Source organism: Rhinolophus sinicus, chromosome 16 (genome assembly GCF_057876585.1).
Source record: "Rhinolophus sinicus isolate RSI-liver-muscle chromosome 16, RSI-T2T, whole genome shotgun sequence".
Taxonomy (NCBI): Eukaryota; Metazoa; Chordata; class Mammalia; order Chiroptera; family Rhinolophidae; genus Rhinolophus; species Rhinolophus sinicus.
Genome location: NC_142516.1, coordinates 33,947,785 through 34,182,606, shown reverse-complemented (window position 1 = coordinate 34,182,606; position 234,822 = coordinate 33,947,785). Strand labels below are relative to the sequence as shown.

General features: G+C 43.1%; 2 protein-coding genes, 1 non-coding gene and 1 pseudogene across 6 annotated transcripts; 1 reads left to right on the top strand and 3 right to left on the bottom strand.

Moving 5' to 3' along the window:
- The first annotated feature begins 37,360 nt into the window (after positions 1 to 37,360).
- DAPK1 (death associated protein kinase 1) lies at positions 37,361 to 205,531 on the top strand. Of its 4 annotated transcripts, none has more exons than XM_019734045.3 (26): positions 37,361 to 37,431; positions 38,745 to 38,913; positions 124,864 to 125,085; positions 150,949 to 151,087; positions 152,853 to 152,982; positions 153,154 to 153,202; positions 153,286 to 153,312; positions 153,797 to 153,949; positions 154,318 to 154,363; positions 155,599 to 155,688; positions 156,191 to 156,283; positions 157,518 to 157,637; positions 158,115 to 158,213; positions 159,068 to 159,166; positions 160,505 to 160,603; positions 161,597 to 161,794; positions 163,194 to 163,391; positions 168,233 to 168,331; positions 175,626 to 175,703; positions 184,641 to 184,863; positions 190,906 to 191,094; positions 193,509 to 193,706; positions 194,767 to 194,905; positions 196,140 to 196,260; positions 198,123 to 198,311; positions 203,284 to 204,663. In XM_019734045.3, exons 2-26 carry the CDS (start codon positions 38,852 to 38,854, stop codon positions 204,514 to 204,516), a joined length of 4,293 nt encoding a protein of 1,430 aa, XP_019589604.3. In that variant the 5' UTR covers positions 37,361 to 37,431; positions 38,745 to 38,851; the 3' UTR covers positions 204,517 to 204,663. The 4 variants fall into 4 exon arrangements, with proteins under 4 accessions (XP_019589604.3, XP_019589587.3, XP_019589577.3 ...); XM_019734028.3 differs by lacking the exon at positions 37,361 to 37,431 and adding an exon at positions 37,472 to 37,610; XM_019734018.3 differs by lacking the exon at positions 37,361 to 37,431 and adding an exon at positions 37,528 to 37,885 and having other exon boundaries at positions 203,284 to 205,531.
- On the bottom strand, positions 93,905 to 93,978 carry TRNAI-AAU (transfer RNA isoleucine (anticodon AAU)). Its single transcript has one exon. It is a non-coding gene; the product is annotated as a tRNA-Ile (tRNA).
- On the bottom strand, positions 163,899 to 163,974 carry LOC141571451 (U2 spliceosomal RNA; annotated as a pseudogene).
- Positions 205,532 to 216,115: 10,584 nt separating the features above from the next.
- CTSL (cathepsin L) lies at positions 216,116 to 220,162 on the bottom strand. The gene is made up of 8 exons (XM_019732526.3): positions 220,040 to 220,162; positions 219,485 to 219,621; positions 219,062 to 219,184; positions 218,816 to 218,962; positions 218,406 to 218,630; positions 217,753 to 217,915; positions 216,977 to 217,094; positions 216,116 to 216,503 (listed from the first exon to the last, which is right to left on the bottom strand). The coding sequence occupies exons 2-8, from the start codon at positions 219,608 to 219,610 to the stop codon at positions 216,404 to 216,406; spliced, it is 1,002 nt and encodes a 333-aa protein (XP_019588085.1). The 5' UTR covers positions 219,611 to 219,621; positions 220,040 to 220,162; the 3' UTR covers positions 216,116 to 216,403.
- Positions 220,163 to 234,822: the final 14,660 nt, after the last annotated feature.

The following is a 234,822-nucleotide window of genomic DNA, read 5'->3' as shown; positions in this document are numbered from 1 at the left end:
TCTTCTGAGCTGTTCTTCTCCACCCCAGCTCCACTGCTAATGCTGCTTTGCATGAGTGCATGTCCAGCCCAGCATCCTCACCAAGGGGGTGCTTCCCACCTGTATTGCACAAAACCTGGAAAATATTCAGCAAGGAGAAGTTAGCGTGGTAATGGATAAAGAGACAGATTAAAACTGACTTATTCTCTTAAAAGGGCTTAGAGCTGGAATTAAATTCTATAAATGAGGATCTTGAAGTAAAAACGTAGTATTTTAGAGATTATGTTTAGTTGTTTTACATGTGTTTAGGTATCTTTCCTAAGGTCACATCCTACAAGAGGCAGTTAGGAAAACGTCCAACATCGTCGGAGGTTGGGTAGTATAAAGTTAAAAATTATTGCGGACTGATAAATTGTGTTGCTAATAGCTGTAAATCCCAGTCTCTTTGCAACTATTCATAATGAACACCCAACCACCTGCAGCCTGCCTCGACGCTCCCCTGACCTAGCGGCCAGCAGGGTCCAGTGATGGTCCTCTCTGGGAGCAGATGACCCTGTAAATGGGCTGGGTGGCAGCTGGTAGCAGTCATGGTCATGTGGGCCCTTGGGTAGTTGGGGTTCTGCACTCCCCATCCTCCCCAGTGTCCCCATCTCTGATACCCTGGGAGGGCCTCTTTCTGGTGTATTTGACAATCCTGCTTTCATGACTGGGCCCTATTTGCATTCTTCATCACCCCTCAGATGTATCCATAACCAGGGCTCTCTGCATGCCCGGTTGTTCCGTGGTCTTTCCTCTATACCTCGGCAGCAACAATCCCAGGCAAACTCGCTTTCACCATCAAACACAAATGCACACCTCCCTGCTCTGGCTCTCAAAGCCTGTCTGAATCTAGCCTTATATTTCTGCACCCCATCTCGGGTCTCTCCCTCTGCACACACACACACCCTCCACTCTTGAAGGCTGAGACATCTTGACCATGTTGACCAGTACTGACTTTGGCATTATCTAACTGGAGGACCTTGGATGAAACACTTAGTCACTCCCACCTCAGTTTCTTCATCAGAAAGTGATGAGGTTGAACAGTGAACTTAAAGATCTATTCCAGTTCAAAAAGTCTGCCATACAGATGGAACGATTAAGTTCATGAACTTTCCACCATGCACTTACACAGTGGAAAGTTCGCGAACTTAATTGTCCGACGTTTCATATTTTGTGCATAGATTCTCTCCCATCCATGCCTGTATCTTTCCTGATTAGTAATACAGATAATAATAGTGATAGCTGACACCTATAGAGCACCTACCATGTGTCAGGCATAGTGAAAGCTGTTTGACATGCATGATGTCATTTGACCCCTCCTAACTAATCTATAAAAGGTGAACACGATTACTCTACTTTTGCATCGAGGAAAGACCAGAGCATTAGAACAATATGTCCAAGGTAATAAAGGTCACAGTCAGGACTGGACATTGAGGCTGACCCCAGAGCTCATGACCACTGTGCTAGTGTAAGGTGGTGTCAGAGCCTCATGGTCATGTGTTGGTGCCAGAGTCCTAGGTTCAAATTCTGATACCACCACTGACAAGTAATGTTTTGAAAACTGTCAGCATTTAGTAAATAACCAATTATTATCAGCTATTCTAGGAGCAATAGATTCCTTTTGGCTGCAATATACAGAGACCATCTCTTAAAAACAAATAAACTTAAAACACCACAGAAGAGGGAACCCCAAGAGAAAAGTAACACTAAATAAGTCCTTGAAAAAGAATTCATTTTTCAAACCTTGACATAATTCAACCTCCACAGACTATGGTTGTTTCAGAGGAATTTTTTTTTTTTTTTTTTGGCCATATGCAGAATTCAAAAAACTGATTTAACAAGCATTCAAGTTCCACTTAAAAACTCTACAGTGGTAATAGCATGTTCTGTAGATACGCGTATGCTTTTGGGTAAAGAAGCACCACTGTTCCTAGGCAACAGACCAGAGCAACAGAGGAGAACTAAGCAAACAACTCAAGTACTTTGCTTCTATGACCTTGAGCAAATCACCTGCTCCATGTGCCTTTTGCTCTTTGTTCTGTCAAATGGGGATAACAAATTCAGCTTTGAATTGAGAAAACAATTTATAAAACCTGCCAATAAAATGCATAATTAAAATGTATAATAGAACATTATTTAGCCATTAACATAAATGTCTATCCATTAATACACATGTGTGGTCTTGGCTTTCATGCATTAATTATTAAGAATTCTTCAATCAGAGTCTTCCTGAATAATAAACTAAAGCCAAATTTGTGTTCTATATTAAGAGTGAAAAATATGTAAATCTCAAAGGAGTGCAGGTCTTAGAGCTATAATTTATACAAGGACACAAATACCTTTGATATAATTATTCCGCTGCCCATAGTTAATGGTGACTAAATTAGCTTTAATTTAGAAAGATACCGAAAGCTATTTAGCATCTCAGTAGAGAGGATGACCCAAGATGTCTTAAGTTCTGTGTATCACTCCTGCATAACTAATTTTATCATTATCTTTATTATCAATCATAAAAGAATGAAGACCCAGCTAATTACTTAATAGAGTAGTCGAGCGTCAGTAAACATTGGGAAGCCTTCCCGTTTTTCTTGAGTTATTATGTAATTCAGCAGTGAACATGAAGTTCAACCTCACAATACATCTGCTTTCATTTTGAGGGAGATGAAAGAAAAGATATTCAGCCATAATTAGAGATAAGACCTGCAGACTTATTGACTTTTTCTTCTGAGGAATAACCAATTGTGAAGTCTACAGAGGGTCTAACCTGGTTATTTCTGTAGGTGAAAAATTGGAGAGAAGACAAAAAAATGGCCCCAAAAAAATTTGATTCCTGAAGATTAATAACTAGCTTATCTATTTCCCTTAGTCATGGTAGTTACTCAGAATTTCCCTCACATGTTTGTATTTCCTTTGATTCTTTCTTCTGAAAGACACATATAGTTGTTTAGTCAGAAATGTTCACCTCGAAAGAGAAGATTGAGTGGGATCACTTCCCAATAACAATTGAGAACAGTGTGCCAGCACTTCCTCACTTCTTACACGGTTTTGTTTGTTTGTCTGTTAGTGTTTTTCTTTCTTCGTCTTTTTTTTCCCCCTCTTTTTTACAAAATGAAACCATGTTGATTTGAAAAGCTTCCAATAAACAGTATTTTATTTGGACATTTTCCTTTACTCACTTTAAAGACACCTCTGGTGAACAGAACCCTTTTTAAATCAACAAACGAAGGAGGGAAATAACTCTTATTAATAGAGCTCTCCCTTCAGTTACCCAAATACAATTCATAATAGCCACTCAAAGCAGATGTTCTTTCATTAAGAGGTTAGTAATATATATGCTGGAAATATCAAGTAGAACAGTGAAGTCAATGTTTGTCTTAGTTTACATACTCAACTGAAAAATCAAACAAACAACTCTTATAACAAATGAATTGGTCATGGTAATTTTGTTATACTGTTTTGATAACAAGGTCTGCAGTGCCCCAGAAGTTATTTACCAAAGAAATCATACACAGAAGAAACACTTATTTTCATAAGGCCACAAATGTTATGAACATGTGATACCTACTAGTCTGCAATCCAAACACCCCATTCTTTAGGTGTTGACAGGAAAAGCCAACCACAGTGTGTCTGAGGATTGAGGTCACTGCCTCTGTTTACCTTCAAGTGCAGTGGGAGATTACCTGCACAAAAGTGGAAACAGGTGTTTCTTGATGGTGGCAACAGTCTGCAAGAAGGGGAGCTGAGTCACCTCACCGGGAAGCCTCGCCTCGCTTCCACTCACCCAATACTGCACACCTACCTCACGAGGTTACCTACTGTTTAGTTAATGACTTCTCATAGTAAAGTCTCTTGAAAAGGTTCACTTTTCAAATAACCAATTCCTTTTTTACTAACATAATGGCTTTTGTACCCCCAAATTTGTTACACAGCAGATAGATTGCTCAACATTACAATTCAGGTGAAGACATACTAATGAGTTTACTTAGAGATTCACACATGGGGTAATTCACGATCACGTGCCATGCTTGGGTAACTCCGACCTGTTTTGCTTTGCCTAGATATGCTGAGCTAGACGGATAAAGAAGTAATAACTCCTACCACTCTTCCACTTCCGTTTCCATGAGTTTCATCCCAATACTTTCATTTAGTCTTCATTTTGCCTGAAAAGACGTTTTTCTGAGCTGTAAGTTTTTCTCCTGTGCAATTTTAGTGCAAAATAATCGTGGGCCCCCAAAAGGTTGAAAAGTCGGTGAAGAAAGTGGGGCAGAAAGGAGAAGGTGCATTCCAAAGAAAGCTTCCTGGCACCTTTTCTCCAACAACCTCCCCGAGCCATCATTTTCTCCTCCTTCTTGGGGACCATAAATCTTTAGCGCGCCACGTACAAACTATATTTACAAACCTTCAAATTATTCTTTAGAACTCATATGAAAGTATCATTTTTCAACTGACATGCTTTTCTATCTGTGCACATTGTTTGAGCATCTTGGTGCTGGTCTGGAACGCATTCTAATGTTTTTTATTGAAATGAATGGAAAATTTTCTTCACTTAATGGCTTTTCTCTTAACAGGATTTGCAGGAATGAATAATACTAAGAGAGGGACTGCTCTGAATCTGATCTATACATGTGCGTTCTTGCGCTTCCTCCATGGAATGTCTACTCTAATCTCTAATTTGGTACGTTTACTGGGCCCTAAAAGTGGCTCTGTTTTCCTTGCCTCTTTCCTTTTGGCAGGTTATTCCTGTTCCCTGGAATTCTCTCTCCATGCAGATGACCCTATCCAAATCATGCACAGGCTTTAATATCCTACTTGAATGCCTCTGATGGCCACTGCTTTCTTTGACATCCTGACTGTCTCATTGGTTGCACCATTCATCTTCCCACAGAAGCACACCTTGCTGAACATTTTCATAAAACTGGTGCAGAAGCCCAAATCCTTCCCCCCAGTTAGACTGCAAATTCTATTGTTTTCTCTCCCCACCACCACCCACCCACACTCACAGCACCTAGCAGGGAGCTGGACAAGGTATAGAGACTCAATAAATATTGAATTGGAATTCAATAGAATTATTGTTTTTCTAGTACAGCATACAATACAGGCCAAATCTATGCACATTTAAATCATTTTAAAGAAGTGTTCTGTTGTATTTCTTCCATTGTCTGAAACATGCAAAGACAATAGAGGCCAAATCTATGCACATCCAAATCATTTTAAAGAAGTGTTCTGTTGTATTTCTTCCATTGTCTGAAACATGCAAAGACATTTTGCCCTATAGACACTAATGGGGAATAATACAGTGCTTAAGTAAATTGGCTTTGGAGACAGCCCTAAGTGTGAAACCTGGCTCTCCTACTTACTGGCTGTGGGATGTTAAGCTAGTTTCTTAATCTAAGCCTCAGATCCTTAATTAGCAAAAGAACAAAATGATACCTCTTTTCCTGTTATTGTAAGGCTTAAATGAATGTTTTTCCTTCCTCTGTCTCTTTTGATTTTAGGCATACTTATTTTATGGTCAGTTTCAGATTGCTCCATTATTTTTATTTCTTTGGGAGTAAATTCCTCACACAATTGCTGAGCTTATTCCCTATCTTTGTTAGTGTCAGCTTTCTTCATGTGCTTTGAACTTGGAGTCCATGAGCACCTCATGAGTAGGAGTTAGGTTGTATTTGTGTTCCTTTCTCCCAGGTTAGCCTCCCTTTCTAGCAGCTTTGCTGTTTCCTCTGCAAGCTACCCCTGTGCTTCCAGAGAGATCCAGATCTTGCATGAGAATCTCAGGACTCCTACTTAGGGTGAGATGGAGGATATGGTAGAGGCTTCTACTGAGCCACCCACAGGGATTGGATGACTTCCTAGACTGAGGCTGAATCTGCTTCCTCCTGCCACTAGGGCGCATAACTTTGTAAATACTGCCCCTTCAAATAGAATGGGCCCTTCTGTCAGCCTCTGTTTGTAGGGCAGGGATTTGATGAGATCCCCCAGTGTTAGTCAATGCCTGATTAGTCCCAATTACCCCACTGAAGTTGAATTGTTCTCTCAGACCCAGAGACCTGCTGGCTTGTGGTTTCAGCCCTGCTCACTGCTTTGTGTTTCTGTCCTATGTTTAGGTCTAAAGATATCTTTGTCTTGTTTGAGGGAAGAGGCATGCCTTTATTATTTATTTAGGTATTTCGTATTTTCGTATTGTCATGCATTATTGATGTATGTCTGGAGATATCAGTAGAAGGGAATGGGGTGTGTTGGGGGAGTTGCTGGTGTTTGCAATCATAATGCCATCTTTACCTGCCAGGAGCACCAAGCAAGGCGTAGTGAAGGAGGCACATTGGAACTGGGCTGTAGACCGTGGATGGCAAGAGATGAAGAACTAAAAGCCAACCTTGAGGAGGGACATGAATTCCCATTTGGAGGCAGAAACATGTGAACCATATGTCAGCAAGAGCAAAGAGATTGATTTTAGTGGATACACCACGTGTGTGTGTTGTGGGGAGGGGATCATGGGAGTTTAGGATGAAACGGAGAGAGGAACAAAAATCAAAGAATTTAAATGACCTGTACAGGGTCTTTGGGCTCTGTCTCCCAAGGTCTTTGGCCTCTGTGCTTTTGAACAGAACCACAGCGAAGCCACAGTAGAGGACACACAGCCTTACAAAGAGGAAGAAGAGAGGGGGAAGCAGAGAAGAACAAGGAGGAGGAGGTGAAGGGCAAAAAGCCGAACAAGAAGAGGAATATGGAGAGGGGAGGCGAGAGAAGAGGGGAACTGGGAGGAGAAGGTGGAGGCAGTACTCTTTCCACAGGGAGTTTACCCTTCAGTTCTGAATGGACAGCATTCATAAATAGCATAATATTCACATTTGATTCTCAAGATCTTCTACAAAGCAACATATAATGATAAATAAAAATGGGATAAACCATGTGTTGGTGGGGGATTTACAGGGGAATGAAGAAGGGGAAAAAAGAACCACTGGACATCACTGGACAGCATCTATTCCAACCTCCTTATTTTATAGGCGAGGAAACTCAGACACAGTGAGACTACATGACTTGGGTGGGATCAAGTGAATGCAGACCCAAGACTAGCACCCCAGGCTCCTAATATTTGTGCAGTTTTCCTCTCATTTCATTATCAAGGAGAAATGAAATTAATTGAGAAATACTCACTAGAGCAGATACTTTTTGAACCTAAAAAAAGAAAGCAGCATTAATAATTTGGGTTCTTGCAAATGCAAATTTTGTAGAATACTTTGTTGGTAGGTCTGATGATTTGAAAATGTAATTAAAATGTCTTTTGAGCAAATAAAATGCATTTCATATGAATACTGTACATTCTAGAAAATCACATCATTGACAGAAGAAAGGGGAAGTCTTCATGAGATAAAAATGGGGTGGCAAGAAGCCCTCACTGGTCGCAGGGAATTATTATGGTGATGAGTGATGATGGACCAACACAATAGTCAACACCTAACTGGTTTCTTAGACCACTGGATGCTGACATTCTCAATTTGGCTGCTGACCTCCAAACCTGTTCTCCTGAAGAAGCAAATTAACTTCAAAACTGGATCATGTTTTTCCCTCAAACACAACCTTAATGTGCAGATATGATACCTTTTTTCTTTCTGATCAAAAGCTGACTTTCTTTACAAAGCATTTAGTACTGAATTTTGACATTTTATTAAAGTCTGGTTTGGTTTCTAAAGCAAAATTCAACACTTAATACCTACTTTAAGAGACACTAATAAAATAAACGAACTTATTGCCCTGTCTTATCCATGCTGTATTTCTAGAAACAGTATATGGATAAGATGATCTTTTCTTCAGAAAGACTGCAATTTTTATTATTTTTAAAGTTCTATTATTTTTTTTAAAGTTTAGGTATTTTAAGATAGTAATTTCCTTTCTTGGAAGCAACTTTAAGGAAATAATCAGAAACTCAGATTAACATACAGATAGATATGCTCAGCACTTAATCATTTGTCATCAAAAAGATAAAAATCAGTCTAAAAGTCAAGCAATAATAGAATAATTAAATTATTATGTATGCATACACTGGAATATTAGGCAGTATTGAAATTGTGTTTTAAAGAATATTTAAGGACATGGGACAATATCTCCTGCAGAATATAAGCTCCATGTAAATAAAGAACAAGTCTGGGTTTGCTCAGCATTGTTTTCTCAATTCCTAGCACGTGGTTCAATGAGTGTTTGTTGGCTAAATGAATGAATGTATAAAAATATTAAGTTAAAAAGAGAAAGATGAATTCAAAGCTATGTATATATTGTAAACTATTTAGTATTTCTTCCTTGGAGTCCAAAGAGATGCTGGTCACTATTCTTACAAACAAAAGCAATATTACAGAAGCATTTCTTTCCTGTGCCTTTATATCATGTAAACATAATTAAAATGTGTTTTCTTTTGAAAGCAGAAATATACTTCTTGGGTGCTCATGTAGAATTTTGGTGTACACAATAAACAAGCTGAGAGTAAAACAAAAGATAAACAGTTTTATTCTAATAAATTTTCCCCTAATTCTATTATATTGAACGTTATTTTTCAAAATTTGCTCTTTGTTGCCATGGTGATCAGTTCCCAATGTGAAATTATGTCACACTGGCTTTCTTTCAAGTTTCAGTAACGTGCCATCACCACCCACTTCTCTCTCAAATGTTCAAATCCTCTAATCACTTAGTAGCTTAACAGCCTCACTTTTGGGGAGCTAAAGTAGGAGCTGGGGGGTTAGGAAAAGGTTATGCGCAGAGAGTAGGAGTGAAGTAAAAAGGAAAAAAGTAAAATCTGGCAATAAATTAATTTACCATATAAAATAAGGTTTGACCTTCTCCACATAGCAATCTATTCTTCCCAGCATAACTCAAACTTTCATTTTATAAATGATATGCTAATAGGTAAATTGAGCCTTAATTTAAAATGAGAGTAATTTGAGAATAAAGGTGCATGAAATATCCTTACTATAGAAAGAGTCTGCACGAAGTAATAAGAAAATTCTTTCCAATAGAAAAATGGGAGAGAGATATAGATAGGCACTTTGCAAAAAATAATAATAAAATGGTCAATAGAAACATAAAAGATGTTCAGCCTTGCTAGTCATCAAAGAAATAATAATAAAACAAGAAACTATCTTTTGTCTGGTGAGCGGTAAAAATTTTAAAAGATGATATTGCCAAAATAGCTAGAGTTTAGAGAAATGGGCATTCTTATACACTATGGTAAGAATGTAAATTGGTACAGCCTTTCTGAGTATCTTTTGAATTCAAATTTCCACTATCAGAAATCTATCTGAAGAGGAAAAAAAAAAAGAGAAATAGGGGTATATAATCACAAATATGAATATACAATGATATTCACCTTAGCTTTGATTTCATATAATAAATGGAATATAGCTTATTGTCTGTCAATGGGGAATAGTTATATAAATTATGGCTTAATCATGTAATGCAGTGTTTTGAAGCCATTAAAAATGATGATGTAGATCTATATTTCTTGATGCGAAAAGCTCTCATGTTGACATGATAACATGACACATAACATGTAGTAAAATTTAAAAAAAAAAAAAAGAGAACTCCATGGGGAGTTGGAAGACTTCTGAAAATACCCTAGGAAAAATAAATGTGTGTGAGTCTCCACAGAAACAGGTCTAGATGCTGCTACACCAAAAATATGGACTGTGATTATTGCTCGAAGATATGCTTTCAAAGGATTTTTATTTTATAAACGTCTATTAAATGAATATTTATAATTGGCAAGTTGAAATTAGGAAAAGCAATAGAGTTGTTTCCGTTTTTGTAACACACTCAGTAAGTTTCTTATAGAAACTGAAATAGAAGGTCCCAGACACAGAAAGCTATTAGGACTGAAGAGGACCTTGGAAATCAGACCCTTGGGTCTGGGGAGGCTTATGGAAAGGCCTGGCACAAATCTGTTACTCAACAAGTAGTTATTGAATAAGAGCCTGGACTTAGCCCCCTCATTTCACAAGACAGGAAGCCCAGGCTCTGAAAGGTGAAGGTGCTTGCTCAAAGTCACACATTACTGAGGAAGGAACTTAGGTTTCCTGCCTCTTGGTTTGCCCACCCTAGAGCATACTACCCCCATTTTGCAAACTGACTTTGCCTCCAGCAATTTTAGGTGACAGCCTATTTTGTCCAGTAGAAGATGTTTTTGTTGTTGTTGCTGTTTTTAATGGATGACAAATCCTGAGCAAAGAAAGAAACATAGCAAGGCACAATGAGCTGAGTTTACATAGAAATTATAGGCTGTGCTGCTGTTTGGTAAGAGTTTGAAACTAATTACAAGGTATTCCCCAAACAACACCTCTTTGGGTGTCACATGCATTTCTGAAGATTTCCTGTAGATGACTGAAGGCCAAGGGCATTTCCTCCGTGAAAATTGAAACATTGGTTGTTTATTACTATCTTCCAGTGTAAGATTTCTAGAAATCTTTCTAGGAACCAAAGACTTACCCAGATATGTAGTTTCTCACCAGTGACCTGCCCACTTAGGGACCTATCCCACTAAGGAAGGGTTTCTGTTTTGATAAAGTAAATCATTATCCGAATAGAAGTGGTTGCAGTGTGCTGGTCTGTAACACAGGAGATGAGTATAAATGAAGTCATATTAATGAGAAAAAGCTCAGATTTCTCTGAGTCTTGACCTGACCTATTCTAGAACACTGAAAAGTATTACAGGTAATGTCTGGGTAACTCTGGCTGGTGTCTCATCTGAGCTCCTAAACCTGACCTCAGCTACATTCCCCAAGGCTGGGGGGCACCCTCACATTCCTTTTCTCTGCCTGGTCTCTTTTTTGATGCTTGCTGCCCTCAGAGACCCTAACCCTGCTGCCAGAACCCACTAGAGGAAGATTAACGTCCATTCTCTGGATGCTCCCAAGTGTACGAAGCCTCAATGACAATCTTAGTGGTATTTCGGAAGCCTGGGGAGAAAGCATCACTGACTCTAGGCCACATTTGGTCACCAGGAGCTGAAGGAAGCTGAGTCTCTCCCCTATAGCTCCACCAGGGCCAGAAAGATGGAGATTGGGCAGGCAGCAGATACCCTCCCCACACCCCTAGGCTCCCCACTCCCCCAGGAATCCTCCTCACTTCTGCACCAAAAACAGGCCAGATGCAGATTAGCTCACGCAAATCACCTACCTCTTAATGACCCACCCCAGTTCTTCATATAGGTTTGAACCTTGTAATCAGCTCAAGTAAGGATCTTGGCTACAGATAATTCCCTTGTCATTTTATATTCCAAATCAAAAGCCTGTTTTGAAAGAATAAAACCAGTTTGCATGGTGCTAAAAGAAATTAACATCTGACTATTCTAAAATGGTCTATCACTGAGGTCAAGTTCACAAGGAAAGAAATGCAAATATGGATGTGAAAACCAAGAAAGACACAAGTACCAAACAATGAAAATGTTGCCCTTCCTTTTTGGCTTAAATTTGTCATTTCTGTCAGATGAGATCAAATCACAGTTTAGATGGCTTTTTAAAAATTAGCAACAGTTTAAGCTTAATATTATTTCAGTTTTCAATGTGAACTTTAAAAATGTCTTATGTGACATCCATAAATAGACTGAAACACTACACACATTATGCAGTGGTTGAAAGTGAAGACCAGACTCCATTTCGATAATATATGGCTGCGCCCACGGGGATGTGCTCAGATCAATCTCAAGCATCAGAGATTACCTATACAAACACACAAAATTTAGCACCACTGAATTTGACCACCCAGACATAAATGGAACTGTTCTCTGAAAAGATCAATGTTTATAGCCTTAAATTCATTCAATATTTAATTTAAATGCAAGCTGGTTTATGCCAGAAGCGAAGGCCTGACATTTGGAAGGGGGGGGGGGAGGGAGGGTGTTTGTTTGCTTTTGTTTTTTATCATTGACAGCCCAACCCAGCAAAAAGCATCATGTAAACTCATGTAAACTCTAGGTGCCAAAGTGGTCTCAGGGCTGCAACCTCAAGGCCTACTGTCGTGCGGGAGACCCTGCTCGCTGCGCCATTTTTCAGGCGGGGCGGCCTGCGGGGTCTCTGCTCCCGCTCCCCACACAAGAACGCAGGATATGGTGAGGCCAAAAAGGAACACCCACGGAGCCATAGGTGGGGGAGTCATACCACTTTAGTCTCACTGGAGGCTGGGCCCACCGGACGCGCGACCTGCCGTCCGCCTTTCCGCCAACCGACCGCCGACTCTCCTCCACTCTCCTCGACTCTGTTCCTCTACTCTCTTCGGCTCTCCTTGGCTCTCCTCGGCTCCTCTCCGTAGCTGCAGCAGTTATACCAGCTGCCAATCGGCTAACCGGCCACAGCCTACGGCCAATCAGCCACAGCCGACCGCCATCCACCACCCAAGCCAGCACCTTTCCACGTGAGGTCGAGAGCTTGTAAACTACTTTCTGGGGCTCTGTCCCCACACCTACCCTACCAGGGGTTCAGGAATAAGGTGGAAGACACATCCACACACTCGAAGTAGTCCTGAGAAACCTGCTTGCTGGGAACGCCAGCCTCCTAATTGGTTTCTCTGCCTCCTTCTTACCCGTCTCCAGTGGATCTCTATGGGGCTGCCAGGGCCATCCTTTCAAGGCCATCTTTCCAAGGGGTAAAGGCCAAAAACATTCAACCCACCATTCCATTCAAGACCAAGATAAACCACTTAGGAAAACATTGCCAAATAGCAGAGAAGACATAATGGGTTGCAAATTAAAAATAGAACCCAAACAAAATCCCCAAATAACTCTAGAGCCAACTTTTACGTTGTTTTTTTCTTTAATTGGGTATTATTTATTATCATACATGTCAAATGCCACACATACTTAGCACAAAAAATAGAGACAAACAAAAAGAGTATCTTTATATTCAGGCTTGTACCTCCTAGGACGGCATATTTGTACCTGGCCTTCAAGATTCTTCCTTGTGAGCACATACCGTGTTTCCCTGAAAATAAGGCCCAGCCAGACCATCAGCTCTAATGCGTCTTTTGGAGCAAAAATTAATGTAAGGCTTGGTCTTATATTATATAAGACTCAGGCCTTTCTGTCCTACTGTGTGGAGCACACAGAGAAAGCCTGCAGACAGAGATATCAATGCTAGCAGACAGCATGTGTTAAAATTGTACAGCTGAGGGGCAGGGCTGTAGCCAGTGAAAACTAATTATAATTTCTTTCTAAATAAGCCTATTAATTCCATCAGCTAATAACTAAAATTGGGACCCCCACCACACAACTTTACGCAAGCTCCAAGATGGTCAATAAAACCTCTTTGGGGTCCTTCGCCCACTCCCTCCTTGGTGACCGCACTTCTTCCTCTCCTATCCTATCTTAGAAGTGCCAAACAGATGTGGGGAAGAGGCTCCCAGTAATGAGCCCAGTGTGGTTTGATTAAGAGTTGCCCAAGTGGATGAAAGATAGTGCCAGCCTCTCTGTCACTGAGTCCACAACTCTGCCCTTTATCTCTTGTTAGTTTACTCTACACAGATGTTGGTAGGCAGTTTTCTTTCTTCTGGTTTCTTTCTTGTGATGCAAACTCACTCAGGAATGTGGCTGACTTGTGTCTTTGAATTGCTCACAATGCGTGCACACGGGCCTGAAATGGTAGCAGCTGAATGTTTTAATAAAGAGTCTAAATTTCTAGTTTCACAAAATATAACTTCACTTGGTGTTAAATCATTTCACAGAAACCAGACCATAGTGGTTCTGTTTTGGGAGGTTAATTCAGTCTAGTTCTAATTTAAAATGAATGAGGAGAAGCTCCAGAATAATTTCCTTAAGCACAGTGGAGCAAGGCAAATCAGACAGAAGTTGAAAACAAATTGAAAATGAGAAATGGCTGTTCTAAAGGGAATTGAACTCAAAGTACTCCTGAGTTTTTACAATAATTTTAAATCTACTTGATGCCACAAAAATGTATCTGTGTTTTCCATGAACAGTTCATTTCATGAAGGCCTTGATTTCATTCAGAAGACTTGGGCCAAACCACTGTCACAACCTGTCATTGCTGGAAGTTTACATTTACGGCCTTTTCCCAATCTAACATTCTAGTATTTATTTCCCCTCCTTTGGAATTGAGGTAGTATAAAAATTTTGGTTATTTAATTAAAACTTTAAGTTATAAATAATTAGGTTATTTAATTTAGATAGATCAATAGATGATCGATTAGATAACAGATAGATACATAGATACACAGATACATAATCTTATAGATCCTGAAAATATTTGAGCCACCACAACTTTAAAAATAAAACTGGATATTCCAATAAAAAATTTACAAATTTAAAGGAATCCTCCATTCACTCTTCCTTCTTTACTTAACAAACACGTGTGAAACCTCAAGGGTTGACAAACACAGATCTCTATAGTCAGGTATATTGAATAATAGCTCTGTCTGGACAAACAGCCCCCATAAAGCTCTACCCAATTACTGCCATCAAGGAATATGGGCTTCATGTTTTCAAATCTACTGATTTTACGAGAAGCCAAATCCCCAAATTTTTATGAGAAGTATTTTTTTTAACATTGCCAACTAATTTTAAAAATATTGTACAGATCCAAATGAAAAGGGGAGAGCAGGGGGCATGGAAGGTTGTGATTTTGGATCTGCCATGGAGCACATACTGTCAGTCCTAGACACTAACTGGGTCATTACCAACATGTATATGATATGCCCTGTCCTCCAGCAGCTTCCTATACAGGAGTTCAGATGATGCATAAAACTAACGGTTTCACACAAAGACAAAAAAAAAAGGTGGAGTTGGGGTGGGATGTATTAGTCAAGGTTCTCCAGAGAAACAGAACCAATTGGATCTCCTCCTATTGGTTCTCTGTGTGTGTGTATACATATACATGCATACATATACATATACAAATACCTACATACATACACATATACATATACATACATACATACAGATAGAAAGGTTTACAATTTATTTTAAGGAACTGGCATGGGGACTGTAAATAGGGCAGGCTGGCAGGTTGGAGATTCAGGCAGCATTTGATGCTGCAGTAGCCTTGTGGTAGAATCTCTTCTTTTCCAAGAAACCTCAGTTTTTTTCTCTTAAGGCTTCCATCTGACTGAATGAGCCCCACCCACCTTATCCAGGGTAATATCCTTTACCCAAAGTCAACGGATCGTAGATGCTGCAAAAAACATCGACAAAAACCTTCACACAACACGGATTGCTGTTTGACTGATTAGCTGGGTACTAAAGCCCAGCCACGTTGACACGTAAAACTAACTATCCCATGGGATAAGTGCTGTAAGAGAGGTACAAAAAATTACTACAGGAGTTCAGAAGAATGAAAAATCAAGGAGAGTTAAAGGGTTAAAAAAATAATCCTCATGATAAAAGACTAAAGAAATATGGACTTCTTAATGGCCAAGCACATGTTAGTTGTTATCTATTATTTCATTTAATCACCTCAGCTCACCCTCATGGGGAAGCAACTATCATTATCCCTGTAAAACAAATAAATAAATAAAATAACACAAATAGAGCCACTTTAAAATGGATCAGAGCTGCCATCCCAGAGGAACTGCTTTGCACATCTTATGCCTCACACCTTTGGAATGTTAAATCAGGGCAAAACAAGCTTTGCACTGGGACTAAAGCAACATTATGTCCCAAAGAACTGTTTGCAAGGATAACAAGAAAGCAGATATTATGACTGCTGGAATGAGAAACAATCTTTAGAATTAGTGTCACTGTAGTAATTTATCTGCACCAATAGAAATGCCTTCCTTCTATTGATGTAATTATTCCCCTTCCCTTTCTCATAAATACCCACTTGTTTTGGTCTCCTATCCAGAACACCATTTGGGTTTCTGCCTGAATCAGTGCTTCCCAAATAACTATTTTTTAGTATCAAATACATGCTTGTGGCCCCTCACTTTGGCTTTTTATTTTTAGGTTAACACCCCCATTTTATAGATGAAGCCTCAACCCCAGTGTTTTCAATATCATATGTCTATGAAGTGATAGAGATGGGACTCAGACTCAAGCAACTTGAAATCTTCAGAGCCATTAACCACTACCTATATCACCTCTCCAATGAACTCATACCCAATGTACATGACCTCATTAATTATCACAAAATCCCCATGACAGAGGTATTATTATCTCTCCATTTGACTAATGAGGAAACTGAGGCTTGGAGTACAAGTTAGATCCTGGTGTATCTAATTCTGAACTTGTGCTGGAACCACCACCCCCGCCCTGCACACTGCACACCTCCCAACTCAGCTCCAATTCTACCATGGAGAATGTGTTAAATGGTCTACTTTAAGTTCAAACATAACCAACGAGAGGAGTGGGGCTTAAATTCAAGTAGAAAAAAAATGTTGGTAGAACACTGGAAGTAACTTCTTCATTGTCCGTGAGGAAATACACAACTCAACTGGGGAAAGAAACATTTATCCTCAGAGATCTTGCTGCTTTCAACACTAAACTCCCGAAGACCAAAGAAAAGGTTATAATCCTTTAACGGGAATGTGTATCAAGACTCTGAATTTTGGTTATTGATTGGCCGGAATAAAAACACAGCAATTTCTAGCCACACAGAAAACAACAGCAAAGTTAGCTTTTCTTACATGAAAATATTTCCTTGGCTTTCTCTTAGCTATGTATCTGTTTTTTAGCAAAAATTAAACATACTATGCAAATCATGCTTTGGTTTCTTGGGTAGGGAACAGACTCATTTCAATCGAACTTCAAAGGAGCAACCAGGAAACTTTTCTAGCCCACTTTGAAACACTCCTACACTATTTTATCCTTTTCCCTCTCTTAGTTATTTTTTCCCTCCTCAGAACGTAGAGTATGTGAGAAATATGTACTGTTCTATTTTCACTGAGGACTGAATTTTGAGCTCAAAAACTGTTATCTATTCAGTTGTTATTCCTTCTCCAGACCTTTATATTAGAGTGAATGCCAGGTCTTTCTTCCTCCTATAATCACAATAACATGAGATAGGGTAAAGATTTAGCTATTTCCTAAGACTAAATGATACCCTTTAATTGTATTATTTTTTATTTTAATTATATTGCTATAATATTAATCATCCAACCCCTCATAATTTTAAGTGATGGTCATGATATTGCAGATCAGATAATACAAATAAAATCTATATTCATTGAGCCCTACTATGTGCCAGGCACACATTTAAAATTCACACCAACCCTACAAGGTACATACTAATTGTTGCCCCCATTTTTCTAAAGAGAAAACTGAGGTATATGAGACATCAGTCACTGGCCTGTGTTTACGATTGAAAATGAAGCATCTAACTTCAGAAACCATCTGTGGTTGTAACAACGTAAACAACTCCCACTAAAAAATAGTGAGGTTTTACTTTCTTCTGTTACTCTCTCTTCTTGGGAGTTCAAAACAACATTCTACGGCAGAACAAATAAACACAAAAACTCCAAAGGGAAACACTGAATAAGTACCGTGTTTCCCCGAAAATAAGACCTAGCCAGACTATCAGCTCTAATGTGTCTTTTGGAGCAAAAATTAATATAAGACCCAGTCTTATTTTAATGTAATGTAATACCAGGTATAATATAATATAAAATAATATAATACCGGTTCTTATATTAATTGTAGCTCCAAAAGACGCATTAGAGCGGATGGTCCAGGTAGGTCTTACTTTCGGGGAAACACGGTAGGTGGCCTTATCTGTCATTGAGGGGAGATGCCAGCCAAGAGGTGAACTGTGAATCTACTCCTGAGAATATACAATCACATGGAAAGGGAAGCTTGAGAGGCCCTTCACCCAAACCACCAGACCTTCAGGACCCTAACAGGATTTCTCTGATATAGCAAACCTTATGAGAAATCATAGACATAGAGCTTGACACCTGCCTTAGTCCATTCAGACTGCCATAACCAAGTACCATAGACTGGGTGGCTTATAAACAACAGAAATTTATATTTCACAGTCCTGGGGGCTGGAAGCCCAAGATCAGGGTGCCAGCATGTTGGGGCTCTGTTCAGAGCTGTCTTCCAGGTTGCAAACTGCCAGCTTCTCATTGTGTCCTCCCTGGAGGAAGGGACTACGGAGCTCTGTGGGGTCTCTTTCCTAAGGGCACTAATTCCATTCATGAGGGCTCCACCCTCATGACCCAAGCACCTCCCAAAGGCCCTACTTCTTAATACCACCACATTGGGCACTAGGATTCAACATATAAATTTTAGGTGGATACAAATATTCAGTCCACAGCAACACTCAACCCAATTCTCTCTTTTTACCAAAGCGCCAACAGAGGTCTGAAGTGGGCAAGCGGCTTACCCAGATCCACAATGTTTTGGGTAAAACTAGAACCATTTATATAGTCAACCAATTTCTCTGCACTGTATGGTTCAAGTTAAACACAGAGACAAGCATATCACTGTAGCAGACATTCACTTTCTATGTGGCACTGAAGCAGATTTCAGTGATGTGTCAGTACCTCCAACTCTCTATTAACTGGAACTTCTAGAAAAGATGTTTATAATTCTTCAAGCTCTCACGATGCCTTCTGAATCACTGCAGAAAAGGTAAAATTGTGGTCAGCACAATTTTGCTGTTATGTAATTGTTTTATTCTGTCTCCCCATATGGCATTTTATCTTCTATCTCCTAAACTTGAGTATTCTTATTAACCAGAGCAGCCAGGCTGAGCAGGAACAGTTAAAAGTCAATGGAGGTGGGTTGTCTTGTGTCTCCAGAAAAGTCAGTGGGTTCTAAGTATAACTGGAAGAAAACTGGGGCAAAATAACAACAGAGAGAAAATAGCTATAATACAGCATCAAGGCCTCTCAGGCATAGAAATATAATTTCTGCCTTCATGCAGGGAGAAAGCTTCCTTAAGCTTATATATGAAACTTCAATAGACGTAACTTCCTCCACATACTTAAAGCTGCAGAACTCAATTTCATTTCTGGAAATATTTGGAAAGAGGGTGGCAGAGCCCCACAAAAGAATTCAGGTGGCTCTGAATACGTAAAACCAGATAAGTAGAGGTTGTCATTTCAGTAGCCCTAGAGGCCCAGGTATATGGGGTGTGGGTTACGCTAGATTCCCTGGGACTCCAAGCTGAGGAGATAGGCCTACAGGAGGTCAGTTAGTGAGTGCTTTTCAGATCAACCCCTGAGGAAGGGGAGAGCGGCAGATAGAATTGGACAGAGGGCAAAGCTGAGCAGCCAAAAGCCATAGACAGCCCCACCAGGAGGTCAGAGGCTTGTATAACCATTCAGAGTTGTCCCAAGTGCCTACAAAAAAATGAATGGGGCTTTGTACCGCACCTCCCATGGTCACTGGGTACTGTTCACCCCAGGTAGGCCTAGGCTACCCCAGTAGGCTGACAGCTAAGGGTTTTCTGCCAGAAGCACTCTCAAGCAGCTGGGCTAGTGGGTCCTTCACTCCTAAAGAGGGTTTGGGGGAACACATCACAGCACCATCCCAGGGCTACGATCATGCTCCTCTCCTTGGAGCAGGACCTTGCAAAACTACAGAAAGGTATCAGGGCTGCCATCCCAAAGTAAGGGTCAGGGCACGATTCCCATCCCAAGAGCAAGGGGGTGCCTGGGGCCCAGAAGATAAATCTGTGCTTCACAACAGAGCACAAACTAGATACAAGGCTAGGCCTGTGACAGGACCAACCTAGACAAAAGAGGTGCCAACGCGGGGTCTATGTGAGGGCGAGGGGTGCAGCATGAGGCCCGTGCCTTGCTACCCTCTCTCCTAGGCCAGCTTGGTAATCAGGAAACATGCAGAAGTCCTTAGATGCCTAGCAGGACTGTCTGGGCCACGATTCAGTATAGGGAGCCAGGTGTCATACAGGGACTCAGCTCCCGCTGCCCTCACAAGAACACAGGATATGGTGAAGCCAAAAAGGAACACCAACGGAGCCATACATAGGGGAGTCATACCACTATATTCTCGATGGCGACTGGTCGAGACACAAAAGCAAACATCCGCCAGTACCCCAACAAGGGGTCTTCCTGCACCCCAGTCTCACTGGCGGCCGGGCGAGACACAGGAAGTAGGATCAACACAACCTGCAACCCACCAACCACTTCTCTGCCAACCAAACAACCAACAACCAACCCCCCAGCATAGCCACGGCAGTTATATTAGTGGCTAATGGCTAACCTGTAATAGCTGATGGCCACCCAGCCACAGAGGATGGCCCTCTGATTACAGTTGATGGCCATCTAATAACTGAGCCAGCACCTTTCCACGTGAGGCCAAGAGCCTGGAAACTGCCCTCTGGGACTCTGTCCCCACAGGGGCTAAATGGAAAGTTGCTGGGGAGTGAAAGTAGATTACTGACATATTGGGTGAGGAAAGGGCAAGGCTGGTGGGTGAGTGCGGAGTTGAGGGGGGAGTAGCTCAGTCTCACCAGCTGTAAGGTGATCCGGAAGGTGGGAGAAATACAGTGGGGGTGGGAAAGTGAGTAATTAATAATACTTTACATATGGAGGATGTTTTACATTTACAAAGCTGTGTGTGGGGGAGACCCCATTTTGCTAGTTCTGCCCCTAGAATGTTTATATAAAAAAAATGTTATCTGTGAATGCGTGTGATAAATCCTTGTAACACAGCTGCCCTCCCCCCACACCTCTTCCTTTCTCAGGCCTCTGGAGTTATGAGAAACACTCTGTGTCTGGAGTGTGCAGTTTTTGAGCTGGCTGAGTCACTGCAGCTTTCCTTGGCCAAGTGACCACTCTTGTCCAGGAAGACACCTGTAGTAGCCTTTCTTCTCTTCACCCTTTACTTTCCTCACTGACAATGTTAAATGACATCACCATTCTTTTGGAGACTCACCCAAACTGTGAAAATGGCCAAGTCACGTCACCAGTTTGACAATGACATTGCTTTAATATTTAACCAAACCAGCCACAGTGCTGTCAGCAGCAACCTCAGACAGCTCCGAGGAAGTCTCTCCGTGTGTCTGATCTGCCAGATTGAAATAAGCGGTTTTGCTTGAGAAAACACAAAATAGCAAAAAATAAGACCTCAGCAGTCATAACTGTCAATCAAACTAGACTCTACAGGAGGTGATGTTAGAAAAGAAACTGGATGTCTACCCTGCTAATCACGTCCTCTCACTGTGTGACCAAAGCATAAAGTAAGGTAAAAGGTAACTCATAGGACTGCCTATTAAAATGAAGGAGTCACATCTCCAATGCTATAGGCTGGTTTGAATGCCTTGAAAGAAGGCAGGACAATGGAAAATTATATATACACTACCTGAGGGGTTAATTGAAACTTCCATTGCTAGCTTCTCACAATTGGTTCTTTGAAGTCACATCCTTATTATCTTAATAGGTGAAATATAGCCCTTCAATGCCAATTAACAAATGCTTTATGCAGGTATTTATTTGCATGCTCATAACTATTGAGGAATGTCCTTGCATGGGAGTGTCTTGCTGTCTGTTTTCAGGTACAGTACTTAATTAATGGCCTTGCTCCAGGATAAACACATCATATTTTCAATAAAATGATGAAAAGCTTTTGGAAGAATGTATTTTGCATATCATTACACTCGAAATTGTCCTTCAACACAAAATTGTGCACCATTATTTTAAACAAAACTATAGTAGTAACAATTGACAAAGATGTTAATTCTGTGGTTTCCCTGACAACGAATTCGGTCATACCTCAGAGATTTTAAGAAGATGCTTATACTATAAATTAAACGTAGTATGGTATGTTCCATCACATCAGAGCAGTACTTGCCTTCAAGAATTTCAAGAGCACTCTCGATACCACTCTGGATAAAACTCTGCAATTTTTTTAAGCAGTTTTAGCAAAAGGCACTTGTTTTAAATGTACAGTTCAATGATGTTTAGTACATTTTGCAATTACTTTTAAAAGTGATTACCTGGTAAAAGCATGTTTTGAGTTTTACCCAATCATGTGAATCATTTCCAATTCAGGTATTTTGGTTGCTGCTGTATCTAGGTTACTCATTTGTGCAAACTCTCAGTTCTTGCTAGCTGGAAGATGGAAAAGCCTGGGTTTTCCCCGATGACAGATTTTAACAAAAATTTGGTTGCCTCTGCATTGTAATCAGAATACTGAGAAATCTGCCTGACTAATCCCATTTAATACCACAAAACACTCCAAGGGCAGACCATGATATTTTAAACACTTGTAATGCTGCTTATAAGTCTGTCTTGTTGCAATCATATTTTAAAATGATTTATTCCACTGTCAAAATACAATGCATTTAGTCATCATTAAATAAATTTGGCTCTCTTCCTTGGCAATATACAACCTATGGATCCTTGGGAAAGACCACCACAATGCATAATTTGCAGGTGCTGTGCAGTTTGCACTTGTGAACACCGGTGCATTAGCATGCTTACACAGCTTGCAGCATGTAGTATTAGAAGAAGCCAGCTGATGTAATATAGCACTATCACGATCCACTTTGAAAATCAACAGAACTGTTAAGATTTCAATTAACACATATTTAATCAAAAGGTTAAAGGAAGGAAGGGAGTGAGGGAGGGAAGGAGGAAGAAAGGAAGAAAGGAAAGAAGGTCAGCCTAGGAAAGAAACAATTATTTGATAGTTTTAATTAAAAGCCTGTGTAGAACACTCAAATACAAGGCACATTCCTGAAGAAGAAAACTCTACATTGAGAGATGAGATCATCAAACATGGAATAATGAAAGCTATACAAAGAAACACATATTTGGGGATAAATTGCATAGAAAGAGCTAAAGGGCCAAAGACATTTAGAGAAGAGAGATCAGTATAAACCATATATATTAGGGAAATTTTCATGGAGGAAACAGGACAAGAGCTGGACCTATGAGATAGTTAATATTCTTAACAGAAAGTTTCAAATTTGGAAATACTCTGGTACATTCAGTTACAATTTTGATAGAATGGCATAATCTATATTTATATCCACCTAAATTCACTTAGAAATAGCACATAAATAGAAATGTATCCATATGGTTATGTGCAGAACAATGGAACTGAAAGATAAAAAGTAGTTTGCCAGCATCTAGCGTTCCCAGATATTCTCACGTTCTTGGGCAAGAATGGAGGTCCAATAACTTAGAGAAAACTGGAACACTAACTTCCTGACTTGGAGCACCGTCCCACACATGAGGATGTTCCAGATACGAGAAGTTGTGCTGAGGAGAAACTGTTTAGCTCGGTTTGCTTTAGAATTCCCCAAGCTTATCTGACCATAGAATGGTCTTTCTCACAGAATACACTTGTTACACAGAATGCACATGTCAAGAAAGTGGACTCCATGAAACACAGACAGGGAAATAGTAATCCACACAACAGAAAAACAAGCAACCCTATTTTTTTTTTAAATGGACAAAAAACCTTAACAGATACCTCACCAAAGAAACTATACAGATGGCAAATAAGCACATGAAAAGAGATCTACATCATATGGCATCAGGGGACTGCAAATTAAAACAACAACGAGATACCACTACACACCTACTACCGTGGCCAAAATCCAAAACACGGACAACCCCAAATGCTGACCAGGATGTGGAGCAACGGAAACTCTCATTCATTGCTGCTGTAAATACAAAACGATACAGCCATTTTGGAAGACAGTTTGGCAATTTCTTACAAAACTAAACAGGATACAGCAACCAACTGGGTTCCTTGGTATCTACCTAAAGGAATCGAAAATTTATGTTCACATAAACACCTGCATGTGGATGTTTATAGCAGCTTTATTCATAGTTGCCAAAAGTTTGAAGCAACCAAGATGACCCTCAGTAGGTGAGTGGATAAATAAACTGTGGTACATGCAGACAATAAAATATTATTCAGTGCTAAAAAGAAATGAATTATCAAGCCATGAAGAGACATGGAAGAAAGTTAAAGGCATATTACTGAGTGAAAAAAGCCAATCTGAAAAGTCTACATACTATATGATTCCAACTATATGACGTTCTAGAAAAGGCAACACTGTGGAGACAGTAAAAATATCAGTGGTTGCCAAGAGCTCGTGTAGGGGAGGGAGGACTAGGTGGAGCACAGAGGACTTTTAAGGCAGTGAAATAATCTGTATGATACTATAAAACTGGATATATGTCATTATAAGTTTGTTCAAACCCATAGAATGTACAACAGGGAGTGAACCCTAATGTAAACTACGGACTTTGGATGATAAGGACGTGTCAATGAGGATTCGTAATTGTAATAAATGTCTCACTCTGGTGATGGATGTTGATAATAGGGAGGCTATGCATGTGTGGGGGCAGTGGCTTTATGGGAAATCACTGTACCTTCACCTCCGTTTCGCTGTGAACTTTAACTGCTCCAAAAAAATAAAGCATTAAAAAAAAGTAATTCAGATGGGGGGCATTATGCACCAGTAGAATCTGGTCCCACACATATTTTGTTTGCTACTTTACCTACTTACATTACCGGTCTGAAACAAAGCTTCTTTTAAAACACCAAAAGAAGAAATTGGTATCGAGAGCTACAGCACAGCTCTAGTAATGGCACAGTGAGTGGTAGAACCCAGCTTTTCTCAACTCCAGTCCTGCAGTTGTTCTGCAAAGTTCTACCTTACAGAATCTTCTTTATCTATACTCTGAAACCTTCAAAGAGACAGGTGAATAGGTTGGACCAATGTCACAACTGATCTTCAGAGGGAAAAAACAGGAGCCTAAAGTATAAGTTACTCAAATGTGGCCAAATATGAATAATTTTTAAAGTAATGAAAGAAATATGAATATGGTTTTTAAAATGTCCAAATGCGTAGAGATGATCCCAGTAAGAATTTGCAATTACCAGCCAATTCTATAAGGATTTCTGGTCTACTTTCTAACCACACAAATCTGTTATTTCTCCTTAGGGACTAAAACATTTCCACCCCATTCTTACCTTGAAACAACAGACATTAAAAAGAATCCTGGGGGTGGTGGGGGATGGTGGCTGGTTAGCTCAGCTGGTTAGAACGTGGTGCCAATAACACCAAGGTGGCCGGTTCAATCCCTGCATGGGCCACTGTGAGCTGCACCCTCCTTAAAAATAAAAAAGAATCCTGGCTGAATGTACTCTATGGGGAAAAATCCAATTTAGTCAAACATGTATAAGACCCACAGCTCCCACTTTTCTTCTGTTTTTGTGTTGAAGTGCTCGCTTTTTATACTGCCTGACAGTCACCCAACGACACTTTTCAATTTGTGTCCTTTTTTAAGTTTGATTCCTTTTTTAATGTCTTTAATAATTTTAAACATTCTTGTTTTATAGTTTCTATCCAACTGTTCTGTTATCTGAATTTCTTGAGAGGGGAGCTCTCCCTATTATTTATTGCATCTAATGATTCCTAATTATGCTTGATTGCTTCCGTGATAGTTTTGCAGTTTTCTATTGTGAGCTGATCATCGGGGTTTGGGTATCCTCTCGGGCATGGGATGAAGGTAGGTCATCCCAGAGGAGTTTACCAGGACAGGACTGCTTTCTTAGCATAGGTGATTCTAGATCAACATGAAATACAAATTTTAGACTCAATTCCTTGTAAGAAAGTCTGAGGTTACAAATCCTTACACACTTTATGGCAGATCAGCTTCTTGTCATTGGTCTGTGTAAGTGGGTGAATTTTTGTTCAGTCCATCTCTTACTTACCGAAGTCCACACTCTTACTCTCCAAAAGTGTCTGTTTTATCCAAAATTGCCAAAAAATCTCATCTCCTATCCCACTTGGGTATTAAAAATCCAACCCTTTATATTCCTGAGACTGACACCCTTCCCCACTGCTGTCAGGATCCACTTACGTCTTCTTAATTTATTCCGTTGGTTCTATCTTTCTTATTCCTTTTGGGTGCAGATGTGCATTTAAATGATGCTTGCTGTATATTACTGGTGTTTACAGTACTTTACAGCTAAAGGGTTTCGGGTTTTACAGCTAGTGTGGTTTATTGACCATACTGCCAGATTCAAATGCCTGCTAGCCTTCACTGAGCAGCGTCTCTTAGAGACTGAGGGAAAAGCTCAGGTGGGTCAGATTTTGTTGTATGCTTTGCTCGGCAACTCTGCGAGACTACGTAGAACTATTCTAAGCTCAAGGTTTTCCAATGAACTGGAAAAGGCTGTTGTATGTTCTTTCTGGGAGCTTTTCTTATATTTCATAATCAAGAGTATTTGTAAATAAATTGAGGATGCAGGAAACAATGAAGAGGGGATATCTTTGGTCAAATTTGAGATCCTTAAAAAAGTACTTCTCTGTGCAGCAACCGTAGATGTCAACAAGTAAGACATGTTTAGTACCTCACGCTATCCTTGAAGTGGTACTGATGAATTTCAAAGCCTCTTGTTACTTTAAGGAACTTTTCTAAGAAACAATGGACAATTATTATCGACTAACTGTTTTAACTACTTTCCTCAGCATACTATTGTAACGAGAATTTATGATCGGCACTACAAAGTTGCATTCTATGTGATATTGTGTATGCAAACATATGTGCATATCTGTAACAATGAAGTGCTGTGGTGGCTGTGTCAGTGCATTTATGCCCAATTTATTAGGCTTGGAGCACAATTTTACTGTTTTGTATTTTCGTAGAGTTATAGTTGTTGAGCCTTGGCTTTTATGACATATTTTTGTTTATTGCCATGATTTATGTCATGCCAAATTCTTGGTCAGGAGTACAACTTCCAGTTATCGTATTCTTCCCACAGAAAATGAGCTGTTTCATCAAAAGTGGCATGCATGATGCTCTAGTTTCCTGCAATGCATTTTGGTTAAAAGCAGACTGTCAGTATATCAGAACATTACTGTAGCTAGTTAATTACACTAAAAGATCATTAATCCAAGATACTTATATTTACTGTGTGTGACCATGTGCATAGTATCATGCTTTTTTAGCACTATCTTTTGAAGATATTCTAAAAAACGTAAAATACAAACTTCTAACACTCAAGGAACCCAAAAATATTTTAAAAACTTATAATGTAGCTTATAATCATATACCTAATTGAATGACTCCGAAGGCAAAAACCATTTTTAAAAGTCATATTTAAGTCATTTATGACATTCGAATCAATTAAAGTATAATTTTTTAAATATATGAAAGAACCTATTTAGATAATATTTAAAAAATTAAACATCTATTCAAAAAGTTAGCATGGGATTAGAGGGTCCATTTCTTTAAACCTTAAGAGAGTGGTGTGGAGGTGTGTAGAAGAGATGGGCAATGCATTTTCAGCTATAATACATTTTTTTTGGTAACCTTGATTGGGAAATATTTGTATTGATTGTGGTAGGAGAGCTCTATTTGGGGGCTTTCTTCTAGGAAACTTAAGCAGGAAATTTCAGAAAAACCAAGCAGATCCTTTCTTTAAGAGGAATCTAAAGGGTTCCAGCCAAGAAGGCAGAGCAGGTAAAGTCTGTGCTCACCTCCTCTCAGGACCACATCAATAACTAAAACACAGAACAACCATTATTGAGAATCGCCTGAAGTCCAGCTGAACTGATGCCCTACAACTACAGACATACAGAAAAAGCCTCCTCAAGACTGGGAGGAGGAGCAGAGATGTGGAACAGACCGATCAATATCCATCTGTGACCATTAAAAACCGGGAGGGATATCTCAGCTGCCGAGGCCCCTCCTGGAGAAGCAAGCGGTCCCAGCACCAACCAGACGCCCTAGCCCAGGGTTCCAGGGCTGGGAAGAAAAGTCCCCATAATTTATGATTGTGAACACCAGCGGAGATTATGGCTGGGAGAGACGGTGGGCAACTGCACTCCAAGAGGCTCCTCTTAAAGGGCCCGTGCACAGACTTACTGACAGAATCCCTGGCTTGGAGCTCCAGCATGGGGACAGCAGCTGGAGAGGTGACAGGGACATAGGTATGTGTGTGTGTGGGGGGGGGGGACTGAGTTATCTGGCTTCAGGATGAGGGCTGGAGGCACAGCTTTGTCTCAGATGGAGGAGCTGGTGGAAGCCATTGTTTCTTTGTTGAGCCCTCCCCCTTCCCGGCATGCAGCCACAGGTGGCCACCATATCTGAGTCTCCATTAAGCTGGCTGACACCATTTGTTTGCCATGCCCTGGTGATTCTGAGACCCTGCCCCATCCAACTTTCAGGCTGACTCAAGCCTCTTGCAGTGGGTTTTCCATATAAACTGCCTGCCTTGGCTCATGTTAGACTTTCCTAGGGTCTCTCAAAAATTCACGGAACGCAGACAAACAGCATCTGGCTTCAGCATGTTCCCTACCTCTGGCTGAGCAGCCCTAAGCCTGGCACTAGCAGCAGCCAGCGTTGGTTCACAGCTTGGCCTCTCGAGGCACTTCCCAGCATGGCATGGGTTGCAGCCATCTGCAGATTGCTTTGTGGCTCCTGCTGGGTGGCCCCCATTGGGGCTTCAACTTGATCTGGGACTGGTGCAATAAATGGCCAGCTTCAAAATGAGCTGGAGCATCACTCAGCTGCCTCCAAGGATGACACACCCAGGGGTGGATTGGGCAGGCACCAGAGCCCTGCTGAGGCATATCCTGCTCTGTAGGGTCAGTCCCTACACCACAACTCCTCCACTGTAGTCATGGCCAGTCCTCACAAACAATGAGCCCAAGGGTCAATTCCTCCCACTGAAGTACAAACAGCAACCAAGGCTTAACTACAACAGGAGAACTCATATAATCCATACAAGGGATACACCTGGAGTCCATGGCAGGTGACAAGGAAAACGGCACCAGTGAGCCCCACATTACATAAGGCCTCTCTACTAAGACTGGGAAACATAGCAGCCCTACCTAACACATAGAAATAAACACCTAATGCACAGAAATAAACGTCGTAATAGGGAGACAAAGAAACATTTCCCAAATAAAAGAACAGAACAAAGCTCCAGAAAAAGAACTAACCACTGGTTATAAGGATGCTCAGTGATCTCAGGGAGAACTTCAACAAAGAGATATGAAACATAAAAATGGAGATAGAAAATGTAAAAAAGAACCAGTCAGAAATAAAGAATACAATATTGTAAATGAAAAATATATTATGGGGAATCAATAGTAGATTAGATGAAGCTGAGGATCGAATGAGCAATTTAGAAAACAAGGTAGCAGATAACACCCAATCAGAACAGCAAAAAGAAAAAAGAATCCAAAAAAATGAAGAGAGTTTAAGGGGCGTCTGAGACAATATCAAGCATACCAACATATTCATTATAGGGGTACCAGAAGGAGAAGAGAGAGAGCAAGGAATTGAAAACCTATTTGAAGAAATAATTTTAGAAAACGTCCCTATCCTGGCAAAGGAAATAGATATACAAGCCCAGGAAGCTCAGAATCCCAAACAAGATGAACCCAAACAGGCCCACACCAAGATACATCATAATTAAAATGCCAAAGGTTAAAGACAAAGAGAGACTCATAAAAGCAGCAAGAAGAAAGCAGTTAGTTACCTATATGTGAGCCCCCATAAGACTATCAACTGATATCTCAACAGAAACTTTGCAGGGTGGAAGGGATTGACGGGAAATATTCAAAGTACCCAGAAAAGCTACCATTTAGAATTGAAGGGCAGATAAAGAGCTTCCCAGACAAGAAAAAGCTAAAGGAGTCCCTCACCACCAAACCAGTATTACAAGGAATGTTAAAGGGACACTTTAAGTCAAAAAAAAAAAAAAATTAAAAATGTGAATAATAAAATGGCAATAACTACATACCTTTATCAATAATTACTTTCAATGTAAATGGATTAAATGCTGCAATCAAAAGATGGGGGCCTGATGGATAAGAAAACAAAACCTTACATATGCTGAGTAAGAGACTCACTTAAGATTCAAAGGCACACACAGACTGAAAGTAAAGGGATGGAAAAAGATGTTTCATGAAAGTGGAAACAAGCAATCAAACAAAAAACTGGAGTAGCAATACTTACACCAGACAAAATAGACTTTAAAACAAAGACTATAACAAGAGACAAAGAATCTCACTAGTAATCCCACTTGTGGGTATTTATCCAAAGAAACCCAAAATGCTATTTCGAGGGTATGTGTTCATCCACATGTTCATTGAAGCATTATTTATAATAACCAAGATATGAAGGCAAACTGGGTGTCTCTGTATGAAAAGATAAAGAAGAGGGGTACATATATACAGTGGAATATTACTCAGCCATAAAAAATGAAATCTTGCCATCTGTGACAGCATGGATGGACCTAGAGGATGTTGTGCTGAGTGTGGTAAGTCAGACAGTGAAAGACAAATGTCATATGATTTCACTTATAAATAGAATCTAAAGAACAAAATAAACAAATGAAACAGAAATAAACCTCATAGATACAGAGAACAAACTGATGGTTGCTAGATGGGAGGAGAGTTGGGGAGATGGGTGAGAAAGGGGAAGGGATTAAGAAGTACAAATTGGTTGTTACAAAGTAGTCATGGGGATGTAAAGTACAGCTTAAGGAATATAGTCAATAATATTGTAATAACTATGATGTCAGATGGGTACTAGATTTGTTGGGGTGATAAATGGGAGGGGGGTTGTGGGCAGGGTGAAAAAGGTAAAGGGATTAAGAAATACAAGTTGGTAGTTATAAAATAGTCATGGGAATGTAGAGTAAACCACAGAGAATATAGTCAATGATAGGGTAATAACTATGTATAGTGCCAGGTGGTACTAGACAGGGAGATCACTTCATAAATTATATAAATGCCTAACCATTATGCTGTATTCCTGAAATTAATATAAAATAATATCGAATGTCCAAAAAAAATGTCAATAGTGCTACAAATATTAAACAACAAAAAAAAGAGGAATCCAAAGAAGCACAAAATGTGGCTCCTTCTAAATCCTAACTCTCTGGATCTGTTTTATTCACCATTATCCTTACCACTCATTAAATAAATGAGTAAATGAACATTAAACTACCAGACGTAATCTGGATTCCTAAGATGTCATGAGCCCAATACAGTGTTCTTGAGTGGTATTTTCTCAGAAATTTTCATCATCTCAAAATTTTTTTAAATTAAGGGAAAATTTCGGGAAATACTTAAACAATAAATGAAATTATGCCAATTATCCTCATACAATTTTCTTAAAAGCGTATGTTTGGACTGACTGAGTTTAAATATGCAGAAAACACCAACTTTTATTGGTGTGTAAATTTATGAGAAAACAGCATTGAAAGAGTCAAAGATTATTGCTGCTTTTGCAAATCTTTAAACTGACAAAACCTTCTGGAAGAATTTATGACAAGTTTATCTTTTCTAAAAAGCAATGTTTCTATAAATCCTACCAAACTGCTATGAATAAGGCTGTAAATCACTTCATTGGCTTGAGTAATGGGACTTGTATTTCATGAAACCATGCCAAGAAACCTAGAGACTGTCACTGAGAAGACGCATTGACATTGAGTCTTCTGTAATATTTAATACCTATCTTTCCCCAAAAAAGATGAATTTCGATACTGATTGAAAATATTTTTACCATGAATTTACTGAAAGGAAAATAAATAGAAATCCATGGCATTAAGTCTGATGGTTCTAAAGAGGTTCATTAGTCACCAGCAGAGAAAAATAAGTTAGAAGCAACAGAAAATAAATATAACTTCATTCACTAAATCAATGTGGCCATAAGTTCAGATTTTATCTGTAATTAAAATTTGTACATCCAGTTCTAATGGATGAATAATGTTCAGTGCTTCTTTCTGGATGACTTTTTTTCTGTCTTGCTTTAAGTTTGTTTGACAGAACAGAAACTCCTTTGAATGTTTCACTTTTGTCTTTCCCATTATATCCATATATTCTCATAGAGAAACAAAGAATCTGGTAGCTAACTGCACTTAACATTCAATAGCAGGGAACTCCTGCGGGGACAGAAGGGTACATGTTACATATGCATATACTAGTGAAATGAGTGACGTGTTCACTGCTTGGAGGCAGCTCTGTGTACCTTTAGTTAGGAGACTGACTGACATTCTGGGCCTTGAGTTGTCTAAGTGCTGTTCAGTATTACTCATTTTTTGCTTCAGGTAGTGTCAGAACCTAAAAGAAATTGAGCCAAGCATAAAAGAAATAGGCTAAGAGCAAAAGTAAACCTGTAACCCCAGAGGTTCATAATCTCCTCAGGCCTTGCAAACACTGGTCAGTGATTTGTATGTGTTTATTTACACTCCTCTTGTTTTTACAAAGGATTTAATGACAGTTAAAGATGCATTCAGTACCACAAGACACAATAAATGGAAATTGGAAAGAAACTGAGTCAGAGGGACAGTAGGAGTAGAAAAGTAGGCAAGCTCCATGCCATGGGGTCTTGAACAGGGGGTCACAAACTCCTGGTTCAGAGGACCAGGCAGGTAATGTGAAGCCCTCATCTTTACAGCCATGCACGACAAAAAGACTGTGTTTGTGGAGCAATGGTGGGAAAAGGGTCAGAGAGGTGCTTCAACTAACTCACAGCTCAGAAAGATGTACTATGCTTTTGCTATTTGGTTTGTGAACATTAAATTCTGCTGCTGAAAATAAGAAAATAAATGGGAGGGATTAAACTCACTAGATGTGTTAAGCATAGATAAGGAAGTTAGTAACCTATCAGGTCAAGAAGAAAACAAATATTCGTGATGTTAATATATACACAGGAAGCATTCATTCACCACCCATTGGTGGTGCCCTATTTCGGTCCTGAGAAATACAAGTAAAACCCATAGCTGCTAATGAGACTAATTGGCATTCTATAGCTATTGGCCAGGCACATTTGTCCCTCTGTATTTGCTTCAGTTAATATGCTTCTGTTCCCAAGAGTTCTGCCCCTAGTGCTCTCCTTTTTATTTAGTCCTGCATCCTGTTCCCCAGTGACCTCATCTTTCACGTTCAAAGGCACCCTAGTGTACATCGGAATCACCCCTGTGTAGCCCATAGGTACCTGTCTCCACTTGGACATCATGTAGATGCCCCACGGGCACCTCAAATTTCATATCTCCAAGACATCTTCTCTTCTCCCAAACAGCTTGTCAACCTATATTTCAGCCTCCATGGCAGCAGTATCTACTTAGTCATTCAACTAAAATGTTTGATATCACCCTGACTCTATCCTTTTCCTCAAGTACCAAGTCCTAAGATTTCTACTTCCTTAAAATATCTTGTTTTTCTCTACCCACCATCTCCAAGGATGTGACAAATTAGAACTAATCAACCTTGGGTATCAAAGACTCTTCAGAGTAAAGACACAAGTACTGAACATAATGGACAAGGATGTAAAGATCTACCTTGGTTCATCTCTCCACTTTTATCCAAGTCCTCCTCTCGAGTTTGACTTCTTGCCATTTCACTGTGTGAACTCTGACTACTTACAGATGCCTGAATGAGCAGTTATCTTTCTCACGTCTGTGATGCAGCCTCATTGTTTTCCTGTCTACGTGCTCTCCTCTCCCAACCTTACCATCCCATCATTCACCTTTTTTTTTTTCCTACTAACTCTTAATCTTCTTTCATGTTTTTTTTTTCACTAGGATGTCAGCTCCTCTAGGAAACTTTCCTGAAACCTCAGGTTCGCCCTTGTCATCACCCTCCATCCCTGGCCTTTATCTGAATCTAGTGCCCTCCCTTTGTGTTTCCATGACAGTCTGAGGTTCCTCTCTCATTACACTGCCAATCAGGGTCCCAGAGGGAAGAGATGGCACACTCAAATGCGGATGATTCAGAGAGGTGTGGGAGAGGTGCATGGGAACCATAGGGATGGGACAGGAACTCTAGGTTAGTAACAGCAGACCTGGCCCCAAATCTAGGTCCAAAGAGACAGAGAGAGAGAGAGTGGTTACCAAGGCCTGGACAGAGAAAATCAAGTTGAAGAGGTTACCTGGTGAGGAGCAATGACCTTTGTTTGACAGTGACCCAAGTAACCTTGCAGAGAGAAAAGCAGGAGACTAACTATCTTGGCCTCATTCTCCTCCCTTCTGCTTGACCTCATGCCAGAATTCCCCACTGGTCAAATGGACCAGGAGCCTGAGGACAAGGATATTAGTTAAAATAATCTTATAGCTCAGCCTATCAACTTGTAAGTATAGAGAAGGGTAGAGAATGAATCTAGAGAAGCAAATGGAATAGATCTGGCACAATCACACTTTAATGGCATTGCCTCTTTGTTCATCAGTCTCCCTCATTAAACTGAGTTACTTAAGGAAAGAGAATGTTTCTTTTATCTCTATATCTTTAGCATCTAATATGTCCTAGATAATCAATGCTTATTGATTGACTCAGAGAGCATGGTGAATTGGACGTTACTTGGAGGACTGTGCTTTCTGAGCTTGCCACGTGCTTTCTGAAATCCAGGATGGAATGGAGAGCAGAGTGAGCTCTGTAATTTTCAATGTCTGACAAAAGACAACAACATATCAGTTGGTCAGGAGATGTGAGTTCTCTTAGCCCTCAGTGCTGGGAGGAACTGGAATTAGTCATGTGACTGCCTATACAAGAGGCACTCAATTGCATAGTGGGCAATAGCTTCAACAGGAAAATCACGGGTGCAGAAACACTCTTCGTGAAGCCATTTAAAAATATTAGCCCTTAATAAAAGCCAAGGGCGTGTTATTAAAAAGCAACCCAAAGGTGAATTGAGCTAATGTGGTCCACTTTGATTGATCTTAGAAAAACCTTGTCCAAAAAAGTGATTAAGCCTTAGGCTTCAAACCCGACCCCTAAAAAATCTGCAGTGCTGTCCTCTTTGGATTATCTCTTCACTCATCAATCAATAGATTAAAAGGACCAACTGAGAAACTCAGATGGACTGAGGGACCATGGATCCATTAGAGGGCCGAAACCTGGGTCCCTAAATGTGGAGTGGAGCCCTCTCACCCACCCCTGGCTAACAACTGTGCTGAGAACAAGAAATAAGCCTTTAACATGTCAAACCTCTGAGATTTGTTGGGGTTTTATAGCAGTAGGTATCTTACCCTAACGACAGATATAGAATAATGTTCTAAATTCTATATCCGAGTCTGTTTTCAATGCTATCGCCATGAGTATCATAATCTATTGTCCCCATCACAATCAGTTATTTTCATGGAAGTCCTTTCCGGCTTGAATCTCATCAGTTCAGCATTATTGTATTGTTGTCTTCTACTTGAAAGCCCTTCTTGCTTGGTTCATGATAGAAAACATAATACCAACATTCTGTGTATTTTATCTCTTTAGATTCTTCCAACAACTCTGAGGAATACGCAAGTGCCTATTATTGTCCCTGTTTTGCAGGTGATGAAACTGAGACCAAGAAGGTTAAGTATAAAGTGGAAAAAATAACTAATTTACAGAGTTATCTGAGGATTAAGCAAGATAATAATTTGTTGGCCTGGAACCTGGTGCACGTCACAAGTTTTCTTATTTTCTTTGTAACTTTCTTATAAGTTATCTGTTGCCGTATAACAAGCCACCCCAAAATAATGACTTAAAACAGTAGCAATAATTTATTCTGCTTACAGAACCTGGACTGTAAAGACACAGGTAGCTGAGGTTGGGGGTAGGGCTGGAACAGCTGGCTTCCTTGAACTTCTCTTTCTGTGGTCTCTCCACATGGCAGCCCCAGGGTAACCACGGCAGCTGAAGGCTTACAGAGTGAGTGGAGAACGCCAGAGAGGGTGCATGCAAGAGAGACAAACAGACAGATAGACATGCAGACAGGCAGAAGCTCTAACACCTTATGTCCTAGCCTTGGAAGGGCATTATACTGTGTCACTTCCACCACATTTTCTTAGAAGCGAGCTACTATGGCCAACTCTTATTCATGGGGAGGAGAACTAGACTCCACTTCTTGATTGAATTTTGGAGCATGTTTTTCAACTACTACACTTTCCTTCTCTGAAATGCTTGCCTAAATTAGTGCCCATGAAGCTCAACGGTAAGTGAAATGACACATCAAAAGTCACTCGGCTGTTAAATGGCTCAACCGATATTAGATCTAATTCTGTGACTCCTGAGTCCGTGCTATTTTTCACTACCCCAGAAAATCTCCTGTGATCAACAGATCGAATAGGGTAGGGCAAACATGCTAGTGCTGAAACGGAGCCAATGCTTTTCATTGCCTTAGAAAACACACTTACATTTATTTTTCAGGAAAAATATTGCCCATAATACAGTCGTCCATAAGCACTTTCCAAGTTTCTCCCAAACATCTGTGTTTTAATTTCTCCCCCCACAGATGTATCCATTTGCATTTCACCAGATGAATCACTGTTGTTGTTGTTGTTGTTGTTATTTTTGACTGTATTTCTCACTTCCCAAGATCCTTTGGTATTAATTCTCAAACCCACCACTTAGGTTCATACCACCTCCCAATTTGGAACCTTCCCTTCATTGCACCACCATGAATGTGTGCCATTCCTGTGGGCCAATAAGTGAAATGCTCTCTAAGTGGAGGGTGTGACAAAAAGTCTGAGGAGACACTTTGTTTTTTCTTTTGAGGAAGACAAAATCTCTAAGGTTGAAAATTTCTGTTGAATCAAAGAGAGTCTAAATCATTCCATTTTAGAAAATCTGGGAATTTGAACAACGCTGTGGATCTGAAATCTCAGAGGTCTCATATACAGTTTTGTAATTCTAGGCAGTAAGGTAGATTTCCCTGTAGAAGCTTTTCTCTGGGGATCCCCAGAAGTCTCTACAGGGAACCCTCCTTTGTGCTTTCCACACCCAGAGACTTGGGGGAAACATGGGGCAAGTGGTAGAGAATGGATAAAGAGTTTCCATTAGATACGGGTTCTCAGTGTAGCCTAGCTCAATCCACAGAAACATAACACACTTGTACTGTTACATTTTCTAATAACCGCATTTTTAAAAGTAAAAGGTGAAATTAATTTTAATCATATTATTTTATTTCCCAATATATCTAAAATACTAATATTTGAACATGTAGTTAATGTAAAAATATTCATTCGATATTTTTCATTCTTGTTTCCACATCAAGTCATGGAATCCGATGTGTATTTCACACTTAACTGCACCCTGCATTTGGGTCTGGCCACATTTCAACTCATCCATAGCCAGTATTTTTTGGGGCAGCACACATATACCCTTGGTTTCTGTTGTTTCATTGGGTCTCTGAGACCTCAACCCTTTCTTCTCTGATTGCGTACCTTCTTAAAGTTCAGATACCAACTCAAAACACCTACCCTGGAAAGGAACTCCATCTAATGCGGCCCACAACCTCCGTCATTCTCTATGTCATTATCCTGTTTTATTGTCTCAATAGCACTAATATCTTCTAAAATAATTTTATTTGTTTACATCTTATCCATCAGAATGTAAGTTTCACGGGGTCAGGGATTTTTTTAAATCTATTTTGGTCTCGGTGATTTTCCGGTGCAGAGCACAGTCCCGGGCACACAGCCGGCGCTCAAATACTTTTGCAGGACTAGGGAATCGCGTTTCTCTGGAACCCAGCCGAAGAGGGCAGCGTAGAGTCGTGTCACAGGTGGGGCGCCCACGTTGCGCTAGGCTGCGCTCGGTCTCCTAGCTGCGTGGGTGTGGGGTGAGTGGGTGTGTGCGGGATGTGTGCGGTAGAGCGCGCAAGCGAGCGCGGAGCGCTGAGCAGGGAGGAGCAGCGAGCACCGCTCACAACCCGCAGCGACTGCCCGGCTGGGCAGCTCTGAGGTGGGTGGGCCGTGCCGCCTGCCTGCCCGCGGGGTCCCCATTGGTCGCCAGCAGGCCTCCCTCTGCCCGGAAGCCAGCGAGGAGCTAAGGGGCTGCTCCGAAGCCGGAGCGGGAGAGCCCGGCTGAGCTGACGCCGGGGCGGACGCGCGGGATCCGCGCCCCTGACTCGCTCCCTTCCGCGCTCGCTCCGCCGCCCGGCTGGTCTCCGGCGCTGGCGCCTGCGGTCGGCCTTCGACAGCGCTCCGGAGGGACCCGGGCAGCTCCTGGGCGCCCGGGTGAGTGGCCGCGCGCGGCTCCCCGGCTCTTCCCGGGCCCCGCCGCCTGCTTTTGCTTTCCCGATCGCGGCTCGGCTGGATTTGCGCCGGCAGCGCCTCGGGCCACCGGGAAGGCCAAAGCCGGGAAACTTGGCTGCGGGAAGAAGTGGGATTGCAGCTCGGATGCGCCCCCAGCCCCGCGGGCCGGGTGGGAACAGGTGGTGCGGGCCGGGCCGGGCGCTTTGTGTCAGGACTCGGAAACCAGCGGCAGGCGGCCGCGCCTCCCTCGGCCGCTCCCTTCCCTCTCCTGCTCTCCCGAGCGGCTGCAAGCCGGGTCGGCCGGGTAACGGAGCGGGAATCGCCAGGAATGTGCCTCTGGGGACTGTCTGGCTCGAGGGAGGAGAGAGGGTGTCCGCGAAGGTGCGGGAGCCGAAAGGTGGCGCGGGGGTGCACCGCCGCTTCGGGCTGGAGAGGGATGCTTCCAGCGAGGCGCGTTCCTCCCGGGCAAACGCTTCATTCTTGCGCGGCGCCCCTGGAGGTGGGGAACTGGGTGGGAGTGTGTGCAGAAAAAGGGGGGCGGGGAGGCCAGTCACTTCCGGAGCCGGTTCTGATCGGTGCAGAGAGCGGTGCTTTGGCAGACGCGGATCTTGGGGTGTGGTTGTGCCCGGCCCCACATGCGCGCCGTCGTTGCGGGGCTGGGGTTGTCCCTGGCCCGGGTTTAACAAAGGGTGCTCCTCTCCACCCGGCGGGAGGGGCAGCTCCGAAGAAGTGGTCTTAAGCGACCGGGTCTTAGTCCTGGGGAGGTCCATTTCCTTTTTGGATTGTCATTTTTTTGGTATTATTGTCATTGTTTTTTTAATTTTTTTTTTTTTTTTTTAAGACTGGAGACTGATGCATGAGGGGCCCACGGAGGCGCAGGAGCGGTGGTGATGGTTTGGGAAGCGGAGCTGAAGTGCGCTGGGCTTTGGTGAGGCGTGACAGTTTATCATGACCGTGTTCAGGCAGGAAAACGTGGATGATTACTACGACACCGGCGAGGAACTTGGAAGGTACAGGAGGCGCACACTATTGGGTTGTGGGAATGCATAATATTGGGGGAAGTGGGCAGTGAACAAATGCAGCTTGAATCAGGCGTCTCCCTCTTCCAGGAGATGTGCAAATTACAGAGAAGAGTTACTAACCCAGCGAAGGCTAAAGACCAGAAATAAACCACCTACTCCAAGGGGTTGGGGGTGGAGAGACAATTTCAGGGTTAGATTATGATGCAAAGTGTATTGATCAAAACCCCTGGACAAGAACAGATTGAACTGACTGCGGTAACTCTTGTCAGCTTTTGCCCTTCCGACGACACAATGAGCAAACGCTAAGATATAATTAGAGTTAGCTCTGATGTGTGATTTAAACAGAACACACACTAATGAATAGCCTTTTAAAATCTTCCTACTTTCCCTCTTTCTGAATTTTCAGAGTAACATGCACAAATATTGGTAGGTCCTACGGTACATGGATACTTGCCAGACGTTGATGTTGGGCTTGGATTTTGAAACTTAACTGGAACCAGGAATTTAATTACCGGGTTGGTGTTAGTGGTGGCTTTGGTTTTATTCCCAATGTTAAATTTTTAACAAATCTATGAGCGTCTAATGGGCTATTTGCATTCAGAGCCTGTTCCATTGCTGGAAGAGCTGTGATTCTGAGTGTAAAGTCTTCCAGGTACTAGGTGAACTAAGAATGATTTATTTGGGGGGCATCTACTAAGGGCTAGTTTGGTTTCTTCTGGACTGGGTATTTGACAGGGTATGTTGAGCTCTGGTCTAACTAGCAGAAAACCCAGTTTTCACATCTAGATTTAAATTCAACATACGGAATTTTACTGCAGTGAGTAAAGTAGGCAAAGGGATCTTTAAACAAACAAAAAAAGTATGTATTGACTTACACGTGTATCAAAATATGTATTTTTCCATATACACCTGATGTCCTGATACAAAGCTTCTTTTACTTCATGAAAAGGAAATTCACAAAGACCCACACCCTAGATTACCTAATGAAAATTATGAAAGTTGAGCTTAGCTAAAATTTTTTATAAATTCAAGTAATAGTGTAGAATGCAAGCAGTTTTTAAAAAGTTACTCTAAGAGCATATTTCTGTATGTGTTTAGTATTGACTGACAATCGCTCTGGCTTAGGAATTGCTTACTATATATTGGAGATTTACCAAATAAGAAAGAGAGTTCTCAAAAATCCTATTTTATAGATATGTTTAAGATTAAGATTTAAGAGTATGCAGTTGAAATATTTGGTTTAACTAGAATTAAATCACTTTATCCCTGTGGTATTCAGCAAGATGAGTGGTATATGAAGTTTTCCTTTGGAAATAGAGGCGGAAAGGTGAAAAAATGTATTTTAATTCTGTTTGTGTAGTATGGCCTGATTATATAAATTCTCTTGTAAAGAGAGATGATTAAAATTGGGTGAGGTGATTGCTTTATAGATTAAGTATATTGACTTTATTTTCATTAAGATCTTTTGGTAGAGTTATGTTATGAGAAAGAAAAAACATACGGCCGCCCTGTAGCTGGTGCAGGGAATGGGGAGTTTGTGATCCTTATTTTGTGAGGAGGCTACCTCTACCTTTGCACTAGGGGGTGGTTTACAGATTTGTCCCAGCATTTCGCTTTGCTTTTGACTCTGTCTACATTTCTGTATATAACTTTCTCCCCACTGTGCAAGACTAATTGACAAATTGTTTCTTGAATAATTTATGTGACCTATGAATTTGAAAGAAGTGCTCTGAAAAACTGATAGTTGGCAATTTTTTAAATAAAAGTATACATGCGCATCTAGCTGCTATATCTTTCGGTTTTGCCTAAAAATGGCTTAAACAGTTGTTTTTTTTTTTTTTAAGTGTTTTTCAAGCCCTGTGATTTTTATGTCTGCCTTGGAAATAGCCACTTTCTGAAAACAAGTCCTGACGTAAGATAGACAAATAGGAAAGATGCTGCTTCATGTGTCACTGGGAGAAGATTGGCAGTGGAGGCAGGAGCTTAGTGGCAGAAAATGGAAATGGGCCAATATTTGACACAAAAGCAAGGTTGTTTGTTCTAAGCAGTGCGTTATACACAAGCTAACGTCTAGGATTTAAGGCTTTATTTACATACTACATTTAGCAGTTATCTAAATAATACCTACTCACTTACCTTATAAATGTATTGAGACAAAGTCCACAGCTGGAGTAGGAAAGATAGGTTTTTAAACAAGTAGAATACAATATTATTGTTGTTGTTGTTATTGATATTTTCTAGGAAAACAGAGTATGTAGTAGGAGGATGAGTGTGTGTGTGTGTGTCTGTCTGTCTGTCTGTCTATGTATGTCAGTGTGTGTCTGTATGGATTGCCCAGGACTGCTGTGAAAGCTCTCTGTTAACTCTTAAGGAACTTTATAAAATGTTATGATTATTGCAGTAGTGGTAGAGCAGTCAGATCACTGCACAGATATCCAAAATCAGCTCTGCAACTTGTTAGCTTTATAACCCTGAACAGGTCACTTACCCTCTCTGACCCTAAGGATTTTCATCTATAAAATGAGAGGCCTGGTGCTTATTTCATGACTATTGTGAAAATCACGTAACCTAACACATGTAAAACTATTTTATCAACAGTAAAGAGTTAAACAAATTTACAGATATCATCTGCAGGACGATGCTGAGACATGTGGGTGTTCCAGGCAGGCTAATAACTTGGCCGGCAACTCCGTAGTCTTTTAAGTATCTGTTTACCAATTTTGAGAAGAGAGGCCCTGTGGGAAAAGGGTCATGGGGAGACCCCTTGCTGCCAACACTTGGCCTCTCCACTCTTACTCTGAGTAATGCCACTCAGGCCTCGAACCTGCACACCTTCCGAGTGGAAGCAAGTCCTTACAGTGAATGGACCATCATCTTTGGAAGGCTGTTTGGTGACCTTTTGCGTTGACTCAGGAGGACCTTTGGGGTCTCACCCTCTGTCCTAGGAGGTAGAATAAAGAGCTATTTCCATCACATGTAGTGGTCTCTGGGAGTTCTTATAAATGCAGATCTCTCCATCTGCTGTTATACTTGGGTCGTTTTTTTTTTAATGCCCCAGGGTGCCTTAGCATCTCTTATCAGTTGGCACTTGGGCAGCTGCAGGCTGGCTTGTCCAACCATCGGGCTCCAGTTACACCCTTGGCTGTGGTTCAGCCTAACCTGTGAGCCTTCTGGGCACCTCTCTGAACACCGCTTTCCTGAGGGCCTGGTCTTCTTCCCTTTTCTGCTGTCTGACCTTACATGATCTTGAGACCTGGCTCCCATCTCCTGAATAAATGCCTCCATGATGCTTTCTCCCTTTTAGGAGCCAAATGACTTGCTGTCTGAAGCACTCCGTTGGTCCATGACCACAGACTGCCTCGTGCCATGCTCTAGCATTTCTTTGTGTTACTATCATCCGTGTATTGCTCCTTGTAGCCAGCTTGAAAATTCCTTCAGGTGGTCTTCCCTAGGGTGTGCAGTATGCTGCATAATACCAGGCACAGTTTGATCGATGCCTGAATGACTGAGTGCAGGTTAGCAGGTGCAGTATTGAGACCAGAATGGGGAATTAAGATGCAAATGGTGATGCAGATGCTGACGCTGATAGAGAGGCCGTGTGTGGTGTGGTTTGGCCACAACACACTCATTTGGAAAGTGGGGAGACACCTATCTTTGCAGGATGTTGTGAGAATTAGAGACAGTGGATACAAACATCTGACACATAGTCACTGCCTAAGATATTATTTTAATAACCTGTTTTTCCCATCACAGCATTTACCACATTGCGTAGTCATTACTTATTTGATTATCTGCTTTCCCCCAAGTTGTCACAGGGTTGTGACCTTGGACTTGCTCATCATTTTTATCTCTAATGCCTAATTAGATGCATGACACTTACAAGGTGCTCAATAAATGCTTGCTGATTCAATGAATGGATTAATATATGTAAAGCACACACACATACACACACATGTATATTATCTTACATGTGTGTATGGCCCTCAATAAATGATGAATCTGGTGGAGATGAACTTAGGACACAAAAGCCTGCAGCTGGTAAAAATAAAAGCTACATTTGTTTTCATATTCTCTGTGGCGGAACAGTAATGTAGCCACAGTAGCCAAAATCTCCAAGCACAAGATCAGTTTAAACAAAATAAGGTGGAGCATTAAGTATTTCACATCGGTTTAGATCAGGGGTATCCAAACTGTGGCTCGTGGGCCAACTGCGGCCCGCGATCCATTGTTAATTGGCCTGCAGCAAATTCCAAAAATATATTTAGTTTACTTAAATAAACCAGGTGAGGCAATACATACTTCACCTCGAGTGAGTGGCCCGACTGTTTGTGTATTTTACCGCATATGGCCCTTGGTGAAAACCGTTGAAAAAAGTTTGGACACCCCTGGTTTAGATGGTTGCTGGAAGCTAATAATTCAAATTGAAAGCATTCTCCTATTGGCTTGAAATCCATAGGCATTGTAATTGAAGTAAGGAATGGTAAGAACCCCACACAGTCCAGTACGCCTTTCAATTGGTTTACTGTGGATTGCAAGATTGAATCCGAAGAATTCAAGGTGTTAGTGCAGATGGAAGGAGGAGAGATTCCTGGTGTGGGAACCACAGGCCCATGAGGTTGACTAGTGATAACACCCTGTCGGGCTGTGCTGAATGTCATTTTTCTCTTTGCCTTTCTGCTCCCGCAGGCCCTCAGATGTTTCCTCTGATTAGAAAGGCTGCAAAGTTTTAGAGAGATAAAGTTCAAATATATGTGTTAGAGGTAACAGTCAGTGATTTTTAAATTCTCTTCATACTAATGGTCTTTAAGGACGTGAAAAGAGGACATGATGATGGTAGTGAGTGGCAGTTTGGCTGAATGCTTACTTGCCAGCACTGGGAATGCGACCCTGGACCCCCCTGGACAGGCATAAGTTAGGTTCCATGGGGCCAGGAACCTAGAGGATCAAGGTTCTTACTGATGGAGCACTGAGGCTGACTTCTTGGTCCCCTATGCCCTTTTATCCTAAGTGTGTGTCTTTTTTTTTTTTTAATATTTTTTAATTTTTCAATCACAGTTGACATACAAGTATTATATTAGTTCCAGGTGTACAACACAGTGATTAGACATTTATATAATTTATGAAGTGATCACCCCAATAAATCCAGTACCCACCTGACACCACGAAGCTTTTGTCTTACCCAGCCACTTAGGAACCTAAAGACCCCATAACGTTGTCACACCTCTGCTACGCTGTGAAAAATAAGCTTTACGGAGATGGATGCTCAGTAATTCATACAGGGGTTATATCTGGAGAGGAGACATTGTCAGACATGTCCTCTTGTCTCCCAGCAACACTGTAAGCCCTGAAGGCAGAGACCGTTTCCTCCCTGGTACAGGGTGAGGAGACGGAGGCCGCCTGGGGGGACGGGGGTGAGGCACAAACTTACGTGCTGCTGGATTCCTTTGGATATGGTGTGGTGGCGGGGAAAGGCCTAAGACATGTGAGTGACAAGAATTGTCTGACCTGGCTTCCTGCTGGGAAATGTATGATAAACGTTCACCCTTAATTCTAGCCAACTGCTAGGTGTACCTCACCTAACTGGGCACTTTCATCTCCCCAGTTAACCTGTGGGCCTGCAATCGTCACTCTCAAAGAGAAAATACTCCGGGAAGTCACTCTCTCTTAGTAGAAACTTATTTTTGATCTGGAGACAAAGAAAACCACCTACTGGTGGGAGGGGAAGGGCTTCTGTGGGTGAAGGGCCACTCAGAAACCCTGAGGCATCTAGACCTACAAGAAGCCAGTGATCAGTGTCCTCCCTTCTTGTTTCATCCAGTCAGTGCTTAGACAAGTCAAGTGACTTTCTCAAGGCAGCTGGTTAGTAGGTAGCAAGAGGTGAACCCAGAACCCCAGGCAGGCTGTTCTCTGTACTACTTACATGATTTGGCAATTTTCCTTTTTTGGAAGCCAAATAAAATTGATATGTAAAAGAGGTGGTTTGAGCAGCCATCTAATACCAATCCATTTTAACATCTGTTTTGGAGAAGATGGTTAGGAATAACTGGTAACCATTTCATAGAAGGTTTTCATTTTTACCCCAGCCAGAGGCTGATCCCTTGACCTCAGAACTTGCATGGGCACTTTACTACACACATGACCTTCTTTCCTTTTCCAAATGGCTTGTGCCCCAGTTATGAATGGTCATAGTGTGTGGCATGGTCTTACCCAAGTCCCAGAGTTAATAGTTTAGCTTTTTAGACAGTTCACAGAACACTTTCATTATTATTTAACCTTTGAGTAATGTAATGTGTAGAGTCTTGGCTCTGCTTGATAGGCTACCCCAAAATGACAAACAGTGTCTCATTTCATTAAGTGGCACTAGTCTGTCTGGTTTAGGGTAGGTGTGTGATTATTTGACTCTATGTGAAAGGTAATACTTAATTGTTTTGCTTTGGTTTGTTGTGGTAAATTATGAAAATAGAATGCATTGTCTCTCAACCTTGAAGGAGATTATATGAAAGTATAATTATAATAAATCCAATTTATCAACTTTGTCAACATTCTAAATGAATTCCTTTAAGTGCAGTTAGGAGAGAGTAGAAGAAAAAAAGATTGGCATTCGGGTTTTCTACATCATCTAACTAAAATGGGTTTAAAATAGATTTATCTACCTAGTAAATCTTTCTTAGTCAAAACAAAAAGTGTGGTTATACCCCAATTCTAGATTTAATGTGCGAGGATGATTTTTACCATGAAAAGGTCTAAAACCTAAAAGAGTTTGTGTCTTATTTCGATTCCTGTCCAAAACAAAACACAACACAACAAAACAAGTCATGTGCTAGTAACTAATCTCTGGTGATAGCTGACAAGTGTGATCCTCAGTGACTCTTGTTTATCACTTCTTTTTCAGGTGACATTGAGAACTAGTGTGGCTTACAGATCATACTGTGGTCATTTAAGTATAATGTTGCTTATCTCTGAGAAATGACCATGGGGTTTTCCTCTTATTGTCCTACTGAAATGTTGACATTTCAATTGTGAACTTGAGAAATTTTATTCAATAACCTAATGTATGTTCAGAGATATCTAGAGGGGAAAGGGAGGGGGAGAATGTTGTTGATTTTCCCCCCCTTTATAAACACATTCAAGTTTGGATGAAAAACATGATGTTTGAACAAAAAATGAATGCTGTAAATTGTAGATCTCTGTTGTTTGAAAAGTTTGTGTTGGTAGTACTTCTAGTCAGTCATAAGCCTGTTGGGTTTTGGCTGGGAAATTTGGCTCTAAGTGTGGACTTTTTTGGGACACGTTTTATTTTCTGTCAAAACTGTCTAATTATTCTTATTTAGATATAATATGATGAATGGGGCTAGCTTTCAAATATCTCAAGTACAGTTGCTATTGTAAGTTTTCACCTTCAAGGAATGAGCTGATTTTCATTTTTTTCCCCGTTGTTGAATAGTTCTTTCTACAGTTCATTGTCAGAAAATGGTACCTTTGAAACTTTGTAAACTTTCCCTTTTTAACCTAAAAAGAGTGTCAGGATTTTTAAGCCTTTACTTTAATCCTCCATGCTCTTGTTCCTGGCCCCCCAGTGTAGAATGTTCCAGTTGAAAAAGCAATGTAGGGAAATATTCAATGTGTTCTTTTTTTTTTGGTCCCATCATGAAAAGGGTTAGATTTTCCTCTGAACGGCCTGTCTGTGTGTTTGCCTAGCAACTCTCCATCTGTCTATGACCAGGCTGCAAATGTGGGTGGGTAGATATGACTTAGGTGATGCAAGAAAAAGTGACCCAGGAGTACACTGGGACAAAGAGGGAGTGGAGTGGCTTGGGGGAGAGGAGGTCAGTAGTTAGTACAGATTCAGTTCTAATGTTTCTGTTCTTTTTTAATAAATGCTTCTAAATCTGTGTAGAGCTCTTTTTTTCCCCCCATCTGTAGTTTATGGGTAAACAGTGGAAACGTGTATCTCTGGAAAAATGATGAAAGGCTGCAACCTTTTGAGCATAATATTTCATAGACTGGGAGTTACAAGCTGCTTTGCTTTGCAAACACAAAGCTATGGCACTCTAGGTATATGGATACTGTAGAGAATAGACTTTTAACAGCTAACTGCTAAAGTTTAAGATGCTGAATTGCTCATGATACACAGAGGACCTGTCCTGAGAAGTTTGGTGAGCCAAAAAGTGCTGAGAGGTTATTTGCTATCTCACAAATACTATTTTATTGGTATATAAATCAGCATAATTGAAAGCAGAGCCTGCCAGGGCTTTCCACTATACACCTGGGACGTGAATATAGAAGTTTGTCTTTCCAAATGTTGTCTTTGCCACACGGGATATTTAGAATCAGCGTGTGCATTGCTGTTAGTGAAGCCAGAAACTTCTACCAAGTGTGTCCTCAGCAGCTCCTCTGGCTTCACATAATCACTGGTTTGCTCCCTTCTCCACCACCACAGCATTTGGAGTTAACCTGTTTTCTGGCTGGTTACTCTCCTCTGCAGACCGGAAGTGCGGTGGCACCAGCGTGTTCAGAGCCAGGCCTGGTTGACCTAAGGCACTGCTGCTCATTTTCCCTCCCTGATGTCACGTTTTGCACATTGTGCAATCGGAATGAAGTGGAATCCTCACCTGTCATCCTGTTTGGTGATGAACCTGTAAAACGACTGCTTGGGGCTCTGTTCTTGGCATTTCTTTGCAGTGTCATTCAAACAAGCTCAGGATAGATGGGAGATATTTACAGGTTTTCCATTTAGAATTGATGAGGGTTTGCTCTAAGCACCATCATATGTTCCCCCTTACATAGCGCTTCAGGCAGCTGATTCCATTGTTTGGGAGAGGAAGTGAATTAGTACAAATGGAATCATTTCCAGGATGAAGTGTTATCAGTCTGTTTTCCTCCCCACCCTGCCTTTGGCACAGAGAGATAGGAATGCTGGAAAATATAGCCATGGACAGACAAGGTAAGCCTAGTGGCGGTGTGAAAAATCCTTCGGTTTTGCTAAATGTGATTCGGGCACAGAATGAATATATCCTGTTTTATGAATATTACTAATTAATGTGGACCATGATTTGTAGGCCTCGTCTTCAGAAGCAACATTTTCTTTAATGCAGATCATGTTTTAAAACTACATTAGAGAGAAGTCATAACCTGGAAAAATAAGAAGCAAATGCCGAATGACCTGGCCAGTTTCAGCCTGCCTTCCCCCAGCATGCCCATCAGGAAGGCTCTTTCTTCATTATTGCATCTCGTAAAAATGTGGACTAAGTCACTGGCCACTTTATTCTGTTACACTTGGTTTAGTCACGTGATTCTTGGCTCTCCCTGTGGATTGCAAGTATTCTGTGAGTAGAGAACATGGCTTTTTGTGTCTTCTGTTGGGTGGGAGTAAGCTAAGAATACAGTAGACCTTGTTTATTTGCCTTATGAAGATACATATTCAGAAATTAGAATATGGTTTACAGCTTTAAACCCAAATCCCTGACTCCACAATGTGCTTACCATTACCTTGGGAAAGTCACTTGATTTCTGTGAAACTCGATTTTCTCATCTTTTAAATGGGGATAATGATCATACTTACCCTATAAGATTGTCGTGAGGTGTATGTAATGTGTGTAAAGTGCATGGCCTAGTACCAGGCACACAGTAGGTGCTCAAGGAGTGGTGGCTCTTTAAGAAGACAGAGAAAACGAGAGAGTGCAAGAGGGAGAGAGACTGTATAACATGCTTCTGAATCAATGTGATGGAGTCCTCCCTCTTCTCTGTTCATTCGTCATTTCCCTGCCTAGGTTCTGGCCTGGACACCCCGGGACGAGGTGGGGGTGAGGGCTCGCTTATCCCCAGTTCCATCCTTCCTCTTTCTCCCCATTTCTCTTCTCCCTTTCTTCCCCTCTTGTGTGCAGCCTGCAGTGTGGGCTCATTCTGCTAAGTCTGCTTTGTTTATGCAATCGTTCCTTGAAGGCGTGCCTGAACCATTCTGGTGGGCTTGGGCTCAGGTCTCGGACCCAGGTCTCAGTTTATGTGCTGGTCTTTCTCCTCAGGCACCTGACAGTGTGGCAGATCATTCTTAAGAGTTCCTGAGAAACAAATTAGCTTGGAATTTAACTGTGCATTCAAAGGCTGCTGGAGACAGGGCTGAAAGAGATGCCATTTTCACAGCCCACCTGGTCGCCACGGGAAGAGGGCCGGAGAAGCTTATGTTAAAGAGGCCCTATTGAGATGGAAAGAGATGCTTTCAGGGAAGCCAGGGCAAGTAAAAATGGCTTGACAGCCAGCCAGGAGTTTGCTGTTCAGTGAGAGAGCTGCTCTGAAATGTTCAGAAGGACGGTCTTCCTGGCACTGTTAGGAGCCTGAGACGTCAGCCCGTAAATTCATGTTTTAATAGGGTGTACTTTAAATTTAATTTCCTGAAAAGTTGCTTTCATTTTTTCCAGCTGCTTTTTAAGTTAAAAACCATCTTAAGCAGCCAAATAAGACCCTAGGAATTTGATCAGAGACACAAATCACTAATTTTTGTAACGGATCTTTATGGAGAAAGGAGCTGAAATGAGTGTATGGGCCCCTGAGCTCCTGACCGAGATGAGCTTGCTACAGAATGCAAGACATACGGCCGATCTGAGCCTCCATTCATGGCTGACACATAACTATTTAAGATGTGAAAATGAGTGTTTGGCCAAGCCAAAATTGCCCGTGCCAAGAAAAGCCTATTAGGTTGGTGGCTGAAAGGCTGAATTGTTAGGATTTACTTAATGGCAAAGCTCTGCCAGCTGTTGTAAGTGCCCACTTATACGTTTGAGTGCCCGTCCTTGTTCCCGGGACTGGGGTCTCGTTTGTTCAAGAAACGTGGCTGCCACATGAGACACCCCTTTAAAAGGATGCATCCTTCTTCGGGCCCATTGAGTGGATATCTTTAGTTGATACAAGTAACATTAGACGCTCACAGATTTGAAAAGGAAAACGCCTGGAAATTGGGTCTATGAGGTGAATTCAAGTGAACTATCTGGGAGTGACGATGTTAAACTATAAACAGGCAATATAAATAGACTGTTAAACAAAACTATCATGGAAACCCTAGTATTTGTCTATCATTTGTTCATTCACCCAGGATTGGTTGGACATCTGAATGATATGGTACTTTGCTGAGGTGTTGGACAGGACCCTGCATCTTAACAAGTTTCTAGTCCAGTAGGGTAGACGGACTTAACACAACCAACAATAATGGAAAGCCTAAATAAGAAGTGAGAGAAACCAAGTATGAAAAACTGTTTTTGGAGTTCAGGCAAGGAGAGTTTGTTCATTTATTCACTCATTCATTCAGATTCTTGTGGGGACATAAAGATGTAAGCAGGTGGGTGTAGGAATGGCTATGTGTGTGTGCCTCTACCCATATATTCTCTAGAAAAAACTGGAAATAAGACATGAAGAAGGAGACAAGGAAACTAAGACTTACTGGGAACCCATTCTAGACCAAGGGCTGGCGGTAGGACTTGTCATCCACTTTTTACAGATGAGATAACTGAGGTGCGGAAAGACATCAGCCTTAGATAATGTGTTTAAAATGGTGGCGGCAACCGTTGGACACCCAAAATGCTAAGACCTGTCTGGAAATTGGGCGATAGGTGGTGCAGTTAACTTTGTGTCCTGTTCCTCTGTCATTGTCTTGGGAAGGGAAATTTAAAGAACTTTAAAACGTTTAGCACAGTGCCTGGCTCATACAATGTGTTCAATACATGTTTCCTTCCTTCTTTCCTCTAAACCAGGGGCTCCCAGCCTCAGCACTGGTGACAATTTGGTCAGGATAACTTTGTGGTGGGGGTCCTGTGCATTGGAGGATGTTTGCGGGATCCCTGGCTTCTGCGCATTGAATTTCAGTGATACCCTCTCCCAGTTGTGACAACCAAAATGTTTCCAGACATTGCTAAACGTCTGTTGAGTGGCACCTCTGACCCAGTGAGAACCCCTGGGCTAGTGGTTCAAGACAGGGAAGTGTTGACTAATGGGCCTGGAGTTGGAGCTGGTAGTAGGCAAGGAGGATACTGCACCCAGTGAGAAAGAAAAGGCCCCCAAAAGAGGTATTGACCTTGGGTGTCTAGAGCTAGGGAAGGAAGAGAGCTGGTGTGAGCAAAAAGACTGGGGCACTTGCTACTTTAGTCTGGTTTTTATGTGTAGTCCCAAGAGGGGACGGGTCTATTGTGTCCCAGGGGCCCAGGGTGGGACTGACCAGGACTAAGACCTAGAGCGGCTACTGGTCAGACTTCCGGACCCATGGCTAACGTTGCAGTTTCCGCCGAGCCCTGCCCTGCTGAGCAGAACATGCTGCTGTGATCATGGCTCAGAGCCGGTTCCTGTCACTGCCTGACCTCGGTCCACCCCGTTCTTTCCCAGGGCTGGCACTTCGCTGCCATCTTGATGAATCTGATTTTAACCTGCTTTACTAACTGTGCTTTTCTTTTTCCCCCTTTTCATGCTGATTCCTAATTTTTAGTCAAAACTAGATAACTCCTTACTTTTTATTCTCTTTTCATTCTCTTAGGCCTCCAGTTTCTGCCTTTTCAGCAGGCTAGATAGTATAGCATGTTCTGTGACCATGGGGAGCCCGCATAGCTTGGTTACTGCCTCAGATAGCCCCTCCTCCTAGGCTTTATAAAGTAAAAGGTCAGGTCTGGGGACCCCTGGCAGGAGGTGTGAAGAATTCTTCCTGCTCTGTCTCCCAGCTTCTGAGGAGGGGCACTTGTGTGGAAGTCAACTGGGGGAAGCTTGTCAGTGGTGGAAGGCGTAACAGGGCAGGGGCTGATTTGGAGGGCACCTGGGGTAGGGAAATGGGTCAGTCAGGGTGCTGCCAGGAAGGCATCTGCCAGGAAAGCATCTACCCTCGATAGTCCAGGTGAAGGTTATAGGATGGCCAAATAAGCACTGCCTGGGGACCCCATACCATGACAAGGGCTGACCTGGAGCCACTGAGAAGGTCCCCCAGCTCCTGCCACTTCAGGGGAGAAACACCCACCCCTCCCTTCCTGCCCTCCGACCTCCCTCCAGTGCTTCCCATTAGCCGGCTGCAGGGGCCAGGGTGGGCAGTCTCCTGGCTGGTTAGAGAAGAGTGAAGAACAGATTGGTGGGGGGTGGCCACGGACAGACAGAGGAGATGGAGAATCAGCAGGAAAGGGATGTCCACTAGTGACAGTAGTGACATGATACTGGGCTCGCTATGCAGCTGCTCCCCTCTATTGATGTACGTGATCCGAATCTGCACTGTCAATACCTCTCTGCCCTGAATACTGGCTTTATATTCCATTTCCCCAGGAAGTCGTTCCTGACCATCCCCCCTCAACACGATGCCCTCCTCTGGCAAATTCCGGGGGCATTTCCTCGTGGCAGGTCATCCAGCAGTTAGACCCTCTACATTGCATTGCTGGTGCCTTGTGTGTGTCTCTGTGTGTCTGTGTGTGTGTGTGTGTGTGTGTGTTCCCTAGATTTAAGCTCTTTAGAGTGTCATAATTCTTTTGTTCCCAGCATCTTGAAAGGAGAAGGTATTCCAGAAATATCTGTTGTCTGATGATCAATTCCCGTAATTGGTCATAATCACAAAATTCTGAAAGGAAAGACTAGCCATTGTTCCTATGAGTTTTAAAGGTGGACAAGTAATCATTAAAAATTTCCTTAAGACGCATAGTATGTTTTCATCCTCGGACTAGCCCCAAGAGGTAACAGCTCCACAAAGGTACACTCTGTTAGCTGAAGAGTAGGATATGGATAAAATGGTTATATCCTTTCCACTGTAGCATGTTGATGGTTTCTCCAAATTCTGTTGGCATTTTGTACCACGTTACTTACTCTTGGTGTCATATGTATTTTAAAATTTTAATATGGGGGTGCGGGTGAGGTGAGTCTAGTGGGAGTAAAATGTGGTTGACCCCTTTCCAATTACCGAAGGGTACACCAGGTACTGATCTGTCCCACGTCACCGCTAGCATGGTTCTTAGAGGAAGCAGCATCCATCTGTCCCTAGCCTGTGAACACAGCCTCTCTACAGCATAGCTGTTTGCCCTGGAGTATTTGCAACTTAAAAGCGAAAACCTAAGGGAGTTGATGTTAAACTTTTTTGGAACTGGCAGTCTCCCTGCTGTCAGTCAATCCTGTCAGATTTGCTCTCTTGTTTTTATGATGCTTGCTTGAAAATTGGGGCTTCAAAAAGGAAAAAGGGAGTCTTAAGATAGAATTAACTTCTTCCCCGGTAAATTTTAATTGATTCTAGGACATGTAGAAAGGTGTATGATATGTTCTGAAAGGATAGAATCTAATTAAGGTTTTAATTTAGTTCTACGGGAAGGAAGTACTTGGAGTTGTACCCAGAGAGAACAGAGGGTTCCCATGGAATTGTGTAAACGGGTTGATGGGAAAATAGGCTTCTGCAGCTGAAGGTTTAGGAGCATTGCCAGCCTTACAACAAGGTGTCAATTGGCCTCCCTGTACTCCTGGAGCAAGTGGAGGAAGCAACTGCCAGGTGTGAGGATGTGAAAGGACCGCGGGAGACCTTACCCGAGCAGACAGGGACAGGGACAGCTGGACACAGTAGTTTTCAACACGACATTGCTTTTGTTCCTCGGATTGCACTTCTTTCTGTGGCAATAAAGAGGTGAAAGGCAAATGATAAGGGGAAAGTTGTTGGGAGCAGGTATTTCAAAACCAGCCACTGTGGGGTGGGAAGAATGAGGATATTGGTACCAACTAGAGTTCATCCTGAGGGCTTCTAGTTTCTCACTGACCCTTGAATGTAGATGGGAAGTAGTTGTGTGTTTTTTCATGCTTCTCTTACAGATTGGGAAACCAAAACTCAGAGCAGTTAAGCTTGAGGTGGCAGAGTTTAAGTCAATGTGAATTGAAAGTTGTGCATCTGTGTATATACTTAATGTGTGTGTGTGTGTGTGTGTGTGTGTGTGTGTGTGTGTGTGTAATACATTTGCCCTTTGAACAACACGGGAGTTAGGGACACTGACCTCCACACCCCCACCCCCTGTAGTAAAAAATCTACATATAACTTTTGATTCCTCAAACACCTAACTACTAAAAGCCTACTGTTGACCGGGAGCCTTACTGATAACTTGACTAGTCAGTTAACACATATTTTATATGTTATATGTATTATAAACTGTATTTTTACAATAAAGTAGGATAAGGAAATGTTATTAAGAAAATCATAAGGTCAGCTGTAATTGAAAACTAAACAAAAACAAATAAAATCACAAGGAAGAGAAAATACATTTACAGTACTGTACGTATTGAAAAAAATTCACCTATAAGTGGACTTGCACAGACAGGGTCAACTCACACACACGTGTGTATACACATACATATATTTATTATAACTTTTACTGATATAAAGGATGTATAACACAATTTACAAATAATAACAAAACGTGCATACTCTTTATTGTAAATTCCACACAGCCAGTTGTGTCTCAGAATGCTTTCATTGATTTTTTCTGTGCTGACCCTATGGTTGACGCTGTTACAACAAATGGCGTTGCATCCTGATCTGTTAATTATTTTCTCAGTAAATGTATTGCTATTAAATCTGACATGTGATCTACTGTTAGACTATTTTTCACACTTGTACAAATTATATTCATTAAACTGAACCTTCTTTCAACTTCAGCACTCTTGACTGTAGTAGTGCTATCTTTTTAGTTTTTGTACAAAACTATCTTTTTAGTGGTGCCGTTGTAGTGATTGGGACATTGTTTGATTCTACATTATTTAACAGTGACTGTGTTTGAAGAGCAGCTCCCAAAAGTCTTGCAAAAGAAACAGTGGGCTCTCGTGAGCTGGCATGAGCAGGCCTGAGCCTTTCCGCAGCTCCATTGTTAAGGTCTGAAAAGGCAAGTGTTCATCTGCCTTTCTCACTGTTGAGCCCCAGTCCCACGGATGGTGCTGATTATCTGACTAGAGACTCAGTAGTGTCAGTGGCATGGATGAGTGAGGTTTCAAAGCTGGGGTCAGGAGCCAGTGCATGAGAGCAAGGTCCTTGGTGGGCAGTGAGGAAACGGGAGAAAAGAGGCACCAGAGACCATGTCTCCCATCAGAACCAGCTGACAGAGCCCTGCTTTTTGGTGGGATGTTTGCACTCCGGCAGTGTGACACAAAGGAGAGAGGACAGCATCTGTTTTGGTGTCCCTTTCTTCCAGCTTTATTTTATCTGCCATTTTCTTCCCTACCTTCTAAGAAAGGCACAGCCTTCTTGTCTAGCGGTGTGGTGATTTCCAGCAGTCATCATACCCAGTGTGGGTGACCAGTTATAGGGAACGAGAGAGTTATATCCCTTTATGCCTTCTAAAATTAAATAGATAATACATTCATGTGACATGAGTGTATCAAAGAGGATATGCAGGGAGAGGCAGTGTCCCTTCTGTCTTCTAATCACCAGCTCCTCAGCTTCTTGGGGATCCTTTCAGATTCAATCTATGCATATTTAAGTCAATACACTTCTATTTTTAGGTTTTTACTGAAATGGTATCATGTTACACACATTGTTCTGCACTTTGTTTTTTTTCACCTCACCACACATCTTGAAAATAATTTTGTTACAAAAAAATATGCCTATGGGTTTTTCTGTTCTGTGGGTTTACCATAAATTATTGAATTCTCTCTCTATCCATTAACTTTTAGAGTTCTTTTTATATTTCTTTTATTACAAATCTGAAATGAATACCTATGTATGAAATGTTGAAATTATCTGTAGGATAAATTCCTAAAAGTGGAATTGCTGGGTCAACGGGTATAAGTGTTTGTCATTCTGGTAGGTATTGCTCAATTGCTCTTCATAAAAGTGAAGTCTGTTTATAGCCCAACTACCCACAACTTAGAGAGCTGATTTCACTATACTATCCCATAAGTATTTAGTTCTTGCCACTTTGATAAGTGTGGTTTCATTAATTTTTAAATACGAACGAGTATAAACATCTTTTCATGTGTTTAAAGACTATTTGTCTTTGTTGTAAACTTTCAGTTTATACTATTTACTCATTTTCCAATAGCTTTGTAGACCTCTATTAATTTGGAGGAGCTCTTTATATATTAAAAATAGCTTTATGTCTATGGCATGATTTGCACATCTTTTCTTGAGGTTGCCATTTGTCTTTTGACTTTGTTTCTGTTGTTCCCTCCCTACTCGCCCCCCCATGGATATGTTTTTTGATTGTGATAAAATATACATAAAATATAGTTTACCATTTTAACCATTTTTCAGTGTATAGTTCAGTGGCGTTAAGTACATTCACATTGGTTGTGCAATCATCCCACTATCTACCTCCAGAACTTTCTCATCATCTCAAATGGATCTTTTTTGTCAAATTTATCAATTTTTTTTCATCTTTTGCAGATTTTGTGTCACAGCTAGAAAATCCTTTTCCACTTTGAATTTATGAAAAACTATTCTCTATGGTTTCTTCTGGTACTTTTATGTTTAAATAGATGATCCATCTGGAATTCATTTGGGCGGAAAGTGTGAAGTATGGCTCCAAGTGTATTTTTTCCACGTACTGAGCCCTTGATTACCATTTGGTCATCAAACATGATTTGAGGACTAGCTGGATTCAACTGAGGAGGTTTCTGGCATTCTTGGTAGCTGCAGGGAAACGGCAAAGGAGCCATTTTAAGTCCATGTGAGTTTTCGGAGCTTTAGAAATTAAGCCTGACCTAGAGTGATGATATCCCATTCTAGGAAAATAAGAGCTCTGTCGTGCAGGGAGGGCTGCGGGGCATCCAGAGGGGTCTCTGCTCCTGCTCCCCACATAACGTAGCGTATGGTGAGGCCAAAAAGGAACACCCACGGAGCCATAGGTAGGGGAGTCATACCACTATATTCTCCCTGGCGGCACTATACTCTCACTGGAGGCTGGATCCACACTGTCCGCAAACCGCCATCTGCGCTTGCCAGCCCAGCCGCCATCTTCTTGCTAGCCCCCATTCTTTCTCTCTCTTCTCTCTGCTAGCGTAGCCACAGCAGTTATATTGTGGCCAATGGCTCACTGGTTACAGCTGATGGCCAACTAGCCACAGCTGATGGCCATCCAATCACATTGATGGCCATTTACTACCTGAGCCAGGCACCTGTCTATGTGAGGCCGAGAGCCTGGAAACTGCTTTCTGGGGCTCTGTCCCCACAAGCTCCCAGGCATTTATGTTTGCTATCTCAAATAAAATCACAGTCTGTCATTATCCCTGCCGACAGAATTGGAGAGGATGGGTACAGCACTTCCTGTGTCTCAGACAAGGCTGTCCTGCAGGACGGACAGTTCGTGCCCTTCCAGAGGCTCTGAAGGAAGCTAGGAACGGGGATGGGGGGGTGCGGGGTGGGGGGTGGTTCAGGACTGAAATCCAGCGGATGCTCTGGGGCCTCTGCCTAGAGGAGGGGGCACCTGTTTCTGATTCACCCAAAGGCTCCAAATAGGCAGAGGTACCCTGACACTGGGCATCAGTTTCCCAAGTCTCTGGGCTAACTAGTAAGTACCGTTGCTCCTTGAGAGGAGAGTCAAAGAGCACCCCGGGCATTCCATCACCCTCAGGGAAGCTGGGCAGGGCCAGGAGCGCCAGAGCCCCCAGGCTGGTTAGCTCAGATTGCAAGTAGCATACACATCATTTCTGTGTGTTCCATGAGGTGGGGTGGTATGGGAACAGAGCCCCAGAAAGCAGTTTCCAGGCTCTCAGCCTCACGTAGAAAGGTGCTGGCTCAGGTAGTAGATGGTGATCAGCTGTGACTAGTTGGCCATCGCTGTTACCGGTCAGCCATTGGCCACTGATATAACTGCCTCGGCTAAGCTAACAAAGGGTGGTGTAGTGGCATGGCGTGGTGGAGTGTGGATTACGGGTTGCAGAGAGGTGGATTGCAGCTAGCAAGTGAGGTTGTTTGGCAGAGACAAGTGGACGGCGGGTTGCGGATCGTGTGGCTCCTGCCTCCTGTCTCCAACCCAGCCGCCAGTGAGACTATAGTGATATGACTCCCCTGTCTATGGCTCCATGGGTGTTCCTTTTTGGCCTCACCATGTCCTGCATTCTTATGTGGGGAGCGGGACTAGAGACCCCACATGACACCCTGCATGACAGGTGGAAAAGGTTGGGAAGCACAGACTTGACACTTTGAACTTGCATCTTTCTTAGAAGCCTGAAGGTGGCCCTCCCAGAACCACCTCCTTGTAGAATCCCGTGGGACATCAATCACAGTCCATTCACATCCAAAACAGAGTGAACGGTGCATCCTGCGGTTTCCTCAGGATTCTGCTTTATCGCATGGGGAAGCTTATGGGACCTGTAGAAGCAATTGGGGTGGAAGAATGTGTTTTTCTGCCTGTGGGGGTGAGTTCCAGGACTTTTCTGCGTCTCTGTTTTTCACTGTGCGTAGCTCAAAAATGAGTTAAATTAATGAATGACATAATGTTAAATTCCAAAAATAACCTGAGGTAGTTCTTTTGTCAGAGCAGCCATGTATTGAGGACTTCTGGTCTACCTCCTCCCTGTGTTTTTATCTCTTTCCTCTGTGAGCTCTCCAAGGCCTGGCTCTGGCTTTCCACTGGTTGCTCCGTTCCTCTCATTATGTGTAGCACGTACTAGATGCTTGAATGTTTTAAGAAGCTTGATTACCTATCCCTGTGGCTCTCAATATGGGGTAAGAAGTTAGTTGTTCTTAAGGACATGACCAGTCAATTGAGCCACAGATATACAGAGAGATGTAAGTTTGTTTTTAAACATTAAAATGAAGTTTGTCTAGAAACAGTAAATATTTAAATTCTTCATTGGATTTTGCTCTTTTTCCTCATTACTAGAGTTTTCTTTGTTGGCCTTTTTTCCCAGGTATAATTTGCATACCGTAACATTATACTTTTTATTGTATAATTCTGAGTTTTAACAAATACATATTGTCATGTAATCACCACTGCAATCAAGGTGTACAGTAGTAGTTCCATAATTCCCCCAAACTCCCTTGTGCCCCGTGTAGTTAATACCCCCTCTGCCCCCAGCATTTGGCAATCACTGATCCGTCTTCTGTTCCCGTAGTCTCTCCTTTTTTGAGAATGGCATAGAAATGGAATCATAGACTAGGTACCTTTAGAAGTCTGGTAGCATCATGCACGCATTTCAGATTCATCTTTGCAGTTGCTGTATCAGTTCGTGCCTTTTTACTGCTGAGTAGTGTTCTATCACATGAAGGTGCCACGGTTTATTCACCAACTGAAGGACATTCAGGGTTTTCTAGTACGTTACTGGTATTTTGACTATTTCGATATACTAATGGGTAGGAAGCTTTCTAGAGAATCATTATGGTACTAACCAAATATGTTTAGTATCTTTTTAAAAAAAAAATTTATTGGGGAACAGGGTGTTTCTCCAGGGCCCATCAGCTCCAAGTCATTGTCCTTCAATCTAGTTGTGGAGGGCGCAGTTCCGCTCCAAGTCTAGTTGCCGTTTTCAATCTTTAGTTGCAGGGGGCGCAGCCCACCGTCCCATGTGGGAATTGAATGGGAACCTTGTTGTTGAAAGCTGGTGCTCTAACCAACTGAGCCATCCGGCCGCCCCACCTACAGCTCAGCGGCAGCTCGTTGTCTTCAATCTAGTTGTGGAGGGTATAGCTCACTGGCCCATGGGGTGGGAATCAAACCGGCAACCCTGTTGTTCAGAGCTCGCTTCAAAGCTTGTGCTCTAACCAACTGAGCCATCTGGCCACCCCTTAGTATCTTGTGTCTTTTTTAGGGCAAAGCTTTTTGGGCAGCGTTCCCCCAAGACATCCTGTATAATTGTGCACTGAATGGCCCTATAAGATGATGGTGGTAGTGGTGGTGTCACTGTGCCCAAATATGGTTGACATCTCACCACATTCAGCCATCTTGAATTATTCTCTGCTCCTCTCTTCTGAGTGACATACCTTCTTTGATGTTGAGGCTGATTAGAAATGCTATAAAAGTATTTCTCTGAACACTCAGAACCCAAACTAAACCATCTCCACATGCTGTTTTCTACTTCAAAGACAGTGGGAGGGTAGTTCAACACAATTTCTTCCCATTAGAATAGGGGGAGGCTCTTAGCAGTGGGGGCCAAGGAGGAGGGGACAGAAAGAATAAGTTAAACACACCAGTCTCAGGCAGGCTGTAAAAGTGGACACCTGCAGAGCAGAGGGCCAAAAATATTGTTAGTTGTCTATAGTTATTTAGCTGATGGAAACAATTCCATAGACATTCCATGAGAGCAAGCCTGGCATACAACTTCACACCCTAGTGAGAACTGTTGTCTGCATACTTCATTGACAGGTTGTGTCATTTGGCGCAAGCCCCTGCCTCTTTAGGTCTTGGTCTCCCAGTGATTGAAAAAAATCCAAGAGTAGCATTGAGGAAACTCAGCTTTTGACCTTGACTTGCGTGCTCTTGAGCATTGTGTGTCCATGAGCAGATCGCCTGCCCTCCAGGTCCTCCCTGCTAAGATGAAGGGCTTGGAGGGGATGGGCCTCTTGGGTCTCTGACACTGATTTTACCCTCTCAGAATGCTAACACATAATTTTGCTCTTTGCATCTGCTGGGTCTATAAGTCCAGAAATAACAACTTGGTACCACGAGAACACACTTGCTGCCACCATTGCTCACCAAGCATCGAGGGTGACTATGATCTGTCGTCGGACAAGCCTGGGCTGGCCAAGCGGCCTGCTAGCAGAGTGCAGATAGCTGGCTCCCGCTGAGGTGAGCTTCTGGGAAAAATTTCTGATGCTTCCTCAATCCAGGCCGATAAGGAAGGTGATCTGACAAAAAAATCCCCAAAGTACCTTTAAAAGTCCTTTATGTAGATGTGCGTGAGGTACTGTTTTCCATAAACAGATATGTCAAAACACAAATCTAATGTGTTTGGACCATTTCCAAACACCGAGCTTCTTTTTGAGCTGTTACTTGCTGAATTATTGGGACTTCCCTCAAATGGTCATTTCACGTCCTCATTTTCTGGTGAGTGACATTTGAAATACTTCTCCTTTGAAGCACGAATGTTAAGCCAGGAGAAAGTCTTAGTACAAGAAGGGATCCTTTGGCTAAGGGCTTATCTGTAAGTGATCATTTGCCACTGGAATGCGGAAATCAATAAATGTCCTTTGCTGCTGCCTTCTAGTGCCTGAAAGGGATAGTCAAACTGCAGAAGCAATCCCATTGCATATGTGCCTCCCATATTTCATACACCTATAGACGTAGGTAGTTTGAATTCCACACATCGCTGTATCAAGCCACATTTCTACAGAGTATGCCAGTGTCGCTAATGCCAGTGTACAGAGTAAGACTCTGAAAAATCTGTACTCTGAACACTCACTACATTAGTCAGACTTGCAAGGACTTCAGCGTGCCTTAAGTGGGTCGAGGCTTTGTGTGTTTGGAAGTTTATTGTTAGAATGCATTGGCTATTTCCTTTTGCTGGGGTGCTCTTTCCCTAGAGAGTCATGTTAACCTTCACCTCCTTCAGCATTTCCTCAAAATGTCACTTTCTCAATGAAGCTGATCTTTACTGACGTTTAGAAATTCACCTCTCACCCCACACCGTACCCCATTTTCTGCTCGACGTTTCCCCCAGCACTTAGCATTTTCTGATATACTTCTAAAATACCCTTATTATCTCATCTTTTTTAAAATGAAGGGTATTATTTATTCTGTGACTCTTTGAGATCTCTTTGAGCAGAGATCTTTGTTTTATCCCAGGCATCTAGAATAAGTAGGTGCTCAATAAAAAGTGATGGATGAATGCCTGCATGTGTGAAGGAATACATGGCATAGTTTTTTGGTTATTAGTTTGTTATCATTTCTTGACTGCAAAGCTGGAGGAAAAGCCCAGGTTACATTGGAGGAGATGGAGCTTTAACAGCACAGACTGTAACCCACATCCATTTGCCTGCAAGAATAACTGACTGCATTGCGGCTGCCTGGAGCAAAGGTGCTGCCAGCCCCAGAGGGCTCAGGCTAGTCCAGTAGAGCCCAAGAGGATAGCTCCTGGTCCCTTGTTCCTCAGTGCAGGTCAGATCTGCTCTGCTGTTCTGGGATCTGGTCTCCTGCTGTAAATCTCCTTGTCAACCCTGGCTCTTTAAATTTGGGGTTTCATGAGAATGCTTGGTGTGAGGGAGTATCTGATGCCTCTCTAACTTCTCAATTCCCCTGATTCCTCACCTGCAAAGTAAGGTCATGAGAACTGCCTTAGAGATCTGTGCACAAGAAGAATGTACATAACTTCTTATTGCAGTGCTATTGTTTTAAAGCTTACTCCCATCCCTCCTCCCTGCACAGTATTTAGAATTAAAAAGCACAGCCTACTCTGCCCCAACCTCTTTTTTCCAACAAGAATCTATACGGTTTCTCTTGTGTTCTGTTGTTATTATCCTGAAACTTAAGCCATAGCAACATGGAGTCTTCCAGAATGTGAAAAATAAGCTGAACCTTTAGACTGTCACTTTCATGCAGTTGTCAGAAGTCCGGAAGCAATTGAGAGCTCTTACAACTTTTAACATTAACCTCAGTGCCACTGCATTACCAACACTGATTGTATCATCAGTTCCTGCATTTAGTCCTTTGTAGGGTAGCTTGATTTTCAATTTCCAGGTTGATATCAAGTTTGTTTTATATGCCCAATTTATATTAAGCATGGTCAACAACCTCAGGCTCTCTGAGCGTCAAACAATATGTCTGCTTTTCTGGACCCATTTTGAAAGTGGAAGAGAAAGTTAATATGTAGCTGCATGCACCATTTAGTTTTAATAATGGATGCAAAGTTCTTTCATCCACTGTTCTTCTTCAAAAATTCCAGAATAATTTTCCTTTGAGGAATATTAATTTGGCTCTTTAAAAAGATAAACATGCTATTTAATTTTTAAACCCCACCTTTATATGGAATGCTGACATTTTGAGACAGCCTGAATGAGATTTTCCTTTATGTCGACTGGGTCTGGGTGGTACCACATGAAAAGGACGCGCAGAGGGGAGCCTTCTGTGTCAGGTGGGAACAAACATCCAAGGAAATCCCCAAGGGGCCCTTTTGAAGGTCAGCCTTTCTGGAACAAAGGTAGTCACTGGGGCCAGACCAATGATGTCTCCATATTCATGCAGGTCTCCCCTTCAAACGAGGTTTTTAAGTAATTTCCTTCCCAATGGGGATGGGGCAGCTGTGAGCTAAGGATTAGCATCAGGCCTCTTAAAAATAGAGACTGATGAATTTCAGAAATGCTTACCCTTTGGAACAAATCAAGTTGAGGTATATTTTAAAGTATTTATCTAACCCTGTCGCTTAAAGGAGGAGCGGGAGGAAGGAGAGTCAGAGAGAGTAAGAGTGAAAGCTAAGGGACAGATAGAAAGAGCTGCATTTATGAAAGAAGGTGGGGAAGGGAGGAGAGAGAGACAAGTCAGAGAGACCTTTGTCAAAAATATTATTTAGGGAAAAAAATGGTTTGATCTTTTTTTGTTCCATGCAGTGAGTTTTGGACCAGTATACTTTTCATTCCCACCCCACCATAGATCATGGCTTGTTCACAAGTACCCCTCTTATGCATGGTCCCCTCTCAGTGGAGGGCTGTGCCCCTATGCCTGCTGCCAAGAGCTGGCTGGAGTTTGTTACTCATTACTGGTGCCACCAGCCTCTGGCCTGGCTATTCAAAGATGAAACAGTATTTGAAAGCTGTCCTGATTTTTTCCTTTGGTCTTTCCTGTGTTTTCTTCATTGAGCGTGTATTATGACTTTGTAACTGGGGAAAACCGAATAAATAGCAAAAGGAAGGGTCATGAAGTGAGACTATCTGAAGGCTTTGTAAGCAGTGAGAGGGAAAGGCTGGAAGTGAAAGCACATTCACTCAGCCGCAAAGACTGGTGTGTTTCAGACCAGTGCAGACCTTTGCTAGAATGGTGACTCAGGACGAATAGATAGAGGCAGAAAAAAGGAGCCACTTCAGTTGAAAGCTAAGAAAAAACAAACCCTTTCCTAGCAGAGCGCATGGAATCCCTCAGGATTTCATACGGAGACTATATAGAATTGACCCTTGAACAATGCACAGGGGTTGGAGGTTATGGATGCCACGCCCTACTCACAGCAGTTGAAAATCATATAACTTTTTTTTTTAAAATGTAAGTCGTGTGTGTGTGTGTGTGTGTGTGTGTGTGTGTGTGTTTCTCCAGGGCCCATCAGCTCCAAGTCATTGTCCTTCAATCTAGTTGTGGAGGGCGCAGCTCAGCTCCAAGTGCAGCCTCCATTTTTCAATCTTAGTTGCAGGGGGCACAGCCCACCACCCCATGCAGGGATCGAACCGGCAACCTTGTTGTTGAGAGCTTGCGTTCTAACCAACTGAGCCATCTGGCCACCCCGAAAATCATATAACTTTTGACTCCCCCAGAACTTAACTACTAAAAGCCTACTATTGACTAGAAGCCTTAATGTAACACAGTCTATGCAGACATATTTTGTATGTTATGTATATTATATACTGACTGTAGTCTTATAATGAAGTAAGCTAGAGAAAAGAAAATGTTATGGAAATCATAAGGTTTGTCTGTGAGTTCTTTCAGATCGTCACACATCTCTGAAAATTTTTCCAATAATTATTGAAAAATATCCCCGTATGAGTGAACCTGTGCAGTTTCACCCATTTTGTTCAAGGGCCAACTGTATTGTACATAGTTTAAAAGGTGGGTTGCCTGAAAGTTAAGCTGTTCTCTTACTGTTTGCTGTGGCACGTAGGAGAGTTCACAGAAAACTGGAGAATATTGGAATGCAGGAAGCGAGGGGTGTCTGAGAGACGGATATCAGATCAGAGGAACCCCCAGGGACTTTCTGGGCCTATTTTCCATGATATGTTGTAGGGAATGGTGAGAGCCGTCAGGTCTGGCTTGCTCTCGGCTCTCCTTGGCGAGGCATCATCATCTTTAACAACACATCCCTCAACAGGCTTCAGTGCTGAGCTAGGCCTGCTCTCTTTCTGACTAAATTGGAATTAATGACACCCTTTGATCTCCTGTTAGTAAGCACATGTGCCATGATTAACCGGTGCCAGACGTGGTCAGGGGCCTGTGGTTTACATCTGGGGTCACAAAGTAAAGCTTGAAGGCCACGTCTGGCCCACTGCCCTTTTTGAACAACCCCTGTACTAATAATGGTTCTCACATTTTTTAAATGATTGGGGCAAAAAAAAAAAAAGACAAATAATATTTTGTGACATGTAGAAATTATATGAGATTCAAATGTCACTATTCATTTATAAAGTTTTATTGGAATACAGCCACACCCATTCGTTGATGTTTGGTCTATGGCTGCTGTCACACTACAGCAGCAGAGGTGGGCAGTTGTGACAGACCTGTGGCCCTCAAAGCTAAAAATACGTAGTCTAGCCCTTTACAGAAAGGTGCCAACCCCTGGTTTACATCGCTGGGTTAGGTACGTTGTACCATTATCCTATGTTGTTTAAACTCTGAGATCTGAAATGTATTAAGTTAATTGCATTTATATTATAATGTAACAATTATAAGTATAAAACAATTTTTATTTATTATACTATAATGTAACAATATTTTATTTTCATACCACCGTACAAATCTGAAAATGCTAGACAATGAGAAAATGTTTAAACTGTTGCGTATACAGATTCTCATGTCCATAACAGAGCCCTCTGTTGCTTTAAAAGAAGAAAAGACTCATCCCTTCTCCCCTACACGCCTTTTTATTTCAACAAGTTATTATGAACATTGTGAAATATATAGAGAACCGTACAGTGAGCATCAATACACCCACCACCTGGATTCTACAATTGCTAACACTTTGCTGTATATTCTTTATCATAGATTTATCCATCTATCCATATATTGGTCTACCTCATTTTTGATGCATTTTAGAATAAGTTGCAAATGTCATGTCACTACATTTAAACTATGGGTTACTTTTATTTCTACTGTTGATCGGGCGTAGCCTGAAGGAATATTTTTGTTCTCTAAATGGAATAAAAGGGAGGTGTTAAAAGCAGATGGGTGCAAACAGGAGATATAATGTGATTAAAGCCTGGGTTTAAGTATGTGCAGTGTGTGTGTGTGTGTGTGTGTGTGTGTGTGTGTGTGTGTGTGTGTGTGTGTTGTCAGGAAGAGGAAAATTTCCCCCTACCCTCCTTAGTTCTCTTGACTGGTCTAATAGTAATAAAATGAATGCAAAACAGATTAAAGGGAGAAAACAATTTTAATTTCGTACCTACACGGACCTAAAGAAATGACTAAAGCAGGCAGCCTTTATACTTTTTGGACAAAGAAACAATAAATTTGTGAGGAATTGACAGGACAAAGAAATTTAGGCTTGGGTGCTTAATAAGTGAGGAATCTAAGCAGGGTTTGGGCTTGGTAAAGAAATAAACCCTGGGGTTAGTAAAGAAATAAAGTTTATTTATACAGGATTTTTGGCCTTAAATTCCCTCTCTGGTGATAAGGATCTCTTTCCACCTCCTGATGCAAGCGGGGTACCTTTCACATGGGAAATTTATGTCCTGCTTTCAGGGGGACAGAGAGGAAGGTCGGAGTGTCCTTGCAAGGGCTGTTTCTCAAGTAACTTTAAAATCAATATGGCATTGTGACATATTTTGGGGTGTCCTGCCCTGAGCCTCAACAATATATATGCACACACACATTGTAAAATTTTGTATATGTGTGTTTGTGTGTGTACATATAAATGTATGCATATATGTGTGTATGTCTACATAGAAAATAAAGGAAGAAGATTGTCTACAAAGCAGTGGAGTCTTTGGGAAGCAGGTTCAGAGGTAGCTGCCGGGAGAGAACTATACCTAACAGCACTTGGACACCAGAACAGTATTGTGAAATTAAAGATGCCAGAGTCACGTCCGTGTTGAGTGCCTAGACTGTGAGCAGATATGTTTTTAAACATCAAGGAAACGTGTGGCTGCCTGGGCAACCCCGTTTCTAGCTAGGGCAGCCCCGTCTTTCCTACCCGTCGCTGGGGAATCCTTGAGAAGCCTGAGGGCTCCTGCAGTTGTGTTGCAGTTCTGCCTGAACCTATTTGGCTCTGTTCCAGAAGAGCATCCAAGGAGTGGGAGGAGGCAGGAAAAGTGGTGTGGGTGTGTTCCAGGCAGCTTCAGATGGGTGGCCAGGCATCATGCAAGACCTGAGTCTGGGCCAGCCCAGAATGTGCCTCTGCAAGGAGCTGCTAGAGAGGTAGAGACGCGTTCCTGGGAAAAACGTTTGACGTGCACTAGGCAACTTGCTACCTGAAGGACCAAGGAGGAAACATTTGATGACCAAAGAATCCTTTTATGACAGGAACAATAAATTCTTAATTGACCCATTGTGTCCATTTTCTTAACACAGTTTTCAGGTCCCTGTCCGTAAGGCTTATTTATTTAAATGTCCTTTTGCATAGTGCTTTCCAGTGTTTGAAGCACTTTTCATGGGTTGTATTGGCCTTCACTGTGATCCTGTGGGAATTGTTATCCTAATTTTTTAGGATAATTTTTTTTTTTTTTTTAAATTTTGCAAACTGCTTTGAGTTCGCGGAGAAAAATGTGTAGTAGACACTGGGGCCTATTTATCAGTAAATGTATGCTGTACTGTATGCCACAAATGTGACCAAAATATAGATGGTTTATTATGGCAGTAGTTTTTGTTTTTAGTTTTAATGCTGCAATGTTGTTCCAAACGGTTTGGCTTGGAAGTCTTTAAATGGACCGATTTTGCCCCTCCCAATCCTGGCTCCTGAGGGCAGGAGTACCACGTTGGACATTTCATTCCATCTTCCAAGGCCCCTAACACATGCTGATCACCTGTAAATACAGATACTCTGTAAATGTTTACTTCCCATTAAGTTTGTGTCATTGAGAGGATGCCTTAGCTTTGATTCCATTTTTGATCCAAGGGTCAGCAAAAACAGCTTAAAGCTTTCTCAGTGTTCTCTTGGGCAGATGGTGTTGTGGACAGGTTAAATACTTTTCTGTTGGGAACCCTTCTTTTAAAAGTGTGTGGTGTTCTTCCTGATTTATTTTCTATAATAAACTCAATTTGTGCAAATATATTTCTTAATATGAAGAACACTTTTTCAAAAGTCATGTTACTCAGAAGATAACAAACAAAAACACTTCCTGATTTCAAGTACTACAAAGCTATAGGAATCACAACAGTATGGTATTGACTTAAAAATAGATGCACAGACCAATGGAACACAATAGAGATCCCCGAAATAACATATATGGTCAATTTTTGACAAAGGAGACAAGACTATAAAATGAGGGAAATGATAGTCTCTTCAATAAATGGTGTTGGGAAAACTGGACAGCCACATGGAAAAGAATGAAAATGGACCCTTATTTTATACCATACAAAAATCAGCTCAAAATGGATTAAAGATTTGGATTTAAGACCTAAAACCAGAAAACTACTAGAAGAAAAGCTTGACATCAGGCTTTGCAATGATTTTTTGAATTTGACACCAAAAACAAAATAAACAAGTGGGAGTACATCAAACTAAAAAGCTTTTTGTACATCATCAAAATAAAAAAGCAACCTACTGAATGGGAGAGAATATTTATAAATCATATTCCTGATAAGGAATTAATATCCAAACTACCGGGGATGCCAAAAAAATGTATACAAGTGGACACTTGGGTCAATGTTGCTCAAGCAGTAGTTCCTCGTAATCAGAAGTGTCTGGATACTGATGGTAACCACTTTGAGCACCTCTTGTAACCGCAGAAGTCAAATGTGACTCATATTCATCTTTTGCTATTGGTGTATATTAAGTATTACAATTTTAATACAGTTTTTTGTTTTTATAAAATGTGTATACATTTTTTGTCACCCTCTGTGTATATGAAGGCAATCTTGCCATTTGTGACAACATGGATGAACCTGGAGGTCGTTGTGCTAAGTGAAATAAACCAGACACAGAAAGACAAACACTGCATGGCCTCACTTATATGTGGAATCTTAAAAACAAAAAAAACAAAAACTAAAAACCAAACTCATAGAAACAGAGAGTAGAAATGTGATTGCCAGGGTTTGGGAGTGGGGAAGATAGGGAGAGGTTGGTAAAAGTGTACAAATTTTCAGCTATAAGATGAACAAGGTCTAAGAATCTAATGTGTGGCATGGTGACTACATTTGATAACACTGTATTGTATGATTGAAATTTACTAAGGGAGTAGAACTTAAATGTTCTCTCACACAAAAAAAAGAATAAATAAAAACTATTCATTAGTTCTTAGCTTCTGAAACCACGTGTTGTAAATAGATAAACGCGTGACACAGAGACCTTCCATTTTTCCCATGTTCTCTGTGTGTTTCTAGCCCCGAGCAAAACCTGCTGTGTACTCCACCTATTGTAATGGCCCTTGTTCTGAGGTCACCAGGGCTTCTGAACTGCATTTCCATTAGCCCCCTTTTTCTGGGTTTAATTGACCCTGGATTATTGTTCTCTGAACAGCTGCAAGCAAAAATCAGCACAGAGATAGATGCTTGTGAACATGCTGTGTCACCAGTGTTCTTGCTTTATTTCAATTACAGTATTTGACACACAACAGATTTGTTTTTGATATTGAATTACATAAAAATTATCAGCCCTACTATGTTTTGAATGTGGTTAAAAAAAACCTGTAAATTTTGAAACTGGTTCTTATATGGAATCAGCATTTTATATTGTAAATTATAGACACTCAGAAAAACTTACAGGGAGCAGTTCATTGTAACTTGGATTCCTCGTGTGTAAAGGTCTCCTTTGATGTAAAATATAATGTCCTTTCAATGTAGTATCTATAAGGATGATTTTTTTCCTCCAAGAATGGTTGGAGTCTATGGCCTGGTTAATTTAAATATCTAGTCCTTCAGAGTTTTATTTTCCTTTATTGCACAAGAACATGATTCTAGATATCTTAGAAAGAGTTTTTCCAGATCCATAAACTTTCTTCACCAATTCTTTACAGTTGTTAGATAAAATATATATTATTTTTAATAAAATAGGTGATGGTGTGATAAACGTACATTCAAGGATGAGAAAGAATTTTAATTAACCGGATCATTTTATATTTTTTGTAATGGAGTAGCAGTGTTAGTTTTATCATCTGGGCAATAATAGTCGCTTTAAATTACATTTTACTTTGAGAAATTTGATATCAGAAAGGTGAGGTTTTGATGTGTTTCGGAAGCCCTGTTTTAGTAGTGCCTCAGTGTCTACTGTTCTGTGGCACACTGTCTTAGCTCACTCCACTGGACAGGCTGCATGGCCAGGGTGTGGTGTGTGGTGTGTGGTATATGGGATGGATATGGGTTGTGTGGTACAGTGTGTGTATGTGTGTGTGTGTATAGCATGTGATGTTTACAGAGTGTGCTCCTGTATATGTGATATGTAGACGTATGTGTAAAATATGTGGTGTATAGGGTATGTGTGATGTGTATATAGAATATGTGATATGTATGGTAGGTTCATGTGTATGTGTGGAATACGGTGTGTGTGTGTTTGTAGAGTGGAGTGGAGTCTGTGTATGTGTATGTAGAGTGTGTGTATGCGTACGTGGAATATGATGTGTGTAGTGTATTGTGTGTGTGTGTTTGTTTTCAGAAGGAGCAGTGGAAACCGCCATGAAGGATGCATTTCTCACGCTGTGCTCTTAATAGAGAAGGTTTTCTAGAAGCAGCAGATGGTATGAAACGTGCAGCTGTAAAGTTAGAAGAAAATCTTGGTGAGAACCAGATTGATTCTGAGGCCAAGGAAGGAGCATCCTCACAAAATCAACCTCCTAAAACTATAAACCTCAGATGGCAGAGCCCAAGGCCACCCAGCGGGGTTGAGAGGAGCTGAAATGTGCTCTCATTCACAAAGATAGTGGCTGCCAGCTTTTATCCACAATCCCAGAAGAATTACAGTTGTTTTACTGGTCCAAAATGCTTTGTCATTCAGCAGATGGCTTGAAGAATTCAGTATCTTCCCATTTTTTACTTTAAGGTCAAAGGGATTTTAGTTAAAGCTAAAGCTACAATCTCAGTGTCATTTTTAAATGAATTCACCAAGACTATTGTTGCAGAATCTTTTTAGAGACAATTTAACTTGTCAATTTCCCACTATGCTATAGTGGGCTAATAATTGAACCAAATAATGACACTAAAGAATGATTTAGGCATCTGCCTTCTTGGAGCACATATGTTTTAGAGAAAGTTTTTTTCCTAATTATAGAAGTAATATATGGTCATTGTAAAGAAGAGAGAGAGAAAGGGGGAAAGGAAGAAAGAGAAAGCAAGAAAAGGGAAAGGAAGGGGAGGGGAGGAAAAGATCCCACCACCCAGAAGAATCATTGTAAATATCTAGTCATTTCCTAATCATATTTGTAGATGTCCCAGTGTATACATATAGGAGTGCATATGTTGGCTTATTTTGCAGATTCACAGTTCATGTTGTATAAAGGTTAAGATGTTTCCATTCACCGTAAGAGTCTATTATTTTCTCCCCTTTTTAAGACCTTTATCTGAAGTCTACTGAAATCCTCAATATGTCACAGTTCACACATCTTGAAGACCTGTTGTTAGATTAAACATTTGAATAGAATTCAGAATTCTTTTAAAATACTGAAATAAATGTGAATCCAGTATTTAAGGAAGAGTGACTTTCTGCCCAGCTGTTTACTTGCTAGCTGATTCTACAGAAATTTCCCACATGACTAAAAAGAAATGGAGAGATTAAAAAAAAACAAACCTCCATCTGGTTCATTAAAAAATTTAAAGTTACCAGTATTTAATTTTTTCAAATAATAAAACAACAATTTTTAAACTATTTGTTGACTTTGTTTTTCTTAAATTAATTTTAACTAAATTTTTAAAATAAGGTGTTTTTGAGTCTTTAGCTATGAATAATCTTTCTACTTGTTAGGTAGTAAATACATTTGGACTCTGAGGGCTAAACACTCCAATTGGAGAATATATATATATATTTGGAGGCCTTTTATGAAAACCCTTTATATGTTAGCTTAAATTATGAGACATATGAAGACATTTACTGACATTTAAGATATATAGACTTTTGTATAGATTTAAGATGTGTAGATTATATGTGCTGGTGAAAGCTAAATATAACCTTTTCCTGACTGCTCTTAAATTAATTTAAGACAAATAATTGTAATTCATAATAGGAGTATCACTGTGAACTCAGTAAATAATTCTATTATTATACACATTATACTATCAACAGAAGTTTGCTGCCACCAATCCAAAACCAACAGGAGTACCCAATCTGGGGTGTGGTAAAAGGAGAAACTTCATTTAGAAGGACAGTTCACAAACCAGGGAGACACAGCCTCCAGTGGAAATCAAAAGTTCCCTCGGTGGAGAGAAAGGGGAGTCCACTTTTTATAGAGAAAGTCACCACCCTGGTCCTTGATTGGTCCATTTTATGCAAATGAGGAATACAAATTTGCACAGTTTGATTGCACTGTCCTCATTGGCTGGAATTGGGTGCTCTGATTGGTCAGTAAAGATACAAACGAGGATATAGTTGTGCAGTTCTGATTGGATGGGGCAGGTCTCAGCCCATTGGTCAAAATATAATACCAGGAACTCCTTTATAAGGGTCAGCTCAGACAGCTGGAGCACAGTGCAGGAAGCTGGCAGCTCAGTCTGTGGCTTTTCCCTGAAATGCTATGTATATACGTGAAACACCTCTGTTAGCAACTGTTAGCAATGGCTGCTAGATTCTGGTTATGATTTGGGGCCCAGTTAACTATAAGTAGTCCTTCCTGGCAGGTGTATTCCCTCTCAGAGTCAGCAGTACCAAAATGTAGTTGCTCACTTTCCTGTCTCTTTCCCATACTGTGAATCTCCAAGGAGAACCTAGAGCTGCCATGTACTTGAGATACAAATAATTGTTGAATTAATGAAAGGCTCTCTCACAGAGCTGTTTTCTTTTTAGCCAAGTTAATTTGGAGTATGACGTACATACCACAGACATCTGTTTCAGTTTTCCATACCAACCTAAACCTCACACAAAAATGAAAGTAATTTGAAAGACTTTCCAGGTGTATTCTCATACTTTACCAAATTTTAATTAAAAATACTCCAGATTTTCAAAAAGCAATAATATTTATTATGTATTAATTATCAAAACCAGTTTTAGAAAAGACAAAATCAGGACATTCAAATAGAACATCATTTTACTAAACATTGAATATTGGTAACTGCATTTATTCCTTGATCAGCCATTTCTGATAAATGCTTATATATTCCTGTGTAGTTTATGCCCCACTTAAGTAAGTATAAGTGGTTCTTCTTCCAACATTTAAAAAAGGTTGGAGAAAGACAACAGAAGGCAGTCGAGTAGACTTCATTCCACTAGAAGAAACATGTGACTTTCTGAAAAGTTCCTCAAAACACTGGTTAACCACTGAAGAAATGCAGAAGAGGAACTGTGAGATTTATTTTCAAACTGAAGATAGGAGTGAGAAGAGTTAGAATCTCTCAAGGATATAATTTCACGAACTGCTATATATGTATTTACATATCAACAAATATTATTGTGATCTGTATGGCCATTACTGTTACTAATGTGATTGACTCATTTTTCTGTTCTATCTCTATCACCTATCTATGTAGTCCAAATATATTTATATTTTTCCTGTTTGTTACAATTAGATTTTGTTGCTTGTGTCTCAGATCTGAGAGGTCTATTACTCATCTCTAAAATGGTGTATTGACAGGGACACAAAATTAACTGAATGTTTGAAGAAATAGAAATCAGCAGATTGTTTTAGATCCCAAATTAAAGGGTTCACACTTCTATGCAAAATATATCATCTTTGGCTGTGATAGTTCTGTCTAAAACATGAACTGATAAGGCACATGCTTTATCCTTGAAATGGAGGGAGAAAAAAACCTTTGTAAAAATGTAAATCACAGTGGCCTCCTTAACTGGCCTGTGGTTGAGTCTTTCTCAATGCTCAGTGCTTACAAATTGCTTTTCATATAGACAGTTTCCACTGCTCACCAATTAAGTAGAACTATTAATCATTTTGAACTCGATTTCTTTAAAACACACGGTTATTAATAAAAACTTTTCTGGCATAGATAAGTGGAGTCTAACATAGTTGATCAAAACAACACAATCAGCGAAAATGATTCTAAGGATTATCTTTTCATTTCGTGGACCTTTCTGCAAATTCATCATTTGTCCTTATCTAGGGTTTTTCTGCAGTTGCTTTATTAAGCTTTGCATTGTTTGGTAGTACAGATTATGAGCTGGATAAAGTGATACAAACTTGGGAAAAATGTAAAAGCCTCACTTTTTAAATATCGAAATTAAATGCAGTATAGTCTAGTCTTGTGTGTTTGGATTTTATTATAACATCATTTATTATAACATCATGTTATAATGGGTTTAAGTTTGAGAACTTAGAAATTTTCATGTGGCGTTGATTAACAATTGATCATATTTAAAAACAAATTTGTATTGAGATAATAAAGGTAGAAGTTGTAAATATATAATCCCTTAGAAGGAAAGGGTTTATCCATAAATTTATTTCAGATAAAGTTTCAGAAGAGCCATATACCTGATTAAGTATGTAAATATATTTAACTTGAAAAATTATACAATATCATAATTCATTGTCCAGCCTTTGAGAAAACGGGGAAAATCACTGATAATCCCACAATCTCAATAAAACCTCTCATGATTTTCAGTTGTTAAATGCTTTTTGACAATGAAAATCAACCAGTGAACTCATTGGATTTTCATTTTTAAACATTGCGTGCATGAGCATGGAAAAAATTTTTATAAATTTACCATACTCCAGAAAATATGGTACTTTAGAATATATAAGTATGCACATGTATATGTATGAGTATACACACAGGTATACATATACACACGTCAGAAAATTTGTCTAACATTACTCCCAAAACACAATTGGCACCTTTCTGAATAAAAGTATTTTTGCAATATATGTAGTGACTGTACCATAATTTTTAAGATTCGGGTGGTCCCTACAGGTAATACTCTCCTCCAAGCTCTCACGGGTGAAGTGGTTTTATAAGGCAGGAGGACTGGATAATGGGAAAATTTTAAATGAGAGTTTAAGATTGACATAAAGCTAATTTCCCCACCAGTGTTCAGAATGCAGGGAGAATGTCCTTTTTCTGTAGGATGAAATTGAAAAATATTGTAATTTGTGCCCCCTCTCTTCCCCAATTGGAACTAGCAGTCCAGCACTGCTTTCTCCCAGGTAAAGGGTTTCATACACCTCTGCAGCATGGCTTTAAGACTCCCTCAGGGTCAAGGCCCCATGTTCCTGCACTGTGGGAGGTGTCCCCCAGCACTCAGGATACTTTTGGCGCTCACTGCTTGCTTTTCAGATTTGCCTTCCTGTCTCAAAGACTGTCAGCTACCCCTGCATTTCCCATGCAAAGACAGAACTCCTGAAGAGGGGAGGGTGTCAGACCAGCTGCAAATGTGCTTACCACCTTTTATTCAGAAAATCAGAGGTTTCCTGTAAGTAGCCTGATCTCCTGCTTGTCCCAGACCAGGCTCCCTGGGGAGGTGTTAGGAAGTGTCTAGCTTTACAAATGGTTCCTGAACCATTAATTATTATTAATAAAACCATTATTATTAGTTACCTCAACTCCAGCAATTACTTGGGATGAAGAGATCTTCATGGCTGCTTTAATTAAAATAGACACAGTACTGGAGGTTTAGCAGACCACATGCAAGAGGCTTAATCATTTATTCATTTCTTTCAATTTTAGGTGAATGTGGAATGGTCTGAAAAAAAATATGCTGGACAGGCATTAGTCAGAATGTTTGCATTCAAATCTTAGTTTTACCCCTGTGGATTACCTTGGGCGAGAGGTTTCAGCTATAAAATGTGGGGTGTATCTGATCATCTAATAGCTAAGTTTGAGCGATTCCACATGGTCTATAAGATGGTCCATTTTGTGCTGCATTCCCAAAAACAGTGTAAAAGAAGAGGTGGGGTTTTTTTGTTTGTTTGTTTTTTCTATTTTACACATCCTCTGTACTTCCCACAGCACAGTTGAGTAACATAACCCAACTTGGCTGAGAAATTGATTTTCAGTTAAATAAACTTGAGTTTTCCTGTGGTGAGACTGGGTGTTGTAGAGTGAAAGTGTTTTAAAATACAGATTTTATTGTTATTCAGATACAGTTCAGCAGACCATTGCCACTGGATAAAGATAGTTTGTTACTCACAGTTCCCAAGAGGAGGAAGCATACCACATCATGGGGTGGGGGAGGCCTGTGGAAAGTACCTGGGTGGGTCAGGAGGCAGAGGAAGTGAGGGGAGAACTGGACAAGAGCCTTTATTGTGGTTTTTGCAGGAACGAATGGCCGAGGCAAAGTAAGCAGATTTAGGATTGGTTGGTTTGAATAATTTTAGGGGCTCTGGGGTGAGGGCTGTCTGCTACCTGGCCCTGGGGTAGTCAAGGGGGGGGGGGGGGAATAGTGGCCTGTGCATGTGAAAGAGGCCCTGGCAGGTGACTTGTTTACAGTCTCTAAGAATTGGCTCGCCCTGAGAGGAGCAATCCCTCCAGAGTTAGCAAGGCCCCAGATGTCAGAGCATCAGAATGCAGAAAAGAAAAAGGCTTGATTAATACAGACAGACAATGTGCTGACTTTGGATGACAAGATGCACATTCCTTCTCTCTCTTCCCACATCCTTTCTCTGTGCACCTCCCTTCCTTTCTCCTGCCCCATTCTCTCCCTTTCACCTCATCTCTTTATTTTCCTCATCCTTTCTTTTAAGGGAGGACTCAGATCGGTCAAGAAAAGGCTGCACTGATTGCAGACCTCTACATTCCATTGAACTTTGTAAGTAAAAAAGTCACCAGAGGGCACTTAAAAACATTAAATAATAATGACGATAATGGTGATGATAGTGCCTAAAACCACACTGCCATCTCAGCCAACCTTTTACTTACGAGCCCCCTGGCTTCCCTGGGAAAAGTTTCATTCGTTTCCTTTTCAGGACAAGCACTGTCCAACGGTGCTCTCTGTGATGACGGCAGTATTCTGTATCTGCACTGGGCACTGTGGTAACCACTAGCCACGTGTGGCTATTGAGCATTTGAAACGTGGCTGGTAAGGCTAGTTTTTGGGGTCTGCTGGGAGCTGCTGTCAATGCAAAGCTTCCACGCAAGGTTGTAAAGAATGCACTTTGTGGGAACTGACTACTGAGTGTCACTTTAATTTTCTGTAGTTGGTTGGTTTGGGTTGTCCTCAGGGTATTTAAGAATAGACATCTCTGAAGTGAAGAAAAAGTTCTTGCTGTTGTTTCCCATACCGTGTTGTTATGAAATAGGCATGTCACACAAATTAGTTTTAGAGTGGGAAAACATTTCTTACCGTTAAACAGTACATATTTCAACATAATGTTCCTTTGCTCTCAGAGTTAAATTTCCTTTGAAAATACCTTTCATTAAGCTTGCTTTTAGATCCTTAGTAGCACTGTCATGCGATTGTACTGACTGACAGTGGAACCTTGAAAGACATTAGACTGTGGGCATAGTAATAGTTTTCCACGTTTTATTTTGAAAATTTTCAACTCCATAGAAAATTTGAAAAACATGTGTCATGCATGCCCTTGTGGACATGACCTAGATTCTACAATTAACGTTTTGCTCTGTGTGCTTTATCACGTATCTGTGCATATCTATTTACACACCTAGCCTTCTAGCAAACTATCTTCATTGTTTTCATGTATTTCAGAGTAAATTGTGGATACCAGTATACCTCGCCCCCTGGAGAGTTCAGTATTTGTTCATGATTCTTTTCATGTGTGGTGAATTTTACATAGGGTGAAATACACAAACCCTACCCAAGTGCACCTTTTGATCGCTTTGACAAATGCACACCGTTGTGTAACCCAAACCCCTGTGAAGATAATTATAGAAGGTCAGCATCACCCAGGAAGTTCCCTCATGCCCCTTCTTAGTCATTCCCACCCCCACCTCTCCAAATGGTGTCCTAATTTCTTCACTATAGTTTGTTTAACCTGTTCTAGAACTCAGTGTAGGTGAACTTCGTAGTATATACTTTCTTGTGTAAAACTTCTGTTGCCAACTGTATTAGTTTGCTAGGGCTATTCTAACAAAGTACCACAGACTGGGAGGCTTAAACAACAGAAATTTGTCTCACAGTTCTAGAGGGTACAAGTCCAATGTCAAGGTGTTGGCAGGGCCATGTTCCCCCTGAAGGCATTAGGGAAGGGTATATTCCAGACTTTTCTTGTGGCAGCACAACTCCAGTCTTCATGTGGTGTTGTTCTCCCTGTGTCCAAATCTCCCCTTTTTAAAAGGACAGCAGTCATATTGGGTTAGGGCCCACCCTCCTCCAGTATGACCTCATCTTAACTAATTACATCTGTAATGATCTTATTTCCAAATGAGGTCACATGCTGAGGTACTGCTGGTTAGGAGTTCAACATAGGAACCTGGGGACAAAATTCAACTCAGAACATCAAGAAATGATTTTGAGATTTGCTTAGGGTGTTGCATGTGTAGTTTTCCTGGTTGCCGAGTAGTTTTCTATTGTAGAAGTAAACTACCATTTGTTTAGCCATTATCCTGTTGGTGGACACAAGTTTTGGCTGTTGTGAATAAAGCTGCTAGGAACATTCTTGAATGAGTCTTTTTGGGGACATGTGCTTTTGTTTCTGTTGGATACATACCTAGGTGTGGAATGGCTGGCTCATTTCCTTCCAGCTCTTACCTACCGAGATTCATGTAAATTTCTGGCCTTCTGTTTCCACATGTGTGGAATGAAGATTATTAGACTAAATAGTCCTCAGGCCTGTAGTGGCAGCTGATAAGCAGATGCAGTCCCCCAGAGCTGCAGGGAAAAGGGGCACAGAGTCCCCCAGGTGTCCTTGGGGGCCAGCCCAGCAGGATGCCCTTGCATCTCTCCAGGGGGAAGTGATCAGCACCGGAACCTCTTGCAGGGCAGCTCAGGTCCTGATACACTGGCACAGAGAAGCTGTAACCAAACCAGAGGTGTAGCTACCGAACCCCAAAGAAGAATCCTGAAGATAAGCATCACCGAGGTGCTGTCATTGCCCAGGAGCGAGCACTGCTGATAGACACGCGAGCCTGAAGCAGATGCGGAGTTTCAGATCCTCTGTAGGACGGCGATCGGCAGGTGAATCTAGATGAAGAAGTGCACCTGGATAATCTCAGCTGCCAGTAAGCCCGGCGCTTCGTGGGCGCAGAGTCTGTGATAACCGAGATCAAATTCTGAGATGACCAGGGGGGCCGTATAACTCTGCCATCCAAGCCCTCCCACCCAGGCAGCTCACTTTTCAGGCTGCTCGTCAGGGAAATGTGACACTGTATGGGGCTCACTCTCTCCAGGACCCGGCAGGGAGCAGGCAGTAGAGGCTGCTGGTGGCTGGTGGCTGGTGGCCACTGCCTCGTGTGGGGACTGGTTAGGTGACGCTGTCCAGAGAACACTGCAGCTCTGCTCAGGGCCTCTTAGAGCCTCCCAGGGCTTCCTTCCCAGCCCCGCTGACCGTCCCATAGAAGAGAAAGGAGTAGAGTGTGTCGCCTGAGCAATGACAGGGACACAGCTGTCTGGAAAATAGGGTAGACACGACGCTCTGTGAAACTCTTGACTCAGCAGAATCATTTTCTCTAGCATCCTGGTAGAAATGGGCTCCAGGAACATCTCTTTTTGTAAAATACATACCAAAAGAATCAAACTACTTTCTTTTTTTTTTTTCCAGTGTGGTAAACATTTACCATTTTAACCATTTTAACCATTTTTAAGTATATGGTTCATTGCCATGAAGCCCGTTTATATTGTACAACCATCACTGCCATCCATCTCCAGAACATTGTCATTTCACCTTCCCCAACTGAAACTCGACCCACAGAACACTAGTGTCCATTCCCAGCCCTCCTTCCCAGCCCCTGGTAACTACTATTCTACTCTCTGTCTCTGAATTTAAGACAACTTTTGAGAAGACTTGTTTTATCCTTGACATTGTTATTTAAGTTCCAGCCAGCCAACTAGGCAGAACGCCATTCGTCAGACTTTTCGAGTATATTCTTCTTATATTTTGCCTTTGACCTAGGGTAGGGTTGGGTAATAGGGAATGTTTGATATGTATACCGCGACCTCTGACCCTCCTCCAGCATTGTCTCCATACGTCTCCGTAATTGTTACACACATCAGATTATCCATTTATGTGTCCTTTTCTATGAGCTCCTTGAAAACATGGACCCTGTTTAATTTGTCCTCATATCCCCAACATGGGGCACTATGTCTGGCATGGATGGTGCTCAGTATTTATTGTTTTAAATAAATATTCCCCAGATGAGGGTGACGAGAAGAGGAGGAGAAAGACTGGGACACATGGCCTGTGGGTGGAAAGGAAGGCAGGAAAACACCCCTAATATGTGCTTTCCACTGAGCTTTGACATATCCAACAGGATAAAAGGAACTGGATCAGGAAACTTTGCCATAAATTAAGTGAACTCTTAACATTTTGGGGACCCCTCCTTTGAGAATAGTTGAGAGCTATATACCCCGTTCTCAGAAAAATGCCCTCAAATACACAGACACATAGCCCACAGGGTCAGCTAACTCACAGACCCTCCCAGCTCAGAAATCCTGTCCTAACAGGTAAAAAAAAATAGGATTTTTATTTTCATCTAAGCAGCTTAGTTCATAAAGAACTACTGACTCATTATTAAAATTTTGCATTTGCTTTTGCCATCAGTAATTTCTTCAACAAGCACAAGGAAGTCAAAGGAGGTTATTCCTGAATGCAATTACACTGATGCTTTTAAGGGTTTTCTTTTAAATTATCATTCTCATCTTCTGCTCAAGGCATTTTTTTAACTCAGTAGCAATCATTAATTTAAATAATTGTGAAATGCTGGAAGAAGCAGTAAAAATAAAATATAACACCAAGAGAGTCATCTTCCCTTCATCTAGAAAATTCAATTTAAGGAAAAAACCCTTTCTTTCTAGACATAACAGTGACTAAGCCTGAGCACTCCCTCTAACTCAGCAGGAAGATGGGGGGCCCAACCTAGTAACTCTGTACACTATGCCTCCCATCGCCATGTGACAAGGGTGTTCGCTATGCTCCCTCGACAGGACAGTTCCAATTGGTCCTGTAGTGAGGGCATCCAGGGAGACCGCTGATCTCCATAGCAACCTGGACCCAGTGAGCAAAGCCCATCAGCTGTTCTGGGCTTGCTGACTGTGGGAGGGATGGAGGCAGCCGTCCGGCCCTGGCTTCCTGTGCTACCTCCCTGGACACCACATAGCACAGGGCTTCTGCTCTCGGCCTCAGCGGCTTCTCCAGGAGGTCTTGAGACAGAAGCCCAGCTGGTGACAAGTTCTGTGCCACCACCTGCAATGAGGTTGTAATGATGGCCCTGTAGATGGTTCAGCAAGCCAAGTGACATGCTGGACACAAGGAAGAATCATGGGACCAGCCTCTCAGAGCCTGTAGCAAAGCCAATGTGGGAGAGCTGTGTGCTCAGGGCTGCCTTGCTCACCATTATGACTTTTAGAATGGGGGGTTTATATAACATCCTTTTTTTTCCAGCAAAGTAAGTTCCTTATTTCTGAAACTCATGCTCCCAAAAGACCCAGTTCCTGATCTAACTGACCCATGAGAGCCTTCTGTAATACAGTGCGTTTTTAATAAGTTATAAAATCAGAAAGCGATTAGGTCAGAACTGAGCCTGATCTTAACCTTTGAAAACCATGTATCCGTCCTTCCTTTTGTCCTCTGTTTTCTCGCTCACAGGCACAGGGTAAAGATGACCCTGGGGTCACCTAGTACTCTTCCTCAGGAAATATTAGTAAATGAAACAAAAACCAAAAAAGTAAATTAAAAAATTTTAAACCCCAAATTTTAAAAACTAATCACTAGAAGCACCTTAAAACTTACTTTTAAACACAAATATGCAATCACGCAAGAGCATACTATTAAGAAATTTGGCTAACTAAAAGGCAGGTGAGTTCCCCATCTATATGATTAAACAATCTATGGGAAAATCATTGTCTAAAGGAATGGACATAGTCACGTGCTGCCACTGTGGGAGATGTTTTATTCTTACAAAGACAGAGAAAACAAGATATTATGAAGGAAGAAAAAAGATTGAATGCGACCATCATAATTATTGCTGAGGAGCAAATGAAGAACATTTATTTACATTCTAATCTTGGTCACTGGGACTCATCAGTGATACAGGAGAAAGCAATTTGGGGTGAACATTTCAAAAACAATAATTGACATGACTGAGTAGCTGTGTGGGTTGGACATAGTGCCGAGTGCTGTTTCATGTATTATCTCATTTAATCCTTCCAATAGCTCTTGAGGTAAATCCAAGTATTATGTTCATTTTATGGATGAGGAAACTGAGGCACAGAGTGGTGACGTACCTTGCCCAGGCTTCCCTGGTCAAAGGTGTCAGGGCTAGGTAAAAGTGGGCTCATACCCACCTTGCATGCGGCCTCTCATGCTACTCATAGTAGGCTTCAGTTTGCTCTCTGGCTCATTGATTTATTCACCAGATTTGATGGAAAAGTTTCTAATGCTGGTCAGTATTCTGGTCCCGGGTGTACAGCAGTGGCCAAGACAGTCTGACCTCATGGTGCTCCTGCCTGGTGGGGCGGAGGCAGTTGTCAGGGGATAGGGTGGGAAAGGCTGTGGTATTCTCCTGCCGAAACCCTGTAAAGGGGCCTCAGATGCCGGTTCATGGAGGGGAGCCTTGGTCTCTGAGAGGGAAAGTCATTTGCCCAGGGCCAGGGCACTTAGAACATGGTGGAGAGGATTCCAACGCAGGCCTATGTGGTTCCTCAGCCCTTGTGCTCAGGAGTATCAGCTCCTCTAGGTTTTGCTTAAAGAGGTGGCAGAATTGCTTTCCCTTGTCTTGCTCTCAGTAAGTGTCCAAGACTGGAACTGACTTGCTCCTGCCTGATTGCAGTGGGTTCGAGTCACAAAGGCAGGACCTGTGGACTTGCCTTTCTGAGTTTGTGTCCATGAGGGGCTGGCCCAGTAGTTGAAGGGCAGGGTGCAAAGAGCTCTGAGCCTGGTCGTGGAAGTGGATGGATGACCTTTAGTGTTTTCCCTCTGACCTCCGGCTGCTCACATCCCCTAAGGGACAGGAAAGAAAGAGGAAGTTAAAGCCTGGTCTCTACCCTTCTCCTATCCCCATGGCTGCTAGGCAGGAAGGAAGGGGCAGCATCTCTCTCAGCAGTGTCTTCTCTAGCTCAGTGTCTGTCTGTGTGAGGCCAGTGGTTTTCAAACCCTCTCTGATCTCAGAGCCTTTTGTTCCAAGCGGATGTTACCTGGGAGCCCCACATCCACCAGGCAACCTTCTGAGAAACACATGGGATCCCCTGGAAAGAGTCTGGAAACCCAGGATCTGCTTTTTCCAACATGGTTAAACCAAAGGAGAATCCTTGTCCCCTGTCTCCCCATCCAGCCCCCTATTCACTACATCCGGTGCCTTCTGAATGCAGAGCATTCCTCCTGAAGAAAGTTACTTATTTATTTCTGTGACTCAATACTCTTTTTGAGAGCTCTAAAGCCATGCAGATTAAGAGATTATACATTTAAAATAACGTTGAATGTTCATAGGTCTTACTGACAAATTATCTTGGGGACAAAGTCATTAAATGCTTTTCTATCTCCCACAGAATCTCCCTCTTTTTACTTAAAACATTACTCATTAAGAAGTATTCTATTAAAAGAAAAATGTATTGGGTTTTTTAGAATACCTAAACCTTTAGGCAGGTGTGTCTCCTCGATAAATCAGCAGTCCTTTGAGTGTTTTCCTTCTTTCACTTACCCAACCATAATCAATCTTTAATTTTAACTTTAATGATCAGACTTGTGCCAAAGAGCCCAATGTACAGTAGTAACTGGTAGTTAGTTCATCACATGTCCGATTACCTCCCCTGCCCCTTGGAAGCCAAGTGCAGGAGGCAGGAGATCTGTCTGGTTTCACATCTTGGTCACAGAATCTGCTGGTGGCTGGTGTCTTATCTGCACAGCGGGCCTCTTAGCCTGTCAGTGTCCTCCCTGAAGCATCCCAGGAAGATACAAAACAAAATGGGTCATGTCCTTTTGTCATAGCAACCCATTGAGCAGCATCACAAAACGTGAGGATAAACTCACAGATCAATGGGATAAAATAAATAAAGAAGCTTAAAAAGGAAATGAAGGGATATATTCTAGTATATTCTAATAACCTTTAACTAAAAATTTGAAACGAATAGAGGATTTTGGAGTCACTTGACAATGTGCTCGCCACATATAAATACACATATGTATATGCCACACACAAATATACACATGCACATAGCCACACAAACACGTGTGTATGTTCATATACGTGTGTATGTCCACAAATAAATATGTGTATATGCAGACCCACAAATATATGCATGGATATGCCCACACATATATGTCTGCAGACATAAGTACACACAGGTGTATGTGTCTATACATAATAAACGTGTACATGTCCACACGCATGATATGCATAGCCATGTATAGATATGCAAGGAGCAGTCATTGCATGTAACGTCCCTTTTGAGAGAAATGAACCATTCCCAGGTACTAGCTGGTCTCTGGGTTTCTGCTGTCTATTAGTCTATTACTGCAGAGTAATAGAGGGGCTACAATGGAAGGGGTTCCTGTTGGCACAGGTAGCAGTTTCCTTCTGAGGACTCCTCACTTGCCTCTTGAACAGCCTCCCGGGGCCAGTGGAGACTCAGCCAGAGCCTGCTCTGGGCCTCACCCACCCATCTGGGCTCCCACATGTGGTCCCCATTCCCACGTTCCCGTGGGCTGGTAGGAGAAGGGCGACCAGATCACCCTGAGCCTGGTCACCGTGCCTGACACCTGAGGACCACCTGGAGGTGCAGCCCATTTCAGTTGTTTAATCGGAACCTTCTGCCCTTCCTGGGAGTGGGGAGGGTAGATGGTCGCAGGGAGAGGAGTGATTCACCATCTGCCTCTGCAAGGAGTCACAAGTGTGCATGTGTTTGTGTGCATGTGTGCTCCAGCTACATACACCCTCTGCTCCCCCTGAAACAATAGCCAGCATACATCAAGCACCTACTATGTGCCAGGCATGTGTGCTTTATATGTATGATCTCATTTACTCCACTTAACCCAATAAATCAGTGCTAATACAAACCTCATTTTACAAATGAGGCAGAGAGAAGTTGTGTCATCAGTAGTGCTCCCAGAGCTCCAATGTTCCAGGAAGGCTCCTTTTCATCACAGTATAGAATCCGATGTAGAGTCCATGCCAGGGCTGTGCAGTGCCGCATTCTGCAATGATGGAAATGTTCTGTGCCATCCAGTGTGGTGCCCACTAGCCACATTCTCTGTCCCCTCCATTTCTCTTATCCCCCCCCTCAGTGTGTGACGTCTCCAGTCTCCTCTTCCCTCCTGTGCTCTTCTATCTTTAAATTTTTTGTTATATTTTTAATTGTGGTTACAATCACATAGCACTCAATTTACCACCTCAAACATTTTTAAGTGTGCAGTAGTGTCAAGCATATTCACATTGTTGTGCCATAGATCTCCAGAGCTTTTTCATCTTGCACAATGGAAACTTGGTGCCCATTAAACACTGATTTCCCCTCCTCCCAGCCCTTGGCAACCATCTTCCTACTTTCTGTTTCTCTGATTTTGAATGCTATAGATAAGTACCTCATATGAGTGGATTCATACAACATTTGTCCTTTTGTATCTGGTTTATTTGACATGGCATAATGTCCTTGAGGCTTGTCCATGTTGTAGCATGTGACCAGCTCTCCTTTCTTAAAGCTGAATGATATTCCACTGTCTGTGTATACCACATTTTCTTTATCCAGCCATCCTTTGATGGACATTTGGGCTCCCTTCTATCTTACCTTTTCTTCCTTTCCCTCCCATTTTCTCCAAATATAATATGTAATTAAAATATCTAGCTAATTATTGCATTAGAAGAGGAGCAGTTGGTGCTTATTTCATATTTTATTTGCTTATTTTTTTGTTTGTTTTTCCCCTTTCTTCTGCCTCCCCCAACCCCCACTCCGGTTCAAGCTGTTGTCTAGTTGTGTAGGACACAGCTCCCTGGCCCGTGCTGGTATTATGAGCCTTGTGCTCCCCAATCAGCCGGCCAATCACGATGGGCTCCTGGTGGCACAGTAGCCCACAGCCTGGGCTGCTTACGCTGTTGTTGTTCACAATCTTAGCTGGAGGGCACAGCTCACTGGCCCATGTGGGAATTGAACCGGCGGTCTTCAGCATTAGGAGCACAGCGCTCCAACCACCTGAGCTATCGGGCCAGCCCTTATTTCATATTTTAGGAGCAGCAAGAGATGTTCTCCCCCATCATTACCCCAAATGTACCAAATATGTTTAGCCAGAGTGGATTTTTAGTCTAATGAAAATTCCCACTGATTTTTAATTTGTGTAGACAAAATTGACTTTCCCTAGACAATAGAAATTGACTTACCCTAGACAAAAAAACAAAAAACAAAACCCCCAAGCCTGCTGTAGGACGACCGTATTTGGATGATAGGTTGGACAGGCATTGCATTTGGGTCAAATTTGGGTAAGTTGGGTGATAGTAGTTTAGATAAGTTAAGGATCAGTTTTTCTCTTCTACAAAAGTGGGAAGGAAGGTAGCCTAGTGTGACATGGCAGCCCCTCAATGCCGTTAAAGACTCAGGCTCTTCCTGGGTTTCATCCTTAGAGATGAGGTCACTGTCATCAGTGAGGTTCCATGATGGTCACCAAAACTCCATCCCCCATGCCCATGGCTTGGGCAAGAGGAATGGAAGTGTAAAGGGCAAAAGAGGTGTGTGCCTGCTTCATCCGCTCCCTTAACAGGCTTCCCCGGAAGTGCCACCCAGGGCTCTGTTCACTTCTCATCAGCCAAAGCAGGGAAATGAGGCACATTGCTGCCCTGAACAAAATTCAGTTCTGATAGGAAGACAGAAGGGTATGGACATAGGGCAGGCCACCAGCAGCTCCTCATTCACCTGGTGATCTTGAGCATCTGCCCCCTTGGGGTTCAGGTCATGGTACTAAGAATTTGGAGGCATAGACCCCTTTCATATGGCCTGCCCTTCATACTAGAGGCATCCAACTACCTTTTTTTTTTTTCTTCTTTTTTTTTTTTTTTTTGCTGCTAGAGCATGCCAGCTTCCTTTCCCTTAGTGCAGACTCTAAATTCTTCCAAAAATAGAGGGAAGGGTGCATTGTATCTCTGGTCTCAGTTTCTTTGTGTGTCTGGTCATGGAGAAGTGTGGGATAAAGTGGATGCCTGTGAAAACTTCTGGATGGGTCTGTTTTAAAATTCTTCTATTTAAATGGGTTTTAAAATGTGAAAGGGAAATAAAGGGGTTGGCCCCTTAAAGAAGTCTCTTTCAGATGATAGTTCATCAAACTGCACTTTACTAAAGACACTCATTCATAGTGATTAGGTCTTCATTAAAAGGGATGGGGAACAGTTATTGAAGCTTGTTTGCAGAGACCGTGATGGCACCAATGGCACCAATACTCTCGTGGTTTGAGTAGAGGTGTAACTTGATCTTTCCTCCCTGCTTCACTGTGGGTCTGTGAAGGAAGGGGGTGCAGGGAATGCTGGAATACAGTAAGTCCTGGATCCTCAAAGGAGAGAAACAGGACCTGGGTGGGGGTCGAACCCTACTTCTGAGGGTTCAGTTGGAGTACCAGAGAATCTAGTCACAGTTTCACTTCTGAGTCTCTGTAAGCAGAAGTTACAGGCTTTGAGCAACCAGGAGCTGGCCTTTTAGGGAGATACAGCTGTAGGAGAGGGAAAAGAAACCTCATGCGGAGTGGGGGGCAGGGGAGACACATGCCCAGGAGCCCTCAGACTAGCTCTGCAGAGGCAGAATAGGCAAGTTCAGGGTGCAGGAGAGACAGCAGGTAGGCCAGAACTTGGTTGCACACAGTGCATGCACTAGTGTCAAGAGACAGTCCTGCCTACAGGACTTGGGCCAGGAACGAGCCCAGGAAAACAGCCTGGGTTTTACACCTGGGTCTACTACTTATTCAAGGCAAATGATTCACTCTTTGTCCCTCAGGGTCACGATTGTGAGTGAGATAGCCTCTGGTCTCATGATCCAGACTTGGGGATTGCTATCAAAGGAGTAAAAGCAGGGGTCCTGTGGCAGGTAGGGAACTTGATATGCCCCAAGCTCTCCCCCTTAGCCCAGTAGCTTCTGTGGATTTCCTGTAAAGAAAGGAAATAAAGCAGTTTCCTAAACTCGAGGCAAGCAAGAAGAGAGAAGTAGGAGTGATTAGCCAGAGGGAAGTGGAGAATAGCATAATGATTGACGATTAAACTGCTTAAAACCAGGAGATATCTTGCTTAAAATGGACTAGCACTTTCTTCAACATAGCAGTTAAAGATAGTTAGATGTTCATCATAGTTATATTAAGGTAGGATGAGCAAAGGGATGCTGCTGTAACAAACAATGCCGATGGCTAATGTGAGTTAGCTGGAGACTCTGGCTCATGTCCTAACTACAGGACTAAAGCTAACAGAGCCTCTATCATCTGGAAAATTGTAGTCACATTGGTGAGGGAAGAGGATATGGCAAATATCCTCTTCAAGGACTAGCTCTTGAAGCTTTCATCTGGAACCACCACAAGTACTTCAGCTTACATTTCATTGGCCCAAAGAAGTGACATGGCTGTGCCTAAGTTGAAGAGCATATGGGGGATGCCCTTCCATTATACCATGTGCTGAAAGGAAAGGACCCTGAAATAGTGATGAGTAACACTGCCACTGTAGTTACTTTAATAAAGATTTACATTTTTACAGAAAAAAGTTCACGAACTGGGTCACTTGATAACCCCAAATCCTTACATTATTTATACCCGAAGAAAGTTGAGATTGCCCGTATAACCTCTGACCATAATGTTTCTCTTAATTTCAGGCATGTCCAGAAGGAAATAAATCTTGCCAAGTCTAACTCATAAAATGATAACTTGTCAGCTACCCAAATTAGGAAGACAGATTGAAACAGCAGTCTGTTACTATTGCAGAGTAAAGACAATTTGCTATGTATTAAGCTTAAACAGTAATTTAAAGAGTATTCTGCCCAGATATGATAACTTGCTCTGCTTTTTTTATGGAACCAAAAGCAAGTGCTGACCTCTTAGGCCTTTTTACGTCCTTCATGACAAATGATGGGATTGGAGTGAAGGTTGGAAAATGGAAAGAGAGCAGCAGTCCGCCTGCAGATTTATTACTGGTGAATTTTGGGGCAGATTCTCTTTGTGAAATGATCATGTTTTTATTCCGTCCTACTGAAGTTTTTTGTAAGCAAATTAGACTTTATTCTTTGTTAACTGTACCTTCAGGCATTATCTCTTGGTAAATTCTAATTCCTATGTTTATAAATATGTGCATTTGTGAGAATTGATTAATCCATGTGAATTTATTAAACACCCATCGTGTGGAAAGAACTATGAGGGTTGCAATTGGGAGTACAAAGGTAAATAGGATTTTAAGCTCTTGAATGCTTTTGAATTTAAAGGGCTCACAGATAAAGTGTGAACACATGCATTAACAGTATCTCTTTGCACTCTGGAGTGGATTGTAATATTCATGGTCCTCAGGGAACCTCCCTGTGCCACACCTCTTGGCAGTTTGGCTTTGCTGTTCTTCCCCACCTGTTGGGTCTGGGCTGGCCTGTGGCTTGCTCTGACCAGCAGAGTCCTGCAGAAGTGATGCTGTGCGACTTCCAAAGTTAGACCTTGCTTTCTTAGGACACTCTACTGTCATGTAAAGAAGCTCTGGGTAGCCTCCTGGAGGATGAGAGGCATGTACAGGGAAAGGCCCAGCTGACAGCCAGTACACACCACCAGACATGTGAGCGAGGCCATCGGACCCAGGCAGCCCTAGCCAATCCCACCGACTGCATACATGTGAAGGAGCCTGGACAACACCACGAAGAGTGGACCACCTGTCCAGCAGAGCCCAGCCCATATTGTAACCCTCAGAACTGTGAGCATGGCAATGGTTGTTATTTGGGTGTGTTTTGTGCCCAGTGGTTGACCTTTGCCCACCCCCTGCACTTCCCCTCTGTGATGGCCACATAGCCTTTGCCATTCCCCAATGTAATGTGATTTTGGTACCTTCTTGGACATGTTCTCCCTTCACTCTAGAATGCCTGCTTCCCCTTTTCCTCCTTGGAACTTCCTCGTTCTATCTTCAAGACCCAAGTGTCTCTCCTGACTCCTCCTGGAGCCCTCCATACACAACTCTGTTACTGGTACTTTCTCCATTGCCCTGTGGTTGTTTACAGGATAGTATCTCCCATTGGATGCTGACCTCCTACGGGAAAAGGCTGTTCATGGACTCTTGGGCCCTACTCCACTCCTGGCACGCAGTGGGGCATGGTGGGCCATTGGGTGACAAGGCATGGAGAAAGCCTACTATGTGAGGGTGAGCACCACACTGGGAGTCAGTGCTATTAAGTCTTGTATACAACTGGACACCATACAACAGTGCTCCTTAAACTTCAGTAATGTGCTCATTAGTCATTTGGGATCTTATTTAAATGCAGGTTTTGATTCAGTAGATCTGGAGAGGGGCCCAAGAGTCTGCATTTCTAATGAGCTCCCACTCTTCACACTTTGAGTAACAAGGCGACAGAAGATAACCCAAGTGCCCAATGGAGAGATCAGTGGTGACATAAGTCCTCGGTGATTCTTGGAGATAAATAATAGAGATGAGTCTTGGCAGTGATGCCCATGACCAGAGTACTAAGAAAGTGAGTCTGATTATTTTTAGGGTGCTTTAGTTGAAGAGCAACAGTAGAAATGGATATTTATTGGGAAAGGAATGTTCTAAATAAACTCAGATTTTTAAAGGACCTACCAAAAATAAGGTGGGGAGACTCAGTTATATAAGTACTATTTGTTCTGAATAAGAACGAGGATGATCGGATAGACAACATTGGTTGGGTTCTTAGAAGGATAAAAGGAAAGCAGTGAAGTCAAGGAGCTGTTCATATTAGGTGAGCCTTATTTTCTTAAATGAAAATGTCACTTCACTGCTGGAACAGAGAGAGATAAGTAGTCATGTCATACAGAGCATTTTCAGGAGGGTGTTTGACAGTGTCCTTCCTGAAACAGATCCCATGATCAATATGGGAAGAACATGTCCATTTGGAAATGTACAGTGTGTACATTTGGAAAAATATCTCTACATTTTGGTGACTGGTTGGAAAGCAAAATAGTAAGAAAGCTGATTGATGAAAGTTTACCAATGCAAAGAGAAATGCCCTAGAATTCATGTTGGCAGTTCATCTGAAGATGTACAGGGACTGCTTATGAAATCTAGAGTTTCTTCCAAAAGAAATTGTGAGATTAAAATATACTCTTCCTATTGGAAAGCGAGTGAAGGCAAAGTCGAGGGGGCCTGGTAGACTTTAGAAATGCTTGGCATTTCCTCCCATGGTTGCTGGTGCCAAGTCAATCTGTAGCTGATGATTGTCTTGAATATGTACTCAAATTAGCTGTGTAGCAGGCCATCTGCCGTCTCCTCCAGACTTGGTTGATAAGCCCTGGAAAAGGGAAGTCCTGCCAAAATGCAAATAACCTACTAAACTGATAATATAGGTTTGTGGGGGGTGGGGTGGGGAAGGAATAAGTGACTATCTTCTCAGCCCCTCTATGTTTTTCCTTCCCACTGTGTTTTTTCTTGTTGGATAAAGACCAAGTGTGGATCAGGAGACCCTAGGCTCAATCAGAGATGCTGGGTCAGACCAAAAATCGTGAGGGAATGAGGAGGCTCAGTTGTGAGAATGTGTTTTGCAGCCTCCCAAACTAGTCTCTTCGTTTAAACTCAAGAACTGGCACTCTCTTGGTTCTACTGGCAGGCTTGCTGTGGTGGGAGCCCTCGTCACATGTGCACAATTCTGGGCACTGAGGTTGCAGTCTCTGCCCTCATGGAGCTACCACCTAGATTCCCCAGGTTGCCTTCTCATTAATCCATGAGCCCAATCCCACTTTTACCACCCCCCGTGGCTTCCTGCCCAAGCATGACTCAAGTTTTTCGAATAGCAGTCTTGAACTGATTGGACCACCGTCATTTACACGTGCATTCTGCTTTATAGTTTCCATACATTTTCATATTCACATTCATTTCCTTTTAATACTCATAGATACCCCAGAACCCATCACTGTTCAGTTGGAGTAGTAATACTAAAGCAACTAAGGCCCCACCAAGGAGTAGACGATAACCATCTAAGATCTCATGGCTAATGAGTAGAAGACCAAAAAACGTGGTTACACATCCTGTCACCAGTTCTGCCCCGTTAGGGTGAGTCACTGACTGAAGAAGACTTTGCAAGCTCCAGTGCCTGCAGGGGCTGTGCAGGTAGCAGCGATGAGGAGGCATAAAGCAATAGAGAGCAGTAAGGCCTGTGTCTAGCTGGAGAGCACAGGGCCATCCAAAGGGGGCAGCTGTTATTTACTGTGTGATTATTGACAACAGATTCAGTTCTTTTCAGAACACTCTATGGCTCAAACAAAAATCACCTGCACAACGCTCCAGTTTTGATCAATGAATTAAAGCAGCAATCCCTGGTGAGTGAGGCTTAGCTTCTTTTGAGGGTACTTGCATTTTAAAAGTTTGTTGCAGCAATTAATTAATGCAGTCCATCGGGGAGATATTTTTTCATCTGTATCATCTTGTGCCTGTTCTGGGTCCCCAGCTTCAACAGATCTTGGCTCAAGAGAGAGGGAAAATGAGGTGCAGTGTTCACGGTGTTGCCTTGCAGCTAAATTTCCCCGTCCTGTCTGCACAGGGTCTGAACCCCACAACTTGGCAGCCCCCCAGGATATTGAAGGGGGCTATCTAAACGTACCCTGGGAGATGCACAGAAGTCATTAAAAAGCCATTTTCTAAAAATCCTTGAAAAGGCGGAAAAGGGCTGTCTGAGCCTTCATTTATACTTTTGGGGTTGTTGCAAAACAGATCCACTTTTAAACTCCAGTTGTTAAATCATCTATGCCCAGTGTTCGAAGGAGGAGCTCTCCCTCGGAAAGGGCTGTTTCATCCCGGGCTGTGTAATGGGCCGATGACGAGCAGGCTTCATACTGAGAAAGGAGTTTCAGAGGACCATAGAATCAGCTCCTGAAGTGAAGTGTCCCCCTAGCAGGAGTGATTACAAAAATATTTGGGAGGAGGAGGAGGTTTCTCTTGATAGAGGAAACTCATTAGAGCCTCAGTGGTTCTCAGCCCAGGCCACTCAAGCAATCTCCTGAAAGCTTTAAAAACCATCGCTATGTGGGCACTAGCTCCCGGCACTGTGATTGAGAACCACTACTCCAATCTTGAGTTTCAGACTTGCACTGCATCCGAGTACCTGGGGAGTTTATTAAAATGCCGATTACTGGGTCCCCCCACCTGTCCTCTGAATTGGAACCTAAGGGAAGCCCTGGAATCTGTATTTTTAAAGACCTCACCTCCAGCCTTGCCCCAGGTGACCTTTGGCTCAGGTTGTGAGCAGCCCTTACTACAGCCTGGAATGGGCACCCACATCCAAACACACACACAAACATTCTGTTTGCAACTAATAAATAGAAACACTTGAATGTCCCACTTTAGGCAAGTACCTGAGGGGAAAATAGATTTCCTGAAATGGATGTCAGTTAAGGTGCAAAGGCTATGACTGCCAAATTCTTCACTGCTGGAGGGTAGGTAGGGTCAGGCAAGCTTTGTTTTGCGAAGGTGGCCAGCAAGAACTGGATCAGGCAGGCAGGTAGCAATGGCTTTCTGGCTAAACTTAGACTTTCCCCACAAGAGGTCTTCCAGTCCATTGGTCTTGTGTTCTTGCTTTCTGCTGCCAATGGTGGCTCCTAGGAATGGTGCCGGACAGTTGTCAATGCAAGACTGAAGCTGTTTGTCCCCTTTGCTTAGAGTGTGTGTGTGTGTGTGTGTGTGTGTGTTTTAAGGAGGGGGCAGCTCACTGGCCCATGCGGGGATCGAACCAGCAACCTTGGTGTTATTAGCACCACGCTCTAACCAACTGAGCTAACCGGCCACCCTGCTTTGTTCTTTTTAAGACTCCAGAAAACCGCTTTGCCCAAGGTGGTAGATTAAGTTTTATTTATTATTTTTTGATTAAAGAAATCACCCTGAAACACAGCTTTGACACCTCTCAATGTCATGATTTTATTTCTGGCATTGTAATATTTGTGTTTCTGGGTCTCAATGGGCTAAAAAAGCTTATGAAACAAAAGCAATTTCCCCCCCCACAATGGATTCTTAACACCCCTTATCTCTAAGTTTGTGATGCACTTTTGGTCTTTGCATAACTGAGTCACTTGCTAATATTTTGTTGTTGTTGTTGTTGTTACTTTGTGATAAGAGAAGAATTTCTGTGAGCTGCAGTCCAGGAAAAAGAAGTTACAAATACCGTGGATCAAATACCCCTAAGCCTGTATGGACTCCTGATCTCATTTTCCTCCTGTATTTACAGGAGACACACTCCATTCTGACTGGTTAGGCCTATCCACTTGAAACATCCCTTCTGATTTCAACCTTGTCTAATAATTAACATTATTATGAGATCCCATAAGTTGTCAGTTAGAAAAGTGGAGAAAAAGTACATTTAGGGAATAAATTTTATTGCATCTCAAAATGGCTTTGATGTAAATCTACTATATGTGTCTTTTTATAAATTGTCAAACACTTTGCTTTAACTCCAAAACTATTACCCTCCAGTTGGGCCATGCTCTTTTCCATTCTTTTTGTTATTTTGTTATGCAAATAAATAGCCAATTGCACACACTGCAGACCTGTATAATTCCTTTGACACCCTACGTAGGTAGAGAACTTTTGTGCAGGGTGTAAAAAGCCTGCTCAGCATGTCCATTTCTCGTGCATTTCTTGATGGAAGGGAGTCATCATTTACGACAGCCATTTAGGAGATTTTATTCCAAAGACTGTTTCCTGTTTGTATACCCAAAATGCCTGATTCCCCAGATTTTGGGGGACAGGAGAAGTAGAGAAACCATTTGAGTCTCAGTGATTTCTTTTTCTCATCCAGAGTGTCATATGCTCAATTTGTTTTCCTTGCTTACATGTGGAACTGACCCCTAAATGTGCTGATAAGAGAGAAATAAGTAAGCAAACGCTCCCAGGGTTTGAGGCTGATATAAAAGTCACTTGGTTTCAGTGAACCGGACTAGAACACGAGCCTTTTGTTTGCTGTTGAAAGTTTAGCACTTGAATTTCGGGTTGGGCTGTTCAGTTCACTAAGGAAAATGTGGACACCTCATGCCAACGCCTGTTTTCTTTAGTCCCTGAGAATGGGAGGCATTGTGTGTTCGGTACACACAAAAAAAGCCAACAATGACTTAATTGTGCCCTAGGAACAAAAGCTCTTACCTGGGGACAAGATGAGAGACCCCAGGCTTCTGCTCACCCTGCTTGGTGCTTTGCAAAGTCTGTTGCTGGGATCCCCGGAGCAAATGTCTGACTTGTTGCTGGTATTTGCATGTGATATTAATCCATAGATTGCTTTCTCCTGGAGCTTACAAGTTAGAGGAACGTGGCAAATTCGGAAGAGACGGAGAGTCCAGGCTCCCAACAAAGACCAGACGTCAAACGGAAGAGACTGAAAAGGGAACAGAAAGAGTTTGGTTCCTCGTCTCAGTCTGCCTCTTTGCAAATGCCCCAGTGACACAAATTGATGGTTGTGGCTGCCCATCTGCTTGCCAGCAGTTCAGTTTTGGTTAAATCCATTTTAAAAGCATCTATTCACTGTCCAATTGTCTGCAGCAATGGGTGCATGAGAGGGTGAGAATTTGGGGACAGTCAGCATTGCAGGTAGATAAGGAAAGTCCCTTGATTCTTATGTCACATGAATGTGATGTCACTGAATCTCCTTGAATGATGGTGACAAGTGGGATGGAAGTCTCTTTTTTCCTGAGAGTGTCCAGGAGTCGGCTTTGCCATTAGCTTTAGCCAGTGATTTGGTTAATAACCCTGAGCTTTAGGGCATTGTATTTCTTTTTGCATTTGGAGTATCAGTCCAGATCAAGATTTCAAACGTTCTTTTTTCATTGAGGAGAGTGTTCGCTTGCCCAGGGTTGGGAATAGAGTGTCTCAAGTAAAAAGAGTTGCTTCTGAATTTGAAATTCCTATTCCCCCAGTGGTTCTCTTGCCTTTTGGTAAATCTAGACCAATGACTATGACAGCTAATAGTGGTAGCAAAACAAAATAGGCATTTACTGACCTTTCACACTGTACCATACCCTTTATAAGCATTATCACTTATAATCCTTACAATGAATGATTTTTTTTTTTTAAATTAAGCAAAATGAAAAGCAAGTATTTAGATTGGGTCCCAGGACAATAGTTAAATATATTCTCCTTGAAGTCATGGCATCACAGATCTAAGCCAACATTTCCCCAGCTTCAGTGTGCACATGAGTCCCCTGGGATCTTGTTAACATGCAGATTCTGATTCGGTCAGTCTGGGTGAGGATGGAGAATCTGTGGGTCCACAGGACAAGTTTCTAAGTCAGACGTTGCCAAGCCTAGCAGATCACTGGAATCGCCTGGAGAGATTCTAAACACACAGCTTCCCTCCCACCTCCGAGAGGCTGATTCTTAAGACACCAACCCTGCTTGTACAAAACAGGGAGCAAACTAGAAGCCTGAGAGGATCTGTGACCTATACAAGATCACACACAGTGAGAATCCAGCCTCTGGGGGCCTCGGACATGCTCCTTCTTCACTACCGGTGACTTACCGTTGACTGGTACCATCTGCTGAAAGGTGCACACAAGTTTGTCCTCCCTGGCACGCCTGTTGTGCACTGCACATTTCTCCCAGGTGTGCTAGCGAATACTCTGTCTCTTTATGCTGGAAACGCTGCTCCCCAAAGAGCTGGTGGCACTTGAGTTTTATCCTTTGCACACGGCCATTTATTAATATAACATCTGGAGTTGCTGTGAGGAGGAAGAGCAGAGGGGGAGGGAGGCGTGAGTCTGGGGTGGCGGGAATATGCGGTTCTTCAGGAGGCCTGGTGTCTTGGCAGAGGTGGGCATCCCAGCCAGGGCCTTCCCCTGACGCAGCTACATTGTTGCTGCTGGTCCCTGACCGAAGGCTCAGACTTCTGGAAGTGCTCCCAACCCCAGCCAACACTTCGTGTCAGTCTCTTGTGGCCTTAGAACTCTGGCCTTCTCTAGTCACTTCTACACAACTCCTGTCTCCTTAAGTGTCCAGGAACTCAACAAGCTACAGGAAATGGTCCTGCAAGATCCATGCCCCTGACCTCTAGGATTCTAACTCAAGTTGACCCTTGATCATTTGGGGTTTTGACGGTTTCTTTAGAAGTATTTTCATTATTGAATGTTTGTTAGGATTAGTTTTGGCTGCTTGTGCCAGAAAATCCAACATCATATGGCTTAAAGAAAACAGTTGATTTCTATCTCACATACAAGGAGGCCAGAGCTGGTGTGACAGCTCTGTGGTATCAAGGACTTTGCCTCCTTTTATGATGTCATTCTGCCATCTGAAGCATGTGACGTGCACGTCACAGTTCAACATGGCTGCTCGTGCTCCAGTCATTACTTCTTTCCAACCAGCAAGAAGGAAGAAGGTCATGCCCTTTCTCATGAACATCCAAGGACATTCCTTGAATGTTGCACATAATACTTCTGCCTACATCCTGTTGGCCAGAATATAGTTACATGGCCACAGCTAGGAAATGTGGTTTTTATATCAAGTGCCCAGATTTCTAGCTAAAAGTGAACAATTCTAGGACTCAAGACAAAGGAGAGATCAAATATTGGGGTAGACACCTGTCCTGCCTCACCAGGGTCGTAAGGTCATTTCCAAAGCCAGGTAATGTTTGGATTAGGTCCCCATGTTTCAGATTGATGCTTTTGAGCCACTTTATGTACCACAGGAGGTTTGGGATGATGCTGGATCGCTTAAGCATTCCTCCAAGAGGAGCCAGAACAAGCCATTATAGATCTTGTTCAATTAATAATTGAATTAATTAGGGCTGATGTGGAAAGCAGATATAAGGAGAAAGTTGCTGGCAATAATCATTGGTTAAAGACAGAAGGCAAGACTGGTAGAATCTAGCAGTTCCCCTGGTGCCATCTTCAACTGCCGGGGATGTCTGCAGATGTCTCTGGAGTCCTAATAAGATTAACAACAGTCACCACAGCAAGAATAGACAAGTGGACCAAGTCTCCGTACCAGAAGGGATGTTGGGTTCTGAGTCAGCATTGGCGCTTTCTAGTGCGTGATGCAGCCTATGACTCTTAGGTTGTGTTTGGGTCCTGACTTCCTTCTTTTGCAAAAAGACAGCCTAGAGTTAGAGCTATCTGGACTGTCAGTCTTCATAGAGGTTTCAAAGGAGCATTTTGAGGAGTGACATCCATATTATTTGAACACTGGTAATTTAATATATTTCTAGAGCTAGTATAGGACTGTGTGGGCCATTCTGTGTTCTTTCTAGAATGTGCCACCTTGTTCCTAGAAAATACCTAGGATAACTCCTGTACAGCAGAAGACTCATAAGTGGGCTAAAGGTTATTGCCTCCCCCATCTTTTTTTTTTTTTGGGGGGGGGGCCTAACAGCAAACACAAAGTTTTCCCTTTAGAAGAGAATGTGAGAAGAGAGGTGGAAGAATAAGAATAATTTTCTTCAACTGAATCATCCCAAACTTCAGCAAAACAACCTTCACATTCACAGGCGTTAGGGAGCTCCCTGACAAGTGAAATCTAGGGCAGAACAGAAGGTGTGGGCAAGAGTGTATTGCATGGCTTGGAGGCAGACCTAGCCAGGCCTTGGGGGAGCCTGTGAATAATACAGTTAGGTCCTGACGCCGATGTAGCCAGATCTCACATGTTTCACAGAAGCTGTTCATGGTTCTATATTTTGCTTTTCCTAACTAGCTCAGGGCGTCTGTTTTGGTGTAATCCTCTTTAATGTTAGTGTTCAGCGTATTACAAACTTAAATGGATTTTGATGGGCTCATTCTTACACATATGCACATACACACAGGCCAGAGTCAATGAAAGAATGTTTAAGTTTGTGCGAAAGGCAGGCTGAGCAAATAAGTTTTCCTGTTCTGAATGCATTGTTTCTTTATCTGTACTAATAGTTGTATGAATGGAAAAAAAAAAAAAAAAGCATAATGAACTCATATATTTGCTCTTGTTTCTCCCATGGTATCTAAGTCTTGTCTCTAAGCAACGTGATGTTTGCTTATAGGAAAGGTTTTGTCTTAAGTGTGTGTCTGTTCTCAGAGGGAGAGAAGCCAGGACTTGGGTGTCTGACAGACCTTGGTCGCACCTTGGCCTATCCCCGCACTAGCTGACTGTCCCTGGCAAATTACCACGTTTCCCTAGATCTCAGTTTTCATTTTCCTACAGTAGAAATGGCCACACCCTCCTCACAGGAGGATAAAATGAGCTCTACAGGATATCAAGGGTCCAGCCCCGTGCCTGGCTCCCTGCAGCTGCCCGATGAATGGGCATTTCCTTTGTCTTGATTTCCCTTTGCCTTCCTTAGAAGAAAACCTGGGGAAGGAATATTAATCTGGTTGGTCACTAAAAATTTTAGGAGAACCTGCTATGGGACTCAAGGTCAACGGGGAAAATCTAAGACGCAGTTGTTCTACAGTCTGTGGTTTTCAAAGTATGGTCCACAGCCTCAAGCACCTGGGAACTTGTTAGAAATGCAGACTCTCAAGTCCTCCCCAGACTTATCCATTGGAAACTCTGGGGGTGAAGCCCAGTGTTTTAGCCAGACTTCTGGGTGATTTGAATATATGTTAACATTTAAGAACCACGAGTTTCTACATCTTGATTCTCAGGCCTTGCTGGACCTTACAATTCCCTGGAGAGCATTTTAAAATACCATCACAAGGGCCCTGCTTCCAGAGATTCTGATTCAGTGAGTCTGATTCAGAGCTTCATGGGTGATTCTAATGTGCAAAGGACTGGAAAATTCTGCTCTAAAGAGTTCTATCTTCTCTTCTGTCTTTCTCCTTCTCTCTTCCCCTCTCTGCCTCCTCCTTCATGGACTCTTTGGGGTGGGAGACTGAAATTAGGGGGAGAATTCTCTTGTAACATCAGCTCAGAGGGACTCACAGAGACTGGGTGAGATGCTACCCACAGGCCATAGAAAATTCTCGTTGTCTTTGCCTCATTCCTACAGTACTCTGATATCCTTGGATGGCCGTCTTCTGGTTTTAAATGTAGCACATGCTCATGTGGGAAATTTAAAGAACCTAGGAAACTTTGAAGGAGAAAATAGAAATCTCCCATAGTGCTGTTCCTCCAAAGATCCCATTAAATGTTAACATTTTGCTGTATGAGCTTCCAGCCTTGCATGTATGTGTCATTTTCTAATATAAAATTAGGATCGTATAATGCGTACAGTTGTATATCTTGCTTTTTTATCTAATGTCACATTATGATCATTTTGCATGATATTCTTTGAATTCCGTTTTCAAAGCCAGCATCAGATTGCACCGTGTGGATTTGTCACAATTGGCTCAGCCATTTCCCTTCAGTTAATTCCTTTTTTTCCCCCATAAGTTCCAATATCGTTGTAAGTAAATCTTTGATTGTTTTCCTTATTATTTCCTTAGGATAGATTCCTAGAAGTAGAATCACTGAGCAAAAAGTTATAAACACTTAAGGTCCTTGTTACATAGTAGTACGCAATGTGTTTCCAGGAGGGCTGTGCCATTTCTACGCCCACTCTCTGAAAGCATGCCTGCTCCCTTGTCTTTTTGCTAACATTGGTTATCTTACAAAACAAACAAACATACAAACAAAATGTGGCATTTTGCTGAGCCACGCGGCCCTGTCCTTGTTCTCTAGCAGCTCGGTGAACGTGGTCACAGATTTCTAAACCCATGTGTCTTTATCTTCGTTTCATTCATCTGTTGGAATCACGTTTGTCTTTTAATGTCTGATAGCTCCAGTTCAGTTTGGGGATTTTCATTTTATCTGGGGATGTGAGACCATCTGGGGATGTGAGACCATCAGGTCTGCCCTCTGCAGCTCCATCCTCTTTGGATCTGGGCTTCATCTTTAATGTCTTTGTGCCTTTTAACCCATTCATGCCATGCCCACCAGCGTTTACCAAGAAGACACTTAGGACAACACCCTTAATAAATGCTCTGGGGTATTGCAGCAAAAGGCATACAAGTTCATAGCATTGTTGTCAAAGTTAAATTATTCTGAATCACCCAGGTGTATGTCATCTATTGTAGAAGTGATATGTACCCCCCACCCAGTACACACGCATGCACTTCAGTGCATCAAGCAGGGAAGTAACTGGAATAATCAGAGAATCCATTTTTCTTGGCCTTTTTTGACAAATGATATTTGAATGAAGCGCTGAACAACTTGGCAGTTGTCAACTCTCCTTTCAAACTGAATGTGCCTTACTTAGGTGCAGGAAGAGGTCAAGAACATTTCCACTGTCCACATTTCACATCTCGCAGCCATCCCAGCTCATCACAATGGCTAAGCCATGTAGATCAAGCCAAGATAATGTGTCCTTAGGTTTGGATCCTCCTAGGAACATCTGTGTGCTGGGAGGGCAGTGGGGAAGCAGTGGGTCGTGAGTGTTCTAATCCATGAGGCTTCTTCCAGCAACTTTGCATCCGAGGTGCTCCCTTTTGGAAGTGTAAACATCTACCTACCAGCTTGAATTCTGGGGTCTGGGAAGAAACACAGCAGAGGCTCAGCTGTTAAGGAATTCCAGGAATTTAACATTGTTTGGGAGGTGGGAAAGCTCAGGAGGGATAAGGCAGGAAGAAAGATTGAACTCTTTATACCCCAAGGTCAAGGCCCCCTTTTTCAGTTTAGGGAAATCAGAAAACTAACGTTGTAGAAATAAACTAATGATCTTACCTTTATCCCCAAAACTGCTGGATGTATTCTGTTCCATCTATCCATCCATCCATCCATCCATCCACCTTTCCAATAAATATTTATTGAACAGCTACTACTAGAAAGCAGTCACTCATGGTCCACGGTTTTCTAAAGTACAAAATAGTGTACAACACACAAGTGTGAGCTAAGTATCCAGTGGCCCAGTGGTGGCTTGGTGAGGACTCTCTAGCATATGCAGATTTTGTTTTTCACTTAAACTGGATATATGGCAAACAAATAGAAAATTAGCTAATAAGACCTCATCTGTTCAAAGACAATGGTTACAGCATGTAAATAGCGACTGAGGAGGCAGGCAGGGAAAACCTTTAACTATGGGTGAGAGAACCTCATGGTTTTAGGTAGAACTGCTCAACTGGCTCTTTATTCCAGATGATTCCCTTTAGTTCCTAATTTTAAAAATAAATAAAGAGGTCTGTGGTTATGGTTAGCTCATTTCGGGAGTGTGGTAGGCTTGGATAATGGCCGCCAAGGATGTCCTCCTCCTAATCCCTGGGAACTGCAAATACTTCTATGGTATAAGGGAGTTTGCAGAGATGTCAATGGGAAATGAACACGGAGGGCTGGGTGTTCCAGTGCAGAAGCAGTCTCAAATATTTTGTCTTCATAAGTATAATTTTCCTTTTTAGATTACATGTCCTAGTTTTGGTTTGGAAAATATAATCTCCAGAGCCTATTACACAGGAATGAATTCTGGCCTTCATCCCTTTATCTTTGGAGAAATTTCTTGCTCCCAAGTTTCATTTATCAGATGTTATTGAGCCCTTTCTGCATATAAGAGTGACTACACAGATTGCTACCTGCTCCAGCTTTGCATGGCCTCACCACCTGCTCTGAGACTTCCTTCATTTCTGCCCCCCTGTGGTACGCCAATAATGATTGGATTGCCCCTGTAAAGGTAGTACATGTGTGGATCTCCCAGGCACAGCTGAGATGTTAAACTTCTAGAGAGGTTTTCTGAAGTTCGAAGAAGCAGTGCTCAGAGTATGGTTCTGACAGCACATGACGACCTTCAATACGAACCCTTGATCATTATTTCGGTATGTGGCCTTTGAACAACTTGGTGTTGACTCGACTATAAAATGCAGATGACACAGACCTCTGTGGGACCTACTCCCCCTAACTATGGAGTCAGCTCAGAGCGAATGCATGCCCCAGTTAGATGAAAATCAGCTAACGTACCCAAATTGTTTCTCTCTACCTGCTGTCAGTGTCCTTAACCGATTTCAAACTCGTTGTCTAAAACTGCAGGCTGTTTCTCTCAGCTGTTGAGACCCTTCCAAAAACACATAGCTTTTGGAGAGGCACAGATGCATTTATTATTCCTTGGAAACAAACTATATTGCTCAAATTGCACAGTTTTGTTATGCTTTAGTTTTCATTTTTCCTTCCGGGAGGAGGAGCTGGGAATAGCAGTGAGTGGTGATCTGGCTGGGAGTCTTTCTTGCATCTCGGTTAGCATCATTAAAGCTCTTCTGGAAGCAGGTAGACTCAGGTTTGCCTGAGTACAAGCCATGATGATAGAACCACGCTATGACTCTTAAAAACTTAATTTTACTAAACACAATCCTAAAATCAAAATGGATAGTTATCATGATCAATACTAGAGAAAGCTGACTCCAGAGCCTGTGTTTTCTGAGGTCTTTAAGCCCATTTCAGTTATGAGATCCAGGTGTTCTGTGTGTACTTGTGGCTCGGTTGGCTTGTAAGTTAGAAGTGATTCTTTCCCCTAACTACCCTAATTTCCTTTTGGCCATCGGGAAGATAAGCTGTTGTGGATCCAAAGCAATGTGCTCACATGATTGGCCTACAGAACAGAGCCAGCCTTCAAACCTGCCTGAACCGGCTTGGAAACTTGTAGAAGTTTCACCTAGTGGGGAGAGGGTCTGCCATGAGGGAACAAACTGGCAAGTCATCTTACATCCTTCACCTGGAGTAGATCATACACCCAGAAGTCATATGTATTTTTACACATTTATTCCCTCTCTTTTTTTTTTTTACATTTGAAATTCTTGGACTTAATGTAATAAGAAATTTTACTGAAATTTTATTTGAATAGGGTCTCACGTACAGAGTTCAGTTCTCTATTAAAAAAATAACTAAACTCTAAAAGAAAACAAATCTAGAAGGCCTTCAAAGCTATACTACTTAAAATAACCAACTTTATGTTTTCAACAAAGATGGGTTTTGTGCTCTGCTGGAATGTGGCCCCGTACTAGGTACGTCCATCTCCAGTTCCTTTCTTAATGAGCTGGAGTATCTAGTGAGATCTGAATTAAGTATACATAAAGTAATACTGAAAGAACTGCTAGAATCTTGGCAGCTTTTACTGATTGTACCGAATGATTTAAAGCAAAGTATATATTAGTCAGCTCGGGCTGCCATAACAAAATACCACAGACTGGGTGGCTCAAACAACAGAAATTTATTTTCTCACAGTTCTGGAGGCTGGAAGTCTGACATTAGGGTGAGGACGCATGGTTGGGTTCTGGTGAGAGCACTTTTTCTGGCCTGCAGACAGCTGCCTTCTCTCTGTGTCCTCACATGTCAGCGCGAGACAGCAAGCTCTCCTGGTGTCTCTTCTCTTAAGGGCACTAACCCCGTCATGAGGACTCCACTCTCTTGACCTCGTCTCACTGTAATCACCTCCCAAAGGCCCCACCTCCAAATGCCATCACACTGGGGGTTAGGGTTTCAACATAGGAACTGGGATGGGGCACAAACATTCAGTTCACAACAAGGTAAAGTGAGTTAAAAGATCGGGGTGTCACAGAAAAGCCAGTAGAGAAAGAGCAATCATTAACATCTGTAGCATTTAGCCTTTTGGGGCCCAGTAAAGTTTGACATTTGGTGACAGTAAAGTTTGACATTTGGTGACTGCACTTCATTCAGTATAATGGACAAATCCTAAAAAATGTGGTCAGGAGTGGCCAGCAAGTTTGCTGAGGCTGACACCTATTTCAGTTGCTTGTCCAAGACCATGAAGTTTTTCTCCCTACCCCGGTCACACGTTCCCAACTACCCCTACCTCTAACAGGGTCTCTACGATATAAAGGACCCTGAGATATTGATGATCCGAACCCCAACAGCAGTATAGTATGTTCGTATTCTTTCAAGAAGTAGCTGACCCCTGGCATCTGGGACCTGTCTTCTCTAGGTCAACGATGGATACTGCTGGCCACTTGTCAAATGGCATGACTTTTATCTTTCTATTTTTTAATAGGGAATAGGAAGTAAGCAAAGAAATGATAAACAGGGAGAAAGACTCCCAGAGATTGTAGTTTTCAACTAAGAGAGGGAATAACTTTTCACTGTTACAGATGCCCCTTTGCGGGGGATAATTTGAGGACAAAACACCACCCATCAAACTGTGCCTGACACACAGACTGCTCAAGAAATATTCACTGAGTAAGTGAGTGAGGGAATGAATGAATAAATGAATGAATGAATGAATGCAAGTAGCAGTCACCTGGAATTCAGTTCGAGACCCCAGTTGTTCCTCAACATGTTCACACTGCCCACTTGACAGGAGCACTGAGCACTCTGTGGGTCAATGCCTGCAGCAGATTTAGTGAGTCCCTCAGGACAGGCTTGTTAATTCTCATGACTTGCACAAGCTAGGGGAACTAATGGCCATCAGCACGAGGATCTCTCACAAGTGAAGAAGAAATGAATCGGCCCTATGTTTATGGTGCATAGAGAGGGCAGATGTCTGTGAGCCGTGAAAATCTGGGCTCGCAAACCTACCTCTAACCCCTCCCCTGCCATCCTCTGGGCAACTTGAACCTCCTTGAGGATGATGTAGCCATCACCCGGCCTCCTAGTGGTGGACCTCCTCCCTTCCAGTAACCTTTTCCTCTGCTCCATGGCGTCACAAGAAACTCTACCCAAATCTCCATTTCCGGGCAGCCATTCCCACGGCCCTTCCTCCCCACTAACTTACCCACCCCTTCTGCCATAACCACTCTTTGGCCTCGTTGGAAACTTCCAGTCTATCCACCACTTTTTCATCATCCGTCATCAGTCTCCTTTCTCTACTTTAGTCCTTAGACTGGAGGAAGGGGTAACTATGAAATAAATAAGATGACATAGAAAAGCAATTTACCAGATAGGATCAGATTTTTAAATTAGCTGAATCATAATCTTTATTTGTATTTCTCACTGGGCTAGATACATTTTCGTAGCCTCATGTAGTATGTATGCTGCATAGAAATCTTGATGTTTGCCATTTAGGAGCCATAAGCTCATCTACACGAACCAGTAGTTATACCAACAGGAATTTTCTAGAGAAGGCTGATTGGAGACTTGGTAAATGACTTCAAGTACACAAATGTTTGTTAGAACATGTAAATTGTCCAATTGACTTCCATAGTCCAGAAACAGCAGCGTATGTATAAAAAGAAAACCCTCATAGTTCACATAAATGAAGAGTTGAAAATGGATTCACATATTTTTAAGAAAAATACCCAGAATACATAGTCTAGGTTTCCAAGAAAATGTTGATCTCTATTATCTATTAGTCTTCTAATAAGGTCAGTGGTAGTATCTTTCATCTGTCAATGATTAATGTGCTAACTTAGCAATGGTTCACCTCCCAGTGACTTTACAAGTATCATTTCCACTTCCCTTCTATAAATAAAATAATCAAGCTATGTCCCAGTTTTATATTATAGCTATAAAATTAGCTAGAGTACTTGAAAGGATAGCTAATCTAAACTGAGGTGTGCCATGGGAGTAAGGTACACACTGGGGTTCAAGCACCAAAAAAAAAAAAGGTAAAATATGTCACAATTTTTAATCCTTGACTACATGTTGAAATTATAATATTTTTTATATGTTGGGATAAATATATTATTAAAGTTAATTTTACCCATTTCTTTTTACTTTTCTTAATGTGGCTAGTCAAACATTTTAAATTAAACCTGGGTATTGCATTTGTGGCTTATGTTTCTTTGGGACAGCTCTGTCCTGAATCCATCACGGTTTCAATTTATACAAGTTTGTTGCTTAAAGCTTAAGTTTAAATGAATGTCCTAATTATGAAGAATTCGTATTTATAATTTACTTCCTGTAGTAAAAATTATTGGATACATCTGAACAAATAATTGATACTAGTATTTAAGTAGGTTAATGTAAATTGCATCAATCTTAATATAGTCAGATAGTAAGCTGTAAGCATTTCTTTCATGAAATTTTATTCTGCTTGAGAGAAGTTTGTAAGTTTGTAAGATTGTAAGATTGTAAGCTGCAAGCATTTCTTTTATGAAATTTTATTCCGCTTGAGAGTAGTTAGAATTTTGGAACCAGTGTAAAGTTCACTTCCGTTTGCTTTACCCTAAACCGCTATCATTAACTCTTCTGAACCAGTTATATAGTGACATGACACTCAGCATTTTAAAGTTAATTCAGTGTCGCAAAAGTCACCTTATTCAGTTTGATTACATATGTCTTTATCATATTCTATGGACCTGATAATGTACAACATCTAATTAGCGATCCCTTTAGTGATTGGGCCAATGAATCAAAAATTAACAAAAGAAACTTGTAATTACAAGGCCCAAGTCTGAACGATTGATTCCTCCACCCATTCAACAAACATTTACTGAGAGGAGGAGGGAGGTAAGGTATAAGTCCTAGTAGGATCAGAAATCCCTTCCCTCCCTCCCATGTTAGTTGCATGGGTTTCTAGAGAGACCCAAAGGCACAGATTTAGAAGTACACAGGATGTTCCAGTAGCTGCACCGGTTGCCTACTTCATTGCCTCTAGGCGATGGGGATGGTTTTAAAACTGGCTCCTGAGCAGGCAGCTTTCCTCCATCTTCCCTGCCTTTAGACTAGGTAGATGATAATATTTCACATTTATGTTAATAATGGAAGAAAAAACAAGACCAGATTTTTCTCTACTCCCTTTGCCTATTTAAGTTTTTGTTTTAGCGCTTTGTTTTTTGACATGGAGCATTTCTGTGCCTCAGGAGAATGCTAATCTTATTTTTCTTGTGCATGATAAATGTTGGACTTACATGATCAAAGTCACAAAGTTAGCTTGAGAAATTTGAGGCTTCTTTGAACATGTGCAAACTCGAGTTAGAAACAGCCTCAAACAGCCTCAACTGGAGTCTTTTCTCCATGACTATCCAAGAGATGGACCAAAACCGTATAATTGTCCCAGGGGAGGTCACCCTGCAGAATTTGACCATCCACTCACTCCTGAGTTTGTGAGGCCAGAAAGATGTCAGAATAATATTAATCAAGGACCCAAGACCTGGAAATCAGCCATTTTTGTTCTCATGCTTTCCTTCTCTTCACCCTGAATATTTCAGTATTTCCTAAGTCCAAGTAGTGTAGCACCATCCCCATGTGCCAAGGTGTTCTGAAGCCAGCAGCCTTCATGGAGACCCACTTAGCAGCCTATGCTCAAGATGGCTTCTCCAGAACAGGGTGGAGAACTTGCACCGATTTTTCCTTCTCTTATTTTCTCTAATAGGACAATGTATGAGCCTTGGCATGTGCTTAAGAAATGCAGATGGTTTTATGCAACCATATACAGTAATAATAATTCTAAGTAAAATAGCAAGTGTATGGCTCATATTATGTGTCAGACATTATTGAAAGAGCTTTACATGTGTAACTAATTTAATCCTTACAATAGTCCTTTAACATAGATACGGTTCTTGAGTCACAGAGAAGATGAGTAACTTGCCTAAGGTAACACAGCTAGTAAGTGGCAAAGCCAGGATTTGAAACCAGGCCCTCTGCCTCCGAAGGCTGAATCATAATGTCATGCAGAAGATTAATTTTATCTGTCGAGATATTTAAGTTTTAGTTTTGGAAGACTTGAATTGGCTATTTCTATTAAGTTGATGCAAAGGTAATTGTGGTTTTTGCAATTATTTTTAAACTTTTAAACTGCAATTACTTTTGCACCTACTTAATAAATCCTGCTCAAGAGAATCCTTTTCCTTCCTTTGTCATTCCCTGTTAGAGACTGACCTGAACTTATTAAAGCTCTTTGGACATAGACACAGGGGTTTTATTCCCAGCTGTGATATCACCTAAATATTTCCAAATATTAACATTATATTTGTTTGATAGTACAGAGACTTTCACATCTTTTTACCTCTTTTGCGTCTTAAATAGCAGTCTTATAAGCTAAGCATTATTAATCTCAGTTGTCGGTTTTGTGTTTTTGGGTTTTTCTTAATTTCCTAATGACCATGCTGAGGCTCAGAAAAGGTACTGAAATATCAGTGTTCCCACCAATGATAAATGGGAGTGTGGGGTCAGCATCCAGTACTTCTGTCTCCTGGCCTAGCATGTTCCCCTCTCCCCACTATGCATTTCCACTCCAGTTGTCCATATTCTCTCCCTTTGGAAAGTTAATCTTAAGATGCAGATACATAAAATATATTTCCAAATAGAGTCTAGGGAAGTTCGTGGCAATAATGGATTTTATTTTGAATTTCAATCTGGGAGAATCATTAGGATAACAGAGATTCAGAAAATGCATGAAGAAGAAATTCTGTTGTAGGATTTCAACTATACATACGTGACAGTGTATTTTCTTTTAGTTAAGTAAGAAGCACAGTAAGCCAGAGCCTGGATTTCTGCAGCCCCTAGAAGCAGAGCATCTTAAGGTTAGAAGGAATCTAAGAGGCCATTGTCCAACCTTTACTCATTCTTGGCTGGTGGCCTAATTCCTTTTGACAATCTTTCAGATAGCAACAGTTGTCATCCCAGAGCAAAACCTCCTGATTGCCTGTCCTCCCTCCGACTGCCACCTACACTGTCAGCATCTTTCCTACCAAGTACAAATGCCCAGCATGGGGCCCAGGTTCCTACTGAGTGCAGGAGCACTGCACTCCTTAAACGTGCAGGGGCAAAAGTAAGAGTACACTGTGTGTCAGCTGTCATCAGAACCATCAGGTATTTTCTCTACGAACTGCTGTCATGTTAGGTTAACTTCTTTGAACCTAATTATAGGCATTTCTGTTTACTTCTTTTATGAATTTTATTATTCAGCCTGTGGGATAATTTGGATAGGTTCTGTCAGTAAATTCAGCCATTCCTTTTACACTAGTTATTTTAAAATGTGGTAAGTGTGCTTTCATCTGATGCCCTGAAGAATGTCTTGTCTAGGACAGTGCTAAACTAGAGAGCCTTATGGCCTGCCAAAATCCACCACATGGTGATTCACCATTTCATCTATAAAAATACCATGAAAAATATGTCACAGGCCGTACTGCAATAAAAACATGTCCTTTCTTATCTATATAATGTCCCATTTCAGCTTGTCTTATAGTGCAGTTGAGGGCTGGGGCAAAGTTCTTGCTGATTGTGTGACCTATTGATCACCTGCTGGTTTTAATTCATCTGATCAATAATCTCAATCTTTGCTGGGGACTAATAACAAGCTAATTGATCTTACAGAGGGATCCAGTTGGGTCCTCATTTCACATCAATACAGCATCACATTTTAACATTTGTCCAGATTACCAGTGGTGATTTGAGATTGCTTCTGTCACATTGAGGTTTAACTTTCTCAGATCTGGAGATATGAATTTCTTTTAAATGCCTAGCCAGGCAATCTTTTACTATCACTTTTCTAAACTCAAGCTTCAGTACCACCTTAACAGTGTTTTCCCTACTTTCCCCTAAGTAAAGATCATTGGCCTTTCAATCAATGATTCAAAGATCATTGGACACACACACACACACACACACACACACACACAAAAGGGAGCTAAAAAGAGTTGGTTTTGTTTTCTACACCATTGACTCTGAACAGTCATTTTTAGTCCTTTCCTATCCATCTTCTTGCTCAGAAGTGAACTTAAATTTGAGTTTTCTTTTCCTTCTCTAAATCTTAATTCATTTAGGTTTCTTGAATAATTTCTGCTATTTTGTTGTATTTATACAAGATCATGAGTCTTGCCTTCCAGTTTTCCATTCTTTAGAAATCTGGCTTCATGGAGTTTGCAAATTGCATTGGCAATTATAAATTGGTTAAGGGCTATGAGAAATTCTTAATTTAAAAAATATTTAGGTTGTGTTCCAATTAGGAAATTTACCCAGCTACCTAAAATGATGGCCTAAGGTAACTGCTTACACAAAGCACTTGGCCCCAAGGAGACTGGGAGAATTCCCCTGAAACCCCAGTAGCCTATATGAGGATTCTAATACACCTTTGCTTTTCAAGTGACTATAGATCAAATACACTGTCTGTCCCCTTGACAAGCTTCTAAGACAGGTGGCAGGTCCTGGAGGACCAGTTGAGGCCTAACACAAAGCTGGAGCCCAGTGAATGTTTGAGAAAAATAAATGCACACAGATTGCCCAGGACCAGGATGTTCTTAAGCAAATGATGAGAGCTGTCTTGTGTGATCTTTTTAAATACAGGAGCAACTGTTTTTCCATGTCTAGAAAGGTCAGTGGGAACAATTTAAATAGGTTGTCAGCATATACATGTAGGGTGACCCATAAGGTGATTGAGTCAATAAGTATTAATTCTAAAATATTATTGAATGCACCATGTTGGGCTCTTGGGATGCAATCGTGGTGTTAATTATCAGAAAGAATTCCACATACAAGTGTAATCTATGAGGTCTGACAATTAAGTTCATGAACTTGTTGCAACGATGATGTTGGTAACTTTTTTTGATATCAGAGGGATTACTCATTATGAATTTGTACCAACTGGACAAACAATTAACCAAGTTTACTGCTTGGAAGTTCTGAAAAGGCTGCATGAAGAAGTTATACGACCTGAACTTTTCATCAACCATTCATGGCTCTTGCATCACAACAATTCATCAGCTCACATGGCACTGTCTATGAGGGAGTTTTTAGCCAGTAAACAAATAACTGTATTGGAACACCCTCCCTACTCACCTGATCTGGCCCCCAACGACTTCTTGCCTTACCTGAAGATAAATATTGAAAGGAATACATTTTGATGACATTCAGGACATCAAGGGTAATACAATGACAGCTCTGATGGCCATTCCAGAAAAAGAGTTCCAAAATTGCTTTGAAGTGTGGACTAGGAGCTGGTGTTGGTGCATAGCTTCCCAAGGGGAGTACTTTGAAGGTGACCATAGTGATATTCAGCAATGAGGTATGTGGCACTTTTTCTAGGATGAGTACGTGAAATTAATTGTCAGACCTCATAAATAATTGTTTTAAAAACTAATATATTGTTAGATCACTATGAAGGGGTTTAAAATTCAAACTCAATGAGCCAGTTCTTCTAGTGTTACTTCTTTGTGGTTCGAAGCATAGTAACTGGTGATGTGTCTCTCATAAATGCCTAACAAATCACGAAATAGCTAGAAAAATTGATTTATTTTTGTGCTATTCACTTACCTGTTAAGTGGGAAGTAATCTCTAAATCGTATGCATTACGCACCTACAGGTTCTGAGCCAGTACCTCCTTCTCAGAGTTCACTTTCATCATGAAGCCACCTAGCTCCACCAGAATCCAGCTGCCTCACTTCTAGAATTGGTCTAGGACCCCTAAAAGTCAGCACCCTAGAGTGAAGGCCTAAACAAGTATGTTTCTTCCTGTTAGATTGGCCCCTGTTCAAGGTCTGTAGCCACCATTTCCTCTGGGCCTCCTTACCTTCCTGGAAGTTGTAACCGCTCTTTAAACTGGGTAGGCTGCTGGCCCAGGTGTTTCCATGTGACTGCAGATAAGCACAGGCTCTTGATCCAAGTGGCAAGGCAATTAGACCGTCAGGGGAGGGACCATCAGGGGAGGCATTCTGGCAGTCTCACTCAGCTCTGCAGAGCCAGAAGTGCCATCAAGGTGGGGAGGGATGCAGAAGCGTTTCGCCCCCACACTGCAAATGAGGAAGTAGGGACCTGCAAGTGGAATGGCTTTTCATCTGCACCTCGGGCCAGAGCCCGCTCCCACTCTGAATGACTCCCTCCTTCACCAGCCAGAAAATTATGTTTCCATCAGAGAACGCTTCTGAAGCCCCCATGGATGATCACTCCGAGTCTCCCTGAGTTCAGATTCCACATTTTCTTAGGAAGTGACACCCCACGGAAAGGTCATTGGGGTTGCAATCCCAGCTTCAAGCAGTATCACTTGCATACCGCATACATGCAAATTATTTTTTATTTTCCTGAGCTTTTGACCAAAGACCTGATTAGTAACACCTGCTCCTCAGAAGTCTCACTTTCTGGGAGAAGTGACGTCATCCGTGTACTCAGCCTCCAGGCTGCGGTATTCACAGCCCTCCCCTGCCTCTGACATAAGCTTCATGTTTGTTGGATCTGATCGCAGGGGTGAGGTCGGCCCACATGGCAGGCAGCCAGGGAGCTCTGCTTCCATTGAGGGAATACTCAGACTTCCCGGGAGCTCTGGTTTCTCTCTAACTTATCATCTTTCAGTTTTATCTGCGTGGCTCTCTCTTCAGGTAACTCCAGCAGTGAATTTCCCTGCCAGCCTCGCCTTGCCTAGCCTGAAGTGACCCCCTCAGTCCTCTGCTTGTTTTCTCCTCTCCCAGACTTCCTCTGTGAGGTGAGTCCCCACCTGATTCAGAGCCAAGGTGACAGATCTGTAGACATCATGGGAAAGGGCCTGGCCAAGAACGCTGTGAAAAGGATTCCTCCTGGCTGGGCTGACAGCCAGACAACCACTAGCTGCCTCGTTGAGACCTGGGCCTGTGACTCTTGCAACTGCAGAGAAGGAAAACCTGCTACCCCCTGTTGGATTCAGTCTCCAGAGCCAGACCGGTCCTGGTATAGCATCTCCAATGCACACCAGTCATATGGCTGCACTAAAAGCCACATAACGCCAAGCATATTTGAATTTCTTCCAAGTCACTGAAATCCAAACTCTTCACCAATATAGACCTGACTACTTTGGATAAGATGGAGCTAATTCTTCCAATGACAAAGCCTGTGAAAACACACAAGTGAATAGTATTTCTACCTAAGCCAAGAAGGATGCCATGAAACTGTTCACATATCTTTGTGCAGTACCTTTCATGCTCCAGAACTGGGTGGAACACACGTCGGGGAGGATTACCCCACAATTCCTATAAACTACCTTTAATCTGTGCAACTTAACGTAGTCTTTGCACAGTTACAACCTATGCCCATCAGACTGCCCAACTTTTCCTTTCTCATTATTTCGGCTAATTTTCTCCATCTTGAATCTTAACATCTTGAATGAATCTTTCTTTCTTTCTTTCTTTCTTTTTTTTTGGCCACGGAATAAGGAACTTCAGCTCAGCTCCTTGTCTGTCTTCTCTTTCGCCACGAAGTTATATGAACCTACTGCTCCCTTTTTCAACTTTTTCCCCTGAGAGCAGCTTGCTGACTTGAGAACAGATCGTACCTTATGGCCCAGTTAACTTTAGCCCAATAGCTGAACGGGGATTACATGACAAAGTCAGGATGATCAAATAATGAGATTGGCCCGAGGGATAGCATGCTGAAGTTGGAATGATCAGACGCAGGACTGACCCCTCTACAACCCAGCTGGGGCAGCCGGAAGGCCACCTGCCTCTCGAACACAGTCTTGGGGCAGCACTCCCTGCTCTCCCGTCATCTGACATGGTCACCATTGATGAAATGGGAGGGCTGATTCCAGTGTGACCCCCTTTCTTTATAAGGTCATTTTAGTCTCATAATACTGGACTCACAGAGTAATCCTGCTTCTGATGTGGGGCTTCTCTATATGAGAAAATATTTGGAGCATTGTTGTTTATTTGTCTGGTCCATTGGTGTTCTTGTTTATAGACTGTATCAAATGGTACTTTTCCAAGACTTGTTTTCTTCTTTTCTTTCCCTTTTGACTATCAAACAAACAGCTATGAAGCACCAGCCTGTGTTCTGTGCCTGGCCCTAAGTTAGGTGCCAGGGGTGGTGCTGAGCAAAGTGGGCGAAGTTCCCCCAGCCCTCAGCTACAGCGGGACCCCACTCTCTCTGCACACCTCCTTCAGGTAGTACTAGCAACTCTGTTATATGGTAATGTCTTAATTCCTGCTGGTTCTAAATTCCTTTGGTCACAGGCCAGATCCAAATCAGGTACCACTACATATGGCAACTAGTGACAGAAAACAAAAGAACTATACCAAGAACAAGATGTCAATGTTATCTCCAGACTCATGTAATTCAGGTGACAGGGAGGGCAGTCAGGACATGCTCTCAGGGATCCATAGGCTCCAGGCTCCTTCCCACGACCACCACTTTCTTCTCGGGGGTGGGTCTCATTGTCCAAGGAGGCACTGAGGGCTCAAGAGTTCACCTGTAAACCAACCAGCAGGCTTCACTGCACTCTGCCTCGGAGCTTCTCTGCCTGCTCTCAGTTGCTGCCCAAACCCAACTCACGTCGGAGAGAAATGAAAAACTCCCAATTCTCTTCTTATCTCAGATGGTACCGGGCTTCTGACAGGACTGAGACCATCATGCATTTGCCTAGCTTCTCTACGCGGCCCTTGACCAGTAGCCAGGAGGCAGAGGAGGCGACGGTCTCCACTCCCAGCCCTGATGCGGTTGGTTCCCACCCTCCTAATGTGCCACAGTCCCAAAAGGGACTGAACCCTGTGGGCACCTCCTACCCTTAGCTCTGCACTCAGATCCACCCAGGCCTGAAGGAGGGCACTGTGACTGGTGTTGTGCCTTAGGAAATAACCTCAAAGTGCAGCTTTGTGTTGAGAATTACAAGGAAACAGTCGTAGAGAGTCCAGTCCCGGCTCTTAAGGAGCCAGCCATTTAATGAGAGAGAGGACCAAAGCAAATTTTTCTTTAAAAACTGGATTTCAAAATGCTCTGTGACCAAAAACAAAAAAAAGATTTCTGGTGAACAAGCCCAAATCCTTGGAAACACTGAATACTATACCCCCTTTTGGAGAGGGCAGGGTCTGCTGAGTCCTGCATACTGAGACCTGTTGTGACTCTGTTTACCCACTTTTCCCTAAACTTGCTTGGCCATTTCTCCTAGTAGCATCTCTTTATTTGGGAAGTGCTCCTCCAGATGGATCTCAGATGTTCCCCCTCCAAGAGGTCTCATAGGGACAAGTGGAGTAGACAAAAGCACCCACTGCCATCTTTCTAATCTTATTTCTGAGTCCTGGCGTGCTCTGGTTTGCTAATTCCTTAATTATAATGAGGCTGCTCAAGCCACCCGATACTCTGTGTATTTGGTTTCTTTGACCCACTAGCAGCACCGCACTTGTGAGGGGAGCCACACCTTTGCCCACCCTTGCTTTGGGTCCCAGGTTTTGCCCTCTTCTCCTGTATGGTCCTATCCTCCGGGAGGATGCTGTCCCCAAAGGGTCTGCCTCTGTACCCCAAATGCTCCACCAGCTGTGTTACTCACATGCCTCCCAGCCCGCCCTTATCATTCTGCATCTCACTCCTGATTCGCATGTTGTTCTGGTTCCCTGGGTGACCTGCTGCTGTTTATCTCCTGGGTAAACTCTGCCTCTCCCTCAGGGCACCCTGGCAACCTGCACTGCCGTCTGATTGGTGGAGGAACCTAGTTCTCTAGACCATTGCCTTTTTGGTTGAGTCCTGGTAGCAGTTCAAACTAATTTTTGGAGGGTTTAAAATAATAATAATAAATCACCAGCTTTAATTTTTTTGTAAAAACTACTTTGTCTTGCTGTCACGCATAGCTTCTGAAAGGGCAGAAAGAGAGCAGTTCTGAGTGTAGGCTGCACCATGGAAATATTCCAAGGGAACTGAACTTGGTGCTTAACTATCCAGTTCCCCTCTTGGGTTAGTCTTCATCATCAGCTGAAATCCATGCGGCTGGTGGGTTAGGATGGAAGGGGAGGTTTCCATTGAATGAGGACAAAATGCTTCCTCTTCACACGTGTCCCAAGGTAAAGGTGGTATCACTATGGGAATGCCCCAGGCATTCAAACCAGTCAGAATGAAGATTAGGTAACGATATGTTTCCTGGGTCCTGTTGGAACATTTGGTTTTTGTGTGTTTCCCAGGGTGGGGACCTGCTTCTCCACAGAGACTGGGAAAGATAAATGAGGTGAGCACAGCTCAGCCAGAAATCTGTTAAGGCATTTCAGTGAGTCTTTGGGGTTTGTTGTTGTTGGTTTTTGGTTCTGGCACAGAAGTCCCACTTTCCTTGAAAGATGGGGGATTGCTGCCAAGATGAGAAGTGGAGAACCTGAAAAGGGAGCCCACACATGCTGATGTGACTAACGGTAGGGCTCATTTGTGTGAGCCCAGTGGGGGTCCTGCATTCAAGACGGTCTGTGCACTGTCGCTCTTTTCCACGCTCTCCCCTTAGGCAGGTCCGCGATATTGGTCACCTACTGGCCCTTCACCCTCTATATCAAATCCTCCCTTCCCACAGATTCCTAGGTTATCTGTTAAATCCACCATCCAAAATATTTCAGTGGCCATTCCACCTATCCATTGGTACATAAGAAACCACCCCAAAACTTGGTAGCTTAAAACAACAACTTATTAGGATCTCTCGTGCTTCTGTGGGTTGCCTGAGTGTTCTGCCTAAGGGTCTCTCATGTGGCTGCAGTAAGATGTTGGCTGGGACTGAACCCATCTGAAGACTTGATAGGCTAGACATCCTAGATGGTCACTCACCTGGCCACCCTTTTAAAGCTGCTGTCAGCTCAGCAGGAGCTGTTGACAGAAGTACCTCCATGTGGCCTTTCCACATCGCTTAGGCTTCTCCCAGCATGGTGGTTGGACTCCAAGAGGGAGCACCCAAGAATGTGTGTTCTGGGAAAACCTAGAATCACTTCTGCTACATTCTATTGGTCAAGCAAGGCTCAGATTCCCGGAGACTGGGCTGAGAGTCTACCTCATGATAGAAGAAGCAAGGTCACCCTGTGGCAGGGTATGTGAGGTTGAAGAGATGGCTGAGACCATATTTGCTAAATGCAGTCAGCTTCCCCTACCCACAGGCTAACACTTTAGCCTCCACACAAAGTCACAAGGTCTTTTGGGGACCAAAAAGGACCTATCCAATAGGTATCTGTCCAAAATGAAAATAGTTTTGTCAGTTCTAATAGGGAAAAAAAATAGAGACTTAACACATAGATTTCAAAGTTGTTGGGTAGAAAATGCCAAGAAGAAATTTGTTGCTGTTTTTCAGCCACTGAAACATTATCCTCTGTGCTTCTTTGAGAAGCATGAAGCTGAGATAGCTTGCCAGTTTTCATCTTTTCATGTGCTTGATGTGCTTAGAGAACTCAGCTTACACTCACATACCTGACCTCATTTCATGTTGTCATCACCTTTGCACAGATGGGGAAATGAAGGCTCAGAGAGTTCCCTGCTTTCCCACGTTGTTGGCAGAGTTGGGGCTGGCATTGCTCCATTCTGGGCAGGGCCCTGAACATCCTCGCCACTACTCCCTCTTCTTTCAGAAATTCTAGGCAGGCTCTTTCATGCCTCCCTGCCTCGGCTCCTCTCGGAACCAGTCCTTCCGCACACACCTTCTTCATTTCCTGGCTCTCGCTGAGCCTTCAGGATACAGCCTGGGTCTCCTGACCTCACCCTGTCCCTGGGAGTGGCCCAGAGTGGCTATGTCCTTTTTATGACCCTTCCCACATTATGGTGTTAATGTGCTTGTCTTTCCCATTAGTCTAGAGACTCTTTAGCGTCTTTTCCCCTGCCATCAATGTGAATTATTATCAAATGTCAATTCATCCTTAAAAAAATCATTTGTCACCTCGCCTCTTATTTAAGACCTGTAATTCCAATATTCTAGCAGGATTCACGCCACTATCCCTGTCTGAATGCAGCTCTTCAAGAAAAATAGTTGGCCCATAAACTGGCACTAAAATTGTGCCGCAGCGGTTGATATATGAATTCAAAAGTAAAAATTACTTTGTGTTAATTAGAAACCTGATTGCAAAGACTTGGAAGGAAGGCAGAGTTGAAACATCAGCTGTTTGATTTAAGTCCACTGTTTCCAGCATTAATGTAGGGAATTCACAATAATAAATAGTTACCATAAATAAATTTTAACTGTCATATGTGCTGGGTAGATACATATTTAAAATCAAAGCAAAAATTATATGCTTTTTTAGTCACCTTTTTTAAATCTGTAGCGACCTTCCAGGGTGGGAGCGTGCTATAATGTGTGGATCAAGATCAGTAATGAAAATGTTAGAGCCCAGATAGGCACCAACCCATAGACAGAAATAAATTGTCATGGCAGCCAGTTTGCTCTTCCTGCTCTTCCACAACTTCAACTGGGAATGTCTGATATTGTATGTCCATCCCATGTTTCCCCAAGTGAGACTAAAGCTCCTACAAAGAAATGAATTTGAAAATAAAACCTGACTGAATTAAACCGTTCAACAGGTTTATTTTTAATGCACTTGGAAATATGTAAGACCTTCAAAAACACAAACGCTTCACAAATTGCAGGTCATCTTTGTCCACTGACCTTGAGACTCTTCTATGATTCTAATTGTGAGTTTCATGCTTCCTAAACACACATGCAAACGTGGTTTACTTTTTATTACAGAGCGCCTTCAAGCATGTCAAAGCGATGGTTTTAATTAATTAAAACACTTGATGAATTTTTAATGGGGAGGAGAAGGCTATCTTGCCCAAACTTACTTAACCACAAAACTTCCCCTCCGAAAGCTCTTTCCTAGAACATTGCGCTGGTCCTGTCTGCAGCTTCACAGGGGGTGGCTTGTATTTCCAACAAAATGGACACAAGACCAGCATAGGAATTGGTCTCAGTAAATAGAGCTTTGGAGCGAATACACTTGGTTTGAAATCATTACTTAATTATGCAAACTTACTTTGCTGAATGATTTGGGGCAATTTTTAAAACATCTCTCTGAGGCTTGGTTTTCTCATTGATAGAAGAAATGATGTGAATTTCATAGCGTTGTGATAATAAGGTAATATTTGTAAAGAGCTTTGCCTAGAATCTTGGTTACAGTTCATTGAATGATTACAAGGGTTCTGATCAAATTAGATATATTGGTAAGTCAGACAAAGAAATTAGATAGCAGCTTGTTCTTTGTGAAGCTTTTGTCCTTTTAGCTAGAGTTTTTCTCTTTTTAATAAATTTGGGATTATGTTTGAGTTAATTTCTTTTTAGTATAAAGCTCTTTCAGGTTGGGATGTGTCTTACTGTCTGTATGTTTCTGACCATTAGTACTTAATGAATGTGTATTACATTTAACTGAAAGTTTATCTATCAAAATGGATTTGGCTGTCTGTACCTAGCAACAAACGCTTCTGTCAGTTATTAGATGACAGAGAATGTTAGTGCATTTTTAAAAAAACGATGTACAACTGTTTCTCATTATTCATGGTAGTTATGTATTATAAATTCTCCGAAAACACAAAACTAGCAAATACTGAGCCATTGGTCCTGGAGAAAATACAGGGTTGGGTTTCTGCAAGCCTCTGGTCACAACATTTTTGACAACAGACCCGTGCATAAGCTTGTTTTATGTGTGTTTCTGTTTACAGGCGCCTTATTTAATATCTCTTGTTGATTCATTGACATTAAACTCAAGGCCCACAGCACTAAAGTTGTGCCTGAAGGAAGCTAATCTAACACACATATTTTCTCTGGAAGGCGCATCATAGCCTGTGGCTTAGGAACTCTATACACTTGGGGCCTTCACAAATAGTGAAATCACCAACAAATAGCACAAAATGTGAGAAGTGTGGCACCAAACTATAAAAAGGACACTGGTTTACACTGTGTTTCCCCGAAAATAAGACCGGGTCTTATATTAATTTTGGCTCCAAAAGACGCATTAGGGCTTATGTTCAGGGGATGTCATCCTGTAAAATCATGCTAGGGCTTATTTTCCGGTTAGGTCTTATTTTCGGGAAAACACGGCAGTATGAGAGCTGAAGCAAGAAGGCAGAGTGTCACCTTGATCACCCTCAGCTGGGAATATGCCCATTGGGTACCTTCAATCTGCAAATGACCCAGAAAGCGGGGCAAGTGTTGGTTATGAAGAAATACAAATAAATTTTAGTAAGTAGGTGAATCTGTAAATAGGGATCCTACAAAAAATGAGGGTCACCTGAGTAAATGCACACCTGTTTTGTCCATTGAAATGTGGTAGAGACCGTGAATTTCTATTTTCCAGTAAGGAAACTGCATCCCCCCACCCATTGAACCATGGTTGCAGTCGTCTGTATGGGTGGCAATCATGGAGGAGCCTCCAGTGTTTGTCACAGGAGAGGGGCCCTGGGGCCACAGGCAGTCAGTCCCCCAAGTGCATTGCAGTCATGGCCTTGCTTCTCTGTGTGCATTTACTCAGAGCTCACCCTGGATGCTGTGTCACGGTTTTACTCCAGGAGCTCATGATTTAGAAACTCTTGCCGAAAATAAAACCCCAAACAAAAAACCCAAAATTGTTTTCTTCAGTTGTCGGTGGGAGGGAGGGGACTGGAGAAGAGGAACTGCCCCCCCAAAGTGGGTGCAAGGGATGGGCAGAGGAGGCTGGGCCAGATGCCCAGGAAGGAAAGGGTGGAGGCAGCAATTGAGCAGCAGTCCAACTTGAGTTAGGCCTCACAAAGCAAATTACTGTTCTTAGAGAAGTTTCTTCTCCAAGGTGTCTGGCCTCAGTTGCTGGCTGCCTGTGGAGATTGCACTGTAAAAATTCCTGGCTGTTAACCAAGTGCACAGCGAGGCCCCCATATCTTGAGTGGGTGTCCTGCCTGCCCTTGGGCTCCACTGTGACTCTGAGTTCCCAGGGGAGGGCGCAGCAGCGGTGAGCAGCTGTCAGCCCCAGTGCTCCCTCCGAGTGGGGCCAGGAGAGGAAGGGGCGGGATGATGGGTTTGAAGGTTGAAGCCTGCAGCCAGATTTAGCAGTAGCTTTACACACTTTGTGGAGTTTTCTTTATTTTTCCTCTTAGGGCTCATTTCCCCCTGGCAGTCATGAAAGGTGATATTTTGGGGGTTATACTGCAGCGCTTTGGGATTTAGGCAACCGTGAGCTAATGACAATAACTCCAGTTGTCAAAGATTAATCATAGCTAACAGTTATTGAAGACTTACTACTGCCAGGTGCCGTTCTAACCACTTTACGCATTATAGCTCATTTAATCGTTCCTTTCCACCCCACTGCCCTCCCAAGCAGGCACTATCATCATACGTACTTTACAAATAAGGAGACTGAGGCGGTTACGCAGTAAGCGAGCCCACTGTCACACAACTAGTAAGCGGTGGCATCAAGTCTCAAACACAGACAGTCTGCCCCTGCCCTACACAGTTCTACTGAACTACAGTGAAGCACCTTCAGTTTAACATCTCTGGCTTTTAGGATCATAGAGTCAGAATTCAGCATTGTGCACGGGCTTCTCGAGGAGCTCCACACCCAGTGCCTCCAGAGGCAGAAAGATGCCCCTGACAGCCTTCTGTCCTCAAGGAATTACAGTCTTGGGAGGGGTGGAAAGAGCCAAGGAACAGGCAGAAAAGAGCAAGTGCCACAGAAGGTTCTGAGGTGCTCTTTGGACTTGGGTGCAGGAGAGAGCGCTGGTTGGAGCAAGGAGGTGGGGGCAGATTGTTGGGGAGTTGGAGATAAATAGGGAAAGGTATCTTTAAAGAGGCAGCATTGAGATGGGCCTAGGAAGTGTTCCTCAGAATCATTCTACATCCTCACTGACCTTCTGCACCAGGGTTAGCCAGGCAGTCGTGCAGCATTAGAATCCCACTTCTCCCCAAGGGGCTTTCCCATCTTAGCCCTTCCTCTCCCACCAGCCTGGGAGTGGGGCGTGGGGGTTGGGGGTCCAGAAGTGTGAGTGAGGGATGGGTTGTCTGATGAGGGGGTGGGGAATCCAGATGTTTCACTGCAAACCTGGGCCACACAGTCTGTATAGCTGTGTACATACTCCTGGCCGCGACACACAGGAAGTTTGGAACTTCTCCTTAACCCGGGCATTAGGGTTGGTGGGTCTTGATGCCCTTACCTTCCCATAATTAAAAAAGTGAAAATACACTTGGATAGTCTCTGAATTTAGGCTTGCATTTAAATTCTTTATGGTTCACCTTCAGAATTTTCTTTTTTTTTTTTTTTAGCTCTTTGGTTTTGTGTTTTAAAGCAATGTGATGCAAAACACAGTCTGCCGTGGGTCTTTACAGCCCCTGAGACAAGTCGACATGAACTTGACCATGTGAGAGGCATGCACTGGCCCAGCCCCTGGAAGCACAGGTTATTTGTGGTTCGGAGGTCCTGTGCTGGGCAGTGCCCTACCTCCTCTCTGTGTGGGAGCCCCATGAGAGCACTTGGTGGGGACATGATACCATCTTTCTAGGGAGTGAGACTGTTTTTCATCTTTTCTCCATAAACCCCATCTCTGCCACCCATCCCCTTACCCCCAATAGAGAGAAAGCCCAGTTCTTCACTCCCCAGAGAAATTAGAAAATGATTGTAGTAAAGTCGTAACAGATCCCATGACTATTTAAGATCACGAGTTTATGGGCAATTGGTGCCAGCTTTCCGGTGTGGTTTATTCTTCTTTGCTATCGTGCTGCAGAGGGAAAGAGGATATTAATAACCTGTCATGCACAAAATTTGACAATGTTATAAAAATAATCCTTCACTATGTGTTTTTTCTTCACTGGCCTCCTGCTGCTAAAGTAAGTGAGTAACATTTTAAAGTATCCATTCTTGAACATCAAAATATTACCCTTCATTTGATTTTTCTCTCCCCCTTTTGTCTTCATGTGAGGAGAATAAAGCTAACTGAAAATCACTGTGATAGTTCTTCACATAGCCCCTCTCCAGCCGGTGCCAAGAAATGTACAGATCCTGTAATGGATGGATCGACTTTGGGTGCAGTGGAAGCAGTAACAGTCGATACAGGAAGCATGTTTCTGTTGTTTTTCACTTACATTCAGGGTAGCCTACTCACCTCTCAGGATTTCAGCTGCTTATGTATTCACCTCTTATTTTGTATCAAGTTCAAGTCTTATATTTTACATGTGGATAGGAGGCTGTGGTTACATGCTGTGGCATAGGATGTATAGAATGCTTTCCTCTGCAAGAAACAGAAAACACAAGTCAAATTGGTTTAGTGGTAAAGGGAATTTATTAGCCTATGTTGTTGAAAAATCCAAAGGCACATGACTTCAGGCGAGGGTTGATCTAGCCACTCTACCATGTTGCCCCAGCCCTAATTTCTTTCTTTCTACTGGCTCTGCCTCAGCAATGATTGGCTTTAAACCAAAAGTGGCTCCCCTCATGGTCCCAAGATGGTTGGCAGCAGCTTTGGGGGATCAAAGAGTCTCAGAAAAAGTCTTTGTCTTCGTATTCTCTGGAAGGTCTTACTTAGGTCACATGCCTATCACTGGAGCCAGGGGAATATAGTGCACTGATTGGCTTAGCCTCGGTCACATGATCTGCATCTATAGTTGGAGTTGGAGGCAGCTTCCCAGAAGCACAAAGATCCCACTATATACATGGACAGCGATGCTGGGGAAGCAACTGGCAAATGTCTAGTCCATAGGGCTTATCAGTTCTTGAAGTGTGAACAAAATGCATGTAGCTTTTTTTGTTCTGGGTATTTGATAAATTGATAAGTTAAAAAATACTGGTGCTAGAAATCTGTCATTGGAGTCAGGGCCCTATATGTTTTTCTACCATTTCCCTGGTCTCAGCCCCTTGTTTTTCCAAACACACAGGAAAAGAGCTGTTGGAAGTGAGGTCCAACCAATTGGGGAGCTCCTTCCTGCTTTCCCCATATGTGAAATGGGAGGGAAGGAGACAAGCGCAGAAGTGGAGGCATTATTACCCAATAAATGAAACATAATTTAAGGAAATGATTTCTTTTCTTTGCAACTTTGTTCATAAAGAAATAGGCATAATGAAACTAAAATGTTTTAATGAATATCCCTACTTAATTTGTTAACGTCCCACAATTTGGACTTTCCCACTCACAATTCCGTTGTCTCTCCCCCACCCCATGCCACATCCTTGCTCCAATCCTGGTTTGTTTTCATGAAAAAGAATATACAAATGACCCGTGACTTTCTTCCATCTTTACTCTTCAGCGGGCAGTTTGCTGTTGTGAAGAAATGCCGTGAGAAAAGCACCGGTCTCCAGTATGCTGCCAAATTCATCAAGAAAAGGAGGACGAAATCCAGCCGGCGGGGCGTGAGCCGCGAGGACATCGAGCGGGAAGTCAGCATCCTGAAGGAGATCCAGCACCCCAACGTCATCACCCTTCATGAGGTTTACGAGAACAAGACGGATGTCATCCTGATTTTGGAACTGTGAGTGCTCTCTGCGTGGCTGGAACTGGGCTGGGAGCAAGGACGAGGGTGGGTTGTGCAGTGGTCAGCCCTGGAGCCTGGTCGGGAATGGACTCTGCCAAGTTCAAGAACAAAGATGCTGCCTGGCCTGAGGCCTCACTGTAGTTATCCTTTTGAAGAGCAGCTTCCCTTCATGTGGGCCCACCTGATTTGCAAGAGGGTCCCCCAATCGTGGGGTTCTTCATTTGTTGCGAGGTCATCGGTTTTATGTTAAGCTTTAAGCATATGTCTTCTCACATTGTTCCTCTGCCTTCCTGTTATTTCTCTACTTCTCTCCCTCTGTTCTCTTTCTCTCACTTCTCCTCTCGTCTTCCTACTCTCTGTCTTATACACACACACACACACACACACACACACACACCCCACTTTCAACTGTGGGAACTGTAAATACTCATTATATGAGAGGGCAGAATTGAACCAGAATCACTCAGAGGTGATTATGAAACTTGTTTTTAAAGCAGTTTGCTTATTTTCTGAGGCATGCCCTGCCCCTCAGATGTTATTGTGGGAAACCAATGATGGCACGTTCTGTAACTGTCCCCCAGTCACAAAACAGGCTGCCGCCTGAGTGCTCCACTTCTTGTGACAAGTCCAGCCACACAGGCTGGTGGGAGAGAAGAAGAAGTTGTCCCAGAGTGATTGGCTGGGAATGTCTCTGGGATGTTTGGAGGGAGGAGAGATATTCCGTGCCCTGAGGGCGGAGGGATGAATGATGCAAAAGGAGACTACGGACAAACCAATTGTGGGTGGTTCTCAGTGATGAACCCACCCATTTCCAGGGAGCCTCTAGACTCAGGTTTTCCCTTCTGCCAGCCCATCAGCTCCCCTTGTTTGCAGAGTTCTTAGAGGTGATTTTCAAGACCAGAGGAGATGAAAGTGAATGGGGAACTAAAGGTCAGGCCAGCTGCACCAGGGGCACCACATTGCTGATACCGAGTTTTGAAGTCATAGCAGCCTTGGGCACCCACAGCTTCTAGTTTCATCACTGAGATTTTGGGCACATTGCTTTATGGGTCTGAGCAACAACCTTCTTAACTATAAATTAGGGTAAATAATACTTAGTTCAAAGGGGATTTTGAGGAGATAACTGAGATAAGAACTTAAAAATACCTAGCACAGTGTCTAGCTCATGGATATGTTTAATACATGTTTCCTTTCTTCCTTCCTTTAAAACAGGAAGTTATAAGCCTCTACACTAGTGACAGTCTGGGCTGGATAATTCTCTGGTCGGGGGCCGTCTTGTACATTGTAGGATGTTTAGCAGCATCTCTGGCTTCTACTCACCAGATGCTGGTAGCATCCTCACTTGCAGCTGTGACAACCAAAAATGTCTCCAGACATTGCTACTTGTCCCTTAAAGGCAAAATCCCTCCCCCCACAGCCACTGCTTTAAAAGAAGAACAGGATTTTAAGAGCACAGAGGATTAAGACATCTGCTCAGGGTACAGAAGAGAAAAGAGAGGAATCATGGTGTAATCCTTGCTGTGGCTTTAAGTAGCCACCCGGGAACCAGACAGAAAGAACCGAGATCAAAATGAGGCAAATCCTTTACCATCGCTAAGCCTAAATTTTTCCTCCCTTACGGCTATTGTAAGATACCATGAATACAGAGTTCCTGGAAAAGAAACATTACCAATCACAGCTATTTTGCCTTTTCAGAGAATTACCAGGTTGTGCCTAGTGACTCAAGAATGTCATTTACCCTCTTTACATATTGTACATATGATGTCTGTGAATTAACTACCCTTCTGGTTCCCACCTATGGGTGTATGTTTTGAATTCAGCTTCTGTTGACTGACCCCATTCCAGTGGTATTTTCCATTATGTGCATTTATTTTCCATCATGCGCGTAAACTGGATGACTTACAATTTTTTTCCTATTTGATCTTTTTAATTTTTAAATTATCATACAGTAAATTTGATGATGGAGGAGTGTTGTACAAGTCTGTGGAAGTTAACGCATGTGTGGATTTCGTGTCACCATCACCCAAATCAGGATTCAGAACAGTCCGAGTGCCCCCTAACTGCCTTGTATTAACCCTTTTATAGTCACATCTGCCCTCCAGCTCTACCTTCACCCTCAGGCAACCACTGAGCTATTCTCCATCCATTTGTCTTTTCAAAAATATCAGAGAAGTAGATTTATACACTATACAATCTTTTGAGACAGAGTGCTTCTTTCACTCAGCGTAATGCTCTGAGATTTGTGTATGAGCCCGGTGCTCCTTTTCATTGCTGGGTAGTATTCCCCTGCGTGATACTTGTTTCTGCATTCACCCACTGAAGGACATTTGGGTTGTTCCTAGTATTTGGCGGTCGTTCATAAAGCTGCTATAAACACTCACCTACAGACTTGTGTGTGAACCTAAGTTTTCGTTTTCATGGAGTAAATCCCTGAGTGTGATTGCTGGGTCATGTGGTAAGTGTATGTTTAACTTTATAAGACACAGCCAAACTGTTTTCTGAAGTGGCTGTCCCAAGTTTCAGTCACTCCAGCAAATGAGGAGAGTTCCAGCTGCTCTACCAGCACTCAGGATTGTCAGTATTTGTCTTTAATTGTAGCCATTCTAGTGGGTGCAGAGTGGCACACAGTGTTACATAGTTCATGGCGTGGTGACTTGGAATAGAAGGTGAGCGAGCTCACCAAGAGCGGCTTTTAGATGGAAGGGGCAGGAGGGGCCTTAGGAGACGGCCCCTTCCCCAGGGAGTCAGATGAGAGTTTCTCTTCCCTTGCTATTTGTCCTCCACAGATCCCAGCGTCCCCTGTGAACTGATTGTCCTTGCCCTTTCACCTGCCAGACGTATGGGGGGTTGTGGTGGTTACTTTTATGTGTCAATTGACTGGGCCATGGAGTGTGCAAACATTTGGTCCAACATTATTCTGGGTTGTACCCATGAGGGTGTTTCTGGATGACATTAGCATTTGAATCAATAGACTGAATAAAGCAGATTGCTCTCCACAGTGTGGGTGGGCCTTGTCCAATCAGTCGAAGAACAAAAAGTTTGACTTTATCCCCAATAAAAGGGAGTTTCTTCTACCTGATGGCCTTCAAGCTGGAACCTTGGCTTTTTCCTGCCTTTGGACTGGATCTGAAACATCAGCTTTCCTGAGTCTTCAGCTGATCCAGCTGACTCACCCTGCAGATCTTCAAATTTGTCAGCCTCCATGATCACATGAGCCATTTCCTTAGAATAACTCTCTTTTTCTCACCTTTGTGCTCATATTACAAGCCTGTTCCATTCTGTGCCGCAATCTGTGTTTTAATTTTTTTTTTTTTAATTGGGGAAGGGGAACAGGACTTTATCAGGGTACAGTGTGTACTTCCAGGACTTTTTTTTTTCAAGTCAAGTTGTTGTCCTTTCAGTCTTAGTTGTGGAGGGCGCAGCTCAGCTCCAGGTCCAGTTGCCATTGCTAGTTGCAGGGGGCGCAGCCCACCATCCCTTGCGGGAGTCGAACCGGCAACCATGTGGTTGAGAGGATGCGCTCCAACCAACTGCGCCATCTGGGAGCTCAGCGGCAGCTCAGCTCAAGGTGCCATGTTCAATCTTAGTTGCAGGGGGCGCTGCCCATCATCCCTTCCGGGACTCTAATTGAACTGGCAACCTTGTGGTTGAGAGCCTGTGCTCCAACCAACTGAGCCATCCGGGAGGCAGCTCAGCTCAAGGTGCCGTGTTCAATCTTAGTTGCAGGGGGCCGAGCCCACCATCCCTTGCAGGATTCGAGGAGTTGAACCGGCAACCTTGTGGTAGAGAGCCCACTGGCCCATGTGGGAATCGTACCGGCAGCCTTCGGAGTTAGGAGCACGGAGCTCTAACCGCCTGAGCCACCAGGCCGGCCTTGTGTTTTAATTTTTAATAGACTATTCAAAATATTAGGTCTGCATGGGAGAAACAGTCATCTTTGCCTTTGAGAAAATTGTCGTTCTTTTAAGAAATGTCCAAACCTGTAGAAAAATTCTGTAAGAGTTTATCTGAGCCAAAACTGATGACAGTTGCCAGGAAGCAAGATCTCAAATGCTCCAGAGTATAACAGTTTTGCAGTTTCTTTTATGTATTTGAAATTCAGAAGAGAACGCAAGGAAGATTACATGAAGGTGGGAGAAAGCAAGGCTGGGGTTGGATTACAGGATATTTAACAAGATTGTGTGCTCTCTTGAGGGTGGTTATGGCTTATTGCAAAGGTGCAGTTAACCTAGATGCAAAGAAACAGTGGACAGGGCTTGCTTAAGGCAAAGATAAGCCTTTTACTAAAGAAGTTATAGGCCTGGGGTGTGACTACCCACCATGACCCACCCAGTTAGGAATTTATGGCCAGATCACCCTGTGAGGTTACTTTCTGAGACCACCTTTTTCCTCCATAGGTCTAAATTCTAACAGCTTTAAAGGAAGATTGAGTCATCAGTGACATATTCTGTCTCCTCTTTTCTTTCTTAAGAATGCTAAGGTGTGGTGGTAGTTAAGGAGAGAATAAAATTTAAGAATTTGTCAGAAAATAGCCCTATGACTATTAGTAGCGATTTGTCTATATCTTCTGGCACAGTAAATAAGCTTTGATAGATGTACTCTTCTGATTTATTGCTTTGGGATGAACTCCATGACAGACAGAGATCTTCCTGAGGCTTACTGATGAAGCTTGTTCCCATGTTGCGACCTTGTGCCCATCTCCACTGGTGCATGTGAGTTCTTGCCTCTGAACTCCAGGCCCATCCTTACGCTGAGATAAAGAGACCCCAAACCACCACTCTGCTCGCTTTTTTAGGAACGGCTTCCAGTATCCTGGATGAGGTACAGAAATTGTATCTTTTCTGTCCTTTTTATGAAACGATTTAGCATCTGCATTAAAGGCACAATTGTCAAATCCTAGTCCAGGATCTGCCCTTTAAAATTTGTGTTGAGCCATGAAAGTAACTTGAAAGAATGACTTTTCCCCGCTTGCTTCCCTGGGAAATCATCTTTTCACAGCTGATCGGCTGTGGCTGCTCAGCGCAGCATGTACACCATCTACACGAAGGAGGCATATGTGATGTCTCAAATTCACAATCTTGTGTCCTCCACACCCTGTTGTGCCCTAAAGAAGTCATGCCGATACAAAGTCTCCCTTTACTGTGTTATAGCTCACCCACGCGTGCTCACACAGGCAAAGCACTACAAAGCTTTTATCTTCAGTGCTTGAATCATTTCATAATTTGCCCTGTTACCTGATGAAAAGTGAAGTCACACTGTCCGAATTCCAAGTCAGTGTTAAGCAGAGACACTGGCTCCTAGAATTCCATTCCTAAACTGGCCGCTCAGAAACAGCCAAGTGTTTCAGACTGTGGACAGTGATGTATTTTTCTATCTAGCTTCCCTCTGTCCAGCCATGGTTCAGACCCAAATGCTTTTAGAGACCAGATCGGCAATGTAAATGGGAGCGGTTGGTCTGCATGAAGCCTCATGTCAGGGAGGCATCAAGGAATGGTGAGGACTGTGGCTAACTGGAACCCTCATGCCCCACCTCCAAGAGGAAGCCACCAGTCAGTTGACTGTTGCCATGTAGAATTTTGGATCCAGTGTTGCCAGATCTTGCTTATTTTCTTTTTTGGTTTTTTCCCCAAGGAAAGTCTGTAATCTAGGTTTTTCATGTTGGCAATTAGTTCATAGTCTTCAGGAACAGACAAAATAAAACCAAGCTGAAGGCCACATGTGGCCTATGCAGACCTCCAGATTCTAGCCTGCTTCATGTGAGCAATAAGCGTTACTTGCTCACTACTGTGGGAGAAGCAAGATGGGATAAATACAGTCAGAGACATCCCCAAAGGGCTAGTAATTCTGTTGGATACACACTTAGCATTCCAAAATGATTTTTTCGATGTACAGTATGGTTTAAAACAGTGGTTCTCAAACTTGAGCGTGCATCAGAATCGCTTGGAAGGCTTGTTAAAATATACATTAAATTGCCTGTATTTCCAGCGTTTCGGATTCAGGGTGGAGCCCAAGAATTTGCATTTTAAATACATGCCCAGGTGATGCTCCTGGACTGGGGTTCACCTTTTGAGGAGCTGTTATAGGTTGAATTGTGTCCCCCGAAAAAGCTATGTTGAAGTCCTAGCCACCCTTTACCTCAAAATGTGACCTTATTTGGAAATAGGGTCATTGTAGATGTAATTAGTTAAGATGAGGTCATACTGGAGTAAGGTGGGCCCTTAATCCCATGGGACTGGTGTCCTTATAGGAAGAAGCCCATGTGACAAGAGAGACGCATGGAGAATGCCATGCAAAGCTGGAGGATTGGAGTGATGCATGTACAAACTACCAGGAGAGGGGCCTGGAACAGATTCTCCCTCAGAGCCATCAGGAGGAGCCAGCACCTTGATTTGGGACTTCTGGCCTCTAGAACTGAGACAATACATTTCTGCCATTTTAAGCCCCCCAGTGTGTGGTACTGTGTTACAGCAGCCCTAGCAAACTGAGACAGAAGCACTAGTTGAGTAAAAAACTGTAAGTCCTAACCTGGGAGCCTACTCACAGGTTAATCTACAGTTCTGTAAGCTAGTAAAAAACAAAATAAAACACCGCATCATGGTAGTTCTATCAGGCAACTGAGACATGATGTGATGTGTGAATTTTACTCCCTGCAGAAGGCTTGGGCAGAGGAGGACTGGAGGGGGGCGGGGGTTCTGGGTCTGACTTAAGGCAGGAGCGGACATCACCTCACCTCGACCTGCTTCAGGATAGTCCCCTTAGTAGCTTTGAATCACCTGTCTGAAAGGTCACCCTGTTAAGATTTAAAGTAAAAATCCTAGAATTGCCATGTAAGTATTGGCACAGTAGATTGTTCCAAAGACATCAAGCCAGTTTGGGTTCTCCAAACCTAATTCTTCCCATTTTCCTCTTTATTTGTTCTGCTTGGAATTTAAAGCAGATACTTAATCAACCATTTTTAGCTAGTACACATGTGTTTCTCTCTCTCTCTCTCTCTTTCTCTCCTTCTCTCTCTCTCTCTCTCTCAGAAATTCAATTTAATTAATGAAGTATATGCTGTGGTTGTAGCCAAGTGCAGGGCATTAGGTCGTGGAATGAATAATGCATTCTATTATTTCTTTAATTTAAAAAGGAAATTTTATTTATTTTTCATTGTGGTAAAAAAAAAAAAAAAAACCACAACATAAAATTGACCATCGTAACCATTTTTAAGCGTACAGTACAGTAGTGTTCATTATATGTACCTTGTTGTGCAGCAGACCTCCAGAACTTTTTCATCTTGCAAAACTGAAACTCTATACCTGTGGAACAACTCCCCTCTTTAGTTCTCTTTTTGACTTTGGCTAAGTTAATAATTTCTGGAATTCAAGTTTGTTCATGGCAAACAACTGCCGAGTTGTAGTCAAACATTTGTGCAATATTAGACCACTTTATGCAGGATCATTAAGTAGGATCACTCTCTTTCATAACCAACCCGAGATGCAAACTAGTAAGAATATGATTATAAATTTTTTCCTTGTCTCGCAGCACAGTGGATGTATGTGGATGATTCTTGCTGCACTGTCAGCAAATCCAGAATTGCAAGAGCCTTTCAAGAAGCAAATGCAGTGACTGAAGTGATGGTTTCAAGCTATCTTAAAAGTGGCAGAGTTATACTAAGTTAAATTCAGTCATAGGGACCTAAGTGATGCTGGTAAATGAGGTGTATCTGATGCCGGAGGCCTTTCGGTTCCCGACTCCCACCCCCGTTCTCTGCTCCTCTCTTGGTCCTCACAAAAGCACACTCAGATTTCTTAAATGGCTTTTTTTTTTTTTTTCCTGCTACATTTGTCCTCTCTTCTCTGAGCTCAAGCCAGCTTTTTTGACTTTTTGAACTTTTGTTTTTATTCACAAAGGTAATTTCAAGAACTGTTCTGGGTTACACTTTTGGCATCTGGCTCCTCAGATAGCTACGATTAGGCAAGAACAGAGATCTGAAGTGCATTTGGCAACAGTCTCAACCTTTCACAACAGAATTAAATCACGTAAAATAGGGTGATTTTCCATCCAGGCATTCGCTCAAGAAATAAAACCCTGTATGTACGTCTTCCCCCACACTCTTAACTTCTTGCCAGTTCAGTTGAAAAGTGTTTGCATTGTGTTTATTAAATAGGCATTTTTAGTCACATTAAGTGGATTCTTTGATTTCCGATGGTTTTAGAAAAGTGGGACAATGGAAATCATAAAAACAAACCACATGTAGCATCTGAGCTCATAGATCTGTAGTGTTTATCACATATTCATAATTTTAATATCTGGCTTGATGTTCTCTATGCTATATACTTGAGTTATAGATAAACGGTATTTGGAATCTTGCTTATCTCCAAGAAAGACCGATAATCGTTAAGGTTTGGTAAACTGGGGTAACACTGCTGCCTACCAGCCAGCCTTGGGGACTCCTATAGTTCGAGTCACGGCTATTCTTAGACCACTCCCCAGGGGCCCCAGACTCTACCTTATGACTCTTGGGGGGTAGTTGAAATCCCTGAGAACTATTCACACTTCCTCTTGGAAACTCACAGCCATGTCACAGATCTCATTATTATTCCTGTCTTGGTCAACCGCTCCCCTAACCAGCACTTGGAGAGGATGTCACCAATGGGAACTCTGTGGAGTTGTGGCTTCAACTGACCCCCTCAGACATTCCGGTTCCCCTCTCGCCCTGTTCCCTCTCCTTGCTAGCGCCAGTTTCTTGTCTGCATGGCGGGGACCATTCCAGTCATAATCACAGGCTCCATGTCCCACTCGGCTACCTCTCCACACCCAGAGCTCCGCTCCCTCCCAGGCCAAGGGCTACGATTTTGGTGGTCCAGGCTCAGCCCAGACTTCCTGCCTGGCTTTCATATGGCACCCACATCTAGGCACTGCTGCACCCAGAATTCTGGGATGATGGTCGGGGTCAGCTGTGGAGACAGGAAGCGGGAGAGACTTCACCCCTCGCTGGTGCACCAGAATAGAGACCAGACCACAGGTCGTGAGTGCAATTCCCTTACTAGGCTAGTGTTTAGGGCACGTCATTAACAATCCCTCCTGACCATTTTTGAGCCCCTTGGAGCCTCCCTTCTGCCTGATGTCATTGCAAAATGTTGTTTAAAAAGCAGATGGAAATACTCCCCAAAACAATCTGGTATTGCTTTATTTCTCTTAATTTGTATTTCCAAGTAACTGAATATTGCCTCACCTTCTTAGGTTTAACCAATTTTTTTTTTTTTAATGTGTATAGCTTGTTTTCAATATGGCCAAAGTTATTGTAATGGAAATGAGGAACCTCAGGCTCTACTGGGACAGTAGTGTTGGCTTGTTCTTTTCTGAAATGTGAGTTTCATTTCCAGTCTCTGTACGGTTCCCGGGCACGGCTACAGTGCAACATGAAAGCTGCTCTAGTGATGAAATTAGGTATAAGTGAGACATGGGCTAAAGGACCTGGTCTTCCCTAGATGACAGAGTGTCTGTAACTTTTCCCCCGATATTTTGATGGCAAAATTGACGTAGAACTATTTTAGAAACATAGGGTAAAATGTTCACTTCTTTTAGGCACTTCAGTTTGGTGTGGCTCTTCCACAAACTGCCTTAGAGAGAGGATGTAGATAAAGGACGAGAAAGGCTTTCCTTGGAGAAGAAAGGGGGGCTGCACGTATTTGATTTTTTGGGTGAGTACTGTAGGGCCCCTGCCTTACATTCTCTTGTTTAATCCTGAGGTACACCTGCAGGAGGGCACATATTTGCCCTCAAAGAAATATACTGAGGGGGCAGATATGCATGGGCAGCTGTAACCAGAGCCCCCACAAGGCCATCCTACCTCCTGGACCTCATTTCCACAGGAACGCTAGGACAATCTATGCCCCCTCCAGCATCATGGGAAGGCTAAGAAATGAGGGGCAAGAACAACGGGGCTGCCAGAGAAGCCGTGCTGGAGAGAAATAGAAAGGTCTTCAAAGTCCAGGTTAGCTTTCAAAAGGTATGGAATCACTGCTTGGAAACTGAGGAGGACAAATGGGGCTCAAGAACCACCTGAATATGAGAAGCACTGCCCTGGGAGGTCAAGGTCAAGGTGACTGACTGGCCAGCCCTAGATGAGGAGCAGAGTGAGTGGGGCAGGATGGGAATGTCCTCCCTACTCCAAGGTGGTCTTGTTTATTTAACTCACCCTTCCTGTCCCCTGCAAAAGTTGACAGCTTAGAAAAGATAGACGATGGGCCTTGTAGGCTAAGTCTTATATATGCTTAGCAGAATTTTAGGATGCAAACTAAAATATTCCCTGCTCTAGAAGCTACTGTCTGGGAATTAGAACCCCTCACCTCTATATCTGGATAGAATGGGCTCAGTTTTCGGAATCTGGAGGCTAGGGACAATACCACCCTCCTGCAGTTGTACCCAAGGGTTAAATGAGATAATGGAAAGGTGCCTATGTTTCTGAAAACGTTACGCTGAGTGCAAGAAGCCAGTCTCAAAAGACCCCATCTCATATGATTTGATTTATATGAAATGTCCAGAATAGGCAAATCTATAGAGACAGAAAGTAGATTAGTGGTCACCTAGGGCAGGCAGGGTAGTGGTGATGGAGAATAGAGAGTGGCCATTAATGGGCTCAAGGTTTCTTTTGGGGATGATGAAATGTTCTAAGATTAGACTGTGGTGATCGTTGCACAACTCTGTGAATATACTAAAAACCATTGAATTGTATACTTTAAAAACGTCAATTATATGGTATGTAAGTTATATCTTAGTAAAGCTTTAGAAAACATCTCTGATGACTCCCTCGTGCCCACAGAAAGAGGCCCACGCTCCATAGAATGGTGCAGGATCTTTGAACCCACGTGCAGCCGCTTCCTTATCTCCAACCACTTCCCCTCCACCCCTTTCATCTCTGCCCCAAAGCTCCACCCACAGAGAGTCTCTCCTTTACCAGATCATGCCGTGTCCTTAGGCACCCCAACCAACCCATTGTTTAGGCTGCACCCCCTGCATGACATGCCATACCTTATGTACCTAGAGAACTCCTACTCACCGTCAAAGCCCAGCTCACACAGATTTCATTGCTTTCTTACGTGTATTTTCGTCACCTCTTGGAAGTGTGTTCATTATAGCACTTACCATGCTATATTTTAAATGTTTGTGTATCTTTCTTCCATAATGAACTGTGAGCTTTCCAGGGAAGTGCCAGCATTTTACTTTCTTTCTAGCTCCAGCATCCAGAAGAGGATGCTATTAATACTAGCACACAGTGAGTGCCCTATAAAAGTGGTTGAAGTTGAATTCAGTCAAGGAGACTGATATGAAATCTTGATGAACATCAGTGAGGGGCCTTTCTAGAGTTAAGATGGTGGGGATGTAAAGAGGAAGCACAGCCAAAAGTTCTGCATCATTTGTGACCTGCCAAAAGTAGCCCTCTTTCCTGAAAACAGAAAACAGTTTGTCACTTTAGCTCATTTCCACTATGGGCCAGAAAGGGTTGAGACATGGGGCCATGTGTTTAAGGGGGGGGATGGGAAAAGAGTAGGGCAGAAGGAGAATTGATGGGACTCTGAAGGACAGGAGTTGAGAACCTACAATATGCCTGACATTATGATGCTAGATGCCAATGAGAGTCAGAGGTGGGTGGCTAAAATTAAAGCTGCTGATTGTCACTGGCATCTAGTATGATAATGCCCATCACATGGCAGGTACTCAATAAACATTTATGTAAAAGAAGAAAGGAAAGAAACAAGGTGAGCTCTTCAGACAATCAAGTCACCTGTGCCCATTCTACATAGAGCCAACCCGGCTCAAAGCCTGGCATGACCCCAGGCTGACGATGCTGTTGAAAAAGAGATCTAGACTCGTCTCCATCTTTCTTAGAGGCCTCGGGTGGGGGTGACTCTTTGCTCTCAGAGTCCTCATCAACCACAGCAGGGTTTCAGGGTTTCTTCCCCTACCTTGCCTTTCACTGAGGTGGTCAGAGGACCTGATGCTCAGCTCCAGGCCCCTTCTCTTCCTGATTCCCCATCTTCTGCCAGTGGCCAAAGGGGGAAACTGAAGTGATCTAAGAGCCTCCCCACCTGCTGAGTCAATATCGACTCTCACCTTTTCCATCTCTCCATCTCTTCCTCCTTCAACCCTTCTTCCTTCTCAAAACCATACCAACCTCAAGGGAAGGACCACTCTGCTCTATGCCTCCTTTAAATTGCAGCTTTCCACATCTGGGGGGTGACTAAAGAAGGGGTTGGCTGGCACCCCTATCTGATGGGCCAGGGGTCTTTCATCTGGGATTTCCAGGTCCTTAACAACAACCAGCAGCCTTCATTTGAGCCTTTGGACTGGACTGTCGGAGAGAATAAACCCTGTCAGCAGTGGGAGGGGTGGGTCCCTGTGTGTCCCCAGATAATAGCCTTCCCTTGTTTTCAACTAGACGAGACAGATTGATTTTGGAATAAACCTGCATCTTTGGCTGTCCCAGCTTGGTTTACTTCCCACGGCCTTTGTTCTAGCACCAGTTATAATGACCCAGGCTGAAGAGATGTCTGGCTGCCCCGGCTTTTCCGTTTGCCCCACTTTTGATTGGCCTAATTATTTCTGTGGGTTTCCAAAGCTTGGACTGAAGCCATTAAAGTAAAAAGAGGGTTGGCTTAAGCTGTGGTCAGTCTTGCTGTTTGGTTTCTTATTTTTCATTTACGTGAGGACCTTCTTTCGTTCAAGAAATCTGCATGGGCTGAGGAAGTTTATCTCTCAGCTCCTTCGCTACCACGTACCCTCCCCCACACATTGCAGCACCTCAGCCCCTGTGTCACATCATCCAGTGCACATTGCACATCTCATTTGCAGCACTGGAGTAAACGGATGAGACTATTCGTGGCTGGAGATGACTACCCTTAAGGTCCAACAAGGCACCTCTGCGCTCCATCCAGACACCTGAGGGCTGGAACGCCTGTACCTCTGCACACCTGTACCGCATTTGTGGTAACTCGGCTGGCAAGCTCAGCCATTGAACTCTAGGGTGCCATGCCCAGAGGGCCATATGTGGCCTTTCTAGTGGGCTTCCTGCATGAACCAACTCAGCCAAGGATTCCTCCATTCCTGGGGCCACTGGCACCCAGCATTCCTGCATCTCCTGACATCCCAAAACTTTCCAGGGAGGGTACAGTCTTTACAATTGGTCTTGTGTGTATCACCCTCATAGTCGGGATGGTATTTCCTGAATATTCTTCAGACTCTGCATCTTTCTTAAAATGTGGAGCCCAAGACTATCTGCAACCCTCTGGGTGCTGACTGATGGGGGACCCCCACATCATGCTTCAGGTTTTAAATCCACCCTGCATCCCTAGCCCTGGTCGCTAAGGACCTACTCTGACCCTGGGTTTTCTTTCTGCCACACTAGAATCTGCTTTTTCTCATCTGAATTCGTTTAAAATTCCTCTGGAGTGGTTACTTTGACTTTGTCTCTCTACTCTCCCTTTCCTTTTCCCCACCACCCCCATTATAACCAAAGCTTGGGTGGCCCCAGATCCAGGGCTTCTCATCACTCTAAGGTTCTCCAAACATTCGTGCTGGGCTGCCAACACAGCCCATCTCACACACAGTCTCCTCTTTCCAAGGGCATCCTTTCATCTCATGGACTCATTTGGGAAGCACATTGAGCCACTGCTCTACAAAGGTTTCTATTCTTGCTGTCTTACACGTTTCTATTTCCCTTCCTGAATTGATGGCGTCCATTGTGTTTGTGTCTGGGAGGTTTCTGGAAGCTTTAAACTGATTCGTATCTGTCTGGAATATTTTTATGTTACCTCTGCCATCCATTTCTCTTTCCCATGTCCCCTCTCTCTCTCCCTGATACGGAAACAAAAATGCAAGTGCAGAATCAGAAAATGAGCAAGTGCTCATGTTGGGGGCGGGAGGGCTGTGGCTCACACGATCCACTGCAGGTGTGATGACCACCTACGTGAGACATCCTGTAGGCGTGACATGTCACCCACTGCCTGAGCAGGCCTTGATCACCCAGAAAACAACCAATCAAGGTTTTCTTCTCCAGAGAGCTGGCTCTAACAAACCACATCTCTGAATTAATAGCATATTTTCAAAAGTTGCAGTCATTTTGGTCTAGTCAGTGGGTAGAAGGCAAGTAGATTCTGTTCCCTGAAAGAGGAAGAGAAACGAATCTGGTTTTGGTTTGTTGACTTATTTCATAAATGCCTCATTATATTCCACATAAAGCTTCTTCAATTAGAAAAAAAGGGTTTTTTTGTTTGTTTGTTTGTTTTTTGTACGATGTCTAGCTGAGAACTGCAGCCTCTTGTTTGAAAATCTGCAGCTCCATCATTTGGCCTTGAATTTGAGCATGCAGTCATTTCAGTGAGGGGGTCAGATAATCATATCAGGGGACCACTCGGACCGGAGCACAGTCGCTTATTATGCTTTGTCCACAACTCCTGCCACCTTTGTAACAGCTGAGTAATATAGTCTGGTCCCATGTTGTGCTGTGCCTGCTGGTATTGACAAATCATGATACATTTTCTGTTTACTAATCTAGCATTCTGTTTCCATCTGGGATACTAAAAGGAAGTCATGATTCTGCTCTTTCATTCTGAATGAAAAGTGATTGCTTTAAAATCTTCATTTTTTCCACAGAAGCCATACTATAATCCAGCTTCACAGATTAGTCGGTCCTTTATAAAGTCAGTCCTCCGAGAAGACCAGATTTTTGAAACAAGAGACCTTTTGGAGATCCCAAATTTTTCCCAAATGTGGGTCTCTTTATAAGACTGGAATCTTCCTTTTCTTGTCACAGCTGGCAGAGCTAACAGATTTGGTCCCTCATGCGCAAAGCATACATCCTGAAGCATGTAGACCAACTGTTCCCTTATTCAATTTCCTTGCCAGTTACAGTCTGTCCCCCTTGAATCGTGGAGGTCCCCTCTCCCCCTGGATACAAAGGCACTGAAATAACATTGGTGATTCTTGGAGAGTGCAAGGATCAGAGTGCAGAGTTGTAATCCCAGGTGGAGTGATTACACGGTGGGCTGAGGGTGGGTTGGGAGTGAAGGTGTAACACGAGTTAGAGCTTTTGTGAAAGTTTCTGGGCATCAAAGCAGAAAGATTTTTGACGATCCCTGAGCAAGTTCTATGTGCCATCCTCTGTGCTAAATGCTTTTCATTTCATCTAGTTTAATGAAGGAGCCACAAAAAACATATCCTCTTTAGAAAGCTCAGCCTGAGGGCCAAACCCTCTAAGCTAAGGAGGTACAACATTTCCCTGCTTCTGAAACGGAATCAAGCAGCTATATTTTTTCCTGAATAATAATTGCCATTTATTGAGGACTTTTTCTGTGCCAAGCATTAAGCTCATCATACAGATGTCACGTCATTTAATCCTTACAAAAGCCCGAGGAGATAGGGTTCTGAGGCCCGTCCTGGGTAACTTTTGCTGCGTAACAAACCACTCCAAAGCTTAGTGACTTAAAATGGCAACAGTCATTTGTTTTGATCATGAATCTACCATGTGGGCAGGGCTCCGCTGTGCCAGCTCATCTCTGTCCCGTTGCATCAGTTCGACCACTGCCTAGGGCCCTGGACCACATAGCTAACATGCATATAGGTCCCCTGTGCTCTGCTGCTTCTAAATCCTGTGATACTCCTGAGTTGGCCAGAGTACCTGACTGACATCAGTCCAGGTTTCTGGCCCTTTTCTTGCTTTAACTGGACCTGTAGTATCAATGCCCACCACAGCTACAGTGGCCCAGTGAAGGAGATTCTAGAAACATTCCTAAGTCACTTCACCTGTATTTGGAATTGACTTTAAGAGCAACCTTGGCAGAACCCTAGGCTTGAGGAGAAAAGACCCAGAGGTATGTGAGAACCATCTTCAGAAAAGGGAAGTTCACGGTGTGGCTTGTATTCTGTGGCCCATGCTGTTCAGGAGCAGGGCTCAGCAAATTATAGCCGGTGAGCCAGAGCCTGCCACCTGTTTATGTATAGCCCTCAAGGGAAAAAAATGGTTCTACATTTTTAAATGGCTGAAGGGAAAAGCAAGTATATGTAGCAGAGTCCAATAGTTGCAACAGAGACTGCATGGAGACCCACAGATCTTACGGGGAAATGTTTGTTGACCTCGGTTCTAGAAGGCAGACTGAAGACCTATGTCACCACCCCTAGATTTCAGGTCTGCACAAGAAGGAATTTTCTAACCATTCTTGTCCATGGGTAGGAACAGCAGACCCCAGCTGAAGGTAATGAAGGCAGATGGTGGGCCTAGGACACTGTAGTCAGTAGTTTGCTGGTAAATGTGTGACAGCTGGCTCTCCAGATGAGAAAAGCCTGATTTGTAATGTTTGCCTATTTCTATGATACGAGTCCCACCATGGCCAATTTCCAGTTCTGATGTGATACAACTAAAGGTGGAGTTGGGAAGAGATGCCTGTAACCAGTTCTGCAATAGGTTCAGGGGATCAACAGTATGTAATGCTGCCCTCAGGTGTCTCCCAATCTAGAGACACGCAGGGCTGTGGGGAGGAACAGTAGTGCTGGGAAAAACAGCCCTTAAAATTCCATTTGCCTGTCTGGGCTCCATCATTAATATCTATAAGTGGCAGCCATCATTAATATCTCTAAGTGCAGAAAGACTAAGCACCTTGCTTGGATCACAGAGCTGCTGAAATCCACCTGCTACTTCATTGTCCTCACATTTGGTTTAGAAAGCCTTGATTTCTAGAAACGTTGGTAAATTTGACTGTATCTAAGTTTAGAAAGTCTGTTTAACAAAACATCCCTTTAAGCAAAGTAAACAGGCAAATGACAGATTGGGAGAAAACATTTGGAATACATAAGAGATCAAGGCTTAGTATGGAGAGGATATAAGGAACACCTATCAATCAATTAAAATTAAAAACTATGACAGTCCAATAGAAAAATGGGCAAAGGGTGTGAGCAGATGGTTTTCACCCACTCAAAAACAAACGGCCATTAAGCCTGTGAAAGAGTACCAAGCATGGAAATGTAGGATACAGCAGTGACTAATTTATTTCATCCATTGGTTTGGCCCAAAGTTATAATACCATGGCTGTGGTGATACAGCACATTCCTCAAATATGTAAAAACCAGCATAACCTATGAACCAGGAAAACTCGCACACCATCAGAGGAGCCAGGTACACCAAAAAAATCATTGCCTCATCATTTGTGATAGCGAAAACTTGGAAACACGACAAGCCCTTCAGTCGGGGAATGGCTAGACACACTGATCTAGACATCCTGGTGAACATCAGGGCGCAGTGACAAGGAGGACGAAGAGCTCTCTACCAACAGGCGTTGCTGAGGTGAGAGAGCAAATTGAAGAGCGAAGTGCATATAGTCTCATGCCATTTCTGTTCTTAAAATGTTGATAAATCAGTGCTGTGTGGTTCACAGAACATCCATACAATGTTCCAGAGGGCTGTCCACCATATTCACAATAGTGTGTGCTTTGGGGAGGTGGGGAGGGAGAGGGCCACGATTGACAAGGAGGGGAAAGAGACACAAGGATTTTAGTTTTATGTATGGATGTTTTCATTTTTCTTAAGGAGAATATATTTTTGTATTTCTTGGGTAATAGTAACATTTTTAAGAGACCAAATTAAAGTTCAAGTCTCCCCAATAGAACGGCTTCCATAAGGGAGTGTGCCATCACTCTGGGTAAGTCATCCAGGTTGGCCATGGGGGGAGGGGGAAGAGGTATCTGGGTGTGCTGGTCACTTTGGCCTATGAGATTGAACTTCCCTTGGGGACTCTCTAGTCACCTCTATCACCTCCACATAGGCCTCTGTGTTCTCTTAACACTTGTCTCAGCAAGAAACCACTTTGTCTTTAATTTCCTGTTATACAATTGGGACGCTACAGAAACACGTTAAATGCATCGTTATTTAACAGGAGGGAGCTAGAGTCCCGTGAAAAGGTTGGTGTTGGGTTGGGGTGGCCTGCACTTCCTCCTGCTCAGCCCCAGCCTGCCTTCCCCCTAGGGTGTGTGCTCTTTCTCCCAGCCCTCCTGTTGCTCTCAAGCACATCTGGGTTCCTCTAAGTCTAGACCCAAGGAAAGATGCAGAGAGAGGTGTTCTCTCTCCCACAGAGCCAAGGCCCACCCTCTAGCTGATCTATTTCATGGCTAGGTACCTACCTCTTCCCCAGATTTTTGGCCTCGGGAATGTCCACCGATTTCAGGAAAACCGTACTACTTAATCACAGGCATGTGTGGCCTTGTTCCATTGTTAGCAAGACGGCCACATCAGAATCCCTCACTATTAGCTAGCATCTGGACAAAAGAAGAATAGCTTCAAGGGTTTTTCTCACCCCACCTGTGGCTAAGAAGACTTAAGGCATGGAATGTGGATATATTTACTGTGTGCCAGACACTCATCCTAAGTCATATTATCCCCACCCCACCCCCAGTAGTAATAATATTCTCATTCTATAGGTATTATTATCATATCCTTATTCAGTAGGTATTAACATTCTCATTCTATAGACAAAGAAACTGTGCCTCAGAAAGTAACTTATCTGAAGTCACAGAGCCCAGACTGAAACCCAGAATGCCTGCCTCCAACGCCTTTTAACCTTTGAGCGATAGTCTTCCCTGAAGGGTTTCATTCTAGAAACCTTCAGAAGGCGCCTGCCTGCCTTTTTGCACAACCTCCCCTGAGTAAAATGAAACATCATTTCCCCCATGGATTTTGAGTGCCAGGCATTCTCTTCCATGAGAATCCCCAGAATACCTTTGAAGTTGTTAGTTGAATTTGAGGTGGAAACAGACAGAAAATGTATTTTCAGACGCAGCTTGCATTTTGAATTCAAAGAACGTGTGAAGGTTAGGAACTCCTTTGATATTATTTGTGTGAGTTGGGGACAACACAGTATATAAGCGAAGAATGATGTTCAGCAAACCCCCAACCTACTCTGGACCTTAGTCTCACCTATTTTACAAATGTGGAAAAGGAGGCTATGGGGGTTCATCCCAACTTTCCCGTCAGGGACCCCAGCGTCAGGTTACATCCTGCCAAGTCCTCAGTTACCCAAGGAATTTAAATTAGAGTGTGAGAGGTGAGTGTGAAAACGTTTTAGGAACCTTTCCAAAATTAACAAGAAAGAACAACCCACACATAGTGAGGACAGTGGAGCACTGACTTTCCAGTTTGGGTTATTTAGAGGCAAAGCCAAGAAGTCGTGGGTACTTCCTTCCCCTCACACATTCACATCACAGCCGCCAAGACAGTTCGGATTAAACGGGGACTCATCTCAAAGGGTTGAGGTAATTACTTGAGGACTAGAACAGAGGTGCATTTCTCACACTTTTCTGACTTGAATTTAAGAGTTTTTATAACAGTGCAGGAATGAACCCTTCCTTCATAGAACCTGAACGCAAGACTAAAAAGCAATAGTGGATTCTAAATACCCTCTCTGTCCATTGCTTCCTCTTCCTGAGTTGCTTTAGCCATCCGGTAACATTTTATTTGCAGCCTTGAGCAGTTACTTACTACCTGTTACTGTGTCCTCTCCAAAAAAGGTAGGTTGAAGTCCTAACCCCCAGTACCTCAGAAATGTGACCTTATTTGAAAAGAAGGTCTTAGCAGAAGATATAATCAGTTTAAAATGAGACCACGGGGGTGGGTCCTAATCCAGTCTCACCGGTGTCATTATAAAAAGGGGAAATTGACACAGACACAGACACGCACAAAGGCAAGACGATATGAAGAGACACCGGGAGAAGGACATGTAAAGGCAGAGGATTGGAATGATACATCTACATCCAAGAAACGCCAAAGGTTGCTGGCAAACTGCCAAAAGCTACCCTGTTTCCCCAAAAATAAGACCTAGCTGGACAATCAGCTCTAATGCGTCTTTTGGAGCAAAAATTAATATAAGACCTGGTCTTATTTTACTATAAGACCAGGTATAATATAATATAATATAATATAATATAATATAATATAATATAATATAATATAATATAATATAATATAATACCAGGTCATATTTTAATATAAGACTCGGTCTTATGTAATATATAACATAATATATATTACATAATATATGTTTATATAACATAAGACACCGGGGTCTTATATTAATTTTTGCTCCAAAAAACGCATTAGAGCTAATGGTCTGGCTAGGTCTTATTTCCGGGGAAACACGGTAGGAAGAAGCAAGGAAGTTTCCCTTCAGGTTTCAGAGGGAACATGGCCCTGCTGACACCTTGATTTCAGACTTCTAGCCTCCAGAACTGGGACAATAAATTTCTGTTATCTGAAGCCATCCAATTTGTTAGTGCAGCTGTAGCAAACTAATACAATGACCTGTACCTAACGCTTATGAAATATACATTTAGGATGAAATAAGATTGAGAATTTCAGTTCATCTGTCATAAGCAGTGTGACATATTTTCCAAAGATGGCTGCAACATCATTTCCTGCCCTACATGTTGGCTAGACCCTGGAAATTCCTCCATTAAGGGATGTATTCCAAATCCCCTCCTCTTGAATCTGGAGGGGCTTGTGACTCACTTTTGATGCTGTGTGACTTCTGAGGCAGTTTCTACCCTGCTTGCTGGAACACTTGACCTGGAGCCCTGAACTGCCATGTAAAATGGTCTACGTGTCTTGAGTCTGCCATGCTTCCTGAATTGTTCCAATGGCCCCCAATTCACCAACCACACCTACTTGCTCTGTGACACCAAATGGGGAAATCCAGCCCAACACTGCAGAATCATAATGTTTGCCTTGAAATGGCTCATCAAGTATAGTTAGCTTGTAGCCAAGAATCTCCTGCAATTTAGGTTATAAGCAGACTTTGTCCAGAATCAAGTCCTATTATGTCTTATACAATTCCTAGCAAGAGTCAGGGACCCTGAATAGTGTTTTAATTTAGAAATTGGAATCCTGTGATAATTTCTCTTATGTCACTCTGAAGGCCCATTTTGTTTTTTTTAAAGCTATATATGTTCTAATTACATTCTGTTACAGCTAGCTTTTAGAGGAGGCTGTGGTGGGAGTGAAAGGCATGGGAAGAAAGGGAACCTTTATGTTTTCCAGCTCTCTTGGTGCAAATAGCCAGTGCTTATTAGCATTCATTTCACACAATTTCCATGATAATGCTATAATTTAAAACACTGACTAAAAGAACTAATAAAAGAGGTTAGACTTGCTTTCTAAATTTACTGCACAGGTTACTCATCTCTCTCTCTCTCCATCAATCTTCCTTCTCTTAAATAAAATGTAAAATTTGGAACAAAGAATGAAAGTGCCAAGGTTTGACTGATCTTGTTGACATTATTCTGCTTTTCGGCCACAACACTGTAAGCACTGGAGTTGTGATTCTAAGCATGTATGTGAAAGTGCCTATGAGAAAAAAAATCTTCAGGTCGCTTTCTACCTTCTGAGATTTGGGAGCTGAATTATCAAATGATACTTATGCTCCCAAACGTTGGCTGAAATTACTTTTAGTTACTTTGATTAATAGCTAAAGGTCTTTATAAGTAAAGGTTCATGGCTAAAGCGTCTGCCTTCCTGTGTTGGTGTGAAGGAGGATGAGTATGTATGTAGGGCCTCAGGGCAGCAGGAAACCAGTGATGGGTTGAGGCCCAGTGACATAGGGGCTCTCCTAACCCCACTAATGTCTAGCTGAATGATTTGGCTTCATGGGCAAGTGACAGTGTGGCCCTCATTGTGAACAGCATGAGATTTGAACAGGACCTGTCAACAGGGTAGATGGAGAAAACTAGAGATGACCTGTGTCTCCTTTCTCTCAGTCTGCCAGGCACTGCCACTTTGCAGGCTGGTCCCTCACGGGGGCTCACGGGTGGTTCCTGGTTCTCATTTCTGTGGTCCAGTAGCACTGTTGGCATTGAGTTGCTCAGCACAAGAAGACTGAGTAGGGCATGAGGTAACCAGACCCAGAGAAAGGCAAACCTGATTTCTGTTGCCTGGGCGTCATAAACAGACCCAGTTCAGGATGGTGAATGTTCCAGTCTTCTATCGCTGTGTAACAAACTACCCCCAAGTTTAGTGGGGTGCAGGGCAGGTTCCCTGGGAAGCAGACTCTAATACAGACAACAGCATGTGGGATGTTTCTTAAGAAGTACCCTTAGGATCAAGACGTGGGAAGGAGGAGAAGGAGCAGGAGTGGGCAGAAGAAGTCATGCTGCTTTGCAGCTCAGCACCAATGCCAGCTGGCCCAACACACAGCTCCGGAGCCAGAATGGCCCCTGAGAGTGGCCTTAGCTTGGGCTGAGGTGATCTGTCCTTTATATCAAGGGTGGGCAAACTGTAGGTTGTGGGCCAAATCCAGGTTGCCACCTGTTTTTATAAATAAAGTTTTATTGGAACATAGCCATACCCATTCAATTATATATTGTCTAAGGCGGCTTTCACTTTGCTTGGGGAGAGCTGAGTAGTTGTGACAGAAGCTGTATGGCCCACAAAGCCTGAAATATTTCATATCTAGCCATTTAAGTTTGTTGTTCTCACACCGAGCAGCTATTGGGTGTGGGCTTCCTGGAAAGGACATGACTTTGGGCAGCAGTTCTGCAGCAGAAGCAAGGCCTAGAAGGCTGAGGGCGGAGGGCTGTACTGACTCCACCTCAGCAGGGGGGACAGCAGGTCCTTCGTCCCAGGAGAACATGGACAGGGCTCCAGGTGTCCACCGCATCCGCTCCAAATGGCCATTCTATTTTGCACACGATTTTGGGTCACAATTCTGGAAGGACTCAGGTGGACGGTCTGACCTCTGCAGCCTTGGCTGGGCTAGAGGGTCCACTTACAAGATCCCTTCCTTGCTCAATGCTTCTCAGCCTCTTCCCCTCTGTACACAACAGCTCATCCTCAGGGACTCCTCTGCACTGCATGATGGTTTGGGGATCATCGCACGTCTTACATGAGGGCTTCAAAAGCCCCAGGTCCATGAAGACCCACTGCTGTAGGCACAGTGTCACTCTGACATGTCTTAATGGTCCAAGTGGTCACGGGGCCTTTCCGGATTCAAGGGGGTAGAGCCACAAATGTAAGATCGCAGCACAGAAGAGCACGTGGCATGAGATGTTGTTACGCCAGTTTTGGAAATTACAGAATGCCTCAGTGCGTCAAGTAGCTGGCTCGCTGGGTCACAGAGCTGTTTGTGTACATCACTTCCCAACTCATGTGGGTGGCTTGAAATGACGATGGTGGGAATATGACACCTCAGGAATAGTTTTGCCCCACCCACCCCAACCCCAGCACATCACTGGGGCTAAGGGGGGACTTCTGGTTTGAAGCCAAATGTGAAGAAAGCAGCATTTGTTGAACGCCAAGGAACGCTATGCATCCTGGAAGCTCAGAACAACTCTATGGGGTGCAATTGTCTCTTATTTACAGAGGAAGCGTCCCAGGTGTGGTGAGGTTGGGTAACTGCGCAGGATTTGAACCAGGTTCTCCTCACCCTCTGCCATCCTGTCACACAGAGCCTGGGGCCCTCAGGAGAATGAAATAGGCTACTCTTAATTGGCATGAAGGAAGCTTAGGTTGACGTGAGGAAGGGAAAGAAGAGGAGCAAAGACCTAGCCTGGGGCAGTGATGGGGTTCCTTAGAAGGACTTGGGCCTCCACACAACCCCAACCTGTTTGGGTGCCATAAAATTCACCCTCCCCCCACCCCATAGGGCAGCCAAACCCCAGCTGTTTCTCTTTGTCAGGCACCCAGCAGTCTGAGTAAGGGAGTGGGGAAGCCTCTGGAGGAGGGCAGAGAGAGGAGAGGCTGGGGCTGGCACCACAGGAGAAGCCCACCGCCATTTGAGGAGTGCCGCCGTTAGGCCACACCAATGGATTTGAGTGGGGAGAAGTGAGAAGCAAGGCAGGATGGGGACTTTCATGTGGGAGCCTGCCCGGGTGGAGGTGGCATGGCATTGTACTGGAAAGGCGGTTTCCTTCCTTTACCATAGCATCTGTTCCATTTACTTGGCCTCAGTCTATGCCACACCTGCCTGCCATTTGCTTTATGTATATATATTACCTTTAATCCTCAAAACCCTGAAACTAATAGGTCGATTATTCCTGTTTGATGAGAAATTGAGGCTCAGAGAGAAGAGAATTCTCCCGGCTGCAGAATTAAGATTTGAGCCAGATGTGCCAACTGTGGGCCACACCCCCTGTGCAGCCCATGATGCTGCTGTCATCCTAAGTGATGGCCGCCAACGCCAGAGAGCAAAGAAGTAAACAGATGATGGGAGCATCTTTCTCAGGATTGGTCGGTTGACAATTTCCCATTTTCCTCCTTTTTGTTCCCCACAGCTAAAGGAGTCCCTCTCCCTGTTGGTTTTAAGAGGAATAAGAAGACAGAAAAATGAGAAGCAGAGGGTTTCACGCAGTTGAGGAGGGAGCCCATGTGGAGCCTATGTGCTGTGGAGAGGAGAGAGCAGCAAGGCTGGGAGGGTGCAGGCAGGAAGGCCACTACCCGGGGTGTGTCACCAAGTACCTCTGCCACCCAGTGGGGCTCCTGGCCTTCCCACTGGCTCAGCTCTGTGGCACATCGCAGATCTGCCTGAGCCTTCTGCTTGGGTCCCAGGGTTGGAGGGGTCACCTCGCGCTATGAATAAACATCCTGAAGTTAAATATCAGAGGAGAGTTTTGCCGCAGGAGCATGTAATTAATTAAGACTTTAAAAAAGGGTCCTCAATTTTTAGTGTGCGAAGAATCACCTGGGATGCTTGTTAAAAATGCTGCGTTTCCTGATTCCCCACTCTTAGAAAGTCACAAGCAGCAGTTTGGAAGTGCGGCCTGGGCCAAGCTAAGAAACCACCTTGGAGGGTGAAGGGTTGGAATCTGAAACTTTAAGAAAATAACTTTTCTGTCATTGTTTAATTTCATGAGCACCAGTTTTCTTACTCTGGACATAGATGTGGTAGGTATAATGTTTATGGAGCTGTATTGCCAAAGGAAAGATCATGAACACAGCAGTTATATGTATAATTGCAGTTAATTATTATGTTAGAAATGTATGGTTGAATAATAAACATTAACTTATAAAAACTCTTATTAAAAGTTCCCTGTTATTTGCCATTAATCACTACCGTGGATTTTTTTAGGGGGGGGTGTTCATTTATCCACTTGATAAAAAAAGTTTTGAGCTCTTGCTGTGTGGCTGGCACTGTGTTAGGAGGTGGGTGACAGCTGGCGGCCAACAGCTAGGGGCTGACCTCTGCCTTTCAGGGACCTACAGTCTGGCCAGGGAGATTGATTACATAAATCCCCCAACAACCACGTGTATTTCCATTTTGTGTAAGTTTATTCTTATTAGTTAAGGTATTTGTTAAATGCATTATTACTAAAGGTGATTTTTATAAATATATAGGGATTTGCATATAAATGAATACAAAAGAAAAAAATTCTTGTCAGGCTATATATCATGCTTTTGGGTTTAAAAAATTGATTAACAGAGATTATGAACTTTCCAGGTACCCTCTGATTGAGCTAGGAAGATATATTCTATAAATTTCGTACAACATTAACTTGTAGTTTTGCTTGTTAGTCAGTGAGTTAAGATTTCACCTCTAAACATGCTTAATTAAAACATTTTAAGGATACATTGATTTTTTTTTTCCCTTCATGTCGCTGCTCCCTTCACTCATTTGTGAACATAGCAAGGAAAGTGGTACCCACGTGCTTTCAAGCACAAATATATTTGAATGCAGATTTTCCATCCAGTAATGAGAAGCACTGAGAATTCTGATTCCATGCTTATGGGTTTCAGCATGTCCTTATACCATTCTCTTGCCTGAAATTTGAGTGTGTCGATAGCCTATGAAAGAACAAATCAGTATGAAACAGGATTGTCATCAATAACCTCTGCTTCTTGGTTTTCAGCGTTGCAGGTGGCGAGCTGTTTGACTTCTTAGCTGAAAAGGAATCTTTGACTGAAGAGGAAGCAACTGAATTTCTCAAACAAATTCTTAATGGTGTTTACTACCTGCACTCCCTTCAGATTGCCCACTTTGATCTTAAGGTACATTGCTCAGTGTTAGCCAGATAAATGCTTATAGAAACCATAGCATCGGTTGTTTGCCAAGAAAAATTGAGGCATTTGAAAGAGACGTGTATTTTTCCTGTATGGGTTTAACAAAGGGAGTTATCAATATATATCAGCAGGTGTATAATGCATGCCTTCTGCGGGGATTCCTAACCTTTTGTGGGATGGAGGTTTAAGATTAACGATTACAAAAAAAAAAAAAAAAAGATTAACGATTACATTCAAGAATCCCTGGGGAAGAATTAAGGGGTCTTATCAGCCAGGTCTTTAAGCAAGGGAGCTGCTACGGGTAATGGTACATCTTCAGCCTGGATGACCTCTAGCTGCCCAGGTTTCCATCCCTCTGTGGCCTCAGGGCATGCAAGATAGAAGGTGCCTTGATCTCTACTCTCCCTCTTGATGCAAAGGCTTATCTGTCAGCAACAATCAATCAAGCCAAACTCTGAGACTAGCTAAGTGGGGTCATGCCTGGCTGGGGGCAAGGCATTATGGGAGCTAAAAAGGTATGTCAGAGAAGTTATGGTCTCTTTGGGAAGGGAAGACACCCATGAGCAACAGGAAGTTAAGATTCAAGATATAATCCAAGGCAGTGAAAAGATTGTCACAAAGCAACCTGTGATCGATTGTCAAGTGAACAATTCAGGTCATTGCAGCTAGAATAAGACTTCAGAAGAGGTAGGAGTTTCTCCATACTTACTATAGCAGAGCTGTTAAGACCCCATCCAGATCCCCCCAACACTCAAAAATACATACCCCAAAGACTGCTGCTGCAAGCAACTGCAGCTTTCTGCCTGACATCTGGTTTTTGGAAATGCCAAAAAGTAAATGCCCACAGAAGCAGCACTTAGCAATGGAGGACAGGGAGATGGTGGATAAACACCCTAATTCCCTCCTGCTTTAGTTGGAAAACTCTGAGTATTTCTCTTTCTCCCCCACGTTTCCCAAAGGGATTATGCTCTAGTCACTCCACCTGGATGAGACACCTTTTATCAGCTTCCTTCCTTCCGTTTCCTGTCTACCAAGTGTTCCCTGGTGTCCCCTCCCACATAAGCCACTTGCACCCGAATCCTTGTCACGGGTCTGTTCCCTGTAGAACCTAAACCAAGACATTTATTTTTCCTCGTGTTCTCTTGCAAGTACCCTTTTCTGCCTATCTTGTGTAGGGAGGAGGAAGAACTATTCCGCCACCTTGTCCTCAGCATAACGTATCATAGCTGCTATGTTTTGGTGTTTTTTTATTGTGGTGAACTAAACATAACATAAAATTTACCATTCTAACCATTTTTAAGTATGCAGTTCAGTGGAACTAAGTATATTCACATTGTTGTGAAACAATCACCACCATCCGTTTCTAGAACTTACTGATCTTTCCACATTAAAACTACATGTCTGTTAAGCACGAACTCCCTATCCCTCCCCACGTCGACCCCCCCAGCGACTGGCAACCACCATTCTACTTACTGTCCATGAATTTGCCCATTCCAGGTGCTTCATGTCAGTGGAATCATACAATATTTGCCCTGTTTTGTCTGGCTTATTTTACCTAGCATAATGTCTTCAAGGTTCATCTATGTTGTAGCATGTGACAGAATTTACTTCCTAAGGCTGACTAATATCCCATTATATGTATACACCACATTTTATCCATTCCTCTATTGATGGGCATTGGCTTTTCCACCTTTTGGTTATTATGAAGAACGTTATTATGAACATTGCTATCCTATGTCTCTCTTTTTTTAAGCCCGAAAACATAATGCTTTTGGATAGAAATGTCCCCAAACCTCGGATCAAGATCATTGACTTTGGGTTGGCCCATAAAATTGACTTTAGAAATGAATTCAAAAACATATTTGGGACGCCAGAGTTTGTTGGTAAGTTTCTTTGCTCCTGTGGTCATTTATTTCTAGTAAATATTATGCTGGTAAAATATCCCCTGCTGTGGCATCTTTTCCCTGGTACATGTTTCTGGTTTATACATAAAGATAGTATCTGTTGATTTGCTTCCTTCGAAAATTAAATGTGCATTTATTTCTTCCTCTTAGCTCCTGAAATCGTCAACTATGAACCTCTTGGTCTGGAGGCAGATATGTGGTAAGCAGCGTGCCATTTATGTTGTCATCTTTCTGATTTATTTTTTTATTCTGACATTTGTTTTATTTCTGTTTTGTGTCTAGGAGTATCGGGGTAATAACCTATATTCTGTAAGTATCAAAATCTCCAACTCATATTCTTTCCCTCTTTCTTTGAGACCATATGTTTCACTAACCATTCTGTGTGTCATGTTCATCTCTTCAGCTTTTCATATAAACATATTCATTTCACACCCCCAGAACACGTTTAGTTTATACTAATTAAACATTTTCTTCTAATTAAAAACGAGTCATCAGAAACTGCAGCATAATCACTGGGAGAAAGCGTGTCTGTCCATCACTGAGAAAATAGGAAAGGGTTTTTTTTTAACTACTAGATTCTATTCCAAATTAACTTTTTAAATGCATCCTTTGCATTAAGCTCAAGCTTTTATGCATGACAACTAAATGCCCTATAAAATAAAATTGAATTCTACAACGATTGCCCAAACACCAGATTATAGTCTTTTCTTCACTCCCCCTATGAGATATGATGGGAACAAAATGACAACACAAGAAGTAATTGTTCATGTTCTGTGTTTCACTTTATTAACAGGCTAAGTGGGGCCTCCCCGTTTCTCGGAGATACTAAGCAAGAAACGTTAGCAAATGTATCTGCTGTCAACTACGAATTTGAGGAAGAATACTTCAGTAATACCAGTGCCCTAGCCAAAGATTTCATAAGAAGACTGCTTGTCAAGGATCCAAAGTGAGTGTCCCTTATTCCTGAATAGTGCTCAGCTGTGGCCTCAGCTAGATGAGAGTTATCACCTGTCCTGTGCACATGGCCATGTTTATGAGACCCTGGTTGTTTGCACCTGGCAAAGGGAAGCATGCCATGTGGAACACCTCAGAAAATGCAGGCAGGGTCCTTTGTACCTGCTTAGCTAGTCCTGCAGGCACAGGGAAATAATCACATAAAAGCTGACATTGTTTTCGGCACTCTTCCATGAAGCAGGCCTCAAACTGCATTTTCTAGCGCATCTGCTTGGTAGCCCCAGCCAGCATGGAAACAACCTTAGTGTTTGCTTCTATGGTCACAACAATTTTTTTTCTCTTTCCCCTCTCCCCACAAAGGAAGAGAATGACAATTCAAGATAGTTTACAGCATCCCTGGATCAAGGTAAGTTGCATATTGGTTTGAGTGTTACAAGGCATCCTGGAATTCATTTGTTCTATGGTATTACTAATTACTGTGGTTTCTAACCACAGGTCACATCTTGAGTATTGTGTTTGTTATTGGTGCCATATTAAGATAACTGACAGATGAGAATATGCTAATGATAATGAAGGTAGAGAGGAGGAAGCTGTCATAATGCAGGATTGTAAACAGGGAGCTGAAGGTCAAGTCTACTCAATAGTCGATTTGGTTTGACCTGTGGGATGTTGGCCCAAATAATATATTTTTCTAATTTTGTGAATTAATTTCCAGCATTTATATATCATATCAAATCTGGATTTCTAGCTTCCCTTGAAAAATGTGAACATCTACCAATACTGAGCCCTTATTCCACGAGGCCACCAGAAACTTGGCACAGCTGCCTTTCTGCCAGGGCCTGTGGCCACCCCCTGGCCCATTACACCTTTGCATTACCTGCCTGAGACCTGTCGGCATTTGGGTGAAAGAACTGAAGTTGCTCCAGCTAGAACAGAAAGGACCATGGATGAGAGAATATGGCACTTATTAGAATAAAATTTATTAGAATAAAATTATGGAAGTAATAAGCAAATTGCAGTGCAATAACTTGCATTACAGAGGTAGGTTTGGAGCAGCTGGAAAACTCTTTGCCTGTACAAGCTCCGGGCAGTCGCCTGGGCTCCCCTAGAAGGCAATGCAGACTGTCTCCTTCTCTCAGAGGTATTGCTACATGGCTTCCTGGAAAAAACATGCAGTAGGAGGCACTCTCTCTCTATCCTGCTGTCAGACAGGCTGAAATCTGCTGACCTCTGAGGTCCCTCCCAGTTCTAAATTACTTGGAGACTCTTGGATTGCAATAGTACAAAAGAAGCAAACAATCCTCCCCCCGGAGTTCAAATGCCTCATAACATGATCTCACCAGGAATCTTGCTATTCCCAAACTCTCTTACGGAGTAATTCGGCTTGACCCAAACTCAACTTTTCCCCAAGATCCAGTTTTTATTGATTGTATCAAACCCTTATTAATTGTATCGAACCCTTAGCTACAAGAGTTAGCCTCTGCTGACTAGATTCCTAGATTATCTCAACTTGTTTGGTTATTCTAGCAAGGTGAATGTGGAAGCAAGCATCCCAAATAGTGAGAGGTTTCAAAAAGTTGTTGTGTAACACATTTCTGTAATTTCAGAGCTCTAAATTTTATTCTTGGACTTTCATTTTAGCCTAAAGATACCCAGCAAGCACTTAGTAGAAAAGCATCAGCAGTAAACATGGAAAAATTCAAGAAGTTCGCAGCCCGGAAAAAATGGAAAGTAAGATGATTTGATACGGAGGGATTAACTAATTCTATTTCCTGTCCATTTCCAACAACTGTATGAGTTTTGATAGTCACATTATCTACCATTACCAGCTTGCCTGGGACCAAGGATGCAGGGGAAGATCCTTGCATACCATGCTTCTCTGAGGGGGGACATACAAGGGATTTGCTGCAGTAAGATCCCATTCCTCAAAGAGTAGAGAACAAAACACTGAGAGATAGGGGTGTAGGGCATCCATTTCTGTAGTTTAATAATGAAATACAGAAGGAGACTCTCTCTCTATCCTGTTGTCTTAATTTATAAGACCTTTAGAATTATTCTTTAAGCAAATAGGATCCAACCTTCTTGTGGGGTTGCCTGCTCCCGAAGAATACATCCTGGCAGCAGAGAATGCCATCTCAGAGATTGTCATTTGCACTAATTTGAATGTTGTTACATAAGCTCTCTCTGTTCCCCTCCCCCTGCCTTTACTTATCCTTTTTTTTTTTTTTAAAAGCAATCCGTTCGCTTGATATCACTGTGCCAAAGATTATCGAGGTCGTTCTTGTCCAGAAGTAACATGAGTGTTGCCAGAAGCGATGATACTCTGGTAAGCAAACCTGTTTACCTTGGTGAGGTTCTTTCTTAGCACTGTGTGTTTAAAATGTCTAGGTTGTTTGAGTTGTTCAACAACCTGAAGTCATGTAAATATCAGGCCTGTTCTTCCTCCTCTCGAGTTAGGGAGTTGGGGTGGCTGATTTGATGTACTCTGTTGTTTCTTCTTCCTTTTTCTCTGTGTTTTTATTGGAACTATACCTGCTCCCACCCCACTGCCTCTAACACTATCACCCTACCAACGCCCGGTTCTCACATACATAGTTTGATAAAAGAGAGGCTGGCCAGTAGAAGAGGAAAGAACTCATTGTAATTTTCATGAACTAAAATGAGCCCTCTATTGTCACTGACCTTGGAGACTCTTGGATTGTAACAGTACAAAAGAGGCAGACAATCTTCCCTCAGACACACACACACACACACACACACACCAGAAAATGCATTGGGGCTTGCCGGTGTAGTTCGTGGTAGACCAGAAGGCTAAGCCCACTTGTTTGTTGATATTGTATTGATTGCCCAAGGCCCTTGAGACCAAGTCCATATTTTTTTTCCCCTTAATCCAAACTGAAACCTAATCACAGATTAACTCTTCAGATATGACTTGGATGCATCTGAATTCAACAAGACTTTCCTCTGACAGTCAGACAACAGGGCTTTGTTAACCCTGGAGGTAAAGAGGACTCCAGGAAAGGCAGAAAGGGTGATTCTGTGGGAACCAGGCTACTCCTGTAACTGAATAGTCAGTGTTTCCTGAGTGGAATCCGGGGACTCCAAGGGCGGGATCACACACGAGCAGATACCAGCTCTTTTATTCCCCTGAAGCTGGGAGTTTCCCTGAGGCTCCAGGTCTAGCCTTGTGGAGTAAAAAGAGATAGGAAATGTTAAAAAGAAAAAAGAAGTGGGAGAGAAGCAAGTTAGAAGAAGGGAGAGGAAAACGAGAAAGACTGGATTTGGGAATTGTGTGAGGGTGGCAGTGGAACCAAAGGAAAACTAAATCTAAGTAAGATGATGAGGCCAATTATGTATTACAAATTTAAATTATCCGGAATAATCACTTGGGAGAAATTATATTTTTTGCAATGAAAAGCTTAAGGTAGGAGAGAGACCCAGGGTTATGTAGGAACTCCAGGTAGAAAGACACCCTCCCAGACCTCAGGTTCTCTCATCATCTCAATAGCCTGCTAATCATAAGGATATGTTGTAAAGGTCTCTTTGCTGTCTTTCTTAAGGATGAGGAAGACTCCTTTGTGATGAAAGCCATCATCCATGCCATCAACGATGACAATGTCCCAGGCCTGCAGCACCTCCTGGGCTCGTTGTCCAACTATGATGTTAACCAACCCAACAAGGTCTGATACTGTTCTATCAGGGATAGTGGAGGGGGGTGGTCATGGTGACTGTGCATCTCCAAGTCAAGGATGGAAAGGCACTGTCTGCTTTTTCATTCTCCCTTCCATTTGCAAATTTTGTACTGTGGGAAAACGCACTTCTGTTTGGAGAGTGAAGTGACTTAGAAATTAAGTCTTTTTGCATTCAGGGCCTTTCTTCATGCAAGGCCATTCGACGTGCACCGATTACACCTCTAACTGTGAAGTTTTAAATCTACTCATCCTGCCAATGAAAGTGTCACCTTTGACTGTAAAATCCAAAGCAGGAAGGGTGCTGTGTTCTGATGGTCTTTCATTCCTGTTATGCAGCAATAGTTATGTGCCTGTTGAGACATAGGAAGGTGTGTGGGACAGCAGTGATAGTTTGCGCTTTTTCTTTCCTGCCAAACCTGAAAAATAATGTTTTGTGTTTTGTTTTGTTCTTCTTGCCTATTCCAGCATGGGACACCTCCGTTACTTATTGCCGCTGGCTGTGGAAATATTCAAATGCTACAATTGCTCATTAAAAGAGGCTCAAGAATCGATGTCCAGGATAAGGTTATAATTATGTTTTATTGCAAATCAATTAATCTTTTAGGTATTGCCAAATGTCTCTAATCATCGAGGTAACAGAAAAATAACGTGTATGCTTTACTTCATGTCTTAGTTTCCTATAAAGGAAGATGAACTGCTTAAATAGCCTGGTCCAGTCTAACATACGTTAGAAAAAAAGAGTCAGACACTGATCTTTCTCTGGGCTCTATGGCTGGACATCAGCCTTTCTTTGTACATTACCCCAGATTTTACTCCTCCCTGATCACATTTACTCAGCAGTGTTATTATACGATGTCACATTTGGAGAAGTTTTCATTGTCTAATTAATCTCAGCAGAAGTGTATTTGCCTGTTTATTTTATTAGGGCTACAGAGTAAAGATGATATGTTTGGAGGTGTACGTCACATTGAAATTGTAGGCACAATTGATTAACAGTTAATAGTCATTAGTGGATCTGTCATCAGCTTCTGTAGACTTTTAACAGAGCTGTAAAAGGACTAGATCTGGCCCTTGACAATATGGGGAATTCTAACCAGAGGTTGACATTCAGGTTTTAAGAAAAGAAAAACAACTTTTGTTTTGAAATAATTCTAGATTTGCCAAAAAAAAAAATCTGTAAAGATACTACACAGAGCTTCCTTATCCCTTTCGCCCAGCTTCTTATCATGTTAATGTCTTACATAACCTTGGTCCCTTTGTCAAAAGTAAAAAATGAAATGGGGGTGTTATTCCTCACGGAAGGTACTCCTTTGGAGTTTGCCATCACATAGGAAGGGAAATGGAATGAGTCTGAGTGACACGTGCATTCAGATCTATCGGCTCTCTGGAAATGTGACTCCATGTTGATTTTTGTACAGGGTGGATCTAATGCCATCTACTGGGCTTCTCGGCATGGCCACGTAGATACCTTAAAATTTCTCCATGAGAACAAATGCCCTTTGGATGTTAAAGACAAGGTAAGGCCCCTTCTCTTCTTAGGGATGGGGAAGTAAAAGGCTGCATTTGAGTATCGACATGCCACATGCATCATGACCCAAAGAATAAGGATTCAGGACCAGAATCTTCCTGTGGAGAATTTAATCTAGAAATTTTGTTTTTTGCTGGTAGTTTGGTCTAATATTAAAATCTGCTTTTAGCGGAAATCTGTCAGGTAATTGCCATAATATGCAAGCAGTGAATTACTTTGCATGAATAACATGAAAACTCAAAGTTCTAATAGAAAGACAACCAGAAAGAGACCCGAGTCCCGGTCCTCTCATTGACTCACCATATGCCTATCTCTTTACCATTCTCTTTGTCTTTGAAGTGGCTGACAATGCTGACCTAACAATAACTGGCACTAGAAGGATTCATGAGACAATGCACATAAAAATAAAGCTTTTTTGCACAAAGATTTTATAAAAATTATTGATTTAACAAGATGCCTTACTTTCACATATACATGTTTCATTCAGTCCACACAACAATCCTGTGAGTTACTTGGCAGGCCTGGAACGTGCATCTAGGATTCCCACCTTCTCGTCCATTATGGGTTCTACTATGCAACCCTTCTCTGCTTCTAACACTTGTAGACTAATTTGTCATGTTCAGTCAGGGCTGCCACATACAGTTGTATGGATTGTGCACTGCACAAATCTAAGAATGACATTCATATCCAAGACACATATTTATCATGGCAGTTTCCTGTCAGGTGGCAATAAAGTATCTTGTTGTGTATTAATCAGTTTATTCTGACAATTTTTTTGGCAGATATAAGTAAAATACCTTCAGGAAGTTGTACCTATTACTAATTCACTGAAAGTTACCGTATGAGCTATTAATAATTAGTGATGTCTTTTTTAAAATCTCTGAGAATATAACAAATAAGTTTCCAGCCATAGACAATGAAATCAGAAACATGTTAATAAATAAAACGATACATTTGACTATCTGCTGTGTAATGAACTTAAAAAAGGAGTTTTGTGTTTTAAAAAAATCACATAGCTTGAAGCATCAGTAGATAAAGAGGTTTGAGAACAGCCATCACAGACAAGGGAAAGCATGCTCACCAAGGGGTTTTTATGACAGACAGGATGAGCTAGGTGTGTGGACTTAACACAAGCTACGTGGGGAACACTCCACCCCTGGGTCCCTGGCCCAGTCACCAAAGGGGCGTCTGGCCCCAGGGGGTGGACACCCCCAGAGGGGAGGACGTGGAACCAGGCACGTGTGTAATGGGCCTCCAGTCCTGTGCGTTCTAGTCCCCACAGCCTGTTCGCAGGGGTGCTCTGAATCTTTGGCGCTTTCTTTTGCAGTCTGGAGAGACAGCCCTTCATGTGGCAGCTCGCTATGGCCACGCTGATGTGGTTCAGTTACTGTGCAACTTCGGCTCCAACCCCAATTTCCAGGACAAGGTGGGTCATGGTAACTGATGTCCTTAACTTCCTTCCGCTCTCTGCGTGGATGTGCAGGCAGACAATGATATGGCCTAGTCCTGGGAGTTTTATCCAAGTTTCTGTTTAGATTCCAGAGGGCAGGGACTCAGACCCTAACATCCATTCATTTAATCCTCTGGACTACCCTATGAGGTGGGTTTCTATTACTATCATCCTCATTTTACAGAGAAAGAAACTAAGGTAGAGAGAGGGTCAGCAACTTGCCCAAGCTCACACAGCTCATAAGTGGTGGAGCGGGGGTTTGGGGTTTGAAACCACACAGTCTGGTTCCAGACTCCATGTCAGTAATCGCTACACTATAATGGCCTCTCATAGACAAACATATGTGTCAATGATGTTGGCCATAAATATATAGGTCTTCCCCCGCCCTCCTGCCCTCCCCCCCCCCCCCCCCCCCGTGGTCCCCCAGCCCTCAGAACCAGCCAGCCCTTTCCCTGACTTATTAAAGCCTGGTTATCTCAGTCACTTCTTTGCCACAGCAATAATACCTTTATGTGACTCATCTTTATGTTACGTGCATGACAAAAATCTTGAGGCACCGAGGTTATTAGAATTCTTGTTCAGAAATGTGCTTTCCTACTGTTAGATGAAGTAAACGAAGGCACTTTTACAAGAAAGATGCTATAAATCCACCCACGCTGGAGCTGTTGTTCAGAACAGCTGAGCTGTTCGTTCGTTCCAGTGGGCTCCCAAAAGTCACTTGTCACTCACTCATATGCTGAGAATGCCACATTCGTCCAACACACCAGTGTTGAGGAAAGAAAACTAATGTAGGAGAAGTGTCAGATCCGTATCCACCATTTTGGATTAAAGTTTCGCTCTAATAGCTACGAGCTCTTTCTCTCTGCTGCCTTAACTTTGCTGCCGACCTCAGAGGGGACTCTCACCGTGCCTGCACTTTCTTTCGTATTATCGCGCTCTCCTCCTCTCTGTGCCTGTCTCCTTGGCCAGGAAGAAGAAACCCCCCTGCACTGCGCTGCCTGGCACGGCTATTACTCTGTGGCCAAAGCCCTTTGTGAAGCCGGCTGCAACGTGAACATTAAGAACCGTGAAGGAGAGACGCCCCTCCTGACAGCCTCCGCCAGGGGTTACCACGACATAGTGGAGTGTGTGGCTGAACACGGAGCCGATCTGAACGCCTCCGACAAGGTGCTTTGTGGGTGAATCCATCACACACGCTGAGAAGTGATCTGGGGGGGTTAGAGGGGCCAAAAGACTTCCTCAATTAGTGTACCTAAAATAACAAACTTGAATGCAGCAAATTGTAATTATCCTTTCTCTTCTCTGTTCCAAAGATTCCATGAACTGTTCTAGGTTCTATTTAATACTTAATATTCATTGTGGCACGTAACAAAATGTATGAAGGGGTCAGATGACTCCGGTCTCTTATTTTTAGCTTTGGAACAAGTGCAGGGATGATCGCTGAGAGCAGGACAACCTTCATTTAGGGTTAAAATCAGCAACACCCTAATGATTTGTCGATAAACAAAGAAATAGGTGGTTTATTTACTTCCATCACCTGCTCTTTTGGAAAAAGGCAATAAACCACTCTTACTTGTCTGACAATCTTAATTCTAGACCAGGTGTTCCCTTTTTAATGAAGCAAATTCAGCATAATCTGTTTTTATTATGAACTTGTACTTAAAATGAGGCTAGATTTAAAATATAGTTAGATTTGGGACACTGTACTTAATTTAGTAATAGCCATTTGTGGAGTATTTGCTTAGTATAGAGAAGTGGTTCTCAACTGGGGCGACCTTTTCCCCATCGGACATTTGGTAATGGCTAGAGACATTTTTTGGCTGTCAAACCAGCGGTTGGCGTTACTACTGGTGGTACCTAGGTAATAGATAAAGACCAGGGGTGCAGCTTAAATCCATTTAGGGCAGACCCAAAATGTTAATATGCTGAGGTTGAGAAATCCTAGAAGAGATAAATTATAGAAATGTTTTCAAACTTTCTACCCTGCTCCTGAAATTCAACACATCTGCTCACCAGGGATTCTACAATAGGTGGAAAGAATTCCCAGGCCGGTCTGCAGCCCACTGCAGAGGTTAAACATGTTATATTTGCTTCTCATATGTATGACAGCCCTCAAGCAAATCACTTCACATCACTTTCTCAGTCCCTCCTGGTATAAAATAAAACAATAGGCTTTCTACTTAGGAAGTTAGTAAAGACTGCTCAGCAAATGTTTTTAAAAGTGTTTTCCAACTACTTGATAAAATAAGCATTAGAGTACCAAAGTTACTTAAGTTCTATACATTCAGAGACAAAAAGAAGTGTCAAGTCTTTCTATCTGGTTGTACTGGCCAAGCTTAGATTAATCAAGCTGATGGTCAGCATGGTCTGGGATTATTCAGAGTGGAATGTATGAAGACGCCCCTTCCCCACTCCCCACGAGTAAATTCATGGTTTTGAATCCTCCTTTAGGCTTTGCAGTAGCGATCACATTGCCAGTTAAACCTGGCCCCATAACAGCTAGAAACGTAAGCCCAGGCCCCCGTGCCTAAGTGAAAGTACTCATGGCCCCTGATGTCTGTTGCAGGATGGACACATCGCTCTTCATCTTGCTGTAAGACGATGTCAGATGGAGGTTATTCAGACTCTCATCAGCCAGGGATGTTTCATCGATTTCCAAGACAGGCACGGCAACACCCCCCTCCACGTGGCCTGCAAAGATGGCAACGTGCCAATTGTGGTGGCCCTCTGTGAAGCCAACTGCAATTTGGATATCTCAAACAAGGTAAAGCTGGAGGGAAAGATCCCTGAGGGTCCAACAGTGTCTGTCCGTCAACCTGTTTCTAGATTTGGGCCAAATTTCTCTTTGCATCTCTTCATTGTTCAAAGTCAGTATCACTCATATGGACCTGCTCTTTCTTTACAGGGCTCTCCACTTTGAGTGATAGTTTACATATGACTTTTGAATAATTTTGTAGAGTAACAGAAAATGATTATAATAATATGTACTTTCTAACTAACCTGGTTTACTACTTATGCGTATTGAGAGAGGGAGAGAGAGAGAGAGAGAGACGGTCAGAGAGACCGTCCTTCTGTAGAAGAATCAGAGAACATGGTACAAAGTGGAGCACCTTTGTGGAATTTTAAGTCTTCAGAAAAACACCTAATGAGTTCTGATTTGACTGAGATTCCTAGGACCAAATTTCTCTTCTTAGCCTTCCCCATTGAGAGTTTTATGGTCAAAAGTTCATTAAACCTTTTTTGTGATAAATAAATTTTGTTAAGACCAAGGGAATGTTATTATTTGGTGAATAAAAAGAGAAGTAAAAATACTACACTTGATCTTAGCCAAAAGGCCGAGAAGCGATAGAAGTAAAACTAAATAATTCTATGCTCCTAGGTAGATTTTCTTAAATCCCATTCTGTTGACTTCTAGAAATTAGCTAACACCTTCCTTTTTCCCTGAATACCATTTAGATTTTCATTTACCAAATAAGATAGAACAGTTGGATATTCATGTGGTTTTGACCCTGTAACTGTCTCAGAGGCAAGCACTATTCTATTATGATTATGTTAAAAACAAAATCCAAGTAGAATTATTTTTTTTTAATTGTGGGAAACATTTGTTTATAAATGGCAGGCATGACGCCAGCAGTATTTTATTATGATTTGTTTGAGATAAAAGACTTAATATCTGAAACAGCTGGCAAATTACACTTCTAAAAAAAAATATTCCTGTTGCATATTATGTGATTACCAATTTCAATTTCCATTAGCATTAATCTTCACATTCTAGAAATATGAAAAGAAAATATCCTAGGTCTTAGCCATTAGCTGCTCATTGCTTTCTTAGTTTATCCCATTCTAATCTTGCCAAGTCAGTTATGTAAGTGGCTTAAGGGGAAAGTCAAATGTAACATTAATAGCATCAAGACCTTGGCTTTCCTTCCAAGAGTCTTTAAATGAATAAAAAACGGCTTCACGGAACATCGTGGCACTCTTTGAATATGGTTGGACGTGGCCATTTTATGCACAATTGACCCACTGTGTGCACAGCATCTGGGATTAGCTGTCTCCTGTGAGGTGGAGAAGCACAGCGTCTCTTGCTGTTTTGCACTGCCACGTTTCCCCGAAAATAAGACCTAGCTGGACAATCAGCTCTAATGTGTCTTTTGGAGCAAAAATGAATATAAGACCTAGTCTTATTTTATTATATAAGACCAGGTATAATATAATATAATGTAATGTAATATAATATAATATGTATAATATATACTGGGTCTTATCTTAAGTTTTGCTCCATAAGATGCATTAGAGTTCATTGTCTGGGTAGGTCTTATTCGGGGAAACAGGATAATCTAAAGAAGGGTCCAGGTGTTTGCCTCATGCCTAAATGCAAAAAGTACACTTGTTACATATGCTTTATAAAATACCCAGCAAGATAATCCTAGACTTTCATGTTTAAAAACAACTGGCTCATTTCATGGGACAGCCTCTACATTTTTGATACTGTAGATGGCTATGGTAGTTCCTATATGCCGACATAAATTTGTGTTTTTACTATATACAGCCTAGCAACGTCACAGTCAGTAGATGATTTGGTCATTGAATTGAACTCAGCTGAAGCAAAACTCATTAGTTCCACAATTTCAGCCTCTTGGAACCAGCAGCAAAGTTCAAACCATTCTTCACACCCCACCTGGAGCAGCAGTGTGCTCCCAATAAGCAGCTCTGCATTCCTGGACCTGCAGACAGACTCCCCAGGTTGCCTTCAGTGCTCAGAGGCTCAGCCCGCAGTGACTTGATGGGTCTCCTACCTTCTTCAGAAGGGCTGGTGTCAGCTTTGTTTCTTTATTCCTTTTTGTTGTTTCTTATTTTATGAAAGATGATGGGGGCTCTAGAGGAGCTTAAAAGATGTGTAGAAAAGTTAAAGGACGGCATTATTTCCCCAGAAAGCACATCTGGCTTTACATGAACTCACCCTAGAAACCAGCTGTCAGGATGAACGTGGCACAGTGACAGCCCACGCCCCACAGTCAGACTGTCACTCCTCTCCCATGGTGTGTCCTGCTTTTTCCTTACTTAGATGCAATTCCCCCAGAGATAAAAATGGCCATTCAGATTCTACTGCTGTCACTGGTATGTGACAGGAGCTTGTCAACTATCTTTGACACTCATTGCAGTGTAACAGACATTTCTCAGTTTTCATTTTCTCGTATGAAAATCAGGCGAGTGGCTATTGAACTTGGTCATGTTCGGGAACACATGAGAGGAGAAGAAATAGACACCAGAGAGTGCCCAGCCCTTAACCCTTTGTTCCTTTTGTGTTGACTCTTCTCAGCAAAGATAGGAAAGACATGTTATACACAAGAACGCACACACACACACACACACACACACACACACACACTCACATACACACAGACGTACACACATATCCAGGAGCATGAGGGAGAATTTTGTGCCCATCGAGTATTTATCAATGCCCTTCCCTGACAGCCCTGTGCCAAGCACGGTGTGAGGGAGCTTGTGGATATCAGAGTGAATGACTCTTGCCCTCAGGCTGCTTTTCAATTGAACAGCATCTCATGTCGCAATCACTGCTGAGGCAGAGGCACAGGTGCTACGGAAACACATACATTTGCGCATTAAAGACACCAGGGAAAACTTTTCAGAAGCGATCATTTAAAATGATTTGGACTCTGACTGATAAAGAAGAGGGGGAAGCGTATTGCAGACCATATGTATATGTTTGGGGACTGTCCGGATGCCCCAGTAGCTGACATGTGGTGTAGGTACTTAGAGAGGGAGAGAATGGGGGAAAGAGAGAAAATACAACTGGAAAAGGACACGGGGTCCATATGGTGAAACATCTTGAATCTAATGCTAAGGAGTTTGGGTTTTGTTCTGTCAAAAATTGGGGATCTTCAAAAGTATAAACTTCCTAGTCTCTTTTCTTCCTCATACTTCTTTTCATTCTCCTTCTTTCTATAAAACTGTACCTTCTATAACCAAGGTTATCTTCCTTACACATAAATCCAAACATTTCATCCCAATCTTCCAAACTGTCTCTCTCCCTTCTCACTTTAACTGTAGGGTATCTGAAAGCTTAATATCTGCTTCCTAAGTCACTCAAGAAGATAAAAGTAGACAAAATATGTGCACAGCTTGTAGCATTATTTGTCACAGCAAGGAGTGGAACCACATTAAGTGTCTTTCCTCAGCAGCTGGCTAATGAACTATGACATATCCATAACACTGAATATTATTCAGATGTCCAAAAGAATGTAGTCAATTTAGCTTCCGACGTGGAAAAGTATTCACATATCTATTGTTTGGTGAATGAAGCACGTGACAGAATAGACTCTAGAGTATGAATACGTCTTTTCAAATTATTTATCTCCTTTTATGGATTCTTAGATAAAAGCTTGGAAGGAAATGCCCCATAGTGTTAAGTAGGGAAGCTCTGACTAGAGGAACTTCGTAGGGTCAGAGCACTTCTGTTTTCTACCTTTTATCCTATGTTGTTTGGATATTTTAAATGAGCCTGTGTTAACTTCATAACAAAACTTACATTTGCAAATAAAAAGCAGAAGACAGAGAGATACCCACACTTTCTCGGTTCCCAGTGTCTATAGTGTATCAGTAATTTTTTCATGGTTCCCCCAGGGCAAAAGAAATACCTCACAGCTTTGTTGGTTAAGTAGCTCGGTCTAAACAACTTAGTGTTTATATCCTAACAACTTACTAGCCGTTGGAATAAATGATCCACATAAATTGAAAGAAAACTAACATTTTAATTTTATTCTTACATAACCACAGTGATGTACTACTAATGGGGTGTGTGTGCTTGTTGGGTGCCTCACAGGTCCTCAAACCTTGGACTCAGATTGGATGCCACTACCCTTATTTCCCATTCTACATTAATTTTCTCAAGATACTTGCTTCTTACACAGCAACCTCCAAACCCCTGCTGTGCAGACATTATGTCATTGAAAGAAAGACAGTGCAATCTAATGTTGAGACTGAACTACCTGAACTATTGGTTCACCTGGTGTCTAAACCTGCTAGTTCCATTGAAAACTTAAAATATTTACCATGTCCCGTTCCCCCACCCCATCCCCCACCTGTGGGAATTTACCACAGTGCCCTGAGGTGACTTGGCACACAGTTTGGGAACCATAGCCATTAAAAAAACTGGTGGGCCTGGCCTTGAAATTTCACCTCATTAGAGTGTCTTCAATGGCTGTTTTTCCATCCCTTCTTCCCCTGCTGTTTGTATCTAAATTTGAACTGTGGTGCAGCTCTTTCTGGAACTTTGGAGCCCTTGAGCCCTGACTCAACCCTCCTTTCTGCCAGCACAGCAAGAGACTTAATTACTTTTGATAAGCCTCCCACTCTTTTATCCTTTGAAGTTACTCTTCTAACTGAAAAATACTTGAAAATATTTTTGCTTGGCTTGCCTCCCTCAGGAGACAGCAAGTTTCTGGAGAAGGCAGCAACTTTCTTTCTGGTGGCTCCCAGACCCCTCACACAATGCTGGCCCCATGGGGTTGACTCCACAGGTGTTATCCTCAGGCATAATCATGAGGAGAACTCTCCTGGGTCTTTTTTTGTCTCTTCCAGTATGGACGCACACCTCTGCACCTTGCAGCCAACAACGGGATTCTCGACGTGGTCCGCTACCTCTGTTTGGCAGGTGCCAACGTGGAAGCGCTGACCTCGGTGAGTAGCCTGACAGGAGAAAGCAGTGGCAAACATCTTTCGCTTCCAGGGCGTGAGGGGAAAGTTATTGCTTGGCAACTGCTTTCTAAAGCAGACAAGCAGCTATTGAGCTTCAGCTCCTCCGCTGCAGTTCTGTGAACATTTGCCCACACAAACCCAGGCTCATATCTAGTTACTGCTCCATCCTCTTCTCTTCTCACCAGGCCTGCGCTGCCAGGAATGCCTGCTGTTTCCCACTGGCCTTTTCGTTCCCCGTGTTACACAGCAGTGCGTTTGTGTGTTTCAGTAGATGTGTGTGTTCTCCTTTCCTAAATGCTCCCCCTCCGCTGCAGGGCACTGGATACACCCTGGGCTTTCAAAGATGGAGGAGGAAGGGGCCCTGGGTGTGTGAGAAACAGGTGACAAGAGCTGCTCTCTCTTGTTTAAAAAGTCTGGCTTTGCTATTAGGCTTGTGAATTATTTTCAAATGAGATTTATTCCTTCAGTTCCCCTCACTCCCCACTCATTCCAGACCTGGTACCTCCCTGCAGAAGAAACCCTTTGATTCTTATTTCATGAAATACCAAAGAGGAAAACATATCAGCTAATGATGTAAGGTCATTGCTGTTGTTTGCTGCAGTGAAATATTATCATTTGAATTTTTTCTGGCCCAATGGTGAGTTGACTCTCCAGTCTCTCATGTGGGATTTCTGAAACTCACTGGCACTTTGCTGACATTAAGTGTTTTGCTAAGGAGATCCATCAAAGTTTTAAAATATGGCAATCGACCTGGGGAGAATCAGGGGTCCGAGGCTGGAAGGAGGGCCTCATTTCTTGGAGTTATAGAGGGACTGACAAACGTCCACGGGCCAAATCCAGCCTCTGCCTGATTCTGTAAATGGGAATTTATTGGGACACAGCCATGCTCATTGTTTTGGTATTGCCTATGGCTGCTTTCACATTACAAGAGCAGTTGTGACAGAGACCCTATGGCACACAGAGTCCAAAATATCTCCTATGTGCCCTTTACAAAAAGTGTTTGCTGACTTCTGGTCTAGGAGGCAGGCATACTTTGTGGGTTTGTTTCCAGACCACCGCAATAAAGCAAATATGACAATAAAGCAAGTCACACAAACTTTTTGGTTTCCCAGTGCATATGAAAGTTATGTTTGCACTACACTGTAGTCTATGAAGTGTGCAGTAGCATTATGTCTGTAAAAATACTATACATACCTTAGAAGTTCTTTTTTGCTAAAAAATGCTAACCATCATCTGAGCTGTCAGTGAGTCGGAATCTTTTTGCTGGTGGAGGGTCTTGCCTCACTGTTGATGGCTGCTGGCTGATCAGAGTGCTGGTTGCTAAAGATTAGGTGGCTGTAGTTTCTTAAAATAAGACAATGATGAAGTTTGCCACATGGATTGACTTTCTTTCACAAATGATTTCTCTGTAGCATACAATGCTGTTTGATAGCATTGTACCCACAGTAGCACTTCTTTCAGAATTGCAGTCAGTCTTCTCAAACCCTGCCGCTGCTTTATCAACTAAGTTTATGCAGTGTTCTAAATCCTCTGTTGTCATTTCAACAATCTTCACCAGAAATAGATTACTTCTCAAAAAACCACTTTCTTTGCTCATCCACAAGAAGCAACTCCTCATCTGTTCAAGTTTTACCATGAGATCGCAGCAATTCAGTGACACGTCTTCAGGCTCCACTTCTAATTCTAGCTTTCTTGCTATTTCCACCACGTCTGTAGTTACTTCCTCCACTGAATTCTTAAACCCCTGAAAGTCATCCATGAGGGTTGGAATCAACTTCTTCCAAACTCTTGTTGATGTTGATATGTTTACCTCTTCCCATGAGTCAAAAATACTTAGTGGCATCTAGAATGGTGAATCCTTTCCAGAAGGTTTTCAATTTACTTTGCCCTGATCCATCAGAGGAATCACTATCTATGGCAGCTATGGCCTTATGAAATGTATTTCTTAAGTAACAAGACTTGAAAGTTGAAATTAGTCCTTGATCAATAGGTTTCAGAATGGATGTTGTGTTAGCTGGTATGAAAACAACATCAATCTCATTCATTATACATCTCCATCAGAACTCTGGGGTGATGACCAGGTGTGTTGTCAATGAGCAATCATATTTTGAAAGGGATCTTTTTTTCTGAGCAGTAGATCTGAACACTGGGCTTAAAATACTCAGTAAATCACGTCGTAAACAGATAGCTGTTATCCAGGCTTTGTTGTTCCATTTATAGAGCACAGCCAGAGTAGATTTACTATAATTCTTAAGAGCCCTAGGATTTTCAGATGGTAAAGGAGCATTGGCTGCAACTTAAAGTCTCCAGCTACATTAGCCCCTAACAAGAGAGTCAGCCTGTCCATTGAAGCTTTGAAGCCAGGCATTGACTTCTCTCTAGCTAAGTCCTAGATGGCATCTTCTTCCAATAGAGGTCTGTTTAGTCTACGCTGTAAATCTGTTTTTTAATGTAGCCAACTTCATTAATTATCTTAACTAGATCTTCTTGATAACTTGCTGCTTCTATATCAGCACTGGCTACTTCACCTTGCACTTTGATGTTACGGAGATGGCTTCTTTCCTTAAGCCTCATGAACCAACGTCTGCTAGCTTCACACTTCTCTTCTTCAGCTTCCTCACCTCTCAGCCTTCATAGAGTTGAAGAGAGTTAGGGCCTTGCTCTGGATTAGGGTTTGGCTTAAGGGAATATCGTGGCTGGATTGATCCAGACCACTAAAACTTTCTCCATATCAGCAGTAAGTCTCTTTCACTTTTTTATCATTCATGTGTTCACTGAAGTAACCCTTTTATTTTCCTTCTAGAACGTTTCCTTTGGATTCATAGATTGGCTAACTGACACAAGAAGCCTAGTTTTCATGCCTTCCTCGGGCTTAATCTTTTCTAGCTTTTGATTTAAAGTCAAAGACTTGTGACCTTTTCTTTCACTTGAACACTTAGAGGCCAGTTAAGGGTATGAGTTGGCCTAATTTCAATATTGTTGTGTCTTAGGGAATAGAGAAGCCCCAGGAGAAGGGGGGGAACAGCTGGTCGGTGAAGCAGTCAGAACACACACAAGACTTACTAAGTTTGATGTGTTGTATGGGTGCAGTTCAGGGAACCCCAAAAGAATTACAATAGTAACATCAAAGATCATTGATCACAGATCACCGTAACAAATATAATAATAATGAAAAAGGTTTGAAATATTGCAAAAATTACCGAAATGTGACACAGAGACACTAATTGAGCAAATGCTGTTGGAAAACATGGCACCAATAGACTTGCTCCATGAAGGGTTGCCACAAACCTTCAATGTGTAAAAAGTTGCAATACCTGTGAAGTGCAATAAGCGGAGTGCAATAAAACAAGGTATACCTGTATTGCCTCCCTGAATGCATTAATGTTACCTTGATGTCATTCTCTCCCTCAAAGTTCTGGGTCTTTTCTCTGCAGTGTTGAGTCTGAGCTGGGCTTTTCTACAGCCCACTAATAACCAGTGTTCTACATGGGACTGTCACCTTTTCAGGGCACCTCTCACCCAGCACAAACCCTAATACAGCCATGCATAGTCTGCTAGGCCTGATGTGCTGTTACCAAACCCTGCCGCCCAACCATGTCTTGGCACATAGTTCAGTTACTCCACAATAGAGCATTTATATGTATTTTTATGAGGAAAAATATGTGTTTGTCATAGATGTTGCTTCATAAAAAATAAACTGTCAAAGATGGTATCTTCAAAAGATGCCATCAGCTGACTTCTGGCAAACGCAGTGGGTTTAGGGCCATAAAATGCATGGCCTCTGGCCTCTCCTGGGTCTTTGGAGCTGCCCCATGACCCAGCGATGAGCCCGTGGTCATTTCCCTTTGCCCTTCCCACAGCAGCTATTTCCTTGCTTCCCACCTGTGGCCTCCCCCTCAAGCAGCCGCTCAGGTGTATCTCCCTGCTCATTACAGATGCTCCTCTGGTTACCACTGCCCCTCCCTGGTACTTGCAAACTGACATTACAGAGCCTCACTCGTTGTTCACTCGTTCGTTCATTCTACAAATACTGAGCACATACTGTGCAGCAGGCACTAGTAAGACCAGGAAACACAGTGGGCCCAACCCAGGTGAGCTGCTCCCTCAGAGAACTTCTAGTCTGACTGGAGAGAGACCCAAGAGTCACAGCAGGATGGGATCAGTGAGAGTTAAGAACCAGGGTTCTGAGGGAGTTTCCCGGGGGATCAGGGAGCACTCCTCAAAGAGTGTGTGGAGAAGCACTGTATGCCAGAGCCCGAGCTTGGAGGCCTTGAGGAGCTGGAAGGACAGTGAGCTGGAGCAAGCATGAAGAGGCCCAGCCGAGACGGAGTAAGCAGGGCTGGATTGTGCAGACACAGTGGAGACTGAGGTCTGTCTTCTAGAGCAGAGGAAGCATCTCAGGTTTTAAGCAGGGGTGTGGTGTGATCATGGAGACACTGAGCTCCCTGCTGAGGATATCTCCAATGGATTGATACTATACATGCCACATGGGTCAGTCTCAGTGTTCTAGTAGCCACATCTAAAAAGGAAAAGAGGAAATTAATTTCAGTAATATATTTTATTTAGCACAAGATACGCAAAATATTGTTTCGACCTGTAATCAGTGTTTTAAGATTATTGAGCTATTTCACATTCTTTGGTTTGTACTAAGTCTTCGAAATCCGGTGTGTGTTTTACACCCAGAGCACATCTTACCTCGGCCACATTACAAGCACTGAGTAGCCACGTGTGGGAAGGGGCTGCCCCCTTACTGGACAGCACAGTGTCAACCCCTTTTCCTCATGCAAGCTTCTCTCCTTGTTTCCTGAGCAGGCGCCATTCCCATCCTTCCCCACAACCCTTGACCTTGCAGCGCCCTCTAGTGTTACCTTCCCTCCCATTCCGCTCTCAGAAGTCCTCTGAATATCCTGTTCTCTTTTTCTTTTCTCATTCCCCTCCTCCACACTCCGTAGTCTATCCTCAATTCCTTGTGACTCTTAGCAGAGTCCCCAATCACCTGGTAGCTCTCTTCTTCAGAACTTTTTTTATTATAAAATAAAACACAGGTTTTCTTAAAAAGCACATAAGCAAAAGTAAAGCTTGATGAATGATTTAAGATAAACACCTTTGTAACAACACTCAGGTCAAGAAATAGAACTTTTGAGACCCCCCCAGAAGCTCCCAGTAGCCTTTTGCTACATGTCCCTCTCCCAGCCCCCAGTGTAACCCCTACTCTGACTTTTGTAGTAATCACTTCCTTTCCTTTCTTTGTAGTTTTTCTCACCTAAGTGCCAGCAGCAATTTTAAATCCTGTTTTACTAGTTACCGCTCCAGGACTTGACACTTTCTTGACACTCTCTCCTGCCTAGGATGAGAAAATCCTGTTTCCTCTGACTTCTCCTGCCTCTGCTCTCCCTCCTCCAACCCCATGTCCTCTTACAGCTATTCCGTCCCAGAGGGCCGGCTGCCCTCCTGCTCTCCACCCACTGCTCCTCTCCCCAGCAGCGCCTGAACTCAGGGCTACATCCAGGTCTCCAGCCTTGTTTGGCCCCCAGACGTCGCACTTGGATGCAGCCTCCACACACTGCATCCTCTCCCTCTGGGTCTGCTCTTCTCCCCCAGTGTCTGACCTTTGCAGAGGGCTTCAGCATGCGTCCAGGCACCTGGGCCAAGAGTGTGGAAGTTCTTCTTCCCAGCCTTCATACCAGTGGCCACATCCTAGAATCTTCTGGAACTTGCAGGTCTCCATCCTCCTGCCTCCACCTGTTTCCCCCAGGACCAACTCAGCCTCAGAACCATTCCCTTAACTGTAGCCTCGTGGCCATCCTGACCGTTCCATCCCACGGTGACATGTATCATTCTGGGAAAGCCAATATGCGATGCACTCTGATTTCAGATCATCCTGGGACTCCATGTTCTTTAGGATGTGACCTCCCTACCCTGGCCTCTGCCCACTGCCCAGCCTCACCCTTCACCCCTGTTGGAGACTTTTCGGGACTTTAAGGGAGCAGAGAGTGATGGCATGTGACAGTAAGGATGCCTCCTCTGGAGCACCCATCTGAACCTTCAGTCTAAGGCCGTGGTTCTCAACTGGGGCAATTTTGCCCTCAAGGAACACTGGGCAGAGTCCAGAGGCACTGTGGGGTGTCACAAGTGGGGGATGCTGCTGGCATCTAGTAGTAGAGGCCAGGGATGCTGCGAAACACCCTGCAGTGCACAGGACAGCACCCCCACAACAGAATTACGTCATCTGTAATGTCAGGTGTGCCAAGAGTGAAAAACACGGGTCTAATGGGAATCCACGCATGGCTCAGAAAGGGACTTGAGTTGAGAAATTGGAACGTGTACTGTTAAACAAATTCGGGCATTTCTAAGCTTCCATGGGAATGGAACTTTGTTACTGATAAACAGAGAGGCAAAAATGCTTCTTGTTAAAAAAAAATTGCTTTTATTTATTTGGAAATTGCTCCTCATATTTTCTACTTTTAATTTTGTAATGATTTCTAAAACTGCCGCAGAACAGTCCCTAAGCCTCCATGTCCTTTTCGGTGGCATGTGAACAGCCATAATTCCTGCCTTTCCACGAGTGACTGAGGGTTAGTGCGCACAAAGCACTAGAACTGGATAAGACATGGATTATTAAGAGGTACTCAGTAAATGTTAGCCTTTCTCATGCATATTCATGGTCTAGAAGCAGAAATGAGTTCGTTCAATGTGAAACTGCAGCTTTATGAAAATTCTCTAATTAAAAAGCAAACACTGAAGTGCCATGGACCCTTATTTCCTCCTTTTATGTTCACTGAAAATCTTCAGATAAAATTATCTGTAAAACTAAGTCTTTTCTTTGAATGCACAATAATTACCAGTAACTAGCATGATATCAGTGCTGAGGTTTGTCTATGAACGTATCTTAAGATGTTAGCTGGCACTAACTAGAATTTGGCATCTAACGACAATCTGTATTGTCTGCCTAGGCGGAGAGAGATTTAGTTCACAAAGTAGTCTGCCCGCTAACAAGGTTCCAAGTTCGATTAAAGCCGGTGAGCCTGAGACGTCTCACCACTGGACCTCAAAACACCAATGCACGATTTCTTCCTACTTCTTCTCTTCTGTTCCTGGACAATCAAGTGAAATAAGGATTCCACAGAAAGGAAAATAAGCCAGCACACGTTCTTTTTGTCCACCTTCTTTGCTTCTGACTCCTATTCTTGTTTCTGCCTCCAGGGACAGAATTAGTGTATGGAACACACAGCTCTCTGTTGCGAAGGAAAGAAACTAATCATTTTTCTCCCAACAGGATGGAAAGACAGCAGAAGATCTTGCTAGATCGGAACAGCATGAACATGTAGCTGGTCTCCTTGCAAGACTCCGGAAGGTGAGAAATTCAGTTTATTGGTGTGATGTTCTGTTTTTCTGTGAAAATGTGTCTTTTCCCTTGGGCAGCTGTCCCTGCCCTGTGGTTTGCATATCCATTTGCATAAGTGCATCAGCTACCTGTCTACTGTCTTCTTTTTCATTTGGCAGGCACTGTAATTTATAGCATCCCTGGAATGGGGGTGTGCCTGCAGGAAACGAGACTCAGAGCGGTGAGGCAACATGCTACTTACTTACTGTGTTTCCCCGAAAATAAGACCTAACCAGAAAATAAGCCCTAGCATGATTTTTCAGGATGCTCATAATATAAAATAAGCCCTAATACGTCTTTTGGAGCAAAAATTAATATAAGGCCCCGTCTTATTTGGGGGGAAATACAGTAGGGCTTATTTCATATTACGAGCATCCTGAAAAATCACGCTAGGGCTTATTTTCCAGTTAGGTCTTATTTTCGGGGAAACACGGTAGTGCAAAGCCCAAATTCAGACCTGAAATAGAAATGTCTGCTCTTGGTGCTCCTTCAGGGAGATCAGGACTTCTTCAGGGTGATTCCTGGCCAGCCAGGGGCAGTTCTTCCCTGCACTGAGCTCTCTGCTGTGTGGCTGCACCAGTCTCCTTCTGTGGGGTAACCCAGGCCCCATTCCCCTCTACAGACTCTTCCAGACTCCGTGCTCAAGCTGACTCGCGTATCTGCTTACCTGACTCATTCCCTCAAAAGACTCTAGACCTCAGCTTCCTGAGAAGCCAGAAAGGGAGGCGTTGGCCTCCAAGCATTTCTAACCACACTCTAGTATATTTGGGTGGGTGGGACTTCTGTCCTTGCAGGATTCGAGGACCTCCAGCATCTCATAGCTTCTCTCCTCCATTCATTGTGCAAACCAAAAAAGGCCTCCACACATTTCCTGACACCCCCTGGGGTGGTGTCACCTTCTGAAAACCCACTCTTGCTAAACACATTCAGGGGAAGAAATCTGTGTCTGGGACAGTAGAGGAGTTAGGCCTTAAATTGCTATGCCATTCCATTTGGTTTCCAAAAAAGCTCCCTGTGTTTTCACTTCTAATCAGCTGATTTGCCCAGGAATATATATTCAAACAATGTTTGCTAGGGAAGCCATGGGTTTTTCTGTTCTTGAGGTAGAACCATCTTGTTGACCAGTGTGGGGCAGCAGAGGACTGGCCAGAGCAGAGTGAGAGGCCACAGCGCAAGGGGCTTACCCCTGGGGAGATGAAACCTTGCAGCCAGTGCATTTGGGCAGGGTGGGGGTGAGGCTAGCTGAGGCTTGTGGGGGAAGGAAGAACACAGCGCAGGCCTGAGCTGAGTCGGTCTGCTTTGACCCACTTCAACATGAAATGATTGGGGGATAGTGTGGTGTGCTGGAGCAACTGGAACTGCCGGGGATAGCCCACCCTGCACACCTCTTCCCACTGCGTGTTCAGTGCTGTCACAATGGTGGCAGTGTTTATACTACGGGAATAGCAAACATTGCAAATCAGGGCTGTTTTCACCCTAGCAAGCTGGTTGACCAGCACACCATTGCTTTTGGGGTCTTTGGAAGCCCCCACAGTCATACCTTGGGCTTCAGGCACAATCTCCTGTCCATGTAAGAAACGTCCAAACCTGTAGAGAATTTTTATGAGTTTATCTGAGCCAAACTGGTGACAGTTGCCAGGAAACAAAATCTCAACGGATTGAGAAAAGGCTCCCAGGAATGGCAGTTTTACAGCTTGTTTTATGCATTTGAATCAGTCTCTGTAAGGAAGGTACATGAAATCCATTGGTGGTAGGTTAAGGGGGTGGGAGAAAGCAAAGCAGGAAGATTTCTGGGATTGGATAAAAAGTAAATCTGAGAGTTACATACTTCTTTTACATTGGTGGGTACAGAATAGTTAGTAATTAACATTTACAGCACATAGAGATGGTGTCAGGGGGAACATGATAACCATGAGGGATTCTGTGACCTGCTCCTGTGCCTTGGGTTATACCCTGAGGGGTCCGGAAAGACAGGATTATTCTGACATTCCAAGTGTCTGTTACCTTAGATACAGAAGGACAACAGACAGGCTCACTTAAAGCGAAAACTGACCTTTGTCAAAGAAGCTACAGGCCTAGGATGTGACTATCCATGACCCACTTTTAGTTAGGAATTTTGATGTTCAGACCATCCCTTGTGGTTACTTTTGGTCTCTGAGTTTGTAAGGCCTGCCATGCAGGCCTCCCCTGAGCTTGTCGGGTTTAGTATCTGGCCCCTTTACGTCCACACTTCTTACCAAACAGGAGCTGCCTCTTCTCCTTGCCCCTGTGCTCGCCCCCACCACTAAACAAAAGCCTAGTTGAGCCCTCCAACCTGCCCAAGATCTGTGCTATTGCTTAGTCAAATCAATTCTCCTTCTAGAAAAAAAGGAGGGGTGCTTGTTATGATAGGTGAGCGAAGGGGAGACGCACTTAGATTTTGCATCAGCCTCCATTTTACTATCACTGCAAGTCTCATTTTTGTCTGATTTTAAAATACTACAGGGGAGTTGGTTTATTTTCATTTTGTTTGGTTGTCCTTCTAATCAAATTTTTCATAAGCTGTTATTGGAAGTAGTTGCTTTTCCTAAGCCTAAGACTAGACAGTGAGAAAAGTGCCCAGGAATATTTTCGAAGAGGACAAAGTTGGGAGTTTGCCCAGAATTAAAAATTCAGAAGTAAGCTGCATTTGCATAATTAAGAGTTGCTGCTCCATCAGTGCTGGGTCTAATTGCATCCTGCCACATGCAGAAAGCCATGTCACCTCTCCATGCAGTTATCAGGCTTTCCCAGATTGCAGGATGCTCTTCCTGTCAATCAGCAGATGTTTAGTCATCTTTACTGATGAGAGAGTGAAACTAAATTTCCAGGGGGAAAAGTTGTTGGAAGAAAGGAAACTAGAAACTGAGGTTTACCAGAGCTTTAAAGAGCAAAGCAGTGAACAAATAATATTTATTTAAAAGATATTCACACTACCAACCATATGCCAAGAACTGTTCTAGGTATCAGAGAGATCAGTGACTAGAAGAAGCAAGACTCAGGCAATAAACAAATAAGAAAAATGCTAGATAGGGTGAGTTAGGGGGTGGCAAGCAATGGCCTATAAACCAAAGCTGGTCCACCCCCTGTTTTTGTAAATAAAGTTTTATTGGAACACAGCCATACCCTTCATTGACTGTTTTCTATGGCTGGTTTCTGAATTCAAAAGTCCCAACAGAGACCACCTGACCCTTCACAGAAAGGTTCACTGTCCCCTGGTGTAAGTGCAGCAGATTCAAATAGGATGAGATGAAAGTGGGTGGCAGCTACTTTCCACTGGTGGGTCAGGGGATGTCTCTCTGGTGACATTTAAACCAACACCTGAAGGACAAGAAAGAGGAGGCAACCAGAGGGCTGGTGGAAGGCAGAGGGAATGAAAAGTGCAAAAGGCGTGAGGCCGTAGAGTTGGGTGTGTCCCTAGACTCAGACCAGGCTGGCTCCAGAGCTCGAGCACAGTGATCTGGGCACAGGGTGATGGCCAAGGTCATCTGACCAGAGAGGTAGGCCAAGCTTTGCAGACCTTGGTAAGGAGACTGAGATTTGGTCCAGGTGTATTAAGCCGATGGGAGCATGATCTGACTTAGGTTTTAGGAACTTGCCTCTCATTGCTCAGACAGGTGGACCAGATAGAAGATGGTCTTGGTGGCCAGGTGAAATATGAAGGTGCTTGGACTGGGGTTGTCCAGGTTGTTACTTTGTGAGCCTTGGGCAAGAATAAAAATGGAGGCTCACATGCCTGTGTAAATGATTAAAGCTCACAAATGTGTTCTGGTTTAGAATTTTGAGTCCTTCGTGTTCGATGCTGCTTTCCCCCTCTCTTTCCAACCCTGGCAGCCTTGCATGCAAGATGCCCACACCCCTAGACACCCTTCCAACCACACTTGCTGGCCCAGGGGGTGCCATGGGGGACACAAACAGGAAACTATTTCAACTCATGAGCCAGAATTTAGGGAATACAGTAGTCCCAACTCCCCACGCCTCGGGCAGTGTTACTGCAGTGAGGGCTTGACCAGGCCAGGTTGTGTGATCTTGCAGCTCCTGTTAAATATAGACCATGGACATCGCTAGTCCAAAGAAATTGATATTGTCCCACCTTCAGAGCTAGTCAGGAACAACTCAGCATGTGCCTCCAACCCTTTTCACATCAAAACCTTAGTCTGCGTTGAAGAACACACACTTTTAGGTTCATGGGAGCTGCCTTCCTGGGGACACTGGTCAGACCCGCCCTGCTGCACCATCTAATGGTGAAAAGTGAAAATGCGCTGCCCACCAGGTGGGGAGAGATTTCAGAAACTTCTCTGTGTCCTGTACATCTATATCAAATTCGGTTGTGTTCAGATTCCCCAAGGTTCTTAGTGAGCAGGAGGAGGTTAGATTTCCTTACAAAGGAGAAGATGCAAGTATATTTCGCTTTTCCTGACCCGTCAAGATTATGGCAGATTCTGTCAGTCTTGATAGAGGGCAGTTTCCTGACTTATCTTCCCAAAGGCAAGGTGGAGTGCAAGTCAGTCCCAGCTCAGGCCAGCAGCTCCTGGTGGAAGGGAAAAGGAGGGACCAGGGGGATGAGCAGAGGCCCTGGGCAGAGGACAGGAGGGGAAAGTGGGACAGCTGAGGTCTATTTATCTCTTTTGGCTTCGAAATCCTTTTCTCACCTGCTGTCCCTCATCCCCACTTGAGAGGAGAGAATGTGCATGTGTGTGTTCGTATGATCTCCCTGAATTGAGGACATCATACATCGAGCTGTGATTCCAGCAAAGCAGGATTTTCTTGGGGAAAAAAAACAAGATTTCTTGAGGGCGGTTATTATTTGGGAAACAGCGTGTGAACTTGTAAGTGATTCTAAGATGAGCACAGCTCCTTCAGATCAAGACTCGCTATTTCTGATCAAGAATTGACGTTCCTCTGCCTCCCACAGCTCCCTGAGGACACTGGAGATACTATCACAGGCCCGCAAGCCAAGTCATTTCCTTAGGGAAAAAAGAGAAGCTGCAATGAGATGTGCCCTTTGTCTGTGCAAATCCAGAGCAGGGAGGGCCCCTGCTCATTCTATCTGCCTTTTGGTAGCAGTGAGTTATAAATATTACTGTAAATCGAAATACCCCCAAGGCAGCATTGCACTAGAGACCTTACACTAACTGGGAAGTGTATTCCGAGTGGGCAAACTGGAAATGGCCCTCCTTGGGAGTTCTTCAGGGCTTGTAATTCACACGTCCCTGCTTTGAGATTCTGCCCTCACCTCGCAAATTTTTGTTTCTCCCTTTGTCCCCCTGCTTGTGAGAAACTCTCCACCTCCCTTTCAGCAGCAGCGGTGGTAGAAAGAAGACCGGGTGGTGAGATCTGTGTTTGTCTTGAGGAAATGCCTTGGCCTCGCTGAGCTTCAGTTTGCTCATCTGAAAGGAAGAATGACCACATTAACTACAAAGACTTCTTTGAGGTTTAAACAAGAAGTGTGAGTGATGGCACAATGTAAGCTGGGAGATGTCGTACACATGGGTGTTACTGCTGCAGGCCGGAAATGCGTCTGTCTCCAGGCCTCCAGGTGCTAAAAAATAACTCATGACCCTTGTTAAGGATGGTAAGGCATCTCTATTCAGGGGTCACTGGAGGAAGGGCTTGTAGCAGAAGAGAGAGATCAACTCAACTCTGACTCCAATAATGACAGGTGGACATTTATAGCCAAGGACAGGGCGGGGTCCAGGGATGGCTAATTGCTAAGAGGAAACATCAAGGCCAGGAGGCCTCTTGCTAGACCGAGTGCTTTGGATCCTTCTTCTACGAGATGGTCAGCCAGGTGTGGCCACAAGAGGAGGAAGAGGGGAGGCTCAGGAGAAAACAACTTTTCTTATACTCACAGGTCCCAGAGAGATAGGAGTCAAGAAGGGAGTCAGAGGACATGAATTCCACCAGGTGGGAGAAGCAAAGAGGACCCATGGCAAGGACCTTTATTGGGAATCAGGGCGGGGTACACAAAAAAAGGTGTGGGGGTGTCACTGATACATTTGAATGTCAGTGAGTCACAGTTGGGAGGATAGGAAGGGAAACTTATGGCAGGGACCACCTTATCATATTGGTGGGTCTGGGTAGGTGCTCACAGCCTATTCGGGGATGTTGAAGCAGCAGGGCAATGGAACATTTTAAAGGTTACAATATACAGACTCAACAGGGTTCTTGCTGAGGACAAGCAGGGGGATCAGATATCAAAGATGGTGGCTGAGCAATTTGATCAAATATCAAGGGGGTGATTTTCACTAAACTGGACTAACCAGGCCAAGGACACAGCCCAGGTTGGGGTCTTGAGGGCTCAGAGGACCTCCCTGGAGTAAGGACAAACAGTCTGCATCACAGCCTGCCTCTTCCCTCTTGCCTCCATGTCTGGAGCTGGCCCGGGAAACAGAATGCCAAAAGCTTCCGGGCACCACATCTCTGTGTGGAATTCAAAGGAGAGGGCACTGTCCTCTGAGGCGTGGGCAGCGGTAAGCAAGGCACAGACAGGACTTCTCTCAGATGCACAGGAGCAAGCCAGCCTTGCTTCAGAGTGGCTTCTGGAAGCACGCCGGGGCAGTCGCAGCGTCCGAGGGGTGCCATCGCTGAAGTCTCATCAGAGTGGACGGGCCTGTGAAACTCATGCAGAAGAGATGACTGTGCCCTCATTTCTTCACACAGGACAGATGTATTGGCCAAAGTGGAAAGTGTCAAGATCAATAGGGCAGGACACAGAAAAGCCCCAAGCCCATTAATTGCACAGTGCCCCAAGGATCCAGTAAAGCCCAAACAGGTTTTCTACCATTCCCCTGTCCCAGGCGTAGCAAACATCAGCTCCACACGATGGATCTGTGTGTGTTAAGAAGCTGTGTGTTACAAAATAGGTAGAGAACTTTTTAATCTACTCATTGAGATACTCAAAATGGAAGGCAACGCTCATGGGACATTGACTGAAGTTCAATGCTCACCGTGCGGTGGAGGTGTGAGCAGGATGGCTTGATTTCAAGGGAAGATAAAAGGGCTGCTTTTGAAGGTTAAATCGAATGAGGGAAGAAGGTAGATTTGCTTCAGGGGGTCATGGGCTTATCTGTTGACAAGGATTTTCAGAAATGCAAGGACAAAGCGCATGAAAATCAAAATTACATGTATTTTTCCACCAATTTATAAAATAGTTGCATTCTTGGAAAACTCAGTATGTATTAAACCATGCCCCCGCCCCCCACAAAAAACCCTCTGGGTCATATGTACAATGATGCACTTAAGTCCTAAACTCAGGTGATCATAAACAAGTTTATCTCCTCTATAAATACTCAGCAGACATTCAGAAGTCAGCCCAGGAGAATTCTTACTGCTCAGTATATGTCCTAGCACCTAGGATCCACCACCACCAGTAAGTAGTAGCATCACTCAACAGTGACAACTAAAAATGCCATTACACATTTCCTAAATGCCGGCTAGGTGGCAGTGTTGCCCTGTTGAAAGAGGGGTCACAATTTACCAATAGAAAATGGGGAGGAGGAACGTTGGCACCTTCCAGGATTTAGAATTGGTAGCAACGGTACAGCCAGGTCTGAGATAACACTGAGACAGAAAGAAAGGCGTTTACCTCTGAAACACTCTTGCATGGATCACATCTGAGTCAAATCATTTATACCACGCCTTTTTATTGAGCACCCTACGCAAGCCAGGTGCTGGGGAGACCGTCTCTCCCCTCAGGTTGGCTCCTAGTATAGGGGGAGACTGCTTAACAATTACCCTGCAGTCTTACGGGGTCATGATGGAGAACCATGTGTGGGCCTGAGCCTGCCAGGGAGGAAACGTCTGGGAAAGATCACAGCAAGATAGTCTCTTAGGATGCATGGAAGTTAACAGGCCAGAGCAGAGGGGATCAGCCTGGATAGAGAAAAAGGAATCCATCTCAGGCTGCACGTCGCCGCTCCCACAGGTCCTTGTTACAGAGCAGAGCCGGAAGCCAGGCTGGGATGGTGAACCAAGGCTGGTATGTGAGACAGGATGGAACCAGCGTGGCATGATCGATGTCCCACTATGTAGAGCACTCTGGGTGCACAGAGCACCTTGCAAACACCATCCCATCCAAAGAATTCATGTTATATTTGATGTCAGAGTGTTCACATGTGTGTATTTCCCCAAGACCACGGATCTGGGGCAGGTCTAGACCTTCCTGTTCCCCGCACTGTGCTTACCCCATGGGAGGCTGTCCAAACATGCTGATGAATGAATGAATGTGAATTAACTGGTGTTGGGGACACTCCTGCTTCTCCCTGTAGGACTGAGCAAGAAGAAAGTGGAAAGGTCATCGTGTCCCCTGGCCCCTTCCCCATGATTTAGCTTTGTACCGCATAATGCCCTTCTTGTCCTCATCATGTACCATCACAGGAGCACCGTGTACCATCACACAGATAGGAGCAGGTGCCCTTGGCCAGTCTCACAGGGCTGACCCTGTTTCACAGGAATTGCTCCACCCAATTCATTATGCATCAAAATGTAATGGAAATTGGCAAATCCATAGAGACAGAGAGCAGATCAATGGTTGCCAGGGGCTGGGCAGAGAGGGGAATGGCAAGTGACTGCTGGTGGAAGTGGAGTCTCCTTCTGGGGTGACAAAAATGCTCTGGAACTAGATAGCAGTGGTGATGGTCCAACAATGTAAATATACTAAAAGCCCTTGAATGGTACACTTTAAAATGGTTAAAGTGGTGAATTGTGTGTTATGTGCATCTTACATGAATTTTTTAAACACATAATGAGGACAGAACAAAATGAATAAATTTAACAGACCGGGGTGGATGCAGCCCGGAGGTTTGGAACCCTGGAAATCAGCATTGCCACTTGCTCAGGACCTTTTCTTTTTCTGTGACTAACAGGCCCTCTTTCATCTGTGTTCAGGATACACACCGAGGACTCTTCATCCAGCAGCTGAGACCCACGCAGAACCTGCAACCGAGAATCAAACTGAAGCTGTTCGGGCACTCGGGGTCTGGGAAGACCACCCTGGTGGAGTCTCTCAAGTGTGGGCTGCTGAGGAGCTTCTTCAGGAGACGCCGGCCCAGACTCTCCTCCACCAACTCCACCAGGTTCCCACCTTCGCCCTTGGCTTCCAAGCCAGCAGGTAGGCACCTCCACCTGGGCTCCTGTCTCCCCAATAGGTGCTTACTTGTGCCCTCACTGCGGTCAAGGTCTAAGATGAGTGATGGCTTTGTGATGGTCAGTTGGTCCCAGGTGGACCAGATCCCACTGCCTTCGTGGCTTTCAGGTGTGATCTAGGCCAGCTGTGGGCCTTGTAACTGCCCCCCTATTGCCCAATAATTGGAAACTGCCCTGGGAATAGCAAGGAAAGGGCCTCACTGAAGTCATGGCCACAGACATAAAGGTCCAAAATCACAAATGTGCAAATAGCAGATTTGTGTCGTGTTTTACTCAGGACTCTGCCATTGAGGACACAAAGCTTGGACTAACACTGGTTCCAGATTGCACAGATCAAATGTTGGCCCCAGGATGGATCCTCACCCCCATGCTTTTTTCTTGGAAGGCTGTGGGCACACCCAGAAATGCAAGAACACAGAGCAACACAAGGGGATTCATGTGGGAGTACCATTCCTGCACATCTCCAAGTTGGTTGGTGGTTTTGAAAGCCTCCTTAACGGTATTCATGGTATTCATGGTTGGTCCCTCCACTCACGTGCTCCCTGGGTGGGAAACAGACTTTGCTGTCCTTCCTCACCTTCTGCAGACACAATTAGTGGTGGATTCACACCCAGAACTGCAGGTTACCTGTCCTTCCCTAGGGAGAAACACCCACAGTGGGCAAGAGGAACTTGTGCAACCTGGGTGTTATCTCTCCCGAAATCTCCTTTAGAACAAGGGACTTAAGTTTAGGGAAGATAAGAATAGAACCTTCAAAGATTTTCCTAAACAATGTCTGTTTTGAATCTTTGTGCCTTAGATACGTTTTCTGCACATAATGTTACAAAGTGTCATATCTGTTCCCTAGGTTGAAAACCAGTATTTTCCAGTTTGTGTTTCTATGTAATTCCTCTCCCCATCAGGAAGGAGGTCTGGGGAGCATTAGTGTGGGGGAGACAGTTGACTGAGGTTTACATGCCCCTTTCAACTTGTTTTCTCTGAACACAGCAATAAAATTGAAACTTGGAGAAAAAAAGTAACAAATGGATTTATGATTAGAATGATTATAAAGTTGGTAACACATATTACTAATACTTATGGAGCACTAACTGTGTGTCAGGGACAGAGCAAAATGTGTACGCGTGACACCTCATTTCATCCATGGGACAGACTTACGGGTTATTTTTGTCACCATTTTACTAAGGCCTTCAGGGGTCAAACAGGCTGCTTAGAGCCACACAGCTGGCAGTCAGTCCATCAAGTGTCCGGCTCCTGCGTCAGTGCTTATTGATCCACTTACAACTCCTGAGTAAGGGCATGTGTGTGCACACGTTTCCCATTTTACACTGTAATCTTGCCAGTATTTCTAGCTGAAGGTCAGCTTCTCTGGCAATTCCAGTGTCACCCCTAGAGGGAGCCAGCTCTCTCCTGCTGTGAGTTAAGGTCACTCTAGCCTGAACCAGTGTTGGGGGCTGAGAGAGACGGTGCACATGTGCGTATGTGTGTGTAAGGCAGAGAGAGACAAAGAATAAAGAGATCAATTTGGACCTGTGATCTGGGGTTTTTGTAAGTGCTCATTGGGTATGAAGGTTATGGCCTAGGTCCCGTGAACTAAACTGAACCAGCCACACATCAAGTGGCTTATGGCTTCTCGTCAAGGAAGAGATTTTTTTATCTGCTGATCAACACTACCACTCAGAAGTAATATATATCTTCACTCATCTTACTTGTGGTCAATTTTCCATATCTAGAAGAATCTGGACGTAGATTCTTGATAAAATTTGACTCAGGATGGCTAGATTATCAGTAAGTCTCATCGTGTGTAATAACATCCTTCAGCCAGTGCGTAGAGAAACTTGGGTCACAGGGCTCAGTGACAGAAGATTCTCTCAAGGACGATGTACCCTTTGGACCAAAAGATCCACCCCAGGTACAATCAGCACAGAGACACAGCAGGTCTCATGGGGAGGCTATTTCTCTTGGTCGCTTAGTAACCTTGGTTCAGAGCTGTCTTCCCTCACTGAACTCTCAATTTGTTATGTCAAGGTAACTTCTGAGCGGGGCCCGGGCTTCTCTGAAAGGACTGTTAGGATGTAAACACTACTCTATCTTATATCCCTTGGAATTTAGTTCTTTAGAACTTCTCTGGGGTCCTGTGGTCCCAGAGGATGCTGTCTTTTGGACCAGAAGGAACTGAAAGGAGAAAACCTTCAAAATATATTCCCTTCTCCCGGGAGCTAATGTCATGTTCTCTCAGGAAGCACAGCTCTGCTCTCTGTGGTCACTTGTCTAAAAGAAAAGTCCATTCGGGGATTTGCAAGAATGAAGAAAGTAACAAATGCGGGAAAGATATGAGAGAAGGCCAAGGGAACACCAAACGGTTGTTCAGCTGGCATAGTTGCCGCTCCTTGGAAACAAAAACGAAAGGTAGAAGCAAGAAAGTATAGAAAGGCACATGTGAGATAAGCGTAGTTAGTGCTGACCTGTCTTCCAGGTGCAGCACACATATCATCTCATTGGCGTCTCACAATTTTGTGATGTTGTGTCATAAACCCATTTCAGAGAAAAAGAACTCAAGGTTCAGAGACATAGGTGTTTCTGCCTAAATAGAGGCTGAAACCCAGCAGCCTGGAAAGCTGCAGTTTGTGTTGTGTGAGGGAGTGGAAGGAAAAAAATTGAATAAGCTGCCAACATTTAAAAATCTAAAGAGATTTCACCTAACAAGCCAGTTACTTGTCCTCTTGTGGAAAAGGAGAAGTTCTGGCCACACTGGGTTCACGTTTCTGCCTGGTGCCGGTTAGTGGGGAGGAGGGCAGCTACCCCACTGAGGGGGGCACAAGCTCTGCATTCCCCTTCTCCACCCAGTCCCCTAAATCTGAGTCCCACAGACCAAAGAGGGAGCTCAGAAGAAGACTCCTCCACCCCATGCCCTGTGCACTTCAGGAATGCACTGGAGTGTGTGACCCCAAGGCCAAGGTCATCCCTACTCAATGTCAGAGGTGGAATTCAGTCCCAGTTCTGTGTAGCTAAATCCAGGTGGCCTGGAGGGCCTAGCAGGTGTCCCATAGAGGCCTGCATTGCTTAATGCCCAGGTGGTCGATCTGCTCTAAGGGATGGGTAAAGTTTCTGTGCAGTCCAGCCTCTGGAATGGAGAGGACTCATCTTCGGCTAAATCTAGACCTGCCTGAGACCTGGGAAGAGCCAGGAGCTCTGCCTGCAGGCACAGTAGCAGGCCCTCCTGCCCGGTGCAGGGGCAGGCAGCATCCAGGGCCTGGACCCCACCAGCTCTAGTCCAGGCAGCTCACCAGTTACTTCCTGGCTCTTACAAAACAGCACTAAGGGCGTCCTTGGAAAAGCAGTGTGTGGCACAAATAAGAGGTGACACGAGGGCCACCTGGGGGAAACTGGGCTGGGAAAGGATCTAGTGAGGGGCTATGGCCTCCAGGGAAGGTCTGTTTCCAGAAACAGCAATATTGTCACTTCAGAGTGGCACTGCTTGTGCCTGTGGGTCATGCTCTGCTATGCCCCAGACCAGCACTCTGGACACCCATGATGTCTGTTAGAATGGTCAGGCCTTTTTCCTTTCCCGGAGAGATGCCCACGTGGGCATATTTATGTCACTGTGACAGCAGGGAGCTTGTTTGCCTTAAGAAAGCTGGCCCTTTGTGTTGCCATCTCCTGAAAACACTGATGGCTAAAGGCTGAGCCACCAGCCAGGAGATAAGACCAGGTGGCTTGGATGGAACAGGTCCGCCCCTGCCTGCAATCCCTCAGGGCACATGGTGGTCTGCCCCACACTGCTTGTCTAGCTGCCACACACATAGTCGCTCTATGGCCAGCTATGTGTCGGGGCCGTTGCATTGTGCTTCTACAGTAGAAAGGAAATGCCCAGTGTCAGTGGAAGAGCGAGGGTCCAGGAGGAAAGTTTCAGGAGACTGTGGCTAGCTTTCACCAGAGAAGATCATGTGGGAGGAGATCTTTTCTGACCAGGCTGCGAGTGGCTTCTCCATCGGGCCTGCTCCTTTTTACCACCGGGGCCAGTAGTTAGCAAAAAATATAAGTTTTTCCTCTATGATTTCAATGTTTCCCTGTGAAACTATTTTAATAATACTGAATACAAATCCTGTCCTTTTATCCTCCAAACGCAAATGTCTGCAAGGTACAGGAATGTCTGTCGTGTCCCAGGTTTTGTCGGCAACCCTGGACAAGCAGGAGCCCACAGTGCCACTCAGGCAGGTTTGTCCCTGACAGTGGTCGTCCCCGGACACAGGTTTCATGGCACAGGGAAATGGACAAACCCATTCTTGTGAACCTCCATACCTTTGATCAGACCTGGAGTAACAATCTGCAAAGAAATGCACTAAAATGTCAACCACACTGCCATTGAGAATACTCATTTTGTTTTCTTCTTTATGTTTCTGTTTGCCAAGTGCCTACTTATATAATCAGAAAAGAAACACAAATATGTATGACTAACTCTTCCCATCTTATTGTCCCTCCTCCTGCTCGTGTACGGGCCCCTGCCCTTGAGCTCCACTTTTCTTATCCTCACCCAACCCCCACCCTTGCATAGTCCCCTTGGCCATGCCCTCAGTCTAAAATCTTTGGTCTTTAAACAAGGGGTTACCTTGGTGTTTGGCTCACCAATTTTAAAGTCAGGTCACTCAGGTGAAATGGTCATTTCTCTTGTCTCTTGCAACGTCTGTTGCTATTAACTGTGAACCAAAAGTACTATCTATAGAGTACAATTCAGCTCATTTGGGCCCCTCCCTCGGTGCACTTATGGAACCCCTACTTCGGCTGCCCCAAGTCCTAGCCCTGAAGTAGACAGACCGGCTCTGCCTTCTCAACTCTATTGGGAGAGACGAGCAAGCCAGCAAACAACATGATAGTGAGTGAGCACAGCATGCCTTCCCTGGGGATCCACAGGCTCTGCGCCCTGATGCAGGGGACACATACTGTCCTTTCAACTGCTTCCCCTTGAACGTCACCACTATTATTTCTATAATATTTGTTAAGCTGATTCATTCTTTTTATTCGCTTAAACACATTGATTTGAAAATGAAATCATTAACATCCTTACCATCAATGGAAAACCAGTAAATACCACTGCCATAAATAAAACAAATGCAATCAACAGCAAAGAATGTGATAAAACCTAGCTCTATACTGTTGCCCACTCCTTCTTTATTAAAAGGCAACATTAGCGAGGATTGAAGAGATGCTGAAGACTTAATGCCACAGATTGAGAAGTGCTGCTAGAGCAATTCAGAGGAACTCAGGGGAATTTAAAAGGAATAACTTTCTCACTGTGGATTCAGCATTATTTAATGCCATGACCTGCTACTGTCTAAAATCATTTTGCATTCAACCCCAAACAATCTCATGTACCAGAGTGGTACTCGTCTCATCTACATCAGTCAGCGTCCTGCAGGGGATTTTAATGAAAGTTCAGAGTCGTGGGCAAAATTCACAGGAACATACATAAGATAGTGAAGTATCTGGAGGTTAGGAACAGAGGGAAGACTTTATCTGCCCTGGGGCTGTAAAGACAAGAGGAAGAAATCGTGTTCCTGGAAAAGCTGAAGCTAAAGGCACTGGGGACCTAGAGTCAAAGAGACACAATTGGTATCAGGGAAGCAGCAAGCAGTGAGGAGGGAAGAAATACCTCGGCCTTTCTCCTCCCAGCTTCTGCAGTGCTTCCCATTGGCTGACGGGCACCAGCGGCACATGGCAAGCAAGCCTGGGAGATGCCGTCCATGGAGTCAGCCTCTTAGCACAGAGCAGCACAGGAAAGAGACATGGGAGGAGGAGCAAACAAAGAATCAGTGCAACGTTTCTGGGAAATGTTGCTGCACAGAACAACACGAGGGGCACACACACACACACAACCTGGCCTGAAGCAGGAGTGGGGTGGGGACAGAGACAGTGTCCCAGGAAAGGACAACAGCTGAGCAAAGGTTGGGAGGGAGAGCCAGTGCGCACACTCCCCTGTGCAGGCCTAACCTGCTTCCTTTCTGGCCTGCAGTCTCCATGAGCATCAACAACCTGTATCCGGGCTGCGAGAACGTGAGTGTGAGGAGCCGTAGCATGATGTTCGAGCCGGGCCTCACCAAAGGCATGCTGGAGGTGTTCGTGGCCCCAGCCCACCACCCACACTGCTCCGCCGACGACCAGTCCACCAAGGCCATCGACATCCAGAACGCCTATTTGAATGGTATGTCCCACCCGCCCTAACGGGAGAGGACCTCAAGTGCCCTTTTGCCACGGCTATAAGTCATTCCCCTAAGGGAGCCTGCCCCAGTGGGCATCTACCACACCCCACAAAGGCCAGAGGGAAGGCCAGTGTGGTGATAACTGGGAGTGACCCCGGGCAGAAGCAGGGCTGGTTAATACCCCTCAAAAGTAAAGCTAAACACCTTGGTGTCTTCTATACGTAGCAAAGCACTGGGCACACAGTAGGTGCTTCATAAATGACTGTCAAGTAAATTAATTTTTTTATAGTTTTTAATTGTTTCATTTTTCAATTACAGCAGACATACAATATTATATTAGTTTCAGGTGTAGAACATTGTGTCATTTTTCTTTTTATTTTTAGACTAGGTAATTTTATATATTCATTTTTTTAAGTTAGACATTTATCATTTAATTAATATATTTTTTAAAGTAGAGCTTAAACATCTACTTAGATGGGAAATCTCATAAAGTACAGTCCCTCTAGCAGTTTGATATACCCAAGAAGAATTATTTTAAAATACATTGACACTAATGGCTAATGCTCTGATAGACACAGGCAATTTTTTTTTCCATAAGCAAAATTTCAAGTGTGTTCTTTGCTCTCGAACATTTCCAAGGGGGTGAAGCTTTAAATGTTACCAGCGATGGTTTCCCTCCTACAGCAACCACTGTGTCTTCCCTGGAGCACCCCCTGGAGCTCCAGTGTCCCCAGCTGGGCCCAACTCACTGGAACATGAGCCCCTGACTTGTTGAGACCCAGTTTAGAGCAGGGACAAAGCAATTTCTCTGAGACTCAGTTCCCTCATTGGTAAGGATTTAGTAAAGGGCCTGGTACAGCATCTGGCACAGGGAGACAATCAGATAATGGCAATTGGGGGCATCTTCAGGATGACCCTTTTGTTATCCTGAACCCAGGGAGAAATAGACTACTCGGTGTGTGAAGCCATGGTTCTTAAACCCTAGCACCATGCGCATCCCTGGAGAGGTTTGTGAAAACACAGACTGCCGGCCCCACCCCAGAGCTTCTGTCTCAGCAAGCTCTGCTGCTGCTGCTGGTCTGGGAAACCCACTTTGAGAACCACTGGACCTAACAGAATAGAATGAAAGTCCGTGCACGTGTTCTTCTCTTAAAAGTTGAGTGTTCTTTGAGCAAAGCTCAAAGAGGTTTGCAGCACAGGAGAAGCATGTCCTGGGCACCCACCCTCCCTGCCCTCACATCCTGCCCCTCCACAGGCCTCCCCCCATCCCAACTCTGGCTACCACTGTTCCCAGTGCTCAAATGGCCTATTTCTCTGTTCCAGAACTTTTCATGCTTAGACCTCGGCTGCCAGGCTTAGAGGGTTGTGCCCCCCAGGAGTGCCTGTGCTCCAGGAAGAGGCTCCAAAAAAGCCCGGTGGCTCTTCCCAAATGATTCTGGACTACAGACTTGCTGGCATAGAATACACACCAAGGGGAACAATTAGGGAAAGGAAGCCTGAAATCCTATAACTTAAGTGGTCCTGCCATGCTGCCCCAAAGATCAGTGGGTGGTGGTCACTGTCCTGGTGGGATGTGGCAGTGTGGAGGTGGGGGCATTCGTGGGATGCACCCACAGCTCAGGTGTTGGGGAGTAACAGCCCCACCACCGCTGCTTGACCCATCTATCAACTATTACATCTTAACCCCTGACCAGGCAGCCTGCCTGCTTCTGTCTGACCTGAACACGTTGCTCCCTCCCCTGTGGGACATGAATTTAGTCACTATTTAACCAAGATAAAGGTTACACTTCATAATAACTTTTATGTTCAATATTTTATTCACTGTCATGTTCCAAAAAGAAATTATACGTATATTTTTTTGAGGATACAAATCTCATCACATATGTTCTCTGACTTTCTGAGTTCAGCGATCCATTGAGATATGCTGTAGCATAACTCATACTTCAGTGTAAGGGACATGATGGGTATTTGTTCTTTCCCCAGGTGGTGCTTGTTTTTTATATACCAATATTTTGGGGGAAAACAAAGTGTATATGTATACACACATTTCTATGTATGCTCATAGGCATATACATACACCCACACTGTGCGTGTGTGTGTGCGTGCGTGTGTGTGCGCGCGCGTACCACTCGGGTACATAAGTAAGTATGGTAGAGATATAGATACAGATATACTCATGAAGATTACAGGAAGATACATATTTAAGGAAATGGATAAGCAGATATAGATATAGGTAGCTGTGTAGATATATAGGTGAAAGACATGAATAGAGAACAGACATAGAGATACATCATACAGATAAGTCTGTGTTACATATGTAGATCCACACATAAGTAACCCCTGAAGTGCTAAGAAAAATCATGATTGAAATTTGGTGGTGGCATTTCACAATCGTCATCTTTATTTTTCTCTGTAGGAGTTGGCGATTTCAGTGTGTGGGAGTTCTCTGGAAATCCTGTATACTTCTGTTCTTATGACTATTTTGCTGCAAATGACCCCACATCAATCCATGTCATCGTGTTTAGTCTAGAAGAACCCTATGAGATCCAGTTGAATCAAGTGATTTTCTGGCTCAGCTTCCTGAAGTCTCTTGTGCCAGTTGAAGAACCTGTAGGTAAGCTAAGGCATCCCTGAGTGAGTGCCCTTCCCACTGACCTTGCACCCCTGGCCATGCTTGAATTCTATAGCTTGTGGCTGGCAACCTTGGTGCTCTTCATTACTCCTTCCTACTAGAAGATTTCCACTCTGGAAGTTCCCTGAGGGTCAGCTGTTCATTTTGTTCTGCAGGGAGTTATTTCATGATCACACATTTCTGCCACGAAGGCCCAATTCTGAGCTATTCCTTGAGAGCCGTCTCTCACTTTCTTTCTATATTTTAAAGCTGTGATCATTTTTGTTGCATGCAAAGTGGAATACCTCTTTTACCTCATGGGTTCATAATGAGCTCTCCATTCTGTAGTTCCTTCACGAATGGAAGAAAAGGGACCATATTGACTGAATGCATTACCTTAACTTTATCCTAGAGGAGAAGATAGCGTGGAATAAACATCTTTTGTTCTTTTCATACAACAAAAGCAAGCAGCTTTCTCTGGTGAAATACACACTCAGCAGTCAATTTTTTCTTTGAAACGTATATAATAATCAAATAATCTGGGATTAAGCCTACTCAGAGTACCACCGCTTTATTTCTTTGTTTCTCTCTTCTTTTTTTTTTTCATGTGTTTGTTTTAAATGCTCCAAGAATTGAGAGGCTCTGTCTGTGTGAATCACAGGAGTTTCTCTTTTGAGTCATGCCCATGGTGGTGTTGCCGCATTCATAGGGCTTTCTTTGGTCTTGTGAAGGGCGACCCCCTGGTCAGAGATTAGATCTCCCCTCACCATTGCAAGCAGGGCTTCTTTGGAGATAGATCTGAGACGCTGCCCTGTGTTCTGTGGTTGGTTCTGGTCCATTTCTGAACAACTTTCTTTAAGGCCCAGGAAATAGGCTCATCTATTATTGCCTGGGCCTGGGGCCCAGAGGTTACAATGGCATAGGGCCCTTACCTCTTCAGGCAGTAGCACGTCCATTTGGAGAGATGGCCTGGGTCTGGGGCCAGCGCACCCCACCTTCCCTGGAAAGGAGAGGCAGTCACAAAGGAGAACCTACCTCTAAGACAGCTCTTTCTCTGCCCCAGCCTTCGGGGGCAAGCTGAAGAACCCACTCCGAGTTGTCCTGGTGGCCACCCATGCCGACATCATGAACGTTCCTCGTCCCGCTGGAGGCGAGTTTGGATATGACAAAGACACGACGTTGCTGAAAGAGATCAGGAACAGGTAAGGGGCAGCCATGGAGTCTTCAGGGGCACAACCGAATACAACCGAAGCCCTGTGAACCAGAGAAAGGAATTAAGGAAACTAAAGGCCTCTTTTCCTCAGTTGCCTATTTTTGTTATATTTTTCATTTTTATCGAAACATGAATGTTTTATGTTTTTTGGTTATTGTGTGGTTTTTTTTTTCAGTTTAATTGAAGTATCATTGGCAGATAAAATTGTAAGATATTTAAAGTGTACATCACGGTGATTTGATACATATTTACATTATAAAAGGATTCCCACTATCGAGTTCATTAACACATCTATCAGCTCACATATTTACCTTTTTTTTTTTCAATGAGGACATTTCAGTTCTACTCTCTTAGCAAATTTCAATTATGAAATACATTGTTATCAACTATTGTTACCATGTTATGCATCAGATTCTTAGTTCTTTTAGTTGTTTCAGCTTTCAGGGCTTTTTGGTGATTATTATGATACCAGTAATCAATATTTCTCAAAATACCTGTTGTAACCCACTAGTGGGTCACGAAATTCATTTAGGGGGTCCATACCAACTCTTTAAAGTGGGGTGGCGTGGAGTGGAATGGAGAATATCAAGATGCATTTCATGTCAAGTATTTTTATGAAACTTGTGTTTCACTTATAAATATGGATACACACAATCACCATGTAAATAAATACATATTTCTACATAGTGTATGTCAACAGAAAGTTTGAACCCGCAGCTCTACGTAGTAGTATGCTAGTAACCTAAGTTCTCGGTTTACCAACTGAAGACATTCATCTGTTATCTTCCTGATATGCAAAAAGGGCTTCTACTAATATTTTTAGATCTAAGTTGTAACTTTCATAGTCATCCCTCTATTCTTACTCTATCAACTGCAGCAGCATCTCTTCTCTTGACTTACAAGGTGAGTACATTAGGCCTCACCTTTCCTGCATCAGGGCAGCTGGTATCTTTGCATTCTGTGTTCCTGCCATCTTTGCATTCTGTGTTCCTGCCACTTTGTGGGACCCGAGGCGCCCGTCCATATGACGGAATTACATGGGTATCTCCAAGGCTTCCACCCCGGTGTACCATTACAGAGCCCAGCAAAAGTAGCAGCGAGGGGCAAGGGCACCAGAATTTCCTGGCCTCCAGCCAGCTGTTTGGCCAGCGGGAGCCTAGGCCTGTAGTGGAAATACCTGGTAAGACTGCATCACTCTGCTGAGGCTACCACTCTTCCCTTAGGTTTGGGAACGATCTTCACATTTCCAATAAGCTATTTGTTCTGGATGCTGGGGCTTCTGGGTCTAAGGACATGAAGGTGCTTCGAAACCACCTGCAAGAAATACGGAGCCAGATTGTTTCGGTGAGTATAGCTGGAGAGGGTGGGAACCCAGCCTTTGCCCAGCCCATCCGGTGACCACTCCACTTGGGCCTCTTCATGCTGCCTTCTTGGTTTGGTTTTCAGGGGACACAGTATGAGGTGGCTGCATGGACATGTTTCTATCCCATTGTTCTGGGATGAGGAAGGAAGAGCAGAGAAGCAAGGAGATGGCCGCAAGAGGAAGGGGTTGTTACAGGCCAAGTGGACCACCTTAGAGTGTCAGCAATTCTGACAGTTTTAGTGATTTGTTTAAAAGTAAAATTGCTTTGTACAAATTATAAAAACAATTCAAAAGTAACTTATTGTAAAATATTTAGGAACTACAGAGAAGTAGAAGGAAGTTACCAACAATGTTTATTGATGGGTGTAAAATAATAGATGAACAAATGGAATGAAACTGTGTTCTTGAATGATCTTACTTAAGGTCTTATTCAATGTTTCAGTTTCCCAAATTATAAAAACTTAGTATAGTTCTAGTTAGCATCTGAATGAGATGGGGAAGACTGGGTTTTTTATCTTAAAATTTCAAGAGAATGAATAAATAAAACTATGGAGGATCTGTAATCAATAAACCAATAAATATGTGGAATAGACTAGTGAGTGTAGACGCAAATCATATCTACAGAAATTGAATAGAAAACAAAGATATTATTTCAATTTAATGGGGAAAATATTTATTTAAAAAGGGATCTAGCACAAATGGCTATTGGCCAGAAAGAAGATTGAACTCCTAATTACTACATAGCCCAAAATAAATTCTGGTGCAGTAAAGCTTTTAAATGTAAAACAATAAAATAATATCTTTAATGGAAATGTAAGAGAATGCAATTTAGTATAATTTGGGACTGTTTTGGGAAACCTTTCAAATAAAGATAGAAAACCCCAGAAGTTTTCAAAGAAATTATACCTGTTTGACAACATAAAAGTTAAAATTTTTTTTTCTGACTAATGAATTCTATAAACAAAGTTAAAAGGTGAGATAGACTGGGGAAAATATTCTCAATGGATTTGACACATAAAAGATTATTATCCATAATATTCAAAAAGCTCTCTGAAATTGGTGTGAAAAAGGTGCAAACATTTCGATGGCAAAATGCTAAAATGCCTTCTGGGATGTTCCTGCTGCCCAAGCCTGAGAATAAACAAGGAGAATGTGCCTCTCCCTCCCCCGCCAGGCTGACCAGTGCTGCTCTTCCAACACCAGGCTCCACTTCCAGGCATGCTTTTGGAATTTTCAGGAACCCTCTCCTCTCATGAAGCCTGGCCCTTGCTTTCTGATGGGGCCCCACTCTGGTATAGCCAAAGGGTGGGGAGTAGTCTGGTGGGGCCTTGCAAGAACCTGGTCACAGAAACCAATGGGTAATGATCAGGAACAGTGGTCTGAGAAGGGTTCCCAGCGCCTCCCCTCCCATTGGATTAGGTCTGGGCTCCTGGGAGTCCTTGAGCTGGGGTGCGGCATGATGTCTGCTTCACACACACGCCCCCAACTCCTGAGGTCAGGCAGTTGGGACTTACCAAATTAACTGCCTTTATCCCCTGGGAATTTTGTTTTTTTGAATAGGGTGTGGAATTAAGCTGCAATAAAAACTATGATCCGAGAATGATGCAGTGTAGTGTGTGGCTGCTGTGGTTTTTCGTTTGGAAGGTGTGTTGAGTATAAGAGTCTGTAACATAGACTGATTTACTTAACCAAGTTAAAAGATTAAAAAAACTACTTCAAGCCAATTACCAAAATTAGCCTAAATTGAAATAATATTTCAAAAATGGTTCCGATGACGACCTATCCAGGCACCTCCTGAGTCCCCACAGCTGTAAATTGACCTGTCCCATCCTGCATGTTCTAGGTCTGCCCTCTGATGACTCACCTGTGTGAGAAAATCATCTCCACGCTACCTTCCTGGAGGAAGCTTAATGGGCCCAACCAGCTGATGTCGCTGCAGCAGTTCGTGTATGATGTGCAGGACCAGCTGAACCCCTTGGCCAGCGAGGAAGACCTCAGGTGCATAGCCCAGCAGCTCCATAGTGCCGGCGAGGTAAGGGTTCCTTGAGTCCAGGCAGGTCTGGGAGGTATTGGGGTAATACTAGTAACCTCATAGAATGATTTTGGGAGCTTTCCCTTTCAGTTTTTGGGAATCGTATGAGAAGGATAGGTATTAATTCTTCTTTGGATGCTTGGTAGAATTCACTTATGAAGCCATCTAGTCGTGGAATTTTAGTTGTCAGAGTTTTTTGGTTACTGATTGAATCAGGAAGAAACAAAATCTGAACAGACAGATTACTAAAACTGAAATTCACTCTTGGAAGATTATATGTTGTTTCTAGGAATTTATCGATTTCTTCTAGGTTATCAACTCTGTGTAACTACTCATGCTATTCTCTTACAGTCTTTTGTATTACTGTGGTGTGCGTTCACTTCTCTTCTGATTTTATTTATTTGAGTGCTCTCTTTTTTTTCTTGATGAATCTGGCGAAAGGTTTATCTATTTTGTTTATCTTTTCAAAGAACCAGCTCTTAGTTTCATTGATCTTTTCTATTATTTTTTTAGTCTCTGTTTCATTTATTTCTATGCTCTTTATTATTTCCATCCCTCTACTCACTTTGGGCTTTGTTTTTTTTTTTTTCTAGTTCCTTTAGGTGTAAGTTTAGATAGTTTATTTGAGATTTTTCTTGTTTCATAATACATTTCTCTCTTACTACAGCTGTGTCCCAAAGATTTCAGATTATTGTGTTTCCATTTGTTTCAACATGTTTTTTACTTCCTCCTTGATTTCATCATTAACCTAGTGATTGTGTAATACCATGTTGTTTAGCTTCCACGTGTTTATGGTTTTTTTCTAGTTTTCTTCTTGTAATTGATTTCTAGTTTCATACTGCTGTGATTAGAGAATACGTTTGATGTGATTTCAGTCTTCTTAAGTTTCCCAAGATTTGTTTTATGGCCTAACATGTGGTCTATCCTGGAAAATGTTCCCTGTGCATTTGAAAAGAATGTGTATTCTGTTGATTTCGGGTGGAATGTTCTGGAAATATCTGTCCATCTAATCTAATGTGTCATTTAAGGCCACTGTTTCTTTGTTGATTTTCTGTCGGTATGATCTATCCATTGATGTAAGCAGGTTTTAAAGTCCCCCTGCTATTATTGTAATACTGTCAATCTCTCTCTTTATGTCTGTTAATATTTGTTTTATCTATTTAGATACTCCTATATTCAGTGTGTAGATATTTACAAGTGTTATATTCTCTTGTTGGATTGATCCCTTTGTTGTTATGTAATGTCCATCTTTGTCTCTTGTTACAGTCTGTTTTAAAGTCTATTTTGTCTGATGTAAGTATTGCTACTCCAGATTGTCTTTTCATTTCCATTTACATGCAATATCTTTCCATCCCTTCATTTTTACTCTGTGTGTCTTTTGATCTGAAGTGACTCTCTTCTAGAGAACATAAGCAGAGGTCTTGTTTTTCATCCATTCAGCCCTCCTATGTCTTTGATTGAAGCATTTAGTCCATTTACATTTAAAGTAATTGTGGATAGGTATGTATTTGTTGCTGTTTTATTAATTGTTTTCTGGTTGTTTTTTTAGTTTTAGTTCTCTGTTCCATTCTTCTTTTGTTGCTCTGTTCTTGTACATTGATGACTTTCTTAGTGATCGATTTGGATTCCTTTCTTTTTTTTTTTTTACATATTTATAATAGGTTTTTGGTTTGTGGTTACCGTAAGATTCATATATAACAAGCTATGTTTATAGCAGTCTATTTTAAGTTGATGGTTGTTTAATTTTGGACACATTCTAAAAGCATTACGTTTTTTTACTCACCCACCCCATTTATGTTTTTGACATATTTTACATCTTGTGTGTGCGTGTGTGTGTCCCTTAATTCATTACTGTAGTTACACATGCTCTAACTACTGTCTTTTAACCTTCATACTACCTTTATAATTGGTTGACCCACTACAGTTACTAAATGTTTGTCTTTATCAGTGAGATTTTTTTTTTCTTTCCTATGTTTTTTTTATTTTCAGTTTTGGCATTTTCTTTTCCACTTAAAGAAGTCCCTTTAACATTTCTTTTAATGCCAGTTTAGTATTGATGAACTCTGTTAGCTTTTGCTTGTGTGGGAAACTGTTTATCTTACCTTCAATTCTGAGTGATAACCTTGCTGGGGTAAAGTATTCTTCACTATGGGTTTTTCCTTTCATCACTTTGAATATATGATGCCAATTCCTTCTGGCTTGAACATTTTCTCCTGAAAAATCAGTTTATAGTTTTATGGGGGATCCCTTACATGATACTAGCTGCTTTTAAGATTCTCTCTTTAACTTTTGGCATTTTTTATTATGATGTGTTTTACAGTGGGCCTCTTAATGTTCATCTGTTTGGGACTGTCTATGCTTCCTGGACTTGGGTGTCTGTTTCCTTCACCAGGTTGGGGAATTTTTCAGCCATTATTTCTTTAAACGGGTTTTCTATCCCTTTCTGTCTCTCCTTCTGGGACCCCTGTGATTAGAATGTTGGTCCACATGATGTTGTCCCAGAGGTCCCTTAAACTACCCTCATTTTTTTTAATTCTTTTTTCTTTTTGCTGCTCCAATTGGGTGATTTCCACTACCTTGTCTTCAACCTTGCTGACTAATTCTTCTGCATTAACTTACTTCCTCTAATGTATTTTTTCATTTCAGTTACTGCATTCTTCAATTCTGATTGTTTCTTTTTTTGTACTTTGTATCTCTGTTGAAATTCTCTCTGAATTCATCTATTCTTCTCCGTGGTTCATTGAGCATCCTTATAACCAGTGTTTCGAACTCTTTATCTGGCAGATTGCTTGTCTCTGTTTCATTTAGTTTTGTTCTGGGGTTATGTTCTGGCTTTCATTTAGAAAATATTTTTCTGTCCCCTCATTTTGGCTGTCTCTCTGTGTTTGTTTCTATAAACTAAGTGAAATAACAACTTCTCCTGGTCTTGAAGGAGTGGCCTTGTATAGGAGCTCCCCTTTGTAGACTGCATGTGCCAGATGTCTGTGGCAGGCCAGCTGGGCCTGGAGATGGAGTGGGCATAGGCCACCAGGAGACCCACAGACAAGCCACACTGAGGCCTCCTTGGCAGGGTGGTTGGATCAGGAGCAGGAACAAGTCCTATAGCGTCCTGGGGCAAGCCTTGCTGGGGCTGCCTTGATGGGCTGGCTGAAGTTATAGCTGGAGCTGGCTTAGGCTGAGGGTAGTCCTGGAAGCAAGGCTTGCTGAGGCTTAGAGCTGGAGCTGGAGCAGGCTTGGACCATGGGGAGTCCACGGGGAAAGCCAAGCCAGAACCACCTTGGCAGGCTGGTTTGAGCTATTGCTGAAGCAGGTATGGTTTACAGGAAGTCCCTAGGATAAGCCGAATGGGGGCTAGGAGTTGGAGTTGGAGTGAGTATGGGACATTGGGAGTCCCTGGCCAAGAAGCTAGTATAGGCCTGCAACCTGGTACGCACTTTGCCGGCCTTGGAGGGCTGGCTAGAGCACCTGTATTGTGCTCCTGCTTATGTGATCAAGGGGAGGGCCTCCGACACTGGAGAGAATTCCCACAGTTCCCTCCCGTTTGGCAGATGCTCTAGGATTAGTAAATGGATTTCCTTCACATGTAGTCTAGGTGCTCTTTAAACCACTGGATTTTGCTGTGCCCAGGTTCTATGTGTAGGCCTTGCAGTGTCCCCGCCTACTGCAGGTCAGTGCCTTGGGAGTAGGGTTCCCACGGTACTATATCTTCGTCTCTCCTACCCATTTTTCTATGTGGTTTCTCTCGCTTTTGTTGTGTAGAAGCTGTTCAGTCAGCCCTCAGTTCTTTAGGGGGAGTTGCTCCGTAAGTGTAAATTTGATGTGTTCTTGTGAGGCAGTGAGTTCAGGGTCTTCCTACCCCGCCATCTTAGACCCAAAGTCTCTACCCTCCAGGAATTTTCAATCTAACAGAATTATATACAGAAGGCATCTCAAAGATTTAAACCAGACTCTGACTATGGGCAGAAAAATGGACCAAACAGGTCCAGAGTCTCGGCCTCCACATGAGAACAGAGTCCCCCTTGGATCACCATTATTTGTAGAAATAGCCCAGAACAACGAGGGAAGAGAGGAGGGGGTAAGTGTTCCATAGAGAGGAAAGTTGCTTCCTATTTCTTCTCACAGTTTTTTTTTTCTTTCTGAATTTTGCTTTTTAAAGAAATAAACCATCACTTCTAGTCTCAGTCCTCTTTCCTCCTCTCCAGGGCCAGTCACTGTCACGGCGGCATGTCGTTCCAGAACTCTTTTATGTACATGTGTTACAAATTTACAGTATAGCATTCTAAATCTCTTTTTGAAAAATTGCAAGCCTTCAGAGAAGTTGCAAGAATCGTACAACAAATCCTCTCTAACCTAAATTAACCAATCGTTTAAATTTTGCTACATTTGCTTTTATCCCTCTCTCTTCTATTTATTTACTTATTTACTTTGCAAACATTGTGACAGTTCACCCCTAAATAATTTAGCCTATACCTCTTAAAGAGAAAGATATTTTCCCTCATAACCACAATATAATTCATTGTCATATTCTGGACACATAGCATTGATATAATACTATTATTGAATATGTAGTCCTATTCAAATGTTTGCCACTTATGTGCCAATAATTTCTTTTATAGCTGTTTTTATTTATGTATGTATTTATTTTGGGACAGAATCCAGTCAAAAATCATTCATTCCATTTAGCCAGCTGCCATCGCTCACCGTTTTTTTTTTTGTTTTTTTTTTTGGTTTTCATTACATTGACCATTTTTAAGACTCCAAGGCCTGCAAAATCTCTCTTATGACCTTCTCAAGCTGGTTTTTTGGCTTAGTAATTGATTTTTGTGAGATCCAGCTATCTGAATGATCTGGGTCATTCCTTGCAACATCTGCTCAGATATTGTCACTGCTCGGTCCCTTTTGTTCTCTGAGCAGCTGGTGCCTGTGTTCATTTAGGTTCCTATGTGTGACCTCCTGTTGTCCCCTCTGGCAGATCAACATCATGCAGAGTGAAACAGTCCAGGACGTGCTGCTCCTGGACCCTCGCTGGCTCTGCACCAATGTCCTAGGAAAGCTGCTCTCTGTGGAGACCCCACGGGCCTTGCACCATTACCGGGGCCGCTACACCATGGAGGACGTGCAGCGCCTAGTACCCGACAGCGACGTGGAGGAGCTGCTGCAGATCCTAGATGCTATGGACATCTGCGCCCGGGACCTGAGCAGCGGGACCATGGTGGACATCCCCGCCCTGATCAAGACAGACAACTTGCACCGCTCCTGGACAGACGAGGAGGACGATGTGATGGTCTATGGCGGCGTGCGCATCGTCCCCGTGGAGCACCTCACCCCCTTCCCGTGCGGCATCTTTCACAAGGTCCAAGTGAACCTGTGCCGGTGGATCCACCAACAGAGCGCCGAGGGAGATGCGGACATCCGCCTGTGGGTGAGCGGCTGCAAGATAGCCAACCGCGGGGCCGAGCTGCTGGTGCTCCTCGTCAACCACGGCCAGGGCATCGAGGTCCAGGTGCGCGGGCTGGAGACGGAGAAGATCAAGTGCTGCCTCCTGCTAGACTCGGTGTGCAGCACCATCGAGAACGTCATGGCCACCACACTGCCGGGGCTGTTGACCGTGAAGCATTACCTGAGCCCCCAGCAGCTGAGGGAGCACCACGAGCCTGTCATGATCTACCAGCCTCGGGACTTCTTCCGGGCACAGGCCCTTAAGGAGACCTCGCTGACTAACACCATGGGTGGGTACAAGGAAAGCTTCAGCAGCATCATGTGCTTCGGCTGTCATGACATCTACTCACAGGCCAGCCTGGGGATGGACATCCATGCGTCAGATCTGAACCTCCTGACCCGGAGGAAACTTAGTCGCCTGCTGGACCCGCCCGATCCCATGGGGAAGGACTGGTGCCTTCTCGCCATGAACCTGGGCCTCCCCGACCTTGTGGCAAAGTACAACACTAATAACGGGGCTCCCAAGGAGTTCCTCCCGAGCCCAATCCATGCTCTGCTCCGGGAATGGACCTCCTACCCCGAAAGTACAGTCGGCATCCTCATGTCCAAACTACGGGAGCTAGGACGTCGGGACGCAGCAGACTTTCTACTGAAGGCATCCTCTGTGTTCAAAATCAACCTCGATGGCAATGGCCAGGAAGCCTACGCCTCAAGCTGCAACAGTGGCACATCTTATAATTCCATTAGCTCAGTCGTGTCACGGTGAAGGCAGCCTTGGCTTGGGCAGGATCTCTTCGGACTGCAGAAGCAAGGGGGATGCAGCCCATCTTTCCCATCAGAGAGTCCGAGGGCATCCCTTTCTATGACCACCCTCCCTCCGGCTTCACCTGTCTCTGCTACTCCATCCTTCCCTCTCACACATTACATTGTGAGTGAATGGTCTTTCTAGTTTAAGAACCAACCGTATCCTTTCCTTTGGCCATTTGAAAAGGTAGCGCCCCTCCTCTCCGTGTTCTGGACTCCATCTCTCAGCCTCTAGTACTTTGCTTCTTACTGATAATTTCACTGGAATTCCTAACTTTTCAATGAAAAAATTTTAACTACCATATTGATTGTCCTTTAAATAAAAAGCGCACATTTATCAAAAATGTGCATTTCTTATATTCTTTTCTTTGTTATACCATGTCCTCAGCTTATCTTTTTTATATTTGTAGGAAAACCCCTCATGTATGGACTCCCACTGTATGATTTATAAATAGACAATATGTGAGTGCCTTTTGCAGATGAGGTTGTGTTTGCCATCATCCAAGTCAGCCAGGAGCTGTCTGTTGGGAAGGAAACGCTCCCTCTCTGTCCCTTGCTCTATGCTGATCATCGCCAGAGGTGCTTCACCCTAAGTTGGTTTTTGGTGTTTTGTTTTGTTTGTTTTTTCCGGCAATGTTTTTGTTTTATTTGGCGAGGAAAGGGGAGAAAGGAATCCTCCTCTAGAGTGATTTCATGGCCAGTGTTGTTGCTACGATAAGACATGTGTTCGTTAGCTTTTGTTTAAACGTCAATGTGAACGTCCACATGGAAACTACAGACTGTCACGCTTTATCATTCCCTCTCATCTCAGGTAGAAGGTTGACACAGTTGTAGGGTTATGAAGATCTGTATGAGAATTCACAAAAACCCTGACTCATGATTTGTGGCAGTCCGTTGTCATTTGTGCATAGCAGATGGTTTTCCACATTTAGATCCTGGTTTGATAATTTCTTGTACTTGAAGTCTAAAAAAGAAAATAAGGAAGCAAGTTTAATCTTGCAGTGCTTTTAAATTGTGATAGAGTTTTAAATTCATATGAGGGAACATATCCTAATTCTTCTGTCCTGAGAAGCATGTAATTTTAATGTTATATCATATGTATATATATATATGCAGTATGTATATACATATATATTAATACAAGTATTTTTTCTTAATCTATAAGATGTAGTAAAAAGTTGTTTGTTTTTTCTTTTTGTTGTTTTTTCCTTTTTTAAAAAAAAATAAACTGTTGCTTGTTGCATTCGTTTGTCTTTAATTCAAAACAAATTATTATTTTTTTTTTTGCTTTGTTTTTACTCACCAATACCACACATGGTGGAACAGACCAATCTGAAATTCAGAAAACCATTAAACCTAAACCCCCAGGTATGGAAAACATCCCAGTTTATGTAGATGCTTAATTATTACTAAAATTGATCATGGTTTGGGGAAGAAGAAAAGAGCCCAGGCGATTTTCACATTTGTTCTCATTTTAAAGAAAAGAGGCTCCTTCCATTTTCCTTGGGTAAACCGAAATACCAAATGAAATCATTTAGTCTCAGCAATGGGGAAACATAGGAAGCCTTCTATTTCTGCACAACGGTGGAGGGAATGGTACCCTGCAGGAACATGAGAAAACCTACTGCAAAATGTGCATAACTTCCTGCCCTCCTTTAAATGTAGACCACACTGGCCCAGTCCATCAGCTAGAAACTCTAGTTTTGACTGGCGTAGTAGCTATAAGACACAAAATCTTTAAGTGACAAAACCTATATTTAGTAAAATCTCAAGACTGCTTTTTTAAAAAAGTGGGCAAAGAAAAAAAAATTGGAAGAGAAAAGACTGAAGTGGTAACAATGGTTTATTTTCTCTGTGTTGGTAGAAACAGTTCATTTCTGTTTTGCCCAAATTGTCCACAATAAAACGTAATTTACTTTTAGAAAAAAGAAATATTAATGAAATTAAACTAAAAGCTACACATAGACATGCCTAGACAGGATAACACAAATTGAAATTGTAGTTACCTTAGAAGAGTGGAACCACCTTTTCTTGTGTCAACTCCCTCCTGTATGCCAACTTCATTCTCTCCTACTTCACTTCACAGGGATATAGCACCAGGAGCTAGAACCCGGAGGCAAGGTATTTGCCTCTGGCAACATCTGTGTAAAATCCCAGAGAAGGATTCTGACTGGTCCAGTTTGGGTCACTGAGCCATCCCTGGGAACTAGAGTTACATGATGGGCCTGGCCCAGTGACCCTGGGTGAATGTTGAGAAAGGACCACTTCTCCGCAATGAAGGGAGTTGTGTTAACAGGAGGAAGGCACAGAGGGAGGATAAATGCAAAGTACTGGAATAGTCGTCCAAAGTACTTGTTATAGCCTTGCGTTTTTTGCAGGTGCTGGGACAGGCACCTATTTATAAGGTTACGGGCCCACCTGGGTTCCTGAAGTGTTGAAACCATCTTGGGAATCATTACAACCCAAATTAGAAGAGCTTAAGGACCACTGAGCTCACTGTCCAATCCTGGGAAATGCTGTGGGAGGCATTCAGGGGGCCTGTTGGAGACTCCAGTGCCATAAACGGGTCAGGCTGAAACTGTCTGACAAAAGCCCACCCTGGGTAGCTGGCTCTACCTCCTGCAGGAGGGAAGAAACCAGACAACAGCTCAGCTGTGGCCACAATGAGAATCAAAAGGGGCAAGTTCTTAGGAGCCAGAAAGAAAAGCCTTTCATGGGACCCGTTTGCTTAGAGTTGCTGTGAGAAGTGCTTGGCCAATGTGTTTCTTATTCCTTCTGGGCTGCAGCTGCCGCTTAGTACAAAGTCCCAACCTGGGCTGCCCTGGGTGCCTGAGTGCTCCATATGGATTTGTCCCAGGGACCCAGAACTTCTGGGGCATGGGCTGAAGGGCATTTCTGGGAGTTCTGATTGGTTCCAAAATTTAGATTCCACACATTCAAAGCTGAAGCAGAACTCTGGGTATGAATTCTGGCAGTCTTTTATGCAAGAAGGGGTTTACAATTACAACTACAGGATTCCCTAAAATGATACAACTACATTTGGCCCATCATTGTCCAGAGAATACATTGGTCTGTGGGTGAAAAGGGGGGTTCTGTGGAAAGGAACCTTAAAGGGTGATCTGATTCCTACGTGGGCAGATCATGGTGGAAAACCACTCCCCAGGCCTGTAACATCTGTAGTGAAAGGTTTTTAAACCAGCCCTGTCTGTTATTCTTGTGCATCGAGGTTAACACGCCTTTGAAATACCAGACTAATCCTCTTTCAGATCCCACTGGAATCATAACCACCCTCAAGGGAGCACATAATCCTGTAACAAACTATCCCATAATCCAATCCTCAACCTTGCTTTCTCCCACCTTCATGTACTCTACCTGATGTTCCTTCCTTAACTTCAAATGCATAAAAGAAATTGCAAACTGTCATTCTAAGAAGTACGAGGTCGAAAAACTTAAATTCGTGAACTCATCCTAAAAGTGCTACATACTTCAGTGCTGAATTCACTATGGCCACGTTTGAAGTACTCCCTTTGGGGAGTTATGCACCGATACCAGCGCATGGTCCACCCTTCAAAGCAATTTTGGAACTCTTTCTGGAATGGCCATCAGAGCTGTCGTCATATTACCCTTAATGTCCTGAATGTCATCAAAATGTCTTCCTTTCAATATTTCCTTTATCTTCAGGTAAAGAAAGAAGTCATCGGGGGCCAGCTTAGGTGAGTAGGGAGCGTGTTCCAATACAGTTATTTGTTTACTGGCTGAAAACTCACAGTGCCGTGTGAGCTGGTGCATTGTTGTGATGCAAGAGCCATGAATTGTTGGCGAAAAGTTCAGGTCGTCTAACTTTTTCACATTGCCTTTTCAGCACTTCCAAACAGTAAACTTGGTTAACTGTCCATTTGGTACAAATTCATAATGAATAATCCCTCCTATATCAAAAAAGGTTAACAACATTGTTGCAATGAGTTCACGAACTTAATTGTCAGACCTTGTGTTTTCTCAGTCTGTTGTGATCTTGCTTCCAGATGTATCCTCTGTTTGGCTTAAATAAACTTTTATAAAAATTCTCAATGTAAGATTTGTGAACCTTACAGTGTGACATTCTTACATCAGCGTCTCATATCTTTCCAGCATCTGTTACTTTCTTCAGTCTTGCAAATCCCCGAATGGACTTTCTTTTAGACAAGTGACCACAGAGAGCAGAGCTGTGCTTCCTGAGAGAACATGACATTAGCTCCCGGGAGAAGGGAATACATTTTGAAGGTTTTCTCCTTTCAGTTCCTTCTGGTCAGAAAGACAGCATTCTCTGGAACCACAGGACCCCAGAGAAGTTCTAAAGAACTAAATTCCGAGGGATATAAGATAGAGTAGTGTTTACATCCTAACAGTCCTTTCAGAGAAGCCCGGGCCCTGCTAACAAGTTACCTTGACAGAAATTTGAGAGTTCAGCAAGGGAAGACAGCTCTGAACCAAGGTTACTAAGCGACCAAGAGAAATAGCCTCCCCATGAGACCTGCTGTGTCTCTGTGTCGATTGTACCTGGGGTGGATCTTTTGGTCCAAAGGGTACATCGTCCTTGAGAGAATCTTCTGTCACTGAGCCCTGTGACCCAAGTTTCTCTACGCATTGGCTGAAGGATGTTATTACACATGGTGAGACTTGCTAATAAACCAGCCATTCTGAACTGCATTTTATCTAGAATCTACTTCCAGATTCTTCCAGATGTGGAAAACTAACCAGAAGAAAGATGAATGAAAATACTAATACTGAGAGGTAAGTGCTGAGCAACAGATAAAATTTCTTCCTTGAGGGGAAGCCATAAGCCAGTTGATGAGTGGCTGGTTCAATTCAGCTCAAGGACTCCTGGGGCATAATTTTCATACCCAATGAGATTTATGAAAATTCCAGATCATAGATTTGGACAGATTTCTCTCTCTCTCTCTCTCTCTCTCTCTCTCTCTCTCTCTCTCTCTCTCTCTCTCCCCTCTCTCTCTTTCTCTCTCTTTCAGATCCCACTGCCATTATAAACAATGCTGTAATGAACATATGGATGCACACATCCCCTTGAAGTAGCATCTTGGGTTTCTTCAGATAAATACCCAGAAGTGGGATTACTGGGTCCTTTGTCTCTTGTTATAGCCTTTGTTTTAAAGTCTATTTTGTCTGGTATACGTATTGCTACCACAGCTTTTCTGTTGTTGTTGTTTTTTGGTTTTTTTCCATTTTCAAAATATCTTTTTCCCATATCTTTACTTTCAGTCTATGTGTGTCTTTTGATCTGAAGTGAGTCTCTTGTAGGTAGCATATGAAAGGGTTTTGTTTTCTTATCAACTACCCTATCTTTTGATTGGAGCATTTAATCCATTGACATTGAAAGTAATTATTGATAGATATGTAGTTATTGCCATTTTATTATTCATATACACCAGGAGTGCCAAAAAAAGTATACACATTTTAAGAGACGGTATCTACGCTCAGGTAGTAGTTCGCTGTAATCAGAAATGTCTGGACAGGGCCAGCCTGGTGGCTCAGGTGGTTGGAGCACCGGGCTCCTAACGCCTGCCGAGGTCACTGATTCGATTCCTACATGGGCCAGTGAGCTGCGCCCTCTACAGCTAAGATTCTGAACAACATCTCTCCCTGGACCTGGGCTGCCGTGAGCAGCTGGAGGTTGACGTAAGCTGCTGTGTGCTGCCGTGGGCTACTGTGTGTTGCCATGAGTGGCCAGCGACCAGTGTGAGTGGCTGGCAGCCAGCGTGAGTGGCCGGGGGCCAGCGTGCATGGCCAGCAGCCGGTGAAAGCTTCCGTGAGCTGCTACGAGCGGCCAACCAATGACTGGCGACCAACTGCCTCGGGCGGGGTGGGGGTGTGAGTGCAAGGCTCATAATACCAGCATGCATATTATGTGTCCTACACAACTAGACTGAGAAACAACATCTTGAACCAGAGTAGGGGGGAGGAGGCGGAAGAAAGGGGGGGAGATAAAAGAAGTGTCTGAACACTGATGGTAAGCACTTTGAGCACCTCTTGTAATTGCAGAAGTCAAACATGACTTGTATTCATCTTTTGTTATTGGTATATATTGAGTATCACAATTAATACAGTTTTTACCTTTCTTCAAATGTGTATACATTTTCTTGGCACCATATAAATATATTTGTCTTAAAGAAGTCCTTCTAACATTCTTTGTAACACTGATTTGGTGGTTAGGAATTCCTTTAGTTTTTTCTTGTCTGGGAAGGTCTTTGTCCTTCGATTCTAAATGATAGCTTTGCTAGGTAGCATAATCTTGGTTGTACGTCCTTGCTTTTCATCACTTTGAATATTTCTTGCCAATCCCTTCTGGCCTGCAAAGTTTCTGTTGAGAAATCAGCTGATTGTCTTATGGGAGCTCCCTTGTAGGTGAGTTATTGGTTTTCTTTTGCTGCTCTTAAGATTTTCACTGTCTTTAACCTTTGGCATTTTAATTATGATGTGTCTTGGTGTGGGCCTGTTTGGGTTCATCTTCTTTGGGACTCTCTGTGCTTTCTGGGCTTTTACATCTATTTCCTTTGTCAGATTAGGAAAGTATTCAGCCATTATTTCTTTTATTTATTTATTTTTCCGCCTCCCCCCACTCTGGTTCAAGCCATTGTTTCTCAGTCTAGTTGTGTAGGACACAGCTCCCTGGCCCATGCTGGTATTGTGAACCTTGAGCTCCACCCGCTGAAGCAGTCAGTCGCCAGTCATCGGTTGGCCACTCATAGCAGCTCACGGCAGCTCTCACCGGCTGCTGGCCACTCACAATGGCTGCCAGCCACTCACGCTGTCTGCCCATCACTCATGCAGGCAACCGGCCACTCATGACGGCTCACAGTAGCCCATGGCAGCACACAGCATCTCGCGGCAGCACACAGCAGCCTGCAGCAGCACACGCCAACCTCAGGCTGTTCACAGCAGCCCAGCTCCAGAGAGAGCTGTTATTCACAATCTTAGCTGTAGAGGGCGCAGCTCACTGGCCCATGTGGGAATCTAACCAGTGACGTCAGCGTTAGGAGCACAGAGCTCCAACCACCTGAGCCACCATTATTTCTTCAAATAGGTTCTCAATTCCTTGCTCTCTCTTCTCCTTCTGAGCCTTGATGCGAATGTTGGTACGGTTGATATTACCCCAGAGGCCCCTTAAACTAGCCTCATTTTTTTGAATTATTTTTCTTTTTGCTGTTCTGATTGGGTGTTTTCTGCTACTTTATCTTCTAAATCGCTGATTCGATCCTCTGCTTCATCTAATCTACTGTTGATTCCCTCTAATGTAGTCTTCATTTCAGTTATTGTATTCTTTATTTCTGGCTGGTTCTTTTTATGTTTTCTATCTCCATTTTTATGTTTCTTATCTCCCTGAGATGATTGAGCATCCTTATAACCAGTGTATGGAACTCTGCATCTGGTAGATTGCTTGTCTCCAGTTTGTTCAGTTTTTTTTTCTGGAGCTTTGTTCTGTTCTTTTATTTGGGAAATGTTTCTTTGTCTCCGCATTTTGGCTGCCTCCCTGTGTTTGTTTCTGCATAGGCTGCTATGCCTCCTGGTCTTAGTAGAGTGGCCTTGTGTAGTAGGTGTCCTGTGAGACCCAGTGGTGCAGTCTCCCTGGTCACCAGAACCAGGTGCTCTAGGTATGTCCCTCGTGTGGGTTGTGCCCTCCAGTTGCAATTGAGACTTGATTGCTGTTTGCATATCAGCAGGAGGGATTGACCCTCAGGCTGATTGGTTGTGAGGACTGGCTGTGACTACAGTGGAGAAGTTGTTGTGCAGGGGCTGACCCTACAGAGCAGGGCTCACTTTAGTGGGGCTCTGGTGCCTGCCCAGTCTGCCCATTGGGTGTGTCATCCTTGGAGGTGGCCGAGTGATGCTCCAGCCCAGTCCAAAGCTGGCCACTGGGTCTGCCAGCCCCAGGGCTTCCTGGGAGGGGACCGACTGCAGGCCAAATTCAGCCACAGTCTCTGCCCTGCCCAGGGCCACCTGGCACGAGACACAAAGCAATCCAGAGATGGCTGCCACCTGTGCTTGGTGGGGCCTTGAGAGGCTAAGCCACAAACTAAGGCTAGCTGTTGCTAATGCCAGGCTTAGGGCTGCTCAGGCAGAGGTATAGGACCTGCTGAAGCCAGATGCTGCTTGTTTGCGTTTTGTGAACCTTTGGGAGATTTTAGGAAAGTCTGTATGCAGCATGAGCCAAGGTAGGCCAGTGTTTGGAACTCTGTTACTGAAAAGCCACTGGAAGCGGCTTGGGTGGGCCTGAAAATTGGGTTGGATGTGGTCTGAGGGAATCATTAGGATGGAGCAGACAAAACGTCATAGCCAGTGTGAAGACTCAGATATGGTGGCCACCTGTGTCTGCACGCAGGGAGGGGGAGGGCTCAACAAAGAAATAATGGCTTCCACCAGCTCCTCCGTCTGAGAGAAAGCTGTGCCTCCAGCCCTCATCCTGAAGCTAGAAAATTCAGTTCCTCCCTTTATGTCCCTGGTGCCTTTCAAGCTGCTGCCCAGCGCTGAAGCTCATAGTGAGTCCATCAGCAAGTAAGTCCATACACGGTCCCTATAAGAGGAGCGCCTGGGCGTGCAGCCACCCTCCATCTCACTCAGCCACAATCTCTGCTGGTTTTCACAGCTAGAATTTATGGAGATTTGTCTCCCAGGCACTGAAACCCTGGGCTGGGTAGGGGTTGGGCCCCCTCATTCCTCAATGGGGACATCTGCAGCCGAGATATCCCTCCTGATTTTTCTATATAAGGCTTCAGTTCAGCTAGGCTTCAGGTGATTCTCAATAATGGTTGTTTTGTAGTTTAAATGTAATTGATGTGGTCCTGAGAGGAGGTGAGCACAGCGTTTACCTACTCTGCCATCTTGACTGGAAAATCCAGGAAGGGTTTAATAGCTTAAGATTTGTAACTATATTTTGAAATACCTGTGCTGCTTTGAATCAAGTTTTCCTAGCTATTCTGAGTTATTTCCCTCCCCTAAAACAATACCCAAGGTTGTAACTACACACTCACATAACCAAATTCCTCTTCATAATATTCTGAATCACTTGCTTCCTTTGAATTTAAATAGAAATTATGAAGCTATATGGAATATAGGAAATATTAATAGTAAATTTATGCTATGGACAAGATTTATGTAATAACCAAATTTGTTTTCTGCTTTATTTCATGTCTACTGGCTTCTTTTAAAAATACTTTTATGATAGATGAAGTTTGGAACTTTTCACAAGTTAAATAAATATAAATGTCTTTGAAAGTTATACCATGTTTCCCTGAAAATAAGACCTAGCCAGACAATCAGCTCTAATGCATCTTTTGGAGCAAAAATTAATATAAGACCCGGTATTATATTATATTATATTATATTATATTATATTATATTATATTATATTACATTATATAAAAGACCCGGTTTTATCTTGTAGTAAAATAAGACCGGGTCTTATATTAATTTTTGCTCTGAAAGACACATTAGAGCTGATTATCCGGCTAGGTCTTATTTTCAGGGAAACATGGTAGAATCTTCTGATATATTTTCAATCATTTAGAAATCTGAGAGGTCTTCACACTTTCATTTATTTCAGCACCTAGGCCTTTTCTTGGAGTCTTAGGTAACTTTCCAGGATTCCGTGGATAGCAGTCTGAGCTAGTCTGTCATGGTGAAGCAAGATGACAGTCACAAAAAAGTCCTTTCGAGTGGATTTTCAGATACTGAATGTGGCAGATTGCATTTTCCAAAAATGGCCACAAACATATCTTCTACCCCACAAGCTCTTCCGCTTAGTGACCTTGCCAGTCTCCATCACGAGCTCGGCTTGCAGCCCATTCTGGAAGCTGTGCTCTCTCTGGTGACGTATTCCAAATACAAAGTAGCAGCAGAGGTTTCACTGGGGACTAAGGCCAGGTCATAAGAAGCCTTGCAGTTCTGGAACACTCTCTGTTGGGATATTGCTCTCAGAGCCAGTCTTCATGCTGTGGGAGCCCAAGCCATGGAGAGGCCCATGTAGGTGCTCTGGTCAGCAGCCCAGGCTGAACACCCAGCCCACACCAGCAGTGAGAACAGTCTTATGAGTGAGTTGCTTGGATGTCAGTCCTGTCACACCTACAGATGATTCCAGCACACATGACAGACTTCCAGGGGAAAACCATGTAGCTGAAGTCCAGTCAGGAAATGGGAAAGATGGGCTTTTCACACTTCTCTGTTTCTGGGAGTTTGTTTTACAGTAATAGATAACTAGAACAGTCTTTTCACCACCGATGGTTCCCTTGTCCTAAAATTTCACATGTGGACCCAGCCTCATCTCCCACACTCAACTCAATCACTTCCCACTTTCTCTTAAGGCAGTTTCTCTTTTCTCGGGGGTATTGACCCATGAGTCTTTGTTCAGAGCCTTTTTAATCCTGTCCTATTGACTGCCTCCTCTGTGGTCATGTCAGATTTCTCCTCCTCCTGTTGTTTTCAGCTACCTCCCTCTCCCAGCACCAGCCCCTGGAGGAGGTTGGGACTGTCTTTCCCGTCAGATGGTGACTAGGACACAGTGGGTGTGCTACATCAATATGGTTGTTTCATTATAGGTCGCAACCAGTAGAAAAGGATTCAGCTCAGGAGCCTCCCAAATCTTCCTGTGACTACACTGGATAGTACTGTCACAAAACCCACAGAATTTCACCCAAACACATGAGTCATTTTAGGTCAAAAAGTTGGCTATTTAAGCATCTATGAGGGAAGACTACCTTGAAGGCCCAGCATGGCATGTGGCCCAGTATAGATGGACTTGACCAGAGACTGCTAGAGGACTGTGAGTTGAGACCCTAATTGTCCTCTACCTCATGTCCTCATAAGGAGTTACAAGCTTTATTAACTAAATATTTCCACTTCCTCTATATATTTCTGTAAGTGGGAACATGTAAATTTTAAACACACAGCAAATGGAACTATGTGCTTCTTTATCCTGCCCAATGTAGGGAGTACTTTTTGTTAATTAAGCTTCGGACTATCACTTTTAATGTTCTCACCTAATTCCCACTTCTGAGGCCACACTATTTTTGAAGCCCAGCCTCCAATCGGGGAGCTTACCCTTAATCCCTTACAGACCCAAAGACTTTCTTGGCAATCCACCATTTCTAGTCCTTCTTCAACTGCAAAGCAGCAAGGTGGTCTTCACTACAGTTGGGGAAGATGCACTAGAAATGGGCTCTGAGACATTTATCCTGTAACTCAGCTGGATGACAGCTATGTTGGGTCAAATGATCATGATTTTTAAGGCCCTTGTCTAGCCTGACAATCCTATATATGTATGCTCACTTTTCTAAAATGTGAATTTTTTCCTTATTAAAATAATTGAACTTTGTCTTTATATATTGTCAAATTTTGCTCCATTCAAGGGTTGGGTCAGACACAGACAATGGGCAATTGGCATAAGATCTGTATATTTATAACTAGAATAGCCAGAAGGCCACTAGCCATTCTTCTAATGGACCAGTTATGTCTTTAGAGCCCAGTTACATTTTTGTCTCTACAGAAAGTTAACGTATTAAAAACAGAAAGAGTCCCACCTCTGCATAATTTTTATTTTCAAAGGTAAAACTTTTTACATCCTTTTGAAGCATGGAATTTCAAAGTTATTAGGCAAGTGAATCATACAAAGCTATTTACAGCAGTAATTAAAGAAGTGGTAACATTTTACCAGTGTAAAATGTCACAGAATTCAAATCACAACTTGGATCTTCAACATTCAAGTATTTTATCCTGCACCATAAGGTGTGGTCAGTTTGAAGATAAAATTTCCTCCTCTGGATATCCTGTTCCCAGTGAAGTCTTTCTGTATTACCATCATCTCACACAATAGGATAGCTGGCTGAGGTTGCAATTCCACAGTGGTTGTTCCGGTCTTTGGCCATCTTTACGTAGCCCTTCTCACCCCAAGCTGTGCCCCAGCTGAAAGAAGAGCATGTTTTTCATTTTATACAAAGAATCAAATGCACTTTTATTAATTATAACACTTGATACTTAAAACAGTACACAAGAGACCCAGATAGATTCAGAATCAGGAGAGGCAGTTCTTGTTTTTGGCTGAGTTCTAAACCGGTACATAACTTCTATCCCCAAACCTTTCACAGAACTGCAAAATTCAAGAGAGCAACAGGAAACTCCTGGGGCCAGATGTGTTTCACAAATAAGAAAATTTTCAAATTTAGAAATGTAGTGGTACAAAAACTATATCAATACCCCAGCAAAGCTGAGCTAGAATCTTCATGTTATAATCAAACATTGATGTCTGTGTTCACTCTAAGTGGGATAAAGACTTCTGGGATTTCAGAAGTGTGCTCAAGGGTTGAGGATCTGGATCCAAATACTGATTCCAAGAAGGATTTTCAATTTCAAATATAAGTATTTTTGGCAGTTTATACCTGTTCTTGACAATCCAATATTTATTGTCATCGGATTCTGCTCCCTTAAAGCCATAGCCAACCACCAGAATGCCGTGATCCACCTCTTGGCTGCTGCACTCTGGATCATAATAAATTCCTGGGAAAGTAAAATGTAATGTTGGGGTGAGGACCTCCAAGTGACATGTTGACAGTAACCCAGCGTATCAACCACTGTAATGGAGGCATCTCACAATTCAGTTAAATGACATAAATCCAAATAAAATTTGAAAACAGGATTTTTTTTTTTTAAATCTAGGCTAGAGATTTAGTCCCTCATCTAATACTAGCAAAAATATGATTTGGCATAATCTCTGCTGTAAATAACTTGTCAAGAGGCATAAAGACACTCTTGGAAGCCATATCATTCTACTTTTGTCAGCAGATGTCAGTCTACGAAATAGCACAGAACACAAAATTATTTGAGCCAAGGGATCCAGTTTTTATTACAATAGTAAAATTCTTTGGAAATCATAAAGCTCTAACAATTGGAAAAAAGTAAATTAAGCTATATCAATCAAATTATGTAGCCATTTCAATACATTTATGAAGTGCTTAAAATCATGGGGATATGGTTCAAGTAATGTCAAATGGAAACATCAGGCACAAATATTACGTGTACACAATGAACAACTATGTTAAATCCACACACCCAGAAATTCTACATTGACTAATGCAAACCAAAGAGTCAATCTTGCTGTGTGTCACAGCAGTTTTCCAATTTTTCTGCCTAAATTTCTACATACACAAGTGCTTACCTTCTTCATAGAACTGGAAGCTAGAATGGCTTGCATCTATAGCAGCAGAAATGGGCCCCACAGTTGCCACGGCTTTCATAAGGGACCTCTCCTGCTGCTGGATGTCCACAAAGCCAGTGTCATTGGCAACAGAGTCTTCGGGCTTGTAGTTGCAGGATTCAACCTTTCAAAGGTAAAGAGGAAGAGAATTGAGTACTACCATCCACCTCCTGGGGAACATCAATTTAAGACAGTTTGCAGCTTAATGATTTCCAAGTTACATTTGTTATAAAGCATCCCAAAAGGTGAAATGCTATTGCTTGTTTTGAAATGGAAAAACTAGCTGGTGTGTATTCAATGAGATACTCTCGTCTACCTGTCCACAAGAAGTTTTCATTCTGGAGAAATTTGTACTCTGTATAAAACCCTGGGAAAGTAAAATTTTAAAAAATGGTATGTATATCTCCACATAACATAGAAATAAGAATTGCTATATGGTAACCATCCAAACAGAGAACTGTTCAAGGCTAGTATAGTTTAATGAAAGTTCTCTCCATTTCCATATATAGATTCTACATCTAAAATGTGAATTCTAAATACGGTATTCTGTTTTCTCTAAAGTGTTTAACCTTCAAAAGCAGAGCTGGAATAACAAGATAAGGAGGTCCATTTACCCTTCCAATATATGGATAGGATTCCTCTGACTCCAGGCCTCTGTTTTCCTTGACATACTGGAAGGCATTATCCATTAGGCCCCCATTGCAGCCCTTATTGCCTTGAGACTGAGAGCAATCCACCAGGTTCTGCTCACTCAGTGAAATAAGTTTGCCAGTTTTCCGGAACATCTGTCCTTCAAGGGCACCCGTTGCACTAAAAGCCCAACAAGAACCACAGTGACCCTGAAAACAAAATGTAAAAGCTTTCCATCTACAAAACAAATAACAAGATTTTGACAACAGCCAATAGGCCTGAAAACTCTTAAAAAAATAGCAAACTGCATATCGTCCCACATTTTACCATAGCAAGGGCACCACGTCCTTTATGGCTTTATTCCTGGAAAGTAAGCTGTTGAATACTGTCATACCTGATCCTTCACAGGAGTTACGTAGCCTTCCTCTCTCCAATCCACAGATGGGGGAATCTCAGCAAAGAGAGGTTCCCAGAACACTTTCCCTTTCTTGCGCTCCTGATTTTGCAGGCCATTCATCACCTGCCTGAATTCTTCACTGGTCTTCAAGGTAAAGGAAATAGAATGTTGAAAAACAAGAGATTATTTTGGTATAGTCCTGAGGAGAGGAAGGACAAGTTCAGCCTTACGTGTCATACTCACCATGTCGCCAAAGGTGTTCATTGCCATGGTGAAGCTCTGTTTCCCTTGGTTGTATTCCTGGTTGTGTAGGTCAATCATTTTCATATTCTTCTCCCACACTGCTCTCCTCCATTCTTCTTCATTCTAGAGGCAAACACAACCTATCCTCTTCATTTCTATTTAAAACCAACTCACCTTCACCAAGTGGATTTGCAGACAGACAGGAAGAGAAACCATGGCCAGGCAAGGTTTATACTTCTGGGAGCTGTTCTCCAGGGCCCACACCACATGATGAATGCCCTCAGTGCTCAGTAATAGGTACCATGAAGTTATTGCCTTGGTAAGAGCCATCCTCAAGAAGCTACTTTCTGCTTTACTATAAACTCCCAACATCATGGACCATTCTCTGAGGGGTCCCTCCGGACAGTTTCAGAAGTTACCAACCAAACCATATAGTTTCCTGTGTGTTGCCTTCCACTGGTTCCATTGTGCATCTAAACTTCCATCAAGTTTTGGAGCTGCTGAAGCAATTCCCAAGCAAAGGGCAGTCAGGAAGAGTGAAAGATTCATATTTCAAAAACCTAGGAAGGGAAAACAAATGAGTATTTGATTAGACCAATCCTTCTGAAAAGCGATTTTACTTTCTTCTAAGACGTTATAGCCACCATGATGGAGTAAAAACAACTAATCTATCCACAGAGACTGTGTGGGGAGGCTAAGCAGGGAGTTAAGTGTTCTTCCATAGATCCCATTTCTGCCCCAGGACAGGGCCAGGCTCTCCCGGGGCTCAGAGTACCGCTGGGGCCGGGCGACACCGGCCCTGTACACGGGGCTGGGCATGGGAAGTGCCATCTGCTCCCTGCCCTCCGCACATACCAGCCAGGCCAGGTCCGAGGACGGTGACTCCTGGGACCCCTGAACCCTCCATCCCCAAGGCTGACAGCCACGCTGGTTCCCAGGGTGGCCCAGCAGCGCCAGGTCCAGGCCGCGGGCGCTTACCTGCGGCAGGAGGAGCGAGCACCAGTAGGTCCACAGATCTCCGAAGCAGGACTGTGGCCAGGAGGCTGCGTAATTAAGACGGGGGAATTCGGCGGGTCCGGACCTGCTCCCCTCCCCGCCCCCGCCCCCGCTCCCCACCGTCTGCCGGCGCCGCGATTGGCTGATTCGGCTTGTGGGTGGTGCCTTCAAGCGCTGGGGATCTTCGCGCCAGACTAGGCTCCGTCCCAGTTCGTCCCTGGCAGATCCAACCTACCTCAGTGGGCCGGGATTTGGGGTGGGGCGGGGGCGGAGGGGGAGGCGGGGCTGAGGGCCCTGCCTGTCCTTTAATCCTGGAGTTTTGGGTTAAAATTTCATCAAGGGCTGAGAACAATATAATCTAGCCAAATGGTTCCTGTATATTCCACTACAAAGGTGGGATGGAAGAATGTAGACCCCCCCCCCAAGGCAGATGCATTATCGTTGTTTCAGGATGGGTGCAGCTGGGTTTTGGAAGAATCTGGAATGGAATGACAATACCCAAAACACTGACTCCATAGCCAAGGCCTAAATTCTTGGATGGAAAGAGGAGGGACTTGAGTGGGTCTCCAGTGAAGTCTCTGCTTGTCCTAAGGATCCTTTCCTGTCTTCCCCAGTCAGGACTCTTTCCTGGCCTCAAGCCTTTTTCAAAACTGACAAAAAGGAATTATTTACAGAAGAATTCTGTTTAATAAAAGGAGGAGGAGGGCCTGCCTGGTGGCTCAGGCGGTTGGAGCTCTGTGCTCCTAACTCCGAAGGCTGCCGGTTTGATTCCCACATGGGCTAGTGGGCTCTCAACCATAAGGTTGCCAGTTCGACTCCCACAAGGGATGGTGGGCTGTGCCCCCTGCAACTAGCAACTGGACCTGGAGCTGAGATGTGCCCTCCACAACTAAGATAGAAAGGACAACAACTTGACTTGGAAAAAAGTCCTGGAAGTACACACTGTTCCCCAGTAAAGTCCTGTTCCTGTTCCCCTTCCCCAATAAAAATAAAAATTAAAATTAAAAAAAAAAAAAAAAAAAAAACAAAGGAGGAAAAGTGGAAAGTAGAAACTGCTTTTATCTCCCCACTCTGGGTTATGGATTATTAATGTCTTCCTCAATGTGATTTCTTGAGATTTAACTTAAGATATTTGCTTTAATGACATTTACTTTTCAACGATTTTTAATTTACATTTAATGTCAGGATTTAAATGACAGTTTGTGAAAACCTTTTAAATGGAGAAAAATACACATTGAATATTAATGTGCATAATTAAGAGTTTAAGGAACACAAACCAATAATGTTGCATGTGCCCATTTATAAAGTGGTTTATCGTTTATAATTTTATAAAAAAGAGCCTTGATGTTCATATGAAGCCACTTACGAAATAACTTTTCTGAGCTACTGTAACCATGCCTTTCCTGCACAGTTAAACAGTCAGCCAATCAACATGATCAATTAAGTCAGTCCATCAACACGAATTAATGAAGCTCTGGTCTTTTGCTTGGTGTAGTTTGAACATTTCTTTAGAAATAATCTACACGGCATTTTCCTAAATTTTTAGGCTCAGTCTTTCCATTTTAAACTCTAAGATTACCACAGTAATCTTGGTTTTACAGCAGTGGGCACAGAACATGATAGATTTATGTCAATACATGTGAGGACAGAGCCAGGAGTACAGTTTCCAGGCTCTTGCCCTCACGTGGAAAAGTGCTGGCTCCGGTAGTAAATGGCCATCAACAGTGATTGGATGGCCATCAACTGTGGCTAGTTGGCCATCAGCAGTAACCAGTGAGCCATTGGCCACTAATATAATTGCGGTGGCTACACTAGCAGAAAATGGGGGGGCTAGCAAGAAGATGGTGGCTGAGCTGGCAAGCGCGGATTCCAGTTAGCACGGCAGATTGCAGCTAGCAAGTGGGGTTGGTTGGCAGAGAGTAGTGGATGGCAGGTTGTGGATTGTGTGGCTCCTGCTTCCTGTGTCTCCAACCCAGCCACCAGCAGAATATAGTGGTATGACTCCACTATCTATGGCTCCGTGTGTGTTCCTGTTTGGCCTCACCATATCCTGCGTTCTTCTGTGGGAAGCGGGAGCTGAGACCCCGCATGCCACCTGGCATGACAATGCATTTATGGCAAGAATCTTGGAGCAGTAGGTAACAACGGAGCTGACCTTGTGGCACTTCTCCCACATTCTTCATCCCCACCCCCCAAGTCTATCATCCATAAACTCTCTTTTGGAGGCCAGAGGAGCTCTTCTGAAAATCTGAGTTGGGCATTCTGCCATCCACTTGCCTTCTCTCCCTAGAGTAGGAGAGCACCATCTGGGCACAGGGTGCTGTTACTAATAAAATCATTTAATGGAAGTAGTGGCTTCCTTGGATTAGAACTGTGTGTCCTATACTGAACTCTTACATGCTCTTTCATCTGGCCATGTCAGCAGTGATCCCAAAGAAAGACCAGATTGCTTATTCAGAGGGTGAGTTAGTTCTCAATAGTAGAACCTGGGCTCCTCAGTGGATACTATGAATTTGAGGATAAAGTTTAGATGTGCTAACGAACACAGCTGCAGGTCTGCTTTGAGGACAATGAAACCAAGATAGGGAGGCAGCAACCAATGGGGGTGGGGTGAGGGGAACACAAAGGACACAAGAGAAACCAAACATAAACCACCAGAGGAGAGTGCAACTCAGCAAAATGTCCAAAGTTGATATTGAGATTTCCTTGGATTTGGTTTTTGAGGTGATCTTATAGGGAATAGGGATGCTGGATGATATGGTTCTATTTCCCTTTTGTGATCTCAATTTTTTTAAAAGCATGTTTTATGTGTCTTTAGAATTGGTGAATGAATGAACCTCATTTTTTAAATATCTGAGTGCGTCACTGAAGCTTTCTCATTGAAGCTAGGCTTACAAATGCGACCTTTAATTATCATAGGTAGGGTGCAGAGCTTTTGTGTTGGAGAGAAAATCAAGCAAGGAAATATGAGGTGGCCCAAGGCAAAACGCTCCTGGGAGCTGGTGAGATGGGAAGATGTGGAGGCCCAGCCCCTGTGGGCAGCATGCCTTCTGTGTGACTCACCTGTCTTTTCCTCCTTTCAGTATGTCACCAGGTAAGCCATCCTCAAAGTCGAAATCCTGGCCTGGGGAGCTCTGGTGCTTTACCTCAGGTTTGCCTCAGTGCTCACATTTCACTTCTCCGGGTGCTCTCTGGCATCCAGAGTCCCGTTTGCCAGGTAAACGACAGGGGCTGAGGATGAGGGATGAGGACAAAGTCCCCAAAGTTCAGCTTCCTTTTCTAAGTTCAGCTGATGAAAAGCACCTTTAAGTCACTTCTTCACTTGTGAGTACGGTGTCGTCTCTTCGTGGAGAAGCCAGCATTTGTCAGGCTCTGGGGGTTGGATGTTTACACGATGACTTTCTGTTGGTCTTATTTTTCCTTCACAGCCCCATCCTGCCTCTTGTTCCCTGAAGTCCCTCTTGGCAGGCGTCCATGTATGTAGAGTTCGTTATTGAAGGAGATGCCTTTTAAACTGTAAAACCTCCTCTTCCTGGTTAGATTCTGCTTCACAGTTTAACTAAATCTAGTTTTCCTGGGTGTTGAGCTTAGAAAGCCTCTGAGTGAAATTTCATCAGTTCAGAGTATTTGAGGGGAAATTCCAGGTTAATGTAGAGAATATTTATCAAGAAGTGCTATTGTACGATTTTAGTTCATCATACCACTAAGAAAAGAAGAAATGTAGAAGCCTGTGGAAGCCATTTGGGTCCTAAAGGGAACATTTAGAGTTGGAATATTACAGCTGGAATTGTTTGTTCACAGGTAAGAGGCATGGAGAAAGCCTTTACTTTGAATCAGACAAGCCTGGGTTGAGTTCCAGCTCCATCTCATACCAGCTGTGGAGCCTTCAGCAAGTTACTTCCCCTCACTGAGCCTCATTTTCCTTACCCATGAAATAGAAATAATATCTACTTTTCAGGCTCTAAGGCTTAAACTGAAATGGAATGACATGTAAAACACAATAGCTTAGTGTCTGGCATACGTAGTAGGTCCTCTGTCACTTCCCTTCCCCGTGCATTTTGCAAAGCTGCTTGAAAACTTTAAATGACTTGAGAAATAATCCTCCCTATTTATTTTAAAATAGTGATAGCTAAGTATTTACGTGGAACTTACTACGCCCTAGGTACTGTTCTAAGATGTTTGTATATATTGATGTATTTAATCCTCATAACAACCCTTTGAGGCAGATGCTATAATTACCTGAGTTTAGAATTGGGGACCTGAGGCATAGAGCACTCATATAAATCCCTAAGGTCACAAGTAGGGAAGCTGAGATTATAACCCCGGGAGTCTGGCTCCGAAGTCAGTGTTGTTTATCACCATGCAAACTGACTCACTTGTAACTGATTATATCTTTGCAAAGTGAACTCTTCACAAATAATCGTTGATCACCAGGAGCCAGCACAAAGTCCATGCCCAGCAGATATTTGTTCAGTGAGTAGCAGGGATGATTAACAAATTTATTAAATGAAAAAGTCACAATGAATGGTAGAATGCCCAAGAGACCAAGGGAAGGACTTGCAGTTATAGACATTGGGAGACCTCCAGTTTACTGACCATCACAGGAAACCTCGTTTATTTACAAGCCCTGCTGTGACATAGAACTTCTGGTCAGATGTTTAATGCCTCTTCTTAAATAAGGAGATAAAATCAGAGATGAACAGACATTTTTTAAATTAGTTTCAGGTGTACAAAGCAACATAATGGTTAGACCATAGATGAACAGACATTTGAACCAAGTCTTGAATTTGAAAGCTAGACCTAGGTGAAGAATAGTGGGGAAACGGAAAGAAAACAGAGATAGGGCAGGCCTGGTGGTTCAGGTGGTTGGAGCACCATGCTCCTAACACTGAAGGCTGCCAGTTCAATTCCCACATGGGCCAGTGAGCTGCGCCCACTACAGATTGTGAACAACAACTCTCCCTGGAGCTGGGCTGCCATGAGCAGCTGGAGCTTGGCTTGTACGGGCTGCTCTGTGCCGCCATGAGCGGCCGGTGGCCAGTGTAAGTGGCCAGCAGCCAGCATGAGCTGCCGTGGGCTACTGTGTGCTGCCATGAGTGGTCGGCAGCCAGTGTGAGCAGCCCACAGATGACTGCCTTGGGGGGGTGGGAGGCAGCAAGGCTCATAACACCAGCATGGACCAGGGAACTGTGTCCTACACAACTAGACTGAGACACAATGGCTTGACTGGAGTGGGAGTGGGGAGACACGGAAGAAAGAGGGTGGAAAAAACCAGAGATAATGCAAAGAGCAGAAGAAAACTGTAAGAAAAAAAATTGCCGCCTCAGAATGATGACATGCTTTTCTGTTGCAATAAAGTAATCAGAGGACAAGAAAGAACTCTTTAAATTAAAAAAAGAAAAACTCCTAAAAAATTCACAGCAAAGTTTGATGAGAAAATCTATCAGAATATAGAATAGAAAGACAAAACAGAAAAATTAGAGAGAAATATAAGGAAATTAAAGACTGAACTGAGGAGGCCCAACATCTGACTGGATAGAGATTCTAAAAAGGGAAGAGAAGAAATTATTCAAAGAAGTAACAAGGAAAATTCCCCAACTCCAGGTTGTAAGGTCCATCGAATGCCCAGCAGAGTGATTACAGAGTACCTGCTCCAAGTCATACCACTGGGAAGTTAAAAACCAGCAGAGATAAGAAGATCTAGATACTTCTGGAGAGAGATAAACAGCTTATGCGTAATGTGCTGGGGATCAGAAGTCCTCAAAGCAACACTGGAAACAGACTGATTTCCACCCTAAAATTCTTTGGCCCTCATACTACCAGGATGGCTTATTCCTCATATTTACCTGGGACAATGGCCTTAAATAAGTTTAAGGCCGTTGTTCTCAACCTCTGGGAACATTATGGAAACCATGAAATTTTTCCCCATGAAAAAAGTTACACACAATACATTTTTTTGATATAATCTCAGAGTCTTCACAGACCACCCTGCAGTTGTTCTACAAACAACCCCAAAGATCCACGGTTCCCAGGATGTGAATGTCTGATCCAAGGGAACCAGTTCAGCTCTAGATTACTGCCCACCAAGTGAAATGAAGCCACAGCCCAAGAAGCAGGAGATGAAGAAGCATCATGCTTTTCTGAGTTGCTCTCCCATGACGTCCTTAGAAAGTAAAGCAACAGAATTGATTCCTTGGTCCTTTCCCAGCTTCCCTTCCAATCCAGAGTGGCAGCTGCTTGCTGGGAACTGTCTATGTTATACTCACCAGGAGGAAAGGGCCCTTGGCTGCCCAGTCCCAGGAGCTGCCCAAGCCTTACTGATGCAGGAATATTTCTCTGTGAGTCCCCAAATGATGTAGGAGACTTTTGATGAGTGCTGGGATCGCGTCTCGTGAAGCCAAAGAATGGAAACACGGACCAGGGAGAGGCAAAGAGTTGTAAAGGAAGATAGTTTATTAGAGGCAGGAGAAGAGGTTGCAGCTCCCGAGCAGGAGGGGGTACCTGAAACTGGGAAGCCCAGTAACTGAGACAAAAGCTCTTACTTTTATACCTTCCCTTGTCTGCTTGGGGAAGGGGACTGCAGCCTTCTAACAGAATTTATCTATCAGGTTTGTCCTGTTTGTCCATCCTGAAGGGATTAACGAAATAACCCATTCCTATCTATCAGATCTGCTCCTTTGTCAAGAGGGATTTGAGATAATTTATTAACCTCAAATTACGGTCTTATATCTTTGTCCTGGAGTGAAGGAGACATTCCAGAACCTGAAGTTTCAGGATATGGCTGCTTTTTGTTTATTCCACCAGGGACCCCCTTTTCTACCTAGCAACACGCTAACTAACCTGTCTCAATACTCTGCTAGTCAGAATGATTAGGGGAAGGCCTGCCTGCGGGTAACAGCCCAGCGACATCGAACACTCGAACACGTCGAGTTGAGGAAGAGAAAAGGAAGGTGTTACAAATGCAGCAAAGGCACAGAGTGCAGACACAGGTCAGTGAGACGTGGTGGGACGTGCAGGGTCAGAAGGGTCTGCAGGGGCCAAGTCAACGCAAAGTCAATGCAAAACTCAGCCCATCAGTTGCCTGGTCAACAGATTCCAAATTAACTCCATCTCTTTACTCCAACCAAACTGAATTTTATATTCCTTTAACTGAAGTGCCTAATTGTTGTCCTGGTTTTAGAAAAGCATTCAAATCCTAGGGCATCAGGGGGAAAGTGGAACGTAGATCAGATTTTCCCCTCCTCTTCAATTGATTAAACTATTTTAAAAATTAAAAACAAGAGAATCTCACTCAGTATCAGAGACTCAGCGATGGTTAGTTGTGAAGAGTAGCAAAACACAAAGACAGAAGGTGTTCTGAAATTGAAAGTCCAGAAGAGGGATTGATTGCTGGACCATATCGTGGTTCTACTCTTAATTTTTTGAGGAACTTCCACACTGTTTTCCATAACGGCTGCACCAGTCTGCCTTCCCACCTGGAGTCTATGAGGGTTCCTTTTTCTCCACAGCCTCTCCAACACTTGTTGTTACTTGTCTTGTTGATGATAGCCATTCTGACTGGGGTGAGCTGGTAGCTCATTGTGGTTTTAATTTGCATTTGCCTTATAGCTAGTGGCTGTATAATGTCAATGTAAAATTTCAATGGTTTACTGTCATTGTATTCAAATCTCAATGTTCCATTATTTTAATACTTACAAATATCATTAAGCATAAAAAAAAGTCCAGGTCAAGGTAAGCTTCTTCATGCGCGTCCCAGCTAAAAGAGTTCCCGTTTGCAGTCAGTCTTGTTAGAAGGAAATCAGTGGGATTTGGGGGGTGGGGGTGTGCGGAATCACTCAGTAGGACAACACCAGACTTAGTTCTACTATCACTTTTTCTGCCTGTCTTCACAAACAGTGAGGATGATACCCATTGATTTCTTATTTCTTTTTTTTTTTTTTTTTTCCGTTTTCATCAGTGCCATTCTTACCTCCCAGCGGTCTCCCATTCCTCCTAATCTCTGCTCAAATAATGATGAAAGCTCAGACATAGGACGTTACCTAAAAAACACCTTTTTATTATAAAAATGTGAACAACTGACACACTCTCCCCATCCCTGAGCCTCACCCCAGGCCCCAGGCCCCAAGGTTCCTGGGGGGCGACTTAGACACCCAGAGAGAGGCAGTTGCTGAGGTCTGTGCCCCAGGGTAGCAGCTGGGCCAGCTGCCTCAAGGACAACCTTAATGAAACATCTGCTGACCGAGACCCTTCTATCCAGAGAGTTCCCAGAAACGGTTTAGAAAACATCAGCCCCAGCGTCACTACAGCTGCTGCCCTGAGAGGCTCTTTCTGATTCTCAGGCGGTTTTCACCTCCATCGTTTACACTCTGCAGTGCTCTCCGGTGCAGATAAGCCTGGAGGGGCTCTTGTTATAAAGCGCAGCATGATTCAGGGGGCCAGAGACAGTGCCTGTTCCCAGGCGCTGCTTCTGCTGCTGGGGGGCGGGACTGCACTTCCAGTGACAGATCTGAGGGCAGGCTGGGCAGAAGCTCCCCCTGACTGAGCTCTCTGGCCTCCTCCCTGTGACTCTGCTCTGAGTCTTTGTTGTTGCGGCTGGATACCAGGAAGACCTTCCAGGCTGTCATGACATTTGACACTGACATGGAACACACTTATTTCCACAATCGGGGCATCAACCACGTGATCCACAAGCTGGCCAAGCAGGCCCTTGTTTCTTAGGAGACCTGCACTTGGAGGCGCATCTGGGGAGGCTGTGCAGCACCACTAACCAGCGGAGACTCTGGAGCAGTATTGCCACAGCCTCCCCATCCCCCTCTCCCCTCCCCCACCCTTGCTGCCTTGCAGACTCAGCGCTTGAGCACTGGAGTTCTGGCTGGTGTCATTCCTCCAGGCACAAAACCAGCAGTTTCTACATTCTCTACTTTTGTTAATCGTTTTATCTTTTTCTAGCATTTGGAAGCTAAAAGTGGTGGAAGTGTCAGTAGTGCCAGAGAGAACTGAGCTCGTCTTTAAAGTTACTGATCACACAATGTTGATTTTTCACTCTTGGCCTGTTAATGTTCAGCTGAACACAAATACTTCTCAGGAGTCTGCTGTCCTCTCTTTCGTTCCTCTCTGTTATCCTCTGCTCAATGAAACCTTGTCCTTGAGGGTCGTTTGCCTTTGCATATTAACACCAGTGCTAACTGAAATGGGTAGGTAAGAACTTTTTCAGACTTCAAATCACAGCAGTGATTGGGATTCTCCCAATTCTCCCCCTCCTGCTCTCCTTCAGAGTGAATGATCCTGATTACCTCCTGAACAGGTCAAACGTTGACATTTTTTGATTATGTACCTTTTGATGGATTGACATTTAAGAAATGTGAAGTTTTCTTTTACTAGCTTCAAAAATTTCCCCCAGAAAAACTTTCTTTAGTCAAATGGATGACTGTTCAGATTTGATTTTGGAGAGAGACACAGAACATTTCTAATTCAAATAAGATTAAATCTATTTTCAAGGAAAACTTTTTGACTTCGGATTGAATTCTGCTGTGTGTGTGGCTATAGTTCTGGGATGTTTACCGCAGAGTGAATCTCAGACTGCAGCTTCCCAAAGCCTGGATGGCCTTCAAGTTCTCCTGTTTTTACAACCACATCTGTGCGATGCAGGTAAAATGGGAGTGTTGAAGCACCAACATGTTCTCTGCCCTGTTTGGGAGCAGATAAGAAAGTAGCAGTAAGCAATCATGGAAGTATGGTGAACAGATAAAAGCAATTTTGATTTTCATGTCCTGTAGTTTATCTGCTCATTTTTGTCACTGAAGTTGTTTTAGGACACATGTCTTAGTAGGCTTAACTGCCAAAACAAAATAGCATAGACCGGCTCAATCATCAAAAATTTATTTTCTCATAGTTCTGGGAGCTGTAAGTCCAAGATCAAGGGTTCCAGCCAATTCGTTTTCTGGTGAGAGCTCTCTTCTTGCCTTGCAGACGAACACGTTCTCACTGTGTCCTCGCATGGCCTTTCCTCAGTACATGTACCCAGAGAGGGAAAGAACTGGCTCTCTGGTGTTTCTTCTTACAAGGGCACTAATCTTATGGGATCAGGGCCCCACCCTTGTGATTGTATTTAACCTAAATTACTTCCTTAGAGGTGCCATCTCCAAAGAGGCACACTGGGGGTTAGGGCTTCAATGTATGAATTTGTGGAGAGAGTGGGCACAATTCAGTCCATAGCAGAGTACCTGATAGCTTACAAATTCAAATTAATCTCCTTGTGATATGGGAGAGCCCCCTCACTATAGAGATTTTTAATTTCTTTTTTATTTGGATCTCTGGTCTTTTTGAAAGTTTTCTTTCTTTGCCTTTTAATGATTCTGCTTGCTATACATTTACTATGCAGACCAGTTTTAATGCTTCTATTTACCTCACCCCAGTGCTGGCCCTGACTTGGGAGAGGTTTTGCGTCTATGTGGGATCCACTCCTGGCTCCAACTTAAATCTACATAACATATGCAACAGGGGGGAAATGATACGGACCAAGCGAGTAGTCTCCCCCCCCCACCCCCACTAAGAAACTTTGTTTTCTTTCCTACAGAGATTTTAAGTTCCCTTTTTCTTAAGTTTTCTTTTCCTTACTTTCTTTTCTCCTACCCCCTACTTTAAATAATTACCCTAAAACTTGTAATTTATACTTGTTGATTGTAATCATTGAAGCCTAATGTTCTTTCCAACCCATTCTGGGCTCAGCTCCTGGACAACTGACGCCACCTGAGTAACCAGTTGAATGGCCACAGGCTCCATAAGAGCTGACGGATTTTCCATCACGTGGCCACCCCACATCAATAGCTTTGAGCTCTGCTCTCTAAGAAATTTATTAATTAAAATCTATTTTCCTCATTCAGGGGCCTTGGGGATACAGATGATACCCCAGCAAGATTACCAGTCCCAACCAAAGAGGCCAATACGGTCTTCCAGGCGGATCTCGAGACCCCTTCGTGTCATCTAAGATCAGATACGACAAGAGTTCCGTGATCCCCCAATAGGTAGGGACAGCTCTATGCCTCTACTCAGCAGGAAACAGATACAGAAGAAAAGACCTCCTGTCCCTCAACTTCCCATAGAGATTTTATGGGAATCACGTCTCTCAAGTGGAAAACAAGGCAGGCGGTTAGAGATAGACATTGGGTTTCTCCATTCCTGCATGTCCAACACAACCCACAGGATGCCACCACCCAGACCTCCCCTCTCTCTCCAAAACTTCCCCTTTTCATTGTAATTATCTACGCCTGTGAGGAAGAAATGGGTACAAAATACCCAACTAGATTAAACCAGTCACTCTCACCTGTGCAGTAAAGGCCACAATGACCTTCATTTCACCTGGGCCTCATTATACCATCATTATAATATTATATATATGCCCGGAACTTCATTATAACAGATTGAATTCTGGGAAGGAACATGCGCAGTCTAAAAAGATGAGGTAATAGCCTCTTGTCAATCACAGGTGTCAATCCAGTAATCTCATGCCCGGAAAAGAACAGCCCATTCTAGAGAAAAATGAAAGGATAAAAACTCCAAGTCCTCGCGGGTCAGCGCCTTTGAGTTTCTTGAGCCTTGCCTTTGCTTGGGGACTGCTCCAAACTCTTTGGACTGTACGTTTTCTTCTGATAAATTGCTCTTTCACTACTTTGCCTCAGTATCTCGTTCAATTCTTTGTTCGAGACGCCAAGAACCTGGACACCACACCGAAGAAGGCCCTTCCTCTCACAGCTGGAGCAGGTAAGATTCCCAGTTTTGCTCGAAGGCCCAGGTTTGAGACCCCCAGTCTGGGAATCTAGCCTGGACTCCGCCCGGGTTCGATCTACCCCCCCAGCACCCCCCACTTGTGAGGGCCAAGCCCGGACATCGCTCCGAGAAGGGCCCGCTCTCCGGTAACACTTGCAATGAATTTAAAATCTCAACTTCAGCACTCAGGGGATGTGGACTGCTCATCAGAACACCCAGGGTTGAGTCCTATCTCCAGCTCTTCCCAGATGAGGGACACATTATTGAGCATCCCTGCCATAGAGGCCCTGGGATCTAGCTTGTGCTCATGAATAAAAATTACAAACAGAACCTTGTACAAAAACAGCCAGTGACCCTCAAATTAGGATCAGTCCTACCATAAAAACACTAAGAATCAAACTCAGGTTCCCTATCATTTCCCCTCTCATCTTACCTTCTATTTGGAATGGCCTCATTCTTCTGGGCTACCCATGTGCCAGGGGATATGGGCACCAGCAGTTCTGGGTGACAGCTAATAATTTGTGATCTTCGAGATCTGTCTTCCAGTATTTCCTAGGTTAAAGATATTGGGGGTTTCCTAGCCTCATAAATGAAGAACCTTAGTTTTGGCACAGTTTCCCTTTCGGGTTATGTTGAGAGTACCTGCAGGGCTATGAAGAAGCAATGCAGAGTTACTTCTGAAAAACAGTAACTAAGGTTCCACTGGCTTCCTTCTTAGGAAGTTGTTAAACATCATGACCACAAACAGAATTTATATCTAAGTCATTTTGTTCACTGAGAGAACCAAACTGTCATGAACAAAGATTACAGAATTATAGCTGATATTTTTAAATTCTAATAATTTGCATCCCAAGATCTGAGGCCTACCTATTAAATAGATTTGTTGAGTGAAATTTATAGTTTTATTATCTAGTATAATAAAAGTTACTAGCATGATCTTGAAATTAATACTCAAATTTGGTACTGGTTGTATAGTCAGAATCAGGGCTGGGTATCTCTACTGTGCTTCTACAGGATGTTAACGATGTCTGATGAATAAAAGAGTTCCAGGGTCAGTGTATTTGGGAAGCACTGAGTTAAATGGGTCTAATTACTGTCGGACAGATGTAGTGACACACAATCACAGTGTATGCTGTAAATCACTCACTTGAGGGGAGAGTTAGCATTTTATGACATAGAAATCTATCTGACTACAGATGCTTTCTTTAGAGCAGCTCACAGCACTTGTGTTCCACAGGACACACTTGAGAAAACGCTGACCTGATGGTTCATTTGTTTTATAAATGCAAATATTAATATCAGTTTTAAGGGTGAGAATTAGAGTTTATTGACCTTGTTGCACAAGCAGGCATTTGATTGAAGGCAACTTCTCATTTCAGGTGAAAATATCAGTGTCAGCACTGGCAGGGACCACAGAGACAACAAGATCCTGTGGCTGTTGTAGAATGGATTGCATCTGAACCACCCAAGGATTTTTTTTTTTTTTTAAAGATAATAAGCATAATTGAAAGTCTGTGCAGGTTTTTTTTGTTGTTTTTTGTTTTGTTGTTGTTGTTTTTTTAAAGATTTTATTGGGAAAGGGGAACAGGACTTTATTGGGGAACACTGTGTACTTCCAGGCCTTTTTTTCCAAGTCAAGTTGTTGTCCTTTCAATCTCAGTTGTGGAGGGTGCTGTTCAGCTTCAAGTTGTTGTTCTTTCAGTCTTAGTTGTGGAGGGCATAGCTCAGCTCCAGGTCCAGTTGCCGTTGCTAGTTGCAGGGGGCACAGCCCACCATCCCTTGCGGGAGTCGAACCGGCAACCTTGTGGTTGATAGGATGCGCTCAAACCAACTGAGCCATCTAGGAGCTCAGCAGCAGCTCAGCTCAAGGTGCCGTGTTCAACCTTAGTAGCAGGGGGCAGAGCCTACCATCCCTTGCGGCACTCGAGGAGTTGAACTGGCAACCTTGTGGTTGAGAGCCCACTGGCCCATGTGGGAATCGAACCGGCAGCCCTCGGAGTTAGGAGCATGGAGCTCTAACCGCCTGAGCCACCGGGCCGGCACCCAAGGATTTTAATATTATAATTTTGTGAAGATCTAGGCCCTTCTGCAATCTGGTCTCTGACCAGCTCAAGTGACTAGGTAATTTTGCAGTGTAAACTCTGACTCTGTCTACTTGACCAACTGCATTCCCTGAATTGTCTGTTTCTCCACAAAACTTGTTTTACCAGCTCATGTTGTGAGACTCCAAGGGAAACTGAGGTGTTGGCCCATGCCTTGTGACTCCCTTTCCCCACTGACCATGTCTTATGATTCCAACTGTTAGCCACATCTTGTGACTCTACCTGCTGACCAGGAGTCAACTGAAACTACCCATTGTTCTTATCTCACAATCCACTTGCTGACCACTGAGTCAGCAGAACTTTGAGAGTCCACTTGCCCCCACCAGTCAGAAAATGAATGATGTAAGTTTATGGTCTTGTTTCCATAGCAATCCAACACTTTGACTTTCACTTTTAAAACTCTTGCCTTATTCTTCTCACCTTAGAGCCTGTCTTTGGTGTATGCTGAAGGTTATGTTCTCTGATTTGTAAATCCTATCAGAATAAAACTCTTTTTAATTCCTCAGAAGAGTCCTGTGGAACTTTTGTTTACATACCAGAGGAACTTCAAACAATACATGTGGCTGGACAGCCTGCCAGAAGTTCTAATGAGGGCTGGGCACGTGCCCATGGAAAAGACTCCTGGGTTGGTTCTGAAATCTAATTACTAGCGTTTGGGCATTAGGCATGAGTTTTCATTTCATTTCAAATCCTACCTACTGGTTTCTTTCATTCAATAAATATTAACCAAGTGCCTTCTCTGTTCCAGGCTCTATGCCTAGCAATGGCTTGACTCTACCCTAAACTCAAAACAAGGCAAGTTTTCCCTCTTTCAGCTTTAGTCTGTCTTCTTCTGTTGGCTGAAGAGAAGAGAGACTATTACCCTTCATCCAAACTGGGCCATTTAGATATTTGAAA

Excerpts from the sequence above, each read along its gene's own strand:
- DAPK1 (XM_019734018.3), top strand. The coding sequence starts at position 38,852 with ATGACCGTGTTCAGGCAGGAAAACGTGGATGATTACTACGACACCGGC. Across the intron at positions 161,795-163,193 it reads ATCTGAACGCCTCCGACAAG|GATGGACACATCGCTCTTCA; the intron begins GTGCTTTGTGGG and ends TGTCTGTTGCAG. Across the intron at positions 193,707-194,766 it reads GCCAGTTGAAGAACCTGTAG|CCTTCGGGGGCAAGCTGAAG; the intron begins GTAAGCTAAGGC and ends TCTCTGCCCCAG.
- CTSL (XM_019732526.3), bottom strand. The coding sequence starts at position 219,610 with ATGAATCTTTCACTCTTCCTGACTGCCCTTTGCTTGGGAATTGCTTCA. Across the intron at positions 218,963-219,061 it reads TGAACACCTTTGGCGACATG|ACCAGTGAAGAATTCAGGCA; the intron begins GTGAGTATGACA and ends TTTACCTTGAAG. Across the intron at positions 218,631-218,815 it reads TAACTCCTGTGAAGGATCAG|GGTCACTGTGGTTCTTGTTG; the intron begins GTATGACAGTAT and ends TTTTGTTTTCAG.